General features: G+C 40.4%; 2 protein-coding genes and 2 long non-coding RNA genes across 14 annotated transcripts; 2 read left to right on the top strand and 2 right to left on the bottom strand.

Moving 5' to 3' along the window:
- Positions 1 to 1,030: 1,030 nt before the first annotated feature.
- LOC122467667 lies at positions 1,031 to 15,865 on the top strand. Its single transcript, XR_006293040.1, has 3 exons — positions 1,031 to 1,219; positions 14,417 to 14,563; positions 14,893 to 15,865. It is a non-coding gene; the product is annotated as an uncharacterized LOC122467667 (long non-coding RNA).
- Positions 15,866 to 50,550: 34,685 nt separating this feature from the next.
- On the bottom strand, positions 50,551 to 51,553 carry LOC122472917. The gene is made up of 2 exons (XR_006294553.1): positions 51,311 to 51,553; positions 50,551 to 50,964 (listed from the first exon to the last, which is right to left on the bottom strand). It is a non-coding gene; the product is annotated as an uncharacterized LOC122472917 (long non-coding RNA).
- A 37,404-nt stretch (positions 51,554 to 88,957) lies between these two features.
- SMIM19 (small integral membrane protein 19) lies at positions 88,958 to 116,073 on the bottom strand. Of its 5 annotated transcripts, none has more exons than XM_043562996.1 (5): positions 115,960 to 116,073; positions 114,147 to 114,267; positions 112,252 to 112,389; positions 107,104 to 107,228; positions 101,586 to 103,122 (listed from the first exon to the last, which is right to left on the bottom strand). In XM_043562996.1, the coding sequence occupies exons 3-5, from the start codon at positions 112,383 to 112,385 to the stop codon at positions 103,058 to 103,060; spliced, it is 324 nt and encodes a 107-aa protein (XP_043418931.1). In that variant the 5' UTR covers positions 112,386 to 112,389; positions 114,147 to 114,267; positions 115,960 to 116,073; the 3' UTR covers positions 101,586 to 103,057. The 5 variants fall into 5 exon arrangements, with proteins under 5 accessions (XP_043418951.1, XP_043418931.1, XP_043418941.1 ...); XM_043563006.1 differs by having other exon boundaries at positions 114,147 to 114,264; positions 115,960 to 116,068; XM_043563016.1 differs by lacking the exons at positions 101,586 to 103,122; positions 114,147 to 114,267 and adding an exon at positions 88,958 to 89,013 and having other exon boundaries at positions 115,960 to 116,067.
- SLC20A2 (solute carrier family 20 member 2) lies at positions 115,961 to 223,173 on the top strand. 7 transcript variants are annotated; one of them, XM_043562935.1, is made up of 13 exons: positions 115,961 to 116,125; positions 120,161 to 120,344; positions 121,538 to 121,640; positions 173,821 to 174,373; positions 179,327 to 179,467; positions 181,046 to 181,131; positions 184,135 to 184,231; positions 193,361 to 193,477; positions 198,479 to 198,682; positions 200,229 to 200,820; positions 209,440 to 209,625; positions 210,676 to 210,760; positions 221,663 to 223,173. In XM_043562935.1, exons 4-13 carry the CDS (start codon positions 174,085 to 174,087, stop codon positions 221,825 to 221,827), a joined length of 1,962 nt encoding a protein of 653 aa, XP_043418870.1. In that variant the 5' UTR covers positions 115,961 to 116,125; positions 120,161 to 120,344; positions 121,538 to 121,640; positions 173,821 to 174,084; the 3' UTR covers positions 221,828 to 223,173. The 7 variants fall into 7 exon arrangements, with proteins under 7 accessions (XP_043418870.1, XP_043418891.1, XP_043418876.1 ...); XM_043562941.1 differs by having other exon boundaries at positions 116,013 to 116,125; positions 120,228 to 120,344; XM_043562956.1 differs by lacking the exon at positions 120,161 to 120,344 and having other exon boundaries at positions 116,011 to 116,125.
- Positions 223,174 to 232,142: the final 8,969 nt, after the last annotated feature.

Consider the following 232,142-nt stretch of genomic DNA (forward strand, 5'->3'; position numbering starts at 1 on the left):
CCGTGGGTCTAGAATGCGGCCCACATGGTTTTGAAGAGAAGCCAGGTTTACTGCCACAGACCACGGACTGGCATTGTCCTCCAAGTTAAGCTGCCACAAGGACCGGGAGGAAACACTTGATGACAGTGGGACAAACCACAAGAAACCATCAGGCAGGGAGGAGGGCTGGGGGTGGGGGGTGGGGGGGGGCGGGGCAGCTCCAGGAGACCCCAGGGTCTCGCATCCCCAGGAGGACTGCCACCTGTAGGGAGGGAGGGGGACTGCTCCTGTTCTGTTGCAAAGAGGATTAGAGAAGACAGTATGGGCGACACAAACTTCCACACTTTACCAAGTGGTCAGAACAAAAGGCAGGAAGTCTTTACAGGTTAAAGAAAGAAGACCAAGGAGGAGACAAAAGGAAATATCTTATTTGGGGTAAGGGGGTGGGCAGGCATGACTGGGGTCAAGCAGAGGATTTGCAGGGACCCCAAAGTCATTTAGGTCTCCTCTTGCTGCTGTGGCTCCCTGGCGGGAGCGGCTCCATCTTGAACCTAGAAATTTACTTCAACACTTGTAATTTCATTCTCCACTCGTTCCTTTTCTGAGACTTTACTGTGTCCTGTTGGCAAGATGCCTTTTTCCTTCACCATAGTCATGTCACCACCACCTTTTTTTCACCACTTTTTCCTGTTCAGGGGAACCGTCCAGCCGTTCCTGGTCAGACTGGCCAGGCCTGAGGTTTGGGTTTCTGACCCTAACCTTTGCGAGGCATTTCGTCCTGGACTCATCTTCAGCAGGGACACTGGTTTCGTGCTAGACAGCAAGTAGTCAGGCTGCCTGGCTTTCCCGGCCTAGGAGGGTTTACGTCACAGCCTGCTGTGGCTCTAGCTTGTTCTACAAAAGTAGTTCAATTAAGGGAGCTCCGCGTTAGCCTCTCCTGGTGGGACGCTGGCCAGGCAGGCTGCTGCCAGGCTGGGCTTCTGCTTCCAGGTGAGCGATCCTGTGTGCCCACCACATCTGCCGGAAGCGGAAGTGAGAGCGTGCTGGGGTCAAATGGTTGAGGCCAAATCTGTAAACGGGAGGAACCGGGATCCCCGGGGAAGGAATCCGGGCTGAATTTGAATCCCTCAGGAGTCAGAGGGACTTAGGAACAGAGCAGGTGGTAGAGAAGACAGTTGGAAGGCAGCAGGAAAAGAGTCTTGGATTTCAACCGTGAGTGCGCCCAGCTGGAAGCTCAAAGGTCTGTTTTATTGAGGGCCAGACAGGTGGTATGTGTGTTGTCCTAATTAGCATGGTTGGGCAGGGGCTTGGTTGCAAGTAATTAATCTTTAATTATCTATAAAAGGATGGTGGTGTGTGGGAAGAACACTAGCCTCAGAGTCAGGAACCCTGAGTTTCGCCCCTAATTAATTGAGTGACCTTGGATAAATAACTTTTACTGGCGTTAGATTCCTCATCTGGCCAGTAAAAAAGCTGGATTAGATCAGGTCTCATTGTTCCCTTGGGGAACTTTTAAAAGATATTGATGCCTGGGTATTGCACCCAGAGATACTGATTTTATTTCTTAAATTATTTATTTATTTATTAAAAAAATTTTTTTTTAATGTTTTAATTTATTTTTGAGAGTGAGAGCATGAGCAGGGCAGGGACAGAGAGAGACGGAGTGGAAGATCTGAAGTGGGCTCTGTGCTGAAAGCAGAAAGCCCGATGTGGGGCTTGAACTCACAAACTGTGAGATCATGACCTGAGCCAATGTCGGTTGCTCAACCAACTGAGCCACCCAGATGCCCCAAAGATTTTTTAAGTAATCTTTACACCCAACGTGGGCTTGAACTCACAACCCCTAGATGGAGAGTCTCATGCTCCACTGAGCCATCCAGACACCCTTGAGATGCTGATTTTAATTGGTCTATCGTGAAGCCCAGCAATCATATATTTTTTAAGCTCTCCAGGTAATTCTCTGTAGCCAGAGTGTCAAACTCTGAATCCTTTATTTATTTATTTATTTATTTATTTATATATTAAAAAAATTTTTTTTAATGCTTATTTATTCTTGAGACAGAGACAGAGTGTGAACAGGGGAGGGGCAGAGAGAGAGGGAGTCACAGAATCCGAAACAGGCTCCAGGCTCTGAGCTGTCAGCACAGAGCCCGACACAGGGCTTGAACCCATGAACTGTGAGATCATGACCTGAGCCGAAGTCGGACGCCCAACCGACTGAGCCACCCAGGTGCCCCAAACTCTGAATCCTTTAAATTTGAAAAATCTATGAGCCTGTGTTATAACTAGGGTGACCAACCATCTGATTTGCCCAGGACTGTCCCAGCTTTAAAACTGAAAGTCTCCTGTCCCAGAATATCCCTCAGGGTTGAGCCATGTTCCACATCATTCCCTCCTTACATCAGTACAAAAAGGAAGTAGAAGGGTATGCTTGCAACTCTGTGTGTGTGTGTGTGTGTGTGTGTGTGTGTATGTTGTGTGTGTCTTTACCAGGCCAGCTGGTAAGCTTTATGACTCTACCATTCACCTGCTACATAATTGCCATGTGTACAGTTAAGTACACATTTGGGTAAAACCTACCTTGCGTGGATTTCTAAAGATTATAGGTCAACCATTCTGGCTATTTCCTGTTCTCCAACCCAATGCTTTAAGAAAGCATGCTTTTATTTTTTCTTTCTCACTCTAGTAAAACAAAATAAAATTAAGAGCAGAACAGTTGTTTTTTTTTTTAATATTTATTTTTGAGAGAGAGATAGAGAGACAAAGAAATAGATTGGGCAGAGAGAGGGAGACACAGAATCCAAAGCAGGATCCAGGCTCTGAGCTGTCAGCCCAGAGCCCAATGTGGGGCTTGAACTCACCAACCACCAGATCATGACCTGAGGCCAAAATCAGAAACTTAACTGACTGAGCCACCCAGGAGCCTCAAGAGCAGAACAGTTTTAAGAAAACATCCATTCATCCAACAGGTATCCATTCAACCTTTACCTGCTGATACCTCTCTCTCTCCACTCTGTATCCAATCCCCCACAAAGTCATATTTTCTCTGTCTTCAAAACATATCTCTTCTGTCTCCACTTCAATTACCTTAGTGCTGTGGTTTTTAGATTTGAGGGGCATTTGAATCACCTGGTGGGATTGATAAAACTGTAATTCCAGAGCCCAGAGTTTCTGATTCAGGAGGTCTGAGGTGGGACCGAATGTACACATTTCCAACAAGGTCCCAGGTTACCCACCGCATTCCACGGCGATGCATGGAGATCAGCAGGGTGGGATGTTGGACTCCAGGAGAAGAATGTGACTCTTGGGCTATGGGATTTTTTTTTTTAATGTTTATTTTTATTATTTTTGAGAGACAGTGAGAGAGAGAGAGAGAGAGAGAGCATGAGCAGGGAAGGAACAGAGACACTGAATCTGAAGCAGGCTCCAGTCTCTGAGCTGTCAGCACAGAGCCCAATATGGGGCTTGAACTCACGAACCATGAGATTATGACCTGAGCTGGAGTTGGATGCTTAACCAACTGAGCCACACAGCACCCCCCCCCCCAAATCATAATCATTTTTAAGCATACAGTTTGGTAGTGTTAAGTACATTGACATTGTTATGCAACCATCGCCACCATCCATCCCCAGAACTCTTTTAATCTTGCAAAACTGATATTCTATACCCATTAAACAATAACCCCCATTGTCCCCTCCTCCCAGCCCCTGGCAACCAAGCATTCTACTTTCTGTCTCTGAATCTGATTATTCTAGGGACTTTACATAGGTGGAAGCATACTCCTATATTTGTATTTGTCTTCATGACTAGCTTATTTCACTTAACAGTGTTCTCAGGGTTCATCTATGTTGTAACATGTGTCAGAATTTCCTTCCTTTTTAAGGCTGTGTGATATTCCAGTGTGTGTGTGTGTGTCATTTTGTTTACCCATTCATCTATTGATGGCCACTTGAGTTGCTTCCACCTTTTGTGAATAATGTTGCTGTGGACGTGGGTGTACAAATATCTCTTTGAATCTCAGCTTTCAATTATTTTGGGAATATACCCAGAAGTGGAAATCCTGGATCATATGGTAATTCTACTTTTTATTTTTTATTTTTTTGAAGAAACATCGTACTGTTTTCCATAGTTGTTGTGCCATTTTACATTCCCACTTGCAGTGCACAAAGGTTCTACTTTCTCTGCATCCTCACCATTTGTTATTTTCTGTTTGTTTGGGTTTTGATAGTAGCCATGCTGGGCTTTGGAGCTTCTAAACTTCATGATTATGAAAATTTATGAGATTGCAGTTTTTAAAACTCTTCAATGGGAACTTTATGGAGGAGAGAAGATGGATATTTCTTTGAAACAGAAATCTTCTGACCTATGTTTTGATGATATTTCATCTACTCCCTTTACCTTCACTCTTCTTTCTTATTTTTTTTTCTTTTATTCTCCTCTGTCTCTATGCATTCCTCATTGGCTCTTATCCAATCCCCCATCTTATGGAACAGTCATCTTACCCATGTGGCAAGCTGTTTCCCTCTCAAAACTACAGGAATCTCTTTTTGAGCCAAAAGTCAGAATGAACTAAATTCTCAATCAGGTTTTTTTTTTTTTTTTTAAGTTTATTGATTTTGTATTTTGAGAGAGAGAGAGAGAGCAATGGAGGGGCAGAGAGAAAGAGATAAGCATGGAGCCTGAAACAGGGTTCGATCCCATGAACTGTGAGATCGTGACCCGAGTTGAAATCAAGAGTTGGACACTTAACTGACTGAGGCACCCAGGTGCCCCTTGATCAGGTTTTAAACAGTAGAAGTTTGGGTGAGTTCTTGGGCGCTTCTTAAAACACACCCATCTTTTTCCAAATGACAGCAATTGTACTTTGGTTTATTAAAGGAGTTAAAAGGCATGATAATATGGGCATTCAAGGTGTTACTTTTTTTCCTTGCAGCTGTTGACAACAATTTATCATTTGATTCTAGTTCAGAGACACAGACATTAGAATTGCTTGCCCTTTGCATTGAGCAAGAAGAAAGTAAGATGTGCATATCAGAAAAACAAAGATGGCAGCTCACAGAAACAAAAACTGAGGTTGTTCTTCCTCCTCATGATTAATATATTTTTTATTTTTTGTGAGTTGTGGATTTTAGAAATATGCAGAGGACTCAACTGACCACTGAGAATGAGACTGAGAACATTGAGATGTTTGTCCCTACAGATCTAGAAGTAGAGCTCACAACATTGGAGGAAAGGGTCTGCCTGGAGGAGCCACATCAGTAGGCTTTCAAGAGATGAGGAGACCAGACCAGAGAGACCTCCTCCCACAACTCCCATATTTGTTGGCCCCCAGGAGTGATATAACAAACATTCAAATAATTGGAATTTGAGGGTCATGGAATGAATTCTCAATTTCCATATGCCATCTACTGACATAATTATATGTATGTTTATATATATATTATATATACATAATAATATTAAATATATATTTATGCACTGCTGATTAAATACCAATATAGGTGTTAAAAAGATAATATTATCCATTGAATATAGGCTCTAGCAAGTTGCTCTAGACAAATATAACCATGATAGAACAATCTTCCATGCTTAGAAGATTATCCTCTTAGACTAAACAGCCTCATAAGTGACACTCATGAAGGAGGAAAGACACCATGTCCCAGGGATACCAGCTAAATCACCTTGGAGATGAGCGGGGAATCATGTCACAGACAGGTCGTCCTTAAATGTGAACATTGTTTATGTCAGCACAGTCCCTCTCGGTCATGACAAAGGCATGTAGGTTTACAGAGAGTAAAGCAGGAAAATGTCTGGCTTATCCAACAATGTGAAGACCCTGTTTAAGCATTGCTGCTATTCAGACTTCAGTATTCAGAATGAATCAAAAAGAATCTTTTGAAAACTGGTTTTGGGGTCATCATTTGTGTGTAATACACAAAAATGGTAAGATAGGATCCTGTCTTTGATGAAGATTACAGTCTGTAATTGCCAGCACTTTCTTGTTGCAATGGACAAAGCTCCAAATCACATTTGCTTAGAATAAAAAGCTGGAGGGGCACTTAATGGAGTCATTCTAGGGGAGTTTATGCAGTCAAATGAGGATGTAAATGTACAGGCTCAGGAAGGCTGGGAACCAGGACTCTGAGCACCATGAAGACCAGAACTAGGGACTCAAAGTCACCAGGGATTCCTTCCTCTGGGTAGTGTTTTAGTATGTCCTGGTGTAGATGGGTTTCTCCACATGGCACCTGGTACATCCAGCAGCACATAAGCCTTTCACCTAGTCCCTGACCACAGAGGTAAGGGAGCTTTTCTCTCAACTTTGAAAATGTCAAAAAAGCTCTTTCCTCCCCTTTTCTATGTTGCCATAATGGGGCTCATGAATGGTGGATGCTCTCAAGAGCATTGACAGTGCTGAAGAAAGGTAAATGCCAGGTTGTTATTGGGCCATGCTCCAAGGTCATCGTCAAGTTTCTAGCTGTGATGATGAAACATGGTTACGTTGGCAAATTTGAAATCATTGATGATCGCAGGGCTAGGGAAGTCATTGGGGATGATCGCAGGGCTAGGGAATCTCACACGCAGGTTAAACAGGTATGGAGTGGTGGCCCCAGATTTGATATATGACTCAAAGATCTATCGAGGTGGCAGAGTGATCTGCTCCTATCCCACCGGTTTGGTTTCATTGTGCTAGTGGCCTTAGAAGGGATCATGGACTGTCGGGAGGTGGGACAACAATGCACAGGAGGGAAAATCCTGGGATTCTTTTTTCTAGGGATGTGGTACGTATGTGAAAATAAAATGCCTCAATGGAAAAAAGAATAAAAGGTGGGAATGCAAACTGATGCAGCCGCTCTGGAAAACAATATGGAGGTTCCTCAGAAAACTAAAAATAGAACTACCCTACCACCCAGCAATTGCACTACTAGGCGTTTATCCACGGGATACAGGTGTGTTGTTTCAAAGGGACACATGCACCCCAATGTTTATAGCAGCACTATCAACAATAGCCAAAGTATGGAAAGAGCCCAAATGTCTATCGATGGATGAATGGATAAAGAAGGTGTGTGTGTGTATATACACACACACACACACACACACACACACACATATACATACAATGGAGTATTGGCAATCAAAAAGAATGAAATCTTGTCATTTGCAACCATGTGGATGGAACTGGTTGGTATTATGCTAAGTGAAATTACTCAGAGAAAGACAAAAATCATATGACTTCACTCATATGAAGTCTTTAAGAGACAAAACAGGTGAATATAAGGGGAAGGAAACAAAAATAATATAAAAACAGCGAGGGGGACAAAACATAAGAGACTCTTAAATATGGAGAACAAACTGAGGGTTATTGGACGGGTTGTAGGAGGGGGGATGGGCTAAATGGGTAAGGGGCACTAAGGAATCTACTCCTGAAATCATTGTTGCCCTATATGCTAACTAATTTGGATGTAAATTGAAAAAAAAAATTTTTTTTTAAAGAGACAAAATAAATCCAATCAAAAAATTTATGCAATGACTAAAAAAAAAAATCTCAAAAAAGAATTTTGGTCACTGGTCACTGTGGCCAGAGATGAAGTATTCTGATGGACTCAACGTGGATTCTGTGTTCCCTCTGTAGCTAAGGAACTTAGGTAGGATCCTTTGTGAGAAGGAGAAAGAATATGGTATCAGACAAAATCAAGTCACCACGCAGGCAGTGTGGCAAGATGAGACTCACAGACATAAAGCAGTAGTGAAAGTATGTCATAATGGGCCAAAGAAGTGTGCAATCAATATAGGACTAGGGGCCATCTTCCAGCCCGCATGTGCCTTGCTCACTGCCACCACACCCCACTATGGTTCTTTGGCTGTGCAGGCACTGCAGAAACACCGGGTAGTCTTTGAGATCCAAGAATTGAATCACAGAAAACATTTAACTAGGGAATTCCCAGGTTCCTCTTTCTTTCTATAAAACAGTAACCACAAAGGAGATGTTACAACTCTTAGATTTGATTCAGAAGGTTTTGTTAAACATACTCCTTGATTTCACCAACTCTGCAATCCTTTGTGAGTTCTCTGCGGCCTGTCTCCAGGCAGAAGATGTCCTGGACACCAAAATATTAGCATAAAATTTGCATTTTGTTACCTTCCTTTCTTATATCTGATAGCTTCTACACACACTGCACCCAGTGGTTATCATAGAGTCATGGAGTTAATATATTACTGTTCCCTTCTCAGCTGCTTATCAGTAAGGGAGTGTTGGAGGTTGTATGGGGTAGAGACAAGTGGGAGCTGGGTCCTTGGGTTTTGAGTACTGACTGTCATATCTGATCAGTTTAATTCAGTGGTTCTTAACCAGGGGACATTCTGTCTTCCATTGGACATTTGGCAGTGTTTGAAGACATTTTGGTTGTCACACTGGGAAGAGGGGTGCTCCTGACATTCAATGGGTGGAGGTCAGGGATGCTACTAAATACCCTACTGAACACAGGAGAGCCCTGCAACAAAGAATTCTGCTCCAAATGTCCATGTGCTGCGGTTAAGTTCTGGGTCTAATCCAACATACCGTAGGAGTCCAGTTCTCTGGAGAGTTAAGGATGGGCATAGGAGAAAGTGAAAAGAATGTATTAGATGTTCTAAAAAGTGGCAACGAGAAGGCACCCATGGATCTTCTTTCTTCCTCAGCCTGTAGCCTAAGGACATCAGCAGCATTTAAGTGGAAACAGAAGGGTGTCTTCATAAACACTCCCATTCTACCAAACTCTAGAGACACAGCAGTAGCCTTGGGCCAAACAATTCCCTTCTACAGCCCCAGGTGAGCCTCACCAATCTAGAAAGAAATCCCAGTTATTCCACACCCCTTCTCTGGGTGTAGGGGCCTTGACTTGCCCTTGTCCCAGGCTGGCAGGGCTGGCTGTTAATGAGAAACTTTTCTCTGGTGGAAGTGCTTAACAGTTTGATTTTTACATTAAGCCTTTGGTGAGAAATCCCAGTATTCACATATTTTGTGTATTTTAAACTAACTTGACTCTAATTGTTAATGTTGCCAATTCCCATGGAAAGAAAATGTAAGATTATATGCCAGCTCTTATCACTGGAAATTTCACCATGGGACACAAATCATGAGAACAGGATGTATTTCAACAAGGAAGAACACTGAGAAAAATACCAGTTAGATATAATTATATTTCATCAAAGACACAATAGAATTGAAGGGGAAGAGATGAAGGAGGCTTGTTATAATCATGTAGCCTTGAGGAGGACTTACCACAAAGAAAACATGCATTTAGGAATGATAATTAAACTGTTGTACCGAGGATATAAGATTCCATCCATCCATCCATCCATCCATTTAATTTATTCTGATTTTCTGCTCTGTTCAGTAAAAGGCACAGTACTAAAGGCTCAAAGGACAAGACAATGGAGAGGGTGACGATCCCCCACCCTCAAAGAATTTACAATGGCCTCTAAAGCAAGCTCTGTGCTTGCAATGAGGACTTCTACTGTCCTGTATGGGAGTTCCAATCTCACTTTATCATGTTCCTGATTCATAAATTGAGCCAGGTTTCACTCACTCATATGGTGATTGGAGAAAATGGGAAATAAAAGGCTGAGAAATTCCATTTTGACTGGAATGTAAACTGTGCATCTATTTTGTGCTCCAGGGAGCACCATTACATAGCATACACTTGGATCTGTGACTCCTGGCAGTGTGCAAGAACATGGTTTTTCTTGTACCGGATATTTGAGGACCAAGGGATTTTAGAGAAGTCTGCTATCTTTGGGGATATGGGAGGGGAGTTTCTCTAAGATTTATTATTTTTTTATTAAAGTATAACCTACACCAAGGAAAGGATATAAATGTTAAATATACAACTCAGTGAAATTTTGCATAGCTATACACTCAGGTAACCACCACCCAGATGTAGATATAGACATCTCCAACCTCCTTCTGCCCCCAAAGTTTTCACTTTCCAGAGCCACTTCCCAGACTATACTCCCTCTCAGAACCATTATTCCAATTTTATCATCATAAGTTCATTTTACTAGTCGTGAACTTCATATATACAGACTATATAATGAACTATGTACTATGTAATATGTACTCTTGTTATGTTGTCTGCTCCTTTGCCCCTATGCTCACATCTGTAAGTCCTCCATATTGATGCATTCAGCAGTAGTCCGATCTCTTTATTGCTGTGTAACGTTCTATTGGTGGAAAACCCTCCCAATTGATTTGTGTGTTCTCTTGCTGATGGGCATTTGGGTTGTTTGCACTTTGGAGTTCTGCTATGAACATTCTTGTACATGTCTTTTGGTGGATAAGTGTGCTTATTACTCTTGCTATACATCTAAGAGTGGAATGTGATAGTATTTTTAGATTCTAAAAATGTTCCTTGATAAAACACACTAATTTTTAATCTGAATGTGTGTACAGATATTTATTAAAGGGAGATCTATCCGCAGCCCACAGAAAATGGGTTTTTAATTGTGACTGGCCCCAGTCTGGAGACTTGTTTTAAAATCATACAAGGGGTGCGCCTGGGTGGCTCAGTCGGTTAAGCGGCCGACTTCGGCTCAGGTCATGATCTCACGGTCCGTGAGTTCGAGCCCCGTGTCGGGCTCTGTGCTGACAGCTCGGAGCCTGGAGCCTGTTTCAGATTCTGTGTCTCCCTCTCTCTGACCCTCCCACGTTCATGCTCTGTCTCTCTCTGTCTCAAAAATAAATAAACGTTAAAAAAAAATTTTTTTTAATCATACAAGGAACAACATCAACATTTATGCTGCTTAGTGAACATGATAGGAGTTTGGTGTACTTTGTTCGTTAAAGTTGGTTAGAAGAACACGTATGTGTATACATGGAGTTGCCCTGGAAAGAATGTGTTTCTTTTGAAAATTACATCTGGACGCCAGTGGGACAACATGTTGAAGAGCCTTGAGGTTCTGCTGATCTATTATCCTGGAAAACATTTGTGAAACTTTGTGAAGGCAGAAACTATAGGTCTTGGTGGCCAATCGGATGGGGAGTGTGAGGAGAGGCACACAGATCAGCCTGAGGTGTCCATCCAGATGTGAATGATTATGCTGGTAAGAGAACCAAGAAGGGACACCATTTCAGCTCAGGGCATGATCCCAGGGTCATGGGATTGAGCCTTGTGTCGGGTTCCTTGCAGAGCATGAAGCCTGCTTAAGATTCTCTCTCTCTGCCCTTCCCTCCTCCCTAAAGTTAAAAAAAAAAAAAAAAGAGAGAAAGAGAAATAAGAAAGTCAAGAGAAAGAAGAGCAGCATCACCCTCCTGAGCAGCATATGTATCACAAGCCTGTGCTGATATGTAAACAAAATATATCTTCGTTATTTCTCCATAACCAATTTGAATTTTCACTTGAGACATTGCCTTCTGGGTAACAGGAAAGTATGCCTGCGCTTTAAGATTGCCAAAGAATAGCATGTCAGTCCCTTGTGGATGATTTGATTTCTTGAGCAAATGCTCCGTTTCCACCTTCCACTCCCTACTGCCTTGTCTCCAAGAGGCATCTAAGATACAGAATGATGGAATTGGCTGGATTGTCAGGGGTCATGATGATCTCATAGAGGTAAAGTTGATTATAAAGTGTATAATCATATAAATTATAGAAAGAATGGTTTGTTTACTTAAAACAAAAAATGCAAGGATAGCCAGGAAGCCCCTGAAAAAGAACAATGGGGGTGGGGAAAACAGGAAAATGCTATAAAATCCCCATAAATAAATCAGTGTGGTATTGGGAAATAAATAGACACACAGACCGAGGAACAGACTAGAAAATCTAGAGAAAGATCCAATTGCATATGGAAACTTAGCATCTAATAAAGGAACATTTCAAATCAGTGGGGGAAAGGCATTTTAATAGGTGGTTTTAGGATAAGGATAGCCATGTGGAAAAAGATAAAATAAGATTCATTCTTCACATGGTACATATGAATTCCAAGTGGATCAGAGACTTCAATGTGAAAAATTGAACTCTACCACTGCGAGAAGAAAACATAGGCGAATTCTTGTGTAATGTGTGCAGACTTCCCTAAGGCTTTGAGTCCAGAAGCAATGAGAAAAGAGATTAACAAATGTGACTACATTTAAAAAAAAAAGTTTGCATGGCAAAAAATACCATAAGCAAAGTATAACAGCCTGGGGAAAAATTACAGACAAAAGAATTTTTTCCTAATATATAAATAGTTTCTAAATTAAAGAAGAAAAAGACCACAAATCTATAGAAACACAGACTAGAGAAATGAATAGACAAGTCACAGAAAATGAAATCCAAATGGCCTTTAATCGTCTTCTCAACCTCGCCTGCAATTAAAACTCATCGGGATACCACGTCTCTCACACAGCAGATTGACAAAAGCCAAAATGTCTGACATTTTTTTTATTAAAAAAATTTTTTAACCTTTATTCATTTTTGAGAGACAGAGAGAGTGTGTGAGTGGGGGAGCGGCAGAGAGAGGGAGACACAGAGTTGGAAGCAGGCTTCAGGCTCTGAGCTGTCAGCACAGAGCCTGTTGTGGGGCTACAACCAATGAACGGCAAGATCATGACCTGAGTCAAAGTCCAACGCTTAACTGACTGAGCTACCCAGGCACCCCTCTGACAATATATCCTATTGGCCAAGCTGTGGGAAAATGGGAATTCTTATACACTGCTAGTGGGAGTGCAAAATGGCATAATTCCTATGGAGGGAAATTTGGCAATATCTAGCATAATTACATATGCATTTATGCACTGACCTGAATTTCCCACTTTTAGGTGTCTATCCCGAAGACAGTGTAGCAAAAATAGGAAAAGATACATGCACAAGGGAGGCTGCTCTTGCACCACCGATTAACAAGAGATTGGCAACAAACCAACTGTCCATCAATAGGGGTCTGGTTGAATTACTTACATTTTCAAAATGGAGAGGTATTTAACGGAAAGTGAAAGGAACAGTAAATATTTCGATATACTAGTACTGCATTGTTATTTTTGGATTATATTGATCAGTGGAAAGTATAAGTGAAGAACTGTTAATATACCATTTCGGTGATAAAGGGGAGGAATATGAATATATATACATGCATACACATATATAGGTATATATAAACTTTTATGATTAAAAATGGAAAAATAAACCGTAAAGAAGGGGGAGAAATGTTACCCATAGGGAAAAAAAGGGTAGCATAGGGTTGAGAAAATAGGTATAGAAGGTGAGACTTCTCGGACTGTACCTTGTCTGGTAGATTTGATTTTGAAACAAGTTAACTATTTTGTACAATTATAAAAAAGTTAAATTTACAAAGGAAAAAAATTCCTAAAAATTGAAAGCAGCTAAACAAATGGATCTAACAGTGTGTTGAGTTGGCCCCATAATGCACAGAAGTCAGGTATTTCAAGGGGCTTTAGTTCAGAGTAATTTGATTGTGCATCCATAGTGAGACAGAGAGAAGTACCCCCCCTCAACCTAAACCATAAAAAACACAAACACAACCTGTTTTCAGTAATCATATTGTTGACAATGGTGTTGGTATTATTTTGAGATTGTTATATGTGGATTACAAGATGAAGCAAACCAGTAATTATAGTGGTATCATTGGGGGGAGGGGAGGAAAGAGATACAGATGTAAGAATACAAAACAATGTTAAGTAAAAAAAAATGTGCTCCTGAATTTTTTAAATTTTTTTTTAAGTTTACTTATTCATTTTGAGAGAAAGGGAGGGTGAGTGAAGGAGGAGCAGAGAGAGGGGAGACAGAGTCCCAAGCAGTCTCCATGCTGTCAGTGCAGAGCCCGATGTGGGGCTCAAACTCATGAACCATGAGATCATGACCTGAGCTAGAGTCAGACACTTAACCAAATAAGGCACCCAGGCTCCCCAGTGCGCTCCTGAATTTAATTTTACAGTATAAATATGAATTCGTTGTATATTTTATCTTTTTAGAATCTATTTCTTTTTTTTTTTAAGTTTATGTATTTTGAGAGAGTGAGAGTGGGGGAGGGGCAGAGAGAGAGGGAGAAGGAGAGAATCCCAAGCAGGTTCTGCACTGTCATCACAAAGCCTGATGTGAGGCTTGAACTCACAAAACCTTGAGATCATGACCTGAGCCAAAGTCAGTCACTTAACCAACAGGGACACCCAGGCGTCCCTTTGTTGAATGTATTTCTTAATTCTGTCCGCTGAAAAGATCTAGAAACAACGATCATTCCATGAAAAGCAGGTAAACCTTGCACCCATATTGTGACATTGGAATAAAATGTCCTGCTAAAAGGAACCAGGAGAGAGTTCATTTATCCAGCCTTTCCTAATCAAGTTGTACCTAATGATAAGCAAATAATTGATGAGGGGACATTTTTCTTTAAAGAAGTAATGTAGCTAATAAATGAAGAAGGAGTACAAGAATGTCATAATTTTGCAACACCTAATTAATTGCTCTAGGAGGTGATCACCAACACCTGCTCACATCACTAACAGAGTATGCCTCTTTGCCAGAAAGTCCAGTCTGAATCTGAATAAGCCCCAAATTTAACCACAAGCTTGGAGGAATACAGAAGACCCAGGAGCATGTTAAATCACCCCTTCAACGTATGACCAGCAAAACCAGAGACTTTAGGTTTCTTCAACAAATAAACTACAAGGGGAGAAAATGTGAGGAGAGGGAACCAATAGATTTTTTTTTTTTAATGGGAAACTTATGAACAAATTGCAATATGTGGATCTTAATTGGATCATGAGTCAAACTGTAAAACAATTAAGGGCAATCAGGACAATTTGAATACTGGTTGGATATTTAATGATTTGGGGGGGCTGTAGGTGGGGTATAGTTGAAACATGATTGATCTTGGGTTGATAACTGTTGAAACTGAGTGATGAGTACACAAAGAATCATTATACTCTTCTGCTTACTTTTGCAGATGTTTAGAATTTTCCATAATAAACAATTGTTTTTGAAAGCCCACTCTGGACAGGGAAAATGGAATATTATCTTCCTCTTTACATTCCTGCTACAACAATCCTAACCTTCCTGGAGGCAAACGGATGCTCAGAAACTGCACACAGGATTGTAATAGAGAAAAGCAACTGACATATTTCCAAAAATATTATCCCCATTTCAGAAAATTTATTTTTGGTGGAAAATGCCAAGTTTCATCTTATGTGTGTTGACATTGAGATTCCCAGTCCCAGCAGGAGTTGAAAATGCAAGACTCCTGCCTGGGAGACATATCAGGGCTGACACTGTAGCTGACATCACCAGTAGAAAAAGTATGGGCAGAAAAGGAAAAGACCAGGACTTGGGTAGAGTTTTCCTTCCTTCCTTCCTTCCTTCCTTCCTTCCTTCCTTCCTTCTTTCCTTCCTTCCCTCATTGAAAAATATATGAGATAAGTACGTATGAGGTATTGGAACCTGGGGGTGGAAAGTGAGGTTTATTGAGGAAGAAAGGCACCTCAACAAAGATGTGAAAGCATTAAGTTCTGTAATCAAGGTACACAAAAGATGTAGTGGATACACAGAAGACCTTTTCAGTTTGTCTGAAGGACAAATGGTCATGTTTCAGAAACCAGAGCAAAAAGTGAAGCTGAGACCAGTAGCCATGTCTTAGTTCTGGATAATTAAGATGTTTTTCTTCCTGGTGAAAGGAACGTTCTTTTTCTGCTAACTTCCTTCCTTGCTGCCTCCTGCTTTTGAATACAGTATGAGAGGATTATATTCGGAGCAACTGCAGCTATCTTGTGACTAGTAGCAAACAAGCATGAGAACAAAATATCAATGTATTGAAGAGGCTTGAAAGTGCCTGGGTCCTTGATGACATTGCTGAACTGCTAAGCAAACCCTAAACAGTCTACCTCTGGACTTGTTGAGTAAATAATAAATGTTATTAGAGTGAAGACACTGTTCAGTTGAATACTCTATGACTTGCAATGACGTGAACTCCCAACCGATGCAGTGTCTCTTCCCTACCAAACCATGAATTACTTGGAGAAGCAGTACAGCATAATGGTTCCAATGAGCCTGTGGTGATGTTTATGAGACTACTAATGACACCAATGAAAGATTGGTGTGGGCAGAGGTCAGACTCCAAAAGAGTGAGTGGGTGGTAAATGTTACCTTCTAGGACGTCCTCGACACGCTGAGGAAGAGTATAAAAAGAGGTCAGGGTCAAAGCCAAAGATGGGTGGAGTGAGAAGGTAGGGGGTAAATGAATGTCCTTGCCCTCTGGGTGTTCCCTCTCTGGTCTCCTTTTGCCGGGTCCCTTCTCCCACCACACAGATGATGTCTCAGACTGGGCTGCCTCCTGCTTTTATAGCAGCTACAGACACTTTCCTGTCACGAAAAGAGAAAAAGCAATGGCGTCTTGAGAGAGGAGTAGAATCAAGGAAAGAGTTTTGTGTTTTGTTTTGTTTTGTTTTTTTAGGGTGGGAAGATTTGAGCATGTTTGTGGACCAGAGGGAGGGAGAAACTGAAGGTAGAGAGAAAAGGGGGTAATTCAATGGAGCAAGATTGAGGAGGTATAAAGAATCCAGAGACATAGAGAAAAGGAGGATTTTTTCTTGTGGGGGGGGGGGGGAAGGCAAATTGAAGAGAACCTACAGAGAAACGTTGAGGGGAAGGAAATTCAGAGACTGTTCCTAACCCACTCAGCCTCAGAAAGTGAGTAGTGTTGGTGAGATGAAAGTGAGATTAAACAGAACTTGGTCTCTGGTGGCCTCACGAGTGCTGTTTCCCTGTGGGATCCCCAGGGTCAAGGGCTCAGACTTCGGCCCTCTGTTTTAGAAATGAATTCTGTCCGTATGAGCAGACTTGCTTAGGTTGTGAGCACTTGTCCTATACTAACCTAGTTAGTCACTCCTGGACTTGAGACTTGAGCTCTGTTGGCAAGACCCTCAGCATTATAAGTTTCACTGTCGCTATTTTCAGAATGATTTGGAAAGTAATACTTATGTCAAAGTGCTGCTGTTATAATCAAACCTGGTCATTTGTGTGTGTTACCTTTGAAAACAGTGCTCAGGAAAATGTTAACTGTTATTATTTATTTAACATTTATTTATTTTTGAGGGAGTGAGAAAGAGCGTGAATGGGGGAGATGGAGACAGAGGGAGACAGAGGATCCGACGCAGACTCTACGCTGTGAGCACAGAGCCCAATGCAGGGCTCGAGCCCACGAATTGCGAGATTATATCCTGAGCTGAAATCAAGAGTCAGCCGCTTAACCGACTGAGCCACCCAAATCTTAACTATTATATCTTATTTATTCCACAAAGTCATTGAGCAACTACTATGTACCCAGCGCTGAGCTGGGTGCTAGGATACATGTCATACTTGTCTTCAAGATGCTCTTGTTAATGCCACCAGGGGAATAAACATATGCAGCGGGTAAAAGTTTCCATTTGAGAAACTCCAGAGAATCTGGAGTAAAATGCATCTAGGGAATAAAGCCAGAATGGTACTTAATTTTTGTTTCAGGAAACATAACTACCAAGTGGTGGACCCATGTGGTCAGCTCTAGAAAACAAAATCAGAACGTTGGTCTGTGAATGTAGAATCAGGGCAAATAAATTCCTGTCCACCCAAAACCTCAGGACATGACCTTGTTGGGAAAAGGAGTCTTTCCAGATGTGATTAGTTAAGTTAAAATGAGGTCATACTGGATTAGAATAGGCCCTACATCCAAAGTTTGTGTCTTTTTGTTTTTAAGTTTATTTATTTATTTTTGAGAGAGAGAGAGAGAGAGAGAGAGAGGGAGAGCGTGCGCACACACACACACACACACACACGCACAAGTGGAGGAAGGGCAGAGAGAGACAGGCAGACACACAATCTGAAGCAGGCTCCAGGCTCTGAGCTGTTGGGACCCAACATGGGGCTTGAACCCACAAACTGAGATCATGACCTGAGCCTAAGTTGGCTGCTTAACCAACTGAGCCACCTAAGCGCCCCCTAAAGTTTGTGTCTTGGTAAGAAGAGGAGAGGTCACACAGAGAGACGGAAAAGAATCAGACGCAGATGGGAAGGACGCAACTACAAGCCAGGGAATACCTAAAACCACCAGAAAGGGGAAGAGGAAGGCAGGAGCCTCCCCTGGGGGGAAAACAGCCCTCTAACACTTGGATTTCTGACTTGTAGCTTCTACAGCTGTGCCAGAATGCGAGAAGGCGTTGTTAAGCCACCTAGTTTGTGGCCATTTGTTATGGCAGCCACAGGAAACTAATGTAAAAGGCCTGTGGTTTCTGTCCTGGAAGCCAACTGGTGAGCTTTATTATGCGGTTCTACCTGCCAAAACCACCACACTCCTCCTGTTGGCTGATTAAGGCACCTTCTCCCTGCACAGAGCTGGCGCTTTACCCTCCTTTTTGAGGACTTCAGGCTGACCCATCCCTCCAGCTCTTTCTTTTTTTCTTACAGAGTTCAATACAACAGATGCACTTTCATATAAATCGCCAGTCAGGCATTTCCAGAACAGGACGTCTGGGGTTCTCAGATAGGAACTTTTATAATTGCCTTTAGATTCTTTTTGAATTCACTCAGAATTCTGGGGATGTCCTACTCACATCCTCTTGTGTTGGTCATGGGGCATCAGCGTAAGAGGGATGCCTTCAGAAGGGAGGGGTTCTGGAAAGAGTGGCTGGGTGGGGTCAGGCCAAGATGACTGGAGAATAAGCCTCTTTCTGGCTTCTACTGGATGAATATTGGTTAAGAGACTTGGCCACATTCTTGTGGGAAGACAGTGACTCCATCGGTTTCAATTCTTCCCCTTGTGATTCCTCCCCACATTCTGTGTCATTTGGATTTAAAAATAAATTGTGTCCCAATAAATAGCCGAAAGAAGCATGAGCCCTTTCCCTGGCTGCACTCCACGCCCTGTCAGAGTGCAAACTTGCTGCCAGCGCTTTCCTCAGCAGCAGGTGTGTCCCCTGATGGACAGCTGTCGGGGTCAAGCCGGTGTCAGAGCTATTCCTGTCTGTGGTGGTCTTCTTTCCTTGGGGTGCCAGCCCCGCAGGTCACAGATTACATGATAGAAATACTTGGAGTTCCAGGATAGCGCTTTGCCCACAGCAGGCAGGGCTCGAACTCATGAAACTGCGAGATTATGACCTGAACCGAAACCAAGAGTCAGACCCTTAACCAACTGAGCCACCCCAGTGCCCTGAGAACTACTTTTTAATGTACTTATTTTTTAGTATTTAGCTCTTAACACCATTATATTGAAACCTTTTGTTTACTGCTGACACATGGGATGTGCTCAGAAAAACTTGGTTTTCTCTCCCATTGTCCTTTTAAATGTATTCTTTTAGGGGAAATTGTCCTTGGCCTTGGAGGGGAAATTGGGCAGACCCCTGATTTCTCTGCTGACTCTTAAATAAAAGACAGCTCTCTGGTCACTATAGGTGCTCAGAAATGAGAATGCTCAGCCGAATGTGTTGGTCACATGCTTCAGCCTTCACTCAAGGTGAAGACTGCCCTGTGTACTCCCACCCCCGGCGCTAAAGTGGATAGGGAGGCTGCTCTTAGGGAAGGGTCTGTGATTTCAGACCAGTCAGGGAAGAGAAGGAGGGAGGAGGAGAGGTAAAGGGATAGGGCTGTCCTCACTTGGCCAGCCGGTGCTGGCTTAGCTGGGTGCAGGGCTGTGCTCCGCTCCAGGGGAGGCTTGGACGTTAGAGGGAAGAGCCAGAGCCACTGACTGCTGAGACCCGTCTGGCCCCAAGAAGGAAGCCCTGTGCCTTGCAGCACATAATTAGTGCTGAAATCAAAGTGTTAGCGCCACTGGGCTCAGCCCCAAAAGCAGAGCAGATGGAGGTAGAGAAGAGCAGCAGGAAGGGACTCTTTTCGTCCTCTCCTGCGTTCAGCAAGCCCTGCACAGAGCACGGCCATTGTGCATGCTCGCTAAGGGCTGGGCAGCAGGGTGAGGAGAGCAAGGCACTCGCCCCAGACACAAACTCTAAGGGGCCCCCAAGAACTCAGCAGGCAAGATAAAGAACCTCTTAACGCAATTAGTTAAAAAATCAAAATTAATGGAAAAAATCCATGATGAACAAAATGTTACTAATTTTTTCCTTTTGCCTCAGGCTCCAATGTGGTTAGCAGAGCTTTTTCGGATCCTGTCTTTATATAAAATTTTGATATTTTTCTCATCATGGATGTTTTTCATTGATGTTGGGCTTTAGAATTATTGCATTAAAATGTACTCATTTAATGGGGTTCCTGGGTGACTCAATCTTGGTTTTGGCTCAGGTTATGATCTCACAGTTTGGGAGTTCAAGCTCTACAGTGGCCTCTGCACTGACAGCATGGAGCCTGCTTGGGATTCTCTCTCCCTCTCTTTCTCACCCTCCCTCCCTGGCTTGCTCTCTCTCTCTCTCTCTCAAAAATTAAAAATAAAAATATTACTCATCTTAAATTGCATTCAACTATACACACACACACACACATTAAAGGTTAAAAAATGGCCATCTATACTCTAGTTAGCAGTAATGGTTTTTTTAAATGTTTATTTATTTTTGAGAGAGAGAGAGAAAGAGAGCACAAGTGGGGGAGGGGGAGAGAGAGAGAGGAAGACATAGAATCTGAAGCAGATTCCAGGCTTTGAGCTGTCAGCAAAGAACCTGACAGGGCTTGAACCCACGAATCATGAGATCATGACCTGAGCTGAAGTTGGATGCTCAACCCACTGAGCCACCCAAGCACCCCAGCAGTAATGTTTTTGATGAGGGACCATAAGACAAGATGAGGGCTATGTGTGATATTCCTCAGGAACTCCTGGCTGCCCAAGAACAAAGGAAAGGACAGAAAACAAAAGGTTAAACTGATACAGTCTCCATCAATTTACAAATATCTCACCAATAGCCTAATCTCCAGGAACTCCCTACTATCTTAATGATAATGCTTTGCTAGAGGGGAAAACAACCTTAGTCTGACAATAGCTAGGCTTCAAGTAATCTGTAAATCCTCTTTAGCGTATGGAAATCCCTTTAAGAAACTTTCTCTTGACTTTACTTCCCTCAACTCCACAGTATATAAGCAGTCACTCTTCATAACCCAAGTGCAGCTCTTTCTGCCCACAGGTCCTGTCCCCGTGCTTTAATAAAATCATCTTTTTGCACCAAAGACATCTTTAAAAATTTCTTTCTTGGCTTTTGGCTCTGAATCCTGCCATCACCCCAAAACACCATCACTTTGGTGTCATTTTCCTGGTTTTGTTATTGTACTATAGCTATATGTCCACTTTGGGGGAATACCATTGTTTGGAACTTCATGTGAATCCATAATTATTTAAGAATTAAAAATTTAAATATGAATTATTTGTATAAACTATTTTTTTTGGTACTCAGCTCAGTGTTGTGCCTAAGACAGGTGCCTTGCCTGCCTCCTCTTGTCCTGGCCCTGCTTGCTCTGCCATAACCACTGCTCTCAGAATGATGGGGAACATCAACAAAGAATCTCATCTCACTCAGTAAATTTACCAAAGCTTCATGTTTCCTTTTGGGCTGGCCATGTGGCCTGTGGCCCACGAACACACCCACTTGCCCTAGACTCCCCTAATTCTGTCTGGACTGCACTCTCCTCCCCTGTGTGTGCCTTTGTCTCTCAGTGAGCATCCTATGTGCAATGTGCAGTCATCAGCAACCATGGGGTAAGCTTTTCTTTTTTGTTCTTGGAGCAGTCCAGTCCAATGTCAGTAAAGATTCCTCATGGTATAAGCAAATAATTTCCTGACCCATGTCAATTTAGTTATGTCAGGGTCTATAGTTTTAACAAGTGTCAAGATGACACTCGATGTGGAAGCCCAAGTAGAGAAGGATGCTCGATGCCAGTTCTTGACTTTGAGTGACTGTTAGAATCTTCTAATCAGCGTCACCTGCGAACATTATCGCAATGTCAATTCTCAGGGCCCACCCTGGACCTATGAATCAGAGACCCTGGGAGTGGCCTAGCAACCCGTGTTTTTGTTTTTTTCATGTTTATTTATTTTTTAGAGAAAGAGAGTGTGAACAGGGGAAGGGCAGAGAGAGAGGAGACACAGAATCCAAAGCAGGCTCCAGTCTCCGAGCTGTCAGCACAGAGCCCCACGCAGGGCTTGAGCTCACGAACCATGAGATCATGACCTGAGCCCAAGTCGGATGCTTAACTGACTGAGCCACCCAAGTAACCCCCGTGTTTGAAAAGCCCTATAGATGATTTTGGCACATGCTGGAGTTGGAGAACCACTGATGTTAAAAATATATAGACTGTTGGACTCACCCAGAGATTCCGATTTTACTGGTCTGAGCTAAAGTCCTGATACTCTGAGGAAAGTTCCTCGGGTAATTCCAGTGAATACTGGGGTGGAAGGTGGAGAGCTACTTCTGTGTCCTTCCAGGTCTGATTAGTTGCATCTCTGTTCCTGGTTCTCCAGCAGTGTTTTTCTCAGGGGGGGGGGGGGGGGGCGGTTCAGAGAAACCAAAGATCTTCCCTAACTGTAGTCTCCGGAGTGAAGAGGAAATAAAATGCTTCATGACTAAATACCTTAGCCTCCTGGGAGACTCCTTGGATATTAGTTCCCATATTCTTTTTCTTTTTCCTCCCAACTCCCACAGGGCATCTAAAGCCTCACGAATGTAAAGGAACAATTGTTCTCAACCTGGTCTGGAAGAGGGATAGTCCATATTGATAGAATTCACATCTCCTGGGGATATCATTTATTCCTGACAAAATGCTTAAGAAGTTGTCTCATTAAATTCAGAAAAGATGAAGTCATGTTCTGAGAAACCAGTCACCCGCTCAGCTGAGAGTCACATGTCTAGTGATGTTTAACTCTGACCTTTCCGAATCTGCCTAATATAATCATCAACATTTTCTCACCCCGAAGTGTAACCCTACCACATGCGAACTACGGTGCCAAACAGCTGCCCTCTTATTAACAGCATCAAAAGAAAACCTTTACGTGTGCTTCTTACTTGCTCTGAAAAGCTTACTAATACAAACTATGTAAACATGACAGTCACTCAACACAATTTTATGCAATGCAAACAATACAGGAAGTATAAATAGGAATGATAGTGCTCCGCAGAACTCCATTTCCTAACCAAACAATTCTAGTGCGGAGTGTGTCCTTCCGGCCATTTCCTATTGTTTAAAAACAAAACTCAACCAAGTACATGTGAAGATTTAATTGGCTTTTTCCAGTGATTCACAAATCGGGTGCATCCCATCTAGCAAGCAGAGGGGAGCTCCCAAGGCGTTGTACAAAATAGGAGGTTTTTGTGGGAAAGAAGGTGGGGCAAAGTGTTAACAGCAAAATAAAGAAAGGATTGTTTCAGGCAAAGTCATCTTCCCCTAAGGGAAGGGAAGAGGGGGGTCATAGGTAGCATACCTCATTTTCCTTTGGGGGTGATGAAAGGAGCCCACGTGACAGATTACCTCATTGGTACTGACCAGAAAAATTCCAGGTTGATTGGTTTAAAATTCCATTCCTGGAGAAGCTGAAGTTGACAGTGTGGTTAAGTCTTGGTTTGCTGTCCTGGGGGCAAGTGACTCCATCTTGTCCTGTAGTCTTTGTTTTTTCAACACTATTCACTCATTCACTCATGAATATCCAATCACCTATACTGTCTCAGACTGAGTGCAGGGGATACAACTGTGAATGAGACCAACATGATTTTTTACCTCATGGATCTGTTAGAAAGAAGATCACAGGCCCCAGATGGCATAACCAGGGCCTAAGGGTGCAAGAACACCTGGCTCGGGGAGGGGAGGGGGGGTGGTCCCAAACAGAAGATTCAGCCACTCACTCACCAAAGTCAAAGAGACAATTGGTGGTGAAGCCAGAAGGGAATGTATTTCCATGAGCTCAACACTGGAAAGACAGTGGACTAGCGTCTCAAAGACTGTCTCCCAAGTGCTGAAAATACTTCCAGGTTTATATAAGGAAAATGTGGGGCAAATGTCGGTGGGTACGTGCAGGTGGGCAGTGAAGATCATGTCTGTTGATCCTTGTCTTGGAGTCAATCACATGGGGTCTTGCTGGCTCAGGCAGTCCTGATTGCTTGAGGGGTAGTTTCGTCCCCATCACGGGATGCTTTGCCCGCTGGGTCCTTTGCCTGACTTAAGAGATAAACTGGAAAGAACTTAATCAGTTACAAAGAACAGACTGAGGTCAAGATGGAGGCAGTTAAAGTCCTCTCTCAGCATCTTAGTCCAAGTCACCAAACCAGAGTTTCCTACCCAACCTAATTGCACTTTTAAACTCCTCCAGGAATGTAGTCAGGAATTTTCTGGTCGGCATCAGTGAGGTAATCTGTCACATGGGCCTCCTCCATCCCCCAAAAGGAGATGAGGTGTGTGATAGCTCCCCCGGTTGTTTCCCCTAGAAGAAAGTGAGCTTGCCTGAAACTTTCTTTTCTTTAGCTGATGACCTCCTCACCCCACCCTCCTTCCTATAAAAACCTTCCGAGTCTGTACACCGTCGCCAGAGCTCCCTCCTACTTGCGGGTAGGATGCTGCCCCACCCATGAATGGCTTGAAAAAGCCAATTAGATCTTCAAAGGGACTCGGCTGAATTTTGTTTTTTAACTTATCTGACATAAATATAAATACAATCTCGCATACATAGTTAGTTATTAATAAAGAAACTAATTCCTGTCTCGGCTCTCTTTTCCTGCTGTGGATTGACTGAGGAAGAGCAAAAAAGCCTCCTTTATCTGCTCCTTATGGAGGAGGAAGTTTCTAGGGACCAGAAGAGAGGGCCTGGCTGGGGGAGGGAGGTAGGAAGGGTAGGAGGTGGGGAAGGGAGAGTTCTCCACTCTGAGAGAAGGAAGGGGCATTGAGGCCACTGGAGGTAGCAGTGACCAAGACCTCCTGCACCCAGCACTCCTTGGGGGCCTGATTTCAAGATGGCAGGATACTAGATGTGTCCATTTGGAGGCTTGGTACAAGGTCCCTGTGCCCTGCTGGGCATCAGAGCCGCCGACCTTTGAAATAGACAGCTAGAGGCTGGGCACTGGACACCTGGCTGGGTGGACTCAAGGACAGAGCTACTTCCTCAAATCCTCTGGATTGATAAACACCCCAGGACTCCTGCATGGCCTTGAGACAATAAAAATAGACACTGTGTATCCTATCATTCTAGTTAGTGGAGACTGGGAGCGGATGTAATTTGATTTAGGAAAATAAAACAACGTTTTCTGCATCTAGATGGTATGAAGCAAATTTATCTCTATCACACACACACCACACATATATACACACTCATTCATGCTGGTAACATTCCTCAGTTTCATCTATTGACTCCTAATTCTGCATTATTCTTTTCAAAGCACAGAGAATATAACTGGCCCGGAAGCCTTTTCTTGCCAAAGATGTCTCGTGATTAATTAGTTGGAACTATGCAGCCAGTCCTCAGTAAGAATGCTGAGGTGGTTTTCTTGAAAATGAGCTGATCTTATGCCATTTACAAAGCCAGGATGGCCTGGCAATATTTGTGACTGTGTGAGGCAGCTTAATGTGGTCAAACAGCTTCCTGAAGGTGTAAATTTCCACAGGGTACTCCCAGGGTCCCTTTGGAAGGTCACAGGGTCACTAAAGGGGTGGAGGGGTGAGGTAGATTGAGCAATTAAAGCAATTAAATCCATTCATTGCTCAATTGACTAAAACAATTCTGCTTTTATTTTTAATTTATTTTTAAAGTTTATTTATTTGTTTTGAAAGAGACCGTGCAAGTTGGGGAGGGGCAGAGGAAAGAGAGAGAATCCCAAGCAGGTTCTGCACTGTCAACACAGAGCCCAATGCGATGCTCGAAGCCTCATGAACTGTGAGATCATGACCTGAACCAAAACCGAGAATCTAACACTTAACCAAATGAGCCACCCAGGCGCCCCAGCAATTCTGCTTTTAAGAAGATAAATGAGGGGAGCCTGGGTGACTCAGTTAAGCATCTGACTTTGGCTCAGGTCATGATCTCACAGTTCAAGTCCCATATCGGGCTCTGTGCAGACAGCTCAGAGCCTGGAGCCTGCTTCATTTTCTGTGTCTCCCTTTCTCTCTGCCCCTCCCCTGCTCACGTTCTCTCTCTCTCTCTCTCTCTCTCTCCCTCTCTGAAATAAATAAACATTAAAAAAGATTTTTAAAAAGATAAAAGGAAAGACAAATCAGTGTCATTGGAGTATAATTTACACATGATAAATTGTACCATTTTAAGTGTAAAGTCTGATGAGTTTTAACAAATATGTATATCACCACCACAATCAACATACAGAACCATTTCCATTATCCCCAAAATGAACCAAGGTTCCCTCAGCCACTTTTCAGTAAGCACTCTGGCCCCTGCCCCAGGCAACCACTGATCTGCTTTCTGTCTTTATAGATCCATTCTGCCTTTTCTAAATTTCCATGTAAGTGGAATCATACAGTATAGACTCTTTTGTTTCTGGCTTCTTTCACTCAGCATAATTATTTTGAGATTCACCATTGATCTGTGTGTATCAGTACTTCATTTACTTTTTATTGCTGAGTTATATTCCATTGAATGGATGTACCACAGTTTGCTTCTTTATTCACCTGTTGATGGTCATTTGGGGTGTTTCCAGTTTTTGGCAGTTATAAATAAAGCAAGGCATCTCTGCTTTTACATACTTTATGTATTCAGGTTTGTGTACCATTTCAGTTGAAAAAAACATATGGCTTTTTCCTCCTTTGGAGGAGGGGAAAAAAAGGAAGGGAGGGAGGGAGGAAGGAAGCCACCAGCGAAATAGAAAAAGCTTAGTCTTTGGAGGCAAGACAGAGCTGGGCTTGAAGGCTGGCTCTGTTTCTGGTTACATCAGCTAAGAAATGACGATACCTTTTAATGTGTCAGTTCTTTTATTTGTAAAATGAGGACACTACCACATGGGGTTACTGAGAGGGTGAAATCCAATGAGATCGCATATGTAAAGTGGGAAGCTGGTGCTCCAATATGGTATTTCTCTCCCATCTTCCTGCCTGGGAGAGAAAGACCAGCTGGAAGAGCTCTCTGGCCCCTGTTAGCTCAGCAGAGCAGATGTACATGAGTAATTTCTAATCAGTGTCACTCTGAGACTGCCTGTGAGCTGAGATGATTCAGTCCAAGGGCATATCATCGGGTGCAAACTGTGTTCCATGGACGTTTGGCCATTTCTAATCATGTTCTAAATAACTCTTTTTTGAATTGATTGACTATTCAAAGCCCTAAAGTATCCTGGGTTATCTTTAGCTTTGTATGGGGATGTTAGATAAAATGAAGAGAATCTGAATTTGCCACTGGGTTAGTAATGGAAAGTTCCTACCAGCTAACTGCTAGGAAGTTTCTGGAGAAATAGGCTCATCAGACACTGGAGCGGAGTTAATGAGCTTTGCAGTATAGCAGACTGTGCTGGGAAAGGCAACAGCTTTGTCTAAGCCCTGTGCCACAGATTCTAAAGGCCTGTGCTGTCAGATATCGCTCTGTGGGAGTCAGAGACAATGAGCTGCTGAAACATGCAGTCACTTGAAAAATAGCCACCTGAAGCACCTGGAGAAACAAAAGTGCTCAGGAAGGTCATGTCATATCTAATGAGCACAGAGACCTAGGCCAAAAGCGAGAAGATTTGAGTCTTATGGTAATCCTGCTTCTAGTTCTTGCAAATCCCTTTGGGGGTTTGGTTTCTTCATCTGTGATGAAGGGGTTGGACTAAGGTCGCTTTGAGCTCTCACATCCTATAATTTTGTGATACCAATTAATCCGTGGCTGTTAGGTGCTGGGAACTGGGCTACCAGATCAAGTTTCTGATGCTCATCAAACCCCACATGAAGTAATTCTCATAAAAGTACAAGCCGGGAGGATTTGAGATGCAAAAGACAAAAGTAATTGAAACTGGGGCCCGGGGATGAGGAAAGGAGATGGAAATGGTCAGTTCAGTTTTTGACATGCTGTGTTCCAGGTAAGGGTAAGGCACTACCATATACATTCTTCACGGCATCTGGAATATAAGCCTGCAGTTTAGATGAAGTTACAGCTGCAGAAGTAGAACGTGGATCGGGGATCGTTAGCAAACCAGTTTCAACAGATATTTGAGTGGCTAGTAATGCAAACATTCATCCATGTAATAATCAACAAACATTTACTTGACATCTATTATATGTCAAGTACCACACTATGTACTGCGGAAGAACCAGAAAGAACGGAGACACAGACTTGTTTTCAGGAATTTGCAATACAAGCAGCATTTGGATAAAACAAGGATTATGCTACAGGACAGCATAAGGTGAACAGTCTAAGAGAAATAACAGTGTTTGGGGATTCAAAGGAGACATGTAGGACGGGGCACCAGGGGAGGCTGCATGAGGGAAGTAGCATTCGAAATCAGCTTTGAGGAAAGACTAGGACTTGACTGGTGGAAACAGGGGCTGGGAACGGCATTCCAGGGAGAGGAAACAGTGCAAGTGGATATTATCTCACAGACTAGCAAGGTTTGGAGCGTCTCTCCTACTAGCAAGAAGCCTAGCTGTTATGTGAGCTGTGTATAAAGGAACGGTGGGAATTAAGCTTTGGGTAGATGGAAGTTGTATTAGGGAATGCAGATGGTGAAGAGTTTCCTTGTTTTGGTAGGTTGTAGAAGGGCCCCAGGTCCCTGCTCCAAGTAGGTCTGTATAGTAATCCGAGCTTGGCCTTAACAGGTGGTGCTGGGCAGGACAGATGGAGTCTGAGATAAGGGCCAGGTGAATTTCTGAGTTAGGAAGAGCCCAGAGGGAGTAAAGGCTGAAGGGAGAGAATGAAAGTCTAGACTTGATCTTAGAGACACTCAACGTGGCAGGGCCAAGGAACAAGGCAGGGCATCCAGAAGCTGGAGAAGTTCACTTACATGTTCCCAAGCCCAGAAACAAGTGATTGAGGAGGAGAAGCAGACGGGAACCTGTCCGGTCTGCAAAGCCTTCCACGTGTCCCATCAGATTCAGCAGAATACAGACCTATGGCCCTCTGGAAAGAGTTGTGGGTGGATTCAGGGATCTGGATCATCTGTGAGGCCTTGGTTTTTCATCCATAAAATGGAGAGTTTATTAGGAAGATCAGTGAGTTAAAATATATAAAGTAGTTGATGCTTCATTCCTACCTGCTGAGTCAGAATTATAACAGCTTTATAAATGCATGAAGTCTGCTCTATACAAAATCAAGTCATGTCTTTGGTGATATCAACAGGCTAGCAAACACAGTGCAACAGCCCCCGTAACAGTGTTTTCACATGATTGCACCCTACTGAAATGTCCCCAAGAAAGCAGCCAGGTGGCTGGAATCTAAAAGAAGGGAAATTTTTGATTTCGAACCAGAGTGAATTTTATTCTGAAACCAGGAGCTTAGGTTTTCTGACCTTTCCCATCTTTTAATCTTCTATTTTGTATTCAAAACGGATTTTTGAATGTTCCCATTCCACAAAACAGTGTGCCCTTTCCAGTCTCCTTTGCCCTGACATGGTGAGAAAAGGGAGAAGCCCAGTAACGAGCTGATGTTTGCAAAGGGCTTTGGAAAGTCGTGGCTGGAACAGGCTACACAAACACAGGATATTACCTCTGAACTGCTGCTTGCAGAAGGGAGAGGCGGGAGGAGTGCTCGCCCCGGGTTCTGGCTCCCAGCGGGGGCGGGCAGGCGAGCAGGAAATGACCCGCAACTTCCCAGAGCGCAGGAGAGAGCCCAGCAGTGAGGGGCTGAGGCTTCGAACCCTCTAGGTCAAGGAGCCGCCCACGCTTCCCAGACTGCATTGGAGGGAAGCAAAGCCTCCTTGGCAACTCAGTTATAAAGATGAAGGCATTTTTGCAAATAAATTTGTTGGCTAGAAGGCTTGCAAGAGGTAAGCAGGGATCCTGGCAGCGCACCCTCTCCTACTGCGAGTCCTGTGTACGCAAACTTCCTGAGGCCATCTTGACAGGCGTCAAAGGGAAAGCCGGACCTTCTGTCTCCCTGCCCACGCTGATTTTGACATGCGAGGTCACAAGTCACCCAGAGAACTACACTGTGTTGCCCACCTTCCAGAACTTTGAATCTAAAGCAAAAACAGCACACAGGCCCTCTTCAAATTCTTTTAACAGTTCTCCTGGGGGCAGGGCAAAGACCCACCCCCCTCCTCGTTAACCAACACCCCCTCCCCCACAAGTTATGTCTTCTAGGGCTCCATATCCCTCAGGTTGTAGCAGGTTGAGGTTTTGGAAATTTTTTTAAGGAGAGATTTATCTAAATTAAGGTTCTATCGGGGCACCTGGGTGGCTCAGTGGGCTGAGTACCCAACTCTTGGTTTTGGCTCAGGTCATGATCTCCCAGTTCGTGGGTTCCAGCCCTGCGTGGGGAGTCTGCGCTGACAGCGTGGAGCCTGCATGGTATCTCTCGCTCCCTCTCTCCCTCTGCCCCTCCCTGGGTTGCTCTCTCTCTCAAAAATTAAAAAAAAAAAAAAAATTAAAAATTTAAGAAACAAACCCCATTATTAAAAAAAATAATAAAAAATAAATTAAGGGCTATCAATGGAGACTTCTCTTTCCCCGGCTTTTGTGGGAGTTACTTTCGGAAAAGATTCAAAACGGATTTCCGCCTGTCCACCAGTGCTTTTTGAGGATCTACTGCACACAAAACACCACACCAGGCATCATGAGAAGGCTTGTAATCTAGTAAAGGAGACAAACATAACAAATTACAAGCATCTGGCGGACAACGGTCATACAAGAACATGGAGGATAAAAATGGACTTTTTCTCTAAGGAGGATCAAGAGAGGGACTTTGATGTAGGTTGGTATTGCTGTGGCCCTTAGAGGAAGAATAGTGCTTCAGCAAGTGACTGTGGGCGTGGAAGGGCCATCCGGGGCCAAGACCCCAAAAGGGAATATGTAGGAAATTGTGAATATGTAGGTGTGATTGCAGTAGTCCTAAGGGGAAGCTGTGGTGGGAGGTAGCTATGAATGGTAGCTTCGGATAACAGGCTGAATGAAGGGTTCAGGGTGCCTCGGTGGCTCAGTCGACTCTTGATTTTGGCTCAGGTCACGATCCCAAGGTCATGGAATTGCGCTCCACACTGAGGTTTGGGCTCCACACTGAGCATTGAGCCTACTTAAGATTGTCTCTCTCTTGGGGCACCTGGGGGGTTCAGTCCATTGAGTATCTGACTTTGGCTCAGGTCATGATCTCTCAGTTCGTGAGTTTGAGCCCCATGTCGGGGTTAGCTGCTGTCAGCATGTAGCTTGCTTCAGATCCTCAGTCCTCCTCTGCTCTCTCTCTCTCTATCTGAAATAAACATGGAAAAAAAAATCTTTAAGATTCTCTCTCTCTCTCTCTCTCTCCCTCTACCCTTCCCTGTTCACTCTTGCTCTGTCTCTTGCTCTCTCTAAATAAAAAATACATACATACAAACGGGATAAAGGGTTTGGGCTTATTTCTTTGTGAATGAGGGAACACTGAGTGTTTTGTTTGTTTTTAATTTTTGTTTTTTAAAGTTTATTTACTTATTTTGAAAGAGAGAGAAAGTATGAGAGGGCAGGGGAGAGAGAGAATCTCAAGCAGGCTCCTTACTGTCAGCACAGAGCCTGATGTGGGGCTCGAACTCACAAACCATGAGATCAGACCCGAGCTGAAGTTGGTTGCTTAACACAACTGAGCCATCAGATGCCCCACTTTGAGTGTTTTTTGAAGTGTGAGTAACACTATTCGAATGAGTGCATGGAGCACGGAGCAGGGAGGCCAGTTAGGAGGCTGTTACAAGAGTCCAGGAGAGAGCAGATGAGGTTCTAAACCATGGGGATTGAATTCCTAGGGTTCCTGTTCATTCCTCACTCTTCTCAGGTGAGTCTCAGGGAGCCAAGAGAGGTAGAGTGGAGATACAATGGCTCTGTCTATGCCAAGAGAAGTGCCGGACCCAAGCACCATCCGAGAGACACACGTGTGGTGACTATGGCAGTTGTCACAGATACATGTTCCTCCGGATTTGTGCTACAGCCTGGGGCCTCCCACAACCTTTTCTACTAGATGCCTCAATGAAGGGGGAGAGGAAGACCAGAGAATGAAGCCAGACAATGTGGGGTGGGCTCACTTACCACCACTCTATAAGCCCAGCTGAATGGTGATGTAGTGTTTTCGATTTCATGAGTGTTTATGATGTACTGTGCTGGTTAGTCTCGATTTGCCACTCTGCAGCCCCTCTCAGATGTGCCCTGCTCTGTCTTCAGGATGGCTGCATCTCCAGCTTCCCTTGCCTTCTGCTTTAAAGTTGGGCTTGACCTGCTTCTAAGGAATTGAGCCTCAGACACCATCCCTTAATGGTTCCCTTAACTCCGTCCTCACTATGCACCTGGTCCCACCACTGACTGTCTTCTAGGACCAAATGATTCTTGTTAGTGTCCCATGTGTGTCTTGCCAGGACCCCTCTGTGTGCTGATAATCCTCATGACAGCCCATTTTGTAGATAAGGAAGTTGAGGCACACAGAGGCTAAAGGACTAGCAGTGACAGAAACAGCAATGCTCGTCAATTATAATGCTCCCACATTTCCATCCCGGTGCCCAGCAGTAAGGAAGGGCTAGGGGGACTCGTCCTGGCCTGTGGGCTGCCTGAAGAAGCACTGGCTGCACACACAGGACAGGGCACGGCTTCCTGGGCACCCTCCGTCTCTGCCAAGGACACTTCTAGTTGGGAGGCACTGACTGTGAGCAGCCTGTATGGCTACTGTCAGGAAGGTGGCTTCCTTGGACCCACAGCCAACTTGGCCTAGGTGAAGAATACACTTTTGTATGTCAAGCCAAGAAATGTGTTGCTTCATGACCCATTCTAAGCGATGCTTTTCTAAGGCCACTTAACAGTAAATGAATGGCAGGACCAGGATATAAGCAGGATACAGGACAGTGCCATGTCCTGTACTAGGCACAAGAAATTAATTAGGAGGAAGAAGAAAAACAGACAGTGCTAGGTCAAGTGAAACCACAGCCTGGGGCATTTTCTCTTGCTCATTTTTTCCACAGCTGTTCTACCCTTACTCACATCACCATCCATAAAAGTAGGAGCTTACATTTCTTGAGTGCTTAACATGTGCCAAGAAATGTGTTAAAGGCTTTGTTTTATCTTATTCAGTCCTCATATGAGATATAGACCATTATTTTTTTTTTAAGTTTTTAATGTTAATTTATTTTTGAGAGAGAGAGAGACAGAGTGCGAGCAGGGGAGGGGCAGAGAGAGAGGGAGACACAAAATCTGAAACAGGCTACAGGCTCTGAACTGTCAGTACAGAGCCTGACATGGGGCTGGAACTCGGGAATGGCTGAGCTGAAGTTGGACACTTAACCGACTGAGCCACCCAGGCACCCTGAGATATAGACCATTATTATCCACATTTTTCATTTAAGGGAGTTGAGCTAGAGAGGTTAAATAATTTTCTAAGGCCACATAACTGGTAAGAGTCAGCACTGGGATTTTTACTCAGACTGTATGTCATCGAAGCAGATCTATTACTTTCTACTGCCTCCCAAAGTTATTGCCAATGCCAACAGAGGAAAGGTGGTGTGAAGATGAGAAACACACACACACACACACACGCGCGCGCACACACACACACACACACACAGGTTGAACTACTTAGGATTGAAGGGAGCAGATCCAATGAACCACGTGTGTTGAAAACGTGGCCCCAAGGACCTGCAACAGCATCTAAACACATGCTGTCCCCAGCCAAGATGAAGTTTTCCATCAGATAATTTAGAGCTGTTCTAAAGAACCCTATTGTTGCTCCTACAATTGAAGCAGTTTCTGTTGGGCAAGGTCAATGGGTCAGGTTTGGGGATCTAGCTGTCTAAGTAAATGTGTACTATGGAAATTCAGAGGCGTGTTCACCAGGTACCTATCTATGCCCAGGCAACCACAGTGTCTTAGTTGTTTGGGGGCAATCATGCACCAGCAACTGCAAGAGCCACCATGCAAATCATTCTTCTAGGAGACAATTACATTTGGCTAAGAGTGGGTCTGACCTGGTTTGCATCCAGTAAAAGGTGCCATTGCACACATAATAGTGACATTAAACACACCAGGGATTTCTGGGGTACCCAAGACCCGTCATTCTCTTACTTAGAAACATCATTTTTCCTCTATGATCCTGTACATTTCTTAACCAGTCTTGCATTTGGCTCATATAATTACTCTAATGCTGGAATGGAACTCATGTTAGGGCAGCAAGGATATATAATCTTTTTAAATGAAATTATAGAAGATAAATGGCCTAACTAGAGTGCAGCCTAATTTAGGCATTCCCCTGTCACCGTGTCTGGGTTTATAGCTCAATCCAAGATGTAAACAATATTCTTCTATCTAGGTACATTGACTCATTGACTGCTAGGCTTTTTTTTTTTTTCTGGATAATGTTTCTTATTCTACCAAAGATCTTTTTTCCTAAGAGAAAACTGATTTGAAAGGAATATGAAAGGAAACTTCCTTTTCCAGAACTATGGTAGAATAGATAGCCCACAAAAATAATGTGAAATAAAACAACTAAAAATAATGGATGCAATAATTTTTTAAGTTTTTCTTTGAAATATGTGACTGCACTTTCTAAAAAAAATGTTATGCAGATTTTTTTCTTTCAGCTTTATTAAGATAAATTGGCATATAGCACTGTAGAAATTTAAAGTGTACAGCATAATGATTTGATTTATATATATTGTGGATTGATTACCATGATAACATCCACCTCCTCATATAGTTACAAGAAAAAGAAAAAGAAAAAAAAAGGGGTTTTCTTTGTGATGAGAACTTTTAGATTTCTTTTTAACAACTTTCCTGTATGTCATACAGCAGTGTTAGCCACTAGTCATCATGTTATACATTACATCCATCCAAGTTCTTATTTATCTTGCAACTGGAAGTTTGTTCCTTTTGACCACCTTCATCTGATTCCCCCACCCTCCACCTCTCGCCTCTGGTAATCACAAATCCGATCTTTCTATGAGTGTGGTGTTTTGTTTTGTTTTTAGGTTCCATATATAGCATAAGATCATACAGTATTTGTTTTTCTGGAACTGATGAATGATACAAATCTTCAGATTTAGGAATTAAATGAATCCCAAGCTAAATAGCAAGAAACCAATGCTAAGCCACATCATTGTGAAACTGCAGATCGCCAAAGACAAAGAGATCTTAAAAACAGCCAGGGAGGAAAGACAGTTTTATGTATAAAGGAATAACAAGTATACTGTCAGCCAACTTCTCAACTGCAACACGAGACTGAGCAATAATGTGTTTCAAGTATGAAAAAATAACTGTCAGCCTAGAATAACCTGGACAGCTTTTCATTCAAAAACAAGGGCAGAAAAAAGATATTTTCAAACTAAAGGGAGGGGGGGGACAAGTTTACCCAAAGCATTCCAAGTTCTTTGTAACATTCTGGAAAAGCCTAATGTGGCAGGCTGCTAACTCTGTTCCACCATGTGGCCTTCCTTTCTTCTGTCTAGTAACAGAAACCCCTACCACCCAGCTACAGACTACATTTTCCATCACCCAGCTGGAGCAGGTTAAGGAGAGAATGGGAAGTGATTAAAGGTGAACCATCAAGAAGAAATAGGAGGCAATAGCTAGGAGAGACCAGGAATGAAGGGACAGTTTTGCTTTTTTAAAGATGAGAAACATTAGGGGCACCTGGGTGGCTCAGTCGGTTGAGCGTCTGACTTCGGCTCAGGGCATGATCTCGCAGTTCGTGAGTTCGATCCCTGCGTTGGGCTCTGTGCTGACAGCTTAGAGCCAGGAGCCTGCTTCAGATTCTGTGTCTCCCTCTCTCTGCCCACTCATGCTCTGTCTCTGTCTCTCAAAAATGAATAAATGTTAAAAAAAATTTTAAGGATGAGAAATATTAGAGAATGTTTGTTGTTCCAATATAGGGAGAGAAAATAATGTTGCAAAATAGAGACGGGAAGCTGCAAGACCACAAACGTTGAGAAGGCAAGAGGAATCCGTGTACATGTTGGAGGGGGTAGAGGGAGGGGCATTGATGGAGCAGTACAATTGATACCACTCAATTGTATCATCAGATAACGGTTTCCCAGGACCAATGTCATCTCTTATATTTTAATAAGTCAGTTAAACATGCTTACTTTTTTCAAGTAGGCCCCATGCCCAACATGGGGCATGAACTCACAACCCTGAGAGTTGCATGCTCTACGGACTGAAGCAGCCAGGTACCCTAGACATCCTGAATTTTAATTTCTGTTCCTAAAAGGAGCAGTTCTGTACTCTTTCAGAGTCAACATCATGGCCCTGTTGAAGAGACTTAGAATCCCCAACTGAAAAGTGGTGATCCTTGTTTAAGATGTAAATCAGAGGGATCCCATGCAATAGGAAAATGTTGAAGAAAAAGGTTTGATGGTAGTCCCCAAAATTCTATGTTAAAGCATTTAAGCAAACATATCTGTGTCTATTGCTGGTTGTTTTTTCCTGCACTTCTAGGATATCAAAATGAGACTGAGTTTTCTGGAGGCCAGAGGACTCATGGAGGATGTTTGTAGAGGAGGTAACAGAACAGAGAGGAGACTCTGAAGATGTCCCATGTGTGAGGCCCCAGGAAAGACGTAATAAAAGGTGGTGGAGCTAACAGAGCCAAAAGTACATTCATCTAGAGCTGACAGAATGAGATAAGGGATAGGGCGAGAGGGAACTATTCCAGTACTATAATTTAGTAAGAGTTTCCTGGAACTCCAATGCTAGTGAGATTAAGTAGTTATGGCCTAGTGGCAAGCTCATGGGAAAAAGCCAGAGGGAGAATTAACTTGTATTTGACATGAAACACATACTCTGTGGGTATTCATCAGAGTAAATTATATGCAGTGGGGATGTTTAAAAGCACTTCCTTTTTCTCCCTTAATGAATATGTACGGTTGGATCACATTGGACTGCCCTCTTAGTTTTTAGTAAACAATCAACAACTTCTGATGGCTATAATCTAGTCTATACTTATGATTAAATTTAGGTGAATGCACATTACCATAATCCCTAGGAATTGCATAATATTTCCCACCAACACTTAGCTCCCTGCTCTCTGCACAATGCAGGATCCCAGCCAGGCTGGCAGGCAGTGCTGTGGGAGAACGTGGGACCAGGAAGATGGCTTGGCCTCTGGGGGAGCCTGGGAGCCCATGTGCACTGGCCCAGCTACCCAAAGTAAAATGGAAGAACCTAGTTGACAGGGAGGGTGCTCAGGAGATACTCAGGATGGCCATCACCCCGCCTTGCTCTGCTACCCTGACAACACTGGCTGCTGGCCGCTAACAGACAGCATCTGTACAGTGCTAGCTAAGTCTCCATCTCTTCAGAAGAGTTGGGGCAACCGTGACTGGAAAAGGAAGCCTGCAAATGGAAGGCAATCAGACTGGAGGGGTGTGAAGTGTGCAGCCTGATGTCTGGCCTCCTATTCCTAGTGAGCCCACCTTCACACTTCTAGCTGTTCTTGTGGTAATGATACAGAACACGTTAAGGCGAGGGGCTCCATTCACAAGATGAAAATAGCCAGAGGATTCTAAGAAGTCTTTCTAATGGAGGAGAGGGAGCACTACCATATGCTCCACTCATGCTCACAGCAAACCTGGAAGGCAGGCAGAGCGGGTGTGATTATCCACATTTTAGAACAAGGCACTGGAGACGTGAAGCGACTTACTGAAAGTCAGTGGCAAAGTAGGGATCAGGCTCCAAGTCTCCTGACTCTTAGACAAGGATTTGTTCCATCAAGACTTAGAATTACAAAGCATCTTAATTAGCACATATGAGTTAATGAAGATTTGAAGATAGGGAATCTGACATGAATTGCTACTCCCTCCATTATGAGCCAGTATTCAAGAGCAGCTACCTAATACAAGAAATTATAGAAAATAGTCTTTTAATGTGCGTACCTTGACTAAATTAATCCTAAAACTCTAACCACATCGTTTCTAAAAGCATTTCCCATTCTGTTCACAGTCCTGGAATGTAGGTAGTGGTCCTGAAAATTTTATGTGTTCTGCTGATGCAAGAGTATCTGATGGCAACAGGTGTTGTCAGTATCATCACAAATATAGGAGCATTGTGTGTTAGAACCATGAAAATACCCAGTTGTTACAGTCTTGAATCTTAACCTAAGCATATACGAGTAATAACTTGAACATCAACTTGCAAAGACAGGATGGGATAAAGAGACACAGAAAGGAGAGGGAGAATCCACAAATCAGTTGGGTCTGCCATTACTTCTCCCTGTCTACATACACTTTTGGCTTGTATTTCAGCTAGAGGTAAGGAAAGGAGGTAAAAAGAGCAAAACCCCAGCCACTTCCCATGGGCCAGGGGGAGGAGTCAGGAAAGGGCTCCTCTGTAACTTGCCATCTCTGCCAGTTCTGAAGGAAAGGAGCCTTCTGACTTTTGATGGCCTAAACATTTTTTTGCAATACCATTTCCTTCTACCCAGTCTGAAACTTCTACCGTCAGAGTTGCTACAATATGGCACGGTTGCCAGGGGAAAGGGGATGTGCAGAGAAAGGTAATCATGAAGAGTAAACCTAACAGGGACAGAGTCTCCCCATTAGCAGAAGTTAGTTTATTATAATTAGCTGTCTCCTTAGAAGATAGAAATCAATCCTACGAATGTTTGTTAAATTTCTGCTACAGACTCAATGGTGTGGGAGCACTATGGGGCCACAGAAACCCCTGAAAGGGCTTGCAGTCCATTTGGGGATATAACTATGGTTAAAGATGTCAGTGGATGACACCAAACCATATATAACTAATCACTAAGCTGTGCAACAAAAACCACAAGAACTATGGAATCAGAGAGAATGGGATCAAAGAGGGCTCCCCAGTATCCTGGCAAGGCTTCATGGAAATGTTTCCAAGATGAAAGAAGGAAGTGGTCACTGAAGTGTCACATCCTCTACTAGACTGGAAGGCAAGAACCAATATGAAAATGGATGGTTTGCTGGGAATAGGTGGGATATTATGAGTGTGACTACAGCATGATTTTGTCCAGAACTGAACTTGCCTACCTCCACCTAATTTAGTTAAGACACTGGAATGTGATAGTCTGGACAATTTGCCTGAATGAATCCTGAACCAGTAAGTACCCTAAACTTTTTCCCTCAAACACACACACACACACACACACACACACACACACACACACAACTTTAAATTCTTTTTGCTGGTCCAATGATGGTGACCTTTCCTAGGGTCTGCAGAAGACACGAGTGTGTTGGCTTATCTGTTTTGTATGGAACTACTGTACCTGAGCCTTGGGTCCATTGGTAAATTAAGAGGCAAAGGTGAAGGGCTAAACTTGCAGGCAGGGTTTCTCCCCCTTGACACTGGCATTTGTGGCCAGATTATTCTTTGTTGTGGAAGGTTGTCCTGTGCATTGTAGGGTGTTTATCAGCGTCCTGGCTTCTGCCCACCACATGCTAGTAGCATCTCTTCTCCCCAGTACCTCAGTCAGAGCAAGCAACACTGTCTCTAGCATTGCCAAATATCTCCCACTGCTCTAAGGAATGGAATCCCACATTAAAGTGTCACAGTGGGGTGTCCCTAGCCCATGTGTCTGCCCCCTTCTCATCATCCACCACTTTTTAATCCTTGGGTGAAGCCGCTTTGTTTCAGCTGATGATATGTCTTGAAATCTGAAGAGAATTTAGAGTTGATCTAAGTCAAGTCTCCCCTATAGGGATTAAGGCCCAGAAGGGAGTTCATTTCTCAGGACCAGTAAACCATGATTACAATCCCACTTCTTGAGTCCTTCAACACTTTCATTACACTGCCATTCAGATCTGTGGCTTATTGCATCAATCATCCAGCCTTCCCAGGGCTACTGGCTGCTTGTTGCAAGTAGTTCAGCTTTGAGCTCACCTTCCCCGAAGGGGTGCCCAACATGCGCCTGCTAGGGATGGGTGTATCTATACTGTGGGTATTTGTTTTGAAAATAGTTCATTAAGGACCAGAAAAGTAAACTTAGATCACATATTCATTCATCCAGCAAACGTTTCTAAAGTGTTTTTGTTGAATACTAAGGACGTAAAGTCTCTACTCATTATGGAGATGAGTGTACAAGCGAGACATAAAGAGATCATTATAACACATGAAAAAGAACAGGCATATTGTGGGTGCTGAAGCTGTGTGGAGGGGCACACGTAACCCTACAAAGGCAGGCAAGAAACACTTCCGGGAAGAGCAGGCCCCTGAACCACTTCTACAAGGGAGTGTGAGCAGTTAGCTAAACAGAGTAAGGAAGTAAGGCCGGACGAGAGCATTTCAGGTATGAGGGGAAGCAAGGAAGAAGCACATGGCCTAGAAACAATGCACAGTGGGCAGACGCCAATGTTCTGGCCTTGGTGAGACGTAAGAGATGAGGAGAGGTAAAAATCAGATTGAAAGGCCTTCACCACTCTGCTGAAGAACTTGAATTCATTCCTGTAGGCAGTGGGGAACCACTGAAGATAGAGTCAAGGAGAATAAATGCAAGGCACAAGCACAAGTCAGGATGGCGCAGCAGTGTGGGAAGAGGGGACAAAACAGTTGGCTGGGGGCACAGAAGATGGGTCCAGAAATATTTATGAGGATGTCAGGAACAGTTAAGAATGACTCTCTGCTGTCTAGTGCTGCTTTCCAATGAGACAACAAACACAGAAAGAGAAGCAGCGGTGAGGGCTGGGAAGCTGCTGAGCCATCTTTGGAACATGGGCCTGAGGTACCCATGGGGCTGCAAGTGGGGTTATCCAGTATGTCTATGGGGGGATAGATCCAGAAGATCTGGGTTGGAAAGTGCACTGGGAACAGGTGGATGGTGGATACAAGCACAGAACTGGCTGGTGTCACCCAGGGAGGGGAGGGGGATGAGGAATGACTGCAGGAACTGCAAATCTATAAGAAACACCTCTCTCCAGAAACCACCTTCTTGGTCAGTCCAACCATTCCATTGAGAGGCATTTCAAGACTTTCGACCTCTGGTGGAGCAGCCCACGTTGGTTTCCTTTGCGCTTCAAAGGGAGGTGAGATGAGCAATAAGCAGAGTTGCCCAGGCAGCTTATAAACTGTTGTTTCCCAGTTGCCCAGACAGCTTACAGACTTATTTCCCACCGCCAGACTCTCCCAAATACACCAGAATGCTAGCTGGCACCCTGGCCCAGGAGCTAGGCTCCTTCTAATGAACTGTGAACCTAGCATTTGTGGAAAACATTGTGCAACTTCTAAGGTTTGTGGTCAAATGCATTTATCCGCAACTTAATTGTAAGTGTAGACCCTTAAGAACTAGATTATAGCTTACAGAGGTTGTTGACTGTTTATTGAAAACCAAAGGAGAGTTCACATTGGTCATATATTTGCAGTTCTGTATATTTGCAGTAGGGGGAATAAGGTTTTCTTTGAAGAGACCTCTCCACATGTAATTTCCTCTGATGAATACCTATAGTTTCTGTGTTTCACATTAAACATAACTTGACTTTCCCCCCGGCTTTTTCTCATGAACTTGACCCTCTTTGTACATTAGAGATAATGTTACTTGCTCAAACCCTTCACAAATTCTTTTCAACTCCTTAGTCATTTCAACCCTTTTGGCAGCAATCACGTCTTTTGGTCATTCAGCTATTTAACCCCAGAATTAGATTCCTGTTCCTTGGGAAAGATGATAGTTTAAAAATTCTTTTTAACTTTACTTATTTTTTTAGAGAGAGAGAGAGAGTGAGTGGGGAGAGGGGCAGAGGGAGAGAGAGAAAGAGAGAGAGAGAGAGAGAGAGAGAGAGAGAGAGAATCCCAAGCAGGCTCCAAATTCAGCATGGAGCCAGAAGCAGGGCTCAATCCCACGACACTGAGATCATGACCTGAGCCAAAATCAAGAGTCAGACCCTCAGTTGACTGACTTCCCGGGGTACTGAGCTGTACTCCGAAGATGATGGTTTAAATGAGGAGCATTTCCTAAAACACTTCGTGTTTTATTTCATATGCTCATTTTCAAAGTGCTTTCATGGAGAGTCATTTTGGCTTTTTCCCCTAAACTTTGTAGGATCTCTTTTTACTGATGAAAAATAAAAGTATAGGGATGCAGGCAGCCCAGAAAGTGGGTGCAGGTGTGGGCATGGCTTCAGATCGTGTCTCCTGGCCCCACCCAGCCATAGGTGTTGTGGAGTAGAGGAAGATTCAGTCAGTGGTCCTTAAAGTGTAAGAACAAAGATTTTTTTCCTCCTGTTTAAGAATGAGATACTGTATAACAGAATGAAGTCTCAGCTCCTTCTCCATGCATGTTGGACTCTTTTTTTTTTCAGAGAGAGAGAGAGAGAGAGAGCGCCTGTGCTCTGGTACATGTGTACAGGGGAAGCTCAGAGACAGAATCTTAAGCAGGCTTCATGACCAGCACAGAGGGCTCAATTTATGACCGTGAGATCATGACCTGCGCCAGAATCAAGAGTTGGACCCTTAACTGACTGAGCCACCTAGGCGCCCCATGGACTCTTGATTGTACCTATGATGTGTGTGAGGTATACAAACTGGTAGCTTCCCAAAGGTCAGCTTAGTGACGGTCTGGAAACACAGTTCTTTTGTGAAATCCTCCCCAGTTTCTTTCAGCAGAACATAACCCTCTGAGACCTAGAGGGTTCTATAACTCATTGTCAGTCTGGGGAAGGAGACTGAGATTCAATTCTTAATTCTTCCCTATTCAGTTCAAAATATCCCCATAAGTCATTTCTGCTGTCTGAGCCTCAACTTTTCAATCTAAAAGATAAAGGGTTGACGTAGATAGAGGTTTCTCATGGTTGTGGAGGGCGGGTATGGACATATTCTTGGGAGCTATAGGTTCTCTATGAAAAGTTGTTTCTCAACTTTTTGATTTAAAAAATTCCCAACCTACAGAAAAGTCACAAGAATGAGACAAGTACATCTGCACACCCTTCACTTAGACTCCCTGATTTTGAGCCTTTTCTCTTTTATTGGATTTCACATTAATGAGAATTCATATGAACTTTAACTGAATCCCCTTATAATTTAGCTGTCCCCTTATAACCAAGGGCTACTGCCCACCACCAAAGCTCGAGTGTCCGTTCCACTTATTGTCCCTTTGGCATTAGGCAGTACCGCTTTAATTTTCATGGTGATAGGGTTGTGGAGTGATGGTGGGGTTTGGAGCTGACGAGCAAGAAGGAATTCTTGAAGACATCTTTGGTGCAAAAAGGTGATTTTATTAAAGCACGGGGACAGGACCCATGAGCAGAAAGAGCCGCACTGGGGTTGTGAAGAGTGACTGGTTATATGCTATGGAGTTGGGGGAGGTAAAGTCAAGAGGAAGTTTCTTAAAGCGATTTCCATGTGCTAAAGAAGACTCCTAGGATACTGGATGCCTTGCTATTGTCAAGCTGAGGTTGTTTTTCCCTCCAGCAAAGCAATAACATTAATAAGACAGTAGGGAGTTCCTAGAGATGAGGCTATTGATAAGATTGTCCTTTTCTTGTAATTTAACCGAGACATTTGTAAACTGATGGAGACTCTATCAGTTTAACCATTTGTTTTCTTTCCCTTTCCTTTGTCCTTGGGCAGCCAGGAGTGCCTGAGGAATGTCACACATGTGGATGGGGGCGTTGGTTGTGGGGTGTCAGCCGCCTTATGCTCCCTCATCAATGGGATACCAGAAAAGAACTGAATATTCACAATTATTCACATAAAGTGAAGGCCAAATGGTACCATGGGACCTGATATGAATGAAGGTTGTCTGGTAATTTTAACAAAGAAAAGAACAGGCATGTCAAACATAAGAAGAAAACCTTCCCCATGGACCTCATTATTATATTGATATCATCAGTAGCGATTTAGTTTGAGCAAAACAGTATCATTTGGCAAATTAAATTAATGTTATGAAGTTAAACTGCATTGGTTTGGGAGTAATGCTTTTATAGAATTTATAAATCTGTTTTATTATAATTGTTCAAGAGCCTAAAGAATTTATATCCAGAAGAATGTTGGTGCAGACTTAAGTGGCACGGCAGTAAAAAGAAAACCAGGGGCATGCAAGAATGCATTACTGGGGAGCGCATATGTGAATCCTGTTTGTAAACAGTGAGCCAGAACATTCAAGTTCAGGACATGTGTCTCCAGGCGTGCCTTGGACAGAGGAGTGGGAAGGAGATTAAGGCAGTTGAAATAAGTAAATTCCTTTACCCCATTTTGGCATATTGGAATTCTGTGTAAGATTTTGTTCAGAAAACAGGAGGTTGAATAGCACAAATTTAGATTTTTTTTATTAGGCAAATATTTATTAAACTCAAGTTCTATAGTAATTCTCATGATATTAAACATGAAGTAACCATCCATGGAGAATGCTGGTATCGCTGCCAAGAGAAAAGCACACATAGAGTTTTCAGCAGTGAACAGCCCTTCCGGAAGGTTATATGCAAAACAGAATTCACATACTACCTAATAGGAAAGCAAAGTTCCTGGTAGAAATCAATTGTTGGGACACAACTCAGAGTCTCTGAATTCATGTATGTCTAAAGAGCTGGGTTACTAAATACCCTTTTGTTTTGAATAAATGTTCCATGAACGTTTGCACAGAAAACAGCTCTGTAAGTTAAAGATGTCTCTGGAAATGGGCAGATTTGTCTACTTTTCAATATAATAGTTTCTTCTTCCGAAACAAACATCAGGCAGGTTTCCTTACTGTCCATTATAAAAGATTCAAGTTACTTAAGTTCAGGGTTTTTCAGAGATGAAATAAAATTTACTGCATACAACATCACCCCCGTGGGACTTGGGAAGAAGCTCATACTACTTTCTGTGTTGTGAGTAATAAAGTCCTTTGTCTCTGACCAAGCAGTCTCATGTCTTCTGTTAGCACCCATGCAACTATGGCAAGTTTATTAGCTTACAAATAGGGTAAAAAATCTTAGATCTTTAGCAGTTCTTAATACTAATTGATAAATATCCAATATTTACAGTTTTAACAAACATCACTAGAAAAGGGGATGAGGTTGAGGTCCTGTTTTATGCAGAAAGCAGATACTATGTTCCCTGACTACTGAGAGGGGACTTAGGAATCACAACCCTTGGAAGCTATAAGGAAGCTTTCTGTGTACTGACGGAAGAAGAAAATCAGTGCACCATGCCCCACTGTGGAGTCTGAATTTACACTATTTACATTTATACTATTTATACTAAGTGAATTTCTAACTAACTAAAGAGACTGATTGGATTACCTAAAGGAGATAATGGAGAGAATGGGCAAGATGCAATAAATGATAAGATTAATAGCTGAGCATTTTCCAGAAGTTAAGAAAAACAAGAAAGTGAAAATGAGGGAAGCAAGTTGTGCCTTAGCTTCATTTGAGGCATCTTACTCCTCTTTAGTCACACTGGTTAGTTTTCACTTTCTTAAACATGCTGAGCTCTTTTGCACTCCCAAGGCCACCACACAAGCTGTTCCTGCCTAAAATGTTATGACCCTTCCTCTTTACCATGGTAGGCTTCTTCTCATCCTTCAACCTCAGTGGCACCTTCTCTGAAAATTCTTCTGTGACTGTTTTTCTCTCTAAAATGGTCTCATTTCCCTTATTCTTCATAAAGCTTCTTGCTTATTTCCATGGACTATGATCACTGTATTGATTTATACATCTACTTGTTTATTATTGTCTTTCATGGTGAAATCTGAGACTATCTTCATATTCTCCATTGTATCCTGTCTTGGCCAGTTTAGACTTCTATAACAAAGTACCACAAACTGGATAACTTATAAACAATAGAAATTTATTTATCGCCATTCTGGAGACTGGAATTCTAAGATCAGGATGCCAGCATCGTTGGGTTCCAGTGAGGGCCTTCTGGATTGCAGAATTCTTGTGTACCCTTTACATGACAGAAGGGGTGAGAGAGCTCTCTTGGGCTCTTTTTATAAAGACATCAATCCCATTTATGAGAAGCTCCACTGTCATGACCTAACTACCTCCAAAGGCCTACTTCCTAACACGATCACACTAGGGATTAAGACTTCATCATATGAATTTGGAGTAGGGAGGCATGCACAGTCAGACCATTGTATATCCCCACTGCTCAGCACAATGCCTAGCACATGGCAAGCTCTCCATAAGTATTAGTTGACTGAATAAATCTATTACTGAATAAAGCACTTAAACCATTTGAACATAAGATTAAATATGTAATTATAGTTATAGAACTATTATGTATTTTTATATATAACTATAGAATGATTGAAAAGAAAATACCCTTGTAATAAAATAAACAATAACAACAACAACAACTCCAACAAAGTCCATGGGTGGCCGGAAGCTGTTGAGAGAAATACTTTTAGGGGGATAATTTCAATAGACACAGTTTCATTTCTGAGTCGATAAACCAGAAAATGTAAGTGTGAGCATATTAGTGAAAATTAAAAAGTTAAACCCCAAATGGAATGCAAAACAGACTATGTCCTTTGCAAGTTATTAAAATGAGCCAAAGATATTGAGAAAATTGACCACGCCCTATAAACTGAGAAAGCTACTTCTTTAAAAATACCAGACCAAAACAAATTCAAGGATGGATTCTTTAAATCTGTATTGACTAACTCGTTTCTATGGTGTTTAAACTTTTCTAAAGCACTAAGAAAGACAAGTCACTCTTATGAATATTGATGAAAAGATCCTATATAATTATAACTCAGAATCAAGCAGTGTGCAAAAACAATAACACACCGAAGGAGGTTCATTCTGATTTAACAAATAAGATCATATAATTTGTTGTCAAAATCAGAACTTTTTTGAAAGTAAAAGAGGTGTTATTAATAATTATTCTCTATACCCAACATTGAACCTAAATGATATTGGTATTGACTCTATACTCAAAATATATAAAGAATTCAACTACCTCTCCCTATATAATCTGATTTCAACTCTGTCTGAACCATAATAATCTCTCTCCAGATTTTCTGCATTAGGCCTCAACTGGTTTCCCAGCTTTTGCTGCTGCCCATTATGATTTTTGTTACTGTCTTCTCAATAGTGCAACTGGAAGAATCCTTTTAAGAGGTACATCAGATTACAGCCCTTTCTGCCCAGAACTTTCTGATGTCATTCCATATCACTCAGAATAAAAGCCACAGTCCATTTGGTCGATAAGATTCAATATGATTTAACCTTCTCCTCCCTGTTCCCTGCCGCCACTGCTTTCCCTCTAGCTAACTCCACTAATATTCCTGCTGTTCTTTGAACTTATCAATTAATTTCCTGTTTTAGGCCCTTATAACTGGCTCGTCTCTCTACCTGGAATGTTCTCCCCAGAGATATCAGCCTGGTTTATCTCTTTCAAGGCTTTGTTATAATGTTACCTTTTATTTTTATTTGTATTTAATTTTTTACTTTCTATAATTTATTTATTTTTTATAATTTACATCCAAGTTAGTTAGCTTATGGTGTAACAATGATTTCAGTAGATTCCTTAAGCCTCTTATCCATTTAGCCCATCCCCCCTCCCAGAACCCCTCTAGCGACCCTCTGTTCCCTATATTTAAGAGTCTTTTATGTTTTGTCCCCCTCCTTGTTTTCATATTATTTTTGCTTCCCTTCCCTTATGTTCATCTGTTTTGTATCTTAAAGTCCTTATATGAGTGAAATCATATGATATTTGTCTTTCTCTGACTGACTAATTTCACTTAGCATAATACCTTCCAGTTCCATTCATGTAGTTGCAAATGGCAAGATTTCATTCTCTTTGATTGCCGAGTAATACTCCATTGTATATACAAACCACATCTTCTTTAATCCATTCATCCATCAGTGGACATTTGGGCTCTTTCCCTACTTTGGCTACTGTTGATAGTGCTGCTGTAAACATGGGGGTGCATGTGTCCCTTCGAAACAGCACACCTGTATCCCTTGGATAAATGCCTAGTAGTGCAATTGCTGGGTTGTAGGGTAGTTCTATTTTTAGTTTTTTGAGGAACCTCCATACTGTTTTCCAGAGTGGCCGCACCAGTTTGCACTCCCAGAATCTAGATTATTTCTAACAATCCTTTCAGCTTTCACAACTAAAACCTGACAGTGGTAGCTGTGGACCCTCTCCCATTCCCACTCACCCCCCTATCTCACTGTTTTTAGTGGGTGTTACATGAGGTTTTATGAGCATGCATGTGTATGAGGGTTCTCCAGAGAAACAGAATGAATAGGAGATTATATATAGAGAGTATATATGAGAAGGAGAAAGAGAGGTTTATTTTGAGGAATTGGCTCACACAAGTATGGAAGTAAAAGTCCAAAATCTGCAGCGTAGGCCAGCTGACGCTTTACCGACTGAGCCACCCAGGTGCCCCTAGAAGGGACAGGGGCAAAGTCAGGGAATTTTGACAGGGAAAGTCAAAACCTCTGACAATATCTGGACAGATTTCCTTAACCTGAGACTGTCTAAAGCAACAGCAGGATTTGCTGAGAGTGAACTTACACTCTGAGATCTAATGAACGGTGTGGATTTCCCTGGACACCATTTAGGTATTCTAATATACAAGATAAAAAAATTTACCATGAAGCTTTGCCACAACCCTGCAGGCTCCTCACTGGCTGAGTGATGAGAGCCTTAGTCATTAAGCAAAAATCTTGGTTCCAATTTAATCTGATCCTCAGCTTCTTGTATCATGTATCTGCTGCTGATATATCCTGAGTACCTCCTTTCCTACCTCTCCTGGGAATGGCTTCTCCCTCTGTTCAATATCAACGCACTGCTTCCTCCCAGCAGGCCTACTGGAGGGCTCTTAAAACCTCCTTTTGCACAATGGACTAACTTCCTGATTGAAGAGGAAGCTGAACATGGTGCCCCCCCACCCCATCCCTGTTCCCGGTGCCACTTATGTACTCACATTTGACCTAGTCAGAGTTCAACACATTATGGTTTTATTCTGTGCTTTGGTGTTAAATGTTTTTATTCTGCTTCCCAAATAACTCTGCCTACAGTTTGTGTCCTCCAGTGTCATCTCTGCATAAAGCACGGCTGTGTGCAAAAAGCTCTCCATAGAGCGCCTGTTTCATTGCACCTTGTGTGAACAATTGCATAATACATGCTTTAGAAAGGGCGCCTGGGTGGCTCAGTGGGTTAAGCATCTGACTATTGATTTTGGGTCAGGTCGTGATCTCACAGCTTCGTGGATTCCAACCCTGCATCGGACTCTGCGCTGATGATGTGGAGCCTGCTTAGGATTCTCTCTCTCTCTCTCTCTCTCTCTCTCTCTCTCTCTCTCTCCCTGTCTCACTGCCCTTCCCCCTTCCCCCACTCACACTGTCTACTCACTATTTTGAGAGACAGCTCTCAAAATAAATAGATAAACTTAAATATATATATACATGCTTTAGAAAGATTTTCTCCCATTCTAAAAGAAAAATGTGCTCTTTAGAAGACATATGAGAAACACATAAAAGGAGAAATAAGGTATGGCTACTAATTTCACCACTATTAACATCTGAAGTACTGTGTTCAGTTTAAAAATGCAGAAAAATAGAGAGTAATTAAATCACCCCTCACAGAACCACGTTACTATTTTGTCTTAAAAGGCTGGCAAAGACCTTTTATTTTATAAAAGAAATGGAACATTGCATATAAAGCTGAGGTCACCTTTTTTCTTCCCGAGTCCTTCTCCCTCCCCTGGCCAGTGGTAACTGAATCCTGGGGGGAGGATGAGGTAAGAGGAGGACAGAGAAGGAAGTTAGCACAGGAGTCTGAAACATACACAGCCAATAAGAAGGCCAAGCGTCAGGCAGTCCCATCGCCTGATGCTCAGCCCAGCACTTCTCCAAAAGGAGCCAAAGTATCTTGACACCAAGCTTAGGGGGCCAGTCCTGAAGGCCAGGCTTTGAGTCAAAGTGTGGGGTCCCTACAGACCTCATGATCATTTCTCACTGAACATTGCTTATACTAGTTTCCCAGAGCTTGGGATAAAAGCCATCTGGGAAACAAAAGGGAGATTTGGGTTGGAACTCAGACCACCAGGAAGCTCCCGATCTGGCTCCTTCCTGGTGCAAGTGTAGCTCACACGGTGGCCCCACGCCAGGACTCTGCAGGGAGGTTTCCATGGGCATCAATAGGCCTACATCAAAATTCCAGGGCACGGACTCGGGTTCCAAACAGAAAGTGACTCTCTGAACAGAGAATGAACCTGGAGCATTCAGTCTTTTCCCCTTCCCCAGCCCACACTCAGGAGCCCCTCCTTAACCCCCTCAGCACCCTTGGGGTTTTCTCAGTGGATGAGAGGCCACACCTCTCAGGGAGGTGGGAGCTGGGCCTTCTTCCCTTGTAAGCATCAACAAGGCAGAGTGTTGCCCCTGGAAACCGGGTAGCTCCCTGTCCTGTCCTAACAGGAAACGCTGTGAGGGGAATGTGAGGCCACCACATTCTTCTTCTGGGCCATCGTGTCTAGCTCCAATTTGTGACACCTCTGCTTCTGAAATAGGGCAGAGCGGTGACTGGGGGGTGGAGGGGGAGCCCCAGCCCTGGATCCTCACTGAGCATTGTTCTGAGTGGTTCATTCTGGATGGCACCACAGAGAGGGTGTCCGAAGCCCAGATTTCTTACTATGGAATTATCCTCTAATTTAAATTTAAACCAATGTAATGAAAAAGACACCCAAGTTACCAGACTCTCAAAAGCTTAAGAAAATGTATTTTATTCTAGCCCAAGTGACCCGCCCAAGATCATGAAATGAATAAAATTCACAATGTCTATAGTGTTGCCAATTAATTCCTTTACATTTTGGTCTTTGCAAGTGAAAAACTGAAATTTCAAATAAATTACTATTGACATGTATCTTTTCTTTTTCATGGATGAGGCATTAAAGAATGCTTATATGACGAACAATACTTTTTATAATAATATTTTGACAGCACTTTACTGTTTCAAGTCATATGCACATAATCTCATTTGCTTGTTTGGATGTTTGGTTCTTGCTGCCTGCTTCTGTCTGTGCAGAAGTCTGTGCAGAAGTCGACTCAGTGGTGGCCCCTGTTTAATCTCCAACGTCCCGTGCTTGGCACAGATGCTCCTGAGCTGTTCTTCTTTTCTAAAAGAAAAGAAAGCTTTCTTTCATTGATCTGAAGCACAACTTCCAAGGGTAGATTGAACTACATGAAATCACTGTTTTCATAAGTCAGAAATGTTGGCTTGTTGGTAACTTCATATGGGGCAACTCAATATTTTAGTCTAAACAAAGTTTGAGAACAAAGATGGGTTCACTAAAAGTCTGCCTTGTCTGAATCTTCCTTTTATGGATTGCAAGAAGGTGGAAACTGTTCCAAATGCTTTAAATGTGTTAGTTCCTTTAATCCTCACCGTAACCTCATAGAATTTACCCTTCTCATTAGCCACCTGATAGGGAAACCAAGGCCAAGCAAGATTTAATACTTCACCCTCACCTCACCAGCGAAGATGTGCCTGAGACCTGTTTTGGGCCTGGGTCTGATGCCTGGGCTTTTCGCTCTGCCTCATTGTCTTCTCACCTAAGGAAACCAGAGAATGAAGAACCAGATGGGAGTGGACCAGGGAGAGGAAAAATAATTTGTATGAATGTCTGCAGGAGTTTGCATATTGTCAATTAAAGGAAAGGTAAACCCTCACTAAAATGGCTGATGCCATAGGAAATGTATCAGCTACCTAATAAGACATCTAGAGATTGGGCAGTGACAGGACTAGTTTTGTAGAACAGCAATGTTCTCTAGAATACTGTTTTATTTTTCTATAAAAGCAATGTTCATCAAGGGCCAAATTGCCTCCATGTTTACTTTCTGCCATCCTCCACACATTGCTTTGTTCACTAGGCTGGTTCTCTTCTTGGGTCCAAATGGTTGCAGTGGTTCCAGGCTTCATACGCCAAGAACAATATCCAGGCAGAAAAAGGGAATCAGCCCTGTCTTATGTCTCTCTTTAAGATTGAGGAAAATCTTCCCTTCTTGAGGCTCCTCAATAGCCTTCTCACATCTCATGGTTCAGACATGGGTTTATGCCGGTTGTAAGACGATGCATAAACCCATGAAACTATGGCAAGTTTATTGGCTTACAAATAGGGTAAAAAATCTTAGATCTTTAGCCGTTCTTGACACTAATTGATAAATATCCAATATTTACAGTTTTAACAAACATCACTAGAAAAAAGGGGATGAGGTTGAGGTCCACAAACTTGACAAAGGAAAGGAAATCACCATGACTGGATTAGACAAAACCAAAATTCTCCTTTGGGCCTGTACTGGGTCCTAGACTGCTCTGAAAGTCAGGGCCATGCAGAGGAGAGGGAAACAAAACTCCAGTTTTGTTTGCAGGGAAGAAGGTAAGGGATAGCTGGGATAGCTGCCATAGATAAGCTCAGAGCTGGGCTGTAGAAAATGGAGTTAAACATTTGGAACTGGCCAGAGGTGGGGCCAGAATGAAAATTCCTGTGAATAAATGAGGAATGCTTTGGCAATTCAAACAGCCAGAAATACTTATGACCTGATTTTATTGGGCTGATAACAATTGGTAAGTGGTGTGCAGAGGAGAAGATTAGCACAGTAGTTCTGAAATTTGGCTATGTATTTATTCATTTAAAATTAACAATAATAAACCCATTACCTAGTAACACAAATGACATTTCTTAGACTATATTTGAAACTATATTTTCTACTTAATAGAGCAGCCTTGTTTTACATTTTAATGTATTTTATTTCTCCTTAATATCTGAGTTAATAAGAGATAGCTCCCATATCTGCTTTTGCATTCAATATGTTATGATTGTTATTTTGGTGGATGAATGTGAAAAAAATCCAGCCTCACAGGGATAGATAGTTGGAAAAGGGAGGAGTATTTTGGTAGCTATTTTAGAGAATTGTGGATATACTTTGATGCTACACTAAAACTTGACAAGAGATAGTATTTAATGGTTAGCTGCAGTGTGGAATCAGAAACCACAATAATGAACTTCCATACTTTGTTACATTAAAATCCATTGGTCTATTTGACACTTTGAATGGATAACTTATTCATGAATGTTTCTATAACATCATACAGTTTTCATTTGAAAAATCTTTATTTAATGAGTTATACAGATCTTCTAAATGTTGATTATTTCATACAATACAAAATAATAAATGAATATCACCACCCATCCAAAAGGAATGTATTGGGGGGGTGCTTTGGTGACTCAGTTGGTTAAGCATTCAACTCTTGATCTCTATTCACGTCATTACCTCACAGTTCATGGGGTCGAGCCCCACGTCAAGCTCCGTGCTGACAGCGTGGAACCTGCTTGGGATTGTCTCTCCGTCTCTCTGTCCCTTCCCCTCTTACACTCTCTCTCTCAAAATAAATAAACTTAAAAAAAAAAAAGGAATATATTAGGAAGCTGTCAAACTCACGGTGGTGAATTCAAGTTTTATAAGTATTCTAATTTTCCCCTGAAAGTTCGAAAGTAAGAAAAATGATCAATTATTTTTCTTAAAATAAAAGGTTTATTTTGCTCATTTTCAGTATGATGTCTGCCAAATGCCCAATCCTGAACAATCATAACTTGTCTATCTGCCATTCTTTCAAGTAAATAACATCATGGTGTTCCATAACAAAAGTATGTTGTTTAGTTCACGACTGAAACAGTTGCACAGATGCTCTTCTTTGAGGGACCATAATAGTTCCACCTGCAGCACAAACACCATTTTGCCACGCAGAAATATTGCAAAGATATGCAGTCAGGGAGTTGAGTTTTCATGAAATTAACAACGTTTCTAGCTTCATTAAAGACATTCCTAAGTGAAACTGGTTTTTGTTTTGTTTTGTTTTGTTTTGTTTTGTTTTGTTTCCTAACTGCACAGTGAAGAATACTGAACAATTTAACACCACTGCCTTGAGTCATGCTAAAGTGCCAGCAGTTTTATTCACCTTGGCTTTTGTATCATCCACGCAAATGTCAACAGACTTGTTCCAGGATAAACCATGGGATTCAAAAAAGTTACTCAGCACTTCGTGTTTCTTGCCAAGCAACAAGTTTTTTGTCAAAAAAGTTATTCAACTCTTTGTGTTGGTTGCCAAGTGTTCCCATAAAAGATCGTTGATGATTTTTAGTTGGGGCTGACAATGGATGAATACATGAAAAACAGCAAGCTTGGCCACATCTATAGGTTTATCCCATTGGTAAAGCAAAAGTACAATTTCTGCAAATGAGATATTAACTTAGTTATCATATTGGGAGCCAAATCAATACTGCTACAAGTGACCGTGTCATTGGAAAGCAGCACTATCATCATTCCCTTTTCTGAGCTTTTATTCAGAAGGCATTCAGCAATGTCAACTGCAAAGACTTTTTAAGTCTTTCAACTACTGGGTGTACTTCTCCAGCCAATGTAATAAGATAATTTACTCTGTAAGGTGCTTTGGAGGTTTTCTCATTTCTAATATGAAAAGCTGTAAAAGATAATTTTTAGTTTTTAAAGAATTTATCACATCTACGCTTAAAATATTTCAGTTCCTGGGGTGCCTGGGTGGCTCAGTCAGTTACGACTCAGGTCATGATCTCACAGTTCATGAGTTCGAGCCCTGCGTTGGGCTCTGTGCTAATGATGCTGATTCTCTCTCCCTCTCTCCCTCTTTCTCTGCCCCTCCTCTGCTCTCTCTATCTCTTTCTCAAAATAAGTAAATAAACTTAAAAAAAATTTTTTAAGAAAATATTTTATTTATTTTTTCTTTCAATGCTGAGTGGCTGGTTTCCAAGTGATACCACAACTTAATTGGCACCATAATACTTTCCTTTTTTAAATTAATAAACAATTTTTAGAGCAGTTTTGAGTTCACAGCAAAGCTGAGCAGAGAGTACAGAGTTCCCAAATCCTCCCTGTCTCTCCCTGCAACACACATCCTCCCCAGCTATCCCTCTGTGGTATCTTGCACCACAGTAGTATATTTGTTACAATTGTTAAATTTACCTTGACACATCATTATCATCCAAAGTCTGTAGTTTACATGGGGGTTCACTCTTGGTGTTGTACATTCTTGGGTTTTGACAAATGTATAGTGACATGTACCCACTATTTCAGTATCATACAGAATAGTTTCACTGCCCTAAAAATCCCCTTTGCTTTCCCTGTCCTCTTTACTTGGGCAACCACTAATCTTTTTACTGTCTCCATGGTTTTGCCTTTTCCAGAATTTCATGTATTTGGAATTATACAGTATGTAGCCTTTTCAGATTGACTTCTTTCACATTGTAATATGCATCTAAGTTTCCTGCATGTCTTGTCATGGCTTGATAGCTTATCTCTTTTTAGCACTGAATAATATTCCATTGTCTAGATGTACCACAGTTCATGCATTTACCAACCAAAAGATATCTTGATTGCTTTCAAGTTTGGGCATTTATGAATAAAGCTGTTATAAATATCTGCATACAGGTTTTCCTATAGACACAAGTTTTCAATTCATTAAGTATAAATACCAAGGAATGCCACTGCTGGATTATGTGGGAAGAGCATGGTTAATTTTGTAAGAAAGTGCCAAACTGTTTTCCAAAATGTACTATTTTGCATTCCCACCAGCAAGGAATGAGTATTCTAATAAGCAGGTACTGGTATTTCATTATTATTTTAATTTATAATTTTTAAATGACATATCATGTTGAACATCTTTTCATATGCTTACTTCCCATCTGTATATGTTCTTTGCTGAGGTGTATGGTCAGATTTTTTGTCCATTTCTTAATTGGGTTGTTCATTTTCTTATTGTTGAGTTTCAAGCGTTCTTTGTATATTCTGGATAACAGTTGTTTATCAGATGTTTCTTTTGCAAATACTTTGTATCAGTTTGTGGCCTATGTTCTCATTGTCTTGACATTGTTCTTCACAGAGTGGAAGTTTTTAACTTCAATGAAGTCCAGCTCAACAACTATTTCTTCCATGGCTTGTGCCTACAGGTCATCACCAAACCCGGGGTCATATAGGTTTTCTCTTTTGTTATCTTCCAGGAATTTTGTCAATTTTTAAATACATGTTTAGGCCCATGATTCCTTTTGAGTTGATTTTTGTGAAGGTCTGTGTCTAGATTCATTTATTTGCATACGGTTGTCCAGTTGCTCCAGTACCACTTTTTGAAGAGACTATTTTTGCTTTGTTGTATTGCCTTTACTCCTTCTGTCAAAGATCAATTTACTATCTTTGTGCGAGTCTATTTCTGGGGTCTCTGTTGTATGCCATTGATCTATTTGTTTATTCTTTCACCAATATCACACTGTCCCAATTACTATAGCCTTATAGTAAGTCTTGAGATCAGGTAATGTCAGTCCTCCAACTTTGTTCTCTTTTAATATTGAGTTGGTTATTCTGGGTCTTTTGCCTCTTTACATAAATTTTAGAGTCAGTTTGTTGGTATCCACAAGAGAACATCCTGGAATTCTGATTGGGATTGCATTGAAACTATAGATCAAATTGGAAAGAACAGACATCATGACAATATTGAGTTTTCCTACCCATGAATAAAGAATCTCTCTCTCCCTTTTTTAGTCCATCTTTAATATCTTTCATTAGAGTTTTGTAGCTTGCCTCATAGAGATCTTGATTATATTTTGTTAGGCTTATACCTAACTATTTCATTTTGAGGGTGCTAATGTAAATAGTATTATGTTTTTTATTTCATTTTCCACTTAGGGGGTGCCTGGGTGGCTCAGTTGGTTAAGCTTCTGACTCTTGATTTCGGCTCAGGTCATGGTCTCATGGTTTGTGGTTTCGAGCCCCTTGTTTGGCTCCTTGCTGACAGCATGGAGCCTGCTTGGGATTCTCTCTCTTCCTCTCTCTCTGCCCCTCTCTCACTCGCTTGCTCTCTCTCTCTCTCTCTCTCAAATTAATAAATAAATATTTAAAAAAAAGTTCCGCTTGTTCATTGCCAGTATGTAGGAAAGTAATTGACTTTTGTATATTAACCTTGTATCCAGCAACCTTGCTACGACATTAATTAGCTCCAGTAGTATTTTTAGTTGATTATTTCACATTTTCTACATTGATGATCATGTCATCTACAAACATAGAGAGCTTTATTTATCTCAGTCTGTAAACCTTTTCTTTCTTTCTCTTATCTTATTGCATTAGCTAGAGTTTTTGATGTGATGTTGAAAAGCAGTGGTGAGAGGGAACATCTTTGCCTTGTTCCTGATCTTAGAGGGAAATCATTGAATTTCTCACCATTAAGTATGGTGTTAGCTACAGGGTTTTGTAAATATTCTTCATCATGTTGAGGAAGTTCCCCTCTACTCCTAGTTTACTTAGAGTTTTCATCATGAATGAGTATAGGATTTTATTAAATGCTTTTCTGTACCTATTGAGCCTTCAATACCTGGGATGAATCCCACTTAGTTGTGGCATACAATTTTTTTCATACATTGTTAGATTTGATTTGTTAATATTTTGTTGAGGATTTTTGTATCTATGCTCATGAGGGATATTGGTCTATAGTTTTCTTTTCTTGTAATGTGTTTGTCTGGTTTTGGTAGTAGGGTTATTCTGGCCTCATAGAATGAGTTAGGAAGAGTGTTTCCTCTGTTTCTATCCTCTGAAAGAGATTATAGAGAAATGGTATAATTTCTTCCTTAAATGTTTGGTAGAATTCACCAGTGAACCCATCTAGGCCTGGTGTTTCCTGTTTTGGAGGGTTATTAATTATTGATTAGATTTCATTAGTAGATATAGGCCTATTCAGATATTTTTTTTAATGTTTATTTTTGAGAGAGAGAGAGAATAGGGGTGGGTCAGAGAGAGACACACACACACACAGAATCTGAAGCAGGCTCCAGGCTCCCAGCTGTCAGCACAGAGCCCAGCACAGATCTACGAGATCATGACTTGAGCTGAAGTCAGATGCTTAATTGATTGAGCCACCCAGGCACTCCCAGATCATTTCTTTCTCCTTGTGTGAGTTTTGGCAGATTGTATCTTTCAAGGTTCATTTCATCTAGAGATGAAATTGATTTGGATTAAATTTTCTCTTCTTTTTCTGATTTCCTAAAGGAAAAACTTACATAATTGATTTTATACCTTATTCTTTTCTAGTAAATGCATTCTGTGTTATAAATTTCTAAGCACCACTTCCACTGTATGTTACAAAATTTAATGAGTTGTATTTTCAGTTTCATTTAGTTCAAAAATTTTAGATTCTCTTGATATTTCTTTTTTGACCCACAGACTGTTTATAAGTGTGCAGTTTAATTTCCAAGTAGTTGGGGTATTTCCCAGTATTTTTCTTTTATTGATTTCTTTATTTAATTCAATAGTGGTCTGAGAGCAGACAATGTATGATTTCTATTCTTTTAGATGTGTTAAGGTGTGTTTTATGGTCCATAAGGTTGTCTATCTTCCTGAGTGTTCCATGTGAACTTGAGGAGAATGTGAAATCTGCTCTTGTTGGATGAAGTGATCTATAGATTATAGATTTCAGTTATACCTAATTGATGGATGATGCTGTCAAGGTTCAACTATGTCTTTACTGATTTTCTGCCTGTTAGATCTGTCCATTTCTGATAAAGGAGTGTTATATATATAAACATATATAATTGAGTCTACTGTTGGTATCACTATTTTGAACAGACTGTTATCTGTTAGATTGATTTTCTTTCTTTTTCTTTAAAGGCAATGGATTCCTTTAAAAAATTTTTTTAACATTTTTATTTATTTTTGAGAGAGAGAGAGACAGAGTGTGAGTGGGGGAGGGGCAGAGAGAGAGGGAGACAAAGAATCCGAAGCAGGCTCCAAGCTCTAAGCTATCAGCACAGAGCCCAACACAGGGCTCAAACCTACAAACCGTGGGATCATGACCTGAGCTGAAGCCAGACGCTCAACCAACTGAGCCACCCAGGAGCCCTGTTAGATTAATTTTAAAAAGGCTTTATGTTACCTTCACTTATTCTTTCTGTGATACCTTTTTTTCTTTATGTAGATCTGAGTTTCTGACCTATATCATTTTCCTTCTCTCTTAAGAACTTTTTTTTAGGGGCGATTGGGTGGTTCAGTCAGGGCCTGGAGCTTACTTTGGATTCTGTGTCTCCCTCTCTCTCTCTCTGCCCCTCCCCTGCTCACACTCTGTATCTCTCAAAAATAAACAAACATTAAAAAAGGAACTTCAAAAAAAAAAGCATTTATTGCAAGGCAGTAATGACAACAAACTGACAACAAATTCCCCCAAGTTTTATTTATTTGAGAAAGTATTTTTCTTTCTCTTTTGAAGGATAATGTCATAGGGTACATTATTTTAGGGTTTTCTTTTCTCAACACGTAAATATTTCACTATGCTCTCTCTTGCTTGCATGGTTTCTGAGGAGAAGTCAGATGTAATTCTTATCTTTGCTTTTCTATAGGTAACTTTTTAAAAAATCTACCTTCCTTCAAGATTTTTTTGTTATCTTTGCTTTTCTGCAGTTTGAATATAATATTCATAGGTGCAATTTTTTGGCTTTTAACCGGCTTGGTGTTCTCTGACCTTCCTGGATCTGTGTTTTGGTGTCTGACATTAATTTGGAGCAATCCTCAGTCAGTATTTCTTCATATGTTGCTTCTGTTTTTTTCTCTCTTTCTTCTTTAGGTTTTTTTTTTTAAGATTTTTTTTTAAGTAATCTTTACATCCAATGTAGGGCTCAAACTCACAAGCCCAAGATCAAGAATCACATGTTCTACTGACTGAGCTAGCCAGGTGCCTCACCTTATGGTTTTCGCATTGCATATAGGTCACATCTTTTGTAGTTGTCTCACAGTTCTTGGATATTTTGTTCTGTCTTCTTTTTTCTTTTTCTTTCTTTCTTCCTTTTTTTTTTTTTAGAGAGAGAGAGACAGCAAGGGAGGGACAGAGAGAGAGGGAGAGAGAGAGTCCTAAGCCGGCTCCATGTGTGGATCCTGATGTGTGGCTTATTTCCATAAACCATTAGATCATGACCTGAGCTGAAATCAATAGACAGACATTTAACTGACTGAGCCACCCAGGTGTCCCTGTTCGGTCTTTTTTTCTGGTCTTCTCTCTCTCTCTCTTTTTCAGTTTTGGAAGTTTCTATTGTAATATCCTCAAGCATAGAGATTCTTCCTGTGTCTACTCTACTGATGAGCGCATCAGTGGCATTCTTCATTTCTGTTTCAGTGTTTGTTTATCTCTGGCATTTTTTTTATATTTTCTTAGAATTAACATCCTTCTTTTTACATTATCCATCCATTCTTGCATGTTGTCTGCTTTTTCCATTAAAGCTCCTAGCATTTTAATCACAGTTTAAAAAATTCCTGGTCTGATAATTCCAACATTCTTGACATAACTGACTCTGGTTCCCATGTTTTCTCAGTCACTTCAAAGTGACTTTGTCACTTCAAAGTTTTGCCTTTTAACATGCCTTGCTGTTTTTTGTTGAAAGGTGAGCATGACAAACTGAGTAAATAGGTTGATGGTTATATAATGGTAAAGTATGGGAAGAAGGGTAGCATTCTGCAGTCACATGAGTAGGTCTCAGTCTTTTGAGTCTGTACCACTGAAATGTGAACCTCCCCAGTCCTTCTCAGTTCTCTTTTCTCCTTTGGTGGGACAGGATGGCTAGAGGGGGTTAGAGTTGGATGTTTCTCTTCTTCCATGTGGAAAGCTGGAGGGAACTGGGGGTTAGGTATTTCCTTTCCCCAAGATCAGTTAGGTTCTGATAAAACCTTAGCAGGTTAGGCTCTGGGTATATATATAGCTTCTCCTGAGGGCAGACCTTGTTAAGAAGAACAGAATTCTTTGGGTATATCAAAATGGTTACTTTTCCCCTCCCCCTGTTGGAAGCACAACATTTTTTTTTTCTTTCTAATATTCACTGTTAGGACCTAGGTAAAACTCACAAAATCATAAGGACTCCCCCAAACTGGGTCTCCCTGGAGTTTTTAACTCTCAGATTGCTCTCTGTGAGCCTCCAGTGATTCATTAATTATAGTTCAAATTTTTCTTCCCTAGCATCGGTTCTCATGGGATTTTCTGCTACAGGTTTCAGGAGTGGTAAATTGTGATTGTCTCTATCTACTTGTCTGTCTCTTCAATTTTTTTGGACAGTGGTTTGCCCTGTGACTTCACTTCTCTGACAATGGGTCTAAGAAGAGTTGATTTTTCAGTTTGCTCAGCTTTTTACTTATTGTTAGGATTGAGTCATGACTCTTAAGCTCTGTACATACTGGACCAGAAACTGGAAGTCATCCACCATAATAATCTAAGAAATAACAATAAAGTTAATCATTAACATGTATATAGCCAAAGAAAAGATAACAGTCACCACATTTTTACTATTTTTTAAGGTTTTTTTTTTTTTTTAGTTTTTATTTTGAGAGAGAGAGAGAGAGAATGCTCAGGGGCAGAGAGAGAGAGGGAGAGAGAATCTCCAGCAGGCTCCATACTGTCAGTGTGGAGTCTGATGTAGGGCTCGAACCCATAAACCCTGACATCATGACCTAACCCAAAACCAAGAGTTGGCTGCTCAACCAACTGAGCCACCCAGGTGCCCCACAACATTTTTATTTCTTATTCACATTTTTACCTTGTTCCTCTGAAGGCTCCTCCCTTCTGAGTCAGAGAAACATCTTTATATGTGGATGGTGAACCACACTTAAAAATAAGAAAGATGGGTCACCTGGGTGGCTCAGTTAAGTGGCTGACTTTGGCTTAGGTCATGATCTCACAGTTTGTGAGTTCAAGCCCCACATCAGACTGCTGACAGCTCAGAGCCTGGAGCCTGCTTCAGATTATGTGTTTCCCTCTCTTTCTGTCCCTCCTCTGTTTGAACTCTGTCTCTCTCTTTCTCAAAAAATAAATTTAAAAAATTAAAAAAAAAAAGATATAGTGGCACCTGGGTGGCTCAGTCAGTTAAGTGTCCAACTGTAGATTTTGGCTCAGGTTATGATCTCCCAGTTGGTGGAATCGAGCCCTTGTTTGGCTCTGCACTGATGGCGTGACACTTGCTTGGGATTCTCTGGCCCCCAGTCTCTCTGCCCCAACCCACTCTTGCTTTTTCTCTCAAAAATAAATAAATTAAACTTTTAAAAGTAAGAAATATAGAAATAAATTTTATTTTAGAATAAAATATTATTAAATTTTAAAACAGTACGTTTCACATACAGTTTTAAATTTTAGTAAAGTTTTTAAATTTTTAAAAATAATGATTGCCAATCAAGATGACAAAGTGTACTTATTTCTTGGGTTTCCACATACATTTGAGGCAAACTTCAGGATTTCAAAATAACTTATTGGACAATAATGAGGTTAACGACATTATAGCAAGCATAACTGAAGGTAGTGAGAGCTCGGTAGAAGTGCTGAGAACAAATTTATTTAATCTCTGAAAATGCATATATTTATATCTTAAGTCTACTCTCTTGGAAAATTCTAGAAAATATTCCTGAGCAAATGAGAGCACAAAAGGCAAATGATGTTTTATTATTATTATAGAAATAGTTTGACATTGCAAACTTCCTAAAAGGGAGTTGCAATCTCACAGGGGTCCCCAGACCACATTTTGAGAATGGCTCAATTAGCAAAAAGGTCCAGAGATAGACAAACAGAAGTCAAACACAGTCACTTGGCCTGACTTATCAGGGAGTGTGTTATATAGTTGACCAGGTGTTTTTCACTCTGGGGCGTACAGTGGAGAACAATGACTTGTGGAGAAGACTCCTTTGAAATGTGGAGACATTTTAAGTTAAAGAGGAAAGGACAGTTTAAGTTATAAGAGATAGTATCAGCCCTGGCATTTGAAGTCATCAGTTTTAATCACTTTTTAACTATAGTCTGTTTTCCATGGTCTTCTTCGTTTGTAAAATGAAAGCTTTAAACTAGATGTATGATCTAAAACATCTCTTGCTGTTCTAAACATTTCTAATTAATTCACATGATGAAAGCAGAATGATTCTTATATTCTCAGCACTGCAAAGTAGTACCAGTTTATAAGAGGCTATGAAAACATGGCTTTAGCAATTTCTACAAACTTGCACAATTATCCACACCAGAGGGGTCCTCAGAACAGATAACAGCACTGCTGGCCAGCATCCTGAGTGCTCAGTTTGGAGACTTGATGAGATCAAACTCCAGTTTTAACCAAAAATATCTCCACTATTTGGCCTGCAGGGGAAAAAAAGCATAAACAAAAACCTTGATTTGACTAAAATACCAGCAGAGAGGGACACCATCTGTGACCTAACTAAGGAATTTTGGAACTGAGTGGCTAAAAGAGAAATTTGCAAGAGAGATGCAGTATTTAATTTACTGTTTTTAAGACTGCCTAGAAAACTTACTGGGAAAGAGAGAGAGAAAAAATAGAGGCAACAATAGCCAGCCTGCAACAGTTTAGGTGTGTTCCACTTTAGAGCCCAATGGAAAAAAAAGAAGTACAAATTATAACCAATTAGAAAATATAATGGAAGAAAACACATATTTCAATGGTTTTACAAAAGGTAAAATATCTAGATATAAACTTACTAATGCATGTGCAGTTTCTAAAACTTTTTTTTAATTTACTTTTGGACACATAAGAAAAACTGATTAAGTGGAAAGTATACTGTGTTCTTAACTGGTAAGACTCAATATCATAAAGATATCAAGTCTTTCTAAGTTGATCTACAAATTTATTTTAATTCCAATAAAAATGTCAAATGGATATTTAAATTAGAGAATTTAAGTCTGAACTTTGTATAAAAAATGAATTAAGATTTGCCAGTAAAATTCTGAAAAGAGTAATTGAAATGGCTTGGACCAACCATAAATGTTTAAATGTCATATATTTCTATAAATAAAATAATGTGTTACCCACAAATCAGTAGAAAGAATGAGGAAGTCCAGAAATAGATCTAAATACATATAGGAATGTATAATATGATGAAGATGTCATTAAAATCAGTGGGGGAAAAACAGTATTTGATAAATGGTCTTGGAAGTACTGGTTAAACACATAGACAAATTCCAAAGGGGCTACACATTTAAGTCTAGAGAAGCAGGATGTAAGAGCAGACAGGAAACAATAGCAGACTTCTTTCTGAACTTAGGATGAGTATGGCTGGCTGCTCCACTGAGCCAGCACCTTAGCTTAGCTAAGCACCTAAGTTCTTGAGAGCAATGTGCCCTAATCTACCATGGTAAAAATATTATGGCAGTATTTTCACTTCTGCCCTCCAATCTCATGTGACAAAAATGTCTCTTGTGGCCCACCTTATAGGAAACATACAGAAAAAGGAATTGGGAAGCCCATGGGTCAGCCTAATCGAGTTGATACATTTCAAAACCACCACCATCAAATAGCATGCGACGTTTGTATTTCAGCATTATTAGTTAAAGCAAACAATTGTAAATGACTTTTATAGCCATCACAAAGCGTCTGGTTAAGCAAATTATGGTAATCTTTAAGTTGAAATACTATACAGTCATAGAAGAACAGAAAAGGTCTTTATTTACTGACATGACACAATCTCTAAAATATTATGTCAGTTAAAAAAAAGGGAGTTGAGGGGCATCTGGGTGGCTTGGTCGGTTAAGTATCTGACTTCAGCTCAGGTCATGATCTCACGGTTCGTGAGTTCGAGCCCCGCGTCAGGCTCTGTGCTGACAGCTCAGAGCCTGGAGCCTGTTTCAGATTCTGTGTCTCCCTCTCTCTCTGCCCCTCCCCTGTTCATGCTCTGTCTCTCTCTGTCTCAAAAATAAATAAGCGTTTAAAAAAAAAAATTTTTTTTTAAAAAAAAGGGAGTTGAAACCAGAGGATTTAAAAAAAGAAAGAAAATATATTCTTATTTGTTTGTATATATGCATAAAATATCTCTGAAACGATATATAAGAAAGTGTTGAAATCCATTGATTCCAGGGAGGGAAAATAGTGGCTAAGGGACAGGGGTACCAAGAAATACACTCACATCTATTGAATTTTGACTCATATGAACTGACATATTTTTTAATTAAGTTTAAGAAACAAATAGGAACAATCAAGAGGGTGTGCACTGAATATACAATACATAATCTGGACAGTGCTAAGTATTATCTAGACCACAAGACATAATCTGGACAGTGCTAAGTATTATCTAGACCACAAGACACAAGGTATATCTCCTGTCCTGAAGGAACTAAGAGTCTTTCTGGATTTTTCTTTCTCCATATTCCTTAAATGTCAGTGTTCTACATAAGGTTCTGGACCACTTCTTTTCTCATTCTTAGGTGATTCCATCCACTCTAGTAGATTTAACTATCATCACTATGCTGACTGGTCTCAAACATATGTCTCTAAACTTGTGGTCACCCCTCAGTTTTACCCATCTGTCATCTGTTTCTCGTTCACTTGGACAGAGAGAGCAGGTTCTACAAGTACCAACATGTCTAATATGTCAACCAACATGTCAACATCTTCCCTACACCCAGAGATGCCCTCTGGAACACCCAAACCTGTTTTTCCTCTCGAATTTCCTATATTTAGAGTTTTCATTCTGTGCTTTATTGTTGTTTGCTATTATTAAAACAGAAGTGTTAATTTTTACAAGTCTGTCTTTTTTTGTCTGCTTGTTTTCTGCTTTTGCTTGAATGCTAAAAAGGCTTTTCCTACTCCCAAATCAGATAAAAATTTGTCTATACTTTCTTCTTTTTCTTTTATCAATTAATTAAATATTTATCTTTCTTTTTTTAATGTTTATTTATTTTTGAGAAAGAGAGAGAGAAAGACAGAGCACGAGTGGGAGGAGGGGCAGAGAGAGAGGGAGACACAGAACCCAAAGCAGGCTCCAGGCTCTGAGCTGTCAGCACAGAGCCCAACACAGGGCTCGAACTCACAGACCACGAGATCATGACTTGAGCCGAAGTCAGATGCTTAACCGACTGAGCCACCCAAGTGCTCCAAATATTTATCTTTCTGAAATTGATTTTGGTGTGAGTTAGGGATCTAATATTCCAACACCATTTATTGGAAAAAAAAATCATTTCTCATATTCCTCTGAATAAGTTTTCAGCTGATTTTCTGAGTTGGTGGGGTGGGGGTGGTTAGGTTAAGAATGTAACTAGTGAATATTTTACTCTCCAATATTTACACCTCTTAATCTAATCAGAACATTTTGGTTACCCGCAGTAGAAATCCAGCTTAAACTGTCAAAAGCAGGAAATGAAAGTAACCAGGATGGATGGAAGTTGCTTCCATCATGGTTGAATTCAAGGATTCATTATGATATCTTAAATAATTTGTCTCTCTGTTCCTTGGCTCTGCTTCTTTCAGTGTGGTTCTCATTTTCAAATAGGTATACTGTAAACAGAGACTAGAGGTTAAGTTAAACACAGGCCCCACTTAACAGACATTTTTGTCTTGGCAGTATAACTCCATGGAGCTTTAGTAAATTGCCTGTCCATGTTATTTTTGCTCAACTTATTGGCCAAAAGCCAGTACAGGGGATGTGATCTTGTCATGCTGGGCCAGGCAGCTCTACGAATAACTTTATCAGTTACGTAAATAGTTGGGGTTGGATCACACTTTCTTATCTAGTTTTTGTTTGTTTGTTTGTTTGTTTTTTGACAGCCAGAGTAAGCTAAGCTTTGTTTCCCACTAAAACTTCTTAGTCTCAGGCTATGGATAGAAAAAATAGACTGGGGAGCTTGCAGAAGTGGTCTTTCCTTTTTGCAAACATCCACTTATGCTGCATTTCAACCCTTTCATGCAAAAATTTTCGAAAGGAAGGCCTCTCCACATTTGTCCAGCAGTGGTGCATGGGCAGAATGCCTCAGCAAGGCCTGGGGGCTTGGGTTTCCTCATGTTTCAGGTTCCTACCATATATGCTGCCATGGCAATCATGAGACTCCAATTCTCAGGGATTAAAACTTCACAATAGAGGTGGAACCAAAGTACAGAATTTCATTACTGTAATTTGGCATGCTCATTAGACTGGAGCTCAGCATTCTCAAATATTTGGTTTTGTTTTTTTGTTGGTAGTGTTATTGTTTCCAGCCAAGCCACCTTGGTCTTGGAATCTGTCACTTTGCTGGTACTTTTTACTTAAGGCTTTGAGTCTAATTTGAAGCCTTAACTTCAGGGGCCTATTGACTGAGGCCCAAGGGTCTCCTTTGCTGACTTACTGTAGATTGCCATCTTCCCTTCCTGGGGTGGGTAAATCCTTGGGAGCCTCCAATTCCACATGTTTCCTGAGGATCTTTTACTTATAAACCTACTCCTTATACCAATTTCTACCTTCACAGGGTCTTGCTGGTGTCGGAATGGTTGTTACTGCTTGAGGAGCAGTCTTTTGTATTTCAAAGTCTAGTAGAGTGTTCGTGCCCACTGTACCATTTCAAAATTCTCCCTCGGCTTTAGCTCTCCGCCCTTTCCCCACCCCCCACTCTCACACACTCCTCTCTCAATATTCATTGGGTGTCCAAGTCACCTTGGTTTTACAGTTGTTGGAAGGTGCAGGGGTGTGGGAGTAGTACTAGAAGTTGTCATAGTGAGGCCAGATGGCAATGGAGCAGATACCAGAGGCAGGGGCCAGGCATCTCTCCCACCTTGTAGTTACTGGCTGGTGAGGGTGTGAGTGGCAGAGTCAGATTTCCACTCATGTGAACCCTGAACAGTTGACTGGCATTGGCTCTGAGTACAGGTCACTCGAATTTTCTAACCCCATGGAAAATGAGAGACCATGGAAAAAACAGTGAGATCAGATTGGGAAAGGATATTTACAGTATCTTAAACCAAACATGGTCAAATATTTAGAGTATGCAGGGAGAGAGAAAAAAAATACAGGAACTCCAATGGAGAAAAGGGGAGGTACAAACCAAAACAAGAGCAACAACAACAAAACAGGCAATTCGAGAAGAGAAAGCCCCAAAGGCCAAAATGCACGTGAAGCTATGTGCAGTCTCTGTGGTAATGACAGAAATGAGGCAAAACAAATAAGAATATATCCCTTTATACTTTCTAGACTGGCATAAAGTAGAAAGCTGATAATGCTGAAAGCCAGTAGAGATGTGGGCACTGTGGCAGGAGTGTGGATGGGAGCAGCCATTCCAGGAACCATCTGGTGGCACTTGGTCAAATCAGACAGCCTCCTAGCCTGTACCCGGCAGTACCCTCCAAAAGAGCAATTCTCACACTGGTCCACAAGGGCACCTGTATGACGATGCTGGCTGCAGTATTGGTTGTTATGGTAGGGATTTGAAGATAACCTAGACGTCTGTTAGAGAGGTATGAAAGTTATAAAGGGAAACCACTAAAATGGAATCAGGAGTTTGGGCAGTGGGAGGCTTCATGCCCTACCACTCCTTATCAATTGCAAATCCAACAAGAGGAGACAGACCTTGCAACTGGATACTACTTTACGACGCAGCAGGAGGAAGGAAGGCTTTCCCTCCTCCCCTGGCAATAGCCCACCCAGCCAATGAGAGACAGTTGCAACTCAGCCAATGAGAAACCACTATACTTCCAACTTGCAGTTTACTCCAATGGGCTTTTTGTTTACAACAGCCTTCCCAACATCCCCCTTTCTTCTATAAAAGAGCAGTCCCGTATTTTGTTCTGTGGACTTGCCTATGGTTTTGGCATAGTCGGCTTGTCCCAGATTGCAATTCTCTGCAGTTCCCAAATAAAGCCATCTTTTACTGGTAAAATAATTGGCAGTTTTATTTTTAAGATTAATGGATAAGATTAAGGGAATGGATGAGAAAAATGTGGTAGGTGTACACTATGGGATACACCACAGCAGGGAGAAGCAACGAACCAGAAGTGCGTGCAGAAGCCTGGATGGATTAAAACAAAACAAAACAAAACGGAAACTGACAAAAATAGTAAGAAACAGAATGACAATACAGAACCATGCCTTTATGGAAATTAACAATACATGCACAATAGTGGTGATGGTTGCACAGTGTAGTGAATATGCTAAAAACCACTAATTGCATACTTAAAATTGTAACCAGCCGTCCCAAAATGACCAGGTTCAGCCACTTGCTGCTGACAAAATGCAAAGGCAGAGAGATGAGGCGTGGTAAAGCCAGAAAGGAGTTTATTTCAGTGAGACCAACACCAGGAAGACAATGGACTCACCTCTCAAAAACTGACTCCAAAATGCAAAAATACTTCTAGGTTTATGTAAGGAAAATGTGTCACGAATGTCAGCGGGTACAAGCAGGTGGGTAGTAAAAGGTCGAAGATTGTCTTCGGGTCAATCATGCTGGGTCTCGCTGGGGTAAGGATAGTTGTTATTGCTTAGGGGGTAGTTTCATTTCCCATCACAGGATGCTTTGCCCGCCAGGTCTTTTGCCTGAGTTAAGAGATAAGCTGGAAAAAACTTAATCAAGTAAGAAGTATAGACCGAGGTCAAAATGGAGGCATGTTAGGGCACAGCTGGGCACTCTTTAAAAATGACGACTGTGCAGAATGTGAATTACATCTCAATTAAAAAATACGTGCACAATAAAGCCACAATAAATGTTTTCACAAGGACAAATAAAAGAATACTTAACATCTCAAACACATCAGAATGCCTACCTATAGAGGTTAGGAAAGCAAGAGTAAAAATGGAAGCAAAAATAAATATGAGAGTAAAGCTTTGTGCACGCCGATGATTAAAAACATAAGTTGGTGCTCAGTAACAACTCTGCTCCAACATACCTTCAGAGCACCAAAGGCTGCTTCCTGCAAAGTCTCTTCTTGACCGCTTGCCTTGTGCTCCTTGGAAAATGGTCCCATTTCCAGAATCCTCATTAGCTCTTCTTACCCAGCCTCAAAACCCTCCAGTTTTGAGGCAAACTCCTTTCCACACCAAAAAGCCCTATTTTTTTTTTTTCTTTCATATTAGCCCTTGACTCTAGATTAGGAAAAGCCCTGAATGTCAGGAAGAATTGAGCAGTTTTCCTTCCTCATGGACAAAGAGAACTCAGTATTTAGATATCACAGTTCTCTGGTCTCTGCTGCCTGAAAGGAAGTGCAAATGTTTTCTTCTCCAAGGAGCAGCTCTCCCCCAGAGTGGGACAAATCATTTCTAATGGAACAAAGAGAAACCAAGTTCGGTTTTACATCCAAACAGAGCAAACCTTCAGACCTTGATTACACAGGTAATAGAAATCTACTCAAACTACCTGAAGCCAAGAAAAAGAGTTTACTACAGAGTCCAGAGTATGTCTTGCAACGCAAAGGTTGAAATACAGCCAGGCTTCAAGAAGAAAATAAAACAGGAAGCAGGAAGCTAGAAAGCTGATAAGAGCCCATAATTCACTCAGCTGCCCCCCACCCCCCAAATGTATTATTCCCCACACAGGGTGGAGGATGAGTTCCCCACAGTTAGAACAACCAACAAAGGTCTGTATCATCACAGAGCCTCAATTCCCAATTCCTGAAGAAAACATTTGGTTGGCTCAACTTGGGTCATGTTTATTTTAGCTACTGAAGAGGTAGGGGAGGTGTAGTGTAGCAATGTCACATACTACCAAAACCTGCCCTTGGGAGAGAAAAGACAATTCTCAAAGAAAGGGGTTCAAGCTGCCCAGATATCTACAGGAGTCTACTAAAATACCTACTAAACTCAATCGTGTATTAATCAGAAATAGGAACATAATTTAATTTCAAAAAGCCAACATGATATAGGTCACGTTCCATTATCACAATACAATAATTTTAGAAATTAAAAATAGAAATTTCAATTAAAGATAGTCAATAAACATTTAAAACATTCCAATTATGAAATGAGACCAAACCTGCATTCAAGAAAATTAATTGCTTGAAATGATTTCATTATTAGTTTGGGAAAAGTTAAAATGAATCAATCAAGAATTCTCAAGAAATTGATAAGGAAATAGCCAAACAACAAAAAAATTTTTTTTAATTTAAAGAAAGCAGAAGGAAGAATTTGAGAAAGAGCTAAAATAAGTGAATTTTAAAATATAGAGGGGTGCCTGGGCAGCTCAGTGGCTTAAGTATCCCAACTCTTGATTTTGGCTCAGGTTATGATCTCAGAGTTCATGAGATCAAGCCCCATGATGGGCTCTGTGCTGACAGCACAGAACCTGCTTGGGATTCTCTCTCCCTCCTTCCCTCCCCCCCCCCCCCCGCCCAGCTCTCTCTCTGCCCCTCTCCTGCTTATGTGCACACATGCATGCCCCTCCACACAAAATCTCTCTCTCTCAAAATAAATAAACATTTTTAAAACATGTAAAAACAATAGAATTAAATAAATTCAAGGGCTAGTTCTCTAAAAACAGCAATCAACAGTAAAATAGACACACCTCTGACAAGTGTAATTAGGAAAATAAATATATAACATTAAATATTTGAAACGAGACAGATACAGAAAAGATTTACTAAGTATAAGAGAAGGTCTTCTACAAATTACTATTAATATATTTGAAAATTTGGATAAAGTAAATGATTTTACATAAATGACCAAAATTAATGCAAAAAGAACCAGCAAAACTGAGCAGAACCATAACCTTGGAAGAGTCGAAATTGTCATTTTTAAAAAATTGCCAATCGAACAGGTACATATTCTTCATATATATTCAGCTCTGTAGCCAAATATTTTCAAAGAGTAGATGTCACTAAAGTTATTTAAAATGGTGCAGCACACAGAAAGAGATGACTGATCTCTCCTTTAGTGACTCCCAAGGTAGCATAACTTTAATGCCAAAACTTCATACAGTTAGACAATTAAAGCCTAGTGTCATGTTTTCATGCCTGCAGTGGTGGGAAGGTGGGTAAATTGATCATTTAGTCCACACACTGTAGGAAGTTAGGGAGGTACAACTGCATCAAATCAAGTTTGACTGAGAAAAGGGATGGGTGGCTCTTATCATAGCTAGAAGGGATCTGGGGTGCCCTCCTTTGGGATTGAGGGCTGAATGCAGTTATGGCTGCACCCAGAAATTGAGTGTTTTGTAAATGACTAATATTTATTTCTGTATAAAACAAATAAAAAGTCTCAAACCAATACTTAATAGTACAGGTAAGACATTCTGATATTTTTTATGTTATATTCTATTTCACTTTTTAAAAAATGTTTTATTTTTGACAGAGAGAGGAGGAGAGAGTCAGACCACGAGTGGGGGAGAGGCAGAGAGAGAGGGAGACAGAATCCAAAACAGGCTCTAGGCTCTGAGCTGTCAGCACACAGCCCAATGCGGGTCTTGAACTTGCGGACAGTGAGATCATGACCTGAGCCGAAGTCAGACGATCAACCAACTGAGCCACCCAGGTTTCCCAATTCTATTTTACTTCTTACAATGCTGGGCAACACACTCAATTGATTTTATTCCCATGACTAGGTTGTAACCCATAATTTGAAGAACAGTAGAGAAAAGGGATCACACTAGGGGGTGCCATCCTCGGAGAAATGAGCAGTTGTGTGCACACACAAGCTTGTTCTCTAAAGGCCATTATGTCACAGACAGGGTCTGAGAATCTACTTAGCTGACGACCCCCTTTTCTGATAATGCCTTTTCCCATTCGTGGGGGTGGGACCTGTTCCTGTAGTCATAGCCACTTGGACCCGGGTGGGAACCAGCTGGATTATAGCTTTGGCGAGAGAACTCTGTGCCTCCCAACTATGACTCCTTCCCCACCTAAGCTAATCCAGAGGATTCCTCAACTTGCCACCCAAACAGCTCTCACTGTATAAGCACAGAAAAAATGTGTAAGATACAAAATTTGAGGTATATGTAATTCATTATTAAAGTATGCCTCCCATTAAATGCATTCATCTTGGATCCATTTTATATAATAATGTATTGTAATTCTTGCAACATTTTTTTGTTATGTATATGTGTAGTTTTTTTAATTGTTTTTTTTTTTTTAACATTTATTTATTTTTGAGAAACAGAGAGGGACAGAGCATGAGTAGGGGAGGGGCAGAGAGAGGGAGATACAGAATCCAAAGCAGGCTCCAGGCCCTGAGCTGTCTTCCAGAACCTGACTGGGGGCTTGTACCCACGAACCGTGAGGTCATGACCTGAGCTGAAGTTGGAGGCTTAACCAACTGAGCCACTCAGGCACCCCAGATATATATATTTGTTATATATAGCCTTATATATTTGCCCATCCTTTATCTTAAAATTTTTTCAGTCACATTGTTTTAAGCTCCTTCTCAGAACGAAAATATACATCTATCTTGTTTTTTGCTAAATCTGAAAATCTTTGGTTTATGAGAAAAACTATAATAGAGATTAAAGCATGTGAATGTATTGCGATATTTTGGGGCCACTTCCATTATCCTATCTCAGTCAAGGTTAAAAGTGAAAAGGTGTATCAGCTAGGATGCCCTCACTTGCAAGTGATAACCTACTCTTTCTTAAACAACCAGAAAAGTTATAATCTCATCAATATGTGCATGTTCTGGGCCATAAAATAAACTTTCACCCATTTTTAAAAATTGAAATCATATTGAATGTTTCTTGGCATAACAAAATAAAATAAATGTCGACAACAGGGGATTCTGGCTGGCTCACTGAGCAACCTATGGGGTTGTGGGTTCAAGCCCCACATTAAGTGCAGAGATTGCTTAAAAATAAAAATCTTAAAGAAAAAGTCAATAACAGATATCTAAAAAATCTGAAAAAATATATGTATATAACCCATGGATCAAAAAGGAAGTCTAAAGGTAATAAGAAAATACTTTGAACTGAATGAAAATAAAAAGTCAATATAGATTTGTGCATTTGTAGAATGCACCTAAAGCAGCTTAGGGGAAATTTATCGTACTAAATGCTTAAATTAGAAAAGAAGAAAGGTGTCACACTGTCTCAGTTGGCTTGGATTGCTCTAATAAATCACAGACAGGTGGCTTCAACAACGAACATTTATTTCTAACAGGTTTTTTTTTTTCTCAGCTCAGAAGTCTGAGAACAGGACAGCAACATGAGCAGGTTCTTAGAGATGATTCTGAGAGAGACCCTGTGTCTCCTCTTTATATAAAAGCACTAATTCCATCATGAGGGCCTCACCCTCATGACCTCAACTAACCCTAATTACCTCCCCAAAGCCCCACCTCTGAAAACTATCACGTTGGGGGTTAGGATTTCAACATATGAATTGAAATTGACAGGGAATACAAACAGGGAATTCAGTCCATTGTACCCCAAAAATCTAAGCTTCCACCTTATAAACCTAGAAAAAGAAGAGCAAGCTAAACCCAATGCAAGCAGAAAAAAGGAACTGAAAAAGATCAGACGAAGCTGAATAAAATTAGAAACAAAAACAATAGAGAAAATCAATGAAACAAAATGCTGGGTTTTTTGGTAAGATAAAAAAAACAAAACAAAACAAAACAAAAAACCTTGAAAAACATCCAGCCACATTGACCAAAAAAGGAGAGAAGCCACAAATTACCATTATCTCTACAGAACATACAGACATTAAAAGAATAATTAGGAAATGCTACAAAAAATTCTCCATCCGTATATTTGACAACTTAGAATCAACAAAGTCCTCGAAAGACAAAAACAAAAACTCACTCAAGAAAAAAATGGATGACCTGAAATAGTCTTATATCTATCGAATACATCAAATTTGTAGTAAAATAAAATGAAACAAAAACTGTCTTGTGAAGAAAACTTCAGACTCAAATGGGTCTACCAAACACGTAAGGACAAGATAATACCAATTTTACATATTCTCTTCTGGAAAATAGAAGAGGGAGGGATACATCCAAACTCATTTTATAAGACCAGCATTACTTTTATGCTAAAACTAGACAAAGATATTACAAGAAAACTATAGATAAATATGCCTCATGAACATATAAAATTCCCAACAAAAAATTAGCAAATTGAGCCCAGAAATATATAAAAATGATAATACATGCAAGTGAGGTTTATTCCAAAAATGCAAAGCAGTTTCAACATTTGAAATTGAATCAATGTAATTTACCAAATTAATAGACTAACGAAGAAAATATTTGTATGGTTCAAAATTTGCTAGATTATGTCTTGGTATAAGTCCTTTTAGTGTTTTTTTTTTTTTAATGTTTACTTATTTTGAGAAAGAGAGACAGCATGACCAAGGGAGAGGCAGAGAGAGAGAAAGAGAGAATCCCAAGCAGGCTCTGCACTTTCAGTGCAGGGCTCAATCCCAGGACTCTGGGATCATGACTGGAACTGAAATCAAGAGTTGGATGCTCAACCAACTGAGCCACCCATGTGCCCTGGTACAAGTCTTTTTGAATAAAGTTTGTCTTTAAACTTGATGAACACTTTTTTTTTTTTTAAGATTTTAATGTTATGGAATCTCCACACCCAACATGGGGTTTGAACCCACAACCCCAAGATCAAGGGTTGCATGCTCTAAGGACTGAACCAGTCAGGTGCCCCTCTTCATGAACACTTTTTTTTTAATTTTTAAAAAATTTGTTTGTTGGGGCGCCTGGGTGGCTCAGTCGGTTGGGCGACCGACTTTGGCTCAGGTCATGATCTCACAGTCCGTGAGTTCGAGCCCCGCATCGGGCTCTGTACTGACAGCTCGGAGCCTGGAGCCTGTTTCAGATTCTGTGTCTCCCTCTCTCTCTGACCCTCCCCCGTTCATGCTCTGTCTCTCTATGTCTCAAAAATAAATAAACGTCAAATAAAAAAAATTTTTTTTTTAAATTTGTTTTTGAGAGAGAGAGACAGAATGCAAGTGGGGGAGGGTGCAGAGAGAGAGGGAGACACAGAATCTGAAGTAGGCTCCAGGCTCTGAACTGTCAGCACAGAGCCCAATGCGGAGCTCGAATTTGAGAACTGCAAGATCATGACCTAAGCCAAAGTCAGACGCTTAACCAAGTGAGCCACACAGGCACCCCAATACTTTAATCTGATTACACAGGTTTTCCTCAGCCCAGGAATTTGTTGTTTTTTGTTTTTTGTTTACTTTGCTTTTGATAATTAACTTCTGTTTGGTTTATTCTGATGTCTTCTGCTGGGATATCTACGTGTTATCTACATGTTAGATTTCCTTTCTCTATCCTTTATACTCACATTCTCTCTTTGTTTCTTCGTGATTTCCCCTAAATTCTGGGATGCTTTCTCAAGCTTGTGTTATAAGTTAGCTACTGCTGTGTGACAAACGATCTCAAAACATAATGGCTTTAAATAATAACATGTATTATTTCTCACAAATTTATAAGTCATCTGGGTATTTCTGCCAATCTGAGCTGGACTCAGCTGATAGCTTGGCTTGCCTATGTGTCTATGGTCAGCTGGATGACTGAAGATGGGCTGTGTAGGGTCTCTTTTGCTGGCATGGCTTGGTTCTGCTCCTTGAGATCACTCATCCCAAAAGCTAGCTTAGGCACAATCTCATGGCAAAGGCGGTAGAGCAAGGAGATAGAGAGCTAAAATGGTCAAGCTCTTTTCAAGCCTCTGTACCACCGTTTCTTTCACAAGCCACATGGCTGAGCCCTAAGTCAAAGTAAAAGGGACTTCAAAGGTACAGAGCAAAGGGTATGGATGGAGGAAAACTATACATTAGGGCCATTAATGTGATCTGTCTACCACATTCTTCTTTTATATTACTTACTTGATTTCCTGTAGAATCAGTTCTGATTTATAGATTATATTTTGCTATTTTGTTTTTAGTTTCCATGCTCTTCTTTCTTTCTTTCTTTCTTTCTTTCTTTCTTTCTTTCTTTTTTCAATATATGAAATTAATTGTCAAATTGGTTTCCATACAACACCCAGTGCTCATTGTTCTTTTTTTAAAAATCATATCCATGACCCTTTAAATTTCATGACCCTTTAAATGCCTTTCCTATTTATTCTTTATGACTTTTCTGTTGTATTTCATATTGACCATATTTTCTTGTGTTCTATTAAGGAGAGCACAGGTTTTAAAAGTTTTGTCTTTTTTTTTAAAGTTCAAAAACTTTTTAAAAGTTCTTGCGGGTCTCCTCAAAGTCTTCATTATGCTGTTCCCTTTTCTTCATTGTGATATATTTTTGTCGCCTCATTTGATGTCTTTTGAATAAACACTAAGGCAACATTTTTTTGATATATGGGATATATATGGGTTGCTTTTGGGTTCACTCTGGGTCTATTTGAGTGACGGTAAAAAATCTCATCATGGATCCACCAGTGGAGAGGAGGTGGGTGAATCCAGCCACAAGTCCTCATTAGCATTTCTAGCCTATACTCACCAGTGCATTTGTGCTCTGTGGAAATGACATAATATCCTGTTCCCTCTGCCTAATTCTGTAATATTCTAAACAAAGACAATACAATTTGGGCATGTAGAACTACCAGCGTTCTTCCTGCCTGCCCCCACCAGCTATTCTTGACTTGTGAGGAATATTCTTCACCACCTCCAGTCACCATCTGGGAGTTCCTGTCTCTTAATGTGTGTAGACAGACAACAAAGGGTGTGTGTAGGTTGGAGAGTGGGTGGTGGTAGCAACTGTGCTCTGGCATTCTCAAAACAAAAACAAAAACAAAAACTCAGTCCCAGCTTGAAGGAGACTGCTTTCCCAGTTTTTCGGTGAGGTTTACAATTGCATCACAGCCACGCCTTGCACTGGTCTTGCCCAGTTTTAGCCGGGACACCAGGAAAGTATCTCACACAATACACACTTAGTCATGAGAATGAACAAATAAATGAACTCTAAACCTCTGAGCTGTGAGTAGGGAGTAGGTTTTAAAGTATTTTCCACCATTATGAAGATAGTCTCTGTTTTGTGAAGGTAGCATGCCACTAGAATGAATAGGGGCACGTGTTTTCAACCTGCCTTCAGTTGACTTAGAGTTAGGAATGGATCCTTCCAGAATCTTATTTATTGTTGTCCATCAGTCTTAGATTTTGGTAATGGTGTGAACTCTTACCTTTTTAATAAAAGATAAAAGCTTCAGAGAGACCGCAATCAAGAGCTGCTTGCTAAAGCTTACCTTAAACAAGATTTGTATGAAAATTTTATTTTTCATAAGTAAAAAAATGCATGTATATAAAATTCAAAAGCTGAAAAGATTATGCCATGAAAAATCTCAGAGCTAGCCCAGTCCTCTGATGATTCAGTTTCCCTTCCCAGAGTCAGCTGTCCTGTGAAATTATCTTACATGTTCCCAGAGATATCCTGTACATACCTGAGCATTGTGTACACCCATATATGCACACACATCACCACATACTAACCACTGTTTTCCTTTGTGATTTTTACTTAACAAATCTTAGAAGCATTTCCATATGTCACTACACATAGAGATTTATTTATCTTCCAGCCTTTCTTTTGAGATTTTTAAAGTACATTTTCTATTTTAATCAAATAAATAGGTATACTTAGTTTTAAAAGTCAAATAGAGTATATGGATTATTACAAAGACAATAGTTCTTCTTGCTCCTAATTCCTAATTTTCCTAGGAGAAACTACATTCAGCTCTTTTAGTTGTTTTCATATATTTCTATGTATCATATTTCTATATTATGAAAATTCTTGGACTTTTTTTCCCTTTTAAACAACATCTGATCAGTTTTTACAACTTCCACATTTAGATAACATAAAAGAAGCTAGTGAATGAGTTGGAGGTCAGACCTATAGAAGAAAGAAGAAAGTGTAATATTGGGAAAGTCAAGAGAAGTTTGTGGTTCAAGAAAAGGAAGTAGTCAACAGTGTCAAGTGCTCTGAGGCAGATAAGAAAGTAAGGACTGAATAGTTTCCACTGTATTTAGCTACATAAGCATTGACTTGTACTTTCAGTTGTAACAGCTTCAGGGGAGCTAAGAATCTGTTGTGAAATGTACAGAACTGTTTGAAAGTGGGGAAGGGAACTAATTCTGGGTTGTCTAGACAATAAGCCAGCTGGGATGTGGAGAGGGGAAGGCACAGGTGGAGTCTGAAACCTAGCATCTGACACTCTTGCTTAGCTTCCCACCACATCTGCAGCTTCCTTCCCCTAGCATGGGGAATTGCAACATTTTATGAGCCATCAAGTCTCCCCAGGCTGGATATCTGGAGTTCCCAGATAACACCTTAAACAGCAGGTACCCAAATCCCTCAAACAAGACCGTTTTCTCTTGCTTGCCCTCAAAGGGAAGACCGATGGAAAGAGAATCCCTCACCTGGGAGGCAGACTCTACTGCACCTGTCTGTGGGATGATTGAAGGATCAGGAGATCCGTGCCTAATCTCTTAATTACCTGTGACCTATGTAAATTTCCCCAACAAAGCCTATTTTTAAAATTCCCCTGACATATGGGGGTGCCTGGGTGGCACACAGTTGGTTGAGTGTCTAACTTTTGATTTCAGCTCAGGTCAGATTGTGAGATCAAGCTCCACGTTGGTTCTGCACTAGGCATAGAGCTTGCTTGAGATTTTCTCCCCCCCCCCCCCCAACTCCTGTGCGTGCTCTCTCTTTCTCTCTCAAAAGAAAAAAAAATTAAATTCCTAACATATGATGGAAGAGACGTCGTCTTAAGTTCTGGTACATGACTGGAAGAGACCCAGTGTGCGCCCTACAGGCACAACAGGATTTTTGTCGGGGAGGGGCAAGAAGTTGGATTTCAGGAGATTGAGGAGGAGTAGGAAAGTAAGAAAGTAGAGACAGGAAGTGAAGACTAGTCATTCAAGAAGCTGGTGGATATTAGGATGGAGAGAATGGGAAAATCTGAAAGAGGAAGATCCTGAAGGATCCAGGACACAGTAAAATTACAAATACAGATGCATTTGTCAAATTGCCTGTGTATCTACAGTTCAAACCATCAGAACTCAAACTGCAGCTAATTCAGGTTGAAAAATGGACTACAGTGTCATCATCAGGAGTTAGGACCTGGACCACCTGGATCCTGAATATGACTTGAAAAATAAGTTATTTAAATCAGAGATAATAGGGGGCGCCTGGGTGGCTCAGTCGGTTGAGCGTCCTACTTCGGCTCAGGTCATGATCTCGAGGTCCGTGAGTTCAAGCCCCGCGTCAGGCTCTGTGCTGACCGCTCAGAGCCTGGAGCCTGTTTCAGATTCTGTGTCTCCCTCTCTCTGCCCCTCCCCCCTTCATGCTCTGTCTCTCTCTGTCTCAAAAATGAATAAACGTTAAAAAAAATATAATAAATCAGAGATAATAAAATATGCACTTTCATTCAGATAGCCTTAGAAATGGGCATCACGCTTTGATGCATCAAAGAAACCATCTGCTGAAACAGGAGGAGGAAGTTCTCAAGAGCCGGATGATGGTAGAAAAATTGAAATTAAGACAAAAGGTACCTGTTTGTTTGTTTTTTTTTAACAGTGTTTTTGTTAGGCGTTGCTTTTTTTTTTCTATCCATTAAAATTTTTTGCAGAAAAAAAAGATCTTTTCACAATTATATAGGCAATATGTTGTGTGCTTCTTCAAAGAAAATTAAAGATTGGGGCAGAAGAGCTGTGCTGAAGCCATATTGACTTAGTTACAAACAGGAAGTTCAAGGTCCCAAACCTGATGGTTTTAATGGTACTACTTGAGCATGGGTGCATGTGAGTGCATGTGCGGGAACTGGAGTGGAGACCACCTCAGAGCAAAATTAAAGGGGTTTATATAAATCATTTTTCTAGAAATTCTGTGAGTCCACAGGGAGAACTCTTTAAAAATTCATCTCGTCACAGATATCGCCTTCTTTAAAACCATCTCATAAATAGTCAGCTTGGTTTGCATCTTCTGAGTCTGTGATGTGTAACCTGTAGACACATAACGCTCAGACCTATGGAGAAAACCCTTCTATCTGCACCGTTTCTAGCACTCTCCCTACTGTCAGGTAAATTTGCACTGTTCACCTGAGCCCTGGCCAATCAGGCTGAAAATGTCTTAAATGGCGATATCATATGTGAATAAAAGCTCCTTTGACCTGGGCTGTAATTTTGGTTCTACTCCTATGAGCTGTGCAGCAAGTGATGTATTTGACACCTGTAAGCCTTAGTGTGCTATCTGCAGAATGGGAATAATACTACCACTTATCTAAGTCCTCAACATGTCAACACGGAAGCATATAAAAAATGTTAACATAATATGCAATGCATACCTGACTTTAATTTAAGGTGAAAAATATTATAATTTTTATTTGTCAGATAAAAAAATCTAATTGTAAAGGGATTATAATGAAAGCCAACAGTCCCTTGCCCACTTCCTCTTTGCTTTCTTTCCTCCTACCCTAGTTATTATTTTAAGCCTTGTCCTATTTTCATTTATTCTAATAGTTAACACCATGTTTGTAAATATTGCATTTACACCACTACTATTTTCTTTATTTATGTAAAGTTTCTCCATGTCTTTTCATGACTTGATAGCTCATTTCTTTTCTTTTAAAACCCCAGTATTGTTAATATACAGTGCTATATTCGTTTCAGGTTTATGATATAGTGATTTGACAATTCTATGCATTATTTAGTGCTCATCATGATAAGTTTACTCTTAATCCTCTCACCTGTTTCACCCATCCCCCCACTCCAACTGACCTCCCCTCTGGTAACCATCGGTTTGTTTTCTATATTGAGTCTGTTTTTTGTTTTGTCTCTTTTTTTCCTTGTTCATTTGTTTCTTAAATTCCACATATGAGTGAAATCATGTAGTATTTGTCTTTCTGTGACTATTTCACTTAATGTTATACCCTCCAGATCCATCCATGTCATTGCAAATGGCAAGATTTCATTCTTTTTAATGGCTGAATAATATTCCATTATGTATATATACCACATCTTCTTTATTCATTCATCTGTTAATGGACACTTGGGCTGCTTCCATAATTTGGCTAATGTAAATAATGCTGCAATAAACATAGGGGTGCATATATCTTTTCGAATTAGTGCTTTAGTATTCTTTGGGTAACAGTAGCAGAATTACTAGATCACATAGTACTTCTATTTTTAATTTTTTGAGAAACATCCATACAGTTTTCTACAGTGGCCTCACCAGTTTGCATTCCCACCAATGATGTACAAGGGTTCCTTTCTCTCCACCTCCTCACCAACACTTGTTTCTTGTGTTTCTGATTTTAGCCATTCTGACAGGTGTGAGGTGATGTCTCATTGTGGTTTTGATTTTTTACTTCCCTGATGATAAGTGATCATGAGCATCTTTTCATGTGTCTGTTGGCCATCTGGATGTTTTCTTTGAAGAAATGTCTGTTCATGTCTTCTGTCCATTTTTAATTGGATTGTTTGTTTTTTTGGTATTGAGTGGCACATGTTCTTTATATATTTTGGATACTAACCCTTTATTGGATATGTCATGTGCAAATATCTTCTCCCATTCAGTAGGTTGTCTTACCAACACTATTGATTTACCAACTTAAATGCTATCTATTCACTCCTTGCTATGACTGTCACAGATCTAGCTCCCTGGTACCATTGCAACCCTCACAGCACACTTAACCTTCCATTTCTTGATCCATACAATGGACTGTTCCCCCCACTCCCCAGTTCGTGTTATGAATATTAGCCACCCGCTCTTCCTCTCTATCTCAACCTTTGTCAGCTGAAATTTGATTTTTGTTTTAAAATATCAAAGTTGGTTACATTTATAGCTTGTTTGCAACCATAATGAACTTTTCTGCTCTTTGTCTATAAGTTGACTCTAAATATGAAAAACAGTTAACAGCATGTACATTATTATGACTATAAAAATTGTTCACTCAACAATCAAATAGTGCCTAGGAGCACAATGCTTTCTCACCAGCACTTGTGAAGACTCAAATGAGAATGGTCCTAACATAAAATTCGATCATGCACATTTTAGTTTGCCTTTTATTTGGAAGATGTCTTTCTTATACTTTATCTCTTGAGTTTCTAATTACTCTTTCATTGTTGTAAGAAGGAACATATGGGTTAACATATGTCCTCTTGACCTTATCCTGGCTCTCTTTTAAGGTTCTTATTCATGTTATCCATTGCTTGGAAACTATACCATTTTTCTTTTTGAAATTCCAGTTTTTTTCTTATTTATAGACTGCAATTTTCTTATATTGATTTTTGTTTTTCCTGGAGTTTCTGGTTACCTTTTTGGATCCAACGCCTTTATTATATCTTCAATTATTTTTTTCTGAGTGCACAATCATTCTACTTGATCTCAGTAAATGGTCATTCTATTTTTCTCCCAGGGATCTCCCTTCCAGGACCCGCATGCCCTGATCTGGACCTGGTCATTTTCTGGAAGTGCTACCCAGCTGTCATCATGGCACCATCCATGATGGACCTTTACTCTGCCGCTATTCTGGTGTAATAAGTGTCTTATGGACTTTTTCTTCAAGATTTGCTCTCTGGAGGTTTTTAGAATATTTTGTGAAAATCTCTGGCATTCTCAAATTTCACAGTGAAATTTTTAGGTGTGGCTCTTTTTTCACTTCTTTTTCTGGACATCTTTGTAGTCTCTTTTGCTAAAACTTCTGGAACTTAAGTTATTTTTTGGATAAACTCATCCCCTATTTTCTTTTCTCTGTTTCTGGAATTATTAGTTGTATATTGGACCTCCCAGATTAAGCCTCCTTGTCTCTTGTTTTTTGGTTCAGTTTTCTGTATGTGTGTCATTTTGGTTTATTTTCTGACAGATTTCTTTGATTTTATCTTCCTACCCTTCTGTTGAATTTGTAATTTCAGCAATGTTCCTCTTTTAATTTCATTTGCAAGAGTTCTTTCTAATTTTCTTACTGTTTCTTTTTCACAGCATTCTATCCTTGTTTCACGGACATATTATTTATATCTCTGTGGTGATACTAACTATATTATTTAAAATGTTACCTTCTGTTTCATTAATTAGTTCTTTCTTTTCTGGGGACAGTTCTTCTCTTTGTTCACTTGTTCTTTCCCTTCTGTTTTTCTGGTTTGACTCAATTTTGATAAACTGTGGGTACCTGTTTATTTTTTTTTTAATGTTTATTTATTTTTGAAAGAGAGAGAGAGGGGCACCTGGATGGCTCAGTCGCTTGAGCGTCCAACTTCAGCTCAGGTCATGATCTCATGGTCTGTGAGTTCAAGCCCCGCATCGGGCTCTGTGCTGTCAGTTCAGAGCCTGGAGCCTGCTTCAGATTCTGTGTCTCCCTCTCTCTCTGCCCCTCCCCTGCTCATGCTCTGTCTCTCTCTGTCAAAAATAAATAAACGTTAAAAAAATAAATAAAAAAATAAAAAAGAAAGAGAGAGAGAGAGAGAGAAGGACAGAGAAAAAGAGAGACAGAAGATCCAAAGCAGACTGCGCTGACAGCAGAGAGCCCAACTCGGGGCTCAAACTCATGAACCGTGAGATCATTACCTGAACAGAAGCTGGAGGATTAACCAACTGAGCCACCCAGGCGCCCCTGTGGGGTATCTATTTATATTGACAATGAGGAAATCCAAAGTCTGACTGGGAGTATGAGGTACAGTGATGGGTTTTCATCTGAACACGCTTTGCTTTCGTCTAGACAAGTAGGCTGGGAGGAGGCCACCATTCCACAGAATGCTGAAAGAGGTGAGTTTTACCTAGATCACCAATACCCCTCTAACTACGGTAGTTCTCCCTGGAGAGTTCTTTTGATGTCTTTAGAAAGGTTGTTTTTTCTTAGGAAGTTAAGCAGCTGGCTATGAGACACATAGGGAAGTGGGGGACAAAGATGATTTTAATGTATCTTTAATCTTTAATCTTCAGCAAATCTCCCTGTGTTCAGCCCCACTTTGTGCCTGCCATGGGAGTCCCAAGACTTTTCACGCACTACCATGTTGGCTCCCATTCACTCTTGAAGTCTGCAGCACCGTCCTTCTCGATAACCTAGGCTTCCTTGGGTCTACTTCATTGTCAGCCACTTCTGTGCACTTTTAATTTTGCAGAAATTTGTTGAACTCCATTGTCTGTTGATGGCACATTCTCCTATTTTCTGTATTTTTGGAGTGTTTAAAACATTACTTATTAGCATTTTAATGCAGAGTGTATGAATTTGCCATCTGAGACTGAAAATCTTCCATTTCCTTTAGTAATCAAGATGTAACTTCATTATTTCTTCTCAGGAAGAAATGGGAAGGATGTCCTGAATTGCAGGCAATTTTGATGGCTAGAATGACAGGAGTTGAGGAAATTCGTGGAAGATGAGAATGTTTCTCTTCTGCTGGTCCCCAAAACAACCCCCTAATGGATCGGGCCAGGCAGAACTATTGACTTTTTCCAAACTGCTTTAGATGTATTTGGTTTCTTTTCTCCCACACATATGTAGACCTGAATTTGGAACTAATGTTTCCTTTAACAAATGATCATTATATACCATGTATAAGACACACATCATTTTATTTAATCCTAGCCTACCTACAAATCAGATGTTATTATCTTTATTTTATAGTTGACTAAATGGGGAAGTATGATATTCAAGCTCACGCAGCTTATAAGAGACACAGCCAGAATTTCAGCCAAAACTGTTCCCATCATCTTTCCCTTTCCACAGTAATGGGAGAGAGCATATTAATGTATAAATCTTCATGTCCTCTTTCCCTCCCCCGCCCCTGCCCTACTCTCAAAGTCAGAGGCAGAGTAGAAAATGTGTGGTATAGTAAAAAATGTACCAATTTAGGAGTCAGAGAATTTAGATTTCCGTTTTGCCTCTATCACCTTTGGTAACGTTACCTTGGCTCAGTCGCTAGAACTTTCTGACCCTTAGTTTCCTCACCTATATAGAAAAGTATAATAAAATCCACTCTGACTCAACCACAGGTTGCAGGCGGCTCCCACAAGAGCGTGCTGATTAAAAGGCCCTGCAGATAATCACAGCAGCAGCCCACACCTGGGTACTACTTTCTAATTTGCAACGTGCAATAACGTTGTGAAATAAATCCTGTTCTACTGATGAAAGCTTCAGCTGAGTGTTTTCATATAATACAGCTCGCTCTTTGTGGAAGAGGAATTGATACGTTGTTCTTATTACTCCAGACTCCACTATTTTTTCCACTTCATAAAGCTGCCATCATATTTACAAAAGGATTCTTTAATTATTAAGCAATTAACAATAGAATTTCTTCACAGGGCCTAGTAATTTAGAATTCTATTCTTTCTGTTCATAATTGTATTTACATACTACTTTCCTGGAGCTCACCTGTTGCATTAAGTGGAGCGCATCTATATTAATAATTTATTATTCATCTATTACTTAAATATATTAAATCCTGTCATAATGGCTGTAAAGTATAAAGCAATTATTTAAAGGGGCTTAGGTTTAGACCAGTAGCCTAATGGAACATGGCACATACCATAACCCCTGGTGCAACTATTTCTAATAGTTGAATATTTTCAATAAAATAAAGAGCTAGCCTGTATCTTAAGTATCATTCTTAAAAAAAATTCTAGCAAGTAACATAATGTTTACATGGTTCTTTGGCTTTAGAATACATCCCTGCCAAATGAGCATAAATACTCCAACCTAATCTCTGTGAAGTCTTGTTGGAGAAGACCACACGGACATTCCACCGGAGTCTCTGTCTAGTTCGTGTCTGGGCCTCAATGCCATCTCCTCATGGATTAATCAGAAAACAAGCCATTAAGCGTTAGGACGTGGGATACAAAAGAAAACACAACAGACTAGGGCTGAGAAAGAACAGGGAGAGAGGCAGAGGGAGAAAGCAAAGTTAGAAAACCAGAAGCAAACAAGAAAAAGGGCTTTGTGTATTCTCAGCATTGGCATTGCCCCGAGATGGGTAGACATACAGGAAAGAGAAAAGGATGCTAATTAATATTCAGGTTACAGAAACCAAAATGAACAGTTTCTAAGAATAGAGGTAATTAAATCTCTGCACATACAGAAGAGAAGCTAACAAGCACTTATTGGCCCTATACCTTGTTGGACTGGTGTGCTTCATGCCTTTAAGATTATAAATTTTCAGGGTGCCTGGGCGGCTCAGTCAGTTAAGCACTCCACTCTTGATTTCAGCTCAGGTAATGATTATGGTCATGAGACTAAGCACCACACTTAGCGTGAAGCCTGCTTGGGATTCTCTCTCTCCCTCTGCCCCTCCCCTGTGTGCACGCTCTCTCCCTCCCTCTCTCTCTCTCTCTCTCTCTCTCTAAAAAAAAAAAAAAAAGATTACAAGTTTTCTGTAGGTTCCATTACTGCAAAGAAGGCCAGTCCCTGGTCTGACTGTCCCACTTCTCAGGGCCAGGCTGCTCTGCCCACCAGCTAAGGCAGCTGTGACACCATCTACCAGCTGGACCAACCAATTAATTTCATAGGAGAAACTAGGTTCAGTTTTAAGGTTTAAAGTTCCATTGCACCTATACCTAAAATAAATCCTAAATTCATCTAAATTAAAAATCAGAATGTAATTGGAAAAATGGTAAGTTATGGGGGTACAACCTCATTGCAGAAACCATAAAAAATATAAAACATATTTTGAAAAATCATCCATAATCCCGTAAACTCAAAGTAGTGGCATTCTTTGAAGAGTAATTTATGTATAAACAAGCTCTAAATTTTCACAATAGTCATATAAAAGAGAACTGTCTGAACCACCAAACACTGCCAAGACTTTACCTTTTAGACAGGACCAAAGAATAATGACTGTATTCTTAAATTTCAATGTACTTTTTTAAAAAAAAGATTTTATTTTTAACTGATCGCTACACCCAATGTGGGGCTTGAACTCACAACCCTGAGATCAAGAGTTGCACGCTCTAATGACTGAGCCAGTCAGGTGCCCCATTTTTAATTTTTTTAATTAATGCTTTTAATATTTAGACTCCTGAGTTCTAATCAATATTCTGTACAATAAAAAAATCATATACAAACTGCTGCATGGGAAAAAAGAAGATTGCGAGTGTTAAATATGATGTTTAATTCCAGATTCACTTCTGATCTTTATTGAATGTACTCTGTCATTCTTCTAGAGTAGTCGTTTATGTCTGCATACTATTTTGAATTTTTTATTTTTCAGAGAGAGAAACAGAGCGTGAGCTGGGAGGGGCAGAGAGAGGGAGACACAGAATCCGAAGCAGCTCCAGGCTCTAAGCTGTCAGCACAGAGCCCAACGTGGGGCTTGAACCCATGAACTGTAAGATCATGACCTGAGTCGAAGTCAGATGCTTAACCAACTGAGCCACCCAGGCGCCCCTGCATACTATTTTGTATTCTGCTTTAATCACTGTATGTCATTATGTATATACATGCCCCTTAGCTTATTTGTTAAGCTGCCATTTTCCCCTTACTCTGTTTTTAACTCCATGTTGCCATCAGTTTTGTCCTGGCCATGTCACTGTCCTTCTTAGAATCTTCTCTTAACCCTCCATTATCTTTAGAAACAAACCAAACTCATGACACAGAAAACCCTTCCAAGCTGGTCTCTCTATTGTACCCCCCTCTTCCTCCTCCTGCATGCAGAGTATTAATTAAGAATTTGATAAGCACTGCTAGAATGCTCTCCAGGACGGATGCACTGATAACACCCCTATCCTGGAGCCTGGAGTCCCAGAGCCCTGCCCACAGTTGGCACGCTATCCATCTTACTGATTTTGCTGCTTTAACTGGTGTAAAATGACTGTGGGCAAATGATACTTGTTGCTTTTGGTTTTCTCCTCTGGTGATTGCTTGTTCACAATGTTTGCCCGTCTTCTATTGGAGTACCCATCCATTTTTCCTGTGGGTTTGCCTTAGATCCTTATCAGTTTTAGATATTTAGACTTTTGTCTTCTCTTGGATCTGTCAAGACTTTATCCATAATGTCTTCCATTGAAGAGAAATTCTCAATTTTGATGTAAATTAATTAATACATTTTTGCTTGCATGTACTTTGCAAGCTTCAATACTCATTGTTCAAGATTGTTCCACTATAATTTCCTCTGTGAAATTAGTCATCACCTCCTCTAGGATCCTTAAAGACTGTTTTCATACTTCTTTCATCTTCTCCTTTTTAAAGAATTTCTTTAGAAATTCTGTGTTCTGAAGTCTGACCTCTTCAAGGACAGGGGCCGGGCATTATTCATCCTTGAATCCCTAGCAGCCTGACTCATGGTAGTTCAATGTTGGTGGAATGCATGAATGATCTATTTTAGTGGCCGTGTCATCATCTGTGTTGAGTTCGAATAAGTCATTTCCTCCCATTTCTACAATGCCTCAGCAGAGAGCCTTCTACTCTTGTTGTCTCTTTTGTCCACAGTTATTTGGATTGGGGCTCAGACAGAATGAGTCCATCAGATGCTGACCACAGGAGATCTGGAAACATAGGGCACTTTTTCAGGGGCATGTTTGCTGATCAACAAGGGATGGGAGGTGGTCTGCAGAAAAGAAGAGAGCAAGAGTCCATGAGGCAAGGGGAGAGAGACCAGCCTTTCCTTGGTTCTTGCAAATATTCTGCTTCTGATCCCTCAGGAAGCTTTGGGTGTCATACGACACCTCTACATTCCTTTACCAAGAGAAATCTTGAGTAAGTTCCTCTTTTTTTTTTTTTTTTTTGAGTAAGTTCCTCTTTAAAAGCCAAGTTTCCTAAAGGTACCTGTTCCTATATTTTCTACATAGCAATAGAATAATTGCAATTTTCACATTTTTCACCAGAGATAATAGTAACTTGTTGAATACATACTATAGCTATTATTTTTTGCATAACCACACAAAAGAGGACTCATGTTCAACTTGTCATCCACTGATCTCTTTTACTGTCTACATTTTCTATTCTTCAGTGGGCACCACTATGCTTACTGTGTCTGAAATCATGAGGCCTCATTACAATTGGATTCATCTTTTTGGATTAGTGTTGATTGTTTGTATTGCCATGTAAACTCTGTTACCATCTAAGATGACATTAATTCCACTTTATATTTACAGTCAATGGCATCCAAAATTTTTCACATGAAAATGGAAAATTCAGATAGCGATTTCGTGCATGGGTGGAAGGGCCCAATAAAAGGTGGGAATCAAGATCACTCATTTACTTATATGTTAATTCTATTTCATGTGGTTTTTAAAAAAATTTTTTTAACATTTATTCATTTTTTAGAGACAGAGAGAGACAGAGTGCAAGTGGGGGGAGGGGCAGAGAGAGAGGGGGGGACACAGAATCTGAAGCAGGCTCCAGGCTCTGAGCTGTCGGCACAGAGCCCGAAGTGGGGCTCAAACTCACAGAGGGCGAGATCACGACCTGAGCCGAAGTTGGACACTCAACCGACTGAGCCACTCAGGTACCCCCTATTCAATGTGTTTTTAAAACATAATAAGACCTCACTAAATCAGCTGTCTATGATTTTACCTTTGTAGTAGTTTATACAGTAACTGCGTTGAGTAAACTTTTTTATTAAAAATTTTTTTTTATTGTATAATGAAACAGACACCAAAATCCACACAAAACAAATATATAGCTCAATGGGTAATTACAAAGCGGCACACCCTTATAATTACCACCCGGGCCAAGAACTAGAACTTTGCCATCCACCCCAGAAGCCACTTCCTGTGCCTCATCAATCATAACCCCTAGAGGTTAATCTTTAATTATACAAATGACAAAATAATTAGGGAAGCAATAGTGCAAATAATTTCAAAGAGGATGTTTACATACATCAGACTAATTTTTCATATTTAAAATAATTTTAAAATCCTACTTGTAGTAAAAATTTATTATAGTATTGGAATAATCAAGACTCTACATGGTTTATTGCATACTCTTTCTTTTTTAAATTTTTTTTTTTCAACGTTTATTTATTTTTGGGACAGAGAGAGACAGAGCATGAATGGGGGAGGGGCAGAGAGAGAGGGAGACACAGAATCGGAAACAGGCTCCAGGCTCTGAGCCATCAGCCCAGAGCCCGACGCGGGGCTCGAACTCACGGACCGCGAGATCGTGACCTGGCTGAAGTCGGACGCTTAACCGACTGCGCCACCCAGGCGCCCCATATTGCATACTCTTTCTAGGTAGGTAGACAGACATGTATATAGTTTTAATATATTATCCTAGATCGATAGACACTTATATACTTTTAATATATTATCCTCACTACACTCTGCAATGTGTTGTTTTAACAGACAGAGAAGCCAAAGATCACAGATAAAGACATTCAGGCAAAGGACAAAGATAAAATTGAAATCAAGTAGATCTAACACCCCTTTCCTGTATATCCCACTATGATAATTCTAAGTGGTCCTTATTTGTTCATTTAAACAGGTTTGCCTCTTAGTTTATGCATGTAGTTCCATTACTGCATGTTATTGAAAATAAGAAATTTTATTATTTTTAAAATTATGTAACACAAATCTTTCACCTGAGAATTCTCCTGAGAATGGTCTTTTTTTCTTGATTCATTCTAGTGTGGCTTCTCTTTCTTCTTAGCATCAATTCTATTTCATGTGGTTTTTTATATAAAGCCTGGGTTAAAGCAAGTATATAGCCTGTGTTAAAGCAAGTATACTACAATAAGTATATATGGAATATATCTTCAGTCAGACACTGTGCTGAGCAGTTAACATTGGGAATTTCATTTAACCCTGAAAAGAATTCTTGGAGGTGGAGTTATGATCTCCACTTAGAGGAGCACAGGGCACTGCTGGTAAGAACGGAATGTCAACCCACGTCTTTCTCTGGCCACAGCTCACAGTGCTGGCCTTTCTGATGCATGCCCACTCTACGCTACACACCTGACTTCCATGCTCACTAGGTCACTGTTGGCACCCAAAATACCGGAGTCTTTTTTTTTTTTTTTGACTTAAATATTCTTGAGTCACTCAACTGAAACTACAGCAATTAAAAGAGATACTAGGTGAAGCAAATGAACCAACCTCAAGTCCTATATGTACTCCTAAGACCACTTCTCTTGACTTTCTTTCCCTGATTTATAATGTGTCAGGGTAAGTTCTTGGAAAGAAAGGATAGACTGCATCCCACCATCAAGAGAAAGCTCTGGTGGCTGCAGTTTCCATGACTCACAAAAAGGACACACAGGAGAAGTACCGAAACCCTTCCTTTCATACTTACTAATTTCCGTGGATATATTTTAAAATATCAGACTGCTGTGGCAGAGTGGCAACAGAGGAATAACTTTTTCAATATGAACTGAAGTTATTTTGAATTTAGTTGGTGCAGCGACTTATGTAAACCTGCCTATCACTGTAAAAGGGCTTGTCTTCTTTGTTTTCAAAGTCATAATTTAAATGACAACCAAATATGTTAAGTGGCTTTTGTAAACTTGCTACAATCTTTGCATGCCCAGACTTGTCTGGTACAAAGTGTACAAAACAGACAGATTTATAAACTATGGGGTGGTCAAATGAATACACAGAAAAAAAGAATCCTCTATATTTGAGTGTTTGGGAGTGATACTTTAAATTATTGTAAGGAAAAGTTACTTGCTGCCATTTGCTCGACTTACATCTCAAACAGACATGAATGAGGCTGATAACTTAGGCATGCTAAGTATTCCCCATCAATAATATCTGGAAACAATGCTGACCCTCCAAACCATTGTGTTTCTGTTATGAGGATCATAGAAACATAGAGTGGAAAGAATCTCAAAAAATAACAAAATCCTGGTTTTTGACATTGGGCTGCTCCCCTAATCTCCCTGTTACCCATATTGCCCTCTGAAAAATGGAGATGTTATCATTACTGGAAGGATGACACAGAAGACTGAAGGTTCTTGGTGAGGTCAAAGCGATAGCTGTGTGTTCAGAGATGACTATTTTGTTTAGATTACTTGATTCATGTACTTTATAAGTTTTCATTGGCTAGCTGCCTTCCTGGCATTGCACAGAAAGCTAACAAATACCCATAGTAGTGGCCTGGAGGCATCAGGGATTCCATTCTTGTCTGATTTTGCTCTTCCAAACTTTTAAATATATTTAGTTACACGGTACAAGAATATTGAACAACATTGCCAAGGATCATTACATTTCCTTCCAAGGGGCCCAGATATCATATCATTAAGAACATTACCAGGGGCACCTGGGTGGCTCAGTTGGTTAAGCGACCAACTCTTGGTTTCAGTTCATGTCATGATGTCACCGTTTGTGAGTTTGAGCCCTACATCGGGCTCTGCACTATCAACAGTGCAGAGCCTGCTTGGGATTCTCTCTCTCTTTCTCTCTCTCTGCCCCTCCCTTGCTCATGCACATGCTCTCTCTCTCTCTCAAAATAAATAAATAAACTTAAAAAAATAAAAAAAAAATATGACTGGGCACCTGGGTGGCTCACTCAGTTAAGCATCAGCACTTAGTTTTGGCTCAGGTCACAATCTTACAGTTTATAAGATCAAACCCTGAGTCGGACTCTGTGCTGACAGTCAGAGCCTGCTTGGGATTCTCTCTCTCTTTCTCCTTATGCCCCTTCCTTGCACTCTCTGTCTCTCTCTAAAAAAAAAAAAAAAAAAAAAAAAAATCCCTTTATCCATGGGGTAAAGGCAGTCTTATTCCCATTTAATAGATGAACAAATTGAGGCCTAATGAGGCTAATGATATGTTCAAATTCAAATAGATACAGCCTAGAGCAAAATGGGCTGGAACTCAGGTTTCAAATTCTAAGTTCTATTAACTAAACTAGTTCTTTTTCTATCTATATTGGTGCTTTGAAAGTTGTCTGGAAACATACAAAAATGTAGAATTGTCTTTGTATTAAATGGAAATTTATTCAAACTAAATAAAATTCAAATTTTATTGTAACTTCTTGGGAGAAAGTTGAACTAGACCCTTCTGATTAGCCCAAAATGACTAGTTACAACAGAGTTCAGAAGGAAAAAGATTATTTGGACCACCAAGTGACTTCACTCCATTCAGAATTGTATCAAGCTAAGTTTACTCTCCAAACTTGAAAAAGCAAATGTCAAACTTCAGTCAGAGCTGTAGGCTTGCTGAGCAGTGTCTACATTTGTCATATGTTGGTTCACACATTCAGCTGAAATTTCTCCACAGCTACCACTAAGGACTAGTGTTTCTAGTTTAATCCTTTTAAAGCAAATGAGATTTGCCTAGGTCCTTTTTTAAAAAGCAAAGAAAGAGGGGTGCCTGGGTGGCTGGCTCAGTCGGTTGAGCGTCCGACTTTGGCTCAGGTCATGATCTCGCGGTTCGTGAGTTTGAGCCCCACGTCAGGCTCTGTGCTGACAGCTCAGAGCCTGGAGCCTGTTTCAGATTCTGTGTCCCCCTTTCTCTACACCCCACCCCTGCTTGTGCTCTGTCTCTTTCTGTCTTTCAAAAATGAATAAACATTTAAAAAAAAAAAACAGAGTATGTTTTACAAGTATTAAGTTAACATACGTAAGAATTGTTATTAATTCTATTTCACCATGGCAACGGGCCACAGGTCATTAAGCAAGGCACCTAAGAAGTAGCCAAAAACATCCAGAACCCTAAACAAAGTTAGGATGCAACTAAATAAGCAAATTTTGAGTAAGTTTCCAACCATTCCTCTTCATTTACAATTTGTAGATAAATGAAAACCTGTCCTTCGAACTGGTGTTTCTAAAACCCAATCTCCAGGCCGCTGCAGAAAACATCACAGGTGTTGAAGATGAAAAGGGAAGCTGAACTCTGATGAGCAAAGTCTAAAGGAAGAGGGGCACCTGAGTGGTTCGGTGGGTTGAGCGTCTGACTCATGATTTCAGCTAAGGTCATGATCCCAGGGTCGTGGGATCGAGCCCCGTATTGGGCTCCATACTGAGTGTAGAGCCTGCTTAAGTTTCTCTCTCTCTTTCCCTCTGTCCCTTCCCCCCACTCACACACTCTCTCTATCTCTCTCCCTAAAATGGAGGGAAAAGAGTCTCAAGGAAGAAAGGGAGCAACTCCTTTCCCAAAAAGATTTGCTGGTAAAAGCCCTGACAGCCTGAAAAGAGCACTTAACATTTGTCTGCAATTAGCCGGGCCAGCATCCCCTCCCGTGTTCTGGATTGTTGACGCAGTTCCTCTGTCGTAATTGATTTCCAATCAACAATATTTTGTTGATGTTTTACTGATATACAAGACAGTAACCACATGTTCAGCTTTGCTTAAGAACTATAAATTGTGGAAGATGATGCCTTAAGTAAATTCAAGATGTGCTCCTGTGGTAATTTGCTAGATCTGAATATAACAAGGGAGAAATTAATTTGTAAAAACAACCACCCACTCATGTCTGTACTTTCAAAGAACAGAATTGGTCCCCTCAAGATTGTCTGAATACCAACTGGCAGATTTGTAGATTAGCTGTAACCTTGTCCCAGTCCCAGGCCAGCTGCCTTCCCTTTGGAATTCAGATAGCTGTGTACTTGCAGGCCATTATCATTAGGTATAATGAGCTTAAGAAACTGCAAAACAATCAAAATACTGGTATAGCAAAACTAATTTGGAAAAGCAAATGTACGACAAACAAACGAAAGTTAACATTTTTGGATTGTTTCCTTTTTTGGATTTTCCATGTAACTGCTTTCATTTATGTAATGAATTGAGATTTAATTGCTAAAAAATTGGGGCACCTGGGTGGCTCAGTCATTTGAGCAAATAACTCTTGATTTCAGCTCAGGTCATGATCCCAGGGTTGTGAGATCAAACCTCGCATTGGACTCTGTGCTGAGCATGGAGCCTGCTTAAGTTTCTCTCTCTTCCTCTGCCCCTCCCCCACACATATTCACTCTCTCCCCCACCCCCAAAAATTTCTAAATATTTTTTGAAAAATAATCATGTATTTTTAAGAAATTGTAATGCCTTAAAATATATAGTATATTTTATTCCGGAATATTTTGGAGAAAAAAAAGTCCATCTTCCTTCTTTTGCTTTTTGGAAGGTGTTAATGTGTACAGCCCACATGACAAAGAACTAAGGTCTCCTGCCAATGGTCATGTGAGGGAGCCATCTTGGAGGCAGCTTCTGAAGCCTCAGCTGAATGCACCCCATCCTCATTGCAACTTCATGAGAGATCCTGAGCCACTCAGCTGCAGAGCTCTTCAACTGTGAGATGTTTGTTATTTTAAACCACTAAAAAAAATATTTTTAAAGGTAAAATATGAAAAAAAGATAAAACATGATAAGTTGTTGGGATTCAACCACTTTCACAAAGTACACTGGACTTCTAGAAAGAGCTGTAAGAATGGTAGAATCACTGTTACTCTCTGCACTGTTACTGCATTGGAAAGAAAAATACAAAAACCTATCAAAACAGTGTTATTCCAGGCCTGATTGCTTTCTGGGATAGCACAACACTGGATTTGATCTGATTTAACTAAGCAAATGTTTGTTAAACACCTAGTATTTGCAAGGTACTATAGCAGATTTAAAAATTGACACCATAGAAAAAAATTAATCAGTTACTACTTGTATGTGTGTGTGTGTATGTGTGTGTGTTTTAACCACAGTCCTAAATGTACAAAGCAATAATAAGTACAGTATGTTACTATATGTTTGTCAGTAATTGCCTTTTTAATATATCTGGCTTTGGACATATCCCTACTTGCCCCTGGAGATATTTCTTCCCATCTAATCTTTGCATTTCTCAATATTGAAAAGGTCCAGGACTAGGAGAGTCATTCACATTGTTCACTTTTACTCACTTGTAAAATGGCACTTAAAAGATCATTATCTGTTATCATCTATCTTGCTACCTCACAGAGATGAGACAATAAATCAGAGGTGACAGTGTCCTGTTTTGACAGATATAAATTTTTTTTTAGGAATTCCAATGCATTTAATAATATTGATGGGGAGAAGGTGACATTCTGATTGCTAATGTTTAAACTAAGTTGATGGGGGCATCTGGTGGCTCAGTTGGTTAAGCCTCCGACTCTTGATTTCGGCTCAGGCCATGATCTCATGGTTCATGGGTTAGGCCCTACGCTGGGCTCTACGCTGACAGTGCAGAGCCTGCTTGGGATTCTCTCTCTCCCTCTCTCTCTGCCCCTCCCCTGTTCTCTCTCTTTCTCTCTTTCTCAAAATAAACATTAAATTTTTTTTTTTAATTACCACTGCTCTGTAATGTCTGAAATCTTCGTATCTCTCTAGTTGAAGCCTCTGTTAAAATACAAAACAAGTGTCTTGTGAGAAGTAACATTTTAATTGTTATTATTTATTCCTGTTTTGGAAGTGTGTTTTAGATTCTTTCTTGGCAGTGGATTTTGATTAAGAACAGGATATTGAATGCTGTGGGATGAAATAGAGAAGAAAAAAAGCATAATGTTGCCCAAGACACCTTTAGACACCTTGCCTGTTTTTCATTTTGCCAATGATTGGTATGACACAAAAAGTAGAATCTGATTTACTAAGAAATTGATTTATAAATGCTTTTTCTTGGGGCACCTGGGTGGCTCAGTCAGTTAAGCATCTGACTTCAGTTCAGGTCATGATCTCACTGTTCGGGAGTTCAAGCCCCGCACTGGGCTCTGTGCTGACAGCTAAGAGCCTGGAGCCTGCTTCGGATTCTGTGTCTCCCTCTCCCATTGCCCCTCCCCTGCTCACGCTCTGTCTCTCTGTCTCAAAAAGAAATAAACAGTAAAAAAAAATTATAAATACTTTTCTATAATTAAAAAAAAAACCTTTAAGCTTATAGAAAAGTTACAATAGTGCAAGAAACTTCTATATATTCTTTTTTTTTTTAAATGTTTTTAATGTTTATTTTTGGGGGGGGAGAAAGAGACAGAGCACAAGTGGGAGAGGGGCAGAGAGAGGGGGAGACACAGAATCTGAAGCAGGCTTCAGGCTCCGAGCTGTCAGCACAGAGCCTGACATGGGGCTGGAACTCACGAACTGTGAGATCATGGCCTAAGCTGAAGTTGGACTTTTAACTGACTGAGCTATCCAGGTGCCCCTCAAGTTCTATATATTTATCTTCATTTGGTAAAAACCCCTACTTACACCATCATTGTGTCTCCCCAACTGTTCATTCATTATGTCTAGAGTTTACTTAGATTAGATTCCATCTGCTATCATTTCTCTTTTGCCCAAAGAATTTTCTTTAGTATTTCTTGTACAGCAGATCTGATGATAAAGCCTTTCAATTATCATTTATCTGTAGATACTTCATTTATCTAAACATATTTGAATAGCTACTTTAAAGTCCTTGCTGTTAATTCAACATCTGGGTCATCTTGGAGTCAGTTTATATTGACTATTTTTTGTCTTGACTATGGACCACAGGTCCCATTTCTTCTCTTGACTGTGGATCTCATTTTCCTGTTCTTCTCATTCCTGTAATTTTGTTGTTGTTGTTGTATAATAGACAATGGGTGGTGATACAATGTAGAGATTCTAGATTCTGTTTTCCTTCTCTAAAAAGTGTTATTTTTGTTCCAGCAGGCAATTCATCTTGACACAACTCAAACTATCTCTTATGGTGGGCAGCAGCTGAAGGCTCTTCTTATTTCTTACATCTTTTTAGCTGTTTGTTTTCTGCCAGGCACCTTTCTGCCAGAATCTCTCTTGTAGATTTGTAGTTTAGGGATCAGCCAGGGACTTGTCAGTATTTATATACAGATTTGGGGGCACCCCCTTCTGTGGTTCCCTTCTTTCTGTGATGTTCCTCCTCACTTTCCAGTCTTTCCAGAAGCCCTGAACTCTGCCCTATTCCTCAAACCCATTTCTCTGTAGCTTTCCATTTGAGTTCCAGCTACTTACAACTAGCAGACTGGGAAATACCTTCAGGCAAACACCATATAAACACAAATCTCAAACAATACAGTCTTTTTCTTTCAAGGGTCATTTTCCTTCTGGTTTGTCTGCTTACGGTTACCTTCAAATAGTCCTTTTTTAATGTTTTGCTGTGAACTCATAATCATTATCTGTAAGTTAGCCTGATGCAATTACTCTTCCATTACCAGAAGCAACCTACACTTTTTAAAAATGTAAAAAAATAAAACATCAATTCTACAAGTTGTCACAAGGAAATTAATTCAACAAATCTTTACCAGGCATTTACTTTGGGCTAGTTACTATGCTAAGAGAAGGTGCTAGAATGCATTTGAGATCTAAAAATTATATTGGATAGTAGTGTACTTGAATGGGCCTAGTTTTTTAAATCTCAAAATAAAATGTTATTCAGAGACACTTGCAATCACTTCTCCAAAAATGAATATGTTAAACATACATTTACTTGTTCTGTCTTAAATACTTTATAGGGTGTATTTTTTTAAAGAAATTCAGATTTCTGAGACCAAAAGCATTTGCAGTTTCATTTAACAACAGTTGGTTGCAGTTAAAAAACTCGAACTTTCTTCAGCTAGTTAGAAATGTGTCAAAATATTTTTTTCATAAAAATTCCTGTTATGGAGCCACTCCTTCCTAACCTCTGTAGTTTCTCTATTTGGAAGAGAAGAAATTCCAGAACTAGGAACATCAAAAATAGGGGCATCTGGATGGCTCAGTTAAGCATCTGACTCTTGATTTTGGCTCAGGTCATGATCTCAAGGTTTGTGGGTTTGAGCCCCTCATCGGGCTCCACGCTGATAGCACAAAATGCCCTCTCTCCTCTCTCTCTGCCCTTACCCTCTCTCTTTCAAAATAAATATATAAATATTAAAAACTAATAAAACAAGGGAACAACAATGGACCCTCAGCATCAAACTGGAGGCTAAACAACTATCAATGAGCCTGGACAGTGAGCATCCTCCCCTTCCATTTATCTCACCTTCCTACCTAGATAGAATGTGGAATGTTACTAATCTGCATAGTCAACTTTCATTTTTCACTGTATCTGAATAAAATAAAGGTGGAGAATACATCAGAATGGAATCCAATGCTAAATGCCACTCCTTTATTTTGGGGTGAGAGGTCAAGGTCAAGGTGAGCTGCTGCTGAGTTTCCACGTGTACCTTAGGAGTTAGGAGGGTTTACCATCGTGGTTCTTGAGCCTAATGCTCTTATGTCCTCATTCAAGACTGTCCTATGCATAGACTTACAGGAGGCTGAAGAGGGACAAAAAGAGAGGTAGGAAATTTTTCTTGCTTTGTAGTTTTGTGTAAGTTTGGCGCTGGCTTTATTGGCGGGTCCAGTGGGAAATAGATTTAAGACTAAGCTGAAGTTCCTACTCTGTGATCCTCACAATTTTGCATACAGGTTGGAGATAAGCCAAATGTCTTTTCTATTTTCATTTAGTTTTTTGGACTCTATTCCTTTGTTTTTGTTTTTGAATGATTCATCACTCACATACAACACCCAGTGTTCATCATAACAAGTGCCCTCCTTAGGACTCATCACCCATTTAGCCCATCCCCCACCCACCTCCCTCCATCAACCCTCAGTTTATTCTCTATAGTTAAGAGTCTCTTGGGGCGCCTGGGTGGCGCAGTCGGTTAAGCGTCCGACTTCAGCCAGGTCACGATCTCGCGGTCTGTGAGTTCGAGCCGGCATCAGGCTCTGGGCTGATGGCTCAGAGCCTGGAGCCTGTTTCCGATTCTGTGTCTCCCTCTCTCTCTGCCCCTCCCCCATTCATGCTCTGTCTCTCTCTGTCCCAAAAATAAATAAACGTTAAAAAAAAAAGAGTCTCTTATGGTTTGCCTCTCTCTTTTTTCCCCTTTGCTCATTTGTTTTGTTTCTTAAATTCCACGAGTGAAATCATATGGTATTTGTCTTTCTCAGACTTATTTCACAGCATAACACACTCTAGCTCCATCCACATCATTGCAAATGGCAAGATTTCATTCTTTCTGGTGGCTAATATTCCATTGTATATATGTACCACATCTTTATCAATTTATCAGTTGATTCAGCCCCTATTTCTGTTCTGATTCTACTATTAGACTGGAATAGCCTGCAGAAAATTACATACAGCTAGCACGGAGTATATACTCCACAACTGTTTGTTGAATGAATTATTTGGCTCCATATAATATACTTGTGTCCCTTCTCCCTTTAATTATATTTTCTAAGTTTAATTTATTCTTTTCTTAAGAATTGAAATTATTTTTATTATGATAAATTTATCTATTTCTATGCCATACTTAAAATAGTTCTGACATTACAACAATTTTATGATAAAGTCTGCATTTTATTTCTGATGAATCATAAATAACTCCACCTGAAACAGTGTGAGGTCAATAGCAAACACTTGTGCCCTCCAGAGGCTACCTTCTTCCTTTTGTGCAGCTGGCTGGCTAAACAACCAATTATTTTACATACTGAAGCTGTGCACCAATAGAGGCTGAACTGTGCATACTGCTGAATATCTTATACAGTTAAAAGAGAAGCAACAGGAAAAGAACACAAGTGTTAGTTACCAGTCTATTAGTCATTCCATTTTTCTTCCAAAGAAAATAGTTCTATTGAACCTTGGATGCAGTGGGGGCAGTGTGTGTGTGTGTGTGTGTGTGTGCGCGCGCACGCACGCACGCGTGTGTGCAGAAGCAGGACGATCAACTGGCATGGCTTTGAAGTGTGGCTACAGGGCTTCTACCCCTTAAGCAGCTCAGCTGTTGAAGCAGAGAAGAAACTTCAAAGGCGGACTTGTTGTTGTTCCTGCCAGTGGGGGGTGTGATTCCCATCAGCTGGGTTTAGAGAAAAAATGAGGAGGAATTCATCCTTTTCCTTGCCAAGGTTTGATGCTCACCACACGATCTACTAGCTTTAAGTTATGACTGCCTCTATCTAGTGGATGCACATAAAAAACAACCAGTCAATTTCATTGTGATTTACATTTAAAATTTTTTTTTTTCAACGTTTATTTATTTTTGGGACAGAGAGAGACAGAGAATGAACGGGGGAGGGGCAGAGAGAGAGGGAGACACAGAATCGGAAACAGGCTCCAGGCCCTGAGCCATCAGCCCAGAGCCTGATGCGGGGCTCGAACTCACAGACCGCAAGATCGTGACCTGGCTGAAGTCGGACGCTTAACCGACTGCGCCACCCAGGCGCCCTTTTTTTTTTTTTTTTTTTTAAATTTTTTTTTTTTCAACGTTTATTTATTTTTGGGACAGAGAGAGTGATTTACATTTATTTATGTACACTATTTTTACAAATCATCTGAAATAGCCAGTTTTTGTAATTTGTCCAGATTGTGCAATATGTCAGTGACACAAGTAAACTGCTCCTGCTCCTGATCACATTTCCTGCTCACAGAAATATACGGTGGTTTTCCTAAGAGCAAAGCAAAGTTTAAGGAGATCATCCCCCTGCTGCTCTGCTATTCCCGGCCCATAATTATAACTGTTTACAATCCTGTAGTCAGTTTTTTATTCTATGTATCAGCAGTGCATTCAAACTCATTTGTGAGTCAAGAATTATTCCATTTAGTCAACAATTTACCTTGAACAAGATAGACATTTTTGAATAATATAAAATTTAAAAACAAATGCAATTTCCCTCAATAATTTTATTTGGTCTAAACCTTTTCATTTAAAATTTATGTTCTTTACTTCACAATAAAGAGAAAAGGAAACAGTGCTTGAAATATTAACTCTAACTCTTAAAATTAAGAATAGCTTTGATTCAAAAACTAATTCTTGGACAGTGATGTGGACAGTGAAATTTCCCTGCAACTATCTCCCACCAACTTTTATTTAAATAAATAGGAAAAATTTGGTAAAAACACTTCCATGTATGGTACAAAATGGTACAAGATATGAGAGTCTTCAGGGAAGCTTATTATGCTAAAAAAGTGTAAGTATCCAGTTACATTAAACTTGAGAGTTACATGACCAAAAAAGCAAGTTGCTAACACCAGTAGAGAGGTGCCCATTTATTCCACAGCACGGTTGCAGTATGGTCCAAAGAAACTCTTCTGGTGGAAATGAAACTGTGGGATTAAAAAAAAAAGGCAAACTCCCGGGAACACAATGAAGGGAAAACATTCCAATCACAGGAAGCTTCCACAATTAGTAGATGGGTTTGTTTCATGAGGATAGTAGAAAAGACAGTCTCCTGTGTAAGTTCTGAAGAAGCAAAGGTAGTTAATTCAATTCAAGTGTGGTAATAACAGCGGTGAGAACACAAATGCGTCCATTATTGATTATGACATTCATCACAGAATACAATCGAGGATGTTATTCCAATGAATGGATTTTTACTTTTTAATTTTGCAAAACTGTTCAAATCAAAGTGGCATAAGCTCCATACGCTCACCTCCAAAGATGTATTTTTATTCCTGACTGATCATATCCTGAAGAAATCAAAAGTCTCCACAAGGTAAAAATCACCATCTCTGGTTATATTCTATCTTCCTAAGGATGTACAGATTCTCTGTGTCCACGCCTTTGAGACTTTTTTTTTTTTAATTTGTATAACAAATGACTTGGTGATGCAATTTTAAAAAGCAAAACAAAACACAAAAAACTGGAAGAAAGTCACAAGTAAAATGATAGGGTTAAAAAAAAATGCTGTTCATGATTTAGTACATTTAGGAGCTTGCTACCAGACTGTTGAACAATTACTTAATGTTGTTCATTTTCTGTCATTTCATTCCAATGAGAGTTGCACACTGTCAGCTTGGTTTTGTGGCTGCTGATAGTCATACTTCCTTGCTATTAAAAAACAAAGCAAACACAAAACAAAAAAAGTGATAAAATTAATAAAAATAGCAAAATATTAGCTAACATCATTAAATCAGTCAAGTCATGATTCTCAGTAAAGAATTAACTAATTAAGTAATTAGTAGAATTAAGTAAGAATTAATTTCTGATCCTGTAATTTCCCAGCACTGCTGATACTCATTTTTATATGTTTATTTTATTATTTGTATGTCAGGATTATTCAGTTTTAAAAAACAGTGTAAACATTAATTAAGCTATTACAGTTAAATTAACATTTTATAATTTCCTTTCTTTTTTTTTAAGTTTATTTATTTACCTTGAGAGAGAGAGAGAGAGAGACAGAGAGAGAGCGAGAGCAGAGAGAAAGGGAAAGAGAGAATCCCAAGCAGGCTCCATGCTGCCAGTGCAGAGCCCAATGTGGGGCTTGATCTCACAAACCATGAGATCATGACCTGAGCTGAAATCAGAAGTTGGATGCTTAACCGACTGAGCCACCCAGGTGCCCCAATTTCCTTCTTTCTTATCTCCCACTTCCACCTTAAGCTGATAGTAATGCTTTTGTTCACATCATAATGAATTTGACTGTATTTTAACTTGTAAGTCTAAGAAACTTATTAGTGAACATTGTCAATATAAACTAGAAGAGGGGCGCCTGGGTGGCTGTTGGTTGAGCAACCAACTTTGGCTCAGGTCTGGATCTCACGGTTTGTGAGTTCAGGCCCCGCATTGGGCTCTGTGCTGACAGCTCAGAGCCTGGAGCCTGCTTCTGATTCTGTGTCTCCCTCTCTCTCTGCCCCTCCCCCCCCCCCCACTCTGTCTCTCTCTGCCTCTCAAAAATAAAGAAAACTAATAAAAAAAATTTTTTTTATATAAACTAGAAGAAAAAACAGATATGCATTCTGTGGGTTTTTTTGTACTTCTGAGAAATGTTTGTTGAAGAAGAATGGTCTTAACCTGGAACTGGAGAGAGTACAGGGTTAAAATCTTTATAAATGTCATTCACTGTCTACAGTTAAAACTTTCACTCACCTCCTTAAGTTTTTACTAGCCAAGAAAGAGACACTATTTATTTATGCTACTCAGGGTGCATCCAAAAGTTTGTGGCCTACAGTTTATACAATTTTGGGAGTCATCTTTAAGAAAAAGAACTTTGTTTACTATTTCCTTTTGAACTGCCTGACTTTGTCAGGAATAGATATGTCATGAACACTAAGAATGAGCCAATGTGATTGGATTCATTAAACATGTAAATCCACACATATACTATTTATAAGAAAAATGGCTTCTAAAGATGTTCACATCCTAATCCCCTAAATCCGTGAATATGTTATTTTATAGGACAAAAGGGACTTTGAAGATGTGATTAAGGTAAGGACCTTATAATGAGGAGATTACCCTGGATTATCTGGCCCAACCTAATCAAATGGACCTTAAAAATCAGAGAACCTTTCCTCAGTTCAGAGAGAGACTAATATAAAAATGGAAGAATGATCAGAAAGATTACATGCTGCTGGCTCCCAATGCGGAGGCATAGGGCCATAAACCAAGGAATGTGAGTGGCCTCCAGAAGCTTTCTAGCAAAGACTCTCTTCTAGAGCCTCCAGAAAGAAACAGTACCCTGCTGACACCTGATTTCAGCCCAGTGAGACCGATGTAGGACATCTACACTACAAAATTGTAAGACCATACATTTGTGTTGTATTTAGCCACTGGATTTGTAGTGATTTGTTACAGCAGCAGTAGAAAACTAACACACCCTACAAACACAGGAATTCAGATAAATTTTATTTTATGGCGTTCCCATCAAAAAAGAAAAAAAACTGTATACTTGGTTTATAATAGTATATGTTATGCTACTGAATGTATTACTATACTAATAGGAGATAGCTTCTGTTTTGACTGGGTGTCAACAGAAACTTAATTCTTTATAATTTTCCAAACAGAGCTTCTGGCTCTCTACTTTGTGTTTTGTTTTGTTGGTATTTTATTTTAAAAGAACTTTTTATTGTGGTAAAATATACATGAATTTTGCCATTTTAACTATTTCTTTTTTTTAATGTTTATTTATTTTTGAGAGAGAGAGAGACAGACAGAGTGCAAGCAGGGGGAGGGGCTGAGACAGAGGGAGACACAGAATTCGAAGCAGGCTCCAGGCTCTGAGCTGTCAGCACAGAGCCCAATGTGGGGTTCAAACTCAGGAACTGTGAGATCATGACCTGACCTGAAGTCGGATGCTTAACCGACTCAGCCACCCAGGAGCCCCTTAACTATTTCTAAGGGCACAGTTCAGTAGCATTAGGTACATTCATATTGCTCTGCAACCATCACCACCATCTGCCTACAGAGCTCTTCTGATCATCCCCAACTGAACTCCACACACATTAAGCAATAACTTCCCACTGCCTCCTCCCCAGGTCCCTGACATCCACCGTTCTATTTTCTGTCTCTACGAATTTGTCTCCTTTAAGTGAAATATCTGTTCTTTTGCGACTGGCTTATTTCCCTTCATAATAAGAATCACTATGAAGCATAACGTCCTCAGGTTCATCTGTGCCGTAGCACGTGTCAGCATTTCCTTCCTCTTAAAGACTGAATAACATCCTATTGGATTTCTATATCACATTTTGTGTATCTGTCAAGGGCACTTGGGTTGTTTCTCCCTTTTGGCTATTGTGAGTAATGCTGCTATGTTCAATTTTACTTCTTATTTTGAACTGGTAACATATGCAGATGGTACAAAATGCAAAAGGAACAGAGGAAACAGTAAAAAGTGTATCTTCCTCCTACCTGATCAATCCTGTGGCTACCCACCCCATTCCTCGCCCTAAAGGAATTGCTGTTACTAGTTTTCAGGATAACATTTATTTATGCTTAAGATTTTAGAGGTTCTACTTGTGTTTATGTGTGTATATACACGTATATGCACGTAACCATGTATATTTTCACCTGAAATTCCATTTTGCCCGAGACACATAGTAGTGATATCTTGCTGATCATTCTTTCTTGCATCTTTCTATGCATACACACACACTTAATTTTTTACGGTAGACAACTGCTTTAGAAAGTGTCCAATCTTTTCCCCTTAAATTCCACACAGTCTCCATCAAGGTAATGAATGTTAATAATCTGATGCATATCTTTCCAAGCCTTCCTCCATGCTTGCATAATTATATAGAACATTTATATTAGACATAGATAATACAAAGGATGTTTTGGTCCTTTGATTTTAAAAGAGTAGCATCCTAGTATATATATTATTTTATCTTGCTCTTCTCAGTTAATAATATATCTTGGAAACCACAACTCATTCTTTTAAATGGTGGCATAAAAGACTGTGGCTTAGATGTACATTTCATTATGACTCTATACATTTTAAACTTTATTTCTTCTCCATGACATACATACTGACAGTGTTTAGTACTATATGACACACTGAGACATGACTTCTAGCCTTGCACGTTGATATCACATGCCACATTCCTAGAAGCAATTCTTATATTGCTTTGGCTTGCAGTAATTTAATTATAATAGAAATGACTGCAAACTCCATAAATACAAAATTCAAACCCAAACTAAATGCAGCTCCAGCTCAACTTCCCCTCAGCCACATCCCCAAATGCTCTTGGCCACTTAATGCTACTCCACATGAGGGATGTGCAAAGGAGGGCAAATTAGAGCAGGAAGAGACAGCAGTCTTAGCTGATGGGTAAAATAACTAATTTTTGCAAAACATAAAAATATCATCATATGAACACATTGTTAGGGCTGTTCTCAGGGTCCTGAAGGGTCCCATACAAGCAGAGGGCTCTGAAGCATCAACTACATGGCAGATATGCCTTTGCCAGTACCATGCTCATCATCTAAAAAAGGCACTATCAATTATTTCTGATAACCTTTGCTAACTGAACTCAATTCCAAAAAAATCTATTTGAAACATGTCTATATATACAGTTCAGCACAGAATATACTTACAAATGGAATACATTTCCAGTTGCTGTCTTAAACGAATTTTGCTTATTGTGTCATAAAAGCTGGGCTCTGATAAAGTTTCTGCTGTAGGTGGCACGCTGAATATCCTCATAATTTTCCTTTTGTTCCTAAAACACAAAACCAATACAGAAGAGAGATCTGTATTAATATCTATTGGACTGTAACGAACTCAGGACCATAGTAATCAGCAGATACATCACAAGGACTTAAGGGGTGCCTGGGTGGCTCAGATGGCTAAATGTCCGACCTGGGCTCACTCAGGTCATGATCTTGTGAATTGTGAGTTCGAGCCCCCATTGGGCTCTGTGCTGACAGTGCAGAGTCTACTTGGGATTCTCTCTCTCTCTCTCTCTCTCTCTGCCCCTCATCCACTTGCATTCTCTCTCTCTCTCTCGATCTGAAAATAAATAAACTTAAAAAAAAAGGACTTAAGTAACAATGCGCTCATTTCTTTTGTATCTGTAAGATGCTTCCTTGGCTCAAATGTTCTTTCTTTCCTTAAAAACCACGAAGCTATACATGTATGGCCACAGGGCTCTAAGAAAGAAAAGAAAGCTGAAAACATCCCTGTAATACAACAAAGAGATGTACTTTCATTGCACTTCTACTCCTTCCTCTCACCAAAAGCCAAATACTGTATGGGAAAATGCATAAACAAGAAAACATCTTATTTTTCTCCTCCCTCTGGTGTCATCCAAATAAAGCTAAATTACTGGGTTAGCAAATAAACAGAATGGGAGTAGACCTTAATTTTGGAAAATAATGATCACCATATTTCTTAAATACAATTGCATAACCTTAGCGGGTCCATCTACTTAAAACTAACAACAGTATGTCTCTGCTTTTAAAACAGGAGGGTCGGTGGGGGGGACGTGGTGGCTATTTTTGGAAGAAAGCTGTTACCTGCAAGTAAACTGGCGATGGTGTGTGGAGCCTTCTCTCAGCCACCCTGGAGTCCAGGCTGTCAATGGGCCAGCTGCTCCAGGGGTCATGTGGCTGGAAAGGCAAACCTGCCTGTCTGAGAAGAAGTGCGAGTTCTGACCTGCTCTCCAGGCCAAACATCAATTATTTTTTGATTACTAATTAATTTGAACTATCTAATGCCTTTTAAAAAAATTTACATTTATTTATTTAAATTCAAGTTAGTTAACATACAGTAGAGTATTGGTTTTAGGAATAGAACCCAGTGATTCATTATTTATATAACCCCCAGTGCTCATCCCAAGTGCCCTCCTTAATGCCTATCACCCATTTAGCCCATCTCTCCACTCACCTTCCCTCTAGCAACCCCCAGTTTGTTCTCTGTATTTAAAAGTCTCATACGGTTTGCCTCCCTCTGTTTTTATCTTATTTTTCCTTCCCTTGCCCTATGTTCATCTGTCATGTTTCTTAAATTCTACATGAGTGAAATTATATATCTATCTTTTTCTGACTGACTTATTCTACTTAGCATAATACACTCTAGTTCCATCCGCATTGTTGCAAATGGCAAGGTTTCATTATTTTTGATTGCTGAGTAGTATTCCATTGTATATATATACCACACTTCTTTATCCATTCATCAGCCGATGGACATTTGGGCTCTTTCCATACTTTGGTTATTGTTGATAATGCTGTTATAAACATTGGGGTGCGTATACTCCTTCAAATCAGCATTTTTGTATCCTTTGGATAAATACCTAGTAGCGCAATTGCTGGGTGGTAGGGTAGTTCTATTTTTAATTTTTTGAGAAGCCTCCATACTGTTTTCCAGAGTGGCTGCAGCAGTTTGCATTCCTACCAGCAGTGAAAAAGAGTTTCCCTTTCTCTGCATCCTCACCAACATCTGTTATTGCCTGAGTTGTTAATTTTAGCCATCCTGATGGGAGTGAGGTGGTATCTCATTGTGGTTTTGATTTGTATTTCCCTGATTATGAGTGATGTGGAGCATCATCTGCATATCTTCTTTGGAAAAGTGTCTATTCATGTCTTCTGCCCATTTCTTCACTGGATTATTTGTTTTTGTGTGTTGAATTTGATAAGTTCTTTATAGATTTTGGATGCTAACTCTTTATCTGATTAGGTCATTTGCAAACATCTTCTCCCATTCCATCAGTTGCCTTTTAGTTTTCCTGATTGTTTCCTTCACTGTGCAGCAGCTTTTTATTTTAATAAGGTCCCAATAGTTCATTTTTGCTTTGGTTTCCCTTGCCTTCTGAGACATGTCTAGTAAGGAGTTGCTGTGGCCAAGGTCAAAAAGGTTATTGACTGCTTTCTCCTCTAGGATTTTGATGGCTTCCTGTCTTACATTTCGGTCTTTCATCCATTTTGAGTTTATAAGAACTCGGTATAAGAAAGCGGTCCAGTTTCATTCTTCTGCATGTCACTGTCCAGTTCTCCCATTACCATTTGCTGAAGAGACTGTCTTTTTTTTCCACTGGATACTCTTTTCTACTTTGTCAAAGATTAGTTGGCCATACGTTTGTGGGTCCATTTCTGGGTTCTCTATTCTGTTCCATTGATCTATGTGTTTTTGTGCTAGTACCATACTGTCTTGATGACTACAGCTTTGTAATACAGTTTGAAGTCCAGAATTGTGATGCCTCCATCTTTGCTTTTCTTTTTCAACATTACTTTGACTATTCAGGATCTTTTGTGGTTCCATACAAATTTTAGGATTGTTTGTTCTAGCTCTGTGAAGAATGCTGGAATTATTTTGATTGGGATTGCATTGAATGTATAGACAGCTTTGGGTAATACTGACATTTTAACAATAGCAGTTCTTCCAATCCATGAGCATGGAATGTTTTTCCATTTCTTTGTGTCTTCTTCAATTTCCTTCCTAAATTTTCTATAGTTTTCAGCATATAGATCTTCTATCTGTTTGCCTAGGTTTATTCCTAGGCATCTTATGGGTTTTGGTTCAATTGTAAATGGGATTGATTCCTTGATTTCTCTTTCTGCTTCTTCATTATTGGTGTGTAGTAATGCCACTGACTTCTGTATGTTGATTTTTTTATCCTGTGACTTTGCTGAATTCACATATTATTTCTAGCAGTTTTTTGGTGGAGTCTTTTGGGTTTTCCATGTAAAGTATCATGTTGTCTGTGAAGAGTGAAAGTCTGACTTCTACTTTGCCAATTTGTATGCCTTTTATTTCTTTTTGTTGTCTGACTTCTGAGGCTAGGATTTCCAGTACTTTGTTGAACAACAGTGGTGAGAGTGGACATCTCTGTTGTGTTCCTGACCTTAGAGGGAAGTTCTCAGTTTTTCCCCATTGAGGATGCTATTAACTGTGGGCCTTTCATATATGGCTTTTATGATGTTGAGGTATGTTTCTTCTATCCCTACTTTTTTGAGGGTTTTTATCAAGAAAGGATGCTGTACTTTGTCAAATGCTTTTCTGCATCTATTGACAGGATAATATGATTCTGAGTCTTCCTTCTCTTAATGTTGTATATCACGTTGATTGATTTGTAAATATTAACTCAGCTCTGTAGCTGAAGAATGAATCTCACTTGATCATGGTGAATAATTCTTTTAATGTACTGTTGAATTCAATTTGCTAGTATCTCATTGAGAATTTCTGCATCCAGGTTCATCAGGGATATTGGCCTGTAATTCTCCTTATTAGTGGGGTCTTTGGAACCAAGGTAATGCTGGCTTCATAGAATGAATTTGGAAGTTTTCCTTCCATGTCTGTCTTGTGGAACAGTTTGAAAAGAACAGGTATTAACTCTTCTTCAAACGTCTGGTCGAATTTCTCTGGGAAGCCATCTGACCCAGGACTCTTAATTGTTGTCAGATCAATGAAACCAAGAGCTGTTTTTTTTTAAAGAATAAAAAAATTGATAAACCCGTAGCCAAACTTCTCAAAAAGAAAAGAGAGTGGACACAAATAGATAAAATCATGAATGAAGGAGGAAAGATCACAACCAACACCATAGAAATATAAACAATTATAAGAGAATACTATGATAGATGATATGCCAACAAACTGGACAACCTGGAAGAAATGGACAAATTCCTAGACACTCACAAACTACCGAAACTCAAACAGGAAGAAACAGAAAATTTGAACAGGCCCATAACCAGCAGAGAAATTAAATCAGTTATCAAATACCTTCTAACATATCTAATGCCTTTTTAACCTGCATAGAGAATACCGAAGAGCATGGGGCCCTAAGGAGAAGCAACTCAGTCCAGTGAATACTGCTTTTACTCTTCAAAGCACCCATCTCTCTCTCTCTCTTTTTTAATTGTACTTAAAGGAAAGGAGCCATGGTGTGTGAAAAAGAATAAATTATGCTACAACACCTGGAATTAAACCAGGAAATATTTATTGAGGATTTACACTGTGTGGCACACCAGGGACACAAGGTTAAATGGGAAAGCCCTTGTCCTGAAGGGACTGAAGTTTTTGTGGAACAGACAGACAAGTAGCCAGATAATACCAACATTATTCAGTAAGTGCTATGATATGGTCATGCACAAGAATCAGAAGGGAAAACTTAACATGTGTCAAGAGAGAATTGCTTAATACATAGGAATTAGTGTTTCTGCATTTCAGGCATGTTGGCCAAAAATAAAATGCTCATCCTAGAGTGACAGTGGGCCCAGGCTGGATGATAAAATTGAGCTACATTAGAAATGATAGAAGCCAGTCAGGGTACCTGAGCTGCACTTAAATTTCCAACTTTTTTTTTTTTTTTTTTGAGAAAGAGAGAGAGAGAGAGAGCAAGAGAGCACACATGCATGAGCACAAGATGGGGAGAGGGCAGAGGGAGAGAGAGAGAAAATCCTAAGCAGGCTCCACACTCAGCGCCACAAAGCCCCATGTGGGGCTTCCTCCCACAACCCTGGGATCATGACCTGAGCCAGAATCAAGAGTTGGACCCTCAACCAACTAAGCCACCCAGGCACCCCAAAATTTCCAACTCTTAATGCAGTGGGCTCTTCAAAGCCAAGCCTTGGTGTCCAGAGCTCGAGGACAGACCTGAATGATAGTGCTTTCATAGCAAGAACAAAAATGCTCAATTTTGCAATAATGCATAAATGCAGTATTTTTGTGCATTTAATTTGGAACAAACAAACGTGTAAACCTTTTAAATGCCCAGTTTCTTATCAACCCTGAAATACTAAAACCTTTACCTCTTGGCATACATGAAGAGAACAAAGCTAACAAGGATCACTACCAAGTAAACATTGGTGGCTTCATTCCAGGCCTCATGAACACTGTAATCCATAGAGCCATCATCACCCATCACTCCGTAACCTCCAGGCATGGGGCTAGAAGAAAGAAAAGAGAACAGGGGTTCTTTTAGTTAGTGGTGGTATGACCATCTGGAGAAAGGCTGGCAAACATATGGCCTCCTGGCCAACTCCAGGCTGCTGCCTGCTTTTGGATGGCCCAGGAGCCAAGAATGGTTTCACATTTCTAAGTGGATATATTTTAAATGGTTTTAAGCACCTGTATAGTACCCTTGATTTTTGCTTTCCAGCCCTCAAAGCCTAAAATATTTATAATCTTGCCCTTTAAGAAAAAGTTTGCCAACCCCTGGGCTAGATAACTAAGGCATGAAATGTATTTCCCCTTATTTTTGATTTTGAAACATTGTATCTTCCACATGTAGGTTAAAACTCTAGTTAATCTCTATGCTCTTTCACTTGCCTCCCATTCAAGTGGGAAAGTTTGAAGCTTTATCTAGTTTTTGGCCTCCTGGCCAAATGTGGTTGAAAGAAACTATGGGGTAAAAGTTACTTTTTGCTATTTACACAGCTGTGACTTCTATTCAAGGAAATGCATTCTTCCTACATTCTCACAGAAAATAAGAGTGGTAATAGCAAGTGTTTCAAATAGCAAGTAAAAGAGTAATGGTGTCCCCTTGGTGTTTGAGAGTTAGTTGAAAGTGCCTCCCTTGTGTTGGACATACAGGTAAATCTAAGTAAAATGACTTAATACGTAAAAGAAAACCAAAAAGCATTGTTTTAGACATTATATGAAAAGGAGAAAAACTGAACAAGTTATAGGCGATAAATGTAGTTTCTAAGAATTAGACAGCCATTTTCTAATTCCAAGAAGAAGAATATCTGAAATGTCCAAGAAATTGTTTTGCAATTTTTTTCTAGACATCCTACAACAATGAAGGCATTGCAGACATTCTTGCACAAACTATCCTCCAATCTCCTGTAAGCTTCCAAAATGTTCTGCAATGTAGATCTGGCTCAGTGTTAACAAGTGTGCATTAAAGGCAGTCTTTCTTTCTTATAGCTTACCTCTGTATAAAATGAATAAAATTTCCCCAGAGGTCTGCTCCTAAACCAGGTGGCATGTTTTCTCTGCTGACACCTGAAGTTTTTGTCAGATGTTTGGGGACATCCTATGTTCATTTACAATAAAGTGAGTGTCATGAGAGCTCATTTAACTTAAACTCTAGACACTGAGGTTAAGAGTGATCTCTTCAAAATATCTGTTGGTGTCTGATGAATATAAAGATTGATCTTGTAAAAATTGGCCAAGTAGTAATAAAAACAGAACTTACGTTAAATTATAAAAATTTGTAGATGCAAGATCTAGATGTTACTTAAGCATTATACCATACCTAATTCCTTGATATTAAAGCCTGGAAATGGATTTCTTTTTTAAAGGAGTAGGAGATATAGGGAGATTTGGCATATTTACAGTTTTAACTCTTATTTCTTAAAACTGAACTCCAGACTTTCTCTGAAAGTGATCAGCCTATTTTAGAAATGGAAACTTTGGGAAGACACGAGACTGTAATTGTCTTTATGATTTCTGGAATCTAGAATTTTGCTGGTGCTAAAATATAAAGTAACAACAACAAACATGTTTTTGGCAAAAAGAGATGACTTTGGATATCTGATTTGAGATGCTGCAGAAAGCCATGGACGATTGCACAAGGGTGGTAGGTTTCAAGATTGGGAGCTATTAGCAGATTTGGGAAGAAACAGTGAACATACAGCAGCGGCCATTGGAACATTTTGCAGGTGCCCGTTGTCTGACAAATCATAGAAGTGTTTCCTACCTGTTTTCTAACACCTGAATGGATCTGAGCCAGGTTAGTTTCTTGCTTCCATATTTCACAAAATTCTGTTCATGGGCCCCTTGATAAATGGTGTATTCCTACAGAGCTTGTCTTCATCCTGCTACAAATATGCCAGTCTTTAATTATATGTAGAGAAGGATTTTGAATTACTACTGACCCAGAATGGTAAAATTTTAACATGAATTAAACAACATGGATTATACAACATCGCTGATATGCAATGACACTACCATTCCACAGTTCCAGGGACAGGCACTTGAGTTATTTTTAGCACTGTAGTTGTGAAAGATTTGCACTGAGGGTAGGCCTTGCCTGCCCAGTCCTCCATCATGACCAATGGCATGGTTTTGCAAGACTACCAGGAAGAAGGAATGGCCTTGCCCAGAGTCATAGTACAGACCCATGGCCCACATGTGGCCTGAACTATGACCGTCACCTCCCAGCACGCTACAGTCTAACCAAGTGTACCCATACATACTTGCTAAGCGGTGACTACATACCACTACAGCCTTCTAAAGCAAAATGCACAGTTTCAGCAAGATCACCATTATGGCTAGCCACTTGCTTGGATCATCGTTCAGGGTTCTTGTGAGAAAACTGAACTTTTTTCACATATTTTTCCTGTGCAGTGATGCTTGAACAATTTCGGTAAGGGGATTCTAGGATGAGCTTAGTTAAGTCCCAAGTAAAACGTTAGTATCCAGAGACAGAGTTCCCAAAATATGACAACTAGAGCTTGGTTTTCGTTTGATAAACTTCTAGGTTGAAAACTAGGAGAAAATTTCCGGGGATTAAGTGACTGTATCATAAGTTTTAAAATCAGTTTCCTGATACCATGTCTAGGTGGTTCTAAAATGGAGTATCACTTGTCATTCTGCCTTGAATATTACATTTTTGTCTCTCACTTAGAGCTTTGCTATCTTGATAAAAATTCAGATTGGCATCACTTACAGAGTTGCTTACAACACAATCCACTGCATAAATGTAATTTTCTCGGTCTTCTGAAACATTAAAGGTTTGGGCTCCTAAAGCAGAAGGGTACAAGGTAACAGGCCTTCGACCAAGAGGAAGAAGGGAATTAACATTTGAGGGCTTATATGTAGGGCAGTCCACATATTGAGTTTTTGCAATAGTGAGGCACTAACGCTCCATTTCACAGAAGAAAGAAACCGGGAAGGTGGTAGTGGTGGTTATGTAACTTGCCCAAAGTTGCAAGTAGGGAGTGGAGCAAGTAGGGAGTAGGGAGTGGAGCGGCAACTTGACTGTCACATATAACTGACTTCTAAACCTGAGCCCTTCCAGCCTTGACCCCGGTTCCTTGACACCGGCTCCTCCTGGAAGGAAATCCAGTCGCGAGGGTATAAAATATAATCCTCTCCCACTAAGTGGCCACAGGTAGCTTCCAGAGCTGCCAGGAACATCCTTTGCGTTTCCGCCGCTCGAACTGCGCGGGGCTCAATCTTAAAACGCTAGCGCTAAACTCCAGCCGCGCCGGGGACGTCTCGGCCACCCCCTGCTCGCGCGGCCGTCGCGGCTGCTTCGGCTTTTTGTCTGCGTTTCTGGCCCTCGGAGCCTCACTATTCCTTACGACCCGGAGAGAGGCTCGCACCGCGGGCTGGACTCGTAAGAGCCTCCGTGCCCAGGGCTGGGGGCGCGGAGCGGGTGGCGGACCCCTCCCTTCCCCTCCCCCGCGAGTCTCGGGCGGGGCGGGCCGGCGCGCGGGCGGGGGGCGGGGCCGGGTGACGCGGCCCCGCCCGGGGCCCGGGAGGTGCCGGGACGCGGGTCCACTCACGCTGCTGGCTCCGGAGGCGGCACGCGGCCAGGCTGCTCCGCTCGGGGCTCTTTCCCCCAGAGTCGGGGCCGGACGCGCGGGACCCGGTTACCGACCGGACCTGGACGACCTCTGCCTTCGTCATTTCCTGCCGGCCCGCCGGTTTCCGGATGAAACGAGGAGCCAGGTCTTTCCCCCCGCCCCCCCCCGCCCCCCTTTTCAGTTTTTGAACGGGAGCGACGCAGCGACGGCCCCGGTGCCGCCCCCGGGCGCGTGAGTGGAGCCGGGCTCCCTTCCCCTCCCCCGTGGCGCGTCACCTCCGTGCGCCGCCCTCCGCGAGCCCCCGGCCCGGAGCCCGGAGCCCCCGCGGGAGGGCTGGGCGGGCCGGGGTGGCGGGCTCTGGTGCTGGCGGCGGGTCTCGCCGCCCCCGCCTGGAAGTCCACGTGGGTGTTGCGGTTGGGTGCCAAAACCGAGCGAGAAGTAGCGGGGACGGGTCATTACCCGGGAGTTCCATGCCTCTGCCCGCCCCACTTCGGCGCGCCCCGGGCGTGATTGTCAGCGTGGGAGGGGGGAATGTGCATTGATTGTCCCACGAATCGGGATTAAGCTGGGAAACACGGAGATTTTCTTCTTTCGTAATGAAGGCGTAGAGTTACTTTTAGTATTTAATAGTCAAGAAAGCATAGGCTTTCCAAATTATCTTTCCATGTTTCCCTTTTAATAAATGATGCGTGGCTGAGATTGTTGAGGTGTTTTAAAAACTGGATGTGCCCAGGATGCCGCAGTATTGTCAGTTGAAGTGATTTTTGTGTATTAAAAAAATTGTGTGTAAAATAGATTTCCTTGGGAAATAGATTTGAAAAATGGATTTTCTACCATAAGAGTTAATGAATTTATGCAGGATTTCAGCATCAGTGTTCAAGTAATCAGATTTCAGTGGTTGGTAGCAACCTTGGGAATAAATGGCCACTTGTCCACACGCTTGAGGTCTTAACTATTTATGTTGAGCTAGTTCTCTAGGATCAGCTGACTGCTAATTATAATTCATACCAGATCTTGTAGCGGTTGTATCCTTAATAAGCAGAGGTTAAGAGCTAACCTTTAACCCAAATCTCTTTGCAAGTTTTCTCTGCCTTTTTTGTGGCTAATTCTGTTACAGTTAAGCTCATCTTTGTCTGGATGAAGAACATTGCTTGGTACAATAATATACTAGCTTTAGAGTATTAATACATATTAACTTTTATGTATTATATATACATTATATATTCATGTAAGTAATTTATAAATAGAAACCATTCAGTTTGACTCTAAAGTTGGAAAATTAGGAACAGTAGTAATGGGTAATGTTGAGTACTTGTTTGCCAGGCCTCTGCCAAATGGTATGTGCTTTATCATTTAATCTTCTGGGATAACTTTTGCATAGGCATAGTTTGCTCAGAAATTGTGAATACATGGGTTTGATTTGAATAGATCCAAATGTGGAGTATGTACATTAATTACTTCTGTTTCTGTTTTTGTGAAGAAGGGTGTTGGCAATATAAAATGACTCAGTAAAAGAATGTGTTTTTCAAGTTGGAAGATGGCTTTAAAATTGCATAAAACTGCAATTAGTCTCTTTATTTGGGTATTCAATAGTTTCTAAAGTCCTGTGTCTCATATTTATCCAAATTCTGATTACATATCATGGTCATCCAATGAACAGGTTATTCTTAGACATTGGAAAAAGGTAAATTTGGGGGAAACCTTAATGGCCCTTTTGAAAGTTTGTGTTTCCAAAAATACAATGTAATGATTTGTATAGGCATAACAATGAGAGTATGATGGTAAGGTCTAACAGTTTGCATCTTCTGAGAGTAGAAGAGGTTGAAAAGGACTGGAGAGGATGAGGGACGTGCTTGGAAATGTGTCTCATTTGTGATGAGAGTATATTGGACTTAACCTGTCTCCTGATTCTAGTGGTCCATCGTTGGAGAGAGAGAGAGAGGTTGGGAATGCTTTGCCAGTCACTATTATAAGAGGGTTCCTTTCCCCTGTGGGCCTTCTCTTTGGGGGGAGGGGCAGAGTGGAGAGTTGTCATCAATGGAAGGATGTAAGAAGAAAAAAATGCACATAGTTTCTTTTGGAGTTAATGTTTCCACCCATTGTGACTAACTGATTCCTGTCAGCACTCGCATGTTTAGGCACTTTCCTAGTAGATACTTGATAGCTGTGGGCAGCCACTGGTAGATCAAGGAAAGAAAGGAAAAGGGATGGGGTGGAGGGTGGAGACAAAGCACAAGGGTGTACAGCAGAGCATTAATAGGCTTTCCATTTGGGCAAAATTTAGGCCTCCAGTGGCCTCTGTAATGAAAATCGTTCTAATGGTATTGACCGTATGTCTTTAAAATCTCTTCTATGATATTTGTATCCAAGAATCTGGAGAGTATCCCTTTAATGTGCTTTATAAACAGTGGAACATTTAGAATACAGTACATGAAAGTTACTGAATTTTTCACCACAGCCATTTCTGTATGTTTGTTGTTGGAGAGTCAGAATGACCATAATGACGGCATTGGCTCCTGTTTGTAAGGCATTTAACCAGTGTTGTTTCATCGTTTTGGAAGATAAGCTCTTCTCGTTCCTTACTTCAAAACTTGGCTCTCACATGGAGTGCCCTTTAAAGCTCCAGAGTGCAGGGATCTTTTCTGTCATTCATTGCCTTATCTCCAGACCCTAGAACAGAGCCTGACCCATGGAAGGTACTCAGTGACTGTTTGTGGAATGAACCCAAATACACTGGAATCCTGTCCTCTCTTCTTTCCACTACCAAAGATCCCATTTAACTTTAGGGGCAGGGCCACACCAGCTTTACCTTCTCCACAGAATCTGCAGCTCACGATAAGCCCAGTATAAATGTATACTGGTATAAATGTTAGCTGTTTATACCACATACTTTGGCATTTAATCCCTTATGGCTTTATACTGTTAAATAAGTTTTTCTGCATGTTTTGTTTCCCCACCTAAAATAAAGGCTACTGAGGGCTGAGAATATATAAGGTACTATGTTTTCCTTATTCATCCAGTATAATATATACAGAGTAGGTTTGTATTTACTTATTGAGTGAATATTAGATACCCTAGGGGAAACATCAGAGATATTCAGCATGTGATTCCATTCTTCAAGTAGGTACTATTTTAGGTGGGCAGACATTGTGTGCACATGTGAAACAGTATGAGAATTTGCAGCTAAATAAAATAAAGTGAAAATAATAGCTAACATTTATGTAGTGCTTAAAATGTGCCAGATACTGTTTCAGGAATCTTTGCGTGTTAATTTGTTGGAATGTCAACAATCTTTCGAAGTAGGTACAGTTATAATCCCATTTCTTAAAATGAGGAAACTGAGACCCAGCAAGGTAATTAAATCACTTACCCAAGATCACAATGCATATAGTAAGGGGACTGGATATGAGCCCAGGCAGTCTGGCCCCCAAGTCAGTGTCCTTTCTCTGGGGAGTTTTTCTTGATCAAAGAAGACAGATCTAAAACTTGACACTAGTTTCTTGGCTGTAAAAGGTTCTCTTTTTCAAATTTCAAAGTAGCATAGGTTGCAAGGACTGAGCTGCAGAAACAGTGCTGAATTTTTCAAATGGAAGTGGTTGATCAATGGTTCCGGGGACACTACATTTTGAAATGACTAAAGGCAAGGGGAGAGAAACTGAATTTTGAATCTCAACACTGAATGAGGATTATAACTCTTCCGTAGGTGTTGAATTCAAGGACAGTGATTCACCAGGACGTAGGATAATGACTGTTGAAGTTTTTAATTTAGTGTCAGAAAACGTGAAATATAATATTGAATAACACTTGATATCTTACTACCTTTCTTTTTTAAACACTTACTAGATTTAAACCCCAGTGGTAGTAACTTACCAGAACGTAAGTGTTCCTGAAGGTTTCCTGTGCACTTATATCCATTTGCTGTGGCCTCATGTGGAATCTTGATCCACTTGTTCAGCTTGTCTTGGGCAGTACAGAACACTATTGGCCAGGAGGCCTCTTCTAGTAATATTTCTTTGATGGAAAAAAAATGTAAAATTGTGCTGTTGATTTGGTGACATACCTGGAGTGAAGTCATTTTGAAGCTGCGTGGAATTAGAAGAGGGGCTGCAAACAAAATCCAGCAAGATGGAAAAAAAAAATGGTATTCTCTGAAAACCCACTTTTGTGTCCCTTTTGTCAGGAGCTGACAGTATTATTTTGGGGGTGTTGGGCATCAAAAGAGACACTGAATCCAAATGACTCCACAGATAGGGGAGTACATACATCAGCACACCCACTGTCCAGGAATCAGAGGAGGAAGTGCCCTTGAATGAAGCATGGGCTACAAACCTGGTTAGCGGCCAGGGAGGACACACGCTCTGCAGGTATAGTATTCTGTGTTATAGATTGTTTCTGCTGGGTAGGAGGTCATGTTGTTTGTCTTGGGGGTACTTTGTAATAGGAGTCAGTGAAGAAATGACCTGCTGTTTCCATTTTCATACCAGCACATATTTTGGGATGACCTGTCATAGAAGCAGTTTATAACTGTGAACATTGTCCCACAGTTGTGTTCTATTTAAATATCCTAAGAAATAATTGGAGTTAAAATAATCTATGTCGAAATGTCTATCCAATGGGCATGTTAGCCTTAATCTTAATTTCAGGTTCTTCTCTGAATGGGGAGTTTTAGGGAAAGAGAAATTGAATTTATTTTAGTTCTATCAATATGAATTTATTTAATTCATTTATTTTAGTTCTATCAATATGGGATAATTTAATAAAATGTCTACTGCCCCATTTTATGAATTTTAGGTTTGTAGAGCTGGATCCTGAATGTGATCCAGTGCGATTGTTCTTTAAGTAGAAGTGTACATCAGAATGACCCAGGGTTTATGATGAAAATAAGCGACACCTTAGCTGACCCCTAGAGATTCAGATTCTTTAGAGCTGCGCCTGGGCGTCTGTGTTTTAAATCATCTGCAAGTGATCCTAGTCCCTACCTCCCCCTTAGGTACCAGCTGTGTATTTTATAGATAAGAAAATTGGGCAAAGTCAAATGACTTGCCTTACCTAGAGCTGGTTCAGTGGTACCAAGATCTGGTATCACCAGATGATATGTAATTTCAGAATTTTGGGGCTGGAAGAAATTTTCCAAGTCAATTCAGCAGTTCATTTTATAGCTGACTATAAACCATGCTTGTTATATAATTTTCAAGTAATATATGAATATAGGGAAATAATATTTTTTCATAGCCTATCTTCTATCCTGGCCAGGATAAAGATTAAATGGTAAATCACCAGAATTTCTTTATAATTTTAACATTTTTTTTATTAACTTCAGGAATTGTCCATTATTTGCAGTATTTTTATTGTGTATTTTGTGATGCTCTGTTAAAGTTTTTTTGAAAAATACAGTATTTAATGCTAAAGTGAAAGATTAAAAAATTTTTTATTTGAATCAGTTATTTTTCAGTCTTAGCTAAAATGTAAATACTGTGAGAATTTGTACTGCTTTATTAGAGTTTTGTGTTTTCAAAATCTGTTTGATTTTTAACTTTTTTTTTCTTTGTGTTTTAAGGCATCTTACCTTGGAAACAGCACAGTTTGGCTTGCATCCATGTCATCTTTGAGTATGAGAGAGAATCCTAATTTCAGCATGTCCTCAGAGACCAAAGAACCAGGTTTGTTCCTTCAAGAAGTCTCCTAAAGGCTGTGGAGCAGCATCCACTTCCAGAAGTCAATAAAAATGTGTGTCGATGATGCCTGTGAATGGACTATATGGTCAAGTGACTCATTAAGATAATCATGGAAGAATGGTAAAAAAAAAAAAAAAAAAAAAAGTGAAGAAAAGGCAAATTTCAAGAAGCTACCCCAGTATCATTTAGGATTTTTAAGGAGTTGAAAGAAGATAGTTCTGAAAATATGAGTGACAAGACTCTAGCACAAGTCTTTATATGTTTCTTACATTACCATTGTTAACCCAGCTGCTTTTGTGTGTAATATTTGCATAATTTTCCTCCACTGCAATAGCTGGTAGTTTCCTCATGATCAGAGTTTTATTGTGTTCGGATAGAGATATAGTAGATACAGTAGGAGAAATGGGAACAGTTCATTGGATTGTTGGCTCCAGAAACCAGCTTCTGCTAATCACTAAAGGGACAGGATGTTGACAAATTGCTTCTCCATAATGTGCTGCTGCTTGTTCACAGTTTTTGTGGCTTCAGATTCATCTTCTTTTATCTACTCCTCAGTCTCTGTATGTGCCTGCTTTTTTCTTGCACAATTTTTTAGCCTGAAGATCTGATGACCGTATTTTTTCAGTTTAAAAATAAGAATTGTATCTTCATAAATAGACCTTTGGTATGGTTCTCTCCTACCCTTGCTTGTTTTCTAAGATCAAGAATAGAATAATTTCCATTCGTTTTTGGGTTTGCTCGTCTTTCTATTTTTGTATTCTTGTTCAGTGTTTTGTTTTCCTCTACTCTTCCTAGGTGGAAATGAAGGATGATCTCTGTGTTGTGGTTTTAGTTAACTAGGAGACCAGAATAACATGGGTCGTAGACATTTATAGAAAATTTACAACATCTTTTAACCATTACTGTTTTAACTTTGTTTTAAACCTCCGTCAGATTTCTTTTTAGCAATATTGATGTAAATGTTACCTTCATACTGTGCCCTTTCCTTTTTGGGGGAGGCAGTAAGAAGCAGGGATTTCTCCAAATGCTGATAAGCATAGAGAGAATATGAGAGAGAGAACGAGAAAGCTTTTGTACTTTACAAATGAAGCAAAAGAGAAGGCTTTTGTACTTAACAAATGAAGCAATTGGTCATTAAAGTCATTAATGTGTATACACACATTGTCAGTATAAAAATTAGTTTGTGGCTTAGAACTAAGATTATTAACTGACAGCAAATTTTATTGTTTTCAACGCTTCCTACTTTTGTGACTTAAGTTAGTTGACCTGAGCCATAATTTTCTTCTTTGTAAACTGAGGAAGCCTTTGTTCTTATGAATCAAGTTTTACCCAACAGAAAGAAATATAAGCAGAAGCGATTTTAAAATTTAAATTAATAAAACAAAATTCCAGAAACCATTTTTTAATAAATATTTCCTAGTAGGCCTGTTTACTTCATCCTTTTTTCACTTTTCTTCCCTATGTACTTACTACTTTTACATTTTTTTTCTCATCTGTCTAGAATTTCTTGCTTGGTGTCTGTGTTTTGCCTGCTTCCTGCCTTTTCCATGATTCATCCTCCCATTGAAAATGATTTCTGTTCTCCTTACCCTCTATTTCCTTGGGTGGGCTTCCTGCCTTGTCTGCCGCCTCCAGTCTTTTGTTATCTCTTGTAATGCAGCTCCTGTCACCTCCAGCTCCTGCTTGTTTTACCCTCCCCTCTGTCCACTGCGCGTCCTGTCCACTTGCATCCCACTCACATCTCCCGTCAGTGGTGATCTCGTCTCTTCCAGTACCTCAGTCTACTTCTGTCAGTATAAGTACACTGATCTCTGTTGTGTTTCATTTAGTTCTGATCCCTTCTCACCTCTGAACTGATGATGTTTTCTTTGTGTACTTTTTAGTCATTGTGAATTTGCCTTGTGAGCTCTCTTCTTCTATTTTCCTTGTCCCAGGATGGCAGGTATTGCTAGATGGATTTGTTGTCAGTATTTGCATAGAACACGGATCCTTGCTGTGTATTTCCTGGGTAGCCAGGATGAATCAATTATTATTAACTTTTCTTGGAACATTGAGCTTCCTGTGTTTTCTGCTTCTAAGATTTAGATTGCTATTCTAGAAGACTAATATGACTTTAAAGAGAGTCAGGATAGTCTTATGATGCTGTCATTTTAACTCTTTATTCAAGAGTTCATGACAGACATTTGAATTCACTCCCTTGTTTTGAAAAATTAAAGAAGACATCCTTACCAGGTTTGGGGGTAGAATTGGGTGGAAGGTGGGAACAGAAAGGTAAATACTAGAAAAGGATTCATAGTCAATATCTAGAACTGGGAAGAAAACTGAAAACACAAACCACATGCTTTAACATTTATTAGGTAAAAGGTCTGCTAAAAGAATGAAAAGTATCAGTAATTCTGTTAACTAGTTTTAGTACTAGGTCATTGGTATTTTTACATTTCCATTTAAGTTCCAACACCTTTATTTAATGTTTAACAAAGCAGAAACTTAATCTTGTAAATATTCATTTTGTTTTGAGAGACTTGATGTCTCCTTATATATTAACCTATAGCATTTTATAATTACACTGTAACATTCTCAAAAATGCCATTAATATCCAGTCCTGTTTCTTGTATGGGAAAGCATATAAATTGTTTGGTTTTGTCCCTGTGGACACTGTAGTCCTGTTGTAATGAAAAGGTAGCCTTTTGGCAAGCGTTTACTTTATGCCTTTGATGATTTATGTCGTCTTATGTCTTTCTTTAATTCTTATATATACTATGAACATGGAACTATCCTGTAATTGAGTTTCCTATAATGTATATGAATTCCTGGGAGTAGACTACTGTAAGCGCAGATGCAGCTTTATGAAACTTAAAAAAGAAGAACCCTGTATAGCACGTAATGTATTTAAATAGAATTTTAAGAGTAATGCTACACACTGGGGTTGATCAGACTGAACATTCTTTCTGCCCAAGCCTTCTCCTATTGTGATGGTTACTGTTGGGTGTCTTGAAGCTGAAGGGATGGCTAATAGTGTGATAATGTTTCTGTAATATTTACCACCTGTGAGCAGCTAGTGAAAATAACATCACAACCATGGGTAAGCTACTAAGGAGAAATTTATGTAGATGTGCTCGGTACAGGACTATGTTCTGCAGTTACAGAGATGAACACCATATAGTCCGTTCTCTCTGGAAGCTCATAATTGAATAGGGAATATTGATAAGTAAAAGATTACAGTACAATGTGGCAAATGCTGAAATACACATACATAGTAGTTATCGTAGGAACAGATTAATTGTATAGGTTAAAAACCTAAAAAGTTAGATACCAGATATAATATGTATATAACTGGTGTGTGTAGTATGTATGGTATATAAATTCTGACTGTAATGTAATTGCTGGTGTATCCCTTATTATCTGGGCAGGTTAAAGTACTCAGTTTGAGTGTCTTCCCCTTGAAATTGTGATGATTATCTAGGATTGTTATATGAATTAAATGAGATAATATATAGGAGGTGCCAGTATGGTCCCTTCTTCAGTTGTTTAGAATTTAGAGAACATGATAAAGGATTATACTCTCCTTGTATATATAATATTGCTATGCAGAATGCTTGGAATTCCCATTTTAAATTTGCTTTTATAGTGTTTAAGAAAGCTAAACTAACTCAAAACCTTATAGTCAGTCTCTTTTTTTTTTTTTTAGCCAAAAGAAGTTTCTTTGATCTATTTGCCAGTGCAGTTCTCAATGACATACTTTTGAGTATGTTGTAAAATCCGTCTTTGTATAGTTGTAATCCCAACACTGGGTTACATATAACAACCTGAATATAGTTTCTGAATTGTATCTATGTTTTTGTTATTTTAAAAGATGTTTATATTAACTTCTTTTAACAACCAAACTGAACAGTTTGCATTTTCTAATGTAGAAAAAATTGCCACAATAATATAATATTGTTATGTTTATGGTTGGTTAATTTCTTCCTAAATTAACAGGTCTTTAAGGGTGTATGTCCTAGACTATATGATAAATCAGTTTGGGTAAACTTTTCACTTGATGGAACAAATTGATTCTTCTGATGTGTGTTGTTTGGCCTTGTTTAAAAAGTCCCCTAATTCATAGCGTGATTAGACTTGTCATGATTTTTTGTAATGTAAGATTTGAATTTGGGTAATTTGAAAATATCATTTTTGAGATAAATCAGCCAGCCCAGAAATTTGTTACAGATCAAAATATATGTCTTATTTAAAGCTTCTTTATTAAAGTTCGTTATGTATAATCAAGAGATTTAAATAAGTTTAGTTTGTGGCTGGTGTTTATTTGTTGTGACATTCATAAATTTGTATTGACATTCATAAATAGGGAAACTATCTCCATAGGAAGGAGAACTTGATGTATTAGTATTCCAAAGCTTAGTTTAAGCTGGTTATGATTAGAAAAGTGGCTTTCATGTGTATTCTCTGGATGAATCTCAGGTCTGTGGGCATGTTAACAATAACATTTTTAATCACCATAATAAATAGTTAGCAGAGACATTTGGGAAATTGCTGCAGATGATGTAGAATGAGCTGAGGGTAGGGTTTGTCTTTTACTGTTCCCTGTTCTTAGAGAAACTAAATTTTTTCCCGATGGTGTTTTACTTTTTCTTGGATTTTTGTTAATACCAATAAGAAACACTTGCCATTATGGAGCCTCAGTAGGGCCAGGCTCCAGGCATACATTGAAGTTTTTGCTACTACTAATGTAATTCCTTCTAATAAAATTTGAATTTATTTATTATTATTTTTTTTAAGTTTATTTATTTTGAGGTGGGGAGGGCAGAGAGAGAGAATCCCAAGCAGGCTCCTCACTGTCAGCGTGGAGCCTGACGTGGGGCTCAAACTCATGAACCATGAGATCGTGACCTGAGCTGAAATCAAGAGTTGGGTGCTTAACTGACTGAGCCATCCAGGCAACCCAATAAAATTTTGTTATGAAATATATTTTATATACTACACACTTATGTAGTATGTAATGTATGTTTATATTGATGAGTAAATAATGTTAGGATATTTCTGCTGAGCAATAGGTTTGTTGTTGTACATATTTCCTACTATAAAAATGAGGAAATTGAGGGAGGTTGTTGAACTGTCCAAGGTCATAACCAGTCGTAAATGGTGAAACCAGGAATTTAAGCTAAGTCTGATTAAAATCCATGCTTTCATTCACTTTTCTGTACTAACTTAAAATATTTCTCTCCTTGAGAGGCGCCCAGCTGGCTCAGTCAGTAGAGCATGAGGCTCTTGATCTGAGGGTCGTGAGTTTGAGCCCCACATTGGGTATAGAGCCTACTTAATAAAATTAAACATTTTTTCCTTGAAAAAGTAAAATTTACTCTTTTATAAATGTGTATTATTTTGAGCTGAGGAGCACTGCTATTAATCCTCTGCTGTATGCCTAATTTTTTTTTTTCCCAGAGTAAAAGAGCTTTGTTAATAGTTTGTAAGATTATAGAAGGCTGAGTGTTAAAGTGATCAATGCTTAGTGGAAAGAACAAAATCAGATAGTACAGAAAAGTATAAAGTGGGTGGTGAAGTGAAAATCACTAGTGATTCACTTCCCAGAGGTTAGCATTTCGTGTAAATTATCCAGACATTTGGTAAAAAAGTACATATTTGTATATCTTTAAGATACAAATAGGTTCATAATATGCATATTGTTTAGTAACACTTCTTTTGTTTATTATATATTGGCCATCATTCCACATCGTTGTAAGTTTATATCTTGTTTTTTCATTTTTTAAAAATAAACTTTTTATTTTAGAAGAGCTTTGGATTTTTTTTTTCTAAGTTTATTTTCATTTATTTTGAGAGAGAGAGAGTGTGTGCGCAAGCAGGGGAGGGGCAGAGAAAGAGGGGGAGAGAGAGAATCCCAAGCAGGCTCCATGCTGTCAATGTAGAGCCCGATGCAAGGCTTGAACCCACAAACTGTGAGATCATGACCTGAGCTGAAACCAAGAGTCAGACACTTAACTGAGCCACCCAGGCGCCTCATAGAAGGTTTTAGATTTATAAAGAAATTGCGAAGATAGTACAGAGTTCCCAGTTTCCCCTCTCATTAACCTCTTAACGTTAGTGTGGTACATATGTTATAATTAACGAACCAAACTGATAACATTATAATTGGTTGAAGTCCATACTTTATTATGATTTCCCTTTCATGAGTTTTTACCTCCTGTCTTTTTCTGTTCTAGGACCCCATCCACGAGTCCACACTGCATTCAGTCATCATGTCTCCTTAGGTTCTTCGTGGCTATGACTGTTTCTCAGACTTCCCTTGTTTTTTATGACTTGACAGTTTTGAGGTGTACCAGTCAGATAGTAGAATGCCCCTCAGTTGGGCTTGTCTGTTGTTTTCTCATGGTTAGAATGGGGTTATGTGGGGTTAGACTAAGGGAGGCCACAGAGGCAAAAGGCTGTTTTTATCACATCATTTCAAGGGTGCATCCTAGCTTTGTGACCTTACTGTTGATGTTGACCTTGGTATCCTGGCTGAGGTAGTGTTTGTCAGACTTCTCTATTGTAAAGTTACTCTTTTTTTCTCAACTTTCCATCTTGTGCTCCTTGGAAGGAAGGCAGCCCACACTTAAGAGTTATGCTCCACCTTCTGGAGGGGAGAAGCAGAGTATCTACATACGTTATTTGGAATTCTACACAGGAGACTTCTCTCTTCTCTCCCATTTATTTATTGAATCATTTTTTTAATATCAGTATAGACTAATGATATTTATACTTTGAGTTATAATCCAATACAACTTTATTGCTCTAATTTTTCCAGCTTTGACCATTGGGAGTCTTTCAGTTGGTTCCTGTGTCCCTTTATGATACCCTGATCATTGTGGGCTAATATCTTTATTTTTTACATAGTTTCATGGTATTCCATTATAAGACTATACCATGATATATTTAACTAAACCCTTATTAATGGTAATCTACATACCAGATTTTTCACCGTTATGAACAGTACTGTGATGAGAAGTCTTCAAAATACATTTATAAAAATATTGTTTGATAATTACTCAGGAAGATTTGCAGTGTTAAAGGGAGTGCCTCTTATACATATCATGTGATTTGTGACCCTTAGTCAAATCTGAAGGGAGGGAATTTACACCTACCCTATGGAAATCATTGTGGTTGCCTCCCTTTTTTCTTTTTTTCATGTGGTAAGTGAGAGCTGATGACAGGGTAGCACTGATGGTCTTAAAGAGCTGCGTTGAGATCATACTTTGTCTTAAGACAGCTGTGCCTTCTCAGTATAGACTCGGTTACTGTAGACAGTTAGTGAGATGAATTGAAATTCCATTTGGAAGAACAAAACAGCATTCTCAGAGAGTAAAAACTTCAGAACTGGAAGCAGCCATAGAAATCATGTTCCATCCCTGCATTTTAGAAATTGGAAACTATAGTACCATGGGGTGAGATGATTTGCCTGGTATTTTTGCCATAAAAGAAGCATTCAAGAACCTGAATTTCTGCTCAGAATTCCTGTTACATGAGTATATTTTATATCCCATGCATGGATATACACAGTTTATGTTGGAAAATTTCAAACATGTACCAAAGAAGACAAGATAATTCATCTGTATGTCCCCATCCTTCACCTTTACCTTCCCATTTGTGGCAAATCTTGTTTAAACTACCCCCCCCCCCGCCCCCAATGCCATACTACTTTAAAACATATCTCAGATATTAAATTATTCATCTGTGAATTTTCAATATGTTCAGGAAATCCCTTGTCAGAACACAACCACAATATCATTATCACATGTTAAAAATATATTTTTCACATTTTTTTAATGTTTATTTTTGAGAGAGAGACAACGGGGGAGGGCAGAGAGAGAGAGACAGAGGATCTGAAGCAGGCTCTGTGCTGACAGCAGAGAGCCTGATACAGGGCTCGAACTCACAAACTGTGTGATCATGACCTGAGCTGAGATCAAGAGTCTTCCACTGACTGGCTCTGACTGAGCCACCCAGGCACTCCAGACCTTAAAAATATTTCTATTTAAGGATAGTTAGTTGTAAAAACTTCAAAAATTTGTATTCACCATTGATTAGAATCTGGCATTACTGAAATCATACATTTCCTTGGTATGATCCCCCAAGAATTACAGGGAGATTTTAATGTATATCTGTACACCATACAAAATGGCCTAGGTTATGGCTTTTATAAAAAATGTGTTAGGGTTTTACCCGTAAAAAATAAGTTAACCTCATGAGATTTCCTTAGAGCAAAGAAATCCATAAACACTGTATGATAGATATCATCCAACTGGATACATTTGCTTTTTGGCCCTCCTTTACTCTATTTGTGCATGAGGAAGAAATTCCGAGGATGTATGACAAGAATTCTATTTCAGATTTTATCATATTAATTAAAGCCATAGATGAAAATATTGTGGTGTGGCCATTTTATTCCAGATCTTCTGTAGAGAGATTTTTGAACGTCAAGTAAAATTCCTGCATGTTACTTCCTGAATTAGAAGTTTACAAAGCTTCTAAGAACCAACATGCTGACATCATCACTGCATTTTCATTTGCTTTTAGAAGATAATTTAAGGGGTACCTGGGTGACTCAGTCTTTCGCATTTGACTCTTGATTTCGGCTCAGGTCATGATCTCATGGTTCATGGGTTCGAGCCCCACATTGGGCTCTGCACTGACAATGTCGAGCCTGCTTGGGATTCTCTCTCTCTTCCTCTCTCTCTGTTCCTCCCCCATTTGTGCTCTACCTCTCTCAAAATAAATAAGTAAACTTAAAAAAGATAATTTAAGAGGAAAGAATACCTTTTCTATCAGAGATGATCCTAAAGGCAGAGCTGACTGCGGTTACTCGATTTACTTCAAGCGGCACACTACGTGGATTGCTTAGTGTCTGCAATTTAGAAGAGTGGTTAATACTTCCAATATTTTAAATATTGTATTTTCTTGGGGTTTCACTGGATCTTTAAAATTAAAATTGAGATGTTATTTTCCTCTAGAAAAGCAACCCTGTCTCAGAGGCTTTACAACCAGAATAAGAAACTTCCTCTTAAATACCCATTTACTTGCATTGAATTTATCTTAGAATTGCTTCTGTTTTTTGGCATGCTGTTAAAATATTCAATATTCAATGATCTAAATTGAAGATGGAGTGAAAAAGAGGGCTGAAATTTTCCTTCCGCTTATTCTAAGCCAGACTGAAACCAATCTTAACTGCATAATTTAATTTAAAACTTTTATTGCAAATAAATATTCATCTTGCTAGCCCATATTGTTCATTATATGTAGATTCATGTTTTATTCTAACCTAATTTAGACTTCTGCCTTGCATTTGACAGTGTTACAGCTTTTCTGTTTTCTTTCGTGAATAGGCTTTGTTATAGTCAATCAGCTTAGTTTTCTTACCATTTTGAGTGCCCTATTTGTATTATTTCTAAATTTTGGTTCACCTTTTTCTCCTTGTTTTCATTTGGTGGACATCTTTTAAAGAGGAGAAATCGTTGTTACTTTTCTTCTCTATTCTAAGCAGAAATTGAAAGATTAATAAAAAATAACCAGTTGCAAATACATCTCTGGTCAAGTGCATTCAGGTTTCCTAGGCTAATGTGTATTACAGATTTTAAGTTCTTGGAGGATTGAGTATTCATCAGTGTGTGCTGTGATTTACTTCTGTAGCATTCTACCTATCTTAAGCTACTTTTTAAATCTTTTCTTGATATAGTAATGATACTTTTTCTCCAAATCCTATTTTCTTTGAAATTCTCTTCTTATTTTTGACATCTTTGCTTCTTGCCAGCATGTGATCCTGATTGAATTTCTTACCTTCTTTCAGTTTCCTCATCTGAAAAGTGGGGGTATTAATCAGCAGTCACCTCACTGGATTTTTGAGTTAAATGGGATAAGCTGTAGTGCCTGGCACATAATAAATGCTCCATAAATGTTATTCAAGCCATCTGCTTCTTTCCAGCCACCTTTATTACATCTTTCCCTTTTACTTGTTTATACCTTCACATAGATTAGGAAACATGGTGTGTGTATTTTAAATAAGTGACCACCTTCTTGTTTTCCTCTCACTTTTAAAAAACTTTTCATCTTGAAATGATCGCAGATTCATAGGAAATAGCAAAAATACAGAGCAGTCCCATGTACCCTTCACCCTTTTTCCCCAAAGGTAGCCGAAGTCCAAGATCAAAACCAGAAAATTGACATTGGTGCCATCCAGAGCTTATTCAGATTTCTCCAGTTTTATATGCACTCATTTGTGTGTGTGTGTGTGTGTGTGTGTGTGTGTGTGTATGGTTCTGTGCAGTTTGATTACATGTATTTGTGTAACCACCATCACAATCAAGATGCAGGATTTTGTATCCCTCACCCATCAACCCAAGGCTTTCTCTTGCTCTCCTTTATAATTTCCTCAAACCCTTGGTGATCACTATTGTGTTCTTCAGCTTTCTAATGTTCATGCAGCCTGTGATCTTTAGAGATTGGCTCGTTTTACTCAGCATGATGCTTGTGAGATCCATTCAAACTGTTGCGTGTGCCAAATAGTTTGTTCCTTTCATTGCTGAGTTCTGTTCATGCCATAGATGTACCACAGTTTAACCACTTTTCCAGTGGAAGGACATTTGGGTTGTTTACAGTTCTGGGTTATTACAAATAAGGCTGCTGTGAACATTTGTGTACAGGTGTTTTTTGTAGATCTAAGTTTTCATTTCACTGGGATAAATGCTTGGGAGTACAGTTCCTAGATCAGAAGTTTAAATGGACCATTGTAAGCTTCTTTGAAAATACATGTTAATGCCATTTGTAGATACATAAAGGCAGTTATTTTTTAATGCCAGCCATTATAAACAACATACAGTGTCCTTTGTTTTAAAATATCTTTCTGTATAATTTGCAGCACCAGTCCAAAGTATTGAATCCTGACTTTTTGTGTTGTAATATAACATGTACTAAAGAAATATTTCATTTTGTTAGTGAATCCCCTTGCATATTGTATTGAAATTTTTCTTGGGTATTTTACTGTTCTCAGATACTAAATTTGAGTGGGAGGAGATATTTCAAGTAATGGTTTTTCTTTCCATCAATATTTTGCAATGTGGTGGATGTTAAAATTTTAAAATACCTGTAAAGATGAGCACAGAAAATCAGGCAGTCCATTAATTAATGTCCAACAATATTTCAAATAATCAGTAGAGTAATGTTGGATTTGTGTTTTCCAATGTAATGTTTGGAGTCCTAAGATGTTTTATAGACTCATTGTCCCCAAGATTAATAATAAATGATGTCATTATTAAGGCAAAGCTACAAGTAGTGTTGACATGTGAAGAGCTCCTCATGATGGTACCCATAGATTTCAGTAATGTTATTGAAGTTGGGCATCAAAAATCAACAGAAGGACAATATAAATTATGTGTAGCGGACAGGCATTGGCTGGTTGATCAGTTTTGGCTTTCCCAAATACAGTCACGGCCCTGAAGTAACTGATAAAGGGAAAGCTCTGTAAAAATTGATAGAAGGGAAGGAAACAAAATGTAGAAAGCAGTGGCTGCTCATTTGAATAATCTAGAGAAACTTTAGATTGAAACAAGCACCTGTTCCCAGGCCAGTCAAATTAGACTCTGAAAGTGGTGCCCAGGCACTGATATTTTAAAACATGTTTCCAGGTAGTTTTAATGTTTAGCCAAGGTTGAGAACCACTGGCCCACCAGGAATGGCCTCTGTGCTCCTATTTCTTCACCTTAGAATTTGATAGTGTTTGTGCTGCATGCATCCATCTTTTATGTATTGGACTAATGTGGGTTCCACACACCTTATATACGTGGCTCTGCTGAGATGTCTGTTTCCCTAAAGGGGGCAAAAGCCACACTTGTGAATTGTGGTCATATTTAAACTATAAAACAGCTTTAATAGGTGTAACAGAAGAGTGCCTGTCTTTGGAATCAAAGACATCGAAATTGTTGAAAAGTCAAAAGGAAATTAGATTTCATCCAGGACTTATTATGGGTGGGACAGTTTTTGGGAAATTGGGCATTAGAAAATGCGTATGGGGTATTGGGGTGAGAGGTCTCCGTTTTTATTGATAGATCCTATTGTCAACCTTACTTAGTTTTTCTTTTTTTCTTTTGATTTTTACTTGGCAAAAGTGATACTTAACTGTAACAAGTGAAAGTATGCAAAGATGAGTACAGACAAAAAGAATTAATCCCCCACCAGTTTTCACAGCCAGATGTGAATTCTTCCACACCTTTTTTTATATTTACAAAAGTATGTTTAACAATATAAGATTTGTAAGTTTTTTGTTTTTAAAATAGGATCACACTATATATTATTTTGAAACTTCCCCTCAATATACCATCGATATGTCCCAAGTCAATGTAGATCTCTTATTTTCATAAAATAAATTAAATTTTCAACATGCCATGATTTATTGAGCCATTTCTCTATGAAGGGACATTTAGAATGTCCCCCCCCCCCCCACACACACACACCTTTTTAAAAATTTACTACAAACAGTGGTGTAACACATATCTTTGTGTATATAAGCTTAGGTACCTGTGCTTTTGTTTGTAAAGTATTCTTATAATCCATGGTTTGGTTTTGGTCAGATTTCTTAGTTTCTGGGTACTTTTTCTGATCTTGAGAATTATTAGCGAGTTAATAATGTCTGCTGATTGCCAGTTATTTGGCTCCTGGGTATTAAATTGGGTGTTAGATAGGAGAATCAGTTATTTTAGTAATGGATATTAATAAATCCTAGTGGCCAGAAATGTTTTTCATAGGTCCTAGAATCCCTAAGGTGGGGCACCTTAATGGGAGGCCAACAGATGGGCTTCATGGGTGTCTATGAACCACCTGATACTGACTGAAAAATTGTATATAAATGTGCACTTTATGGCTTTCATCAGATTTTCAAGGGGGTTTTTATTGCCCCTCAAAATGGTTAAAAATTGGTAATACGGGTATCAGAGAGTAGTACTCAGTCTAGAGAACCTGCAGAGTACTTTGAGTTGCCATTGATAGCACATTTTTAATCACAATGTCCTCTTTCTTGTAAAGTTCTGGATTGAAATAAATTTTTCTAATTTCCAGGTGACATAAGCCTAGGAGAGTTGGCTAATACCAAACCTAGCAGAATCCAGGCTGAGCATAACCCCAATAGGTTGTAATAATGTTCCAAAAGATGAAAGATACTAAGGATAAACGTGTAGGAGCTGAACAATGCCTGGGCATGGAGGATAATCTCAGATGCACCTGAGATGAAAAAGAGCTGGGAGTTTATTTGCCCACAGGCTGGTCTGGGCAGTCTTTGTAATGTGACTGCTAAAAATATGAGCGGGTTAGACCACATTTGGTGAATTGTGTCTGTATCTGAAAACCACATTTTAGGTAGACACGAGCAAAGGGACAGCAGTGGACTGAGACGTGACGTCACATGAGGAACAACTGCTTGTGGTTGCTGGATCTGAAGGAGAGGGTATAAAATAGCAATGGCAACAACCCTTGTAGATTAAGGAATAGAAAGACCAGAGTGTGCTTAGTGAATGTTTGAATGAATTAATGAATTAATGAATGAGTGAATGAAAATTAACAAAGCAAAGGATTCCCGCTTGATCTAAGCTCTGGTGAGAGTTCTCCAGTAATGGGGTGGGCTGCTCTAGAAAGCACTGACTTCCCAATGGAGCCCTTTAAGCATAGTGATGGGTGACTGGAATAGTACTGTGTAAGGTATTGCTGTTCTCAATGAAAGGCTGTACAGCAGAACTTCAAAACTCTTTTAATTGGAATTTTATATTTCTCTCAGTCACTTTAATTAAAAAATTTTTTTTTCAATGTTTATTTTTATTTATTTATTTTTTTTAATTTTTTTTTTCAACGTTTATTTATTTTTGGGACAGAGAGAGACAGAGCATGAATGGGGGAGGGGCAGAGAGAGAGGGAGACACAGAATCGGAAACAGGCTCCAGGCTCTGAGCCATCAGCCCAGAGCCTGACGCGGGGCTCGAACTCACCGACCGCGAGATTGTGACCTGGCTGAAGTCGGACGCTTAACCAACTGCGCCACCCAGGCGCCCCTTCAATGTTTATTTTTAAGAGACAGAGAGAGACAGAGCATGAGCAGGGGAGGGGTAGAGAGGGGGAGACACAGAATCCGAAACAGGCTTCAGGCTCTGAGCCGTCATCACAGAGCCTGACGTGGGGCTCGAACTCATAAACGGTGAGATCATGACCTGAGCCAGTCAGACACTTAACCGACTGAGCCACCCAGGTGCCCCTCAGGTACTTTAATTTTAAAATAGAGGACAATCCCCCTTTCCTGGGTGGCTCAGTCAGTTAAGTGTCTGACTTCAGCTCAGGTCATGATCACGTGAGCCCACATTGGGCTGTCTACTGTCAGCACAGAGCCTGCTTCAGATCCTCTGCCCCACTCTCTTTCTGCCCCTTCCCTGCTCTCCCTCTCTCTTTCTCTCTTTCTCTCTCTCAAAAATAAACCTTAAAAAAATTTTTTTTTAAATTTTAAATAGAGAACAGTTCTAGGATGATATTGTAGGCTCTTTAAAAGTACATTTATAGAAGGAGTGTTTGTGACTCAAAGACTACTCCGTTGTCGGTATAGGTGCTGAAACATTGAACTGTAACAGGTTGTTGTTTTTTTTTTTCTGAAACTGATGTAAAAGTTATTCTGCTGTTAAAATCTGAAGTAGCTAGTCTAGACTTGTAGCGTGAGTGTGGTTTAAGATTTTATTCTTGTTACTTTAGAGAGAAGAAAAACCACATTCTTTCCAAGCTACAAAAAGAGTAACAAAGGAAATTTCACCACTTCCCATGGCCTCAGGAAACAGGCACACTATCTCCATTAGACTAATTGTCTGAATTTTGCCCCAGGTTATAGTAACACACTATATAGAATTTGTGTCCTGTTGTATCTTTTACATAGGTTTGCCCCTCAGTTTGCCTACTGCCCTGTGGAAATGTATCTTTAGTATTTGTTTAAGTTGGTTAATACAGAGATGCCTCTTACTACCCCTCAAATGGTTCAATCAAAACACCTTTAGGTTATGGAAATGGATAAATATTGTCAAAGCTTTTTTATGTAAAGCTTTAAAAAATTTTTTTTATGTCTTTATTTTATTTTTGAGAGAGAGAGAGAGAGAGAGAGAGAGACACTGAGAGCGGGGGAGGGGCAAAGAGAGCCCGAGACAGAGTCTGAAGCAGGCTCCAGGCTCTGAGCTGTCCACGTACAGCCCGACACGGGGCTTGAACTCACAGACTGCATATCATGACCTGAGCTGAAGTCTGATGTCTAACCGACTGAGCCACACAGGCGCCCCTTTATTGTAAAGCTTTTTAAAAAACAAACCCTGTGTCTTCCACTAGCAGTTTTATTTAGTTATTTTTAATTTTTTTAATGTTTTTATTTATTTACGAGAGAGCAAGACAGAGACAGAACAGCGCGACCGGGGGAGGGGCAGAGAAAGAGGGAGACAGAATCCAAAGCAGGCTCCAGGCTCTGAGCTGTCAGCACAGAGCCTGATGCAGGGCTCCAACCCGCAAACCATGAGTTCATGACCTGAGTGGAAGTCGGATGCCCAACCGACTGAGCCACCCAGGTGCCTCTCCCACTAGCAGTTTTAAAAGAGGTTGGGGGATGCTGCCACTTAGGACACCCTGGTTTCCACTCCTTTTTGTAGTGCCCTAGACGTTTAGGTCAGGGGTTAAGATGGCTCCACCACTCACATGGCCCTGACGTCCCGTGTCTGATTCCTCACTTGCAAAGGAAAGATAGTGATGGTGCTTATAGTGTTGTGAGAAAGCAGGGTACTGGGTGCATGAGGAGAACTCAGTACCAGTTCTGTTTCTGTATCTTTTACTCTCACCTTGTGATCTTTCTGTTTTTTCTGACTCAACAGCTACTGTCATCCACATGTCTTGTACTATCTCGGACCTAGCTTATCTAAAACTACTTTTTTGTATTGCCACCCCCACCCCTTCCTCTTCTCTTCCTCTGCCTGGCTGTACTGTATCCTCCCGACTCCTCTTGTTCATCCAGGGGTACAACTCACCAGAGGTTGTCCTGGAAGAGGCTAACACCGCAAGCTCTGGAGTCATGTGGTCTCGGATTAAATTCTGGCTCTACTACTCTTGCCATGTGGCGTTGGACAAGTTACTTAATGTCTGTCTCTAAATCTCAGTTTGTTCAATTATAAAATTAGTATGGCAGCAATCTGTCTTATAGAATCGGAAAAATTCAGTGCAATACATACGTGTTAGCTGCTCAGTATGGTTGCTGATACTTAAGTGAGTGCACAGTACACATTTATTATTTATAACTCAAGCCAGAAGTGGTGATGTCATCCTTAATTCCTCTTCTTTCCCTTCACTTAAATGTCCTCAGTGCTATTGATTATACCTCAGAAGTCTTTCTCTCCTCTTTCTCATCACTGCCTTTAGGTCAGGGTTTCTTAATTTGAATTTATCATAATCAAAGAGGTTCATAATTCCTTGAAGTTAAATGTACATGTTTTAACCTAAGAGTTTTTCTCAAGAAGACGGCTTTAGCTTTTATCATCGACTTTCACACAGGTCAGTGACTCACGAAATGTTAATAGCTCCTGTCTTAGACTCATCTCTGGCCTGTATCCAGTAGCCTGTACACTGACATTCCTTCCCTAGTCTCCGTGCCTGTGATCTCTTCAAACTGGTGCCAGTTAACTCGTTTTTTGTTTTGTTTTTTAATATTTTTACATCACCATCCTGCTTACATGGTTGTGTTGACTCCTTGTTGCCTACAGCAGCGGTTCTCCTCCCGACCACATACTAGAAACACATGGGAAGCTTTTAAAAAAATACCCAGGTCCCATCCTAGACCAATTAATCGATATTAACAAATACCAGGCGTCAATATTTTGTTTTAAAGCTTTGCAGGAGATTGTAATGTGTAGGCAGACTTGAGAGTGTCAGGGCTACAGGATAACGGATGAGATTGTTAGTGTGGCACTTACGGACCTCAACAACCCAGTGCTTATCTACCTTTTCAACCTGATCTTCTGCCTCCTCTCCCACTTATATCCCATCATTTGCTCTCTGGATACCTACTTCTGCTATTCCTGGAACATGCTGTGCTGTTTCCTCCCTCTGAGCTTTTGCCTATACTGCTTGCTCTGCCTGAAATGCCTTTTACCCTTTCTCTGCCTGGTCATTTAAATCATAAAACCTTTCCCCAAGCCCTGAAGAGAATTGCAACCCTACTCTTGTGCAGACTTCTGTTATAGGCCTTACACTGTGTCATAATTACTTGTGGATCTGTCTTCCACACACAGTGAATTCCTAGAAGGTAGGAGCCTTCTTTATTTCATTTCTCTAGTGTTGGCACCAGGTTAAGAAGCTCCCTAAGAGTCTAATGAATGAGTAAATGACAGTGAACAAACAACAGCCTGCTCTGTGGAATCTGGAAATCCATGGTGTTGGGGAAAGTAAGTAAATATGGTACACTAGATGTAGTCAGAAATGCTCAGCAGAAGTTTTATCCTCTATGGTTAGTTACTCTTCTATATTTTTATAAGAGTGAAAGATCAATAATATATGAAGTTTCTCATCTGGAACTAGGCAAGTTAAGACCAGCTTTGAAAATATCTCCAAATACTGTTGAGTATTATCCAACATAACAACATAAAGTCGCACATATCATATTTGTTTCCCGAGACTCCAAAGATTTCTGAATGAGAGATGGAGGGGTCAGCCATTGTGATGATGGCAACGGTTTATTTTGCCCAGTGGATTATCCTAACTTAGTTACTGATTTAAAGATACCCTTATATGGACAGTTCTCCAGACATTATATGTTTCTAATTTTGATCTCACCCCTGGCCTTTATGTTTAGCTGCTGCCTAGTCCTTCTCTTGGCTATTTTTAATACTTTTTTTCCTCCGTGTGTCTTGGAATTGTCCGAAACATTCTAAAGAATTGTAAATTAAATGTGATTTATTCGTCCTCTTTCTTCAGTGGCAAGGATTAATTTAATGGTGATTTTTGGAAGAGATTACTTTAGTAAATGATCTGAGAGAGATTCTTTTGAATATTGTTTGGGGGATGTTTTGTGTTGATTTGCCTTTTATCTTAATTATTTTTCCTGAACACTGACCCACCACTACACTCTTTTGTGAAGAGATGGGCTATTTAACACTTACACAAGGAATAGTGAGTACTAGTCTGATGTCATGATTTGGGTGTACATCGTTCTGATATGCTGTGTGTGAACAACCAGAATACCCTTTGTCTAACTGGCTTCTTATTATTTTATAATCTTATAAGCTTGAATAATAAGGACAAGATTTTTCTTATTCAAAGTCAGAATGTTAGTTGGAATTTATTAATTTGCTACCCAGTTATACTTCCATTCCTTTTATTTAAAAAGTTTTTTAAAAAGCCTTAAATCTGGATCAAGAGCCCCTCCTTTAAATATGTTTACAAAAAAAGGATATCAATCGGTGAAACTAAAAAGAATAATTTTTAGTCATTTTTTAAGATCATTTTTAGAAACAGATGTGAGTCAAAGAATTGGGAAATGCGCCCTTTCCTGGCAACTGGAGAGAGGAAAATATAATGTCAAGAAAAAGGAGAAACCAGCTCTTACAATGACCACATTAAGGTCTAAAATGGATAATTGTTTATTATTTCACCGTCTACAATCAACCGCAGATATTCCAGTACTGTTTGTCCACCCATCTTTTTGTGAGCCAGGGCCTATGGAAAGAAACTGGTCTTTGGTGTTTCTGAGAATGGCCTTTTGGATGATTATAATTACTGGCTATTATAAATATTCGAGCTGAGTTGTTAATCAATCCTCTTGTTTTTTGCTGCTTTTAAAAGTGAGCACTCATTGCAGCGTTTTTTTAAATGAAATGTTTAGTGCTTAAGAGATACAGTCATGTACTTTTATCATCAAGAGACTAGGCTGTACCCTCCTGAAGAAACTAGCCACCTACTGGATTCTTGTAGCCAAGTGAAATTAGAATCTCTTATGAATATTTCATCTCTTTTAGTTTGAGGTTGATTTTGAACAGCCTACTCTAAAAGTGACCACTTAGTTTATCTGGTTGGGAACAGACCACATCCATTTACAGCAAAGCTATAAAAAATTAGAGCATATGTTCTGTTTTTTTCTTAATTTTTTTTAACGTTTATTTTTGAGAGACAGAGTATAAGCCAGAGAGGGGCAGAGAGGGAGACAGAATCCGAAGCTCACTCCAGGCTCTGTCTGAGCTGTCAGCACAGAGCCCGATTTAGGGCTCAAACCCATGAACCATGAGATCATGACCTGAGCTGAAGTTGGACACTTAACTGACTGAGCCACCCAGGTGCCCCTAGAGCATACATGCTTGATTTCCCATGTCTCTTGGTAAATTAGTAAGTACCAAGTGCTGTGTTCTACCACATACTTGAGCATTTATTTGCCTTTCAAACAAACCTTATAAATACTTGAGGACCCATGAGAACATATTTGAAATTATTAATAATAAAACTGGTGGCTTTGGGCTGTTATTATGAGGATCCTTTCATTCTTACCCTGTAAGTTTCCTGTGCATCTAAAATAAGATAGAGAAGGAACCTAAAAGCCCAAAAAAAGTAGATTCATTACTACATACAGGTGGTTCAATCTGGAATTCCCACTCATTGTTCTTTTATGTAGCTAACTAGCTTCTCTCTCTCTCTCTCTCTCTCTCTCTATATATATATATACACACACACACACACACAAATAAAAATATATATAAATATATTTTATGTATAGAAATCTGTGTGAATCATTGTTCTGAGTACTATATGTGCATTAACTCGTTTTCTCAGCAGTCCTTGGAAGTGTATTCTTATCCTTATTTTGCAGGTGGGCAAAGAGAATTCTGTTAAGTAACTTGCCAATGGTTGCAAAGCTAGTAAACTTCGATTTGAATGATCTCAGCAATAGAGCTCTGTTAAGTACTTTCCTACAGCCCTCTTTTCCTTTGAAAGTCTGAAATCTCAAGTTAGGAAGTAGAGTAGCTCTTATCCAAAAAAGATTGTACATACTCTTGAAGTAAGCTTGATTGCTTATGGAGCAGTGCAGATTGAGATAACAAAAATTAACGTTTAGTGCTAACATACCAAAAGGTTTTGGAAGTCTGTAGCTTATTCCCTGATTCCTAATAGTTTTCTTATAATTGGATTGCATAAACTGAGAAATGGGTGTTTCTGATTAGCAGTTAAGCACAGCTCATGAATCCAGGATTGGCCACCAAGTTTGATTCGTGATGGGTGAAATTTGCCTTTGCATTATCTGTGAGAAAGAGGTTTCTAAACAAATAAATAGTATGCGATTGCAGGACAGTTTTACTTATTTCAACTTAGAATATTTTCAAGTAGTTTTAGCAGTATTTATTTTAGTATGTTTAACTATCTTTAGTACTTTTGCCTTAAAAATGGACAGAACTCAGTTTAACATTTTCTTAATAGATTCAAGTAATAAGACGGCATTTGAAAGTATTTTCAGTGTGGATATATGACTACCTTGAAGCCAAATTAGAGTAGAATTAGTAAGATTTTGTTAACCTACGTTTTGAAATACTATGGCTTTAAGTCTAATGTTGTTTTCCCTAAAATATCAGAATACATTTGTTTGTTATTTTAGGTTAGCCTGACTAACTGTAGAGGTTCAGTTTGTACTTAATAATAAGCCTATGCTTATTTTTTCATTGAAGGTGTATTTATTACGTAAGATACTAGTTCTTGTTTGTTTGAATCTGACAGCCAGGCTGTGTCTGTGTAGCAGTTCCAAGCAGAGCATCTTATATCAGCAAATTCAGAAGTGTTGCCCCAAGAGAAAGGAGTGAAACTCTTTTAACTGAGTGGAGGCTAATGTTGGGGCATCTTAAAATATGGCTGACCCTGTACTCTAGTGTGACTCTTTATGAACTCTAGACAAAGGGGAAAAAATTACAAGTATATTTAGCACCTGCTACCTACCAGGTACTGTCCTCAGTGATATAGCTATCTCTATATCTATATTCATGCACATTTGCCTGCATACCTTGCTGTGTATGCATAAATGTGTGAATTTATTTATTTAATGAAATGTTTATATATTAAACACCAGGCACTGTTCTACATGCTTTATAAATATAAACTCATGTAATCTTCATAATAGCCCTATGAAGTATGTAGATTACTATCCCCGTTTTAAAGATAAAGAAACTAGGCATAGTGAAAGTAATTGCCCAAGGTCGACAATTACTGATGATGAAGCTAAAATTTGAAACCAGGCAAATACAGATGGATTCTGAATCCATTCCATTCCCCAGGCATACATTGTAGCTTTCCTTTTTCTCTATCTTTGCTTACGTCATTGCTTCTGTATAATGTTCTTTCCACTCCTTTTGCTTTGACAGCTCACCAGTATGCAAAGGTGCTATTCAAATGTCACTTTTTCCAAGATTCCTTTTCCTGATTAACCCAACTAGAAGCCTCTTCTTTTCTTAGATTTCTAATGGAATGAAATTTTACCCTTTGAGATACTTACTGATTACTCTCTTATATGGTAGACAGTTTATATTTACCGAGATGTCTCATACCAGATTATAAGCCTCCTGAAGGCAGAACTTTCATTCACACTATTTTCTGCTATAATCATGAATATCCTGCCATTCATACAAATCTTACAGATGCTTGGGAGTTTCATGATGGCAGAAACCAAGTGTTTAACAAATTTTTTTTTAAGTGTATTTATTTATGAGAGAGATAGAGAGAGGCAGAGTACGAGCAGGGGAGGGGCAGAGAGAGAGGGAGTCACAGAATCTGAAGCAAGCTCCAGGCTTTGAGCTGTCAGCACAGAGCCCAACATGGGGCTTGAACTCACGAACTGTGAGATCATGACCTGAGCTGAAGTCGGACGCTCAACTGACTGAGCCACCCAGACACCCCAACAAATGTTTGTTAAATGGATGACCTTTTAGGAATGTATTCAAACAGTAAAAATTTCCCAGTATTATTCTAAGATACTTTAAAAAATCAGCTATGTTAAAATAAGTATTCAAACACTAGCAGTAACAGTACTGCCTTTATGTTCACAGTACTGATATAAATTGTGTTATAAAATCATGCTGAATTAATTACTTAGAGTTTTAAAAAGAACTGTTTTTAAGAGTTTGCTATGTTTCTCTCTCTCTTTTTTTAGCTTACAAAAAAATGACTGATGAAGAGGAAATGGTTTGCACTTTTGGAGTTAGAGGTTTCTGCTCATGTGTGGGTAAATTGGTACTCTAATCCATTTCTGAAGTACTAAAACAGGTTGGATAGCTGTGACCTATGCCAGTATAATCCCTCTGAAGCCTAGGATGAAAGAACCATCTCTTTAGCATATATGTGTAGTTGTAGCATTAAAGGCCATGTGTATTTTGTTTCAAATTATAGGATGGACTAAATGGAGAACTTACCACTGTAGCAGTTTTATAATCAGACCATATCACTGTTTCATTTTAGTTTGATTAACATAATAATTGATATGATAAAGTAAATATAGTAAGCAGAATTGTGAATTTTAAGAATAACAGACATCAGTTAGTCTTGAAAGGTTTAGTTTGGAGATCCAGGGATGGAATGTTACAAATTTTTTGAAGATATGTATATTAGTGAGATTTTGCTGTGTAACAAATCACCTAATACTAGTGACTTAGACAAACAAACACATATGATGCCTCACAATAACATAGGTCACTGAGGTGGTTCTTTTGGTTTGGGCTAGCCTGGCTGTTCTCTGCAGGTGGCTGACAGCCCTGCTGGGGCCACACAGTCTATGATGGCCTCCTGCACATGTCCGGAGTTGTCCTGCTGGCTGGTGCGGGAGCCTTGGCAGCAGGTGGCACATCTTTGTCCCAGATGGTCATCATCAGTGGCCTGGCCAGGGCTTCTTCATGAGGTGTTCTTGGGGCCCAAAGTGCAGCAAGAGAGGGCGAGCCCCCATGGGTCAGCACTTTTCAACTTTGCTCTTGTCTTCAGGCCAAAGGGTGTGGATATAGGGAAGCAGGAACAAATAGGGGGTCATTACTGCAACAGTCTGCCAAGATAGGGAATTCATGAATGTGCTTAGTGTCCCTAAATTCTGATTGATCCTTAGGCCAGCAACATGAGATGATCAAATAGAGAAAATCAGGCTGTCAAAACTACACAGTTTTCAGAGGGATAGTTTATAGACCCTAGGCTCCCCTGAAATACTTAGTAATCATTTGAAGCCCCTTTCAACTTTTTTTTTTTGAAGCCTTGAGCTGTAAAAGTCGGGAACCTTTAATCCTTCCTCACTCAGTAAATATCCCAAATTGATCTTCAGCAAAGACTACATTGATGGCAGAAGTGGTGTGATCGTGATGGCTACAGCTGTTTATTGAGAGCTCATGTGTGCTGGTGCTATATGGCATCTCAGGGAGTTTTAACACTGGCCCTTGATGTTGGCATTATTACCCTTGTTTTACAGGTAAGGAAGCAGAGTCATAGAGGTTAGCTGAGTTCCCTGAAGTCATAGAGCTGGTAGGTGGGAGACTACATTTTGTACCCAGCTCTTTCTGACTCCACAGCTGCATCCAAAGAAGAGTTGCTTACCTAGTGGGTTGATCATATATTTTTCCAGCATGGAGGCTTTGAGTATTTTATGTCATCCTCTGAAAAACTGAGAACCATGGAGATACATGAGGGTTTTTTTTCCCCCCTTTCTACTCTTTCCCTACCCCACCACCCTCACTAGTTGGACCAAATAACTAGATTTAATTTGAAGATGATAAAAGCTCAGAATGGAAATTTTACTGCTGGGTCCAGATGTGATTTTTAAATATTTCAGAAGGGTCACCTGGGTGGCAATTCATGGTTCATGGGTTCAAACCCTGAGTTGGGCTCTGTGCTGACAGCTCAGAGCCTGGAGCCTGCTTTGGATTCTGTCTCCTCTCTCTGCCCCTCCCCCGCTTGCGCTAGCGCTCTCTCTCTCTCTCTCGCTCTCTCTCTCTCTCTCTCTCTCTGTTTCAAAACTAAATAATTATTAAAAAAAAACCCTTCATTTAAAAAATAAACTACATCTCTTCCCCACTCTACCCCAGTTGTGCTCCCAGAGCACAGAGCACATCACTGTGTCTTTGTGCTTACCAGAACGTTGTTTGGGTGGGTCTGCCCTTCGCACCAGAATCTTGTCTGCCCCCCCTGTATCAGCAGCACCTAGCCCCGAACAGGAGCATTCCAGTATCTGGTACATGATTTTATGACTGAATTCCATGCCTGGGGGGAAATTCTTTCCTTCTTTCCTTCTCCCTCCTTTTGGGCTATTCATCCTCCTTTGGTCCTGTCTTTCTCCTTCCTAGATCATTTTTCCTCCCCCCGCCCCCGATCTTCTGATCTTCAGCTTTCCTCAGCTTTCCATTTCTCCCACCAACTCATTAGTCATCTTTATATTCATTACATGTTGAAATGATAGTATCTTGGATATATTGAGTTAAACCAAATATATTATTCAAATTAATTTTCCTGTTATTTTTATTATTTTTTTACCTTACTACTAGAAAATTTAAAATCATGTATGTGGCTACTCTAGAGGGTCGATATCCAGTTTAATTCATTAATGTGAGTTCATAAAACTAGTTTTTGTTTTTGTTTCAATTGCATGAATCTGTTGCACTAGATAAGCCATAGATCACCATCTTCCTTCCACTCACATGGCATTGCCTGGCCTTCCTCCCCACCACCAAAACTTCCTGAGAACAAATGGGGAGAATTTACCTTGCTTTTAATGATGCACATAGGTTTTTCTCTACTGTCATAAGTATGCCTGGAACAAAAGTACAGTTGACTCTTAAATTATTTTCACTAATGAAAAGGAAGCAGCAGAGTGACTAATGTAAATTGGAGGATACACTATTTTCTTTGGAATGTTTTGGTTCTTCCATTTTGGAACAGGTGTGGCCAGTGTTGAAAGAAACAGTGGAGTCATACTCAGCATATTTGATACATGAGGAACTGGAAAACTCAGTGTTCCCTGCCCTCCGTATAATGGATATAAGACTTATCATAGTGTTCTTCTGCAATGCAAACTCCAGTGCCTAAATAAAGTTGGTGTATTTGCTTTTTCTTTCTGGTTTAGGGAAGGAATGTGTTTTAGCTTAGAAACTCTTTTTCCAGGGGTGCCTGAGTGGCTTAGTTGGTTGAACGTCGGACTTCAGCTCAGGTCATGATCTCACGGTTCATGGGTTCAGGTCCTGTGACGGGCTCTGTACTGACAGCTCAGAGCTTGGAGCCTGTTTCAAGTTCTGTGTCTCCCTCTCTCTGCCCTTCCCTTGCTCATACTCTATTTCTCTCTCTCAAGAATAAATAAACATTAAAAAAAAAAAAAAAAGAAAAGAAACTCTTTTTCCAAACTATGATAACAGGATAAGGATGATTGTGTCAAAAATAGCCTCACAGCATCTTCTTTTGGCATTAAGAATTCTAGAGTGAGTTTGCTGTCGATCGCTAAGAGTTAATTATATTGATTAGGGGTAGTCATCTTTGATAGTGCCAACTTCTTTCCTTTTGGCATAGAGTGGGAAATGCTTACCTCCAGTGACTTTGGGTTGGGGTAGTGGTGAGTGTACCTCTAGCTACCATCTTGCAAGGGTTTTAGCGAGTCCTGCTTACCATTGGGCATTGGGGGTGGCATCCCAGACCTGCAGCTAGCAGTTTTTGTAAACAACTTGGAGGAGGTTTGTGCTGGTGGTTACCAGCTCATGCCAATGAGAATCAACCTGTTTACCACTTTGGGTGTTTGTGCCATAGGTGGACGGTGCTTCATAAGAGCATAGTCCTGTCTTAAAGATCCATGTAATAGGATACCTACCTGTGACAGAGAGTCAAGGAGTGAAACCCTGTAGCACAGATCTGGGATTTTGGAGTTAAGTAGAATAAATCTCTTACATTCTTCTTCTTCTTTTTTTTTTTTAAATCTCTTGCATTCTTAAACTAACATTTTAAAATCAGAAAAACAGCTTAGAAAAGATCTATAGGATTATAGCTAAATGGTTAATATGGAAGACATATATGTCATACAGAGGTTAGGAGGGCGATGGAATGATCCAGTGTTGATTCAGAATGAAGCCTTGGACAAGTCATTGAATTTCCCTGTTTTACCCATGTGTTTAAAAAAAAAGGGGGGTGGTGGGAATAATATCTCCCTGATGTGTTTGGGGATTTGAGGTTTGTAATGTGTTTTGAGATCTTTCATAAAGTGTCCAGTAAGACCTGAGTATGTCACCAGAACTCAAATGTTTAAAACTAATCGAAACCATCTTGAGTAGATGTTATGCAATTCTGTGGCTTTGATAATAAGTTGTACTTATTAAGGAAGTACATATATATATATATTTGGAAGTATATATATTTTAAAAGAAATTCTGTGCTATTTCTCATTTTCTTTTGACTATCAGATGTGTGCTTGGGGTCTTCAGCTGTTAACTTGAGTGTCAACATGATTTATAGATGGTGTGTCATCTATAGACGACAGTTTACTAGTTCCAGCTAGCCACGCAGTTAAATGCACTTCAGAATGTTTCTTGCCAAGGACGATGCCTTTTGCAAATGTTTGAGATGTTTGTTCTCACTTGTAATTTATTAGTGAACCTGTGTCCTAATAGCAACTCCTTGGAAGTGCAGAAGACAAAGCTAGAAAGCAAGTGAAGGACATTGGTTCGTTTTATATCAAGAAAAAAGCTTTCATTGAAGAGTACTTGTTAAACTTACTAGTTTGTATATTTGATTCCCGTTCAATTTCACATGGTACCACATCTAATCACACTGTGTAAAGAATCTGACAATTTTACTTTGCTTTTCCTTGTGAGGAGCATACAGCACTGCCACCTTGTTGCCAAAGTTTTGTTTGATTTGAATGTGCTTAAAAAATCAAGTGAGCGCCTGTTGTGAAAAAGAGCTTACTCTTTCTTTGTCAGTACTTGCGAAAACAACTTAAAAGAAGTTAGTATTATTGGACTGAATTCAGTAATTAGCATAATCATGATGCTATGTATTGTTCAGCCGAGCACGCCCCTTGGCCAAATTTCCCATTAAGAGGACACCGATGTTGTCCTAGTGAATAAATCCCAGCACACATGATGCAAATCAGCGAGTTCCTGCCTGCTGTGCCGGTGCGGTTAATTTTAGCTGGGGTTTGTTCTAGGAGTTGTAAAACTGTTTACCCAAGTAGAAGTTAGTAAGCTGAAATGTGACTTCTCGGCCTAAGGTGATAGGATATCTATTTTAGACTTCAGATTGTGTTCATGGTCGGGAGAACAGTCTTCTGAAGAATTGCGGCTCAGATTTCCTTTGAAAGTGCTTGTAAGTAGTGGCTGGGTTTTTAAGATTTCTCTTGGTTCTTCTCTCCTTAAATCTTCCTAATGTTGCTATCATAGTAACTTTTCATCTCTTGGGAAAACTGGAAACTTTGGGGTGGCTACTTCAGGGGATTCTAAGAATGGTGGCAAAGGTTTTTCTTTACCGTGTATCCCACTGCAAGAAACCTACCTCATTTGGTTTTCCCAAGAGAAAGTATTTGATTCTTACTGTTTTTATCTTTGCAGAAGCAGTCTGTAGATTATTCCTTATTTTATCTGTTAAAATATTTGACTAATGGAATGGTTGTCTCATTGAGCTTTATTTCTATGGTAACCTAACTCTCAGGAAAAAAAAAAGTTAAAAGTAGATTCTGTTGTACTTACTGTGAGTTACAATTTATATGCAGAAATAATGGGAGTGTCATATGTAATTGTGTAAAATGTACAGATGGACAGTTTTTTTTTTTTTTAAGAAAGATTTCGTGTTTAAAAATAGACCCATATACCTCTAAAGAGAAGCACTTAAACAAATTTAGGATGAAGGCTTTACAAAGTAATTGAAAGCATCCTCTGGAAGATTGAGTTAATTACCACAGTTAACCGAAGTCATGAAATTCTTTAATCTTAACTGCTCTTAATTTAACAAGTCATTGCCAACTTAAATTTAGACTGAAGAAAACTAAAGATTTTAATATCAAATATTTTTAATTAAATCTGCACCACCTTGCTTAGTTTGAGGTGTGTTTTAATTCAGAGTACACTAACTTCATGCCAAATAACATGCTTATAACAGAGAACCAGGCTGGACATTTTTTTAACCAATTAACAAATAAATTCTATCCCCTCTAGGAATATTGACTTTAATGAAGCAGTTCTAGTAGGTGCTGTGGTAGCTCCTCACCAGGCATCTGTGCCCATGTCATCTGTGTGAGCGAGGAGGGAGGCATTCCCTCAAATGCCATTTTCCATTTTGAAAGCTTTATTCAAAGACTTCTTTGTTATTATATATTGTCTGATTTTAAATCCAAATGACCTAAGGTGTCAACAATGAAAGGAAGTGTTTCAGTGGTACATTTAGTAGGAAAAGAATGTAAGAAGGAAAAACAGAACTGCGTTCTTGAGCTATTTTTAGAAAGAAACTCCTATTAAAACTTAAGTTTTTTTGTTGAGCAGAAGAGAAATTTGCAGTCCAGATTCATTGTAATTATAATAGAAAAGTCTAATACCGTCTTTAATAGTAAAAAGGACTTTGTTACAGTATTTGCTTCATAATACATACTTTCATTGCAAGAAAGTCACCACTCTTATTCTTACTTTTAATTGTTAATAAGGCACCATCTGAATGTCCGCGGAGTGTTTTTAAAGGTGCATTGTAGTTGGATCCTAGATTGTTTTCAAGCTGTTATTCATTCCCTCAGTGGTAGCTCAGTCCTGTGAAAAAGAAAAGCTGTTCAAAATGTATCCATTTTTGAAATTTAACAGAAGTTTCCATAGGTATTTTTACTAGAGGAAGCTTGTGTTCTTCTAGGAGGAGTTGCTAAAATGCTCATAAACACTTTGAGAGTGTCCGTTTTAATGATTTATGTGCTGTGAGAGAGTGATACAGGTGAATGAAAGGGAAGATCATTTTAATGATGTAAGCGTCAGTGTGGGAATTTGTTCTGTTTGCTGGGGTGGTGATTCCCTTCACTCCTTCTTATCTTGTGTGCCTGATGAAGTGATACCGGTTATTGTTCCCTCGTTAGTAAAGTCTCTGTTGACTAGTTATGACCTTGAGCATGACAGATCACAGTGAGCTCAGCTCATGGTCATAAATGGGGGTCCAGATGCTGAGCAGCAGGGCAGCTTTGGGGCCTGTGGAAAGAGCCCAGCAGCCCACGGTTCCACGCCTGTGCTGTGCACACCTGTACCTTCCATCATGGTTGCCCTCCCTGCGGTTGACTGTGTGTGTCTGTCCTCCAGTCCTGTTTAAACCGCTTTCCCTGGCAGCCTGCCTTTTCCTCCTAGCCCTCTGCCTCTTAAAATAGTTACAGACCCAGAGGCTCTGACAGAGTAGCTCCTGACTGCAGTAGGTTTATTTTACTCTTTATTCCTAGAGAATTAGCCTTCTGCTCTGAAGCTTTCAGGGAGTTTTTAGGGAAGCAACGAAGAATCTTTTTGGGGGTTCTCTTCATCCACTTGAGGGTTTATGTAATAGATAACTTGTCTGTGTGGTTATATGGGAACTTACATTATCTAACAGGTTGCCTTTTGGCTTGGAGCTGGTTGCAAGTGCGCAGTGATCACATCTAGCTTGTGCTCTTTCAAAAGGAAATTATGTAGGAATAGGCTTTGTTATATTGAATTTCAACGGTTTTGTCTCATGAAAGGAACAGTGTGCACAGGAATGCCTTGAGCTCTACTTGTCTTGTATGTAAGTAGATGGTAATAGGATTGGACCCTCTGCTGGAATTCTGACTTCTCCTGGAAATACTGGGACTGCTGTTATTATTTAGCATGTATTAAGCACCCCCAGAACACATACAATGCACAAAGACTGCATAGTTCCTACTCGCAAAGAACTCACGTGCTAAAATTAGGCAATAGACAGAGACTGGGCCCCCAACATAACGCACTAAGTAAACTGGCAGAAAAAATAGTGTGAAAGGGAAGAAAAGGAAAACAAAATGGAGTGGGGAGAGTTGGGGTCAGCTCACAGGATAGCTTTCAGTTCATTTGGGCTTTTGCCAAACAGGACAAACTGCTGTGCGCCCAGGGGTGCTCCTTCCCTTTCTCTTCCACCAGCTAGGGAAGTGATGGAGATGGACTGAGCCCTGCAACCAGATCCTCAGCGACAGTTCCCTGTTACAATTCTCCACAAAGGGAGGAGGTTCACTAGTTTCCCTGTACCTGGAATGGTTGGTATATGGAGGGCGTAAACTTCTGGTGTCTCATAAAGTCCAATAAAAGTAAGAAGCATCTTTCCCAGTATAATGAGATTTGTATAGAAATCTGACCTGGCATTCCAGATTTTCTCTCTCCTCCTGAACTGATGTGCACTAGATCTGGTTCCTTAAAACCCTACACTGGTTTAGGATGTTGAGTCAACTGTTGGATTAGAGAAATGCTTTGAGCTTCTCAGAAGAAAGGCATTACGAAGGTCACCTAAGCATTACTGCAGCTCATAAAGGAGTCAGAGAACATGAATCAGAAGGGAGCTAATAAGGCAAGCTTCGGGTATTGGAGATTAATAAATAGGAATATACTGTGTGAATCTGTGAGTCATTTTTCCCCTCATATGCAACCTCAGCCAGTCTCTCTGACTAAGGTTCTGGGTCTAGTTCATGGCTCCACAACTAAAAGAGACTTGGAGAAGGCTCAACCAAGAACGCCACAAAATGATTAAAGGGTTGAAAACTGATATCTATAATATGATGTTAGGGAACTTCTCTTATTTAGCCTGGAGGGGAAAAAATGCCCAGGGGACTCTTGAATTGTTATGCAAGTAAGTAGATGCCTCAGAACCAAGGACTGTTGACCAACTAGTGTCTATTTCCATTGAGAATATAAGAGTTCAGTCCAACAAAGGTTAGGTTAGAACCATGGTCCCTCACACTGCAGTCCTGGCACCTTGAGCATCAGCACCACGTGGGAACTTGTGAGAAATGCACCTTCTCAGGTCTCATCCAAGATCTGTTGATTCAGAACCTGGGGAGATGGGGCCCAGCAATCTGCATTTTGACAAGCCCCGTAAGTGATTCTGATGCACACTAAGGTTGGCGGACTACTAGATGAGATATAAAGAAGGGTTTTATAAAATGGGGAATTTGAACCCTGGAAAATGTAAACCTTTTTTTGGAAGTTATCTAAAAATGGATTTGTATTTGTGATGTTTTCAATATTCTCTCTAAAGTCTGGAGATAAGTGACCTCTCAAAGTCCCTTCTAGCCCTGACTTTGCTCTGGATTTCCTCTGTCACTTAGAGAAGATTAATAATTAACCAGGAAAATTTTGCAATTACTTTTCTGAACTCAGTAGTTAAGACAGTGCCCATTTCAAATGAGAAGCAAATGAGAAAATGTGATAGTAATGTGCTATCAGATTATATCAGTGTTATTCAGTGGACTCCCTCTTCCCCATGTGACTTTTACACAGCCACCAGAAGGGGAATTTGGGCAGAGGTCAAAACAAGGAGCCTCTTGATGTTAGCTGGTGATTGATCATTTTGTGTCACAGACTGCTGGCTAGATTGGTCGCTTTCTTCATGAAGCCTATGTCAGAAGATAGGTGGCAGTAGGGGAAGTTTGACTACTACCCCATTTTCCCAACTCTGTCACTCCCACAGGAGAGCTTTGTTGGTGTGCTGTTGTATCACCTGCAGGAATGTCCTTCCCCGTCCCTGCCATGGGGAATTCCATGTGACACCCTAGATGTAGGGGCAGAGCGAGGACCTAAAGAAAATGTAAGCACAGATGTGGTCAGCTTGGAGGCTGTCTGCTAGAGGTGAAGGATAGTGACCTATTTCATCTTGACGTTTTTATATCTGCAGCAAACAATGGTACACATGCCGGCACTTAATGAAATTAAGTGGTTAATTGCTCAGTTGAAATGGTCAAGGCCACAGGTGCTCTGCCTTCTTCAGTGTAATAAATTATCTAGAGTTAGGAAGGTGGTGGTTCTTACCCTTCCCAATCAAAATAGTTACTCCTCCTGTGAGTCCCTCTACTCACCACCTGCCACACACCTCATTGTGCTTTTGCCTGATGGAATTTTCTTGGGTTGAAAACACAAACTACTGAGAGTGTGTCTATTTGTTATACTTTGTATAGCATTTAGTACAACAAAAGCTTTTTGTGATCATAACGAAGAAAGGGTTTTCTGAGGACATGTTTTGCCAGTGCTGTTTAAAAATTGTCACACAGTGGCACACTGCTGTCTCCAAAGAAGACATGCTTTATCTTGGCCAGGGCACCATGGCTCTAATATTTTAGCCCTTAAAAATGGGATAGGTAGAACCCTTGGCTTTTATGGCTATAGTTAATTACATATTTGCAGAGTATTAAAAGATCCTTGAAGTGAGAAATGACAAGAGAGGGCGTCTGGCTCGAACTTCGGTTTGCTGTGTAATGGGAGACAGGGGGTAAAGGTGGCAAGTGTATATACCAGTGTTGCACAATCTTCAGACCGGGTTGTGTTTGAAAAAACTGAGCTCTTAGACATTAAGCTGCAGGCACTGCTATTTCTACACCTGTGTCTGTTTACGGAGTATATGAAGCCCACCGAATGTGTTAGTTGCACACTGATAAGAAAGCTATGTCTCACCAATGCAGAGGACAGAGACAGCTGATTTTTAACATTCTGAGTTAGTCTGAATATAAAATATTTTCTTTAAAACCAGTGAACTCTCAATAACTATAAATCCAAGAGAAAGTTCAAACGATTGGTCCATTTGGACCATTCTTATTGATAGCAGGCAAAAGGCTATTTTCATTTCTCTACAAAGAGAATTTGCTTAATAGTCATTCCCTTTAGTATTTCACTTTGGCAAAAATAGTTTTGTTTCTAAAAGCAATCTTATACCTAGTCCACATATGTTTGATTAAAAACAAGAGTGGGTAAGTGGTTTGGGCTAAACCTTTTCTCATTATTGTTCAGTCGAAAAAAAATTAAACTTGATGAAAAAGGAGGAGGAACAACCCTTTGCTTATTATAGACTACTGAAGAATTACTGACCTAATGCTTCAAAGAAACATCCCCAGAAACAACCTGATAAGGTACTAGTTAGATCATATATGGTGTTACCATGTAATGCAACTCTCTGCAGCCATTTAAAAGTGATTGCGTTCTATCTATTACGAGTGAAACTTGAAGGTTACAAAATACATATGTATAACCGTTTTCTACATGGAAGGCAATTTTTTTAATGGCTAATGGCTTCATTTTCTTTTTTGAAAGGAAGGCACAGGGGCTCCTGGATGGCTCAGTCAGTTGAGTGTCCAGCTCTTGCTTTCAGCTCAGGTTATGATCCCAAGTCATAGGATCGAGTCCCACATCAGGCTCCTCACTGAGCATGGAGCCTGCTTGGGATCCTCTTTCTCCCTCCCTCTCTCTCTTTCTCTCTCTCTCTCAAAAGTTAAAGAAAAAAAAAGGAAGGTACTTATATGTACATGAAAAACGAATGCTTTGCATCAAATGTAAGCAATAGTTATCTCAAGGAGATTAGCTGATGTGTGATGTCTTCCCTCTTCTCTTTGGCTACCTATAGGTTTTTTGTTTTCTTTTTTTTTTCTAATGAGCATGCATTATGTAATAATGAAAAACTTTCTTTTCAAAACAGGGCTGTTATAATTCATTTTGATTTTGACTTTTTTATTTAATTTGGCAGTGGCCTCCCAGTGGCTTACGTAAGTAATGCATACTTTGATGAATAAAACTAGTAGTACATCAGAATGTACACAAAACAGTGGTTATTTTTCAGTGGTGAGCAAAGAGCACTTTTCCTTGCTTTACTTTCTTGTGTACGTACCAGGTTTTTTTTTTATATGAGTGTGTATTATTTTTACAATGGGAGATTTTGACTTATTTTTAAGGCAGAGACTTGAGATCTTGGCTCTTGGGAAGAGGCCCATACAAAGTGATGCGTGGCAGTTATTGATAAAGGTTAGTTTTGTTAATTCTTCAGGGTAACAGGTATTCAGCAAGGGTTTGCTTTCACTGCTTATGGCTGTGGATGTTTGGTGAGCTCTGATATGACCTCAAATTGAGTAGGATCTCAGGTTCAGTATTATATAAAGGATGAGAGCTGGGGAACCCAACATTTTTAAGTCATTGAAATAATACTTTGTGTTAAGATTATTCATTTAAATTTTGTAAGGGACCATCATTCTTGGTCTTCAATATAAAGTAGTGAATTATAAAACCATTATAAAAGATAATATTTTGAGTGACAGTTACAAGGGATGATGGAAAGAATAAGTCATCTAGCTCGTATTTCCAGAGCACTTATCTTTGTAGTATCAAAGTGTATCTCACCAGTGTTTATTAAAAGTGATAGCACTTTAGGAGAGTACTGGCCTTCTCAATTCTTTCTGCCAAATGCTGCTAGGATGTTCTTGTGGCCTTAATCAGAAGGTTATTTCGGGTAACTATTTGGTCCTGGTGGCAGTTGATGTTAAGAAAATCGTGAGCAAAAACAGTAGGCCTCCCTTTCAATCCATTTTTGTGTGGTAACATGTGAGAATAAGTACTTTTGATAGTTACTTAAAGAGTCTCTCTTTAAAGTATATTCCTAAGTTTGGGCCTAAATGAGTAGAATCTGTCACCAGGTTTACTTGGGGACAGAGGTTTAGATTGAAACTAAATTGAATCCACTGTCAACAGAACCTTAAACTTAATTTAAAGCCACGGTGCCTTGAGAAACCAAAAGGAATTTGGTAGCATGTATGTAGTATACCATGTTTTGGCCTAGCCTTTGAGGACCTTTGTTACTCATAGAAGAGTGTTTTCCTGGAATACTTATAACTAAGAAAGCTGGTTTTTCAAGTTTCTTTCTTACCGTTTTTGATCCTTATAAGGAGTGCTTTTCTGTTCATCCTCTCTTATATTTCTTTATCATCTTGTCTCTTTCTCCTGCAATTGTAAGATAGGAATAATCATGTAATTCCTCTCTGCACTGTTGCCTCTTTGGGGAAGTAAAGACATATCCCACATGGGTTTATCATCATTTTTTCTGGGTTGGCGAGGGGAGAAAGAGATGTCAGTGAGCTATTTAACCCAAAGAGTCAGAAATGCAATGGATAGAGTACTGTTCCAGTGAGATTTGTGATAGTCAGCCACATCAGCATGCCCTAGCTGCCAAGTGATTTCAACTCTGATGAGTCACAGCCCTCCTGCACACAATGTCAGCACAGGTATATGGTGTGCCATGTGCCATGGGGCACCTGGCTGATTCAGTTGGTTAAGCGTCTGACTCTTGATTTGAGCTCAGGTCATGATCTCATGGTTTGTGAGTTTGAGCCCTGTGTTGGGCTCTGTGCCAACAGCATGGAGCCTGCTTGGGATTCTCTGTGTCTCTCTCCCTCTCTCTCTGCCCTCCTCTCACTTGCTCATGCTCTCTCTTTCTCTCTCCCTCAAAATAAATAAACTTTAAATTTTTTTCATTAAAAAAATGAAATGCCACATGCCCTATCAAGATGGAGTAAAATAGGTGGCTACAGTTTGATTAATAGGGTGCTTTTCAAGTTGAGTGGCTCAAAGGAAGAAAGACAACATTTTTTTAAAATGATAGAGTGGATAAAAATATGTCTAGACTATATTCTGAGACTATAGACTAAATTAGAAAAGGTAAAAAAAAAAAACTGTGGTTGCTGTCAAGAGAAAGGGGGGTTTTGTAAGAGCAAGAGGAGAATGGAGCTCAGCTTAAAGATTTGGACTGAGTTTATTGTCTTCCTTTTTATTTTTTTATTTGTTCATTCATTTCTTGGTTTTGTTTGTTTTTGCCTTTTTTACAGACTAAAAGTGAAAATAAGGGGATATGAATGTGCTTAGCATAGTGAGGCGGTGGGGGGCTCATGTATTGTTACAAAGGTTTCAGAAAGAAAGTGATTGCTTTAGACTTGACTTGAAATTAAAATGGTGGCTGGTGCAGGAAGAGAGAATTGTTGGGAGGTTCTGTCACTTTCTGCCTCAGCCTACTGTGCAGAGTTTGGTATCCCTAAGGACCTAGAGGGTGGAGGAGTGTCCAGCCAAGCACCTTTTGCTGTCAGTCCTGATTTTCACGATCTCTACTTCTGTCCACGTTTGTTTGGTTTTTCCTTGAGTGTCTTCAGGCTCTGTGAGACTTGTCAGTAACAGTTAAATAATCCAGAATTTTTATTTGAAGAAAAATGACTTAACAGCTTAATCCAGAAAAGCTTCGTTTGATCAGGTATAAAAACTTGACATTGTCATACTATTACGTATTACAATGATACGTTTTTTAAAGTTTAATTTTTATTGCATTTTAAGGGAAAATTACCCTCAATTGGTAATGATATAATGAGAAAGATTTTTTTTTCTGTCTCCCCATTAAATATTAAGCAGCAAACTTCTAAGAACTCAAATGATCAAATTGGATCCAACTATGTAAGAGCAACACAGATATAGAACTTTCTTTCTTTCTTTCTTTCTTTCTTTCTTTCTTTCTTTCTTTCTTTCTTTCTTTCTTTCTTTCATTTTGAGAGGGAGTGCACATGCACACAGGAGGGACAGAGGGAGGGAGAGAGAATCCCAAGCAGGTTCCATGCTATCAGCACAGAGCCCAACGTGGGGCCTAATCCCACAAACCATGAGATCATGACCTGAGCTAAAGTCCGGAGTCAGACGTTTAACCAACTGAGCCACCCAGGCACCCCAGAAGTAATTTTTTTAAAGGCAAATCATGGCCACTTCAACAAAAATTATATATAGTAACATTCATTTTACTATAAAATTATGAATCTGATGACACTATAGTTTTGTGAGTGTTTACACATGCTGAGGATTTTGTGACCATCAGCACAGACAGGATAAATAAAAATTAAAACTCCCCAGAGGTTGTCTTTGTGCCACCCCTTTGTATTTAGACCTTCCCCCCATCCCTTAACTCCCTGAACTATGAAAGTAGTCTCTAAGTTCCACACCAGCCATAGTAAAGGGTGAAAAGCCATAGTTAAGGGGGCTTAAGCACAACCTTTGCTCAGTTAAGTGGCTTATGGGTCATTCTTCAGAAGCCAGACTAAAATATAAAAACAAGGAGGAAAAATCTGAGCAGGGAAATCAACAGCTATACTCTGTGGAAAGTAGACTTCACAGAATTAGATCAGCCAAATAAACAAGCAAACAAATATCAGTAACAAAACCTCTAAGGTCTGGGAACATCAGTAACCAGAGTTGCTATGTTATGTACAGTTATAGATATATAACATATCTATAATATGTCTAGTTTTAAATAAAAATTTATGACACATGTAAAGAAATTAGAAATTGTGACATACACAGGAGAAATAAACTAGACAATTGACACTGCTTTTGAGGGGCCCATACACTGAACAAAACAAAGACTTCAAAGTAGCTATTATAAATACTCAAAGATTAAAAGAAACCATTTAAAACATTTTTTTTAATGTTCATTTATTTTGGGGAGAGAACGACAGAGCATGAGTGGGGGAGGGGCAGAGAGAGAGGGAGACACAGAATCCAAAGTGGGCTCCAGGGTCCAAGCTGTCAGCACAGAGCCCGATGCGGGGCTTGAACTCTGTAAAGTGTGAGATCATGTCTTGAGCCAAAGTCATCACCTTAACCAACAGAGCCACACAGGTGCCCCTAAAAGAAACCATTTTTAAAGAAAAAAATGAAGGTATGGTGGCAGTGAATCACCAAATAGTGACTCTTTTTAAAGCGATAGAAAATGCAGACATGATACCAGAAGCACAAACAACAAAGGTAAAAATAGATAAATTGGACTACATCAAAATTAAAAGCTTCCGCACAACAAAGGACACAATCAATAGAGTGAAAAGGCAACCTTTGGAATGGGAGAAAAAATCTATAAATCATATATCTAATAAGGGGTTAGTATCCAGAATATATAAAGAATTCCTACAATTCAACAGCAAAAAACAAAACAAAACAAAACAAAACCAACCAAAGAAACAAAAAAACAAAAAATGTGCAGAGGACTTGAAGTAGATATTTCACTAAAGAAGACCTACAAATGGCCAAAAAGCCAGTGAAAAGATGCTCATCATCACTAATCATTATCGAAATGCAAATCAAAACCACCGTGAGATATCACCTCACACCAGTTAGAATGGCTACTTATATATAAAAAACAAAACAAAACAAAAAACAAGCATTAGTGAGGATGTGGAGAAATTGGAACCTTTGTACCTTGTTGGTGGGAATATAAAATGGTGTGGCTGCTGTGCAAAGCAGTACAGTAGTTTCTCAAAGAGTTAAAAACAGAATTACCACCTCACCTGGCAATTTTGCTTCTGGAGAAATTGGAACCTTTGTACCTTGTTGGTGGGAATATAAAATGGTGTGGCTGCTGTGCAAAACAGTACGGTAGTTTCTCAAAGAGATAAAAACAGAATTACCACCTCACCTGGCAATTTTGCTTCTGGATATACACCCAAAAGAATTGAAAACAGAGACTTGGAGAGAAATTTGTACACCTTTTTTTGATAGCATTATTCACAGTATCCAAAAAGTGGAAGTAACTGAAATGTCCATCAGTGAATGAGTAAAAAAAAATGTGGTTTATATGTACAATGGAATATTATTCAGCCTTAAAAAGGAAAGAAATTCTGAACATGCTACAGTGTGGATGAACTTTGAAGACACTATGCTAAGTAAAATAGGGCAGTCACAAAAACACACTGTATGGTCTCACTTATATGGATGTACTTAAAGTAGTCAGACTCATAGAGACAGAAAGTAGAATGGTGGTTGCCAAGGATTGGGGTGAGAGGGAATGGGAAATTATTCTTTAATAGGTACAGAGTTTCAGTTTTGTAAGATGAAAAGAGTTTTGTGGTGATGTTTGCATAATAATGCAAATGTACTTAATGCCACAGTACACTTAAAAGTAGTTAAATGGTAAGTTTTATGTTTATTTTACCACAATTAAAAAAAAATGTTTTAAACATGGAAATTCTGGAATTGAAAAGTATAACAAAAGGAAAAACTTACCAGAGGGATCAACAGTAGATTTGAGTTGTCAGAAGAAAGAATCTGCAAATTGAAGAGAGAGCCATGGAGATAATGCAGTCTGAAGAACAGAACAAAAGAATGAAAAAGAATGAACAGAATCTCAGAAGAATATAGGTCACTATTAAGTGTGCCAATTGAAGTATCAGAAGTAGAAGAGAGAGAGAAAAAGGGGTAGAAAAATATTCAAAGAAGTCATGATTTACAGCCTTACAGGTGGATGAAATACACTAATGTACACATTCAAGGTGCTTAGCAGACTCTAATTTGGATAAGCATTAAGAGATCCACACCCAGATATGTAATCAAAATTTTGAAAGACAAAAAGGTGACGTGGATAGCAGCAAGAAACGAAAAACTCAATTATAAGGGAACTTCACTAATATTAACACCTGATTTCTTATGAGAAACAGTGGGGGCCAGAAGGCAGTTAAGAGGGCACGTTAAAGTGTTAAAAGAATCCTCTGCCCTGCAAAACTATCTTTCAGAAGTAAAGGCAAAATAAAAACATTTTTATCCCAAGTAACTGAAAACAGAATCCATTGCTAGCAGTTCTGCCTTAACAAGAAATACTAAAGGAAGTGACACTTGACAGTAATATGAAGACACACACACACACAGTAAAGGTAATTAAGTAGATAATGATAAAAGACTGTATAATTATATATTTCTGCTTCTTATAACTGATTTCAAACATCACTAAAGAGCAGCTTATATCTGGTTGCTTTCTAGTTACTGTAATAAAGCTCTGTGTTCACATCAAAGCATCCTCCCTAGCCTCAAGTTTTCTAAAGGAAAAACTGAGCCAAAGGGAGTCAGTGACTTGCCCAAGAAAGTTTATCTCAAGCATCCACCAAGGAGTTGAGTGCCAGGAGCACACTCAGAATCAGGAAATAATATTCAAAGAAATCTTATAAACTGTCTTATCTCACTCATATTTTTAAATTACTATTTCCATCATTCTTTGAGGGTGATAGCAAGCAAATGCTTATGGTTTCTTAAGTTAGTAAAAAGATTTCAATTTCAGTTGTCTCAATGAGAGACAGGAGGAACTGCTAAATTTTCACCTGACTTCCTGCCCAGACGAACAATGTTTTAGACTTACTGCCTTGTTTAGACTGTTTACACTGTGAATTTGGGTGGAATTGAATTAAGTTTGCAGACTTCTGATAAAGCACTTCAGAGGCCTGAACCAACTTTCAGGCCTGAACCAACCAGTTTTTGAATTGCAAAAAGGAAAAGTCTGACTGAATCAATTTAATAATTATTTGTTCCCTCTTGCTTTTTCTGCTGCCTAAGAACTATTGCTTAAGAACCTCTGGAATGAAAATAAGAGCTATGGAGCTGTAAGTTGAGCATGGAAAATAGTTGAGATAATAATCTCCATCTATCCACTCTTCTATGTTAATGTTCTATTAATAGAAAGAATGTGTAGTAGTATCAGGAATCAATGTTTTTATAAGTACCATTCATATTTCTGTTGAGCTTCTATAATCAGAACAAAATTATCAAATAAATATGTAGGAACCAGGATACCCATACATAGTCCCATTTTAAACTGTAGCTGAAGGGAAAGTATTTCCTTAATACAGCTCCTAGAGCTTAGCCAGACAGCCCAACACTTCAGGGCACAGAACTGGAACAGTACGCCTAGGTTTGCCATTTGATAGGAGTGATGTTAAGTGATTTATTCATGAGAATGATTCTACTTTCAGTTATGAGTGGAGAAAAAATTATGTAGAGTAACTGAGGGGAATCCATCTACAGTGTACACAGAAAGGGAAAAAAAATGGTTCGAAGCCATTTCCGTCTTAGGACAGGAGTAAATGTATAAAGCTCAGCTATCCTTGTCCCTTGCTTTCAAGCAGTATCGTACCTGCAACACTCCAGCAAGGGGGTCATAATCCTTAAAAAAACAAAAACAAACTCTTAGCAGCTTTCACATTTCTTTTTTTTTTTTCAAATTAATTATTTTTTGAGAAAGAAAGAAAGCACTAGTGAGCAAGGGCAGAGAGAGAGAGGGAGAGTGCAGAGCCCTGAGCCGGTTCGGTTCGTGCTCACCTGATGCAGGACTCACGCTCACCTGACGCGGGGCGCGAGCTCACCTGATGCCGGGCTTGAACTCATGAACTGTGAGAAAACCGACTGAACCACCCCAGGCGCCTCTAATTCCACATTTCTGATGGGAGCACACTGCAGTGTGCAACAAGCCATTCAGTTATAAATTTTTTCTTCCTCTCCAAGGGCAGTCTTACTGCAATGAAAGACTGTTTGCCATATCTCCAAATTTGATAGAGTGGCCAATATGTATTTCATTATAGTAACTTTGTGGAATCATGAAATTTGAAATAGAAACAACTGGGGTGCTCAGCTGGCTCAGTCAATGGAGCATGTGACTCTTGATCTTGGAATTATGGGTTCGAGCCCCACGTTGGGTGTAAGTATTACTTAAAAACAAGGGTGCCTGTTTGGCTCAGTCAGTTAGTTGAGCATCTAACTTTGGCTCAGGTCATGATCTCACGGTTGGTGGGTTTGAGCCTGGAGTTGGGCTCTGTGCTGACAGCTTGGAGCCTGGAACCTGCTTCTGATTCTGTGTTTCCCTCTCTCTCTGCACCTCCCCTGCTCATGCTCTGTCTCTTTCTCTCAAAAATAAATAAACATTAAAAAAACAATTTAAAAAACCAAAATGTTTTTAAAAAATAAAAAATAAAATAGAAACATTAAAGCTTTTTTAAAATAACTGCTCATACAGTCATTCAAATTCCATTTGAACATCTCCAAGGAAATGGCACTTGCACCTCCTGGGGTAGTCTTTCAGTTTTTAAAAACTTCTGTGTCTTCTCTTCTTCAGGCCAAATCACCGTAAACCATTCATTCATTCATTCATTCATTTATTTATTTTAAGGGGAGGAGGGACAGAGAGAGGGAGAGAGAAAATCCGAAGCAGGCTCTGCACTGTCTGTACAGAGACTGATGCAGGTCTCAAACCCAGAAACCTGTGATATTGTGACCTGAGCCACCCAGCCATCCTTGTAGTAACTCCTTTTATCTCCTTTTCATTATTGTTGCTCTTTATTTCTCTTTATCCTTTTAAAAATATATTTACTTAACAGATTTCTTATAACGCCTTCATACAGAGCAAAAGGCTTTTGGAAAACATCTAAATAACACATGCTTTATGAGCCAAAAAGAAACTTAAATGTCAGAATGACAAAAATGCAGGAGGGAGAGTGGATACAGCAGGAATGAGGCCTGCAGAAGAAACAGGGTCTGGAGACGCTGAGCCCACAGGATCTGCAGTGGAAACTTTATATCGAGGAGCAAAATAAGTTTGTGCATGTTCCAGAAATTCATGAGGGCCGTTGATGGCATTGTTCGAGAAAGGGTCAGGAATTTCCACCCCCTCTCCCCACAGCACAATCCTGCGGTTCATAGTTGCAGACTGCACTGCCTCTTCCTAGTCCTGTGGTCTCTGGTTGATACAGAATAATTGGGTTGGATGGGACTTGAAGATACCATCTGATCTTGAAAATTTACAAAGATCATGGCTCTGCAGCGCTCCTTGTAGCCGGTTCTCTTTTTTACCCTTTCCTCTTTCCCCATTGTTCCTGCCTCCCCATCCCCAGCTCAGGCCAAGACCCCAAGGAATCTCAATTCCCCAAAGAGGAGCTAGTGTCATTAAGAAGGCCTGATGAATGCCAACCAGGAGCATCACCTCTTTACACTGCTTTCATTCGAATACCTCCACATAGTAAGTAGGAACCACCATCTCACTTCTACTTTGTTACGACAGTCACATCTTCAAAACGACCAAAATTGGACCAGATGACTTCTCAAGACTTTTCAAACTCTGATGTTCTCTGATTCTCTAATGCTGTGAACCAAAATAGGAATAAGAGACTAATCTTAGGTTGTTCCTTGTGAGGATTAACCTCAAATACTGTTCCAGTAAAAAGGCTTGCAGTGCACTTGGCACCCTCAGGACATTTTCGTATTCTCTGGGTGAAGTTCAGTTCTTCTGGCCAGTCCTCAAGAGAAGTGTACAAAGGATGAAGGAAGAATTCTAAAGAAGGACCAGGTGTGACTGAGGATGCCCTTTAGAATCCCGTAGATGGGAATATGATAGACGACTCCAAACCATGTCCAAAGGTTTGGTCCAAACCAGTGACCTTTTCACACAGTGCTCAGGTGCCAGGACAAAGGGATGTTCTTGAAAGTGAAAAAGATAAATAAAAATATATAGATGTATTTATATCTTAAATTATAGGTTATAAACTTGATGGAAGAATTGTCTGAGAGGCCTGGGTTGAAAACAGATTGATAGTAAATTCATTTTGTTTATTAGCAAAAACAAAGCATATTTTGGTGGTACATTCCTAACTTTAAAAAAAAATGTACTTTCCTTTGTAGTGTTTTAAACAGTTTTTCCAATGCTAAAAACTAGTAGTTGCTCATCATAGGAAGTTTTGGATAATATAAAAAAAATGTCAAGAGCACCTAGAGAATGCTGAACCTTGGCCCTATTTCTTTAAAGTCTCATTACTGGTGCGTGCTTAAGCATCGTTGATCATATGGCACACACCATTTGTATGCTGGTTTTTTCCATAGCAGACTGTGTTCCAATGCCATGAAAAATTCTCAAGTTACATTATGTTAGTGAATATGTTATATTTCCTCTTTAGAAGTCACCAGTATTTCCTCAGCCTTTCCTCCTGTCTGGGGACAATTAAATGGTTTTCTTTTTTTCGTGATCATAATAAATGACATTTTTGTACATCAGTATTTGTTCACATTTCACATTATTTGCTTATTTTCTTGAGCTTGTGAGGTTAATGTCATAAAGACACCCATCCCCTCCCTGAGTACTCTCTGTTCAAGAGAGAGTACTGGGACCACCACGGATCTGACCCAGCCTGGTGTGTTTATAAGGACCATTTCCCATATGAAAAGTAAATGGTCCTACTTAGAACCGTTTAAATCATTTCCAACTATACTTATGAGAGAGAACATTTCAGAACTGATTTTAGAATTGGTATTGGAGTAGCAGAGCAAGGTGACACTTTTCTTTATAGTTTGCTTCTACTCTAACTATTTTAATTGACCTCCTTGAAGCTTTTGGTGTATGAAGTGTCCACAAGTCCAGATTTAAACTATCTTCAATCTGTGGGCCTCTGTAGGAGTGATTTTCAGCCCAGCTGTTTATATTTGCCCTAAACCTGAATGCATATAGATGGGTTTCCACCTTTTGGATCCTGGAGAAGTGAGATCGAACACTTGTCTCCACAGGAATGCTCTGCTTTTGTTTTTCTGTGCAAGTAGTACGTGCCTAGTTGGAAGAGAGTTCACTAGTTTGTCCTCACAGCAGGCCTTTCTCTTATATCTCTGGCCTCGAAAGAGTTCTGTCTGAGTCCCTTTCTGTGGAACTCTGTATTTGCAGTTGTAAGTCAGCCACCTCCTCTACTTGATCTATATTTGCTCTTTGCTTCTTGCTGCCATTGTTTTAACAAGATGTGACACCCTGTCTTTGAGCCTTGCTCGATTGAACTGGCTGCTTTTATTGCATCTAAGTGGAATGTTGCTTCTTTCATTGAATAAGAGAACTCTTTCTTTCTTTCTTTCTTTCTTTCTTTCTTTCTTTCTTTCTACTATTTAAAGGGGAGCTTGGGGGGCAGGGGGAGGCAATGCTGGCAATATAGGAAAGGAGAAATATCAAAAGCGAATGGTTTTTATGGTTTTTTTTCCTCAGGTTTACTGAGGTATAATTGACAAAATTGTAAGATATTTGAAATGTACACCACGGTGATTTTATATGCATATATATTGCGAAAGGATTCCTCCCATCTAGTTAATGAATACCTCTATCACCTCACATATTTATATATGCTGGTGTTATTTATAGTTAGTTTTATTCAGGTACAGTTTACATGCACTAAAATTCACCAGTTGCAAGTGTACAGTTTAAAACGTTTTGATACTCAAGATATAGAATGAAAAGTTTCCTGCGTAGACATATGTGTTCACTTCCCTTGGGTGAAAATACCTCAGAACGGGACTGCTGACTTGTGTGGTAAGCATACGCTTTATAAGAAACTGCCAACCTGTTGCCCGAAGTGGCTTAATCATTTGGCATGATGCTCTTTTCTTGGCACCTTTTAGAAGTTTCTTTGTCTACCTCTTCACTCCCTCCACTTCTCAAAACTGTTCCTGGGCCTTAGACTGCATATCAATCTTGAATCAAAGACAAGGCCAGAGTTTGTACATTGAGGAAGAAGAGCAGAACTAGAGGAAGGTGGACTGGGTATAGCCACATGACTACTAGAGGTGGGGGACATAAGAGTGAGAAAGATCCTTCCAGAAGGATTATTGGAACCTCAGGTTGTTCTTCCTATGCCTACAGTGGTACTGATACCTTCAGGTTGCTTGAAGCTAACCACAATTTACAAAGCACTTGTGCATACATTAGATTTGATCCTAACAATAATTCTATAAAGCACATGTATTATTACTATCCCCATTTTACAGATGATGAAACAGGATTCAGAAAGTGTATGTGACTTACCCAAGGTCACACTGCTACTTAGTAACAGAGCTAGGATTAGGCCTTGAGTTTCCTGACCATTACCCCAGGACTTTATCTGCTAGTAATGATAATAGTCACCATGTATTGATCCCTGGCACTGAACTAGGGCTTCTGCATGGCCTCCACATTATGTACTATTATTCCCATTTTCCAGATGAGTCATTTCAGTGACTTGCCCATGGTTGTGTAGCCAGTAGCTAGCTGGATTGGAATGGACCCAGAACCTCTGACCGCAGGTCCTGTGCTCTTTCCTGTTCTTCATGCCGGAGACACGAATGTTCCTTTTTTTTAATGGCAGAGAGAAGAGGAGAAGCTGGAGAGCATGCAGTGCTGGGAATGAGCCACAGTGTCTTAGCAAACTGTCTTGCCACTTCTTTTTCAGTTGATACTAGGTTTTAAATCTGCAGCCTGTTCACTTTGAATGTCTTACATCTTTATTATCAGGCTTTACATTCATGCTCTTTGTCCCCAGAGAATAAACCTGCTTATTCCTGCTTCTGTGATCTGTGTCATAGATACAGTTCCAAGCTGGGTCTAACATTGGCTCGACTGTTTTGCCTCCCCTTCTGACATTTTTCCCCGTTTCCCTCCCTCTTTCTTTTCTCTACCCCTCCTCTCTACCCCTTTCTTGCTGTCTTTCTTGCTTCTGCTTCAGTCAGAATGTCATCTGCCTTTCCTTAGGCTCCTTTGTTCCCATAGACTACTTTGCATATCTGTAAATATGCCATTTAAAGGTAGTTAAAGCAAGTTTCAGAGCCGTTCTAGTAATGTTTCAGTTTTTTATCATTAGAGTAAAAATATGAAACTCAGTATTTTTCATCATAAATACACTATTATTTTTTAAATTAATTTTGTGTTTATTTTGAGAGAGCATGAGCAGAGGAGAGGGGTAGAGGGAGAGAGAGGGGTAGAGGGAGAGAGAATCCCAAGCAGGCTCCACACTCAGTGCAGAGCCTGATGTGGGGCTCAAACGCATGAACCGTGAGATCATGACCTGAGCTGAAATCAATAGTAGGACGCTTAACTGACCGGGCAACCCAGGTACCCCTTAAATTAATTTTTTAAATGTAAAAATATAAAGTAGATGTTGTCACGAGCTATTCAAGAATGATGGTGTTGGGGCACCTGGGTGGCTCAGTCGGCCAACTTCAGTTCAGGTCATGATCTCACAGTTCGTGGGTTCGGGCCCCACGTTGGGCTCTGTGCTGACAGCTCAGAGCCTGGAGCCTGCTTCGGATTCTATGTTTCTCTCTCTCTCTCTCTACCCCTCCCCTACTCACACTCTGTCTCTCTCTGTCTCTCAAAAATAAATTTAAAAAGTTAAAAAAATTTTTTAAAAAGAATGATGGTGTTAATACAAACTCCTTATGATAAGATCTACATCCTGAATGTTGAAAAAAATGATTCTGCTGTACTATTCTGCAAATAAGATTTCCAAAATGTATCTCCCATTTTACTTAAATATTTACTTAATATTTTCTTGATGAAAATGTGGTCATTTTTATGGCTAAGTAGTCAGACTCACTCACAGGTAGCAGAGAGTCGCAGATTTTACATCATACCATTGAAGAGATTACCGTCTTCAAATTTCTACCTAAGTGTCAGAATTCAAGATCCAATCCTAGCTGCTAGGAAAGTAGGTTTTACATTTTCAGAGAGTTGAGTGTGAGGCACTTTGGGCTTCAGAAGAGGTGTTGGAAAATTATTTCAGAGCACTGAGGTCCTCTGCATGGGGGACCTGGCTCCTTCCCTTCACATGGTGGAGGGAGAGCTTGGCCTGGGTGCAGTCCATGAAACCTCAGAGAAAAGCTCACCACAGGCCAGAAGCTAACAAGGAAGGGAGGTCGGTCATGGACCAGGCCTTTAAAACCACAGGATCCCTGGGAACAAGTCATAACTCAGCCACAGTCCACCACAGACCTGCTTGTCTGGGTTGGGTCATGCCGGCTGAGGAGCTGATTGCGCTCCGATGCTGAGAGAGGAGGAGCGTGGATGGAAGACTGGCACCCCCTCCGTATGTTTGCTTGGAAAAACCAGGGGTCATCTTGGATGTTCTCTTCAGCAGCATTTCAGAGCAGGGAGCCTCCCATCCAGGCTTTTTTTTGCATTAATGTCTATTAAGTGCTACAACTCAGCAACATCCCTGTTTTTAGACAGTGTACAAATTCATCTAGAAATATTCTGAGAATGTTTATTTTCACTTTTTCTTCAGCATTCATATTTCCAGTGTAGTAGATAAGAGGGTATGAGGTAGAGGTGAAGCAGATGCTCATGGAGGAAATTCTAGAGAGAGAACCTGTAAACACTTTACTTGGGAGTCCTGCCAGCATGCTCACTGGGCCTGGTGAAGGAAGCAGGGCTGGTTCAGAGATCAAGGGACAGAAGTGATGGTGAGCAGAACTCAGAGTTGAGAGGCATGCTCAGAAGCCATTGAAGGCACCTAGGAAAGAGAATGAGGATCTTATTACCATTACAGGTTTGGGAGACCGAACTCACGAGACCACTAGTACCTCTCCCAATGATCCAAAAGATTCTAAGTTTTCTGTTCCTCAAATGCAAGAGGTTAGCGGCGTTTGAAAATTGAAAAATATCTTGTAACCTTATAAGAATATCTTAGCCATATAGGGGCTTCATACTGGGTGAAAGAGAGAGAGAGAGTTAGGGGGCTTGTTCTGACCCTCCTTCATCTTCTGACCCTTTTCAGAAAAGCTCTTGTAGGAGAGAGAAAAGAACAAGGCTTTCACTGGAAGTTATAACATTGCACCCTTGTTGAGAATCATTGCTGAGGAGAAGAGGCATTTACATGTGATGCTTCCACACATCAAGCCTCCCTGTCTCCCAGCTACATGATTTCTATGAACTCAAATGAGTTGATTCTTCAGTATCAGGTCTAGGCTGCCTCTCAAGCAGGCTCCACACTCAGCACAGAGCCTGATGCAGGGGCTCACCACACTGGGATCATGACCTGAGCGGGAATCAAGAGTCAGGCGCTTAACCGACTAAGCTACCCAGGTGTCCCTTCCTTATCCCAATATTAAGTAAATATTTACATATTTTTTTCTTATTCTCTTCAGGTTTCAGTTTTCACATTTAAATCTTCCATTTATTTTGGCATGAGGTAGGGATCTTTTTTTCTTCCTTCCAGTTAATTAGCAATTAGCACATTGGCCCAACATCACTTGTTGATTAAGCTGATTAAGCTGACCTGTCCCCACTGATTTGATTGCTCACCTCCAAGATCCTGCTTTCAAACACCCAGCACTCTCAGGTGTCATACCCGGCCAGACCTCAGCCACTCTGAATTTGGGCTTCTGTATTCTCGACAGTCTTGGCCTTGTGTGCGATGTTCCCTGGCCACCCCTGACAGTGGCCCCGTCTCAGCAGCATTACCACCTTCTGTGCAGCAAGTTGCACACTTGTTTAACTGCTTTGTTTTATTTTGCTCCTGTTTGATAAAAATTAATGGAAGAGGGAGAAAATCATGGTGTTGGTACTTGTCATAAAAAAAACAGGCCCTATAAATATAAAACAAAATAATAGTCATTTGGTCTCAAAAACACCTTTCTCCTTAACCAGATGTTTATAGGATGTAATGTGAAGGAGAAAAGCTGAATCAAAGAACATAGACATGATTGTAGAAATAAGTTGTCTAAGATTATCTAAGTAGGAGAGGGAATCCCTGGTCTGAAATGTTGCCTGAGGGATCGTGAAGACAATGAAAAGCCTGGGCTGAGGATATACCTTCTTTGGTGCTCCTATGATTTACCTGTGTGCAGCATGTCCCAGAGTGAACCGGGGCTCGAACCTCTCCCTAACATATAAAAACAAAACTAGAAACAGTGTAAAAGAGAAAACATAAAAACTCTATTTGGCTATTTTTCATCCCAGGTCCATGAGTCAGTAACCAGCTGTCTCTTTCAGCCCCTGCACATAGGCCACCACAAAGTTGACTTGAGCCACTGAAACCTCTTTACGTCCTTTCTCTTCCCTTCGGTGCCACCACCACGCTGGGCCAGGGGCCTCCCCTTATACCCGAACCATGCAGAAGGAGGAGCCTGGTAATTACCTCTCCACATTCACCCTTCTGTCTAGCCCATTGTCTGCATGGCAGCCAGAATGACCTTTCTTTCCGAAATGAACGTCTGACAGGTCGGCCTCCCTCTGGTTAAAACCCTTCTGTGGCTCCCGACTGTCTGCATGATGGCCACAGTCTTGAGTAGGGCTCCTGTCAGCTTGCTTGCGGTTTCCTCATGCTGGCCTGCCTGTCCTCCCTCACGCTGCTCCTTCCTGCCCAGGCAGTGCCTGGAACACCTCCCCCACCCCAGAGTTAACTCCACCATCCTTAGATCGCCCTTGAGCCTTCCCTGCCCTCTCAGACCCAGAACTGCGCTGTCACGACACTGCGTGATGTGTGCCTCCTGCCTTCGTAGCACTCATGACAGCTAACAGTCATACATTTGTATGTTTATTTGGTTAGCGTGTGTTGCCCTCACTGGGCCGTAAGCCCCACATCCATTTTTACTCATCATCATATTCCTGGTGACTGGCACAGGGGAGCTCATCAATCAGTATTTGTTGATGTTATTCTTTCTCATTTGCCCTCTTGACAAGCTAACCTGGCAAAGAAGATTGCATCAAGAATTCTACTTTAAGATTAGATAATATTGGTCCAAAATATTTCTATTTTGTATTTTCATTTGTAGACTTAATGTGCCCATGATATTAATAAAATACTCTTTTAGTAGAATATTGTCTTTTGCCTTTAGAGTGGTCTTTTCATTTGTCTCATGTGGGATCTAAATCTCCAGAATTGCATAGCCTTCAAATCTTAGCAAATGATAAAATCTATTAGTATATATTTTGTTTCATGATATGCCTGTAATATTACACACATAGATGGCTCTCAGTAGATGCTTATTGATTTATTATATACTACTTTAGTTTGAAAAGCATATAACCCAGTTTACAGTTTTTGATGGAAAGAAAAAAAAATCATCTTTAATACTACAACTCAAATTTAGCCACTGTTCTGATTGTAGTGTATTACCTGCCGGTCTTTTTATATGTATTTTAACATTGCCATAAGCACAAAGTACGTAAAATTTAGCATCCTTGTTTTTTTCTTACTAAATAACCTTAATGTTGATTGATCATTATATTGTCTGTGTCTAAGATGTATGAGCCTAATTCATTCAGTTCAATTCAATAAGCATCTGTGAAGAACTGGACTGTGCTAGGCACCATTCTGTACGCCTAATACTATTCAAAGAAAACGGTACCACAGATTTGGTACTTTGACTATATAATAATAGAATACCATAGTTCCAAAGCTTTTGGTGACACATTTACTTCATAGATATATTAATTTTGTGACATTGCCTGTTTATTGTGGAGGAATATTGCAAGTCTTTTCTCCATGTTTAATAGCTTCTTTTTTCATGTAATCAGCAAGTTTATTAGGGCTTCCCATGTGCCAGGCACTATTCTGTGTCCTGGACCCTAGTGAAAGGAGACAGACAAGAATGGATGAATGAATGCAGTGATAAGTAGAAAAGATAAAAAGGAAGGTGAGCGGGACGGGATAATGGCATGGGGGGAGGGGCTGCTCTTTCACAATGTCATTTGAGCAAAGACCTAAATAGCGTGAGGAGTAGCTACACAGCTGTCAGGAGATTTCTGTCTGGCAGAGGGATCAGCAGGTGCAAAGGCCCAGAGATGAGAGTGCTTGGTGTTTTCAAGGAAAAGCAAGGAGCCCACGAGGGAAGGAGCGATCGGAGCTGAGGTCAGTGGGCTGGGGTGGGGCCCTGAGGAGACCTTGGAGGGTCTTCCAAGGTGTGATGAGACCTCTGGCTTTTCCTCTGAATGAGATATGGGTAGTCATGGAATCATGACATCTGAATCGTGTTTCAATAGGATTGTTTCATTCTGCACCTTTCTCTGTTCCTCCTGCAAGGGCCTTCAGTTTCCACCTTTGTTACCCTCTGGCTAGTCACTTTATACTAGAAACTGTAAGCTTTCTTTCAGATACATGCATGGTGTATTCATAAAGTGCTCATTCCTTATGTGTAAATGAGCAGGTAGATAATTAGCCGTACCCTGTCGTGTCACAGAATCACATTTGTTAATGGCTGTTCCAAGAAATTAGGCACATTCCACATATTTCAAAAACTCTACAACTGCATCCTCATTTTTTTTGCCCATTTGAAATATATTTTGCAGATTGCATAAAGTCATATCCTATTAAGGCTTAATTGGCAGCCTATAATTATAAAGCATGCTTCTTCAGCCACTGATACTGTAGAGACCAGCTTTTTTTCTTTTTCTTTTTTTTTGGTTGGGGGGTGGGTAGGCAGTTAACCTAATTATAATCTTTCTTGAGTTGCTTTATGGTTAGATCTGTCACATGTCAAAGTTAGATTCCATTAGTAGGCTTAAAACATTTATTTCTGAAAGAACAAACTGTTATAGGTTGCTTAGAGTAATTGATTTCTTTTGTTTTCTGTTACAGGAGGAGACATCACAGCTTTCCCAGATTGGGAGGAAAAATATGGAATGTGTTTTACCGCTGACTGAACACAACCAAATGAACTGTACTGACAGTAGTTTGAAAACCAGCAGTTAGCAGTTTGTTCAGGCTCTAACATTGTCCAGCACTTTCCAGAGCAAACTCACTGTTTACAAGAACTCTCGGCCTTACGACGTTTATAACCTCAAGCTTTGTTTATTTAAAATATTCCCGCACGAGAAAAGTACCTGGCGCCCACTTTCCAAAATGGCCATGGATGAGTATTTGTGGATGGTCATTTTGGGTTTTATCATAGCTTTTATCTTGGCATTTTCCGTTGGTGCAAATGATGTTGCCAATTCATTTGGTACTGCTGTGGGCTCTGGCGTGGTGACCTTGAGGCAGGCATGCATTTTGGCTTCAATATTTGAAACCACCGGCTCAGTGTTATTGGGAGCCAAAGTAGGAGAGACCATTCGAAAAGGTATCATTGATGTGAACCTATACAACGAGACAGTAGAAACACTAATGGCTGGGGAAGTTAGTGCAATGGTTGGTAAGTAGCATTATTCTTTACGACAATAAGAAACGTTTCCGCTGGCCTACTTCCTTCCCTACAGTACTTCTGTCCTGTCCATAAATGTGATCTTTGCTTTAACTTCAGAAACTGGTGTGATGTTTCTTATTTACTGCATCTTATTTTTGCTTTCTGCACTTTAATTTCTTTCTTTTTTTTTTTTTTTTTTTTTTTTTTTTTTAGTGTTCAAGTGTCAAGCAACCATTTTCTCAAATTCTTAGCAAACTTTGCTGTTAAAATAGTTTTGGCTAAGAGTACTTTATTTATGAAGTCCAGACAAAGATTGTATAATAGCTGTCATTTTCAAGTGGTTTGAAAGATTTTAAAGAAATAACTTGTCTAAGTGAATGTGTTTGTAAGGTTTACTTGGGAAATAGCCTTGATATTTCCATAGATATTTCATCAGTTACGATGCACTGTTTTGAATACTTGGATGCTAAGAAACAGTTTTTACTAACTTTTGTGTTCTCGGTTTGTGTGCTTGAGTAGTTACCAGATGAATCTTAAGTGCCTGTGTTTCAAGAAATTCCAGTCTTCTACGTTATTTGTAATCCTTTTTGTGGCTTTTGTTTTGATTTTCTGATTTCTACCTCTGGAAGCTCCATTTGGGATGTTTGTTTTGTTTTCTGGCCAAAAGACCATTTGTGTGTCACCTGTTTACAGTATGACCTTATACTGGTGGTTTCCGGTTGTCTAGATGAAAGAAAAGTGTCAAGGGCAGTGAAGCATGTTAATAAGCAGATTGACCCAATCAAACAGTGTGATTTCTCCATTGGTCAAGGTGACCATCAACTTGAAGCACTGTGGGGCGCTTCCCTTCCTGCACTTGCTACAGCTGAGAACAAGATTCAGGCAGGAATATCTTAAGTGCAGCTGACAGGACTCTTTCTCTGCTTGCCTCTAGGTAGAGATGACGTCCCAGCAGACAGCTGATCTATACGGGTAATTTGGTTAGGGAGAAGAGGGTTAGAGAGGAATCCTACCACCTTCTGCTTTCAACAGGACATATCCTTTTGTAGGAAGAGTCCTGCAGTAGGAGGTAAGATGCTGGTGTACCAAGAATACAGCTACACTCCACAGATCCCTAGTTCTGTACTGTCACTGGCATTTCTTAAGGACCCAGAATGTGGGCATTATTTGCCAAATAGAAGATGACACACCATTTTTTTTGTTACAGCAAGTTAGTTTGAGAAGTTGTTGGCATTTGATCCATATCCAATACAGATGTACTAAGGTATTGAATACTGTTAAGCACAGTATGCTAGTGATACGTGCCAAGGAGTTCCTATTTCTCAACATTTAAAGATGTAAGGTTCACAATTGCTTTATTTCCAGCAGCTGTTGTAATGATTGAATTTTACTTACCCTCACTGAACATCTATGTCTCATCATAGTCATATGTAAGTGGGATTTCCCTTAGAAAACTAACAGTTATTTATAAAAATCATCTTGGTCGTCGCGATAGGTATCTAAGACCTAATCATATCGAGCTGAAGTTAAAATTTTTCCAGTCAGGATGCTACGGGTGAGAATTTTTTTTTTAGAGAGTGCTTGTGCCTCCCTCTCTACACCACCCCCCACGTGAGTGGAGGAGGGGGAGGGGGAGGGAAAGAGAATCTTTTTTTTTTAATGTTTATTTATTTTTTGAGAGAGACAGAGACAGAATGCAAGTGGGTTAGGGGCAGAGAGAGAGACACACACATAGAATCCGAAGCAGGCTCCAGGCTTTGAGCTGTCAGCACAGAGCCCGACTTGGGGCTCGAACTCACAAGCTGTGAGATCATGACCTGAGCTGAAGTTGGACGCTCAACCAACTGAGTCACCCAGGTGCCCCTAGGGAAAGAGAATCTTAAGCAGGCTCCATGCTCAGTGAGGAGCCCCATATGAGGAGCCCATACAGGGATCAGTCTTAACAACCGTGAGATCATGACCTCAGCTGAAATCAAGAGTCGGATGCTTAACCAACTGACTGAGCCACCCAGGCGCCCCAAGAAATGTTGAAAGTAAGGGAGTAATAAAGAAAAGCACTGATCAAATTAAATCTTAACAGCAGTTTCTCCTTTCGTTGGATAGAACTTCTGAAGAATGGCCATGTATTAAAGAGATTGTTAGTGAGGCCACAGAGAGGCTCTGGGTTAGGCAGAAAGTCTTGTGAACCTCGAGCTTCATGTCACTGCTCACTTTTCATGTGAGCAGTATAACTTGTCCAGTTTCTCAGTTCTCTCACCCCTGGCCTTTGGCTCTTTACTGAAAGAATGAAGAATACTTACCTCAACTAGAATTTAGGTTAACCAAAGCAATTTGGGGTTTTGCTTGAATAACTTGATTTTGTTTGCTTTGGTTTCTTTCTTTTCTTTTCTTTTTTTTTTTTTTTTTTTTTTTTGGTGTGTGGTTAGATGAATCTCAAAGCCTGTTTTTGTTAGGAATTTGTGTGAGTTACCTAGATTTTTAAAATTGGATTTCTTGCAAATGAGAGCTTTGTTAATACAATGGTATAATTATTATTGACCAGAACCAAAGCTGATTCTGTTCCGATGCCTGAATTGTCCCCATCTTTTCTCTTCTAAACTCAATATCCATTTCTTCTCTCTTTCTCTCCCCCATCCTTTTATTCTGTTCTTTTATTTTTTCCTTTTTTTCTTAAGAAACATTTCCCTAAGCCCTTGGGTCTCTGTGCTTTCTGATACAGTTGTGGTAGCATTGGGTTCATTGGGGGGAAGAAATTATTTGTGCCAGCCAAACTTTCTGAACAAGTTCCCTTTTGGGACGCTGAGCTCAGCCCTAAAGCAATAGTCCACTTAGTATGAAAACCACCAATGGTTCCAAAAATCTGAGAATTCACAACTCCCCATCTTCTCATGGAAATACCCACAAAAGCATGAACAAGCCATCTCCTGGAACCACCCTAAGAAGTACCCTGTCCCCTTAATGCTCCCTAACCACTGAGCCTTCTCAGGAGCCTGGAGCCTCTTCAGGCTCATTCACACTGGGTGACCCTGCGCCTTTGAGCTGCCACTCTTCCGTCTTCCTGGGAATCTGTTGCCTCAGAGGTGCTCACCTTTCCCCCACTCTCCCTAGCTTTTGTCTTATACCCTTGTTTCATACTTAATCCTTTCCTCTTTATAAGATATCGTTATCTTAAGTTAAAATATCTTTTTTCCCACTGTTTTTCTTAACATTAAGAAGATTAATCCCATCAGCCTTCAGAAATTCCCGAGGGTTAGGAGGGCTGCCCCACTCTCACTTTGCCAGGCGTCCTGCAAATACCCACCTTCACCTTCCCCTCCTTTCTGCAGCCTTTTCCTTTGTGCCCACTGGCCCCCTTTCTCACCTCCTTCCCACCTTCCCCCCACCTCCATTGAAGGCAGCTCTGTCCTCCCGACCTTTCCTTACAAACCCTGCTGCTCCAAGACATATGTTATAAAGTCAGCCAGAGAGAGATAGCAGCTTTCAGTAAAGAAAACCTCATGGTCTGAAATTCATTTGGGTGAGTTTATACTATTAACATCATGAGATTATTTTAGTTTCATAAGAATAGAAATCATAAGTATGTTTTTCAAGTTACTGTTCTGTGCCATGTAACATGCTCCAAATTCTGGCTCTATTTTTAAAACAAACTAGTCGGTCATTCGGGAGCTCAGGGCTTAGATGTGGAGGCTTAAGGAATTGTCCACGGGGAGGCCTGGGTGCTGCCATGGAGGCTGGCCCCTCCTCCTCCCAACACACTCCAGGGACAGGGATAGATGTAGACAGGGTCACAGCCAATAATTTGGCTCACAGATGGGCCTGCCCGGCACTCACAGAGCTGATGTCAGCATTGCCTCACAAATTAGGGCCTGCACAGCCATTAATGATCCTCTGTAACTCAGATATTTTTGAAGAAAATGCCAGGGATTTGCTTAAAAGTGCTGCTGCCAAGCAACAGATTTCCAGAATTAACATTTGGGATTAATAACATGCCCTGCTTATCAGCCAAGCCCTTTGTTCCCTTACAGTCCTATATGAGCTTTTTGACAACTGTTTCTGAAAGTGATCTCGCCCAGCTGATGCTTTTAATATGCACTGCAGAATTTGATCTGCTTATGAAAATATCTGGAGTGAACTGTAGCCTAGAAAAACATTAAGCCTGGAAAAGGAGGTGAAATTGAGGTAAAAGGACACAAAGCCAAAACTAAGGATCCTCTTAACTTAATAAAGAATTAGAAGACTTGAGGGAGGTTGCATAGAAGATGCCTGGCATTCTGGGTAGGGGCTGAGAGCAGATGCCCACCTGTGGGTTAGATTTCATGGTGACTTCTCATATGAGAGGCACAACTACAAAAAACAATGTGGAATTACACAATCTATTTTATTTTATTTTTATTTTTTTATTGAGGTGTAATTGACATGTAACACTATATTAATTTGAGGTGTACAATGTAATGATTTGTTGTTTGTATATTACAGTCTCTCTGACAGACTAATAGGACATCGCTGGTATCTAGCCCTCCTCATTATGTGACGATAGGCATAACTACAGTGAAATCTTTTCCAGTATGCAGCCTTTCATGTTGCTCTGTGTTCTCTAGAGTCTGTAATTTCTTGCTTGGTCTTGGCCACCCTTCACATCAAAACAAGTTCATCGTCAGCACCTAAATGTGACAAAAGCAGTTAATAACTGACATCAAAAAACTTTAAATACTTTTAAAATATGTTTCTTTCAATAAATCATCATTATCCCTTCAGTGTTGAAGAATATTCCTTTCACTAAAGTTCAGTGAGTGATTTTTGTTAGGACTTAAGCACTCTGTAAAGAAATAATCCATAAAAAAATCAACCCTAGGGAGGTGTTATGGAGAACAGTAATTTGGGCTTCTTCCTTTTGTGGCTATTTGAGATGCCGTATTCTATGTCTGACCTTTTTTTTTTTTTTTTTAATCTTTCCACCTATAGGCTCAGCTGTTTGGCAGCTCATTGCATCCTTCCTGAGACTTCCAATCTCAGGAACTCATTGCATCGTTGGTTCTACTATAGGATTCTCACTTGTTGCCATTGGTACACAAGGTGTGCAGTGGATGGAGCTTGTCAAGATTGGTAATTGCCATTTTCTTTTACCTATCAGAAGGAAAGTTTACATTCTCTAGAGTAAGTTTTATTAAAAGTCACCATTATAATAGATTTTCCCCTTTGGATGTTAAGGTTTAGAAGACCTATATGGGTAGTCCATTTACCAGTAAGATTTCTCCTCACAGAGATTGTGAACTTTTATGTGTTAGATGAATTATTTTAATTTTAATTTTAATTTTTTTAATATTTATTTGAGAGCGAGAGAGACAGAGCATGAGTGGGGGAGGGACAGAGAGAGAGGGAGACAGAATCTGAAGCAGTCTCCATCCAGGCTCTGAGCTGTCAGCACGAGCCCGACACAGGGCTTGAACCCATGAACTGTGAGATCATGACCTGAGCTGAAGTCAGATGTTTCACTGGCTGAGCCACCCAGGTGCCCCTGTCTTAGATGAGTTTGAACTCTACTCTTTTCAGTGTCATCTGGCTTTGAAAATCAGTATCTATCTGTTGTTCCCAGACAGAAAAGAAATTTTTCTGACTGAAATCAGACTGTAGTCAGAAAAATACTAGGCCCTAGTAAAGAAAATACCTTCATTGTCCAAGAGGCAGAGTTCATGGTCATGGGGAACCCTGGGGTGAGCTCAGTGTTACTTACCTCACTGCATTGGAGAGGTCTCCCAGTCTGCCCCCTGCTCAGGAAACACGGGAAACACTCTAGTGCTCCTCCTGGGTTGTAGGCTTCCCAGGAGGGACTGGTCTAACAGGTCTGACAGTCTGCCTCCTGGCTCTGGCTTTTAGCAAGAGGGAAATCCATTCAGCCCCATAAGTAGAAACCTGCCCTTTGTGAAAAACATTCTCCTACTTCATCTCCATCCTCTGGGTTACTCATCTGTATAAGAATCACAGTGGTGTCTGGAGCTCTAGGTCAAACAGACCCCTGACCTGCCAAGCAGGGAGGGACACAGCCGGGAGAATCACCTCAGATCCCAGGAGGCTTCTTCAACAGTGTATCTCAACTCTGGCTGCACCTTAGAATTACCTGGGAAAGCAATTTAATCAGTGCCAAGCCCCCTTTCCTAACCTTTTAAGTCAGAATTTGGGGAGTGGAACCAGAGCATAACTAGGGTTTGAAAACTCCCCAGATATTTCCAGTGTGTAGCCAGAGTTGGGAACTACTGGGTTATAGTGTCAGGATGTCAGTACCAGGCTGAAGTAGGAAAAGGAAACGGAAGGCGGTTCACCTTTTAAATAACCTTTACTGTTGGAGCAAGGATCAGGTCTCCATAGGGATGGAGAAGATGAGCAGACAGAAGGGGCTTAGTGGGAATCAAAGGAGTCTGTCTTTTCAGGCCAGAGCTCAGGGTCCCTTACCTGACTGTGCTGAAAATGTGCTCACTTACGTGGGACTCTGTCTGAGGACAGCTGCACATGTGCGAAGGTCAGCCGTGCCTGGGAAGTAGGTTTGTTAGGTTCTGAGTTAAGGTGAATAATTCTAGGAATATTTATGAATGTATGTACTATGTGTTAGTTATCATTATATCATATAAATAGGACTTGAGTTATATAGAATTTTAACATTCATTAGATTTTTTTTTAATTATTCAGTTGCTTCCTGGTTTATATCCCCACTGTTGTCTGGTTTCATGTCTGGCGTGCTGTTTATACTGATCAGAATTTTCATCTTAAAAAAGGTAAGTGAGGCTGTTATTTTTTTTTAATTAAGTTTTAGAACTAATTTTGGTTGTATTCAATAGAAATTAGCAGTGAGGGGGTCAGAGGAATGATTATATTTTTACACTGTTAAGGCATAGCACCCTGCAGTTAGAATTAGACTTTATCTTTTTATTTTTTATTTTTATTTTTTTTAATTTTTTTTTTTTTATTATTAACGTTTATTTATTTTTGAGACAGAGAGAGACAGAGCATGAACGGGGGAGGGTCAGAGAGAGAGGGAGACACAGAATCTGAAACAGGCTCCAGGCTCTGAGCTGTCAGCATGGAGCCCGATGCGGGGCTTGAACCCACAGACTGTGAGATCATGACCTTAGCCGAAGTCGGACACTCAACCAACTGAGCCACCCAGGCGCCCCTAGACTTTATCTTAAAGTAGGCAGAGGAGAGTACCCAGGGACTCCCCCAGAAAGCAGCATTGTAAATAGTGTTTCTTGCCCTGTGGTTTAGTGTATTACTTGGCTCCCCCAAGCATTGTGCACAGAACCCAAACAGGCAAAGTAATTTCCTGAATGTTAAACAGAACAGAGTGTGATAGTGTTAAGATTTTGAAGTAGACTATCACTAAAAACATCTGGAGAATTTCTTTACCCAAATACGAGTGTTTTCTCTATTTTAATGGAGATGGCAAGCCTGAGACACTGACTTTTTCCTATCCCCGAGGAAAGGGTAAAAAGAAGGTAATATACCTATTTGGGGGGCTACATTTTATCAAAAATTAAAATGAGATTAAAATTAGAAATTACTGAGATCTATATTCCTTAAAAAAACAAAACAAAACTTGATTGTATTTTTTTATTTGACTGTCAAGAGCTTGTTGCAATATTTTATAAGCCATAAAGCATGCCTCTGATTGTTGTGTTGTGGAACGCATTGAGCCCATCAGGGACAGGCCTTCCTTCAAGTGTATCCTTGCTTGGAGATGCATCTGGTTTTCCTTGGCTTTGCCTAGTAGTCTGTTGAAGGGCTCCTTCTCTTGGATCAGTACACAGCTCTACCATTCCTTCTCTTGGCCCCTCTCCATACTAATATTTATTTACATCTTGGAAGGTGCCACCCTCTCTTACCTGCTACACTTCAGTTTTTTTTTACTTCCTCTGCCTGGAACCCTTGCCTGGCAAATTCCTACTGCTCCTCAGCCTTGAGATGCCATTTCCTTAGAAGTCTTTTCATCTCCCACCCAATTCTGGCTGCTTTCCTCTCTCTCATGCTTCTGCAGTGCTCCGTGCTTTCTCATTATTGCACTGTTGTGCTGGGTGGTGTTTTACTTCTTGCTTAGCAGCCTATTTGCTGTCTGACTGTTAGGACTGTGAGAGTAGAACCAAGACTTACTTGCTTGCTTTCATGTTCTAGTGCCCAGCACTGGGCTTGGTACTTCAAGGACACTGATGGAACATTTAAGAGGGAATGATGAATGCTTAGGTGGCAGACAGATGGATGCATGGAAGGAAAGAAAGAGAGGGAAGGAGGGAGGAGAGACGAGAGGTCTGAAGATAGTTGTCATTTCAGTTTTAAGAATAGGTTATTTGAAAAAACATAAGGTGACTCAATAAAATAAAATAAAATGTAAATTCAGGACTTAGACACTTTCAGGAGTCTTTAGTAACTCTTGGCCTGAGAAAACATTTTGGAAATGAGGGGCAGTGGGCATTTGAGCACCCGCACATTTTGTTTGTAGTTGAGCCTGGGTTCTTGTCACATGATACACAACAGGTGAGAAGACTACTGCGCCTCATCCCTGGCTCCTGCCCTGGCCCCTGGCATCATGTTCTCTGTGCTTGTCAACCCTGCTGGGCTGGCTGTAACTCTCATGTAATTGAATCACTTACTACCCCTGCTCTTACTGGTCCTTACTCTCACTACCATTCAACTCAAGGCTCTTGACAAGTGCTGATGGCTACTTGAGACATTCCAGAATAGGTTCTTAATGGGTTGTACTGTTCTGCAAACATACTTGATTTCCATGCATGTTTGCATTTGACGCTAGGAATCTTTCACCATCTCCATTTATCCTTACTCCTGGGGCTCAGAGCAGTTGTTAGATCTAATTTTCTTTTTATCATGGGTAGGTAGCAGATTTATATAAATGTACCAGTGTCTTACATGGTTATTAGAAAGGAGTCCTTTTTTGAATTAAGTGACATCTATGTGCCGGTGCTGTATTGACAAGTTCCCAGTCCGTATTTTTGCTTCAAAATCTTCTGTAGATCTGCTTAAAACCCTAAATTTTGAATATTTTCTCAGATGTTATTTAGTGTAAAACATATGCAGTATCCCTTCTTGTTGAAGTATTAGATTTAGGGAATGTACCAGAAACCTAAAATTGTAAATACATTTTTTGTTAGATAACCCACAGTTCTTTTTAATTCTTAATAGTTGAAGGTTAAATACTATAACTTATGAAAAGATCTTAAAAAGCCATAGCATAAGGTAATATATTTGCTTTATATATTTTAATAGAGCTAAAATGTATTGTGCAATAGGCGATGTAAAATCTAGTAGTAATGCAGTGGTGTTTAAGTAATTTGGGTTTCTTGGGGCATCATCCGAGGGTTGAGTCTTCAAATATTTGTTGAAAGTGAATTTTCAGGGCCAAACCTGAAACTAGCTGGCGTGGTGAGCACCACGGGGTTTGAAGTAGATGCTGAGCTCCGGGCTTCAGTCCCCAGGAACTGGCCTAACCTCACAGCTCTTCTCTGTTTCTAAATCTGACATCAGCTCATGTGATTTTAGTGCTTCAACGTGTCTGCTGGCCACAATAGTGCTCTTTGAAATAGTAATTGTGTAGGAGAGACAGCCCGAGCTGATGTGCAATAGATCACACGGCAGTGACATGGCCAGCCGTTTTGGCCACACCACAGTTTGGAAGACTTTCTCGTAACAGTGTTTTATATCATTTTGCCTCTGTTGGCTCCAGATGCTTCCTGAATCCTGACCTTCCACTTTATCTCATTATCATACAGGAGGACCCTGTTCCCAATGGCCTCCGGGCACTTCCAGTGTTCTATGCTGCTACAATAGCAATAAACGTATTTTCCATCATGTACACAGGAGCACCAGGTAAGAATTCCTCGGCAGTTTAAATCTGGCAGGCAAAGTGTATTAGCGTTAGACTTAACGGTATTGGTTTATTTGGTGCTGGCACTGTTGTTGGTTGATGGTAAAAAGCATCACTCATGCTCATGATGGAGTAGTAAAAAGAGGAGTAAATGCACATCCTTGTTCTAAATACTCAAGAGGTATGTGAAGTACAGAGGCAAGAAACACACTTGCAAGTGAAAAAAAGAAATGTGAAATCCTCATTCTGCCTGTTTGCCCCTCTGTGTTACCTTAGCAGCCTTCTTGTGCTGAGTCTCAGAACAGGATCTAACGCCACGCACCTCCCCAGGCTGCGGGGGAGTTTGGGGAGGGGGATGGCACACACATGACACACGGGGAAAGCTCTGCCGTGGCCTATAGCATAAATATCCACCTCCCTGGAATTTGTCTGACCAATGAATCCAATGGGTAGAAGCTACCCTTTTTTTTTTTTTTTTTTTAAGGTACTGAAACCAATGTTGATTTTTCAGAATTACCCCTTCCCATTCTGATGGCTTTTGTTCTTTTTACATGGGTTTAGGGTTATTTTGGGGGGGGGGGGATGCTGGATTAAAAGTTTTCTTTTGCATTTTGGATGGCTAAAGAAAGTCATATGTGGTATTTCTATTTGCAAACATTTCAGTGTTGGTGAGCATTCTAATGAAATACTTCCGTACATATTTCAGTAGAGAGGATTCCTCCTGTTTCTCTTTGTGGTATCCTCCTACAGCTAAATCCTCAGTATACCCATTATTGTGGGGATATCTGGAGTCAGCAGATATGTCAGTTTGTGTTGTGTTTCTTCTTGTTAATGACCTTTATGGTCATTATGGATTACGTTATGGATTAAGATTCAGTTATTGGCTATATCTGACAAAAATCTCCCTCTTCCTGTTCAAAAGATAAAATTTTCCCTAAATGGCATATCATACAACAGCTGACAGGTGCCCTCTTCCAAAATGGGGGAGTATCCTTACTAATTTCTCAAACTAGGTTCCTCAAGGCCATTTTTTCTCAGGTTTTATTTTATTAGACATTTATAATATGTTTGTGTACTTCAGTACTGCAAATAAAAAATTTCTGAATGAATATTAACATTATAGAACCTTCTGCTTTGGCATCTCTGTAGCATTCAAAGTGTTGATCTTCAGGGTTTCAATACTCATGATCAGGACTTCCAGACTCTGGGTGGTAGCCCAGGGGATAGAGCATCACAGCTGCCTCAAGTTCTGTGAAAAGCACAAAGCTGAAGGTCATGGGGATGAGGAGAGCTGGAGAGATACAAAACCCTAGCCTCAGATACCAGCAGGCTGGTGGCCCTGGAGGTTTTATAAGTCATGGACTATGAAGTGTGTTTGTCATAGACTGTATTCTCAATATCTAAAAAAATTGGAGGCAGGGAAAACACAGCTCCGTACCACAGAGTTAATCCCACCCCCAAGTCTGAATCTCCCAGAGCATTCACACAGGGCTGGGCAGGCCTTGGAGCACGAAGTTGGGAGAAAACTGTAGGAGAGCTATTCTTTGTGTAGCAACTTCGTGCTCCTCCTGAGTCTTGTTCTTAATTTTACATAAGCTCCTAGAGCTCAAGTTAGCTGAACAAAAAGCTAATAAGCAAGTGTCAATAGCTGTCTCTAAGCTTGGTGATTTAAAGCACAGAGCTAATGAAGGCTGGGGGTGCCTTTGTAGTACTCATGCCTGAAAATGGGAACTGGTACAAATAAGGATGATTTATTGATTTACTTTTCTTTCTGCATTTTATTTTTTTCTACCCTATATTCTTCTTTTATTTTTTTTTATTTTTTTTTTTAATTTGAGAGAGAGAGCAAGTGAGAGGAGGTGAGGGGCAGAGAGAGATGGAGACACAGAATCCGAAGCAGGCTCCAGGCTCTGAGCTGTCAGCACAGAGCCCCAGAGCCTGACATGGGGCTCGAACTCAGAAGCAGTGAGATCGTGACCTGAGCGGAAGTCAGACACCCAACCAACTGAGCCACCCAGGCGCCCCCTACCCTCTGTTCTTCTTGTTCCTGGTGGTTCTTCTGAATGTCAGAAGTCAACTGTGATTTTTATTAAAATTTGCCTTTTTCTGTAGTTGGCCTCATTTTTTTCATCTCTTTTTTCAGATTTCCTCATCTTTTGCTGCAGTTTTACTGCAGATTTGCAAATGGTATGGTAATTCTGGTATGGTACCATTCTGACTGGGATGGTAAATTAGAGAAAGTTAAGCTATATGACAGATGAGGCACTAAAGATAATATCAATACTTCATAGAGAGGTTGTAAGAAATAAATAATGTAAATGCTAAGTTTTAGTGAGTTGAGTTTTACATGAATCCTTTTGGTCCTCTGAAGTCCTCTGGGAAACTGGTAATGCAGACAGGAAAGTGAAGCATGGCAATGGTGAATTTCCAAGGGCATATAACTAGTCAGGTAGAGAATCCTAGTTCTGAGCCCCAGGCTCTGCGTGATGACAGTACACTGACCAACACGTGACATGGCACAGGTTAGACACCTAGTATATAGTACCTGGTCCCTCATGTCACTGTTAATAACAGTCAGAATGCACCAACCTTAATATGTTCTTTCTCTTCTCTTCACTCTGTTTAAAAATGGCTTCTAGAGGTACCTGGGTGGCTCAGTTGGTTAAGCGTCTGACTCTTGATCTTGGCTCAGGTCATGATCTCATGGTTCGTGAGTTGGAGCCCCCTGTCAGGTTCTGCACTGACAGCAAGGAGCCTGCTTGGGATTCTCTCTCTCCCTCTCTCCCTCTCTTTGCCCTCCCCTGCTCGTGCACTCTCTCTTTCAAAACAAACAAACGCTTTAAAAAAATGGATTCTAATATATTTGGAAACCTGGCTATATATGTTTTGTATATATTTAATGCAGGTAGTGGAAAGAGAGTGGCTACCTCATTCATTAGGAATATTAAAAAACCTGTACAAGAATCTTGAAGATCATTACTCATTTGAAAGCACAAACAGTATTCCCAGTGCTAGAGCTAATGTTAAGGACTTCGGTTGGCAGCTGTGCTATCAGGAATGTCACATCTCCTCACCTCCCTGAGCCTCTGTGCATCATTATAAAGTAAGGGCAGTAGGAGGACTTCTGTGTAAGCAACACCACGTTATGTGAGATAATGCGGGCAGGTGCTGAACACAGTGCCTGGCCCATAGACCATCTTAATCCATGATAGCAGCCATTTCATTGCTATCAATCATAAGTAGCCTCATCTTTTCCACCTTAAGTTGCCAGCATATCCTGAGTCATCCTTTTATTTTTTCCACACATGTTGGTTTGGAAAGCTTACTTGAAGTTTTCCAGGGGGGCTTGCCTAGTGGAGAAGGAAAGAAAAGTAAGTCATGACTCTGAAGGACCAGCCATTTTGTTTCCCCACTAAGTCAGAAAAGGATTTTGCTAATATTTTTGCTCCAGGGGCATGTTTTTAGAATATCCAGTAGATGAGTCCAGATCTTATTTTTAGTTAAACAAAAGTTAACTTTTGCCTTTCAAACTAGACTGTAATTACCTACTACTTCCTCACGTGGGGCCTTGCTGCCTGATAGCTGTGGTGTCATATTTGGTGATAAGAAGGGTCCCTTCAACAGTGACTTGGTCACTCTCCTTTCAGAATAGGTCTGCATGGACATGACTTCAGTGGGACTCATTGGCTGTTGAGCTCTAGGGCTTTGTTTTGATTTCCTCGCTTCTCCTTCTCAATTATTTTGAAGTTGTTATATCTTAGGCTTAGTTTGATTTATTTGCATTTGACACAAGTTTTCTCAAAAGTCATTCTTCTACTTCAAAGACTGATCACTTTAAAACATTGTCTCTGCATTTTTGTCCTTAAAAAAATAATTTGCAAGAAGCAAAAATAACTTTGGGAAATAAAGTGCTCACTTGGGTTGGATACAAGCCTGAGGTTTATTTTTAATGAAAAAGTCTTCAGTTGTGTGGGACCTGGCTTTGTTCAGTTTTTAAAGAATGAGAACTGAAATTTGTTGCATGCTTCTTTGAGTGGTCAGAGCTGATAGCCTAATTAAGCCTCTGGTGATCATATGTAACTTCTAAGTCAAAGTGTGGTCCCTGGACCAGCAGCATCAGCATCTGCAAGTAAGGTAAACGCGCGCACACGTGTGTGTGTGTGTGCGTGTGTGTGTGTGTGTGTGCATGTGTGTGAGACTGTGGAAAGATACCCACAATATATTGATATATTGTATGTGGGAAATTAAATCACAGAATATATACAGTATGATTCTACATCCATTAACTTTTTTTAAAGGAAAAAAGAGATTCTCACAAACATTCTAACACACAAGTGTTTATATTTAGAAAATACCTGGAAGGAAACATGCCACGGAGTTAACAGTATTTCTCTAGAAAGTAGGTTCAAGAGGGAAGAGTAATGAGCTGTTTTCATATCTGTACATCATACAGTTTTGTACTGCTTTTTTAATAATAAGCATATATTATTTTATAAATTAATTTTATAAATTTAATAATAATTTAATGATTTAATGTTTTAATTTAAATTTAATAATTTTAATTTTATAAATTAAAATAGAGAAGAAAGGCTGTAGAGAGAAGCTAAGGAGTAGGAATATAAGGGAAGAAATATAGGTCAATGACCTTTGGAAGTTTTATTCATTTTATAGATTCTAATAATGCTGTCATATATGAAAAATGAGAGGTGTAACAAAGTAATGACATTGGAAGACTGTTTACTTCCTAAGTCTCTTGCATATTCTAATCTTGGGGGGATTTGAAATAGAATTTTTAAAGATGTTTGAGGTTAGAGCTAAATCACTGTTCATCATGTCTTAACTGTTGTGAAAATGGAAGGAGCTTGAGCTGAAAGGCTGTTGTGTGTCTGGAGCAGAGGGCTGGGACTCGTAGCCCCTGGTGTCGGCTCCTGGCAGCCACTTTTGGCTGAGGGAATGGAGCAATTCATGCCGTGTCCTACTTTGCCTATCCACAGAGTGAAGAGGCGCGCCATATTTTATTGCCAACTTAAGGTGTGATTATTGGAAAATAATTTAGGTACTCACAGGAAGACAATGCAGAGTATTTTTGTCAGAAGTTTTGCCTTGGATGCACATTGATTCAACTGCCTTTCTATACTGAATTTTTGTGTTTGTTTTTTTATCCATGAAACTTGATTTTATATATTTGTACAAATTACAGCTGTGTAACATAACTGTCAGTTCATATTTCTTATATGCTGGTTTTAAAAGTGAATCCTTGTGTTCTTTTGCTGCCCTGTCACATTACTAAATTGCTGGAATAATTTGGTCAGATCCACATTCTTTCCTCATCCTGTTCCCCTCTGCTCTCATCATCAACAACTGTCCCCATTTTTCTGCACGCCTTTGTTCTTTTTCCTCCTGGATGTTTTACTCTTTCTCCCCAACTTCCACCCTCAGTGATGTGTTTATCCCCTACTCTCCTTTCCAGTTTCTTGTGACTTAGGAGGGTGACTTCAGAGCTTTCTGGCCACTTCCCAGGCCAAACTGATGGCAAAAGAGGTTGTGATGCTAGAATTACAAAGAGCAAGTGATAGTGTGGCTTATTGTCTACACCAGGGGTCAAACTCTTATAACCAACCTCAGTTTCTCTCTCTTGGATGTTGGTCCTGACACCTTGAGAATCCCAAGGGACCCCAACAGAAAGCATGGAGATAGGCATGGAAGGAACATCTAGAGCAGCCCTTGTCTGCTTTTATTTTGGGCTCTGCTCAGCATGGATGGAAAAAAACAGTGTCCTAGAGCAAACGTGTTCACTCATCTAAAATAGATAGATTATGGGAATGCAAGCTGGTGCAGCCACTCTGGAAAATAGTATGGAGGTTCCTCAAAAAACTAAAAATAGAACTACCCTATGACCCAGCAATTGCACTACTAGGCATTTATCCACAGGGTACAGGTGTGCTGTTTCAAAGGGACACATGCAACCCCCATGTTTATAGCAGCACTATCCACAATAGCCAAAGTATTGAAAGAGCCCAAATGTCCATCGATGGATGAATGGATAAAGAAGATGTGGTATATATACAATGGAGTATTACTCGGCAATCAAAAAGAATGAAATCTTGCCGTTTGCAACCACGTGGATAGAACTGGAGGGTATTACACTAAGTGAAATTAGTCAGAGAAAGACAAAAATCATATGACTTCAATTATATGAGGACTTTAAGAGACAAACAAGATGAACATAAAGGAAGGGAAGAGACAAAACAGAAGAGACTCATAAATATGGAGAGCAAACTGAGGGTTACTGGAGGGGTTATAGGAGGGGGGATGGGCTAAATGGGTAAGGGGTATTAAGGAATCTACTCCTGAAATCATTGTTACACTATATGCTAACTAATTTGGATGTAAATTTTTAAAAATAAAAAATAAAATAAATAGATTATGGATAGATAGGTACATTATAGAAAGAAAAGATTATCATCTATGTATAAATATCTTAAATCTATATATAGATATTTTAAATATCTATATCTATATCTATATATATATCCCAAATTATTTCTCTCTTCCCACCGTATCCAGGGCTTGCCTCTCTTAGATTAATACAATGAAACTAAAAGTAGCACAGTTAAACCGTTTTATCATCAACTAACCAGGAAGCACAAAGGAAACCTCTTCCGAAACCAAATACTTTTTTTTTTTTTAATTTTTTTAGCGTTTATTTATTTCTGAGACAGAGAGACAGAGCATGAGCAGGGGAGGGGCAGAGAGAGAGGGAGACACAGAATCTGAAACAGGCTCCAGGCTCTGAGCTGTCTGCACAGAGCCCGACGCGGGGCTCGAAATCACGGACCGCAAGATCATGACCTGAGCCGAAGTCGGACGCTGAACTGACTGAGCCACCCAGGTGCCCTGGAAACCATATACTTTTAAGCTGTAAGAGTGATTGGTATTGATGTTAGTTGATCAGTTTGGTGTTGCTAATTAGCAGTTACTATTCAGTTTGGCAAGAAACAGCTCTGGTGTGAGCTCTTCTCACATGTGTTAAGACACTGATGTGAAGTTCTAAAGCAGAAGCCAGGAAGCGGTGGCCCACAGGCACAGCCTGGTGGGGTGAGCCCAAGTGATTTTACAAGGGTCAGACTTAGAGGCAGAGCCAGGGCTGGAGCCAGGCTGCCGGCTAACGTGGTGCAGCCCCAGGGTGTCCATAGCTTTCTGATGTCAGAGTGCGTGTTACGAGTGATTCAGATAATCTAACCCCTAAAGCGTCTGTACTCCCACCAGTGACGCCTTAGCTATAATTAAGGTCTGTGATTCAGGTTTTTTGTTTTTCGTATGTGTATATGCTAATCCTGACTCTCACTTATAGTATTACCTATCTGTTCTACCTCTTACAGTTACCAAAATGTTTAATAATCCCTTAATCGAATAGCTTTGAGTGTGTTTGTATATATAAAATGGTTAACAGTGTAACAAAGCCTGCATCATTAAAGATTTATTTAATCTAAGAGCAAAGAGCAAAGTTTTAACTAGTTCATTCCTTTAAAACTTTTAAAACATGTTTAACAGTTTACAGAAGTGACATGCTTATGTTTTCAAAGTTAACAGTACAAAAGTGTATGTAGTAAGAAGTGAAAGCCCTCTCCGATTTCTTATGTCCCTATAGGATTAACCATTGTATCATTCCAGAACTTTTTCTATACATTTGTTCATATGGTAGGAGTAGAAATATATTTTAAGTTTATTTATTTATTTTGAGAGAGACAGACCGAGCACGAGCAGGGGAGGAGCAGAGAGACGGAGAGAGAGAATCCCAAGCAGGCTCCACACTGGTAGCACAGAACCCGATGTGGGGCTCGATATCGCGAACCGTGAGATCATGACCTGAGCCAAAGTCCAGAGTAGGAGGCTTAACTGACTGAGCCACCCAGGTGTCCCCAATATGGGTTTTTTTAAAAAACATAAATTGGGGGTGCCTGGCTGGCTCAGTTGATAGAACACGCAACTCTTGATCTGGGGTGGGATTGTAAATTCAAGCCCCATGTTGGGTGTAGAGATTACTTAAAAATAAAATCTTAAAAAAAACCAACAACATAAATTGGAGTATAGTACTCCAGGCAGCCCTTCTTACTTACTAGATCATAGGCCTCTTTCCTTATCAGTATATATAGATCTATCTCATTTATGTGACTCTGTCCTATAATTATTACACATTTCCATAATGATGCACATATTAGTTGTCTTGCACATTCTTACTGTTACAAATAAAGCCATTAGTAAGTGTTCTTGTACACATATCTTTGTTTCTGTGCAAGCATGCATGTTTAAGCTGTAAACCTGTGAATGTGTGTGAAATGTGCCTGTTGCCACCAGTGCCAGAAAATGGACAAAATTCGGAGTGATGAGTTCTGGAATGCAGTGCCAGGAAAATATGATGCTCCTAAACCATGTGCCCTTCTGCCCTTTTATTGGCTAATGTAATTGCAACTTAGTATGCATTATTGAATTTTAATGAAAAGTTTTTCTATAATTACATGAGTTGACAATTCAAAGAACAGTTAAATTTGGAGGTCAATGTCCTTTTATAGAACTTTTATCTCCAAGCTGACTTTAAAAAGGTTTGTGTATGTGGTTAGAGTGTCATGGCCATTTAAAGCAGAGCTGCTGACTACTGAGAAACCCAAAGAGGCAGCAGTCAGCAGCCTGGTGCAGGGTTCCAGACCTCAGCTGCTCACTGCCATGGGAGTGGGCTGATGTCAGGACAGAAGACGACAGCATCCTTTCTTAGCTATATATGGTCCACTCCGGAACTCTGTAACTTAGATATTGAAATAATATGTAAATGGTTTTATTCCAATTTAATATGCTGTTTGTGCCACATTGATAAAATTGTAATAGTTAGCTTACTACTCAGTTTAACCACATATTGACAAGGTATAGTGTGTCTTAAACACAGGGCACATGGGAACGTTCCAGGGACAGCTTTCTACCCCAAAAGCTATAGCACATTGTTTGGGTTGAAAGTTTTATTAAATACAAAACCCAGGTGATTAGTTTTGGATTTGGGGAATGTAAAGTATGTTGATATGAGCATGACCTTTCAGAAAGTATCCACCAACAACACCACTGTCCTTTTTACTTTCCAGTGCTTGGTCTGGTCCTTCCCATATGGGCAATAGCACTCATCTCCTTTGGTGTTGCACTGCTGTTTGCCCTTTTTGTATGGCTCTTTGTGTGTCCATGGATGCGGAGGAAAATAGCAGGTAAGGGCTTTTTTATTCTTCTGGTTTACAAAAATCCTGGTTCCTGGGGCTTCAGGTGTAATCCACAATTACCCTTACTAACAGAGGGAACTGGATGCATGAATAACCCTAGAACATAGCACTGAGATACATGCCCCATCCTTGTCTCTTGGCTCCTAACTGCTTTCTGGCTCAAACTTTTTCTTGGTAACTTGTGACTGGAATGAGCAGTAAGGTCCTGGTTGCCTCGTATGACTGGAAGTTAACTACTGGTCAGGTTCTACCAGCCCCATGAAAAGCATGAGTCTTCAGGGAAATGCAGATTAATAACACAGTAAGATATCCATCCATTCACATCCGCAGGAATGGTTAAAAGTAAACAGACTGACATTTCAAAATATTGATGAAGAAGAATAACTAGAATTTTCAGACGTTTATGGTGAAATATAAAATGGTACAACCAGTTGGAAATTTGAAGTTTCCTGTCAAGTTAGACATACATTTACCACATGACCCAATAATTCTACTCCTAGATATTTATCCAAGAGAAATGAAAATGTACATTCATAGGGGCACCTGGGTGGCTCAGTTGGTTGTGTGTGACTTCAGCTAGGTCATGATCTCATGGTTCATGGGTTTGAGCTCCACGTCGGGCTCTGTGCTCACAGCTCAGAGCCTGGAGCCTGCTTCAGATTCTGTGTCTCCCTCTCTGTCTGCCCCTCCCTGACTGTGTCTCTGTCTCTGTCTCTGTCTCTGTCTCTCTCTCTCTCTCTCAAAAATAAATACACATAAAGAAATAAAAAATATATATGTTCATAGAAAGACTTGTATATAATCATTTTGTCATAACAACCAGAAACTAGAAACAACCCAAATGTTCCTAAATAGGTGAAAGGATAACCAAATTGTGATATATTCATGCAATTCAAGCCTCCATAGCTGTAAAGAGAATGAACTAACCACAGTATAATGAATTTCACAGACATTATGTTGAGTAAAAGAAGCCAGATACAAAATAGTACATCCTATATGATTCCAGGGAAAATTAATCTATAGCGATAGAAAACACTAGGTGCTGGAGATGGTGGGGGGTTTCCAGGAGACTAATGGCAAAGGGGCACATGGGAACGTTCCAGGGACATGGAAATGGAAGTGTTCTCTGTCCCAGCTGTGGTAGTGTTTATAGGCTGTACTCATCCATCACAGGTCATCTGTCTGCACGTTTAAAATGTATGAATTTTATTGTATATAAATCATATTTCAACAGAATTTTTCAAAAAGAAGAATATGGATCAGAAAGCTACAAGAGCTACTATTCTGTCCTTAGCAACATAGTTCTAAGCCTTAAGGCCACATGCTGTTACAGGGCTCTCAGATGAAAAGAACTATTTACTTTCAGCCTCAGAGTGTGCCTTATGATCCTGTTTCAGTGTGGACATATCTCAGTTTGAAAATCCATATTCCAAAGAAGGACAGAACAAATGAGACATACCATGTTCACAAATTAGAAGACTCAGTATCATTAAGATGTCAGTTCTTGTCAAATTGTTCTCTAGATTTAACACAGTTGAAGTTAAAATCCAAGCAGGTTATTTTATAGATTTAGACAAGCTGCTTTTAAAATCTATATTGAGGGGCACCTGGGTGGCTCAGTCGGTTGAGCATCCGACTTCGGCTCAGGTCATGATCTCACAGCTCGTGAGTTCAAACCCCATGTCGGGCTCTGTGCTGACAGCTCAGAGTCTGGAGTCTGCTTCAGATTCTGTGTCTCCCTCTTTCGCTGTGCCCCTCCCTCATTCATGTTCTGTCTCTCTCTCAAGAATAAATAAAACATTAAAAAAAAAAAAGTAAAATCTATATTGAAAGGAAAAGGAACTAGAATAGCCAAAACACTTTTGAAAAAGAACAGAGTTGGAAGATTCATACTACTTTACTCAAAGAGTTAATATAAAGTGACCAGACTGTGTGGTATTAGTGAAGAGATGGACATCCACATTAATAGAACAGAACTCGAGTCTAGAAATAGACCCACACAAATCTGGCACGTTGATTTTTAACAAAGTACAGAGGCACTTCAGTGGAGAAAGAATCATCTTTCAACAAATGGTATTGGAATATTCGGACATCTGTATGCCAAAAAAAGAACCTTGACTTAAGCCTTACACCTGTAAAAAAAACAAACAAAAAAATTAACTCAAAGCATAGCATAGATTTAAACAAAAATAGAAAATGAGAAGACTTTTAGGGAAAAAAATAAAATACATAAAATTTGCCCATTGTTTTGGAGACATTCAAATTGGTGTCTATGGTATCTCATGATTTCAGTTTGTACTTCTGTGATGACTAGCGATGTGGAGTACCTTTTCATAGACTTATTTGCCATTTATATAGCTCTACTGATGAAGTGTCCAAATTTTTTGCTCATTTTTTTCACTGCAATATTCTTGAAGATTTCTCTATATATTCTGAATACAAGTCCTTTGTCAGGGGATTTGTAAACACTTCTAATCTGTAGATTGTCTTTTCATTCCCTTAATAGTGTTTTTCACAGAACAGTAGTTTTAATTTTGATGAAGTGCCATTTATCAACTTTTTTTAATTTTTATTATTTTTTTTTTATATAAAGAGAGGATGAGCATGAATGGGGGAGAGGGGCAGAAGGAGAAAGAATCTCAAGCAGGCTTCACAGCACAGAACCCAACACAGGGCTTGATCCCATGACCCTGGGATCATGACCTGAGCCGAAATTGAGAGTTGGACCCTCAACCAACTGAGCCACCCAGGGGCCCCACAACTTCTTTTTTTATAAATTGTGTTTTGGGTGTCACATCTAAAAATTCTTTGTTTCACCCACTCATAGAAGTTTTTTCCATTTTAAAAATTTTATAAAAATACAAAGTTTATGGTTTCATTTATATGACATTCTGAAAAAGACAGAACACGGGAAGAGACCAGGTCAGTGATTGCCAAGGAGCTGGGCAGTGGGTCTTACTACCAGGGGAGCTTTGGGAGGTGATAGAACTTTTCTGTATCCTGATTGTGGTGAGGGTTACATGAGTCTAGACATGTCTTAGAATCAGGATGGGCACACAAATACATAGTTCACTGCATGTAAATTTTAAAACAAAAATTAAAAATATCCACATTAATACATACAACTTCAGACATCAATAATGGCTGGATGGGGGCGCCTGGGTGGCTCAGTTGGTTATGTGTCTGACTTCGGCTCAGGTCATGATCTCACGGTCCGTGAGTTCGAGCCCCGCGTTGGGCTCTGTGCTGACAGCTCAGAGCCCGGAGCCTGTTTCAGATTCTGTGTCTCCCTCTCTCTATGCCCCTCCCCTGTTCATGCTCTGTCTCTCTCTGTCTCAAAATAAATAAACGTTAAAAAAAAATTTAATAATGGCTGGATGAATTGCTGCTGCTTCTCCTGTGTGGCTGCTCCCTGCTCTCTGCTGAAAATAACTATCCCTCCACCATTCATACAGACTACTAACTGAAGATGAGCCCCTTAAACATACTGCTTGTCTGGTTTAACCCATAGGAATGATCAACTATACTTCAATGCTTTGATTTTTTAAACATTTTTATAAATGTTTTTACTTATTATTTTGAGAGAGAGAAAGACACAAAGCACAAGCAGGGAAGGGGCAGAGAGAGAAGGAGATACAGAATCTGAAGGCTCCATCCAGGCTCTGAATGGTCAGCACAGAGCCTGACAGGGAGCTCAAACCCACGAACTGTGAGATCATGACCTGAGCCGAAGTCGGACGCTTAACCAACTGAGCCACCCAGGCGCCCCACTAAATGTTTTGATTTTTAAAGGCTTTTCCTAATAGCTTTCTTGCCGAATAGACTCTAAAATCTTTGCTTTCCAGCTTAATGCTATAACAGCAGGAAACTGGTATTGCTCCCAATAGGCTTCTGAGGAGATTTTGTTTTATCAATGCCATATTTTGTTAGTTCAATATATATTTCTTGGTCTAATATTTTAAGTATACACTAGTGATTAAGGTCATGGACCATAGAGCTAAAATGCCTGCATTTTACCACCTGTGTGGTTCTGGGCAAATGACTTAATCTCTCTGTGTACTTCAGTTTGCTCATTAATAAAAAGCAGAAAATAATAAAACCTGTCTCATGTAAGTGTTAACAATTTTTGCTTAATTGTTGTAATCTTTACAAATATTGTCTTCTCTCATTTTGATTATAAGCACCTTAAGGTCCAAGATCTAAAAAAAAAAAAAAAAAAAAAATCTGTCTGTATTTCTGACTGTGTACGTGGATACAGGGAGGTGACAGGATTATGTGAGTATATCCAGCAGAGAAGAATACTTCCATTTTAGTTCTGTAGGTGAGAGCTTAGAAATTTGCCCAGGAGAATCTACAAGCAGCAAGATCATTAAATCAGCACCACATATAAGATCTGATTAAAAAGAATCCTATAGAGCTTTAAAGCAGCTTTTTTTAAAAAAATTATCTTTTGAAAGTAGAAGATTTTTTAAAGTAATTAGGATCTCTCTGTTCCTTTTTGGAAAATGATTTACTTGTTTTCTAAGATTTGGTGACCTGGAGAAATCAGAGACCAGTAATTTATTGAACAGAAGAAAACCAAACAGACTATAACTAATATCTCTGAAGACAAAAAGGATAAACATTTCAGTGATTTTGAGGTTAGTTTAAGAAAATAGAAGGCCAGTCCAGATGGTCGTAGGATTACAGAGTACTAGTGGTGGAAGGGACTGTGGGGACTGCATCTAGCCCTCTCAGTTTGTTGGTTTTGAAGGAGATAATTGAGGCCTGAGCCTACCCCTCTTGTCCTCAGTAGCTGAATTTTCTGGCTTGAGTTTCCCAGATAATTGATTGAAGTCTCCTCTTCATTTTTTCTATTTAGCTACAACTATTTTTTCATTTTCAAAGTTAAATACTAAAGTATAAAGATAAATGCTCACTTTTATATTCGCTTTTCAATAACAAGATCTCTAATTTCAGAATTTTCAGTTATACCTATATTTTCTTTAGGCAAATTACAAAAAGAAGCTGCTTTATCGCGAGTTTCTGACGAAAGCCTCAGTAAAATTCAGGAAGTGGAGTCCCCAGTATTTAAAGAGCTACCAGGTGCCAAGGCTAATGACGACAGCACTGTCCCTCTCACGGGCTCAGCTGGGGAGCCATCTGGAACCTCTGAAGGCACATCAGTGGGAAACCACCCCCGGGCCTCCTACGGTAAGGTGTGCACAGAGGGTGTGGGGTTTCCATGGTGGTAGAGAGCAGTTCCTAGGGGGCCAGTGAGCAGGGGACACCAGCCAGGCTGCCTGTGGGTGATTAGGTTTTATTTATATATTAAAAAAATTTTTTTAAATGTTTATTTGTTTTTGAGAAAGAGTGAGGGAGAAAGAGGCAGAGTGTGGGTGGAGGAAGGCAGAGAGAGAGAGGGAGACACAGAATCTGAAACAGACTCCAGGCTCTGAGCTGTCTGCGCAGAGTCTGACTCGGGGCTTGAACTTGTGAACCACGAGATCATGACCTGAGCTGAAGTTGGAGGCTTAACCAACTGAGCCACCCAGGTGCCCCATGGGTGGTTAGGTTTTAATGCACAAAAGTGTCCCTCAGTTTTATGTTTTGGGGTAGTCCAGGGGCTAAAGAGGTCTCAGAAGACCATGCAGTCAACAGAGCAAGCTCACTCTGGTCCTGTGGTTTTCTTCCAAGAGATGTTTATAGTCTCATCAACGGCACCAGGGCCCACACACCACCTCTCTGCAGCTCAGTCAACTGCACCTGCGTCTTCCATGTTGCAGTTTCCTGGTTGCCAAAGATTGGCTTTTCCAGCTTGCTAAGCATGCCTTCCACATGGAGGACATAAAGAGAAAGCCTAGTGTAGCATCACAGAAACCTCAAAAAACGTCAAGATTGTCCTGCCGTCTTGGGGGTTCTTTTGTCTCGTAACATTTGTGGTTAAAGATCGGTGAGCACCAGCCTCTGCCAGGCCTGTTGGGACAGCTTCCCGCCTCCCTGCAAGGTGGGGCCTTGGCACCTGCTTTCACTTCCCATAGGTGCGGTCTCAGACTTGACCCAAAGAAAGCAAATGAATTTTGGTCCGCTGATCTGACAGATAACTGCCTTTGACATTTGTGATTGGCCTTTAAGGAATACCTACAAATCTATCTCATAGCGAACTGGATTTTGTCCCTCACGCATGAAGTTTTCCTCAAATAAGTTCCTTATAAAGATTCTCCCTTTATTGGTTACTAGAAACAGGAAAGAGTGCCGTAGTCATTTCTGGAAGATGCTTTTTAAAAAATGTTTATTCATTTTTGAGAGAGAGAGACAGCGTGTGAGTGGGGAAGGAGCAGAGAGAGAGGGAGACAGAATCAGAAGCAGGCTCCAGGCGCTGAGCTGTCAGCACAGAGCCCCAGAGCCTGACACGGGGCTCGAACTCACAAGCAGTGAGATCATGACCTGAGCCGAAGTCGGACACTTAACCAACTGAGCCACCCAGGCGCCCCTGGAAGATGCTTTTTAGGAGAGCTTAAATAACATCACTTTCAAAGTTTTGCCCATGTGTTGTATGTTCCAAATTCCCTTTTTCATTTTAACTGTATTGCATGCTCTTTATAATTAATTTGGAAAATAAAGCATGTGGAAAAAGATTGAAAATCACCCATAACCCAAATTTCCAGAGATCACCACCATAAAGGATGAGGGATATTGCCTTACAGAAACGATTTATATTCAAAAGCTAGAAAATAAGACTCCTTTTAACCCGTTTCAGGAAGGGCACTTTCCATGACTCACGGCTCTGCAAAATCACCCGTCTCCAACGGCACCTTCGGCTTTGACGGCCACACGAGGAGTGATGGGCACGTGTACCACACGGTGCACAAAGACTCGGGGCTCTACAAAGACTTGCTGCACAGGATTCACTCAGACAGGGGCCCCGAGGAGAGGCCCACACAGGAGAACAACTACCGGTTTCTGCGGCGAAATAACAGTTACACGTGCTACACGGCAGCCATCTGTGGAATGCCTGTCCATTCGACCTTCAAAGCTGCTGACTCGTCATCTGCGCCAGAGGACAGCGAGAAGCTGGTGGGGGACGCCGTGTCCTATTCTAAAAAGAGGCTTCGCTATGACAGCTACTCAAGCTACTGCAATGCGGTAGCAGAAGCTGAGATAGAGGCCGATGAGGGAGGTGTGGAAATGAAGCTGGCATCTGAGCTGACAGATCCCGACCAGCCCCGAGACGACCCTGCAGAAGAGGAGAAGGAGGAGAAGGACACAGCCGAGGTCCACCTCCTGTTCCATTTCCTGCAAGTCCTTACTGCCTGTTTTGGATCCTTTGCTCATGGTGGCAATGACGTGAGGTAAGTCCATCCCTTCATCCAGCAAGTATGTCTGGAGGGTCTGCTCGTGCACCAGGCACTGCTGTGGGTATCAGGATGCAGCAAGGAACAACAGACACAAATCCCTGTCACCAGGAGTAAACAAGTAAATAGGTGGCGTGTGTAGTATGCCTGGAGGTGTAAATGTGCAGGGGAAAATCAGGTAGAAGGGGGGATGGGAACATCTGGAGGACAGCAGTGTTGGCTAGGCTGCTCAAGTGAGGGTTCCCTGAGTGAGATCTGAAGGGGTTGAGGGAGCCAGCTGTGTGGGCATCGGTAGGAGAGCATTCCCAGGACAGCAGGTGCAAAGGCCTGAGAAAGGAGTGTGCCTGGTGTATTCTAGGAAGAGCAAGGAGGCCACGGAGGGAGAGAATGTGGACTGTAAGGTCAGCAGGTCTCAGAAGCCTGGAATATGTAGAGTCTCTGCTCTCTTCCTATGAGCTGGGAAGCCCTACACAAGTCACTTGATGCCCTAAAGCCTCAGTGTCCCAATCTATAAAATGGGAGTAAAACTAGTACCAACCTCGGGGGTTTCTATGGGGATTAAGTGAGATACTTTATTTAATGTGCTTAGGATGGTGTTTCTCACATAATCAGTATCTGTGTATTTTCATTATTATTATTATTGTAACTATCATGCAGGCCTGATATTTCTGTCCAAATCAGGGAAACATGCTGTTGTTGTATTTCTTATTGCCCAGATATATGACTCTCCATGTTATAGCTGGGGGTTTCCATATACCACCTAACCACATGTAATTCAATTTCTGTTCTTTTTAAAAAGTCTTGCCACCAGGCAAGATGTCTGGACATTTTGGGTTCTGCTCAATGTTATATAGGTGTTATCATATTACTGTATTTGAGGCATCATTCTCTGTCCTAGCTTGATTTTTTGACTGCCCCACACCCAGCACCACCCTACTTCCTCTTCCTCCTGATCAAAAAAAAAATTTTTTTAAGTTTTTATTTACTTGTTTTGAGAGAGAGAATGTGTGCACAAATGCAGGGGAGGGGCAGAGAGAGAGAGAGAGAGAGAGAGAATCTCAAGCAGGGTCTGTGCTGTCTGTACAGAGCTCGACATAGGGTTCGAGCTCACAAACTGTGAGATCATGACCTGAGCTAAAATCAAGAGCTCAGACGCTTAACCGACCAAGCACCCAGGTGCCCCCTGATCAAAAATTGAGATCCTGGTACTGGCAAAGTGTTATGAATTGGGTCCCTGTTCTTTGGAATTTAAATTCCAGTTGGGGAGATTTAAAAAAAGCATGTACATGGACAAACCACCCCAAAACAGTATTTCCAGGCCTAAGGAGGATCCAGGCAGTGGCTGCTACAGGTGACTGGAGTTTAAAGCTTGCAGTTTAGGGACTGGTTTTGAGGCTTCTGAGTACAGATTTGGTCTGATAAAAGCAAGTTCTGGAAGTAATGTAACCGTGAAGATAAGGCTTCTATTCCTTTAACAAAAGATTATTAAGTATAGTCCAGGCCTCAGTGCCAAACCATTTATAACCTCTTCTAATCCACTTTAAGTCGGTCCTTTGAGGTCGTAAGTGGTATCTTTCAAAGACAGGGAGTCTGAAGCTGAGATGTGATGTTTCTTGCCCAGGATCACATAGCTAGTGAGAAGCAGACTTGAGAGCCAGTTCTTCCTGACGCTCAGCCTCCACTGTGTCTGCTTGGTGTCGGGTGGGCTGAGGTGGGGAGACCAGGGCTGCAGATGCCCGGCGTTGAAAGCCTGTGTGTGCTTCTGCATGTAGGAGCTTGGACTTATCAGTCCATCCTAACAACAGGTAAAAAAGTGGGCACACTGAAAAATCAACAGCTCCCCTTGAAGCCATAAGAGAGAGGGGGACACAGGGCAACCGCTGCCCCCAAGACAGGTACGAGAGAGAGACGTGTACAGGGAATAAGGGAGGACAGACTCTCGAGTGGAAACTGCTCTGGGAACCAGTGCCAGGGAGAAAAACCTGAACTGTAAGGATGAGTTCCTAAAGTCAGTAGAGACTCCAGGGAGAGCCAGTGGGAGGGGCCCGCACAAGATTGTCAGCTTTATATCTAGGAGCCCTAGCTCATCCTCAGTGAAAATCAGAGAAACTCCCCTCCTCCCTTGCATCACAGGGAGAGGAAAAGTAACCATTTTGATGTACCCAGAGCACTGTGTTCTTAACAAGCCTAACCCTGAGGGGAAACTAGTTAACGGGAACCTAACCTGCTGGGTTATTATCACAGGCTAACCTGGAGGAAGGGAAATACCCAGCTGCAGCCCACTTGAGCCACCCTATCCTACATAAAGGGGGAGAAGAAAACCTGAGAAATACTTGTGAAGTTCACAGTCCAGAGGCATAGGCTCATGAAAAGACAGAGATCTAACCATAGGACTCTAGAGTGCTTCCTCGCCCTCCTGCATTTCACCACCATGTTCCTTACTAAAGGCTACTTACAGCAGTTCCTTTTGCCTGGTACATGGTATCTGCCTATCAAGAAAAAATTACGAGTTATACCAAAAGGCAAAACAACAACAACAACAACAACAAACCAATTGGAAGAGACAGAGCACCCTAACCCTCCTGCATTTCACCACCATGTTCCTTACTAAAGGCTACTTACAGCAGTTCCTTTTGCCTGGTACATGGTATCTGCCTATCAAGAAAAAATTACGAGTTATACCAAAAGGCAAAAAAACAACAACAACAACAACAAACCAATTGGAAGAGACAGAGCGGGCATCAGAACCAGAAATGGAAAGGGGTGTTGGAATGATCATATTAGGAATTTAAAACAACCGTGATTAATACGCTAAGGGTTCTAATGGATAAAGTAGACTGCATGCAAGAACAGATGGGGCAATGTTAACAGAGACTTGGAAACTGTAAGAAAGAACCAGAAGGAAATACTAGAGATAACACTGTAACAGTGTTTTTGTTTTTGCTTGTTTGTTTTTCATTTGAGAGACAGCATGTGGGGGGGGGGGGGAGCGGAAGGGAGGGGGACAGAGAGAGGGAGGGAGAGAGCGAGAAAGAGTTATCTTAAGCAGGCGCCACTCTCAGTTCAGAGCCCTATGAGAGGCTTTAAGAATCCGCATTGGGGATGATGGGCATTGAGGAGGGCACCAGTTGGGATGAGTTGTATGGAAACCAATTTGACAATAAATTTCATATTAAAAAATTTAAATTAAATTAAATTAAATTAAATTAAATTAAATTAAATTAAAAAAAAAGAATCTGCATTGGGGGGTACTTGGGTGGCTCAGTCGGTTAAGCATCCAACTTTGGCTCAGGTCATTGTCTCAGAGTTCATGGGTTAGAGCCCCGTGTCAGAGCCTGAACCCTGCTTTGGATTCTGTGTCTCCCTCTCTCTCTGCTCTTTCCTTGCATACTCTCTGTCTCTCTCAAAAATAAACATTAAAAAAAAAAAAAAAAGAATCCACATTAGGGTCTGTGCTGACAGCTCAGAGCCTATAGCCTGCTTCAGATTGTGTGTCTTCCTCTCTCTCTGCCCTTCCCTCACAGTCTCTCTCTCTCTCTCTCTAAAAAAAAATGAAAAAACATTAAAAAATGAAAAAAGGTAAACTCATCAAAATTTGTGGGATGCAGCAGTGCTAAAAAGGAAATTTATACCATTGAACACATATATTAGGAAAAACAAATACATAAAATCAGTATTCTCAATTCCCACCCAAGGAAACTAGAAAAAGAGGAGAAAATTAAATCCAAAGTAAGCAGAAGAAATAATAAGAATTAGAACATGAATCAGTGAAATTGAAATCAGGAAATCAGAAGAGAAAATCTGTGAAACCAAAGGATAATTTTTTGAAAGATCAGTTGATAAGCCTCTAGGCAGACTAAGAAAAACACAAATTACTAATATCAGAAATCAGGTCTTCACCATATATTCTATGGACATTAGAAAGATAATGCTATAAACCATTTTGTGCCCTTACATTTGATAACCTAGATGAAAAGGACTAATTCCTTGAATGACACACTTTGCCAAAACTCACAAAAGAAGAAATAGACACTCTGAATAGACCCGTACCTATTAAAGTACCTATCAAATCAGTAATTAATAACTTCCAAAATAGAAAGCATCAGGCCCAGATGGGTTCACTGGTGAATTCTACCAAATATTTAAGGCAGAAATTATACCAATTCTCTACAATGTCTTTCAAAGGATAGAAGTAGAAGGAATACTTCCTAACTTACTCTCTAAGGCCAGTATTACCTTATTACCCAAACCAGAGAAAGACATTAACATAAAAGAAAACTATAGACCAGTATCCTTCATGAACATGGATGTACAAATCCTCAACAAAATAAGTAGCAAATTGAATCCAGCAATATATAAAAAGAATGACCATGACCATTTGGTCACCATGACCAAATGATATGTATATTTTTAATGTTTATTTATTTTCGGGGGGGGGGGGGTGGACAGAGGATCCAAAGTGGACTTCATGCTGACAGCAGCGAGCCAGATGTGGGGCTTGAACCCACGAACCATTAGATCATGACCTGAGCTGAAGTCGTACACTCAACTGACTGAGCCATCCAGGTGCCCCATGACCAAGTGATATTTATCCCAGATAAAGAAGGCTGCTTCAACACTCAAAAATCAGTTAATGTAATCCATCACATCAATAGGCTAAAAAGGAGTTAACAGAATTCACCACCTATTCATGATAAAACCTCTCAGTAAACTAGGAATAAAGGGGAACTTCCTCAACTTGATAAAGAATATTCACAAAAGACCTACAGCTAACATTATACTTAATGGTGAAAAACTCAAAGCTTTCCCACTGAGATCGGGAGCAAGGCAAGGATGTCCTCTTTTACCACTCCTTTTCAGCTTATACTGAATGCATAGCATTCTAGCTAATGCATAGGAGAAGAAAAGGAAATAAAAGATATACAGAATGGGAAGAAAGAAAGAAAACTGCCTTTGTTTACAGATGACATGATCATTTATGTAAAAAATTGAAAAGAATCAACAAACTCCTGAAATGAATAAGCAGTTAGAGCAAGGTTGCAGAATACGAGATTAATATACAAAAGTCCATTGCTTTCCTACATACCAGTAATGAACAAGTGGCATTTGAAATTAAAAACAGAAAACCATCCACATAGTGAAATATTTCTGCGAAGCTGATGAATAAAATTAAAGAATGATATAAATCGATTTTCCATGTTCAAGGATAGAAAGACTCAGTATTGTCAAGATGTCAGTTCTTCCTATCTTGATTTATAAATTCAGTGCAGTCCCAGCAAGTTATTTTGTGGATATCAGCAAACTGATTGTAAAGTTGATAAAGGCAAAAGACCTGGAGTAGCCAACACTGTCTTGAAAGAGTGGGACAAAGTTGAAGGACTGACACTACCCAACATCAAGACTTACGATATAGCTACAGTAATCAAGACAGTGTGGTATTGCTGAGAGAAAAGATTAATCAGTAAAACAGAATAGAGCCCAGAAATAGACTCCCATAAATATAGTCAAGTGATCTTTGACAAAGGAGCAAAGGAAATACAGGGGAGCAGAGAGTCTTTTCAACAAATGGTGCTGGAACAACTAGATATCCATGTGCAAAAAAACCAATCTGCATGCAGACCTTACACTCTTTACAAAAAGTGACTGAAAATGGATCACAACCCTAAATGTAAAGTGAAAAACTATAGCACTCCTGGTAGATAACACAAGAATAAACCTAGATGACCTTGGGTATGGAAATGACTCTTTAGATACAATACCAAGGGCACAATCCTACTAGATAAACTGGACTTCATTAAAATTAGAAATTTCCGCATGATGAAAGTGTCAAGAGAATGAGAAGACAAGCCAGAAACAGAAAATATTTGCCAAAGATGTAGCTGATAAAATAGTAATATACAAAGAACTCTTAAAACTCAACAATAAGAAAACAACCCAATTAAAAAATGAGCCCAACACATTACCAGACACCTTGCCAAAGAAGATACACAGAAGGCAAACAAACATATGAAAAGATATTCCACATCGTGTCATTAAGGAAATGCAAATTAAAACAATGAGATACTACTATGGAACTGTTAGGATGGCCAAAGTACGGAACCCTGACAGCACCAAATGCTGACAAGGCTGTGGAGCAACAGGAACTCATTCGTTGCTGGAGGGAGTGCAAAATGGGACAGCCACTTGGGAAGACAGTTTGGAGGCTTCTTACAAAACTCAGCATACTCTTACCATGTGATCCAGTAATTCATGCTCCTTGGTATTTACTCAAAGGAGTCGAGAACTGAGGTCTATTAAAAAACCTGCACACAGATTTTATAGTATCTTTATACCCAATTACCAAAACTTGGAAGTAACCAAGATGTTCTTTGGTAGATGAAGGGATAAATAAACGTGATACAGCCAATGGAATCTTTTTCAGTACTTGTAAGGAAATGAGCTACCAAGCCATGTAGGAAACGTGAACCATATTACTAAGTGAAAGAAGCCAATCTGAACAGTTACGTTCTGTATGAATGTCTAACTATATGACATTCTGGAAAAGGCAGAACTATGGAGACAGTGAAAAGATGAGGGGTTGAGGTGGGGAAGAGGGATGAATACACACAGGGGATTTTTAGGGCAGTGAAAACACTCTGTATGAGGCTATAAAGATGGCTACGGGTCATTATACATTTGTCCAAACCTACAGAATGTACAACACCAAGGGTGAACTCTAATGTAAACTGTGGACTTTGGATGATAATGATGTGTCCTTGGAGGTTCATCACTTTTTTTTAAGTTTGTTTATTTATTTTAAGGAGAGACAGGGCACAAGCAGGAGAGGGGCAGAGAGAGACAGAGAGAGAGAATCCCAAGCAGGCTCTGCGATATCAGTGCAGAGCTCACTGTGAAGCTCGATCTCATGAACTGTGAGACCATGACCTGAGCCAAAATCGAGAGTCGGACACTTAACTGACTGAGCCACCCAGGAGCCCCAAGGTTCATCACTTACAACAAATGTTCCACTATGGTGGCGATGTGGATAATGGTGAGGCTGTGAATGTGTGGGGCAGGTAAATGGGCAAGCTCTACCTTCCCCTCAGTTTCACTGTGCGCCTTAAACTGCTCTAAAGGAATAAAGTCTCAATTAAAAATTTTTTAAAAAAACTGTGCATCCCCTAAAACCATCCATATGTGCCTGCCAAGGGCCTGAGTGACAATAGCAGGTAGAGGAGAAAGGGCATGAGCACCTGAGTCCTGCCTCCTGCTAGTGCCACGACTTTAGCATCCATTTCCTCATCAATAAAATGGGAGCGACAATACCTAACTGCAGGATGGGTTTGAGAACTAACAGAGACCATGCTTGTGGTCCCATCGTGTGGGACCTGATATGGCTGCCCAGACTGGTAGCTACTATTAGTAGCAATGCTGGTAATGAAAATGGAGAAAAACAGAGAAAAAAGAACTTGGTATTTGTTTCCACTTCTTATGATATTTCAGTGCTTCTTTAAAAATTAATACATCACACACCCATTAAGGTGGCTACTATAAAAAAAAAACAGAATGACTTCACTCAGATGAGGACTTTAAGATACAAAACAGATGAACATAAGGTAAGAGAAGCAAAAATAAGATAAAAACAGGGAGGGGGACAAAACGTAAGAGACCCTTAAATATGGAGAACAATCAGAGGGTTCCTGGAGGGGTTGTGGGAGGGTGGCTGGGCTAAATGGGTAGGGGGCATTAGGGAATCTACTCCTGAAATCATTGTTGCACTGTATGCTAACTTGGATGTAAATTAAAAAATGAATAAATTATTTAAAAAATCAGAAAATAACAAGTGTTGGTGAGGATGTAGAGAAATTGGAACCTTTGTGTGCTGTTACTGGGAATGTAAATTGGTGCAGCTGCTATGGAAGACAGTCTGGAGGTTCCTCAGAACATTAAAAATAGAACTCCCATCTGATCCAGCAATCTTACCTCTGAGTATGTACCCAGAAGAATCGAAAGCGGGGTCTTGAAGGGATGTTTGTACACCCATGTTCATTGCAGCATCATTCACAGTAGCCAAGAGGTGGGAGCAACCTAAGTGTACACAGTCAGATGAATGTGTAGGCGGATGTGGTCTGTACATACCATGGAATGTCCAGCCTTGAGAAGGGAGCAAATTCTGACCTGTGGCTACAACATGGAGGACTCTTAAGGACATAATGCTAAGTGGAATAAGCCTGCCACAAAAGACACACACTTAATGACGCTACTTCTATGAGGCACCTAGAGTAGTCACATGGACAGAAATGTAAAATGGCCATTCGCAGGGGCTGGGTGGCGGGCAAAGGGACTTACTGTTTAATGGGTTTTGCCAGATGAGAAAGTCCTGGAGATGTATTTCACAACAGTGTGAACATGCTTAACACTACTGAATTATATACACTTAAAATGGTTAAGATAGTAGATTTTTATGGTTTTTTTCCACCACCACAACAAAAAATAATAAATCATTTTAATCACCACAAGATTATATGCGGAGCCAGAAATACAGTCAGGTGGGCTTTCCTCAAGCCTGGGAAGTCACTGCATGTTGTGTACACGTACATACAATGTCTGTGTCATTCATCTTCTTTTCCCTCCCAGTAATGCCATTGGTCCCCTGGTAGCTTTGTGGCTGATTTACGAGCAAGGTGCAGTCCTGCAGGAAGCAGTTACCCCCGTTTGGCTGCTGTTTTATGGAGGAGTTGGAATTTGTACGGGTCTGTGGGTCTGGGGGAGAAGAGTGATCCAGACCATGGGAAAGGACCTCACCCCCATCACACCATCGAGGTAAGCCAGAGCGCGGGCGGGATCGGCAGGGTTGTCCTTCCCGGCTCTTCTATGCCTGAACGTCTGCCTCCAACCCCTCAGCGCAGCCACTGGGCAGCTGGGGTCACAGTGAGGAGAGGGCCGACCATCTGTCCTCGCCCTCCTTCCCTCACCCTCCTTCCCTCACACCTCAGCTGGCCACGGCGGCACTGCGGTGAGGGAGAGGATTTGAGACGCTGGGGATGCAGGAGCCAGAGAAGCTCAAGGAAACAGAAGGGAAGGGAGCCCCCCAGGCCAGGCCTCAGCCATGCCCCCGGCTGGTCTCACCCCACAGGAGGCCCAGAGGGCGAGTGGTGAGGACCCAGGGGATGCCAACGGCCCTGGGCCCTGGGTCTGCGTTTCCGGAAAATTTGCCGCCCCAGCTTCACCTGCTGGATGGAAGCAGCTCTGGGCTACCACGCTTCGCGGTTCCGCTGTGCAGGCTGCCTGTAGCTCAGTACCTGCCCGGGCTCTGTGTGGTCCTTCTGTGGTGTCCTCTTCGGATCTAGTAGGGGTGAAGTGCAGACTTACGGAAGAACTTTGCGAAAACAACTAAGACTTGTAACTACTTATTGTGAGAAGTTTTTCCCCCTTGAAATTCATTTTAATGAATGATTCTTTTGTAAGGTTGATTTGAAGAAAAATGAGCAATCTGAGAAAAAAATTCACTTCTTTTTGCAATAAGTACACATTTTAGAAATGAGAGTGTGATTTTTTTCCTGCCACTTTAGAAGTGACTAATTTAGCATTTTTTGCACAGCAGGAATTTCTGACCCAGTTACTACAGTGTGTGCTTTTTGAAAACATACCAGAAAGAGAAGCCTATTTAGGGCTGTAAACAGTATAATGCACAGTCTTAGTGTGAATTGTTGTCATTATGCAGCAGTTTCTTTTCTGTTAATGTCATCTGGCCCAGTCAGCAGCCAACAATCGACCCAAAGAATGTTCTGGTGAGACCCTGGCACCCCTGGGGTGTCAGTGAGGCTGATACAAAGAGCGCCTGTGATGTGTCTCTTGTGCCCCCTCCCGCAGCGGCTTCACCATTGAGCTGGCCTCCGCGTTCACGGTGGTGATCGCCTCCAACGTCGGACTTCCTGTCAGCACCACACACTGCAAGGTAGGTCCCTGCCACCAGGCTGCTGGGATCAGTCCACAGCCACCCAGTGCATCTGAGAAAAGCTGGCAGTGATTTGTGTGTGGTTGTTTGTGAAAACAACCATCCCAAGGTCTGCTGGGTCTGCTGGTGTATTGTTGGATGTGGGCATTCGCTTTTCCCAATTGTCCCTCTCTACCTTCTGTGCTCAGCAGCAGGACCCCTTCGGTGGTGCAGACTTTGCTTTTTCAGTGCATGTACAGCAAGAGCTTTCTTTCACTCCTTCCACGTGTGCTTCACACTTTCCATTTGTCCTGTTTCTCTCTCGTTTCCACAGTGGATTTTGCATTGAAGTCATGTGTACACTAACCGTATTCATAGGCTCAAATGGAGCCATGCCCCTCAGTTCCAACCAGTGCAAGGGACTGGGAGTTGACAGTGGAAGTAGACATAAGCAGGAACCATCTCAATGGAATTGTAAGGCTCGGTTGTGTCAGTTCTCTTTCTTTGTATTATTGCTCAAATTGCCTATATTGTCTTAGAGTAAATTCTAAGTGAGGGGTGATGCTGAATATTGATCACTGCCAAGTGCTGTAAACTCAGGGCTGTGCACGAGGGAATTCCTTATAATGGGGAATGCTGGAGCTGCAAGGAACCTGAAAGATTCAGGAAGAGGAATCAGTCTCCGTGAGTTTCAGGGAGTTATCTGAGGTCACCTAGGGAGGAGTCAGGACTGGAAGCCAGGTCTGCCCAGCAACTGGAGAGAGTGCTAAAACATACTCAAGTGGGCCTCCTATACACAAAAATACTCCAACAAAGCAAAAGCACTTCCAGATTTGTCCTCGGTTCATTTGTTCATGTCATTCCAGAAAAACTCCTCTGTACCTGCTCTGTGTGAGGCACCATTGTAGGCACCCAAGCACCACAGTAACCAAGACAAGATGGCCATCTGTGTTCACACACAGTTAAAAAACTCCAACCAATGTGTTTATTGTAAACAAATGCCACTAAATGTGAATGGCTTCGTGCTTCAGATATTAAAATATCAGGTGGCATTTATGGGAATATTTTAAGTGGGCCAGCTGGCAAATCTGGAACCTTGTGGCATGGAGAATCAGCCTCTTTGGAAAGAGGTGTTTTGTTTCCTTGTTTTTTCCTCTTTTCCTTTTTTTGCTACAGTATATAGAAAACCTTCAATTTGCACAAATTTTCATTATAAAAATCATTGCCACTTAGCGCTTGGAGAAAGTCAAGCTCTGTGTTTAGGGCTTTATACAGGCACAGTGTATTGCTTAATACTCACAGCAACCCTGTGAAATCAGTAGTTATTCCCAATTTACAGATGAGAAAACTGAGGCCTCCCGAGTTAGGTCACTCTCCCAAGATCATACTTTTAGCATCAGACCTTCACTGCATGCTCTGTGCCTCCTGATTTTCACCATGATGATCACGGTAATGGTAACCAGCCACAACTAAGATGTGCGGGGCAAGTGCTCTCTGCCGGCGGTGTTTTAAGTGTGCTGTGAATATTAACTCATTTAATCCTCCCAGGAGCCTTCTGAGGTGGGTGCTAACATTACCTCAGTCTCACCAGTGAGGAGACTGAAGATAGAAAGGTTAAGTAACTCGCAAGATCACCCAACGAGGCACTGGCCCAGCTGAGGTGTAGCACAGCCAGTGTGGCCCCAGCCCTGCTCTTGGTGCAGCCCTGTGTGCCTGTCCAGTAGAGAAAAGGAACGCAGGAGAAGTGCTGTGTGCTCCTACCACTACTGTTCTAATTTCAGTTATTTAAAACTTAGAAAAGAAGCACATGTTCAGTGAAATATTTCAAACCGTAAAACTATATGGAATGAAGAGTGATCATCTTCCACCTTACTCCACATCAATTTCAGCTTGCTGGTGTGTGGGAGCAGAGAGGAACTGCCTCTTATTAAATATATTTTTCTCCCAAAGAAAATAGGCTTTGAACTTTTCTGTAGGCGTGAAGAGTCTTTGGGGCTGCTTTTAAATAAATGTTACTGTCTTTTCAATGATTAACCCCGCATGTGAGCAAGCCTAGTGAAGGCAAACTTTCACACCAGTTGAAAGACCTCTTGAAAAAGCAACACAGGGGTGCCTGGGGTGGCTTAGTCGGTTAAGTGTCTGACTTCAGCTCAGGTCATGATCTCATGGCTCATGGGTTTGAGCCCCACAGTGGGCTCTGGGGCAGAGCCTGGAGCCTGTTTCTGATTCTGTGTCTCCGTCTCTCTCTGCCCACTTGTGCCCCCCCCACACACACACACACTCTTATCTCTCTCTCTCTCAAAATAAAAAAAATAAATAAGTTTTTTAAAACTTAAAAAAAAAAAGTCTCCTTAACATGAGACCACAGTGGATGTCAGCTATCAAATAGACTGGAGCCAGAGCTCAACTCGGATTCTAATCTGTCTGTCCAGTATCATTGATCGTGGGCTGGTGGACAAGGCCCAGAGCTAGTCACTGCAGTAGCTAAAGTCGGAGTCCTGGCTCTCCAGACCTGGAGCACAAAGCCTGGATGTTGGGGCACTGGGAAGAGTTCTCAGCCGCCCTGGTGCAGAGCACTTATCCCTCCTGCAGCACAGGCTTGGCATGCAGCGGGCCCCACGTGGCAGGTGTGGCTGAAATGTAAGACCAAGGCCCTGTGTGAGCAACACCACGACTCTGGAAACATTCAAAGTGTGTTGACCTCCACATAAAATCATAACTGGACGCCATCATGTTTTCAGGAACAATCATACTACCTATTAGATTTTTTCCTGCTTCCCTGCTTCCCCTCCTATCTGCTTGTTAGGTTTTTTTGCTTACAGCTGCCTTCCTCAGAAGGAGGTCAAAAGTTAGGAACTTGGCAGGAAAAAAAGATGGATATCATTGTTGAAATAAGCTTTTGAATTTATCTGGGTAGATTTTATTTATTCATGCTTTTTTCTAAGTGTACATAGCTAAGGGCATAGTTTAAATTTTATACCCTATGTAAGAAAATTTATAAACCTTCATTAAGTGATACAGATGTTGGTTGAATGTATAATTTGGAAACGAATAATTAGACAATTCATAGTATCCAGAATAGTATAATATAATAGTATAATCATATATTTCACAAGGCAGAGGTAAGACCATCTTTGATGACAAGTTTTGCTTTCTATAAATCTTTAAGTGTTAAGTATTTTTGTATTTCACACCATAGGGCTCAGTTCCTTAGATATTTTCCTGGGATGATAACTCTGGTTAAAATTGAAAGCCTTAATTAAAAAAAAATAGAAATGAGTCTTGAAAATACAAGTATCCACAGAGGTGTGTTTCAGTAACTTGTTAATTGTTCTTGCCTTCTGTGCGCCTTGATCAGCTTCAACCTTCAGCCCTGGTGTACAACAGGCAGTGGCCACTGTTGAACACATTTGTGAACTTTTCAATAGCGATTCAGAGTGGTGTTAATGCAGAATGTCTTAATTCCAGGTGGGGTGGTTTGGGATTACTTTTTTGTGAATTACCCGCATTGTTCATCTATATTGGTCACATAAATGATTACTCAGCCAGCCTTTGGATTTGAAACCGCTTATAGGAAACACTACTGATTTAACATTTTTTTTAATTTTAAAAATGTAAAAATTTAGTATTCTAATCTCTAATTTAATTTTCTAGTTCTTGCTCTTTGGTTCCCTTACTTAACTTCCCCGCCCCCCCCCCCCGCCCACTTCCCAATAATTTTGTTGCTGTTGGTGCCTGACAGTGGCCTTAAGCTGGAAACGCATTTAGCTTATTAAGAGGGAGGTTACAATACAGCAGTGAATAATACCAACAGAAGACCTAATCAGTAGTGAAGACATCAGACTCTAGGTCCCTTGTGATCCAAATAATGTAACAACTAAAAAGGCAAAAGCCATTAAAACTCAAAAATTAGTGTGTCTAAGTGTGTGACAGATGAAGAAGACAAAAAGTATTTAGGAATATACAAGATTTGGACAATAGATTTAGAGCACTATAATTAATAAATATGTACCAAAGTTTTACCCTACTGATCACATGCCTTCTCGTCAAGTATCATCAAGCATTTATAAATATTAATGATAAATTCAGAAGACCATGATAAAAGTCACTTTAAAATTTATAAAATAGGGGTACCTGGGTGGCTTAAGTTGGTTGAGTATCCTGCTTCAGCTCAGGTCATGATCTCACAGTGTGCAGGTTTGAGCCCCATCTCTGCTTGATCAGCGTGGAGCCTGCTTCGGATCCTCTGTTCCCCCCTCTCTCTCTCTGCCCCTCTCCCATGCACACTCTCTAGCAAAAATAAAAATAAACATTCTTAAAAAATAACATTTATAAAATAAGAATAGAAGTTGTACTACACAGACCAATCACAATGAAATTAAACTATAAATTTATTATGTGTTGAAAAAGGGAAGTAATCCCTTGGACAATTTTAAATGCTCTTTTTAACAATTGAATCAGGGAGTTAAAAAATTACAATGATAGCTTTCTTAAAAAGAAAGCTGTGGGGGCACCTGGGTGGCTCAGTCGGTTAAGTGTCTGACTTCGGCTCAAGTCATGATCTCACGGTCTGTGAGTTCGAGCCCCACGTCGGGCTCTGTGCTGACAGCTAGGAGCCTGGAGCCTGCTTCGGATTCTGTGTCTCCCTCTCTCTCTGACCCTCCCCCATTCATGCTCTGTCTCTCTCTGTCTCAAAAATAAACATTTAAAAAAAAAAAAAAGAAAGCTGTGTGTGTGTGTGTGTGTGTGTGTAGTTATACATGGAAAAACCTTTGGGAACCGAAGTTATATTCAATTGAAAAGTCCTATCTTTAATAAATGATTTAATTGAGCAAAGGAATGATAAAAGAACTAGACATTAATTTTTTTTTAACATTTATTTATTATTGAGAGACAGAGAGACAGAGCATGAGCAGGGGAGGGGTAGAGAGAGGGGGAGACATAGAATCTGAAGTAGGCTCCAGGCTCTGAGCTGTCAGCACAGAGCCCGATGTGTGGCTCAAACTCACAAACTGTGAGATCATGACCTGAGCCAAAGTCGGTCACTTAACCAACTGGGTCACCCAGGCACCCCAAGAACTAGACATTAAATTAGGAGTTTATAAAAGGTACAGTACAATAAAAATTCTGAGGAAACAGTAAGAAAGGTATAATAATTATAAAAGCAAAACAAATTTAAAACCAAAAGTACTGGGGCACCTGGGTGGCTCAGTCAGTTCAGCGTCCGACTTTTGATTTTGACTCAGGTCATGATCCCAGGGTCGTGGATTAAGCCCGGCATCAGGCTCTGCACTGAGCGTGGAGCCTGATTAAGATTGTTTCTCTCTCTCTCCCTCTCTCTGGGGCTCCTGGGTGGCTCAGTCAGTTAAGCTCAGGTCATGATGTGACAGTTCATGGGTTCACGCCCCACATTGGGCTCTGTGCTGACAGCTCAGGGTCTGGAGCCTGCTTTGGATTCTGTGTCTCCCTCTCTCTCTGCTCCTCCCCTACTCGTGCTCTCTCTCTCCCAAAAATAAACATTAAAAAAAAAAAAAAGGATTCTCTCTTCCTCTGCCCCTCTCCCCCCACTCATGCTCTTGCTTTCTCTAAAATAAAAATAAATCCTGAAGGGGAAGGAGAGAGAAAAGTGGTTATTCAAAATGTGAAGAATTTAGAAACCTTTGTAAAAGGCATTATTTTCTGCAAAAAATATACATGACAAATACTGACAAAGAAGTAGGAAAACGTAGAAAATCTGACTAGAGCCGGAGGGAGAAATTAAGGACAGTCTCCAAAAACAATTCTTCTACCTGAAAAACCAAAAAGGAGGGGGCACAACTGACTCCACTTCTCAATGGATGCATTAGATCACCTCTTCCATTTTAAAAGAATAATTTTCACTTTATGTAAACTTTCCACAAGGTAGAAAAAAACAAAATAGAAGAGGAAACTCCTCATTTTGTTCTATAAAGCATATACTGAATAACCCCAATACCAAAACTCTAATGACATTGACTAATACCTAATAAAACATGACAATGTGGGGCACCTGGGTGACTCAGTTAAGCGTCTTAAGCTTCTTAATTTTGGCTCAGGTCATGATCTCGAAGCTGATGAGTTTGAGCCCCATATCAGGCTCTCTGCTGTCCATGTGGAGCCTGCTTCGGATACTCTGTCTTCCTCTCTCCTCTCTCTCTGCCCCTCTCTCTCTCAAAAATAAACATTAAAAAAAATAAACATAGGGGCCACCGGGTGGCTCAGTCGGTTAAACATCTGACTTTGGCTCAGGTCATGATCTCATGGTCTGTGAGTTCAAGCCCCAGTCGGGCTCTGTGCTGACAGCTTGGAGCCTGGAGCTTGCCTCAGATTCTGTGTCTCCCTTTCTCAAAACTCTGTCTCTCAAAAATATTTAAAAAAATTTTTTTTAATAAACATGACAATGAAAGCTATATTTACATATGAATATTAGTATAAAATGTAAGGTGCTAATAACATCAATGAGTTTATGAAAAAACATTTCAGCAGGATCAAATTAATTTTCCAGATTACAGGAAAGCAGGCTCTGAACACGGCAGCACCTGCACAGGGCTGGCCCCTCATAAGTGCTCAACAAAATAGGTGTTGAGTGAATCCCAAGAAAGGTATTCTGACATCTTCAATATAATAGGGCTTATCCATTAAAAAACAACATATGATCGTCTATTGAGATATATGCCAAAAAGACATTTGATAAAATTCTGCATGTATCTCTTAAAATACTGCTAGAATTCAGTGAAAATGACCAAGCCCACATAAAAATACAGAACTCTATAGAGTTTGTCTGTCAGCAGTAGCCAGAATGAAAATGTAATAAAAACCAGAACACCCACCCCCAGGATTGCAGCAAAAAGAAGGGTATTTCAGAATAATCCTAATAAATGGGAGTGAGGAACATGAAGAAGGCACAAGACTGCACAGAGGTGAAAGAACACCCGCAGACGAGACACTGTTACCCGACAGGAAAGCTCAATTTTATAAGGAGTTTTCTTCTGACTTTACAAACTGACTTAAAGTGAATTTGGTAGGTTAAGTTAGTAAGAATCTGAAATGATCTAAAATGAAAAACGATGAGGAAGGACCAGCCTTACGAGCGAGAAAGTACAAGAGACGAGTTAAAAATACACGGAGGCTGGGCAGCAGTGTGGCCCCGCGCAGTCTCAGCTGGGGAAGACGACGAAGGTCTGGAGATGGATGGAGATGATGGTTGCAGGACAGTGCAAATAAACTTTATGCCACTCAATTGTACACTTAAAAATGGCTAAAATGATACGTTTCATTGTGTACATATTTTGCCACAATTTGTATAAAACCAGTAGACAGGTCCAAGAGGGCACCTATTATAGAGGAGCATACAGTTCGATGATGTTGGGTAAACGATGTTGACTAGCTGGCTGTCAGTCTAGAAAAACAAAGACACACAGCTCTCAGAAAATACATATCTGATGGCTTAAATAGCATTTTTAAAACATTTTAAAAGTTAGAATAAAATAGAATCTTATACAATTAAATATTTATCAAATATTCAAGGGTAAATTACAGGAGAAAAGTGCAGTGTAATTTGTTGTGTGGAATTAGAAATTTGAATGTGAAACAAAGCAAAATACGGAATTGGGAAAATGACTTGCATTAACAGTTAATATCATTCAGTAAAGACCACACATAAATAAATAAGGGACACACTTAGATTCCAGTATTTAAATGGGCAAAATACATGGAGAGGCAATTTTTATATGTAAAGACTAGAAGGAGTAAATTGGATAAATAAATAAAAGTAAGTTCAACCTTCGGAGTAATTAAAATATGCAAATTAAAGCAACAGTAATACGTTTTATGATTGGTTAGCAAAAAACAATTTGTAGTGTTTTTACAGTGTGCCTAAATTCACAGATTATCGACAACCTTGTGTATTTACAACTGTTTATAAAACTATTTGGCAGGATGTATTACGATCCTAAATGCGTTAGGAGAGGAGACTTCTTCCTGCGAGCAGCACTTCCTCTGACACATGAGGAGGGGAGCTGGTAAATTACTGTGTTGCAACCATTGTAATAAAGGCTGGATTGCAGAGTCTTTAGCAGGAGGACAGAGGGAGGTTGATGAGCAGGGTATTTTAATAGTATTAAAATGTTTCTTCATAGATTGTGACAAAAGGTTAGAAAAAGGTGAATTTGGGTAAAAGGTATATGGAGTTCTTACAACTTTTCCCTAAGTTTCAAATTATTTCAAGGTATTTTTTTAAAATGCACCCTTTGGGGTGCCTGGGTGGCGCAGTCGGTTAAGCGTCCGACTTCAGCCAGGTCACAATCTCGCGGTCTGTGAGTTCGAGCCCCGAGTCGGGCTCTGGGCAGATGGCTCAGAGCCTGGAGCCTGTTTCCGGTTCTGTGTCTCCCTCTCTCTCTGCCCCTCCCCCGTTCATGTTCTGTCTCTCTCTGTCCCAAAAATAAATAAACGTTGAAAAAAAAAAAATTTAAAAAAATAAAATGCACCCTTTAAATTATTGAATATTGTATACCTGAAATTAATATAACCCTGTATTGTTAACTATATTGGTATTAAAAATAAAATAAAAACTAAAACTAAATGCCCTCTTTAATAATCTGTTTCAGGGAATATTATTTATTAAGCCTAAATATAAGTGATATGAATGAATACATTAATCATGAAACTATTTCCAGTAGGGAAAAATTGGAAGCAAACTGGAAACGGTTAAATAAATTAAGGTACATCCACCTTAAGGGTGTGTCATTTTTCATGATAATCATAAAGGCTGTGAACACTATGGGAAGATGCCTATAATGTTAATTTTTTTTTAAGAAAGGAGCAGTATGCCCTATTACTTACAAACAAAAGGATATTGATAAAAAATACAAGAAAGGAATATGTAAATAGGACAATAGTGGGGGTCTGAATAATTGTCTATCCCTCCTAGTACATAAACTTATTATATATTATTCTAACTTTATGCTTTAAAAAAAAAAAATGTTCTAGAGGCACCTGGGTGGCTCAGTCAGCTGACTGAACATCCGACTCTTGATTTCGGCTCAGGTCATGATCATGGAATCAAGCCCCATGTCATCAGGCTCCAGGGCTGAGCATGGAGCCTGCTTAAGATTCTCTCTCTCTCTCTCTCTCTCTCTCTCTCTCTCTCTTCCTCAGCCCCTCTCCCCTACTCATGCTCTCTCTCTCTCTCTCTCATTTAAAAAAAAAAAAAGTAAAAAGTGTTCTAAGAAAGGAAGAGGGTGGAGATAAAATGGAAACTTGAGGGTGTCCTCCCAAAGGGAATCCAGAACAACAGGAGGTGTGCTAAAGAGGACAGTGCTCCAGAGAGACTGTGAGCAACAGGAAGAATTTAATCTCAGGAACTAGTGTGTGTGGATTTGACCATATTTGAAAACCAACAGAAACTAGCTGATCCTTATGCAGTAGAAAACTCCCGATTGTCTGTCATGTTCTAGGAACTGCTAAGCAGGATTATCAGGTTCATACAGGGTACTGATTATGGCCAAAGAGTTTAAATAAAATCAGTCATTTTGATGGCCCCTTACTCAGGTTAGTCAGTTGCTGTCCTGGAGATGTTAATCACCACCTGGCTTTGACAAAATGTCAGATTAACTGCCTTTAAATATGCTGCTGTTTTTGGCATTGCAGTTTGCATCCATAAACAATCTAAAGGGTTGGCTTTTATTTTTTCTGTGGTTAGACCCTGCTTGATATTTGACTCATTGGTCATTGCTGATTCTGGAGTATTTGAGGGTCGGTAGAGACAAAGCCTATTTTATAGAGATCTTAAAAATCCACCTCACAAATGGTCAAGGGCATTCTGTCAAGTGCTGAGCCCCACCAGAGCCTGAGTGAGGCAGGAGATATTACAGGCATTGTACTTTCTTATGATTTTCATTTTTAGGGTACTTAAAGTTGAGTCTTTTTTCCTTTAAACTTTCAACAAACCATAAAATGAACTGTGAGTGTTTAAAAAAATAGTTGAGCATGTTGTACTGATTGAGCCAACCAGAAGCCCCATTTTTCTTTGTCTTTAACCCATTTATTCTTATACCCTTCTTGACAACATATTGTATTTTTCCTATTTGTATTTTGTTCATAAGTAAAATTTCTCGATAAAAAAAAACAAAAATACTTGAAATCATTGTTGACATTCTGATTTTCAAGTATCTGTACGTGTCATTTGGGAGACATGAGTGACAGTTTAGATCCAATAATATTTATGTTCATTTTATTTTATTTCACTTCACTTTTTACTTTTTTCCTGCACCTCACACTAGCTAAAGTACAAAAGCTGCAAGCAGTTTGAGATGGAGGAGAAAACCAGTTTAAAATCAAGAGGCCGGAGTTGTAGTCCTCAGTCGGCTGTGATTTACGATAGCTCCTCGTGCTCCCGAATCCTCTCGGGATCTGTTATCCTCTGTAAAAAATGACGCTGATTAGATACTCTCAAAGGTCTTCTCCAGCTCCAACATTTATGATGCTGTTATTCTAAGAGAAGGATACGTTATTGCCATTTCATTATGTGATTAAAACAGGTTCATAAATTGCAGTAAGCAGTGTCCTACCTATGGAATATTTAAAACAAGAACATTCATAGTTTATAAGGTGCAGAGAGAATAGAAAACATGTCATTGGCTAAAGTTCCACTCAAACAGAGCAGAACATAGGTGGAAAAGTATACCAGAACTATATGCTAAATAGAATAATCCTAAAGTAACTGTACCTGAAATCTAAACTATTTTAAAAGCTTTAACAAATGGAGGGGAAGGAATTGGTAATATTATATAGAATTCAGTTTCCTTCTGAGATGAGCCAATTTACATTGGTTGAACGCAGATTTTGTGTCTCGCCTTCAGATCTGTGGACCTCTGTTTTTACTGTTAAATCTTTGTGCTCCGGCAGGTGGGGTCCGTGGTGGCCGTGGGCTGGATCCGCTCCCGGAAAGCCGTGGACTGGCGCCTCTTCCGGAACATCTTTGTGGCCTGGTTTGTGACTGTCCCCGTGGCCGGGTTGTTCAGTGCTGCTATCATGGCTCTTCTCATGTACGGGATTCTTCCATATGTGTGATTTGTCTTCTTCCGCCCAGTACACAAGGGAGGGTCTGGTGTGGGTATGTGTGGGTGGCGTGTTACACGCACGCTGCCTGCGCACGGGCTGTCTCCCAGCCAGCTTGTCCGTGGCCCTTTCATATGGTTCCAAACCACACTGTTCACCTACACTGTAGAGAGTCATCCTCCAGAGCTAACTTAACTACTGTACATAATCATGTGCATTAAACTGGTATCGTGGTGACATAACGTGGTGCAGTTACTTATATGTTAAATATATATTGTATACATAGAATAGATAGCATTATTTCAAACATACTCGAAATGGGAGTGGAGAAATATTGTCTAGAATTCAATATTCAACAAATCTTTGTACGGAATGATTTCAGTGGCAAATTTTAAGAACCTTTTAAAAGGAAAGTGTAGATTGGAAAGTGCTATTTTTCCCATTGAATATACTGTAAGATAAGTGTGAATCGGGTTGGATGCACATTTGGGAAGCTGTACGTCCGGGGGTGTGCTCTTGAGTAATACTGGGGTAGGAGTTCACAAGTGCTTTCACTGAGGAATTTGTTCATATACTGTGTATTGATTATGTAATATATCATAATTGCCTCTGTAAATACTTAAAACGGTAATTTTTTAATGGTGTGCTTCCCATATACTTTTTTGATCAGAGAATTTTGGAAAGTACCAAAGAAGCAGGGGAATAGTTTGCCAGTATTATATTTTCATACTGTCTTTCTCCCCTTCCCATGAATCCTACTGTTAACCTAGGCTGTAGCGAGACCGCCTCGCCCCGGCCTGCCCCCTAGCAGGGCAGAGGCCGAAGCACCAGCCCCCTGTCACGTGCTCGTTACGAGCATCCTACTTCCTGTCCCCCGCCCCCACTGCCACCACTCGCTAGTTACTGGTGAGCCCTGCAGTGGCCCGTCGTCGTCGTCGTCGTCGTCATCGTATAGAGAATGTACATACGTGAGGCTGCCCGATCAAGCACCACACACCAAGTCCAGTTTAAATTTTCACCCGTACTCTCCCCTGCAGCCTGAAAAAGCGAATTCTTAAAACACTAAGGCGAGTGAGTTGACATTCAGGAGGGGGTAGAGTTGAAATATCAGACAATACACTGGATTTGAGGATTTCCTTGAGGCCTTTACTAAGCTGAACATCTTGAGGCTCTACTGTAGTCCCACTGGATTCTGTCCTGAAAGCGGGAGGGAGGGAGTGTGAGTGATGCTGGAGCCTGAAACCGTGGAAATGCTGCTAAAATTTTTATATTGACAAACGTTTTCTTGGTACTTCATTGTGATTTTTCATTAATCAACCATATTAAATTTATAATAAAAAAATGCCCTTCAAAAGGTTGCCTCTGAAGTCTTTTTCTAATTATTCAATGTTTTTTTGTTCAGTTTCCACAAAAATAAAAGCTACGTAATTTTACTTCTACTTTTCAAATAACTGTATTTTACGACTGTTACATGTTTGTGCAAAAAATATACGTGCTGGGCGCCTGGGTGGCTCAGTCGGTTAAGCTTAAGGCTAAGCATCTGACTTCTGCTCAGGTCATGATCTCACAGTTTTGGGGGACACCTCGGAGCCTGGAGCCTGCTTGGGATCTGTATCTCCCTCTCTCTGCCCCTCCCCTGCTCACGCTCTCTCAAAAATAAACATTTTTAAAAAATTAAAAAATATATATATGTGTGTAAGAAAAGGAAAAAATGAGTCACACAACCCAGCATCCTGAAATGCCCACTGTTAGCACGCATGCACACGCACTCCACACACGTGTGCATGCGCACCCCGCCCCCCCCCCCCCCCTTGATCCTTCAGCAATTTGACGGGAGGGTTTGTCCCGGGATGGGATTTTATTAAAGGGTGTATCACACTTCTGCGTTCAGCCTTGCCCCCTCGACTCTGGAGTCAGCCAGCCTCCTGAGGGGAGGCGGGGCGGGGGTTCACATGTTCAGCGCTAAGGACCTAGCAGAAAAAGGCTCACTCTCTTCTCGACTCAAGCAGCCCCAAAAGCAAACCTTTGAGCTGAAGCAAACTCCTCCGGCCTCCGCGCAGGGGCCGCCTGCCCCGTCGCCTTCTGGAGCCAGGCAGGTAACAGGTGAGGAAAGCTGACCAGGTGTAAAAAGTTCATCTCCACAAATTTGCTTTCCGTGATTTTTCAAATGGCATTCTAGGCCTTTCAATTTTACCCTCTTCTAATAAAGCTTTATCAGATTGAAGAAGTTCTATTTCCTCCTAAATTTAAAGAAGAAACAGTCACAACAGCGCCAGCTGGCAAGCTGCGGTCCAGGGCCCTGGGCCCCAGCGCAGCCCCCGCAGCCAGGGCAGCAGGGACAGAGGCCCAGGAAACGAAGTGGGACAAAGGTCACATGCACACTGAGCCTCCGAATGACTAAGCATGCAGCTCTGTCACCGGCGCACCCCCGCGCAGCCTGTTACCTGATAGAGGGGGCCACTCCCTCCCCTCCCCACGAGGGTACCCGAGGTCCGGCCGAGGATGGGTCACCTCGGAGGGGGAGGGACGCCGGTAAGGGGCTTCCTCGCCCCGGGCCACCTGGAGTCCTTCCTCTGACGTCATCGTAATCAGCCTCTCTCTAAAAATGCAAACACTTCTCTGAGGAGGGGAACTCCGACGACCCTGGCAACTGATTTTGTCACCAGATCACACCCTCTGCTGTCTGGGGCGGAGAGGGGCGCCCTTGGAGACCCTGGCTTCCCTGTGTCCCCGCTCCTCTGGGAGGTTCACAGCGTGCACGGAGCGCGGGTTGTCCACGGGAACTTGAGTTCCCCAGACAGCCTTTTAATTCCTTCATTTTCTGCCTTTCCAAAAGGACTGAACTTTTGAGCAAATATGTAAACACATTCATTCGTTTTTAACATTTTTTTTTAAAAAGTCCTGTCCCCTCAGAATAAGCTGCAGAAAAAAAAAAATCCATCATTCTGAAAATGGAATGTAAAATTAGGCCTCAGTGAATTTATTCAATCACAAATATTCAATTACCGTGCAAAGAGCACCCAAGGATGATGCACTGTGTTCTGAGTCCTCAGATGAGGTTCAGCCTCACCCTGTGGTTGACCTCGAAGTGCTCCTGCCAAGGTGGTTCCTGGCATCAGGGAGCACTGGGCCCTGCCAGTTCCAGTTTCCTCCCTGGGGACCCCAAGGCCTCCTGTGGGGCTGTATGGAGTTCTGGGGGACAGTGTGATGAAGGGGGCCACTCCAGGCCTGGCTCAGAATAGGGCTCCATGAACAAGTGTGTGTGTTTGCCTTCCCTTGTGGTTATTCACTGACCACTTTTTGTGGATGGCTCCCCTTAGGTGGGCTGCTTGGAGGAAAACATTAAATTAGATGGAGAAAATGAATAGCAAAGAAGCCATAGTTGAACAAAACAGCCAGAGACCAAAAGAAACGGGACGATGGGTTCTCTGCGTGCTTGGTGAGGGAAGAAAAAGATCGGGGGGACCTGTAGGATACGGTTGAATTCTCATGAAGACAGGGAGTCCTGTCCTTGGATCGTCACCTTCTTAAATATTTTCATAGTGCTTCACCCTTTATTATTAAGAAGACAACAAAACAACCCTGAAGCATGCTATGAAAAAAAGGGGAAAGTCACCTACACTCCATCACCCCATGACACTGAAACACCAGTCTTTGGAACACCTGGAGCTGGCCAGGCACTGGAGAAACTAAGGCACAGAATGAGGAAAAGGTCCAGGCAGCCAAATGGTAAGAGGACCAGGCTTCCCCACCGGCCTCTTCCTCTGAGCAGCTGTCAGACTGTGTCCACAACTGTGGCCTCTAGAAAAAGGAGGATAGTGCCGTAGGGCTGGGAGGAGGGTGTCCGGAAGGAACACAGCCAGGTGACTAAGAACTTGAAGGAAGCCTAGGAAGAAAAGGCGAGAGGCTTATTCTGACTGTTTTTATAAAAGAAATAGGAATTCAGTCTGATTTAAAGTAAGGAGTTTCAGACTCGACAAGTGTGATTGATCATCTGGTCTCCATCTGGACAGGCCAGAACAAATTGAGAACCTAACAGAGCAAGAGGGCTTTGGGTTACAGTAGGATGGCCAATTCCCTTGCCTTTCCCGAAGCCTTGACATTTGGTTAAAGCAAGCCCTGAATGTAGACATTCCAAAGTATGTGTCCGTATGGTGCTAGGGAGTGAGGTCAAAAGGAAGGACCTGCAGGACAGAAGGCCCGAACTCCACAGCTGGGCTATTATCGCCTCTAAGCAGCAACAGCGACACCCAGTGGGGTCCAGTGTAATTGCAATAGTGACCATCTTGCCAGAACCTTTTAAAAATTGCAGGTGAAGTCACCTCACAGAATAATTGTATCATAACTCAAAGAGTTGCTAGAAATATCAGTATCTATTTCTTTGATGGCCACAGAAAAAATATGAGCATTTGCCAAAGGGAACCTCAGTCTGTACAGTCAGTATGCAGAAATCCCCATGACTTGGCAGACAAAACCAGGCCCACCTGCCAAGGGCTCATTTTCATCCATTCAGTAAACATCCATTGGATGTTTATCACGTGCCAGGTATTGGCCTGGCCACTGGAGGTCAGAAGACAGGCTTCTAAGCGTTCACAGGCAGGAGGGGAGGTGGGCAAAACAAAACTGCATGACAGTGTGGTATAAACCTTGGGGAAGCTTTCATGGAAGAGGCAGCGATTTGGCTGAAAGTCCAGGTACAAAGTGGACAGTGATGGCATTGTTCAGTTTGAGAATCGGTGAGTTTTAGATGCCTGCAGACTATCTGAGAAGAGGGTCTGGCAGGCAGCTTGCAGGAAAGGCTTGGAGGTGGGCAGGAGGGCCTTCTTAGATGGCGCTAACTTTGGGAAGAGCTTTAGAGGGCAGCTGTCAGGAAAATGGGCCAGTGACGTGCAAGGGCTGAATGCAGTGGATGTGTGAGGATCGCTAGGAGCTGTGTTGAAGCACATACCCCACTCACCCCAACCCCTCCAGGTTTGGATGTTTCCTTGGCAGACAAGCCCAATCTCTGGGAGGAGGTGGGGATTGGCTATGATTAAAAGCACACATACCATGAATGCTGTGCTCCCTTCTCAGTGTCTCCTTCACAGGACTGGCCCACCTTTAGCATCACACTCTGGCCTCTCTTTACCCTTATGTTCCCTCCGCCAGGGGCAAGGGAGTGCATATGGATGGTGTATTTGGGAAGAATGAACTGGGCACGTTGGAGTTAGTTCCTCTCATCTTCCTCTTGGAAGCACAAGAACCCCCTCCTCCATTCCACCTGGAGGAGGACTGCCCTGTCAACTGGGGAGGACTGCGGGGGAGGGGGAGGACTGCCCTGTCAACTAGCCTTCATCTAAAGATACAGCCTTTGGCTTGTATCTGTTGACACCTTGTCCTAATTTACAATTTATTTGAAACCTGAGTGAGGAGGTATGCTGCTGTCATCAGACCACCTTCATTCTGAGAAGGCCCCTGAGGTGTATCAGAACCTCCGAGGACAGGCAGATGGGACCCGGAACAGTTTCTCACCCGTAACCAGGTTCTAGAGTTAGAAAAGGCTGAGGACAGAACCTGAGTGTCAACATTTAAGTGAGAGCAAACGAAAAGAGGGATTGGAGTCTAAAGGAAAACAGGCAGAGAACTGAACCCAAGAGTACACAAAGCATGCACAATCAATCAGAGGCTACAGTCTTAAAGGGGGTAGGGGATGGGGGTCCTCCATGTGCAGAAAACACAGCAATCTTCATGCATGTGTAGGTAGGTAGGTAGCACTGTAGGGCAGCCAGAAACCACTTCAGCTTAGAACTCCTGCTGTCCAAGGTTCTAGAACCTGAGGCTTGCCCACATTGGTGGTGAGCTTCCAAGGACATTAACTAAATGAAACTTTGCAACATTGTTGTCTTCCTCTGTTCCTTAAGCAGTGATGCTGAGTATGATGACGCATTAGCAATACGTTGTGTTGTCTTCCTGGTCTCTTGCAGAAGTAATATTTAAAATGTGATGTGTAGGAGCACCTGGCTGGCTCAGTCAGTGGAGCATGTGACCCTTGATCTCAAGGTTGTGAGTTTGAGCCCCACACTGCGGGTAGAGATTACTTAAAAGTAAAATCTTTAGGGGTGTCTAGGTGGCTCAGTTAGTTAAGCGTCCAATTCTTGATTCCAGCTCAGGTCATGATCTCACAGTTCATGGGTTTGAGCCCTGCACCCGGCTCTGTGCTGACAGTGCAGAGCCTGCTTGGGATTCTCTCCCTCTCTCTCTCTCTCTCTCTGCCTCTAACCACTCGAACACTTGCCCTCACCCTCTCTCTCAAAATTTTAAATAAAATCTTTAAAAATTAAAAAAAAAATGTGATATGTAAACTTTAATCTCTTTAAATGTATAAAAAACCTCATGCTTGTTATTTCTTACCACAAGAAACACCCATATTCCCATCTATTTAGGTAACTCTCCTAAGGCAGGTAGAAGCCCCTGGTGTTTCTTGCCCTGGCCAATGCCTTGGGGCTCCTTGTCCCCTCAGACTAGGGGGCACCTCAGCTGCTGCGCGGGACACACACTGACCACCTATCAGACACTGCAGCCTGCCACACTGCCACGAGGGCCGGCTACCTTTTCAAACAGTATTAATTAGAGAAGTATTTCCCTAATTACAGAAATAAGAAATTCACTTTAGAAAAACAGAAATACAGTAAAGCATAAAGTCAATAGAAATTATTCATGATTTAAAAAAAATTCATGATCCCACCTCCCTGAGATAATGAATATTTGGGGGGTATTTTTCTCCTATGTTAACATATACCTTTTAAAAAAATAAAATTGAGGTTAGTTTTTTACTTTGCTTTTTTCTATTTAATATGTTGTGAACAGTCCTCAATGGTTCTTATTCTTCAAAAACATGATTTTTAATGGCTGAATAATGTGCCACTTGATGAATACACATACCATCATTTAATCATTCCCCTACTGTTCCCCATGTGGAACATTTGTTCTATGATAATGAGTACCTCTAATGATTTCCTTAAGGCAAATTCCTGAGTGGAGTCACTGGAGCAAAGAATCTACTGACATTAAATACATACAAACCAGAATGTCCTTTCTCTATTCCCAGGTACAAAGCTCACAGGCTGTGGAAAAGGCCAAAATAAGTTACCTTGAGAGTAAGGCTCAAAAGGAAACACTGAGGCAACATAGTGTCCTGAATGAATCAATTTAAAAATTCAATAAAATGAAATAAATGATTGCCTTAGGGGTACCAGGCTAATTGAGAAAGGGGAGGAAGACCTGGGAAGATGAGGAGGAGAAAGCTGGTGGGCGGCAGGAGGGGAAAGAGGTGCTTGTGTGCATTTTACGGGGGACAGAGGGAGCTACTGAGAATTCCCACCATGAGAAACCACAATGAACTGCACCATCCTAGAAACACCTCTCACGGCTTTCTCTCCTGGACTACTGGACTCCCAAGATGTTTGCAGTCACTGTAATGAGGATTAACAAGATTAAGTCATATAAGGTAACCACCACAGTACCTGGCACATACACTCGAGAAAGGTGCTTTTCTTTCTGCTACAAGTTAATGACCCTTACAACAATGAAGAGACTTAGAACACAGCCTAGCAAACCACAGGATTCAGTAAAACTACTGAATAAAGGCTGAAATTTAAAGCACCTATGTTCATATCTGGATTAATGTATCAATACACAAAACTTGGCTCCTTAGTTCTGCAATAATGGATCATTTAAAAGGGACAGATAGCACAAGATTGGGAAAAAACACAACCCTACAGCAATCTTCTTCCCACCTAACTCTAGCCATAAATATAACTAACTTTATCAGATAACTAAGGTATTAATTAGGGGTACATCTCATTAGTGTTTCCCTGAATCTCCTTATGCCCCCTTCCTCCCACTTCCACCCCCCACCCGTAACCACACTAGAATGAAGACAAATCCCCCAGAGCTACGTTAACCCACGGCAGTTAGCTCCCGCTCCACTCTGTACCACAAAGGAGTTTCCATGTGCAGCAGCGGCCAGCCCACCTCAGCATCCCACCAGCACTCACACTGCATGGAAGGTCCTGCCAGGGTCAGACAGATGTCAATAGGACAGAACGAACTTGTGTACCCCTCTTCCTTTCCCGTGGTACTTTATTTCCTGTAATGGTCGTTTGAGCCACAAAGATCATGAGAAAATCAAATTATATCATGTGGCTGGTAGATATTTTCCAACATAAGAGGTGGTGGTTGGAATCTGGGTGCTAGAAAAGATGATCTTTGGTGGTGGCGGGGAAAATACCTTGTAGCACTAATATTTTTCAAAAAGCAACAGTGTCTAGTGGTTAAGATGACTCATTTGGGGCGCCTGGGTGGCGCAGTCGGTTAAGCGTCCGACTTCAGCCAGGTCACGATCTCGCGGTCCGTGAGTTCGAGCCCCGCGTCAGGCTCTGGGCTGATGGCTCGGAGCCTGGAGCCTGTTTCCGATTCTGTGTCTCCCTCTCTCTCTGCCCCTCCCCCGTTCATGCTCTATCTCTCTCTGTCCCAAAAATAAAATAAAAAACGTTGAAAAAAAAATTAAAAAAAAAAAGATGACTCATTTGGAAACTGAGCAAGAAATCTAACAGGCAAATCAGAGAATTATAAATGATCAGTAAATACGTGAAAACAGCTCCATCTCACTGGCAATTAGGGAAATACAAATTAAGACACCATTTTTCACTTCTAAAACTGGTAAAAATTTTAAAGTTTGATGACATTCAATGCTATTGAGGATGTGGAGAAATGGGCACTCTTAACCACCAAGGGTAGAAACAGAAATTGATATAAAATTTTTGAAGGACAATTTTGTACTACTTATCAAATGTACATGTCCCATGACTTAGCAATCTCTCTTCTAGAAACCTATCCTATAGAACTGCACTAAAGAACAGCCATGAGTCACAGGTGGCTATTTAAATTTGATAAAAATGAAATAGAATTAAAAATTGAGTTCTTCTGGGGCACCTGGCTGGCTCAGTTGGTAGACCTACAACTCTTGATCTTGGTTGGGGTTGTGAGTTTAAGCCCTATGTTGGGCAAGAGATGTCTTAAAATTAAAATAAAAAAATCTTAAAAACAATTTTTTTTTTTGACAGAGAGAGAGAGGGCACAAGTGTGTGAGAGGCAGAGAGAGAGAGAGGGAGAGAGGGAGAGGGAGGGAGGGAGAGGGAGAGAGAGAGAGAGAGAGAGAGAGAGAGAGAGAGAGAAGCCGGACTCACCTGAGGTTCGTGTTTTACCCGAAGAGGGGCTTGAGCTCACCTGATGTGGGACTCGAACTCACAAACAGTGAATAAGACTTGAGCCAAAGTCAGATGCTTAACTACTGAGCCACCAGGTACCCCCTACATTTTTTATTTTTTTTCTAATTGAGTTCTGAAGTGCCTGGGTGGCTCGGTCAGTTAAGTGCCTGACCCTTGGTTTTGGCTCAGGTCATGGTGTCAACAGTTCTTGAGTTCAAGCCCCACATCTGGCTCCATGCTGTTAGTGCAGAGCCTGCTTGGGATTCTCTCTCTCCCTCTCTCTCTGCCCCTCTCCTGCTCACTCACTCAAAAAAAAAAAAAAAAAAAAAAACCTTAAAAAAATAAATTAAAAAATTGAGTTCTTCCACTGACCTAGTTACATTTCAAGTGCTCAACAGCTACATGTGTCTAATGACTACCATATGAGACAAGGCAGACACATCATTTTCATCATCACAGAAAGATCTATTGGGTAGTGCTGCTATGGAAATATTTATAGAAGTAGACACAAAGATATTCAATGCAGCGTTATTTATAAAGCAAAAAACTCAATACAGTAAAAAGGAGAATAGTTCAATAATATCACATTTATAATCAAGTATAATAAAAAACATAAGACAGATCTATATGAACAAACATAAAAAGAACTCTGATATGTTAAATTTAAAAGTATATTGTGGGGCGCCTGGCTGGCTCAGTTGGTTGGAACATATTGACTCTCGATCTTAGGGTTCTAAGTTCAAGCCCCACATCACATGCAGAGATTACTTAAAAATAAATAAACAATAAATAAAGTATATTGCAAAACAAGATGTGGATTTTAATATTATATACATATATTTATGTAATCTCTAAAGACACTGAAAAGTATCTGCAAAGATATACATCGAACTGTTAGAAGTCGTAGAAGAAAGAGGGACTGGAGAGAGGAATGCAAATTTTCACTTTTAATGTCTAAGCTGAGTGAACTTGTTGCAACCAGCATATACTGTTTTTAAAAAAAGATTTCAAAAAGAGTTCTATTTTTGGAAAGGACAATATTTACCAGTAAGCCCTGAAGATATTAGAGCCTATTCATT

This window comes from Prionailurus bengalensis, chromosome B1, assembly GCF_016509475.1.
Source record: "Prionailurus bengalensis isolate Pbe53 chromosome B1, Fcat_Pben_1.1_paternal_pri, whole genome shotgun sequence".
NCBI classification, from domain to species: Eukaryota; Metazoa; Chordata; class Mammalia; order Carnivora; family Felidae; genus Prionailurus; species Prionailurus bengalensis.

What these genes read in the sequence shown, in the direction of transcription:
- SMIM19 (XM_043562996.1), bottom strand. Translation starts at nt 112,385, where the DNA reads ATGCCTGGAGGTTACGGAGTGATGGGTGATGATGGCTCTATGGATTAC. An exon ending in CTCTTCATGTATGCCAAGAG is followed by an intron (nt 107,229 to 112,251) that starts GTAAAGGTTTTA and finishes TTTGTGTTTTAG; the next exon opens with GAACAAAAGGAAAATTATGA. An exon ending in ACTGGAAATGTATTCCATTT is followed by an intron (nt 103,123 to 107,103) that starts GTAAGTATATTC and finishes GTTTTTTAATAG; the next exon opens with CAAGGAAGTATGACTATCAG.
- SLC20A2 (XM_043562935.1), top strand. Translation starts at nt 174,085, where the DNA reads ATGGCCATGGATGAGTATTTGTGGATGGTCATTTTGGGTTTTATCATA. An exon ending in CCACCCCCGGGCCTCCTACG is followed by an intron (nt 198,683 to 200,228) that starts GTAAGGTGTGCA and finishes AACCCGTTTCAG; the next exon opens with GAAGGGCACTTTCCATGACT. An exon ending in TCAGCACCACACACTGCAAG is followed by an intron (nt 210,761 to 221,662) that starts GTAGGTCCCTGC and finishes GTGCTCCGGCAG; the next exon opens with GTGGGGTCCGTGGTGGCCGT.